At 35.5% G+C, this 243,793-nt stretch overlaps 10 protein-coding genes and 2 long non-coding RNA genes across 38 annotated transcripts; 6 read left to right on the forward strand and 6 right to left on the reverse strand.

Annotated features, from left to right (window-relative positions):
* The first annotated feature begins 21,575 nt into the window (after nt 1-21,575).
* LOC135116589 (uncharacterized protein K02A2.6-like) lies at nt 21,576-26,085 on the forward strand. The gene is given in 2 exon segments (XM_049836763.2): nt 21,576-22,747; nt 22,750-26,085. Coding segments are annotated over 2 exon segments (4,095 nt in total). The 5' UTR covers nt 21,576-21,780; the 3' UTR covers nt 25,878-26,085.
* An 11,529-nt stretch (nt 26,086-37,614) lies between these two features.
* Nucleotides 37,615-106,242, reverse strand: LOC110380476 (peroxidase). 4 transcript variants are annotated; one of them, XM_021340485.3, is made up of 15 exons: nt 106,108-106,242; nt 61,233-61,437; nt 60,288-60,326; nt 58,605-58,795; nt 53,640-53,816; nt 52,726-52,746; nt 51,579-51,775; nt 49,105-49,303; nt 47,303-47,500; nt 46,100-46,250; nt 45,437-45,613; nt 43,658-43,808; nt 40,889-41,090; nt 38,737-38,845; nt 37,615-38,244 (listed from the first exon to the last, which is right to left on the reverse strand). In XM_021340485.3, exons 2-15 carry the CDS (start codon nt 61,430-61,432, stop codon nt 38,169-38,171), a joined length of 2,088 nt encoding a protein of 695 aa, XP_021196160.3. In that variant the 5' UTR covers nt 61,433-61,437; nt 106,108-106,242; the 3' UTR covers nt 37,615-38,168. The 4 variants fall into 4 exon arrangements, with proteins under 4 accessions (XP_021196160.3, XP_021196179.3, XP_021196176.3 ...); XM_021340504.3 differs by lacking the exon at nt 60,288-60,326; XM_021340501.3 differs by lacking the exon at nt 52,726-52,746.
* Nucleotides 106,243-119,359: 13,117 nt separating this feature from the next.
* LOC110379583 (peroxidase) lies at nt 119,360-134,638 on the reverse strand. 3 transcript variants are annotated; one of them, XM_064037724.1, is made up of 13 exons: nt 134,334-134,638; nt 131,446-131,555; nt 131,064-131,364; nt 130,737-130,974; nt 130,379-130,541; nt 129,892-130,088; nt 126,469-126,664; nt 124,866-125,063; nt 124,269-124,552; nt 122,507-122,662; nt 122,101-122,221; nt 121,178-121,358; nt 119,360-120,598 (listed from the first exon to the last, which is right to left on the reverse strand). In XM_064037724.1, the coding sequence occupies exons 1-13, from the start codon at nt 134,450-134,452 to the stop codon at nt 120,457-120,459; spliced, it is 2,406 nt and encodes an 801-aa protein (XP_063893794.1). In that variant the 5' UTR covers nt 134,453-134,638; the 3' UTR covers nt 119,360-120,456. The 3 variants fall into 3 exon arrangements, with proteins under 3 accessions (XP_063893794.1, XP_063893797.1, XP_063893795.1); XM_064037727.1 differs by lacking the exon at nt 134,334-134,638 and adding an exon at nt 131,668-131,959; XM_064037725.1 differs by lacking the exon at nt 134,334-134,638 and adding an exon at nt 131,640-131,959.
* Nucleotides 134,639-136,408: 1,770 nt separating this feature from the next.
* Nucleotides 136,409-138,099, forward strand: LOC110380508 (mediator of RNA polymerase II transcription subunit 4). Its single transcript, XM_021340510.3, has 5 exons — nt 136,409-136,592; nt 136,660-136,840; nt 136,922-137,073; nt 137,182-137,360; nt 137,708-138,099. The coding sequence occupies exons 1-5, from the start codon at nt 136,525-136,527 to the stop codon at nt 137,881-137,883; spliced, it is 756 nt and encodes a 251-aa protein (XP_021196185.1). The 5' UTR covers nt 136,409-136,524; the 3' UTR covers nt 137,884-138,099.
* Nucleotides 138,100-138,450: 351 nt separating this feature from the next.
* On the forward strand, nt 138,451-140,034 carry LOC110380663 (putative inner dynein arm light chain, axonemal). The gene is made up of 6 exons (XM_021340721.3): nt 138,451-138,661; nt 138,753-138,884; nt 139,031-139,180; nt 139,383-139,511; nt 139,586-139,783; nt 139,903-140,034. The coding sequence occupies exons 1-6, from the start codon at nt 138,575-138,577 to the stop codon at nt 139,936-139,938; spliced, it is 732 nt and encodes a 243-aa protein (XP_021196396.1). The 5' UTR covers nt 138,451-138,574; the 3' UTR covers nt 139,939-140,034.
* A 44-nt stretch (nt 140,035-140,078) lies between these two features.
* On the reverse strand, nt 140,079-208,294 carry Scrib (scribble). 17 transcript variants are annotated; one of them, XM_064037783.1, is made up of 38 exons: nt 207,949-208,294; nt 206,945-207,062; nt 193,419-193,587; nt 188,237-188,357; nt 187,852-188,144; nt 187,515-187,760; nt 186,707-186,876; nt 185,758-185,844; nt 184,478-184,587; nt 181,506-181,682; nt 179,039-179,164; nt 178,019-178,171; nt 175,344-175,416; nt 162,130-162,335; nt 161,228-161,361; nt 160,837-160,921; nt 160,163-160,388; nt 158,923-159,113; nt 158,407-158,518; nt 157,897-158,186; nt 157,532-157,624; nt 155,006-155,263; nt 153,484-153,594; nt 153,061-153,240; nt 152,260-152,292; nt 151,585-151,743; nt 151,297-151,440; nt 150,883-150,978; nt 150,208-150,291; nt 149,869-149,988; nt 145,547-146,926; nt 145,079-145,184; nt 144,792-144,963; nt 144,353-144,488; nt 143,815-143,907; nt 143,130-143,309; nt 142,155-142,199; nt 141,586-141,624 (listed from the first exon to the last, which is right to left on the reverse strand). In XM_064037783.1, the coding sequence occupies exons 1-37, from the start codon at nt 208,105-208,107 to the stop codon at nt 142,182-142,184; spliced, it is 6,609 nt and encodes a 2,202-aa protein (XP_063893853.1). In that variant the 5' UTR covers nt 208,108-208,294; the 3' UTR covers nt 141,586-141,624; nt 142,155-142,181. The 17 variants fall into 17 exon arrangements, with proteins under 17 accessions (XP_063893857.1, XP_063893856.1, XP_063893848.1 ...); XM_064037787.1 differs by lacking the exon at nt 142,155-142,199 and having other exon boundaries at nt 140,079-141,624; nt 146,735-146,926; XM_064037786.1 differs by lacking the exon at nt 142,155-142,199 and having other exon boundaries at nt 140,079-141,624; nt 146,456-146,926.
* LOC135117754 (uncharacterized) lies at nt 181,946-183,485 on the forward strand. The gene is made up of 2 exons (XR_010277127.1): nt 181,946-182,475; nt 183,351-183,485. It is a non-coding gene; the product is annotated as an uncharacterized LOC135117754 (long non-coding RNA).
* A 2,486-nt stretch (nt 208,295-210,780) lies between the features above and the next one.
* Nucleotides 210,781-221,975, forward strand: LOC110380644 (pyrroline-5-carboxylate reductase 3). 2 transcript variants are annotated; one of them, XM_064037729.1, is made up of 7 exons: nt 210,781-210,900; nt 218,731-218,770; nt 218,999-219,134; nt 219,463-219,716; nt 219,926-220,153; nt 220,397-220,608; nt 220,824-221,975. In XM_064037729.1, the coding sequence occupies exons 3-7, from the start codon at nt 219,062-219,064 to the stop codon at nt 220,882-220,884; spliced, it is 828 nt and encodes a 275-aa protein (XP_063893799.1). In that variant the 5' UTR covers nt 210,781-210,900; nt 218,731-218,770; nt 218,999-219,061; the 3' UTR covers nt 220,885-221,975. The 2 variants fall into 2 exon arrangements, with proteins under 2 accessions (XP_063893799.1, XP_021196375.3); XM_021340700.3 differs by lacking the exon at nt 210,781-210,900 and having other exon boundaries at nt 218,731-218,816.
* On the reverse strand, nt 213,972-218,729 carry LOC135117748 (uncharacterized). Of its 2 annotated transcripts, XM_064037730.1 has the most exons (5): nt 218,079-218,729; nt 215,474-215,680; nt 215,120-215,236; nt 214,343-214,459; nt 213,972-214,121 (listed from the first exon to the last, which is right to left on the reverse strand). In XM_064037730.1, exons 1-5 carry the CDS (start codon nt 218,116-218,118, stop codon nt 213,973-213,975), a joined length of 630 nt encoding a protein of 209 aa, XP_063893800.1. In that variant the 5' UTR covers nt 218,119-218,729; the 3' UTR covers nt 213,972. The 2 variants fall into 2 exon arrangements, with proteins under 2 accessions (XP_063893800.1, XP_063893801.1); XM_064037731.1 differs by having other exon boundaries at nt 214,029-214,459.
* A 461-nt stretch (nt 221,976-222,436) lies between the features above and the next one.
* Nucleotides 222,437-223,889, reverse strand: LOC110380029 (lysozyme). Its single transcript, XM_049837277.2, has 3 exons — nt 223,570-223,889; nt 223,073-223,231; nt 222,437-222,768 (listed from the first exon to the last, which is right to left on the reverse strand). Exons 1-3 carry the CDS (start codon nt 223,697-223,699, stop codon nt 222,638-222,640), a joined length of 420 nt encoding a protein of 139 aa, XP_049693234.2. The 5' UTR covers nt 223,700-223,889; the 3' UTR covers nt 222,437-222,637.
* Nucleotides 223,890-226,967: 3,078 nt separating this feature from the next.
* LOC110379830 (uncharacterized) lies at nt 226,968-237,360 on the forward strand. Of its 3 annotated transcripts, none has more exons than XR_010277106.1 (4): nt 226,968-227,232; nt 229,945-230,286; nt 231,904-235,942; nt 237,089-237,360. It is a non-coding gene; the product is annotated as an uncharacterized LOC110379830 (long non-coding RNA). The 3 variants fall into 3 exon arrangements; XR_002429773.3 differs by having other exon boundaries at nt 226,968-227,141; XR_010277107.1 differs by lacking the exon at nt 226,968-227,232 and adding an exon at nt 229,680-229,818.
* An 855-nt stretch (nt 237,361-238,215) lies between these two features.
* LOC110380542 (uncharacterized) lies at nt 238,216-241,778 on the reverse strand. 2 transcript variants are annotated; one of them, XM_021340543.3, is made up of 6 exons: nt 241,513-241,778; nt 240,800-241,015; nt 240,310-240,435; nt 239,938-240,146; nt 239,535-239,684; nt 238,216-238,584 (listed from the first exon to the last, which is right to left on the reverse strand). In XM_021340543.3, exons 1-6 carry the CDS (start codon nt 241,520-241,522, stop codon nt 238,492-238,494), a joined length of 804 nt encoding a protein of 267 aa, XP_021196218.1. In that variant the 5' UTR covers nt 241,523-241,778; the 3' UTR covers nt 238,216-238,491. The 2 variants fall into 2 exon arrangements, with proteins under 2 accessions (XP_021196218.1, XP_063893772.1); XM_064037702.1 differs by lacking the exon at nt 240,310-240,435 and having other exon boundaries at nt 241,513-241,760.
* Nucleotides 241,779-243,793: the final 2,015 nt, after the last annotated feature.

Raw genomic sequence — 243,793 nt, forward strand, 5'->3', positions numbered from 1 at the left:
TCATTTTTTTTAAAGTAAACAAAGCCGTTTTTAAATATTTTTCACAGTATTTAAATAGTAATCTAAAATAATTTTGCACTTTATATAATATATTCCACATATTATGTGGAATACAAAAGAGTAAACATAGCGTTAGGGTAACATGGTGATTAATGAGTAAAGTTTAGACAACAAACACTTAAAGATTTACGATTCTATACTTTTCATTTATTGCAGTAAATAATTTATTAGATAAACAATATACCTACATTTTACGCATAATTTGCCGGACATTAAATCACAGAATCTCTTTATATCCTTATCGGGAACCGTAACCGTTAACCATGTTAAGCGTTTTGGGTACATTTCATAATATAAGTCGTTTTAAAATGATTATGTGATCCTGGATGCATGGTTACATTAATTTATTTCATGCAAAGTTTAAATTATGGTAAAGTTCATGAACAAATAAGTCGAGAATATTGTATGCATAAAGAAACTGAACTTACTACTATTATAGAAATTGTTCAATGAAAAGATATTGTTCTAGGCCATTAGAAACTTTTACCTCGCCTTGGAAGGTAATTTAAACTATGTTTATTAATTAATTACTGCTACTTTAGAACATAGTTGCTCGCAAACTTATTGTTTAGTTATTGGACTGGACACATCATTAGTCTTCGTCTTTTAAACTATCTGTGAGTTTTTAATTAATTATAAACATATTTGAAGTTTATTGGAATAATTAATTATATGAAATAAGAATATTTTTTTTAAATAACACCGATTGAAATTATGGCAATCTAGTAGGGACGCATTATTCTAAGCCCGGCCCGGTCGATGCGAACTCATTAGGAACTCATTAATGACAGACCCCACCATTATCATATACTGTTCTAGAGGTCATTGAACTAAGTATCCTTCGCAACTTATTGTTGTCATTTAGTTGAAAGATTTTCAATTTTGTTGAACGATTAGACTGCGCCACAGCTGCGGTATTTTGATTTATGAAATGAAAAAACATTTTTCATTCGTTCATGTTTCTTTAATATATTACACACTTAAAATAACTTGTATTTTTAATACTTTATGCATGCACAGTTGATTTGATAATAATGCTTTGATTAATTGCCTTATTTATACCTGTCAACTGCGAAGCGAGAGGATATTGATCTTTTCAATTTACTGAATCCTTGTGTTGCATTAATCATTTCGGCTTTCTGAGTAACTTTCAATCAACTGAATAAAAATATGAGAGTTTTTATTCATCGGTTTATTTGTGTTTTTATTACACCGTTAAGATTAAAATTTAAACCAAGACCAACACATTTCCAATATCACGTTTCTTGTATATTTACGATTTGTAGATAGCAAATTTTTGACCTACATTTTGAAAATATTGCCGTATTAATATCAAAATTCAGGATTTTTTGACCGTATTTTCCGGCTTGTAATCTAGCCCGATATCGTCTCGCTCATTTGTGGTGGGCGGTACTTGTCATCTTTCTTTCCTTAAATTAAGTTTCAGTCATTTGACACTCTGACCGGGTTTCCTTAACTTTTTTTCTGAAAATTTCTGGCTTCACATTTCTCATTAGGATGCTGTAATATTATTAAAATTTGGAAAAAAATATGACAGTAATTGTGTGTAAGGATGACAAACTGGACAGGGATGATCATAATTAGTTCGTTAGAAACAAATGCACAAAGATTTCACCTCAATTCGTAATAGCATCCATTAAGTAAGTACCCAAGTGCAAGATCCAATCAAATTTTAGTCACACACACCTTGGAACTTCCGAACTTACTTCGAGAACTACATCCTACTACGGGAGTTGTGCTCTAACATGACACAAATTGATGTAACTTAGATCTAAGTCTCCTGTTTGCAGTCAACACTCCAGAGAACGGGTCGTTCACGTTCAATTGATTTTGGTAGCTCAGTACTTGCGCCGTACCAAAAGTAAATGAAATAATCTTTACTTAAAAGTTTTTAAGTTGAAATTGAATAAATCGATTTTGAAATGTATGCTCGATAAAGAGTCCACAGTATTAAGTAGATATGTTGACTTTTTATTCCAGTATTCACCAAGGGAGATTAATACAATTGATTTTAAACTCTTTCACTCCAGATTTTATTTAAAGTCGCAGTTCGTTTCAACGATATATTCTATGAAAAAAAAACGAATGAAAATTGAGTAAGTATCCAAAGACTCAATAAAAGTACTATCTGATCAAGGATTAAGAAAATGGCATATTTTGGGATTTATGGCAGGTTTTCGTCATTGTTTGCCCCAGTTTTTTTAGGATTATATTTTTATCTTTATAACTCCGCCTATTGTTGCTTTGCCGTAAGTATGGTTCACTGAATAAATCTTACAAGGCTACCCTTTTTATAACTACGCAGATTGCGTAAAATTCATGCATTAATCCTGCTATCGACAACTTCAAGTTGCTCGTTAAGTTACTTTAACAACAAAAGAAAATCCAACAAAGAATGAAAGTCTATGAGTTTCACAATACTTAGAAGACAACAATTCTTACCGCATCATTATAACTATTATTTTGTTATACTTACAGTATTTATTATGTAAAAATATTTTAGTATGTAAAGTTACATGGTCTAAGATTCTGTTTCCATTCGACACCAAACTAGCAGCCAAAGATAAGTTAAGGATCCATCCAATACTGAACAATAGAACCCGTCATTCATTTTGCTGATCCAAAAGTTTTAATAAAACGAAATTAATATCCAATTTATCGCCCAAGTTTCTTGACAACGCTATTTATAAATTCTCATCTCGATTTTTTTACGCACGAACTTCAATTCCCTTTGGTTTGGCGTTGCATAAAATTTATCTACGCAGTCTCTCTTTCTTGTATCTCAGTCGTTATTGTAACAATATAATTATTTATAATCCAATAAGGATTTGTCTTGAGAGCCAAAACGAAATTACCGTTGATTTTATTCCGAAGCATGTTTCAGAATAAAGATGTTTGAGGTAAACACAGTTATCGGTACTCATTTGATATTTTACTACGCAATTTGAAATTGTTTTGTTTTTGTTGCAAGAGCTTATTTAATATAGGTACTTGGTTGGTTATAAAAAAGTGATTTAAAGGGGAACGGTTTCCTGTTTATTTACAAGTTTGGGCTGGGTATCTTCTTTTATTTATGTTATTGGCAATAATTTCTAGGTGCAGATTTTTTTTAATCTTTAACTTTTATTAAAAATTTTACCTCAATTTACAAGTTACAAAAATAACAGTGAAACCACACTAGGCAGAGCCTGTATCGTGGCTGAATCGTTAATAAAAAAGCCATGTCGTGAATTTAAAAAGAGTTTTCTTACATTTATCTAAACTTAATTACCTACGTGTTTTAAAGAAAACCATATCAGTAATATCCATTTGGATTCACAGCTAAGTCTCAGAGTTTTTTCAAGCCGATAACATAGATTAATGTAATTTATGACCTCGTATAGTTTATAAAGCTATTCTACGTGCAAAGGATTCATGGAATTTGTGTTAGGTGAAGATTATAGGCCTTTCGTTAATGTATTTAGTCAAATGATTTAACTTTATTTTGCTTTTAAAACTTTGAGCTGTTCATTGAGCAATAAAAAGAGGCAATCCATACTGCCTAAGTGTATACTATCGTGTTACTTCAAAAGTTTTAGTTTGTAGCCACTAGGTATTAGTTTAATGGTAAACTGCACGTAAATTATTACGCGTTTAAGTGTGTTTAATAATATCATATTTTAATATGATATATACCTATGATATTGATATCTGCACATAATAAAACTGCATAGAATTTTCCAATATGAAACTAACATGAAAATCAAAAGCACTCAAACGTATTTTCAGTCATAATAAAGTATGAAGATAATACATGATTGTAATTCATATATATTAGTAATATTATAACTTTGACAATGAAACTTGTGCAATAACAACATTCGAAGTGCGTACACTGCAGGGTCTCTTTGACCCTCAAACTATAGACTGTTATTAAAATAGTTTCTAGAGGGCAGCATATACAATGTTTGGAACTTCTCTACTTCCTGTTCTGGGGAAACGGTAAGCCAACAATTGTTGCGTTAGTGCTTTTGAACTTCATAAACGCAATATTTAAAATTATCGCAAAATTATATAGGATATTAATATTAATATTAATATAATATAATAATAAAATAACGCAACGTCAACGTCACTGTCACATATTTTTCTCTCCAAATCTTTTCAATAAAAATTAATAATTTACATATATATTTTATACATAATGTATTGAAATACCCAAAAAAAAAAAGCAAAATAGTAAGACGACAAAAATGAAATACGAGAAAGACGACAAGCAACACTATGTGAGAGAAAACAAATCATGTTGACGAGAGCGGCCCGCCTACGCGCACGAGTACCACCTCCGGGATCGTCGCTCAGCTCCGCCTCGCCGCCGCCGGACCCCGGACCACCAGTGATACCGGCGGCTGCAGCTGCGTCGAGCTCGAGCGACGAGTACTTCTCCGCCGACGTCGCCACCACCTGTACGTCGGCAGGGAGACGCCGGCCACCGACGGGCTTGGGATCGGGGGACCATCAGGTCCCTAGCAGGGTCCCCGCTACCGGTGGTTGTGTGCAGCGCATGAGATGGACTCAGAAAATGAATGAGAACGTCATGCGCGCATACTACGGGTCCACAGAGGGAGGAACTAACCTCACTGCGTACCGTGATAGGATGCTGTCTCTGTTCCAGGTGCTTGAGCCAGCCGTCAACGTATCGACCCAACGACTGTCGGATCAGGTGCGGGTTATCCAGCGCAATCACAGACTGGACGACGCCGCACTTGATCGGCTGCGCTTAGAGATGCTGAGCAGCCCTATGGTCACCACCTCGTCACAGGCCGCGGTGCCACCGCCACCTTCAGGCGGAGTCACGCCGCGGTCCAATCTCGTTGATGGGGATGAGGACAATAGGGCTGTAACGGTAAGTACTCAGTGCAACGAACGTGTGAGGAGTGCTCTGGAGGATGCGATTCAGGAGTTTAGGTACTCACCCGTCGAAAACCGACCGCGACTACCTCGCTTGCCTATGCACAGACAGAATAGGGCGTTGGTGTGTGCTCTGGATTCGCTGTTGGAAAAATATTTTGAAAACAGCGAAGACCTCCTTGATACACACTCAATTATGTATTGCGCGGCTGTTGCTGCATGTCGTGTAGCTAATGTCAAATTCCCTGACAGTAACAGAGCTACACGACCAAAATCAGCGGTACCAGCTTGGCAGTGCAGGATTGAGCGTCGTATCGAGGGGGCCAGAGTACTCATCGGCAAACTATATTGCTTCAGGGAGGGTAATACCCGACCACGGGTGATGCGCTTTGTGAGACGTGCATTCATGGGGACTGGACTCAGTCCTCATGAATATATGCCGCGTATCGCGGAGCGCATCGACTTCCTGAAGCAAAAAGTCTGTGCATGGGCTAGCCGTATTCGAAGGTATAAACGACGGGTAGAACGTTACACCCAGAATCGTATGTTCCAGAGTGATCAAAGATGGGTATATAGAACTTGGGAGCGACCTGAGCAATACGTGATGGACGGGAGCCGGCCGGATGATGGTGCCACAAACATGTTTTGGCGCAACCTCTGGTCGACGCCCGTATTTCACGAGGAGGGTGACTGGACACGTGATGTTGAACGGGAGTGTGAACAAATACCAGAAATGGAGGAGGTCAATATTACCTCCTCCGACATAGCCTGTGCAGTTCGTCCGATGCAAAACTGGAAATCACCAGAACCGGATGGACTGCACAATTTCTGGTTAAAGTGGCTGCAAAGTTCACACCCCTGTTTAGCATCACAGTTTCAGTCATCCTTAGAAGCCGGGTCGCTCCCACAGTTTCTAACAACAGGAGTTACCCATCTGCTCCATAAATCAGGCAGTACCGCGGAACCTAAAAATTATAGACCGATCACTTGTTTACCGACGGTCTATAAACTTCTTACATCTATTTTGAGATTAAAAATAAACCAACATATTGAAAAATATTCAATTATGTCAGTTTCTCAAAATGGATGTAAGAAGGGGTCCCGTGCTACTAAGGAGCTACTCCTCACTGATATGGTCATCAGCCAACAGGTTCGACGATCCCGAAAGAATTTGTCGACATGTTGGATAGACTATAAGAAGGCCTACGACTCGGTCCCCCATACATGGCGCGCCTTTCTTGCGTCATGTATGGAGCAATGGAGAACGGTTCTTCACTATCCAGGATGTAGACAAATTGAAGGGACCGGCGATCCTATTAAGATCGAGCGGGGAATATTCCAGGGTGACAGTTTGAGTCCACTTTGGTTTTGCCTGGCCTTGAACCCTTTGAGCACATTGCTAGAGGGTTCGGGGCTGGGCTATCCTTTGCGGAGAGGGGGTCAGGTTATATCCCATTTGCTTTATATGGATGATCTGAAACTGTTTGCCACTACAGAACTGCAGCTGATGAAGCTACTGAAGATCACTGAAAATTTCAGTAGTTGCATCAGGATGGAGTTCGGTGTGGACAAATGTGCAGTCATGCATGTAAAGCGAGGGGGAATTGTGGAATCTGAGGGAGTACAACTCTCAGATTCCATAAATCTGAGATCACTCCGCAAACGATACATATAAATACTTGGGTATGGCGGAGGGGTTAGGCATCAATGTGGCTGTCATGAAACAGTCATTGCGGGAGCGTTTCTTTGGCCGCCTGAATAAGGTCCTAAAAAGTTCCTTATCAGGCGGCAACAAGGTTCGCGCCTATAATGGTTGGGTCATGCCAGTCCTGATGTACTCCTTCGGCATACTCAAATGGACTCAAACTGAATTGGATGCCTTGGATAGGAGAGTCCGCACACTGCTGACCGCAGAACGAATGCATCACCCACGATCGTCGGTGATGAGACTGTACATCCCACGGAAATGTGGAGGCCGAGGCTTTTTAAATGCAAAGACGCTCCACAACCGCGAGGTGTGCAGTCTCAGAGAATATCTTCTCAAAAGCGACGTGGGTATGCATCGTGATATGGTAGCAGTGGACAAAGGACTCACCCCGCTATCGTTGGCAAATGAGAACTGGCGCAGACCTGTGGTACTAACTACCCATGATCGCAAGGAAGTATGGCAGAGCAAACAGCTACACGGACGCTTCTTCGGGGCTCTTCATGGCCCCGATGTAGACTTCAATGCGTCCGTATCTTGGCTACGCTTCGGTGACTTGTTTGGAGAAACCGAAGAGTTTGTATGTGCAATTATGGACGAAGTTATCCTTACGAATAACTACCGGAGATATATCGTGAAAGACGGGACGGTTGACATATGTCGGGCATGTCACCATCCGGGTGAGTCTATCAGACATATTATATCTGGTTGTTCTCGTTTGGCTAATGGTGAATATTTGCACAGACATAACCAAGTGGCCAAGATTATCCACCAGCAGCTTGCTCTGCAATACAACCTTGTAGACCTTGAGGTACCGTACTACAGGTATGCGCCCGACCCAGTTCTCGAAAAGGACCATATCACGTTGTACTGGGATCGATCTATCATCACTGACAGGACTATTGTAGCCAATAAGCCTGATATTGTGGTGATAGATCGATTAGCGCGCCGCGCGATGATAGTCGATGTCGCCGTTCCGCATGACGAGAACCTTGTGAAAGCTAAGAAAGAGAAACAAATAAAGTATCTCGACTTAGCGCACGAGGTTGTCGCCATGTGGAGTGTCGACACGGCTGTTGTTGTGCCGATTGTCGTTACGGCCAATGGTTTAATAGCCAAGAGCCTCGACGAACACCTCAGGAGGCTCTCGTTGGGCGGCTGGATCAAGGGACTGATTCAGAAGGCAGTACTCCTTGATACGGCACGTATTGTGAGGAGGTTTCTGTCTCTGGGACCCTAACCACCGGTACCTTGGACCCTGTGCCCGATATCGGTGGCAACCTATTTTTTATATTTTTAAATGTTTTTTATTTTTATATTTAATATTTAAAAATGTAAATCATATGTTAGAAAATAAATAAATGATAGTCGAGATTAATATAGCAAATTTTCATTCGCTCTTGCTGCACAATTATACAACCGAGCTTTGGTCTAACGACCCTACTGAGATAAATTAAAAGTTGGTAAAGTATTAAGAATTCAAGTACAGTTCCTCTCAAATAATTTATCGCTCCGAAGCTGACTCCTTACTTCTCGATACTTATTTGCAATGGAAGTTTGATTAGAACACTACTGCTCCTCATGCATCTGTCGACATTTTGAGAGACTTCAGGGTGGTAAAGTTAGTTGACGAGACCTGTTTACGTAGAAGATTCAGGAAGGCAAAGAAAATCTAGTTAAAAGCCTTAAAAATTCCAAAGAAATTCGTCCACTTTATTCTAAGCAAAACAATCTGCTCTAAATCATAGTCCTCCAGAGATACTGACACTATAATCTGAACAATTTAAATTCAAAGCTTGGGTAACAGATTATACCAACCCGTAATACACAGTATATTTCCACCTGAAACGGTGTCAACGGATTAATACCAGAAAAGATGTTTACAAACAATACTTGAATATTTCATAAGTTGACTGTTTCATTATTTCCTATAACGTCCTAATACTAAAACCTTATTTCAAAATTGAGAAGATATTTATACATATATATAAAAGAAAGTCGTGTTAATTACACATTTTATAACTCAAGAATGGCTGAACCGTTTAACCCAAAAATTAGAGGGGAAATAGCATATCTAGACTCGGGAAAACACCACCATCCGGCTACGGAAATCAGTCATATCGGGATGCGGGTATAACCGTGTACAGAAGCTAGTGTTTAACTTGCCTAACATAAATTTATCGAATAAAAACTGAGTGAATTGCAAATTAAAAATTGACTAAAACGACCTTTCAAAAGTTGCAGCAAACAAAATGTTGACTTTGTCACCTAAATAATGATGACTAAGTATTGTTTTTGACTTTTATTTCTTACCATCAGTTGCAGAAAGGCCCATTATAAGTAATTAAAGCTTCATTAAATCTATTGCTACACTTTTTATAGTCAGTAGAATAGATTTAAAGAAGCTTTAACTTTAATGGGTCTTTGTGCAACTGACGGTATATCAATTTATTGTAAGACTCGATTATAAAAAATATTTTTATTTACTTATCACTTCATTACGCCTACTCAATTTTAACTCATTTAGGCCACGAAGAGTCAATATAATTAAAAGTACACGAACATTTCAAGAATGAGAACGTTATTTTTATATATTATTATACCTACACATCTAACTTATTGCAAATGTACTTACCTAATTTCATTACGCCTTTAGATTTATTATCGTCATTACTGCACGCCACTAAGGCCAAATTATTTGTCTGTCTCAAAACTCGTGAAAGAAATATACTCACAACAACAAGAATAATTTGTTTGTAACATACCTAACTACTCCATTTGAGTGAGCACTTATCTAAAGGTAAACAATCTTGGAAATAAACTACTACTTCAAGTAATAATTGTATTGGCTAAGTACCTGGCCGCATTGTGTTTTTGAAAAAGGTTTTGAAATAAAAGTCAAATAGCTAGTAAGTAGAGTGTCATGATGTAGTGAGTAGGAGAAATAGATAATCTTTCTCTACTACTCAAATGGAGTACCTCTAACTTTAATCTTGAATGAATAAATATACTACAAAAATAAGTAAGTAGGTAGGTAGATATCTTGGACACCATAGGTGATAAAAAGGTGAAGGAAAACATCTTGACTATATAGTCTGAAATCACCAACCCGCATTGAGCATGCTTGGTGATTAATGATCAATCCAGAACCGTGTGAGAAGAGGCCTGTGCCCAGCAGTGAGACTATAAAAAGGCTGTAACAAAAAAGAAGAGCTAGATTATAAAAGACAGATTATTATCGTAACAACTGTAACATAAAATAATTAACGTGTCGTAAGATGATAAATAATGACAAATTACAGCCGCAATTCCGAGTTTGTATGCAAAGCATTTTTATTGATGATAGTAATCCATTACGGCTCAATTTTCTGGTATACGTGGCACAAATGTACTAATGTGCGTATCTCATAGGATTTGTGAAGTAGGTACTTATTTTATATCAAAGAAAATATTTGTGTCAGTAAATAGGATAAAGATCTGATCATCCAGTCTCTCAATTCGATATTTTTATTGACGTAAATACTTTTTAGTCTCCAAACTTTTTTCATATCTACTACTGAGGTCAACGTTCAAACTACGTATAAACTTTGAATGATTTCTTAATAATAACAATTAACTAATTTTACACCTCAACAACCGAGTTGATTTAAAACTGTAAGCAATTTTAAGCAACCTTTGTAGCTCAGAAAGTTTAAATGAGGCGAAAGCTTCTTAGAACCGCGTTAACTTAACCAGCTTAAGGCGCAGAAACCACATTACTCGAAGGAGGGTTAAATGTATTCTGTAAAGGAAATATCTTAAAAATATCAAGTGACACAAAGGTAATGTACGGAGAAATGGCTAAGGGTTAAAAAGACCCTTCTTCAAGGAGCTGTTCAAACGTACCATTTTGTCTTACCTATTATGATGGGGTCACCGAGGTTAGTGTCTGTCGTAGTACTTTACCGCTCTCCAGAGAAACAGAATATAGTCCCCAACGACTTATATTTCGTCTCATGAACAGCCGATAATAACCACGTAGTTTTTGAAGTTTTATTAGAGGACATTGACACTTAATTCTGTCTCCTTAGAATTATTTACATCACGTGCTATTTTGACGAATTTTTCCACTGTCATTTTGCGTAATAAGTTAACCTATTTACGACGCGTCCCTGTTTTTGTTGAATATGTAACACGTGTTTCCTAACGTGAAAAATTGTTTTACGCACACTTGTGCCCAAATACTGTTACCAGTAGAAAATATGAATGGTGCTCATATTGAGTGGCGGAAAAGTACATTATTATGTATATGGTTGGGTGTCTAATGTCAACAAAATTGTTCTTATCAAACAGCAATCACCGTTACCGAGCGGCAGTTCCATTTCATTCGAATGGAATGCAAATATGTATACGAAAAGACAGAAAACGAATGAACTGTTCACGTTGTTCACGGTAGGAAAGAACCGTGGTACACTTATGAACAAAATCGATACGCTGTATTGACTTCATACTTGCTGTGTGTTTCGTGAGTACTTACGTTATAAAGTTCGTGCTTTGCTCTGGGAACTTTCAAAGCTGAACCTACGTGGCGTGTAACATATTGTATTCAGTACTTTTACAATAAAGGCGAGCATTTTTGCCATACAAAACATCTCATCTTATACGTTCAGACTTTGTGTAATGCAAATCTCATTCTTTATCCAAGTATTTGATTTGCAAGTTTTGGATTTGTTTCGTCGTAGACATGTTGAAATAAATAAACAAAGACTGCAAAGTTTAGATCTACCCATCCACACAAAATTTAAAATTTAAGACGCATTGAGGTACACCAACTTCATAAAATCCGTCTTAAAAAGAGTGTAAAGCCCTCATGTGCCGCAAATCTGTGCTCCTAACAAAGTTTAGCACTTTCGCCTTTTCAAAACATTTCATATTTATGTTGGTGACCAAGCTTTATGTTAGGAATTTGTGAAATGGAAAACGAGATCTTAGTGCGCTTGCTATAAGGGCCGGAATTAAATAAAAAATGTACCACCTGTAGGGGCGCGGCCACAACAATGAAGAATGTTCTTTTGTTTTAATGCTATGTAAAGCCCTCTGTGTGTAGTGACCACAACTTATGATATCAAACAGCGGCGTCCCACGATAATTTAGAATTACGTACTATTTCTGTTAGGTCAGTATTTCTTATGATGTTCTCAACCTTTTATGAAAAGATGTTTAAGTTGGTCGTTATCGTTGTTGAGCAAATATCTAGAGCGGCCAGTCCGAGTCGTTATTTCTATAGTGGGGAGGCCAATTTATTTTTACAACGAGCAACTCAGAGCGCAATTGAATGACGTGATTGTTGGGATCAAACAGATTGAACCTAAAACTTTTCAACTAGTAAGTTCAAAAGGGCTTCTTTCTCTATCTATAAGACTGAGTTTCTCTTCAATTTCGGACCACCTTTGTGTGTTTATCTTGCACTAATCAATTCTTATAAGTTTGAAGTCTGTAAACAAAGCTTTGATGGCATTAGATTTGTCTTTTAAGTTAGAATTCTGTGAAACCATCTCACGATGCTCGTTACTGTAGAGGCTAGTATTCAATTACGGAGTGGGTGTTCATTGTTCTATAGAATGGGTCAGTCACCTTTGCTTATGCACTGTGAAGCTTTCAATTATGTTACGCTGAAGGTAACTTACGTACTTGGAGGCATGACTTGTAGAATAAGTAGGATTCAAGAACTAATATAGTAAAGATAACATAAAGAAACAAATAAACAAAATTGCGACCAAATTAGAATTTTCAAGTTACAATTCTTACACTATGATGTGATATCTGAAAATGAACCTACTTAATTGAATCGTTTTAGGCGGATGAGTTATAATTTGATACCTAAATAGATACCTAGCTTAGCCAAATTACGATATTCGAAACAACGACCTATTTACCATACTGCGACAATAAAGTAGATTGGGAATAATAACCCCATGAATGCTAAGACCCCGTGTATTGGTGATCATTTGTCAAGCGCTGCCTCCCTAACAATATATCACGAGCAAAAGGTTATTGTTCCGAGAAGCCAAACAGCCAACTTTAACATTTACATCAAACTTCCTGTAGGCATTTGTGTCTCTGTTGCTTCACAAATATTTATCTAACAAAATTAGGAACTCACAGCCTCAAGATTCGAACTTTCAAACAATGTTATATATTTCGAAGTATTCCTGAAACATAAATCAGCCGTTTAAATGGGTAAAACTAAGCCCGTATTTTATAATAGGGCTCAAAGGGATCAAGGGACGTCTTTAAGAATTTGTTTCTGAGTACTTATTGATAGGTATTAAATGGGTCAGAGAGCTCTAAAGGAAAGATTAGGTTTATGATGGAAAAAATATGAAAAATTAATAACTTTGACGTATCTTCTGATGAATCTTCTAAAATGAAATTGAATACTGAAAAGCGAATTCGTCACGAAGTTTTCGAGAATTTTTCACCTGAATATTGATGGCAGATTAAAAATAGATAGTTAACCAAATAATTCCGGTTCGGTCGACGATTTAGTACCAACAATAATAAGACAATAATTGATAAAAGAACCAAAAATAAAAGGATTATTTTATCATGTTCTACCATCTAAAGAGTACACCACTATGACGTTCGAGTTCACTCAATATCAATGACGTGGCATATTCCCGACACGTCACGTCATCCACACGTCATTCTCACGACACGACATTACAGGTAGCTCCGATACCAGTAATGGCATACCTTTACATATCGTCCCCAGAATTCCTTAATCGTAAGTACATACCGATACGTCAATTTTGGACCCATATTCTGAATACGTTTCCGTGAGTAACATTTGTGCTTGCGTGGGAGTAACGAATTTTTTGGAAGGTAGGACAATTCTGTGGTGACCTTATAAAATATTATTATAAGTAAATTGTCTGTTAACATTATGCATCGTTTAGCTCTTAATTTTCTAAATCGTCATGTCTATTTTTGAAACGTAATAACATAATTTAACTCATGCTTGCGAATTCTGTCAAATAGTTTATTCGAAAGGACCTTGATGCCTGTAGCACACCTCCGCAGCTCCGCTGCGAAACCCAAAGGGCGAAACCGCCATAGTTTCGCTGTGAGTTGTGAGTTGTTGGGCGGCGAAACATTAGCGAAATTCCCTACTCTAACGTACAAAACTGACTATGACGTTGTCTCTTTCTAACATGATTTCGCTCATTTGCTTAGGCGCCGTCTACATCTCCTCCCGTTGTCCGCCAGTTGTACGCCAGGGCTACAAGAACTATTCAATCTTACTGTGATTTTCACTACGACGAAAATAGAATAGTAAGTACTTTCTCTGTGTCTCGGCAATGATTAAATTTCAGAGAAATTCCGTGATGAAATGACTATGAAAATATGTTCCTAAATAGTGTAGGTAACTCAATCCTTTTCTTGAATATTTTTTTGGTACCTAAAAGCGAAAAATAGTACAATACCAACCTGCAGAAATCTATGAATAGTTAGTGACCGATAATAAAGGGCCTCTGAACTCTTCCATGCGAAATATTTTTATCAGGAAATATATTTACTTAGATTCATTCAACATTGATACAACGAGAACGAGACCCTTTATTTATTTATAGTTCTTCACAAAAACTAGTTACTTGTAGAAAACCGGTGCAAAGGTAATAAACAGGAGAGAAATGTCATAATTTAACATGAAGCTTTTAACATTAAAGTCAACAGCTGAAAATGAAATAAATGTGGCATAATAAACCAAACTAATTTAATGATATTTACGTCAACAGCGCGTTTACATCGGAGTTTATACCGTTTGAACGTGAGTTGGGAGACAGATCAAAAGTGTCGTAACGTGCAATAGTTCCAAGACGCGAATGAAAACGCAGTTGGAAGCTAGTAACTAAAGTACAAAATACAATGTAGCTAAAGGGTGATGTGACTTGGACATGTACAGTCAACTTCAGGTCAGTGGTAACAGTTTCATAGGAAAATCGTACCTATTACTATTGAGTTAAGGTGCATGACAGTTACCACTGATGTGCAGTCTACCGTACATACATGTATAGGTAGAGGTAGGTTAGTAGGTATGTAATACAAAATCTTTATACATTGTACCTTGTGTACTCGCATCATAGTTTTAGATGTCACTAGCTGAGTCTTTTCCATATTTTTAATTAGAAGTAGGTATTCATTTTAATTACACTTCAAGACTTAGACACTCCGTAGTAGGAATCTACGTCTTACTGAGATTGTAAACAAACTTAATGAAGATGTTCGCAAACTATTTCAGGGAACCGAATAAACATGTTCTACTACGAACTTGGTATCCCAAGACACGCGCGTGTTTTGTACACATTAATTTTAAAGTTTGGTGACGTAACCCACCTATCGTTTATGTAAACAAAACACCCCTGTTAAGGTCAATTTATTATTATGTAAGTATGCTATGGTTGTAATTGCTATTTCCTATTTTGATAATTTTGATGAAATTAGAGGTAATTAATCAACACAGTTGTATTTATAGTCTCGCCCATAGTTTTGTTGACAGGTAAGTTTATAGCACCATGATTACGACATTCAGTCGAGTTTACCTATTGTAAACATGTTTGAACGATGACAAAAAAATAAAGATAAAAATGCAGTGATTTGATAATTTATGGAGGATTTATGAATCCTCTTATATTCCTCCAACTCCAGAAATCCTCAAATAAAATTTATTCTTTTATAAATATTCGGTTGTATATGAGTTCATTGCAATGAAAGTCCCAACTACTTCCATGATGTGTAATTAAAGAAATCTTCACGCTCTCGACATTAAATATTTTTCGCGTTTAAATAAACAGCGTATTGTCTGGGACGAAGATAAACACGCTACGAACTGTTTTTACAATAGGTACAGAATAAGACTGAGCGCCCACACTTACTTAGAAGCGGGCAGAATCTTTTGAAGAGTAAACAAAAGAAGATTAAGATGTAAGTCCAATATTATGATAGGCATACTGGCATATCTGAAATTACCTTGCGGCGATGACGGATCTGCGCTTTTAAATAAAGAATGGAAAGTTTTGCAACTGTCCGTAAGACAGTAGATATGATCTGGCTTGACTTGGAAATATTCCAATCTTATTAGGGATACCGTGTTCGGAAATCTCTACAAATCCTAGCTGCCGTAAATGTCACAGATGGAATGATTGAAGACGTTTTTATCTGCACATAGAATAAAGAATATCCTAAAATCTGCAGAAGCTCAGCTCACTCGTAAAGGCAGCCGTTGAACCTTGAATTCAGCAATGCCGATACTTTGGTTCCCTCAAGATTTTCAGAATTTGGAAATATTTTTACGTCGTGTCTTTATTGGAACATTTTTGTTCCTTATTTATTGAACAAAAGGGTCAGGGTCACATGCTCGTATAATAATTGCGTAGCTTTGTAATTTACAAACGGGAATGTGTTTATGTGTGTTATTAAATTATCATTATTTTCAGTCGTAACATTTGAGACTATTAGGAGTTTATGCACATTCCACCTTGGGGTAACATAATAAATAAAAGCATTTTCGTTTACTTAATTTTGAATTAACAGGAAATAATTGTTATTTCTCCTTCCTCCAACAGGTATCTGTGGAGATCTAAGGGGGAGGCCTATGTTCAGCAGTGGACGTCCTATGGCTGAGATGATGATGATGAAGACGATGAATTGTTATTTTTTAGTCATCTAAGAGAATACTAATTTCTTGATATATGCTCCGCATTAACTAATTCATGCTTAACTTCTGAATTTTAAAATAATAATTGATGAGAAAGATTTTCTTTGCTGGAAGGTGTATACCTGATACAAGTGAGTACAAAATTACAATAAAGGCTCTCTGACTTAAGTATAAGGTTTCGGATTGAACATAAATCCTTTGGGAACAGTATTTTAACGCCTTAGATATTACAATTAAGCTGCTTACTGATATGTAAAAAACACAGTTTACAGTGTTTAAAGGCGTTAAGTGTAATTACTTTGTGCTTGAGAAACGTTTACGATATGAACATATGTTCCGATGGCTACATAAATTCATTCAATTTCATGGCATAGATTTTACGACGTTTATTACGTAAACGACGTATTTTGTTTACGTGTTTCGTGTGCTGTTCCTAGTTTAATTTAGGACCATGCAGATTTTTGTGTCTTTCGTCTGTAAGTATCTAAAAAATATGATTTAATGAATTTTAACTTACTTAAAAAATTTTGCATGTTTCAGTGGGCATCCTAAGTATTTTGGGTTCAAATGGTAAGAAGATGAAAATTGAAATAGACACAGATGATATCATGAAACTATTCGAAGGGGTTCTGAGTTCAAACACGGTAAAAAACTTTGCGCAGCAACTAATTGAAAGAGATGTAGCGAGACGTTCGGGGTATAAGAATCCTTATCACCCAGAAGATGACTTGGTAAACACGTTTGATACTGTTGATTATACTGATTTGGGAAAACGAAAGGCTTCCAACGATCTCCGAACAGAAAAAAAAGTTGAAACGATTTCCACAACTCAAGCAGATTCTTTAGAAAAACAAAACGATGATTATTTCCTAAATAATGAAGTCTTAAGTGATGATATGCTGACAGAAAATGAAATGCCAGTAAACTACACAGACCCTAAAACAAACAAAACAAGTATTAATTCAAAAATGTTTTCCACTTCAAAGAAACAAGTAACGACTCGGAAACCTGTTAATGTGATCGAATTTGTCTCGAATAGAGTGTCAAACAGGACAGATGGCAATCAGACACGTCAGGATGATAGACAAAATTATAAACCTAGACAAACAAGATTTATGTTGGTAGGCAGAACATAACAAAATAAAAGTAACAACCTCCGTAATAATTTTATAACATTACCTAAAAACCTAAAAACGTAGGTACCTAAATGTGTTTACTTACAGTCAAGCTCTGCTCCTATTAATTGGTATTATTTTCGATTTAGAATTTGGCGAGAGACCTTTTACTATACTCACAATAAAAACGACTGCAGAATAGTTATTAAATTTGTTATTTTACCTATAAATCGTGTACCGTACTTTACATTCAAAACAGACCGGTAATGTTAGTTTAACCCTAGGATAATGTTTATCACAAAAATGGTGCTATTACAGGTCCCTATTGAACCCATAAATGTTTAGTACATAACATAAATTGTTCAATAAGGTGTAAACGACTCCCCGTGTTTGTTAGAAGATATTTTCCTATAATATACTTACACAATTTATGGTAATCATTTCGATGTTATCGGAATGTACCTATGTATTTACTAACGTGGTTTGGATATGCGGTGCGCTACTTATCGAATGAGAATTATTAATTACCTCAGTCTAGAAATGTACTGTAAATTTTAGTGCAGAACTGAATTAATTTTAGATTATTGGTAGCGTTTGGTGGCTTGGTTCATTATTAAATTATCATTAGGTAAATCTATATACATGTATTTCTGTATAAATGCATGTCTATTTTAATTAAAGTATTAAACATACCAAACTCGGGTGTCTTTTGTGTAACAATGATACAAACTAAATGATAATAAGGTATTCTTATTTTAATCTTCTTAGTTACCTACAGCTATACATATAAAAAATCGCAAGAAAAAACTTAAATACTTCCTTATTAACACCAATATCCAATATTAGAACATTGCCATTTCCATAAATATTTTCTATAAATCTCGCTCAAAATAATGTAATAGCGAAAGAAAAAGTTTGTAACAAACTCATTTCATTTTGAGCAACGTCAGTGTAATAAATTAAAATTAAAACAATGGAACTATTTTATAGCACCTCCAAACCTGCTCTATTCATTCCCAGTTTTTATACGAAGTGTAATTTAAATCTTTCAGAATGGATTATTGCAGCTATACGATATTTAAAGCTATTCATTGCAGCTTTTTAGATCATAAAGTAGAAACTATTATATGACTAGAATTGTAGGCATACCTATAGGTACACAATTGAACACTCAAGTATATAATGCGGTATATAGAAACTAACTACTACACGTATTAGACAAATAGATCTCTACTTAACAGCATTTGTCTTAGGCATGTGACATATGTATTTTATAAATGGTCAGAAATAGTCAAGCTTCTTAATAAATTGGACAATTAAATACACAAAATAAATTGTCATTGTCCTCAACATCTGTACGTACCTAAATAAATTGAGAGAAGACAACGAGGCTTTTAATCTCGGACCATATCAAAGTTGTCAGGGACAACTGCTCGGCCTACCTTTTATTTATTTAATTTGTATTGTAATAAGTATCGATCCTTTCGATAATAGAACAATAGATTGCTCTGTGATTTATGAGAATAAAAAGATCTAAGTACAAATATTTCAAAATATCCTAAGTACAATAGGTATAAAAAAATAAAATAAAATGAGTTCAAACTTGATTGATTTTCACTAAGTCGGATTTTAATTTTCTCTATTGATCTGTGCAGTTGTTTTCTCAGTATCAGTGTCAGTAAATACATACATACTTTCAGAATTTGACTTTTATATTCACATGTGGTAAAATGTCGTCAACGCAGAATTAAGATCATTATTGCCAACAAAAATATATTGACAAAGGCCATATTTCGAATTCATTGAATAAACGATGAATAGAGTATGGTCCTAATATTACAAAAAAAAAAACGTAATTCTATTCATTTTTTATTTCTGTCCTCAACTGTGTGGTTTAAAGTAAACAAAAACGAGCGAAAAGCGCAAATATTTCAATTCCTCTGTATTTATTTTGCTTTCAGTTAGAAATAGACATAAAGTTCCTACAAGTGCCTTAATAAACATCATGATAAATGCCACAGACAGGCAAAGAGATAGCCCGAAATTGTTTCACCTTTGTTTGCGTAAATAAGTCTGTATCAAACCTTATTTTGTATGCAATGTGGATGAAGTATTAAAGACCGAATTTGTTTAAAGAGGTGTTTCTATTGTCTTTGACTTAGCAACTGTATAATGGTGTGGTATTGCTTGTTTATACTTACTTACGGCCAGTCTCTTCATTAAAAGTAAAAGCCAAAGTAATGTTATAACGTAAAAGTAACGGTCAAATTCGTTTTTTCAAGGCTAAAATAACAGCAAAACGAATAGATAAAATCGTGAAGAAATATATTTGACCGTTACTATTACTCTATGACATTACTTTGACTTTTACTTTTGATGAAGAAACTGGTTGTTAGACTAATACTTTATTAAAAGGATCTCAGACCATGCATTACGCTCTGGTTCTCCGATGGTGCGCTTTCTTTATAAGTTCTCTCTCTAATTAATTTACATTCCTAAGGGAATACAGTTCGTTTCTTTAACACCCGTATTGTCCTTACTTAAGCAGCCAGTGAACTCATGCGGGCTAAATTGTTTTCAATTTGCCCTACGTGAGTGCAGGTACCTACTGCCAGCCCTAACGAGAGGAAAACGTGATAGGAAATATCGAGAGCAACGGTAATACGATGTCCATTTTGAACAATTTTTGCAATCGTTTCGGATTTAAATTGTCTTTGTTACATAAAAAAATAGGTTAACTGAGGTTGTATTGTTATTCGCTTTGAAGTAAATCTTTAATTTTAATCAAATCTGTTGATAAGCAAAAACAAAACCGACGTTTGAAAATAAAATCACATTTCTACATTACCTTGTCATATCGTAGATTTTATAAGATATCAGAAGCCTTAGAAGATAGTAAAATCTTTTACGAATTTAACAAACTTTATAGATATCGGCCTTCATAAAACGGATCCACATTATTCTGTATTGCTAGAAATGTTGACCTCACCTACGTTTTCATGGCATTTATATTAGTTCGAAGACCTCGAACATGATGGCGTTTCGTAAATGAGGTTAGGTTTTATAGCGAAATATTTCCATAATGTTGCTAGTGGCTTTGTTTTTATTGTGCTCCCTAGAACTGTTTTTTTTCTATTTTTTATTGAATATTATATTTTGGACCACTCAAAAATAATTATTTACATTCTCTTACCTATAACTCAGTTACGGGATCGTCATCCTACAGTTACCTAAAGGGACCTACAGTTTATCGTGCCCTCCGAAACACGGTCGTTGGTGTCCAGGATATACTTAGAAAGTATGTACATACGTACAAACTTAGAAAATTTTAATTCGATATGATGTTAACAATAAGTTCCCTTTATCATAATCCAAGTCTCAATTTATCACTTCGTATAGGAACTGTTCTGCAAACATGACATTTAAACAACCAAATAAATTGAAATCCTGACCCTATCGGAAAAATATTTAACTAGAAATAATTTCGACAGCTTTGGACGCAAATATTTGATGGTGTAAAATACGTTTTTTTTTTCCTTTTGATTTAAGCGTTGCAAATAATTGCTTAAGATTGTCAATATTTGTCTGATTTCTTGTTTGCAGAAGATTGATAGTGCGATTACTGAATAGGAGCACGGATTTTGTCTTGATTGTTTAATAATTTATATAAAACTAGCATTGAGAATACATATTATATTGAGCTACAAATGCGAATGCATTTGAATTTGAATTTGAACCTATTACTAAAAAATTGCAGAATTCATGTAAATGTCAGGCATGAATGTTAAAAGAGGTTCACCGTACTAAAAGTTGTCTTTAGAGAAAAGTTATACTGTAAAAGTTACAAACGTAGTCTCAACTCAAAGTATTGTCAAAAAAAGGTATTTATTATCTTTCAAAGACGTTTTTATCAGATAAATAGTAAGATACTTTTAAAGTCTCTTTGGGTGTAGCAGTGTAAACTGTTTTTCTTTTATTATAAGCTTAGCTAAAGCTTCAATAAACCCTAGATACCTCTTCAGATAGCGTGAATAACGTACTAACTTCGCTAAGAGGTTTTAAAAGGTTTCTTGACACTTGCATAAAGTTTTGTGTTAGGTTGGTAAACCTGGCGCCGAATGCGCGCCGTGATGTTGGTACATCGTGCGCGGGCTGCGTCCCGCGCGTTCCCGCCTTTTTACAAATAAAATTAGTGTGCAATAGACTAGCGTGTTTAATTGACGTACTGCGTTGTTCCCTGTTCCCGCGCAAATACTTAACAAGTGGCGACGAGCGGACTCATATATCGAAATATGAACACGGGAGCGACTTTTGGCGTTCTTACAACGTTTGACCACTCATCACAAGAGTGGAATAACTTTAAGTTGCGATTAGAACAATGGTTTATCGCTAATAACATAAATTTTGAAACCGACAAAGCAACCATCAAGCGTCGGGCGATACTATTAACGTCATTATGTGAATCAACGTTCAAGCTCACTAGTGACCTGGCGTTACCGAACAAGGTGGAGGAATTGGGTTACGACGCGATCGTAAAACTACTCGACAGCCATTTCACACCAAAAAGGTTCGGGTTTGCAGAGAAGTCGATTTTCTATGCAGCAAGTCAGCGACCAGGCGAAACGCACACTCAATGGGCGGCAAGAATTAGAGGATTGGCAACTCACTGCGCATTCAAAAATTTGGAGGAAGCTTTACTGGACAAATTCATTATGGGCATGTCACCGGGACGTGAGCGCGACAAGTTGTTCGTGCAGGATCAGAGGGAGCTGACTCTCGCAAAGGCGATCGACTTGGCGGAGAGCGTGCGGTGTGCACGCCAGGCGTCGGCGATGCCGGCGGCGGCGGGCGGGCCGGCCGCTGCAGCCGCGGATGGCGTCTTCAGTATCTCCAAGAAAGAGAAGTGCAGTGTGTGTGGGTTCACCAACCATAAATCCAATCAGTGCCGGTATAAAAATTTCAAGTGCAAAAAGTGCAATAATAAAGGTCATTTGCGTAAAATGTGTCCTAACGAGGGCAAAGTGAAATACGTCGAACAAGGTACGGTGGACGACAGTGACGACGACGGTGAGTGTTTTTATAATATTCGGTGCACAAAAGGGAAACCCATGACAGAGCGAGTGACGGTTAGTGGTCTAGCCTTGGAGTTCGAGATTGATAGCGGTTCAGCAGTAAGCGTAATTTCCGAAAGAACTTACAACTCGAATTTTAAGCAGTTGCCATTGTCAATCACTAAAAAACGACTGTATAGTTATACTGGGAAAACATCGTAACTATTGGAGTTGTTTTGTTGCCTATATCATACTTAGGTCGCACACATACACTTAACGTGTACGTAGTGCGCGCAGACGGGCCCCCGCTACTAGGCCGCGACTTTATTCGTGAGTTCAATCTCGAGCTAGCGCCGGCGACGGCGGCGGCAGCGGCGGAACCCGCAGCTGCGCGCGTGCACGTCGTGTATCAGCAAACGCCTTGCGAGTCTAATATTAGTATTGATAAGGAGCTTTGTAAAATGTTTCCTAAAGTTTTCTCAGGTAATCTCGGTTCGTTTAACAAATATAAGATTGACTTACATTTAAAACATGATGCTCACCCAATTTTTTTTAAGGCGAGACCGGTGCCCTATGCTCTAAGAGAGAAACTAGACGGGGAGCTCGACCGATTATTAACGTTAGGCATTTTGAAGCCCGTTGAACACTCAGACTACGCGTCGCCCGTTGTGCCCGTACTTAAGAAAAACGGCAGCATCAGACTTTGTGCCGACTACTCAGTTACAATCAATAAACAATTGGTAATTGACAAATATCCCTTGCCAACGGTAAATGATTTATTAGCTAAGCTACACGGAGGCATACAATTTAGTAAAATAGATTTATCTATGGCATATAATCAATTTATTTTAAATGAAAAATCGCAAATGTTAACATGCATCAATACTCATCGCGGCCTTTTTAAATTCACGCGATTAGTGTTCGGGTTGTCTAGCGCACCAGCCATTTTCCAACGCGCAATGGAATGTTTACTTTCAGGAATTGAAGGAATCATCTTTCTATTGGACGATATTCTGATAACGGGCTCAAATAGACACCAACACAAACAAAGACTCACTACGGTTTTGCAACGCTTAGATGATGCAGGGTTAACGGTACAAATGAGTAAATGTGAATTTTTTAAAGATGAGATTTCATACCTAGGACATGTCATAGATAAACACGGAGTCAGGAAATCGCCAGACAAAGTCAAGGCAATTTTGCAAGCTCCTAAACCGACAAACATAACACAGTTACAGTCATTTTTAGGTCTAACGAATTATTACCGTAACTTTGTGCCAGACGCGTCATCGGTATTAAGTCCATTATATGATTTATTAACTAAAAATACTAAGTGGGAATGGACTCGTAGGCACAATGACGCGTTTATCCGAATAAAAAACATTTTAGCGTCTGATAAAACCTTGGCACATTTCGATCCAAATGCTAAGTTAATACTGACGGTGGACGCATCACCGTCGGGACTAGGTGCGGTACTGTCGCAAGTAGGTTCGGATGAATTAGAACGGCCTATTTCGTACGCTTCCCGAACGTTATCACTAGCGGAAAAAAACTACGCACAAATTCAAAAGGAAGCGACTGCGATCATTTTTGGGGTTAAAAGGTTTCATCAGTACCTGTATGGCCGTTCGCAGCCTTTCGTGCTCAGAACTGACCATAAACCACTGCTGGCTATATTTGGGCCCTATAAAGGTATTCCCGAGGTATCCGCTAACCGCCTACAAAGATATGCTATATTTCTAGCCGCATATAATTACGTAATTGAGTACATTAGTAGTAAACAAAATAGTGCAGATTATTTATCTCGCGCGTACGGCGGCGAGAACGAGACGGAAACAGCGGACGAGCTCACGGAATGCGAGGACCGCGCAGCTTACGTGAATTTCGTGGTAGACGGCGATCTCCCTGTCACGTTAAACGATTTGCGACGAGAAACAGCTCGCGACACTAACCTGTGTACTATTAAACATTATGTGTTAAACGGGTGGCCTAGGAAGGTTACTGACGCTGTGTTACAACCATTTTTCAATTGTCGAACTCAGTTATCTTACGAAAATGGTATATTAATGCGAGGACATAAGGTAGTTATTCCTCCGACTTTACAAGGAAATGTATGTAAGGAATTGCATAGTTCGCATTTCGGCGTTGTGAAGATGAAGGCAGAGGCTCGCAAGCGGTTGTGGTTCCCCGGCGTGGACGCGGCGCTGGAACGAGTGGCGGGTGCGTGCGCGGTGTGCGCGGCGTTGCGCCCCGCGCCGCCGCACGCCCCCCTCGCGCCTTGGCCGCTGCCGCCGCAACCGTTTTACCGAATTCACATAGATTTCTTGGGGCCGTTTCACAACTACATGTTTTTAATTATTGTAGACGCATACAGTAAATGGGTCGAGTGTTATAGTATGGCATCAACCCATAATTCAAAGGCAGTCATAAATAAAATGAACGATTTTATGTCGCGGTTTGGTATTCCACATATTCTAGTGAGTGACAATGGCACATCGTTTACATCATTCGAGTTCCAAGAATTCTGTAAGCTTAACGGTATCGAACACTTGTTATCACCTGCGTATCACCCGGCCAGTAATGGACAAGCCGAAAGTTTTGTTAAAATTGTAAAAAAGGGGCTGAAGGCTATAATTTTACAAGGGTGTAACAAAGTAACGATATACGATAAAATTGCAAAGTATTTATTCGATTATAGGAACTCCAAGAATAGTACCACTGATAAGTCACCCGCAGAGTTAGTGTTTGGGCGTTCGTTGCGCTCACGGCTTGATCTATTGAACCCTTTCGCACCGTCTTCGTCATCGACGTCCACAGACCTAACACAAACCGTCGCGCGTAAGCAGTCCTTGCAGGCTAAACACTACCGAGGTGTACAAAGACCAGACTTCAAAAAAAACGACCTTGTCTGGATAACCAAAAATACTAACAATAACAAAGTCAGTTGGCTCGAGGGCATAGTTAAGGAAAAAGTCGGCAATATAATGTACACGGTATATGTGCCGCAGTTGAATGGGGAGGTCACCAGGCACATGGACCAAATAAGAAGAAGACATCAGTGTACATTAGTACCAAAGCCAACCGGGGAAGACCAAGACTGGGACTCCGACATAATTCCAGATGTAACGTCGCCTGCTGCCGACCACCCCGAGCCTACTTCACAACCAGTGAGGGAAGGAGAGGCGACAACTGTCGCAGAACCAGCTTCGGCGATGCCGGCCGCACCGGGTACAGACCCCACGCCGCCCGGCACGCCACCGGAGACCTCGCCGCGCAGCCCCCGCGCCGTTTCGCCCCTCAGGCGAAGGGCAATTAGCCCAATATTCTCGACACCTTAGTCGATGTAGAGTTATAAAGTTTAGTTTATTTAGTAGATTAAGTTATAATTTAAGTAGATAGGTAAAGAGCATATTCCCTATCTAAGAGGGGAGAGATGTTAGGTTGGTAAACCTGGCGCCGAATGCGCGCCGTGATGTTGGTACATCGTGCGCGGGCTGCGTCCCGCGCGTTCCCGCCTTTTTACAAATAAAATTAGTGTGCAATAGACTAGCGTGTTTAATTGACGTACTGCGTTGTTCCCTGTTCCCGCGCAAATACTTAACATTTTGCAACTGGTAAATCAGAGTGAATATCACGTTGTCGTCTAAATCTGGACCAGATTTAACTTATCATTGTGTGGGTGGCAGCAGACTATATCATCATAGTATATGTTCTGATATGTATATAGGTACAGTATTCTAGAGTCAGTCGTCATCATTAAATTATCCTAGTCGGCTCACTTTAAGAAATATAAAGCCAGTCTACAGTAACCCGTCAGATAGACTTTCTTTTTTAGATTTATAGACTGTCATCTGCCTAGCCTTTGCCCAACTATATACTACCATTGTTTTACAAAGATGTACTGTTAAATGAGTTGATTTTTCACACGTTGGAATAAAAATAGATGCCTTACCCTTCTATCTCCACGTATCCCCATCTCATTTAAGTTTTATAAACTGATCCGACACAGTTGGAAATACTTCGTACGATTCATACTGGTATGAACGAAAGGGATTGAACAGATATTCAGATATTTATAACAGTTCGTATCGACAACCCCCTGAGGAAACAATGTGTTACGAATTCTGAACTGGTCTTCAGCTTTCAATCATTTCTGTTGTTTATTTTTCTTATATTTCGAACAGTGGTTTGTAAAATATTTGTATTTTTTAGTTATGTACATATACTTCGGAAAAAAAAGCAAAAGCGGTAGTGTAAAAGCGTAGGTACGACTTTAAAAGGTATATTTGTTATAATAGGTATAGGTATATGAGCTTGAAATGTATTCAAAAGTAGATCCACAGATATACCTATAACATAAATACATAAAAAACGATCTTGATTAAATGCGACTTTACATAATATAAAAAAAAGAAACCAAAAACTTATTGAAGACAAATCGACTACATGTAAAAAGGCCCAACCCCTAGAGTAAAGATAGACAGCCAACATTCAAATAGAAATTTCGTTTTCAGCCAGTATCTATCATTATTACGTGCCTCCTTTGTGTCAAAGGAGATTCAAACATTTTGGAACATGCGAAGTAGAACAAAATACAATTATAGGAGTGGAAAATAGCTGTTAGGGCCGAAAACAATTTGGCACATCACTAAACGTCGGTAAAGGCCATTCGATGCTTTCAAAATTTGATTGAAAACGTAATCTCATGTTTCCCTCGAAGGAGAAAAAATAGATAAATTGAAAAATACTTCGTTGAAAAACGAAGTCAAAGTAAGCAGATTCATACTAAGTATCTAAGTAGCTAATTGTTTTTGTAATGGAGTAGAAATATTTTTTTTATGAAAGTCTAATTTTTATCCTAAAAAAAGTAATAAATCTAAATATTTTTCTTACCCATAACATACATTATGATTTACTAGGAAAACCGTCTACAGGAGCTACCCTTGTTTCAAGCTTGATTAAATAAAAGTTTCTTCGACTGTTGCCAGGTTGAGCGATAGGTAACTAGGCACCAGACAAGACTTTTCTTGTAAGTAAATGAAATTTATTTAACACTAGAATTAGCTATCAAAATATTGTTACCTAAATTGCTTTCAAACATCCATTAGTTCTAAGCCATGTCAGTCTATAGAAAGTTAAAACATCACAAATCCACAATTTACAGAGTGACGCAAAATTCTAGAGGTTCTCATGTTTTATAAATTAAAAGATCAGTCATGAGCTTATCTGTAATCCCATTAGGTCTATTTTTGTGACTGTGACGCGGGAGGAACAAAACTTTTAATTACTTTGGGAATTTACGTTATCTAGGCGTTCTGACTTTGAAATCTGAACAGGTTTACTGAATAAAAGCTTTTGGTAGACCGACAAATGAGTATCTAACCTTGCGATCTCTTTGATACTCTTTCGTGCCCTCACGAGTTTAATTTTATTTTATTACAGCAATTAAAATAAAAATATTTTAGAAGAGTATTTAAGTCTTTTTATAAAGACTTTTTGGACCTTTATTCTTTAAATCTCAAGTTTCGTTAGGCTCTTAGTTTAGGTACTTAGGTTTTAAATATCTGGTAAATGAGTACTTAGGTTTGTAATTACGTAAAAGTTTTTAAGTATATTGATTTGTTTAGTTTTCTACTAAGACTTGCAATAAGTGAATAGAAGGACAGTTATTGAGGTTGATGATAATGTTCCAAGTGCATTGATCCTGTATTAAGTCGCTTAGTCATTCATCACCTTCTCTGTTGAGTTTTTGGAAAAATGTGAATTTAATCTTGCAATAAAATTCACATCTGTTTTGTATACGAAGTGAACTTCAATAAATCATTCCCAATTTTATTTTAAGTTTTTTTTTACTATCCCAATTTTCATACTCATTCATATTTGTAGCGAAGTTAAAAAAAATAGATAAGACTTCAAAACTTTCAAATCTGAACTCTTACAATTAAACTTTTCGTTGATTTAGGAATAATTACGAGATCTATCTTATTACGTAATTAGCGTAGTCCCTAATTAGATTTCTCAGTTTCTAGAAACAATTCTCAGAATATCAGTTGTAGCCAGAAAACTTCTTGGGGTCGTAACTTCTAGATAAATGAAGATAAACATTACTTTCCTTCGAGAAATATCTGCCAGCTTAAATATTTAGTCGGATTTTCTAAAGTAAAGAGTATAAAATACCTGAGCTTAAGAAATCACGGTACGTCGTTTCCTTGAACAATTTAAAGTTGGTGTCTGGTAGGGTGGGGTGTAAATTACCATAAATTTGTTCGTCGACGCGAAACTCTTGCATGATTCCGTCGGTCGGCCATTACTTGGTGCATAGGAAATGAGCAGACCCTATAATACGAGACCGAGTGCGATAGCGTTCATTTTGTTTAACAAACTGTTTGAAAAAAAATTTTGTCTTAAAAAAAAAACAAGAATTACAGATTTCTTGACTTTGTTTCCATAGGTCAAGTTTCCATAAGAAGGTTCCTTGCCCGGTTAGTTGCGTTAAAATATAAATAAAAATATTATTTATTTCAAAAAAAGGGGTTATCTTACTAGAGCCACAAACACTCTTAAATTCATTCTGCTTGAATAAACAACTGCATGTTAGAGGCTGCTTTGCATCAAAAAGCGCTGCAGCGCGTTTAAAAGTCGTAACCGTGCAGCGTTGTAACAATCTGACACTACAAGAGCGTACACGGTACTGGCTAAATGGACCGTATAATGCTAACGATGCAGCGAAAAAGCCGCTGTGTTGTCAAACCTGCTCAAGTTTGAAAACAGAAGGGTGTACTTAGAATTCTGTATTTAAACACGTAGTACGTTTTGTGTTTCTAGAGTAGAAGAAGTCTTGGCAATAAAGGTTCACCGAATAATACTTTATTATTTGCGTATGTGGAGGTATGACAGCAGAGAGTAAAGCTCATCGAACGAAGCCGACTCGCGCACGCGGGACAAGGCCTGTTGCACGAGTCGGCTTTCGTTCGCTGCGCTAACGCCCACATTTTTAAATTGTAAAAACTGTTCTTGCTTTTCTGCTTAGCTCTCTCTAGGCTAAACTGTATTCTGTGCTTGTGACAATCTGTGCTTTTCTCCTTCTGACTTTCTCTTCTGTGTGTGTACAAACTGTAGGTACGTGTACCTACTTGCTTGTGCTGTGCATAATAAACTTTTCTCTGTATTGTGCATCCTGGACTGTGTTATTTATCTCTGCTACACGTCACTCTACACACCTACACGTATATAAAAAATATTATAATGGTTATATCTACAAACATTTTTAACCCCCGACGCAAAAACGACGGGGTGTTATAAGTTTGACGTGTCTGTGTGTGTGTGTGTGTGTGTGTGTGTGTGTGTGTGTATGTGGCATCGTATCTCCCAAACGGATGCTCCGATTGAAATGCGGTTTTTTTTGTTTAAAAGGTATGTCAGTCGGGAGTGTTCTTAGCTATGTTTGGTGGAAATCGGTTCAGGTCTTCAAGGTCATCAGCTCGTTTGCTAGATGTGATAGGAATGTTACACGCTCAGTTTACTTGCAAGTATATGTGGGATCTGAAATTCGAAACACTAATGTCTTTTGGAACCACTGAGCTGGTCTGCTGTTAGGGCACGAAGGTAGGAGACGTAACCCTGAACTGCCTTTTAGTAAACCCATCGAGTTTGGGCTCGTTGAATTTGTCTTGACGAGTTCTCTTCAAGTTTCTAATTGACGAGAACCTGATGCTGGAAATGGGATGTGGCGGATGAAACCCTGAATGAAACGGATAAACCGATTTATATTTTTGCTGAAAATCTAGAATGTCCAAAGGTTAATCTTTATTGTTTCTCAATCTGTGCAATTCTCCCAGAGCCAGTTTGTCATGAGGATTGTTAAACAGCTTCCTTTGGCCGAGATCGCATATAGCGACCCCATCTTAAGATAAAATAAATTAAATGAAAGAAGGAAAAATTAAGGAGCTCCTTTAAAAAGCATGAAATAAAATTAAATTATAAATTTAAAAAAACCCCCGACCCAAAAAAAGTACGCAATAATTATGACAAAAGATTAAAAACGCTAAACCCTATAAAAAGCAAAAAATAACTTTTAACACTACGTAAACTAAATTTTGACGTGTCGGGGGACCGCTGTTTACCTTCATAAATACTTACATAAATCAAATGATACCTACCTAATTACAACATTCGTTTTAAAAAAAATACGTATCTAAAGTAATGAATTAGAGCGGTCCCCCGACACGACAAAATTTAGTTTACGTAGTGTTAAAAGTTATTTTTTGCTTTTTATAGGGTTTAGCGTTTTTAATCTTTTGTCATAATTATTGCGTACTTTTTTTGGGTCGGGGGTTTTTTTAAATTTATTACTTTATGAAAACTAATATCTCTACGAAAACATGAACTAATATAGTCGTGTCGATTTTCTACAACAGTTAGTTTACAACGGGTTACGTTCTGACACTTACGTGACAACTCCAGGAAGGTCACATAATTTTACACTCCAGGTGATTTTAATTTCAAATTATCACATGTACAAGTTTACAACGAATGGAAACCAAATAAATTAATGAAATAATGTTCGATTTTACATAGGTAAGTAATAAGTTTATTTGTTTATTTATAATTAGCATAAATGGGTATCGTATCTCTCGCCTTGACAAAGTCTAGGAACGGCACTTTTATTACACCATCCAAAATAAAAGAAAAATTTTGCCAACACAAATAATTAACTGGAGAGATTTAAAACGTTAAACATTTGGGTATAATTATAGCTGTAAGTCTGCCAGTCTTACTTAACTATACAACTTTGTAAGCTGTTCAGCCAGTCCGGAAATTATGCGGGTAAGCTTCTTAAATTATCGTAGACTAGCTGACCCGGCGAACTTCGTATCGCCTAATTATTGGAGGCATATTTAGTAAGTCACAAACACACGACACTATACTTTTTTAATTTTTTTCCTTATTTGCTCACCATTTAGACCTACCCTGGACTACGACAAACATTTTAAAACCAAAATCAGCTCAATCGGCCCAGCCGTTTTCGAGTTTTAATCAGACTAACGAACAACAATTCATTTTTATTTATATTTTTCACTAGCTGATCCCGCGAACTTCGTATCGTTCAAACCTTCCCTGGACCTCTACAAACATTTTAAAACCAAAATCAGCTCAATCGGCCCAGCCGTTCTCGAGTTTTAATCAGACTAACGAACAATAATTCATTTTTATTTATATAGATTAGTAGGAATTTCGAAAAAGAATCTGTGTGATTGTAAGTATTTAGAATTTCGGTTAAAGTTGCTGCCGATTGAGTCTACCGGGGGAATGTCAATTTAATTTCGAAAACTAATCGTTTAGAAATGATTAAGACTACCTACGTGAAAACATTTTTCTGATACTAGAGAATGGAAAAGGATTCATCTTTGTCGCTTTTTTCGTATAATAAAAGAACCGCAAGATTGTTAAAACAATTTGAACGCTACACTATGGAACAATTTTAAATATTTATCTGAAATAAAAGGTGCTAACTTTCAGCACAGTTTTCTATGAAAATTCAATAGATAGGTAATAATTTCTTCATCAAATAGCTTTGGAATTCCAACGTTTTCTTAAGCTCCGAACTAGATATACATTTATTGAAGAAAGTATAAAGATTTCGGTGCTCACCTTAGGTTTCATATTGTGTTATCTCGTGATAGATATTTAAGTAAACCTTTATTATTTAACTTTACTATAGATGAAAAATAATACATATTATGTATTATATTTATAGATATTAAGTACCTGTATGTTATAAAAATATTTATTTCTTCTTAAACAAAAAATAAATGATTGATACACATCGATATAATTATTAAAAAAATTAAAAATATTTTATTCGAATGTACAAAATAGACTTGAAACTTTGTTTTTTAAGCTTTATATTTACAAACTTGGATTAATTTAGATGCCCCTTTAAGGTAAGCGTCCACAGGCACGCATCGCAAGTATCGGACGCATCGCACGTAACGGATTTTACCTTGCCTTGTATAAGAATTCATACAACGGCGTCCACTGATCCGCATCGTATGGACGACTCAGATACATAGCTATGCTATAATGCGATACGTCCGATACGTGCGATGCGGGTCTGTAAACGCTTACCTTTAGTGTACCTGCATAATGCAAAATTTTTTACAGCCGATATATTTTTTGGGCTCATAAATTAGTATGAAGATGAATGGCTGTAAGCACATTACAGAGATCGGGTATTTAGCCGGTATCAACACGACTAAAACTTTGATTGGAATTTTCTTTAAAAAAAATGACAACCATCACGTCAACTGTTAGCCGACAATTTAGTCTGTAGTGTACCTACTCTTAGTCTCCAAAATATCATTAGATATATCTGTGGTGTTAAGGCAAAAGGGGATGAGTCAGAAATTGTGAAAAATGAGTTAATTACACAGTTGGGTACAAAATTTTACGAACTATCATGGTAAAAAGGAGATAATTCAATATAATGTATTTTATTTCGTGAATCTCCAATAAAAAATACGAGTCTAGTCATAAATAGCAAAACCTAAAAAGTAAAAAGGAGTTTTGTCTAGTTATCTTCTTATTGCATACGTGATCCTTTACTTATAAAATTAGGTATAATGAGATAAGTCGACTTGTGCCTAAATTCATATTCGTCGTTCCGCGTTAGTTGCATTTCGCGCGCGAAGTTGACGTCTTTTTACTAGTGCAACGGTGCAAAAAATCCTAAAATTATGGTTTACGTGGGTAATTTGACTGTTGAAACCTACAGAAATGAATAGGATTAACAAGTTCGATTTAACGTAAGTATGATGAATTTAAAACCTTTAAATTATGAGCTGATTCGGATCTGGAGAACAACCAGTATGGTTTCCGTAAAGGGCGTTCAACAGTTGACGCTATACTGCTTCCTCCACGCATACGCGTGAGGGTTCTGGCGGTCCTGGCGGAGGAAGCAGTCGACCGGGGCGAGGTGGTTTCGGCGGTGTCGCATGACATCGCTAACGCGTTCAACACCCTGCCCTGGAATATCATAAAGGAGGCGCTCCGTTATCATGGAGTGCCAGGGTACCTCCGTCGCATAATCGGGGCCTATTTATCCGAAAGAGCTGTCGTGTACCTGGATCGAGAAGGATGGGTTCGTCAGAACATCTCTTCCTCAGGGGTCGGTTCTTGGCCCTCTCCTGTGGAACATTGGCTACGATTGGGTCCTGCGCGATGCGCTTCTCCACGGCGTCAGCGTGATATGCTACGCTGACGACACGCTAGTCACAGCACATGGGTAGACGTACCGGCAGGCGGCCATTCGGGCCACAGCCAGTGTCGCGCAGGTCGTGGGTAGGTCTTGGCCTCGAAGTGGCCTTGCACAAATCCGAGGCCCTTTGCTTCCATGGGCCAAGGAAGAAGCCACCTCCGGGGTCCAGTATCATGGTGGGAGGGGTTACCATCGCTGTGGAGCCGACAATGAAATACCTGGGACTCGTTCTCGAAAGTCGTTGGGACTTCGGGCCACACTTCCAGCGGCTCGCTCCTCGGTTGTTGGTCGCAGCTTTAGCGCTCTCACGCTTGTTGCCCAACCTCAGGTGACCCAATACCTCCTGCCGGAGGCTCTATATGGGGGTCGTGCGGGCGATGGCGTTTTACGCCGCGCCAGTGTGGGCGAGCACCCTGACGGCCCGCAACCTTCCAGTTCTGCGAAGACCACAGCGAGCGATGGTCATCAGGGTTATAAGAGGATACCGCACGATCTCCTTCGAAGCTGCATGCCTCCTAGCCGGATCGAGACCGACAGCCCTCGCGTCACCTCTATACATGGCGCGAGGAAGCAGTGGGGCGGGCCGAGCGCCTCGTGCCTCGGCAAGTTGAGTTGCGCAGTTCAGAGCTCCGCCAAGACCTCATTGCGGAATGGGAGCAGCGACTTGCGCGACCCACGGCATGGCACGCCGCTCTCGCGGCGGTAAGCCCATACTGAAGGAGTGGCTGGAGGGACGCCACGGCGCCCTCAGCTTCCGGCTGACACAGGTCCTTACCGGACATGGGTGTTTCGGAAAGTTCCTGTGTCGCATCGGTCGGGAGCCCACGCCCGAATGCCACCACTGTGGCATCTGGGGCAACGCAGCGCCGTGACCTAGCGGCAGCAGTAGACGCTGCGGGAAGTCTTTCGCTGCCGGCTGTCGTGTCCTGCATGGTCGGCAGCGAAGATGGATGGAACGCCGTCGCATCCTTTTGTGAGGATGTGATGGTTTGAAAGGAGGCGGCGGAAAGGGAGAGAGAAGCTGCTTCCTCTCCCCGCCCGCAGCAGACGTGGAGGACGTCGCAGAATGACTAATCTCCGGCCACCATAGGGCGCGGCCTGCGGGCGACAGACTAGGGGCGTCTGTCGTCCGATCAGAAACAGGCCTCGAGACGGTGGCGTTGTGTTGCGCGCGCATCTCTTAGTGGAGTTTGCTGTGGCCGCTGGGTGACGGCCACAGAGGTTGACGGGGCCCGCCTTTGAACATCTGGGGGGCCAATACCTGTCGGGGGTGCGGAAGAATGCTTTGGCGATACCCGTGCCCTCGACAATAGGTAATTGAAGGCAACACTGGGTGGGTTTTTAGCCGGTAAGAGTTTGGCACACCCCCTCCACCGACCCCAGGTGGAGGGAAGTCCATGAGGATTTCCCCCCTGCCAAAAAAAAAGGTATATACGTAAATAATAATAGCAAATAAAGAGACGAGTCGTTCTAGGATTTTTTTTTAATTTTTACCGTGTTACGGAAAAAGGAGATATGTCAATTATTTTAATAATTAAGAAATAAAAATATTTTTCGGGTACATATAAAAGACGACTAAATTAATAAATGAAAATTAAAACAGAGTTGTGTTAATTATTTCTATACACTTTTGATTAAACTGCATTTTTATTACAAAACAAACACGCGTTTTTTTTATTAGCCCCTGGTGAAAAGTTGTGTTTTTTGACTCATCCCCTTTTGCCTTAACACCACAGATATATCAAGCGACACAGTCGACAGACTAGACGTGTTTGTAAGTGACATGGCTGAATTATGACGTATCTTGAGTTAGTGCGGTATTGTCGTGTCAACTACACTTGTACAGATGGTCCAGATTGCAGACCGTCCAAAAGACTCTTCTAGAACGAATCACAGACGTATTGTAGCACCTGATATTAAGGTACATTATTTTGGGCTATTTCTAAACTGATTACTTAGCAGTACTCCTTAAAAGTAAGAATTTAACTGCGTTTTTTGAAAACCAGGGTAGGTACATATGAAAAAAATGTTCTCTCTAACACGTTTTTTTTCATTACTCCTTTACTACTAACTACATACTTACATGACTGTCTTCGTTGTGTGTAAAGGATCACGCTCTATAAATCCTAACGTAGTCTTAAATTCAGGTTGATATCGTCTACCTATCAATATTTGTCTTGCTCAAAGAAGGTCTAAAGAGGGCTATCACAAATTTTCGAGTTTTATACGAGTTTTGATGCGTCATTATGCTTTTTATATAGTCACAAAAAAAAAACAAAAATAAGATTAAGAAAGTTTGATCATTTATCTTGGGGCTGTTTTCAATAAATATTTTAATTTGTCCACGTACATCAGTAAAATCTTTGTCTCTGCAAAGGATGTTTCATAAAATGTTGCTTTTGGGGATCTTTTGATGCTTCAGTACTCCGAGGATATAGCAATTTAACCATATATAAAAATGTTCAAGATACAACTATATCTTGTACTTGTGCTTGCTTACACCAATTTATTACAATTCATACAGTAATACACCAAAAATAATTCTATAAAACTGAGAGTTACTGACAATTTTCCGTACAAAACTATATTTTTTATCTATGAAAGTATAATCCAAATTCAAATAAAAAATATTTAATAATTAAGGTGGTATTGTTATAAAGCTTGAAAAAAAAAATGGCCTATTTAAAAGTAAAACAATATTTTAAAATAATTTTTGTTTGCAATGCAAAGAATCAATATAAATCTTGTGACGCGCGGTGTTCAACTTTAGTCAGCGCCAAGCGCTTACCGAGGAGGGACGTATCGCTCGCTGTTGCGCCGCGTAAACTCGCCGGAGTTCGAAAAATATAGCGCAACCTACGCATGTAACACGTTTTGATACTAGTGAGTTTTATTTTATTTATTAGTTATAATGATCTGATTCAAATGTAATATACATAAGTATTAGCCCATGATATTCTAATGCGAAAATGTTATAGATTGGGGTTCTCTTTTTTTGATGTTGGTTATTTAGAAATATGTACGTAAATGTCATCGTCGTTAGTTTCGCTGTTGCATAATAATATTATTGGATATCTTTGATTCTTGCAGGATAATGAAAACATATTTAATTCAGATTATCAGACTCAATCGGATACAAGTACAAATAATATGAGAAGTATTTTTTGTCACTGGCGACAGACATATTTGTTTTAATAAACTATTTACATTCCTAGTTTTTATTGTTGCAGGAAAATGAAGATACAATACATGGAAGACGAATTATAGATTTTAGTTTTTTTATAAATCAATTACTTATACCTAATTGATAAACATGGTGAAAAGTTTGGTTGTCGATTAAATAATTTAAAAATTGTAAACGATTATTTGTTTATTGTAACTCAATCGAGCTATTCTAGGTTATAAAATTCATCAGTACAAATAATATTTCATCAACTATAAAACCAATAAACTATTTCGGAAAAAAAGTGGCAAAGTCTCAAGTTTGTTTGTGCCGCGTAGCGGTCCGCAGGTGTGCGTTGCGTATTTCACTAGACGCACACGCGCGCAAGTGCTGCCGGCTATCGTCTAATTTACCTAAACCTGAGCGATTCGATTTTGTAATAGCGCTCTTAAACCCAAAACAGATTTGTGAGATACGATACCCATTTGGATTCATCAAACAAATGAGCATCAAGCAACCCTTTATTTATTTGTGTCCTAGTTTACCCACACTTTGCTGCCTAATATTTATGTTTCAATCCCAAATCTCCTCGCCTGAAGACGTAGATTCTTCTCTCAAGATAAAAAGGTATGTAAATAAAACCCTAAAATTACAAACAAATACTTTATTTTCACTTTTAATTACAAACACACAACTTTCTTGCTTACCATTCATGTCAAATAAAGTACGTAAAAAGTTATTTTACACAGTAGCAAAATATGCTGAATCTATTTAATTAAACAGTACTTAACTTGTAGAATAGCACAAAAATATATACATTACATTCGTAAAATGGCCATGAACACATTTACAACTTAGCATCATTATCTGTACAAATAAATAAAAAAATATGTTACCATTTTTACACTGGATAAGAAAAAAACCGCGAATCACCAAAAATAAATAAAGTAGTTTCAGTCAAAGAATTGACACCTTATTTCGAAAGTTGTTATGGAACTGGTAACTAAAAACAAAATAAAAACTTTGTTATGACAATATTTTGTGATGGAAAATAGAATAAGTCATAATTTATCAAATTATTTTTCTAGTTGTACGAGTATTTTGTCATTTACAAAATAACCCTAAATAATGTTAGCGGTAACGTCTTATTTTGTCATTATTATTTTATTTATTTTGTCTGCCATTATTTTACATAATTGTAACCTAAACTTAGAAGTGACCTCTAGCATCTTGCCACAGCGTTAGATCGACAAACGGCAGCTGATCGCATGGGACGACCTTGTTCCTGAAATTAATTTGCATTAATTAGTATACAAAGGGATATTAAACTGTATCAATTTCACGACTCCAAGAGACAAATTTAAGTAACGGGTTTTACTTTATTAAATGTCACGTTCATCTTCCCCCAGGCTTTATCATGTTGACGTCTGAGAATTATTTCTAAGCTTTGTTCCTTCGACTAAAATAGTTGGCTATTTATAGCAATACGTATCTATGTGAGATACTTGTTGTCTCATAAGCTTCCCACTTCCTATTGAACATACACAGTTAAACAAGTCCCACCGTCAACTTAAATACGTATGCGAGTTCTTTTTGTGAACAATATATGTATCTATTCTGAAAGCAATCGATATGCTCCCTTATCTCTCGCATAACCGCGTTACTGCGAACACTGCACCACAACTGGCAAATATATGTAATTTGAAGGCCTATCTCTATATCTCCAAGCCACGGCATATAGTCATAAAGACGGGCTGTACATAATGGCAGTACTTACCCGTGCGATATTTGCTGGAAGCCTCGAGGCTGCATGACTCGGATCCCGTCACCGTTGTCACAGAGTAGACGGGACATAGATGCTCCTTTGCGTATCGTCTCGAGCTGACCTGTTTGAAAAAGAAAAAATAATAAATTAGAGAAGTTAACTAATCTAAGTTACTGGACTTACGTAGTCTGTGTTGGATAAGTTTGTTTCAGAAATTAATTTCAACATCTAACTGCACCTCATAATATGCGTAAACTTACGACATATTATTACACGTAGGTATTTAAATGATGTTACTTTAAGCTATCTAAAGTATACATTAGTTCTGATACTGTAGTGAGTCTTATTAGTAAAGAAGATAAGCTGAATTTAATTATGAAATAAATGAAAAATAAAGATTGCTGTCTTAATAGTGGTAAGCACATAAATGAGACACCTGTCATCGCCCTACAACAATTTATAAAGGCAATAAACTTTCTAGAAGTAAACGATTGCGTAAGTTTTTCAAAAAGCCCTAACAAGATGGTATTGTTGGGATAAAGTTAAGCAAACTTCGCGAGAAACATTTGTACCAAATTGTTTTGTTTGTAATATTATTTTACGTATAACTGCAGTATTTGGTGGACGAACTTAGAAGGAAATCTTTTGTCTTCGAAGGACGGAACAATTCTAAGTTAGAGAGACAGTGAAGCATTTATACACTTAAATGGAGTCGGAGCGGGATGGATAAATTGGGTGAGTGATGAATCAAATGCGAGTGAATGATGTGGTGGTGACTGATAAGGGTAAAGATGAGAAAAAAGTATTTTGTCAACCACAAAGGGCAATAAAATCAGGAAAAGGACTGAGTCTTCAAGATTGAGTGAGTTATCTTTGGTTGCAGCCATCAAAGAAAATCACGGTTTCCCATGTGGCATATTTCATTATTATTTAAGCTTATTCTTCCTAATTTGTTCCCGCATTTATTTGCCGCTGCACTAAACATACAGATTAGCGAAATGTGTTGAGGAAAATCATAAAATAAGGGCGTACAAAGAAAGGCTGTTTTGATAAACTCGAGCCACGTGCTCTGAATCTGGTGAATAATTGCCTTTATCCTTATTTTATGGTGCTTTTGGTGAAAAATATGAAGGCGGAATGTTATTCATTCGCAGATATGGTGTTATTTGTTGGAAACGGGAAATAAAGCTGGACATGGATTTACGTGACTTTGTGACATTAACTTTATGGGGTCATAATTATGTGTGTCTCTAATTTATATGACCCAAAATTAAATATGAGCTACAAAATTTTTACAATCTTTCTTTTATAATTTTGCTTAAACCACATACTGTGATTAATGTTGACTCAACATTTTGCTTAGATATTATTTCTGACGTCGAGCTTAGTTTAATGCATACATGTTTTGTTGAAATGTTGTCTCAGTCGTTTCGTTTTATTTACACTTACTATGGCTACATGTGAATCTTCTAAATAAAAATTAAAAAAAACATATTATTATGTACGAGGACTCCGTTACAATTACGTGCCTACAGTTCAATAAACTAACTCAATAATTTTATGCGTCAAAATTCTCATAAGTTAGAGTAATAAATTCAAGGAAACTTTAATGCAAGACTACAAAAACTCTCAACAAAAAATCTTTTTTAGAATTTTTCCTGAGTCTGCGTATTTGTAAGACAGATTGGAAATTCTCTAGAAAATGTACAGGGCGACACATCATTCCTATGAAGTCAGATAAGTTTTGAAATACGGTGGTTTTAGTAAATAAATGTAGAACCTAGGAGAGTTATGGTTTTTGAGACGATCACTCATACATGTAGATAGTGTCAAGTCAAAGTGCTAAGAGCCAAAAGTTTATTTTACTCTAATATAAAATATCACAACGTGAAGATGAATATTTAGTCGTTTTCGTATCACATATGGGTAGGTAGGTATGTTTGTGTCAGTGTGGGAATTATGTTTGTAATAAACTATACTTAGGGTTGACAAAGAAGTGATTACCGTGTTCTACGAGTAGCTTGCATTGTAAATTTTTAATTTTCATGCTATTATAAAAAAAAAACATGTACAATACTTTTTGCTACAGACAACTTTACACGTTTAAGCCACCTTCGTTATTTCATTATACATATAAGAAAATACGACAAATTAATACACTTACTTGGCGTAAAAGCAGTGTCGGGATCGGCTCCATTTTCGTAGAAGTATCGGTCACCGACTCGAGTTCTATAGAACTGCTCAGTCAAGATGCATAAGTACGTCGGTCCAGCTTGAGCTCCGGGCACGTTGCGTTCCAAAGAACCAGCTACTACCAGTTCCACATCTTGAGGGGTTTCATATAGAGCTTGAAGAACTGCGACATTCTGTTAAAAAAGTATTATGTAAGTAGTTTGTTTATTGTTGATCGGATTTTGTTTTTTCGTTCATCATCTACTAGAACAAAACATTTTGTAAGTCATCATCACGTCCCGAGCCTTCTCCGGGTATTGGTTTCCAGTCTATATAAGTATGATGTAAAAATATTTGTAGGTTAATTTACATATAACTTGTCTTGCTAAAAATCTAGCCTAAGACAAAGTTTTAATGTAGACTTATATTATTTCTAGATTTTTTAGAGAAGTTAATCGAATCTTTGTCTAATATTATTCTAACCTATTGCGATAGACCGAATTGATAATATTGATCAAAGGTTTGTCCTAAAATAAACTTCGTCTTAGTTACTCCGGCCGTCAGTATGTCCGCCTACACGAGAACAGACTGTTGTAATATTACAAAGGTTACAAGTAACTAATACTTACGTGTTTTTTTACTAATAATTATGCTGTGGGCAACACAATACGGCTCAAATGTTAGATATTGTATGTGTATCCTACGTGGGCCTGCCCTTTGAATTACAGAATAATATGATAAATATGTTGATATAAGAATCAAATAAAGTTATGTTAAAATTCAGTTGACAATGCACGACTTATCAATATCTGATTCTAATATAATATAGCATGACTTTTCTAGCGAATATAATATAAAAAATGTGAACTTTATTATAAACCAATATTATAGATCCATGCATGGGAGTCGATGAGTTTAGTAAACAGAATAGCTTAAATAAATTCTACATTATGTAACTAAGTTCTTCTTTCTTTTAGTCTAACCGTCAGTTGCACAAAGCTCCATTAAAGTCAAAGCTTCTTTAAATCTATTGCTGACTCTTTCTATGTCAATAAGATAAAAAGTGTTAGCGAGAGGTACTAAAACTACTGAAGAAAGTTTACATTGAAATTACATTTCTATAAATGTCAACGAGCATTAATAATAATTTATGATTGCATCTTTCATTAACCGTCTCTTACTCTAAAGTACTAAACCACTTAAACTAGAACTGTCATTTCTCCCGAATAACGTTAGCCTACAGAGCCTCAAGAATTTATATTGAATAGCCTGTGGCAACCATCAAGCCTGACCTAAATTATTATAAGCCATAGTAAACTAGATTTATAATAGCAGATAGCACTTGGCAAGTTGACGACGTTAATCTTTGAGACAACACGGGTAGCTGTAACAAATGGCATTGCCGTAGGTCAGATACTGTTTATTCTAGGAATTAGTGAGCTACGTTAATCGTATACAAAGACAGATTGTCTAGTTAGTAATGTATACTGTAATATTATTTGGGTACTAATTTCTCAGGGCTCAGGAACTAATTTCATTGTTAGATGAGCCATTTATAGACAAAGCTTATGGCTCTTTTTGCGCAAAGTAATTCCCAGCGACAGCTAGTACTTTGATGTGTGAGTCTCGAAATAAATGGATCTAGAACTTCATCGTCGTTGAACAGTAAATTAATGTCGCTAAGACTAAACTTACACAGACATAAAACCTTCGTAAAATAAAATAGTAATTTTATTTTTATAATAAGACATACTGTGTTCAAGCTTTATGTCTTACGTGGCAACATAAATTCATATGTAAAGAAATCCCACTCACGCCTCCGCTGTAACAGTTTGACGGATCCAAAAATAACTTGAGAAAAATACATGTCGCCTTCTTAACCACATATCAAATAAACCACCCTCGACTGTCTTCGGCGAAGCTAGATTGTGTTTTCCAAGAAATAATATATCACCTGTCAGACTAAATCGGACTTTAATGAATAAATACGTCTAATCTTTAACATGTTGATATCGGTGTCACTTTTGTTTGACACTTCTGGCGAAAAAGAAGAAAATGACAGATTGACAGCTTATCCTTGTAATTCGGAATTTATTGTTGTTTCTTAGTACTTTCTTGTTTGCCTAGATATGATAATCTAGGGCATGAACATTGGGAACTTAGATAAAAGTTCGGCGCCGCACGTAGTGGATACATGTCACAGTTGTAATACATCGTCGGGAACAAATTCGTGGTCGTAACAAATTGGATTAATTATTGTAGTCGTGTTTCATATGTTTTGCTTCGAAGTCACAAATAATATTATCAAACCGTCAGCTTATGACCCTTTTGTATTAGGGTTTCTAAACAACAGGTCTAGTCTACCGCACACAAGTAGGTAAATTCGCACTATCCTAATTATTACAATAGTTCGAGCGTAAAGTACATTGTCCGTTGTATAATAGGTTTATCCAGGAACACGTAATGAGCTTTGTATATTAGAACATGACAGTAACTCTATGTGAAGAGTTCCGTTAAGTATCACGACAATAGGTAAGTATAGGTCTTCTGAGCCAAACTTATCTATTACATACCTGAACCCTAACACACAGGGTAAGTGAATACTTACTACATATGTGCTTTCCGTGAAGTAGGTACCCATACGTTGATATGTTAATTCCATACTAACCAACAACCTATACTGCAGAAAGTGATATTAAAGCACGCGACTGCTACATTTCCAGCAATTTTATCTTAATATTTTAACAGTAATAGCACCTACCTCTTCGGAGATGAAGTCCAACATGTCATGGAAAGACTTAGGCACAGACAGGCCGCAAGCAGCTCTCGTCGCTGAATAAGACCCCAATCCATGGTCACGACCTCGTTGGATGTCCGTAGCACGCAAGTCACCTCCAAAGGTATTGTTTCGTCTGCAGTGAAGATAAAGTATAAATTTTAAGTATTTTCATCATTAAACTACGAAATTGGCCAAGTTGTAGTCTTTATTAGCCAGCGTTCCAACCTTAATGGGCAATACTGCGAAGAATTTGGGTTATGGAATTTACGTGTACTTGGTAACTATGCTAGTCCGCAGAATAATAATAAACGATAAATCAGAATTAGCTTTTTAAGCCTACATCAAATATAAAGTTGCGTAACTATGAAAAATCATATGTAAATTTTCAAGTCATGAATTGTTATTACAACCTTTTAGAATTTCACTGAAAAGCTGTTGCTCTGTAATAAGCATTAAATAAGCTTCAATTATTTCTAAAACATTTTATAATCACGACCTTGTTTAAAAGGATGTACGCCCTGCACGTCAAACAACATTCATTTGAAATATTAAATCTCTAAGTTTTGGTGTTAGACTTGTTAAACAAACAAACAACTAGTTAACTGGATTTAGGATAAATAACAGATTATATCGGATTATTTTCAACAATTAAAATCTAATACTTTTCAAGTTTAGAATTCTGATACAAAATGGTTTTGTTCTTCACGAAACCATTAAGGATTATACTAATGATCCTTTATGGAAAATTCATGAATCTGTCTGAAATTCAACTACTTAGGTTATAAGTTTCCTTTTGAAACTTTGTAGTACTTTTGACCAATTAATAATCCACATACGATATTCGTAACCGTTTATTGGGGATAATGATCCGATGGCTAACAATTTAAATTGTGTTTTAATTGACCATTAATTTAAGTCTACGTACCTATTTATAAAACGGGCCTTCATTGACAAACAAAAGAACCATTCAAAACAAGACAATCTCAGTTATTTTCGTCATAACCGTCTCTATAGGAAACGTTGAATGAATCTAATCAACATAATATTACGTTGAATACGAAGTAAATTCGAATTGCGACATCAAAGTCAGGATAGTACGAACTTTGAAGTCAGATAAATACCTATATACTTAGAAGACATTCGTACATTATATATTATATGTAATTTTAGGAATCTTCCATTGGCTTGATTTTAGTACAAAGCATCAAGATAATCCTACCTATTACTAATGCAAAAGTTTGTAATCTTGGTTTTCCTTTCATACAAAAACTACTTAGTGAATGAATTTTGATGACCATAATTATATCAGACTAGTACATGTAGGTCATTGTTTATACAAACCGGAAAAGACCCAGATGAAACCCCGGGTGGAAGCTAGTTTGAATTAAATCCTTCATGTATCACTTACATGATGTAACAAAGGTCATGTCTATAGACATATCAATTTGATACCATAATAACAGTCTAAATCAGTATTAATATTAATGAGGCAATAAATCTCGCTCGTATCTTCCATACATATAGTAAAATTTTAGCACAATTTTGGCGACTGTTTTCGTCGTAAATCATCGACATTTACCGACCATCGTTAACCCTTCATTGCTGATATCAGAAGCTTAATTTGGAAATTTATTTATAGACTAGTACCTAGTAATTTGTATCTTCTACGAATCAAATACTTTCGGCATTGAAAGACGAAGTTTTTAGTAGTATTACTTCGAAGCGCAAAGTTTTATTAGTTTTCAACTAGGAAGAACTTACTTGAAAAGGAATTGGGTCATTTCGGAGTCCCAGAACTGATCGCTAAAGTCTTGCTCCTGAGTTGCGAGGCCTCTTGCCAAATGATCAAAGGCGTTGTCGAGTTCCAGAAGAAGAGGCCTGTTGAACCAATCACTCATACGTACAGTTCCGACCACTTGACGGTTCTCCGAAATTAATCTGTGAAAAATAAAAACAAATTTGAAGTATGTCTACCATTAGGTAGGTAATTTAGTCAACCTTTAATGTGACTGTAAACTTAAACTACCAAGCAAATAGACAGAGATATTTAAGGTCAATAAATAATAATGTAACACATAAAGAGTGATATTATTATGGTAAATTCGACCTTCATTATAGACCCAGATGGAATCTCGATTGCAATTTCCTATCTCATTAATATTAATAGTCGATAAGTGTACCTATGGCGCAATGCCAATAGACCTAATTTGGCAAAAAACATTATTATACATAGACGGATGTAGTGCACACCTGGTAGTGCACTAATGCCCAGATTTTAATGATAGAGAATAACAAAAAAGGCAGTTACGCAGTCACAGTTTAAACCACGAATTATTGATTTTTTTTTTCAGAAATTTCAGTTCCTCCTGTGCAGAAAATATGGTCAGTACTAGCCATACATAGCAATATGAAAAAGGTACTTACTTCAAGTAACCTCTGATTAATGTGTGGAAATGTCTGAAGGCAGCGGTAGCATGCTCATCAAGGACTGAAGGGTCTACTCCAGGGTTGTAATCGTTGATGTAGCCATGAGCCCCCGGGTAGATCAGTTTATTCTTCATCATGTTTTCATGACCTGCACATGAAAATAAACATATTGTAAGTAACTTAAAGTATAGATATTTAAGAATGCATACTTCTTGATGAATCTAGATGGATCAGACACATGGAAAATTGTTGTGAAAACAACCGACTTGTTTTTTCTATAGTTCGATGTACCTACATAAAATGTCAAATAAATCAAAATTGACACATTATCCTACTGATTATAGCTACAGTTTTTACAGTTCATTTAAAACAAAACACTAACTTTATTATTGCATTTATCGCATCCATGGTTGCTAGCCATGCTAGTACGACAACAACATTACCATACATTAAATCGGCCACACATCGATTTCCGATGGTCCAACAGGTTGAAAGGTCTTGCAAATAGCTGGAAAATATTCTAGTGCACGCATCCTATACGCAAATATTACTTATTCATTCAATCTCGTATACGAGTAGATATATGCTAATTGCATTTATACCACTTTTTGATATACGGTATTCGGACAGTCGGAAGTTCCATTGTCAATAAAAAGATATGAACAATAAAAGGAACTTTCCATAACCAATTCGATTATGATCGATGACTCGATAAGGCTTATAATTCAATATGGCCTATGATTTTATTAAACGTCAATTACCTACGTCAGTGAATGCTTCCGAGTGAAAAATATGTACTTATTCTCAACTTTTGTATTATTTATTGTGAAAGTAAGTTTATATCATAGGTTTATTTATTTAGTTATCGCGTAAGTAGTCTTACACCACGTTATAGTTATCGGCACGAATCTTGAGCGCTGACCTTCATCTGCGCAGAAGTGATTTATTAGCAAAAAAACAATCCCGAGTGACGGCTATGACGCGATGCACTGCGGGCCAATCACCGCTTTAGCCCGCCCCTGCGCCTCACTTCATACCACAAAAGGGACGCTCAAGATTCGTGCCGATGATTATATTATAAAAGATAGTTCATGGGACTTGGATTGTACATTTTTTTATACCAATACTTAAGTGTATTAGATAGTGTCCTGGATTTGTGATAATATTAAATGGTTTGAATAAATAAACTTATAGTCTTACCCAACAGAATGGGTAGATATTCATAGTAATTGATGTGTTGAATTTCCGCGATGTGAATACGTCTCGCTTCTTGGTAGAGAGTCTCATCGTTCCAATGAGGGTTGAGATGCGCAAGAGTGTCAGCAATGCGGTTGTGTTCACGTAGTAAAATCACTTGAAGGACCGTGAGCTGAGGGTTTTGGTTCACACGGATATCACCTGAAAGAGAAAATTTATTTTAATAAATACACGAAAAACACTTAAAACGCTCTTCGCTAATTAACTAAGTAAGTAGCGCTTAAGTCGTTGTTTGTAGTTGTAGGAAATGAAAGGAAACGGGCATTTAGATTTTGTGCACCTACGCCGCAGTTTTCTTTTATGAAAAGTAACTACAACACGAGCTATTCAATATCTTGCTATCGGTTTTGCAAGCAAAAACAAAAAGTGACACTGTTCCCTCTCAACACGTGTTTGACACAAACATAAACAGCAATGTATTTTCAATGTAATAGAATACATAGCTTGCACGCTGTTTTAAGAGCCACAAGCTAGTCGTGACATAAACGTATATTTATATAAGTTCCCCAATTTTAATTGGACCAACCTTGACACAGTAATTGCCCCCGAGGGTTCATAAGCAAAGATCAAGGGGATCCCATCAGTATTCAAACGGCTTATGGTTGTGTAAGCACTCGCTAAGAATGATCAGTTTCCTTTAAGCTGCCTTAAATTCTGTCAATATACTTAAGAGGATTATAGAAAACCCTCTCGGCTAAGATAGCCAGTATTTTATGTCTAAACAAATATTGGTTCAGTTTCCCGAAAAAATATTTCAAGGCTAGATTATTCGTAGTATCAACATAAAACGGTTTGGTTGCCAAACGCTTGCCTCGTTTGGTATTAGCGAAATATTTTGTTATCGGTTCATCTGTTTGCAATTTACGAAATATAATATATTAGACTACATTATTCTATCACTACACACATAAGATAAATATTATCCACGATGTAAAAGTACTTATAAATAATAGTCATGCTAATAACCAACAACAGTGCCTAGCATAAAAATAGAACAATGAATACTGCATTTCTAAGAAGAACGATCCTCGACAATGAACAGGAAAGGAGATTGGGCAAGAATGTATGAACTTTGGTCCAAATGTCCACCACGAACGAGACCTATATAATTAAATAGTCCACTTAATTTAGAGTAACTTTTACTAACAAAGTAAAAAAAAAACAATGCAAAAAAAAAGTTATAGCCAAAAATGTATTCTTAATTTTCGGTAGTTTTTGTAGGTATGTTATCATTATTATTTTTTATTTTATTCCACTTCCATTTCCGCACTTTATCTAAAACTAAGTAGAGAGTACTAAGTCGAATAAGACACATTTGCATGTAAACAGCCCATATTTTTTTGCCCGATGGATGTACGAATCACTAACCAATTGAGGCGCCAGAAGTGCTTGAATGTACTCAGCGGTGCCTGGATCTAAGAAAGAAAGTTCGATGTAACTGGTGGTGTCTTCTCTCTAATAATGAACAATTCTATTTTGTTAGAAGTTACACAAAGTACGAAAATCGAACATCACGAAAGTAATTGAAAAAATGAAATTGAAAAAATCTATAAAATGTTTTATTTGATTTTGCTATAACTTTTTTCTGGCATTATATTTTTTTTTACTGTCATAACAAAAAATGTTCTATATTTAACGGGCTATCTGGCCATATAGGTCTCGTTCGTGGTGGACATTTGGACCGGAATCGCCCAATGTCCTTTATCATTAAAGAATTTTAACCATCATTTAAAAATCAACCTTACCAGTCAGGTAACAAGGTTCATTTGGTGACTGCGCTGATTCGCAGGTGATGGTGATGTTGGGGTCCTGTGGTGGCCACTCCCGGCCACTTCTCACGGTGGTCAGCAGACGTCCTCCTTGAAAAGCTCTGACGGGGTTGGCTTGACCAGCACTGCTGCCATATACCAGGGACAGGTCCATGAAAGCTGTGACTGTTGTAATCTGTATAAAAATATATATTAAGTATGTGACAAAATGTGAACATTTTTACAAAGTAATACCTTTTCTGTTAAGGTATATTTATAGATATAGATAATTTATCTATTATCTATTATTTAATTTAATTTAATTTATCTATTATATATCTATTTATTTTGTATATTTATAGTATAATTTTCTAGAGATAAAAAAAAACATCGATTTGTTTCTTTACGCGGAATAAGAAACTGACAGTTGTATATTAATTCAGTTTTGATAATTCCAATAAGAGCCCGCGCACACTACAAACATTTAGTCGGCCGATAGTTGATGAATGGAAAAACACTCGTAACAACGATTAGGTATTCGTCAGGTATCAGACTGACTACAAACTTTGATTGAATTCAGTCAGTCTGCAATAGGCTGGAGTGTGCACGCAGGCTAAAAGACACAAGTATGTATATAAACATGTTATGAGTTAAGTAAAGGCCAATTCTGTATTGGTCTCCGAAAGTCTGAAACATCGATCATCTAAATCAAATGTCACGTCAAGAAAACACAATAAATTACTTATTTGTAGAAAGTTTGTGTATTGCTTGTTAACGATAAATCGTAAAAGCTGATTTTCACTATATTTCTATGCTCGCATGAAATATAGACACCTAAGTATTAAGCAACCATATATTCTGAGAGCTTTGGTATATATCAGTGGCGTTTGAAGGAAAATTAATGGTTCAAGATGTACATACGAATAAATCACTGACTATAATCAAATAACGTTAAATCAATACGAAGCTAGGAATCAGAGTGTAAATAACATTATAAGCTTTATTTATTTTCAAACTTAGTTTATAAGAAGTAATTTACCCTAGGTGTTTCTGTACACATGTTTTTCTACAAAACCTTAAAGTTGGGTTTGTTGAATATTCATTTAGCTTTAATAAAAGCGCATGTAAAATATCTTGACGTGTGCCTAAATAAGCAAAAATATGTACGCCCACTAAAATGTTATACACAAAATAAATATCCACGACTATTAAGTATTAAAAGGGTTTCACGAAATTGCTCAAAAATATTGTCCATGAAATATGCGATGTAAAATTAAAATAGACAGAAACATTATTGGATTTTTGTGAAACAAATGCATTTTTGAAATAATTTATTGTTTACATTCTGAAATATTGTCAAGCGAGAAAGATATAGATATATGCGTGGACTATGAAAATCGAATTGTACTAAAAATAGGATGCACGCCTACTTAAAACCATTCTTCAATCTATAAATAAGAACTGGTTTCTGATAACAATATATGTAATACATGTTACTTTCCTAACGCCTAACGAGAGAAAAACATTTTTTGAAAAAGAAAGGGGTCAGATCGATCCTCTCATGGGCATTGTATGACACTACCAGAAACCGTTCCGTCAATAAAATCATATAAAAAGTACAAAGACAAACAAGTCCCAGAAGCTTGTTGACCTCCGTCGACAGTCACTCAAAGCGAAACCACCCCCAAGAGCATTCTTAACAAAGAAAACGTATCCCTTTGAATAGGTCAAAAAAATTTACCGCATAAACAGATTGACAAAAGTATAACCGCAGTCACAACAAGAAGAAAATGTATTCATTTTTAAGAGAGGGTTAGTAACGTGCGTTAAAAAATTATGAAAAAGCAACTTCATATCACAAGATAACTGAAAATTCGTTTTCGTAATGACACTTTATCAGAAAAGCAATCTTGAGGTTCGTTAGACATGAAGATACGCTTCTTAAAGCACATTAAAACATTTAGACGAGTAAAACATTAGATACATAAACATTCAGTGTAATTTTCCAAGATCTCTCACTTAAGGCTACATCACATACTAGTCTCTTAAAAAGCCTCAACTTAAATCATTAAAACTTCTTAGCATTGTAATTTGAACTTTACAGCTATAGCAATTAATGCTAAAGTAGAACAGAAGCTAGGCCTTTGGGGTCAATGCCTGCCGGGTCTTCAAGATTGTTCGAGAGAGTTATCGCGGCACAGGTTGAAAAAGCACTCCATGAGAAACAGAGTTAGGTTTTAGTCCGTCTCCTACTAGTCTAGTCTCCGGCTAGTCGATAGCAATAAAACTTAAATACTCAAGTCCCAATATTTCGCCACGCCCCATATTTCAAACGGACCGTCAGTAGAGGTATGTAATTGTGTAAGTGTTGGAGCACAGTGTGCAAAACAGAAGGTACCTAAGTATTATTTGCGGTATCACCGCAGCTGTCACTTTAAAAAAAAGTTTGATAAAAAAAAAGGTTTACTTACAGGTTCAGCCGGAGCATTAGGTGAAGTACATCCTCTATCCCTGGTAGTGCCAGTCCTCACGAAGTTCATACATTGAGTTCCTTGCGGCCCGTGCACCGGGTCATTGGGGGGGATGAGCAGGGGCGCGCACACGGGGTTGGTGGTCACATCAGGGGTTAGGCGGCCGTTGTCATCACAGCATGTGACCAGCTCCTTATCTGAGAGAAAAGTATAGGGTATAAATAAAAAATTAACACTTATTTAGAGTTAGCAAACATGAAGTTAGTTACGAAAAACATGTTTCTTTTAATAATAATAGATTAAGTAACACCGAATAAATTATTAATTATGAAAAAAATGGTAGTTAATGTAAAGGTTGATAAACTTAAAAAATCATGTTTTTTTTTTTTTGTTTATATGCTATCTACGATTTTTTATAAATAAACCATATGTTGTGTTCAAGGAAAATTACTGCAGAAAAATTTTGTAACGAACATTTTCCTTTCCGGATATTGCTGATCCAGCATTTTTCTCTATAATAGATAAGGTTTTATTAAGTCGCGTCTCTCGTTGTCAACAACTTCTATTTGAGCAGTCAATCGTAAAAGACGCCCTTGTGAATCAGAAAATTGTTTCTTAAAATCGAGAATGTTCCAAGACGTTTTCTTCGATATTTGAAAAGATTTACTTTTTTATTCCTTTGCTATCGGGACTAGTCACAACAATATGGTATTATACCTTTTTCCGTTACGATTCGCTTTGCTTTGAAATGACGTTTTCAAGTTATTGTTTTGAATAGACAATAAGTTTCATGATTTTCACGAATGCAACCATGTTTCATACCTTACAAGTAAATAGGTATATATTGACTAACTACTAAATTATAACATATAAAAGAATATGCCATATATAAGAAAACCAAAAGTTATGGGTTTTTCTGTAGAAAACGTACTTAGATTAGTTACACATACAACAGATATTTTATTGATGATATATCGTTATTCGATATATCATCAATTACGGGCTTTCACTTATAACTAAAATGATTAAAAACGTACAAAAATAGTGAATACAAACACGAAATTGTGACACACATAATGTTAAGAGACACATGACAGTACAACACACACATTGACATTTTAGTAACACACATACACATTAAACTTACTCTCGGCTTCTGTAGCGAATGCTGTAGAAAAACAATTATAATTAATTAATGTCAGAAGACGTACGGGTTCTCGAAAGTACGTCTGAAAGATGGATGAATACTTTGTGCAGTACATTTACTGAGAAAACTTAAGTAACGTAGAACGACTGTTAGAGAGTCGAAACGATCTTAGGTTACTTATGATATATTGCACCTACAAGTATGCTTAATGAAAACTATTTATAATTTGACTTTATCATCAGTACAAATAGGTTGCGAGGTCAGCGCTCTAACATTTTGTAAGATTCGGTATAAATATTTTTAACAGTTCCCTTGAACAAAATTATGGGAGAACGTGTTCAAACTGCGAAAGTTCCGCTTAGTCATGAAATATAAGAAAATTACCTACAGAACAATACCAATATTTTGTCCCGTTTCTTTATTTGAAACAATTTATTATCCTTTCAACAACACTCTATCGGTGTCAATGAAGTTCCTGGGAAGTACCTAACATTGTTTGTACGAAATCCAATAATCCTAAAGTAGTGAGTGTACGTCGCCTTTAAGTAGGTTTAGTTAAGAAAGAACTTGCAGTCGTTACTAGTTTTGAAGTTGGTTCAAAAATATAGACCAAAACTTTATAAATACATATGTCTGCAACGAAGTATGCAAATGACTTTACAATCAGCTATCCAATGTTAAAATGAATAGTAACAGCAGTAAAACCATACGAAGTGGTGAAGGGTGGGCGTTTTGGGGCTGTCTCTTAAAATTCTGACATTTGAAAAGTGCCGTTTTTCAGCATACTTTGAATAAATGATTTTTGATCTTGATTGTGCTACTGTATTGTACATTTCTATAAAATATATGAGGTTCTCAAACATGAGTATTGGAACTAAAAAACATATAATTAAAAATAATTTTGTACTACTTACGTGACTGCACCACTCCAGCAGTAAGAGACATATCGTGGGTGATAATCTGCCCCCACTGTTGTGTCATGAGGGTCCATACGGGGTCAATCAGTTGCTTGTCGGGGAAGAGACGGAGACTGATCTCTCTAACGTTCGGAAGTGGACGACCAGATCTGGAGCGAGGGAACGCGTTTACACCTGGAAATAAAGTCTTGTGTGATCATCTTGTTTTATGCTTATGTGTCGTATCCATATTACCGATTTGCTCTGAGTGAAGTGTTGAGTAAGATGAATGTAACCTTTCCTTAATGGTTTTGATATTGCTTCTATGTTCTTCTAAGTCAGTATTCCTTCTTAATTTTATTTTGAAGTACATGATAGTGAACAATTTTAGAACATTTAACTAGTTCCTAATTTGTCTTTTCGTTTACTTTTACATCTCACAGTACTTTTGAGGCTTTAAATCCCCAAACTGCAATGCCATTACTAGTATTTAATTAATCTAATTTCAAACCACTAATGTGCAATTTTTTGTGACATGTCGCAAGCATTCGACTACGTACAGCACGATATACTATTGCAAAAGCTTGAGACTTACGGTATTCGAGGAAACATCTTAAAACTCTTAGAGTCTTACTTACGCGATAGAATACAAGTGACGGAAATCAGTAGGATAAACAGTGACACTAAACGAGAGGAAATATTCTTATCTGAAGAACGTAACGTTATCCATGGTGTACCGCAGGGAAGTGTACTAGGACCTTCTCTCTTTACCCTCTATATAAATGATTTTCCGAAATCTATTAATCATCCTATGACACTATTCGCGGACGACAGTACGATTACTATACCTTGTCGCCATCGAGACTTGTATGAAGAAGATGTAACCAATACGTTAAATAAGACAATTGATTGGCTGGATAGCAATAATTTGAAAATAAATATTAATAAAACAGTAATTATACATTTTGGCCAACGTGCATTGACATTTCCTAAATTTGACATTAAATATAATAATAATACTATGATAGTCGATGTCGCCGTTCCGCATGACGAGAACCTTGTGAAAGCTGAGAAAGAGAAACAAATAAAGTATCTCGACTTAGCGCACGAGGTTGTCGCCATGTGGAGTGTCGACACGGCTGTTGTTGTGCCGATTGTCGTTACGGCCAATGGTTTAATAGCCAAGAGCCTCGACGAACACCTCAGGAGGCTCTCGTTGGGCGGCTGGATCAAGGGACTGATTCAGAAGGCAGTACTCCTTGATACGGCACGTATTGTGAGGAGGTTTCTGTCTCTGGGACCCTAACCACCGGTACCTTGGACCCTGTACCCGATATCGGTGGCAACCTATTTTTTATATTTTTAAATGTTTTTTATTTTTATATTTAATATTTAAAAATGTAAATAATATGTTAGAAAATAAATAAATGATGAAATAATAATACTATTGACGTGGTAACTACTACAAAGTTTCTAGGTTTAATAATTGACCGTAATTTGAATTGGAAGCCTCATATTGAGACTGTTTGTAAAAAGATTAGTAGCAGTGCATTTGCTCTGTACACGCTATCATGGACAGTTAATATAGATGCTTTGCTAACAGCGTACTACGGGCTAACCGAATCAATTTTAAGATACGGTGTGATCTTCTGGGGCAACTCAACCGACAAGGAAATAGCTTTTAAGGCCCAAAAGCGGTGTCTGAGGTCAATGTTTAGATTGGACATTAGAGATTCTTGTAAGCCGTATTTCATTCGTTACAAGATTCTGACACTACCGTCCCTTTACATATTAGAAACGGCTTTATTTGTAAAACGGAATCCAAATCTGTTTCCGCGTATGGCAGAATGTTTTCCCCGAAATCGACGCGATACAACTAAACTTTGTTTACATCCGTCCAGGACTGCACTTATGCGCAAAAGTGTTATTTGCATGGCTCCAATTATTTATAACAAATTTCCTAAAAGTTGGAAAGATCTAAGTAGCGATCAATTTAAGCAGAAAGTAAAATTGTTTCTTGTTGAAAAAGCCTATTATAGTGTAAGTGACTTTTTAAATGATAAATTTGGTTCGATGTAATTTAATTTATATAAATAAAGACAAAATACGATTTAATATTATTTACATTAATTTATATTATTATTGACATTATATACATTAATTTAGAGACTAACTATTGTTACTAATTAATATATACTTTCACATTTGTAGGATAATAACTGTAAATAGTTAGTCATAGAAATAGATTATTAATCAGAATTATATTTGCACGCCATTGATCATGGCAAACATGTCTAGAACTCTATCCAATTTAATATCTTGCATGCGATTTTTTATTATTGTATGTACACATGTGTTTGAGCAAATAAATAAATTATTATTATTATACCTGTATGTCTCTTCCAGACCTCGGGACTATAGAGTCCCGGATTTTTGGGAGGCGAACGTGGGGCCGAAGCCAACACGCTGAAGCCCTTTTGAGACAACTTTAATGAAATGGTGACACAAAACCGACGATTATCCCTGTATACACTATAGAAATGTACCCAAGGACAATCCCCGGTTCTGTGCTAAACTATTGCTAACTATGGATGAAAACTACTTGGGCTATTGTGATGGGATGCTAATGGACTAGGAATGGGGTAACTACGGGAACTATGGCACCTGCCGATGACAATGTAGTAAATACATGTTTATTATTATTATTACTAATCAGTCTACAGGCTGTCAGACTGTAACAAACCATCATACGAAACCTTATGGGAATATACCATCTCCATAAATCCCTGCACCCATTCACTCGCTCACATCCTATGCCATTAAGACAAAATTAACATACTCATCTTCATACATATTGTATGAAAGAGCCATACATTAACAGCTAAGCGTTACAATCATTCATCAAAACGTCGCCAAGTAGAGGAAAATAGTACCGATCTACGTAACTAAATAATAAATAAAAGGAAGTTCTCTTATTGGAAATGCAATAAGCATTAATGATTGATTGTGAAGGAAAGCGTTCTTTATTATTGAGATAGAATAAATAAGGAAACAGTTCTATTTCGTCACATCAACTTTATTTTCTCACCGAAAGAAATATATCCACAAAATTTATACTATGCGCGTCTAACCTAACGCTTTTAAAATATGTCATAATATTGCTTTTGACATTACGTATGCTACGCACGTAGCATCCAGCGTAGAACATCGCTACGGGCTACGAAACGTCATAGTATGAAGTATGTCAGCTACGAGCGTCATAATATATTACATACGTAAGTTCACATAATTTGGTTTCTTACAACATAGAGGTATATATTTTGGCTCAGTTGAATAGAAACTATTAGCATACAAAATTAACGTTAGTTGTTAAATTATCTTATCAAAGGGGTTTACTATTTCACTTGTATAAATGGCTCCGTTCACTTCATTTACTTGGTTCAGATAATTATTGTACTAAACAGAAATTAATTCCAATTAGCTTATCGTTCATAGCATTGCCATTGCTAAATTAATATTCAAATTAAATTACCTATTACAGTATTTGTTGATATTTATTAGTTGTGTAAAATTACTGTTGTAACAAATAAAAAACTAACCTATAAATTCCGTAAATTACGATAAAGGATTTACGCACCATAAAGCGAGGCAATAATGCAAAGCGGAGCAACAAAATGAATTCAAATAAAATGTACTTTATTATATTGAGCTAGTCAATAAAACCGTAATAAAGGCTGCTCACTTAAAATCAAATAAAAGATGCGACTAGTCACCTAGGATTGCAAACAATTTGAAGCCCAATTTCTCCTTAAAATTGCTCGTGTGCTATTGGTGGATTAAGCGAGCAAACATCAATAATGCAGCTTCGTCAGTGACGAGTGAAATGGCATGCAAATGTCTGAAACGTGAGCATTTTACACATTTGCATAAGCCGAGCACCGACCTAAAGCATTTTCGTGCACTCCTCAAACCATTCGTTTCGACGAGCCCAGAGGTATATTCACACATACTCATATACATTCTCATGGTAATTTCTATTTATACTTTTCATCATAGATAACTCAGAATATAATACAAGGCAATTAATGCAATCCAAACAAATGCCTGTCAAAAGCTCCTATTTGTTCTCATTTCAGTTTGCACAGTTATTATAATTAAATCCAACCTAAGCGAATTAAGTTTGCTCCGTTTTTCAGCAAAGTTTAAAAACCTCAAATACCTTACACGAAAAATGCATTTTGAAATAAATCATAGTTGATTAAAAACAAATAAAAGTTTAAAATTTATTGTTGTAACTTCGTTAAACCAATTAATTTTTATACTTTTTTTCGAATGGTGAATGTCCGAAGATTATTTATACGCTAAGACCTGCTGTGTAGAAAGATGTATTAAGTTATCTACAGATATTGGTAGAGTTAATATAAGGCCATGTCATATCATCCTGTGTCATGGGCATGTTATAGATTATATTAAGTCGTTGCAATGTTTCACAATTCGTCGCAATGCGTAACGACTAGCATCTTCATAACACCATCAAGGTGACGTAAGTGATATTTGTATAAATTAACTTTGAAAATTGTTGCTAAAAACAGAGCAAATATATTTTTTTTATCAAAAGGTTAGATTTTAACCATTTTTGTGGCAATATAGTTGGTTATACTTAAACCTGGTTAAAACTGTAAAAAACTGGTTACTTTCAATGAAGCTAGATAGTTTGGACTACGGCTAACTTTACAATTTGATTGCGACAACTCAATGTCTTTAACTCATCCTTCCATTCGTTGTAATAACAGTAATTAGTCACTAATCTTCATTACCTTTCACCCTGTCCTCGATAAAAAGGATGTATTTTGCTAAGAAGAACGCTCATAGTCTTCTTTCGATATACAAGTATAATCAATTTTCAATCAATTGAAGACTATCACCGTTCTTCTTAGCAAAATTCATACTATTTTGTCAGCCAAAACATTCGTAAGTTCTTACCATCAGCATAATTGTAATGGGCCAATCGACCGTACGGCGTCTGCGGCATACCCCAGGCTGGTCTCTCGAGGTTGTTGCAAGAACCATCAATGGCTCTATAACGAGACTTGGTGCAGAACGGAGGGGCTAAGCCACAGGTCTGGGTGGCTGGGTCCTGCCCCGCTCCTAACGGAGGTGGGGGGTTACTGAAACTGTACCACAGAATAAATATTAAAAAATAGCTTTGAACAAATCCAAAATTTAATAACGCATGCATTGTTATTTACTTAATTTTGAAATTGCTTTTAAATAAACGTCGGTTTCACATTTGCTTTTGTAAAATAACATGCATATTGATTTGGTGGTTAAGTTTGATATGAACACTATTTATATTCACGAAATGAGAATTTACACAGAGTAATATTTATACTATTTAGTAATAACACCCTTTAAATATTTGTCATGCATAAACAACTTATGTATTTAGTGGTTGAACAATACTCCTCCACATTTCTAAGAAAACATGCGTCGTCTTTATCTCACAGACGTAAGTGAATGCAATACAAAGCCAAGTTTATTCATTTACGTTCAGTTGAAAACCTCAGAATCTTGGGACTATAAGTACGAGAGGAAACACGTGTCGTGTGAGGAAAATCAATTGATTTCTAGCGTGAACAATATCTTATACACGTTCAGCAAGCGCTTGAAAGCTGTTCCCAAAGCATGAATGCAGCATCACATATTCTACATCGTTTATATTGTAACTTACGATTTAAATATTTGAAGTCAAAGACTGCTGATATATTAGGCTCTGATTCGGATATAAGCAATTGAATCTTAACACTCCATAGCCATTATCATGTTCATGTCGTCAATACATATCATGATTGTTTAGAAGATGGAAAAGTTATCGTTTATATGGAATATAATAAAATCGTACACTTTATTTCTTTAATTCTAATCCTATTAAAAGTATACAAAAATATCATCGTAAAAAATCCTCTAAATTCCAATATCAGAGGTCATCGCCCTACCACCATTTTTATTCAGACTTTCAATATTTCAGTAGAGCTGTGAATCGCACCTAATATAAACCTTACGCGACATTAAATTACGTCGTATTTACTCTCCCACTTTTCACGAATGAATTCTAAATAAAACAAGTATTTATACCGTGACGTGAATGCCTTATCATAATGTGATATTTCACTTATTTCAAGCTACCTTGTATAGGTATTCACACTCTCTGTAGAGACATTCGTATGTTTAAAATATTCATGATATGAAAATAGTATGAAGGTAAAAAGGTTTAAAACAAGTAATGTATGGCCACGATATTTTCTCGTCGGCAAACTTTTTTGTGCGGGATTTAGGGGACTTTTCAACTCTAGTACTATAAGATAGTGGTGCACCTAATATTTCACTACACTGCAGAAAATAATTTATAATAATGGATTATTATTTTAGGAATAACACAACCTAAAATCCTAATCGAAATAGTAATTTAAAGATATTATTGTCTGCATTACTTAATAACGTAATTAAAAACTATACCTACCAATATCAGAATTACAAATTAAGTAGTTGACACTTCTCACTTGACAAGTGTAGTTAGATATAACTAATTGTTAGTATTGTTAACAAAGATTAATTAACGGTAAGACAGATTAATAATGTTAGTCAAACACATGAAAAACAATTAACCTTAGAGCTGCTCCATAGATGGCTGGGTCAGACGACGGGCTGTTGACAGAATCGGTGCATTTTAGAACATACACAAACCATGCGACATAAATCACTATTACTACTCGTAAATGCATTGCGACAACTGTATAAAAAAAAAACATCAAATTCTAAATTAAAAAAAAGAACACGATAAAGTTTCAAATACGCAGGGATAAAAACTCTTTTCGAAACTGCATTTCACGGAATGGCCAGTACTCTATGTTCAGTGTTCGCACGAGGCGATGAGATTCAAATTCACATTTCGAATGTCATCATGAACACACAACGGTTTTCCGCGAATGAAACTAATAGAAGTTACCCAATATCTGTCGCACTACATCCACTCTTGGAGATAGCTAGTTCATTAACATTTTGTGCTATTGTGCCAACATAGAATTGTGCAGAATTCGGATAAGAACCTGTCCGAGGCAATAGTGAAAATTATACACAACTATGCAGTGCAAACAGTAAATAAGCTACTAGAAAGGCACGAAGCATGAGATTCACAAAATCACTTTTATGTTTCATACAAACAGATATGTCGATTGTCGGTTTCAGACTAGTGCCACTTCAAGAATGCAGACACAATGTAATAAAAACATCATAAACTCATACTCCGGATTCCTTTTGCCCATTCAAAACAAGGAATTTAAATTATTACTGTACAGGAAAATAATTTAAATTATTCCACGTTTAGCATTGATTTATGTTCCAAAACCAACATTAAAATTCTTTAACACTACTAAAGTGATATACAAAAATGTGCATATTTATATTAGTTACAATTTCTAAAATAAGAGTTGTACCTTTACTTTGTAATTAGAGCATTTTTTTACTGTAATATAATATAAACTTTCATTTAGATTCTCGTACTGCTAAACTCGTTTATGACGAAGAACTCATAGATTTTCTTTTGTTTCTCACCCAAATCCCTGCACAGGTAATCTGGCAGGTTGAGGACCGTAAGCTGCAATTTTTGCGAAGGCAGCTCCAGGCCCTGAGAGATGCAACTGTGGTATATTATCCAGGAACAGCTGATGGGTTGGGCCCGTTCGGTAGTTCAGGTGAATGGCCTCAATGGCACAACACAAAGCCAGCGCCAAGTATATTGTTGTCGTGGCCATTGTATCTGTGAATAAAGAAAATTGCGTAAGTATTGTTAAACTTTAACTAATTTCTTACAGTATCTACGTGATTATTGGAATCTGCCGGAACTGCTAATAAAGTTCTGGGAAACCAGTAAAGGAAAATCTATCCAATATCTGTGTATCATCTTAAAGGTAATATTTCTCCTAATAAACAATTCTGATAAACAATACTTTTCCAATAATGTTTGATGACATTACTTTTTAGATTTGATTTCCTAGAACTAATTACTACTCGCTTACATACCTATTTACTATCAACTAAGAACCACAGTTCATCTATAGTAAAAGTGGCTGCAGTACACAATATTGTTGCAAAATACACTTAAAACAGTAATCTTTATTGTTATCTTGTTTCCCCATAATAAAACGTTCAACATCACACTTAACATTGAAACCAATCCACGTAATTGTTAGGAAACTCCTTTGTTTCTGCCGGAAGATATCCCTATTTTTGTTTTCCTAATCCCTCTATTTCAGCCCAAATCGAATTCGACATAAATGAGGCGAGCTTAAGAACCATTGAAATGTGAAGAGCCCTTACGAATATCGAGGATCGAAGATGGAACGAAGTGCTGATATCTTAACGAAGGGACAATTATTTTGGGTTTAAATATTTTGCAGAGCATTATCTTGATAGCCTTAGAAGTATTCGATTTCTAAAACTATATGTTTTACTGTTTCTACCAATATAAAAATAGAGATCCGTGTGATATGCTCTGAAGTATGAAATAGTGCGCACTCGAACAAGTAAACACTGTTGATGTCTTGAAGAAAATAGAAAACTAAATAAAATTGTGATGTACTTTGGGATATGTAGTTATAGTAAACAAGTATAAGTTTTTCTCGTCCACTTTTGATTTAAGTCGTGGCTACGTTGCGATGTGAGACTTATTGCCACGATATATCTATCAGGCGCTTGTCTATATTTTACTTTTTTCTCTGAGGCTTACATCTCCTAAACAATTCAAGTAACGACATTCAATTTTCAACCACAGCATAGAAAAAGCAAATCAAAGCTCACAACTCCGACAATTTTAAGACAGGGTTTGAAACCCTAAGGGTAGGTTGGAGCGTCCCTGAAGTGACCCTGGGGAGGTCAATCGCATGAACTCGCGGCGTGTTGGTTGTCCCTATCAGGATATTGTCTCCTGAGCCTTGCCCCTTTATTTTGTAGAAAATAAACTAACGCCAAGAACGATGGAAGAATTTAAATTATATATCTTATCAGATTTGTTAAATAAATGTGTATTTTTTATAAAGGTGTTTGTAGCTTTGTAAACAATATTGAAGCCTGAAATTGCCCCAGTATTTTTTTACAATAAAATTATTGAAGATTAGAAAAATGGATTATCACAAAAACATGTGTAGGTTCATTTTCTGATGAAAATGTAATACTAGACTACAGTAATTGGAGTTGATTTATTATTGCCATTCACAGAATTCAAAGGCTCGATATACAGATTAGCCGACTGTTAATGACTCTGTCGTTGTTAGTAAGAGAAATGACCGATACTTAACACGCAAGGCAATTAAATGTAAAATATACTAGGTATATGTGTAGGTGGCATAATTGCCTCTCAGTTTTAATAACATATGTATGTATACCTATTAGAGGGATAACTTATAGTTGAATAGGTATGCATTCCAATCATTGAATGATGGTGTGATGCTTTGCTACATGCGTTTGGTTTGCCTTTTTTGGCATATAATTTTCAAATAGGCTTTTTAGAAATTTCAAGTTGCCGTCTATTCAAGACTCAAGACAAGGAGTGAGCCTCACGGAGAAGGACCGGCAAGAAACTCCATAGACACTCTTTTCAAAATGGTTCAAAGCATATGTTGTAGGGACAATATAAGATTCTATAAATACACTCTTCATAGTAACAACGTACGTTTCAATAAAGTTGTCAGTGATAATGTCCTGACAATTTATCTCTCATGCAAGAAACAGGAAGCATATCATCAGCGAATTCCCTACTTTATGTCGACACTAAATTCTTCCCTTTTAATATAAACGTGCCGTGACGAAAATAAATACCGAGGCATGTAATAAAACATTTCACGGTACATAGTCACCTTAAGCTGGGTACTCACTTAGCAGTGTAGCACGTAACGTATCAGATACGGTATCAACCTGCAAGTGGGTACGGCTCGTCCACGGTCCTCACGAGCACACTGCGAGCCGCCTTTGTGTTCGCAGCGAAACCGCCACTCGGCGGGTCACTGCGAGCTTACAGAGCTCCAGGCGCGAGCGGCTCGCAGCGGGCTCGTGCCTACGTACTCACTTGTGAGTACCCAGCTTTATATATTACGATGTTGATACTTTATAATTACCTGAAACGTGTTAACGTGTACCGTTGACACGATAATGAAGTATATATCATAGCATTCATTAATATTTCATGAGTTAAGTCATTATGTACGGCATATTAGGGTTTTTCGTTCTGTGAAGTTTTTTAATTAATTGAATGTAGATATTATGTCGGTACTGAACATGTTTTGGATTGCTATGTGTTCAAAATAAGCAGAACTTTAAGCTAGCTTTTGAATTCTAGGCTATCATTAAGGCTTGAGGTTTATGGTTGACAATGACAATAATTTAATCAAACATTGTTTTGCATCTAACCTCATTGATCTCATGAATGTGCTTTGTTCTAAATAAATAATACCTTGTAAGTAACAGATTCTAATCATAAGTTTTACATTGTAAATATTAACCTTATTACATTAATTACTACTGTAATATTAGTGCAGTATTCTAATACATTTAATTGCGATTTATTTACGTCAACCACAATAAACATTAAACAAAAGTCATTGAGCAAAAAGGTTGTAACAAAATCTTTTTTGAATTTGAATTTCGCTATTCATTGCAAGTTTTTTAATCATTAAAATGTGTCTACATTTCGCAACCAAAACGCGTTGGTTACATAAATATGTTTTTAGCATTAATGAGAGCTTTAACGAATGAACCGAAACAGATTAATAGTTTATTAGCAAATGTGTTGACTGACTTAATAAGTGTTAACACATTATAATTTTATGGGTACCTGTCTTACCTCCTTATTTGTTCAAATAACGATCTATTAGAGGCCTAATGATGCACATACATGAACTAGGTACCACGTTATGTGGAACTGTGGCAATCAGACAAACTGGGTATCGTTTAAATATTCTCTGACGACAATATTACGTCGCGTCGTGTGTGGCCCGGATATTTTGCAAGCACGTGTTCAATTTAAAGCCTGGTGAATTTAATTAAGAAATTTTTACCATCGGCATTTATATTTTGGTTTAGTTGATTTAATAATTAAGATAAAAATATTCATCTTCATGACAGCCGTAAGCCAGTCACTACAGAAAATAAGCCTCTTTCATCCATTTCCAAAGTATGGGAAGTAGCTTGCTTACGTCTATCAATTTGTCGGAATTTTTAAGGTGGACGTTTAGAAAGCGTGATGATTGTTGCCCAAATCACCTCTATGATAGAATTTATGCATATCAAATAGGTAAATTACACATCAATGATAATGAAAGCAACGGGTGCAATTTTAACTGCTAATATTCAACGATGGGCCGCAATCAAGTCACTAAATGAATAATAACCTGATTTTCATTGACTAGTTCATGACGCCACCACAATAATCGAAATAGCTTATGAATGCGTATCAATTTCAACATTATTGACTAAATATGCGGTTGTGGTATAAATGGCAACGTCCGCTTTATCTATAAACATATTAACTTAATAATACCGCAACAATATAAGTGCCTTTTCCTGGTATGGCTAAAAAAAGGGTTGACAAAAATATTCATGGTGGATATTCCCATGCAATATTGTTATTTACAACAGATAAAACATGTTAATTTATAGCAAAAATGGAAGGCGTACAATTTTCCTCATATGACGCTACCATGGGAGTCAAAATACCTTTTAGTGACAAAGGTGTATGACATAGCAAATGGTCCGGAAAAACCAGGACCAATAAAAGTGAATTGAGTGTTATGTACATACATTTTATATAATACATTTTGCATATCTATCTGGTGTAAATACCTATCTAAAGGATAAAAGGACATCCACATTTAACAAAATTGTTGCATGAACCTATTGTTCTTTTCCGGGAAATTGAAATAATCTCATTAAAAAATGAAACGGGGCTGTTACTGACAGTTTTATAATTAAATTTTCCAAAAACACAATTCGGTGTATCAGATATACCTACCTATGTAAGGCTTCATTCTTATGAAGATTTGAAAGCTCATGCATTAAGAGCTTTATTGATTTCCATACTTACCTATTCGTAATGACTAAATCGATTATAGCCGTATCCTTGGATGTTTTTAATTCTATGCTCGTAACTTTTTTAATCTGCGTTCCACTATTCGCAAAGAAGTGCGCCAGTTCGAAAACTTTATTTTACGACTTTTTGGAAACTTTTAAAAGTTTTATTAGTTCGATTTTCAGTATAAAAATCTATTAGCATTTGAAATTTTCCATTGAACAATTTTTAAAAGTATAATAAAATCGTGTTTTACGTCATTAAGACTGCCATTCCATACCCCCCGAACAGAATTATGCTAATTCAATAAATCCGCATCTCGCGTCAATCTTTCAAGCATTTCCTCAAAACTAGGCAGCTTTCCTTAATCTGTTTACGTCCATAATAAAACGATGTAAACACACTAGCGACGTGCTTAATAGCCTCTTAAGTTGGATACTTCAGGCACTACTAACATAATGTATGATGGGTTTTCACCAACCTTCAACCGGGTTATGGATCGTTCAGCCTTCACATTTCTGGTTAGTAACAAGGAATGTGTTATTATTCCAGTCATGTGCGTCTGAGTTGGAACAATTAATTATAAGATATAAGATTCATTAGGAATACAAAGCTTATAAAAAGTACATCTACCATAAAGATGCGTGGTGTTAACATTACTGCAAAAATAAGTTTGTTAAAGCAGACGTTTGTCTGTCGAAGTCTTTAAGAAAATTGATTACGAAAAATGAACCGTCAAGATTTTTAAGCTTAAAAAACAGGCATATACATAAATAAATAGGAAATAATACTAGCACAATATTTCTTAGCATAGTATGCTCTGCAAAATGGATGCATCTTTTCAGTTTTACATTGAGCTGCCACTGAGTCAAAAGGGATACAAAATATATTGCTTCACAATCTCAGCTTTCACGTCTAATATCGGAAGTTCCTTTTCTCAGACGAAGATCTATTTCTTCCAATAACACGGAAGACGTTGTAAAATGCAAACATTTGGGGCTATTTTTACCCTTCCATCACGAATTGTAAATATGTACCTAAGTATAGCTGTTTAGCGTGGCTGCATTGTGAAGCACTTGTTATTTTCCAATTTCGGATTATTTTTTGTTTATTTTTGCATCGTTTGCATTTGGAACCTTGAGAAAAAAAATCTCATAAAACTGCTCCGAAGTGTTTGTACTTATGTTTTTTATCTTTTCCTAATGTACCTAGCAGATCGGTTGACTGAGCACATTTGTACCAATTTCTTCGACAGAAAATAAAATGTCAATATCGTCGGTTCGTACAAAAAAGCTTTCCAGATATTATAGGTAACTGCCAGTACCTGTTGCTCACGTATCTTCATAAATAACCTTTTATGCACAATATAAGAGTTGACCATTTGCCAATCAACAATAAGTACGGCTTGTACCTAATACCTCCACATAGTTTTCAATTAAGACCAGATATAATTTTTAGACCGCAATGCGTAAAATCTAAAGTACCAATATGAACTATGTAGGTGTTCTTTTACGTTGACGATCGGTTCATTTATAACTTTAATGTTAAGACTCGGTTTTTATAGTCGACTAAAAAGGTTTTTATAGTCTTTTTCTGAACCTAAAATTTTCATGACAAGAGTTTGACTTATCTAACAGTAGCCATAAAGCATCGTAAATGCTTTTTCAGGGTTAGAATAAAATTGTTGTGTATTAATAGATTAATTTATGGAATGATAAACCTCTGTAGGAAATTCGTGATTACCTACCATATTATATTATTTGAGTATTTTAGAATATTGCAAAAATATTTTAACATTTTAAAACCAGTATTCAAAACCTGGAAAAAATTTGTCAACATCATCCTTTACTCTAACCTATTTTTCATACTCCATCAATATATTTTTCGTCGAACATTTTTCGCTGGAAAAATTAACGACTTCCAACGTGCAACCATAAAATTGAAATTACTTCGTCCTTCGAAATATTACGCCTCAATGCTGAATATGGAGTTTGTGCGGGAATTTCGTAAAACAATAAGTACGAAATATCTCGAAGCTAACAAGTTTCACCAATCTAGGAGCCAGGTGTGGGGGATTGCCAACAATTTAACTTTGGTGACGGTCTTTTTATACACAAAACAAGGGTGTGACTTGAAAACATCAACATGAAATAAATTTTAATCATTTGTATAATATATTTTACAATACCTATATCTGTTGTTCTTTTAGGCAAAAAATACTGCTCCTTCGTCAGCTTCAACCGACATATAACCGGCCCTACATTAATGTCATCATATCATTTTGTACAGGTAAAGATTTTGTAACTGGTTGACCTTGAAAGTAGGACTTTCAAAAAGCTGTAAAAGCAAACAAACAACTACATGATAAATGGAAAACTTGAAAGTGAACCGGTTATAAAACAAAACTAATTAATTAAAGAATAAGCGTTATGACAAAATGGCGGGACAAAGGCTAAGAAAATTACGTCAAGCGCAATTTGTGTTGCCTTGTATCTCCGACCAACTATGAATAATGCATTTTATGTAAGAGCCCCATTTTTAGTATTTTTATTCATCGTAGAGAACTTTTACTGAGCGCGACGTCAAAAGAAAACTACTTTTGCAACTTCCTTGAAAGGCATTCAAAACTTAGAAACAAGGGAAGGGCCAGGAAATAGAAAAAAGTACATTCAAGATTGCTTTGAATGATCACCGATATTTCTTATTCTTAAGCATAAATATTGCCACCCATCTATATCATACAACTCCTAAAACATGTTGCTGTACCAATAGTATTTTCGGAAACGGTTACCTCTTCAAACTTTGGACAAAATCCAAAATTAAAATTAAAAAAAAACGTCACATGTTTTAGTTCTCCAGACTAAGTACCAATGGTCGTTATCAAGGAATTCACATCTATATCTATACATATAATAAATCTGTAAAAAAACTGTGTCTGTACATTGAATATATTAAAAAAATAATCATTGGGTGGGGTTTAGAAACAGTAATGGAGCACAAATCCAAAAAAAAAATTCTGTCTGTTTGTCTGTATGTCTGTATGTCTGTATGTCTGTTTGTTTGTACACGCTAATCTTCGGAACTACTGAACGGATTTCAATGATTTTTTCTTTGTTGTATCAGTATTAAGCCTGGTCAACATATAGGCTATAATTTATCTTCGAAACTTGAAGACCTGATGCAGAACTCCAACAGACCAACAAAACTATAAGAGATACAAAAATGGTGCCATGGCAAAAATTGTTTCATGTGATGAGCATTTTCAGATGAGATAATAAATTTTAAGATTTGGAACACCTGATGTGGAACCCCAAGAGCCCAGCTTCTCTGTACCATATACAGGTATGACGTTTTAGCAAAAGTTGTTCAATTTGATAAGCACTTTCTATTGACTTATACAAATTGAAGATCTAAAACACCTGATGTGGAACTCCAGGGGCCCAGCTAGACTATAGCATATAGAGGTATGACGTTTTAGCAAAAGTTGTTCAATCTGATAAGCACTCTCTGTTGACTTTTAAAAATTGAAGATGCAAAACACCTGATGTGGAACCCCTAGGAGCCCAGCTAGACTAAAGCATAGCAAAGTTTTAGCAAAACTGGTTCAATCTGATAAGCACTCTCTATTGACGAAAAAACATCGAACATCTGGAGCACCTGATGTGGAACTTCAAGAGCAATACTACACTGTCTTGAAATGTATAGAAATGAATGTTATGAAATGGGTATGGTGAATCAAAAAAAGTAATTAGTCCTTCTTTTAGATAACCCTAAAAAAATGGACACGTATTTTTTCTTTTCTCCTTCTCACAAACAAATAATAACGAAGATTAACACGCTTGAATTTTGTGTTAAGTCACTGCTTAGTACAAATTTAACATACCTAGACGTTGCTTCACGAGCCCCCACTCTCCGAATTTGTTGCGTTATATCTCATTATTATTTTGTATGTCTCTTCCAGACCTCGGGACTACAGAGTTCCGAATTTTTGGGAGGCAAACGTGGGGCCGAAGCCAACACGCTGAAGCCCTTTTGAGACAATGAAATGGTGACACAAAACCGACGATTATCCCTTTATACACTATAGGAATGTCCCCAAGGACTATCCCCGGTTCAGTGCTAAACTATTGCTAACTATGGATGAAAACTACTTGGGCTATTGTGATGGGATGCTAATGCTCTAGGAATGGGGAAACTACGCGAACTATGGCACCTGCCGATGACAATGTATAAGATACATGTAAAAATGGCAGGTGGAGACTCGCCAGCTCATTTACTGGGCCCCCGGGAATCAGTCACTGAATAGCAACAAGAGGGCAACAGTGACATGAGCGGCTGAAGTGTGAGGATATCTAGGCGGATTTTAAACGCAGATTACGTGCTCCCTGTGGGTCACTTACCACGAGGCACCTATCCTCCGAGCAGGGCTACTAACCCTGCTCTAGCGACTCCACTCTGGACGGCCAAGCCAAGCCAAACGCGTGAGACCTACCCCCGTCATGGTTCACTCCGACCGGCCGGAGATTGGGGACAGTATACTCTCCCTGGAGAACTCAGTACATATAGCCCCGCGGGGTCGCTACTCCCTGTCATCAGCCTCAGATGTCCTGCGGTGCTTATATCTCATTATTATTGTCGTTATTATCTCAAGAGCCTTTGTCCCAATTATGTTAGGGTCGACTTCCAGTCATGATGCAACTGAGTACCAGTGTTTTACAAGGAGAATTTGAATTCAATATCAGACTATTCCGATCTTTGATTTTGCTGACCCCGTAGTCGCTGGCATAAGGGACAGGATCCGCGTACGAAGTCGCGGGCAGAAGCTAGTCAGGAATAAAGCCATAAGTTGTAGTCGAAACCAACTAACAGGCTTATTTGTTACAGCCTTTTTATCGTCCCACTGCTGGGCACAGGCCTCTTCTCACACGGAGAAGGATTGAGCATAATCACCACGCTTGCTCAATGCGGGTTGGTGATTTCAGACTTTATAGTCCAGGTTTCCTCAAGATGTTTTCCTTCACCTTTTTATCAGCCATTGGTGTCTAAGTATACTTAGAAAGTACATACAAACTTAGAAAAGTTGCATTGGTACTTGCCTGACCCTGGAATCGAACCCACACCCTTATACTCGAAAGGTTGGTTCTTTACCCACTAGGCCACCACGACAGGCTTATATCAATCTCAATTCTTTTAGACGGGGGCATCAGCGGCGACCATATCGTATGGTTGTCACGCACATACATGAAGAGGCCGGCTATAATATTTTCCTTTTAGGTAGTCTCCATTGTTCACACGAGCCCTTTTACACCATCACTTCCCGTTAACTCGGTCCATTGTATTCGATGCTTACTCGACCCTCGTCAGTCCCAATTTTTCATAATATCCGTAGAGCATTGTCACTTCGCACATACTTTTGTGCGATCAAGAGATGGTGTTGCCAGTTATTTGATACCAATCGATAAGTTAAACGATGACTGAACGTTCTTTTTTTACTAGCCGTTTTCCCGCGACTTCTGCCCGTACTCGGATAAAATATAGCCGATGTTACTCGGGAATAGGGTAGCTGTCCCATAGTGTAGATTTTTCAAATCGGTTCAGTAGTTGCGCAGCCTTTAGGGTATAAACCAAAACAAAAAAATGTTCCCTCTTTATTTTATTGTTAAAGATTGGGGTACTTATAATTCAGTGTCAATGAAATTGAAATTTTATTTTTCAAAAGGGTAATCAAGATTCTGTTTAGTGATTTGGTATGAAGATTGAGTGTAATTCAATATACTGATTTGGAATGTTTAATGACACGCATACAAATACCTAATATCGAGAGTCATATTGATGTCAACTACCTAAGAGGTAATTAACATAGTAGAAGGCGTAAAGGACATTCAATAGAAAATATCGATAAAGGTAATATGAACTATAATTTTTAAAATATTTTTTTCAAATGCTATAGTGTATTAAATTATTATTGGTTCTTACGTAAATAAGTAGTAATTATACAGCGACACTAATTTCAACATAATGACAACAAAAAAGTACAAAAATATTGGTATCTATTTATTTTTTTGTTGTCATCTGTGTGGTTAGAAACGAGCGTTCCAAACGCAGCGTTTTACACGCCTCTCTACGTAGTCCGTAAGTCAGTAGGGCATGAAACTATGTGGAGCAACCTTGAAGTTGTGTCACAGTACAATTGCTGCTGTTTGCGCAGATACAAATATAGTTTGGAATTCTGCTATAAAATACGCTATTGTGCCTATATTGTGACATAAAGCACGAGGAATTTATTAATAGAACAATATTAAGGAACTCCAAATTAATAGATTGGTGCATTGATATAGTAATTCGAATGTCAATTTGATAATTATTTATGTTTCAACAGTAATTTTATACTTAGCATTTATGGAAAGCGGAATTAACTACAATAAAAAAGCGATACATAAAAGGCCTGATTACGTTTAAACATTTTACTCAAAAAACTCTATTTCGAAGAAATTGCCATTTTCGTAACTGACCCGCATTTATTTCTCGCGAGTGTAATGTACAAATACATATGTTTAACATGAGCAGTATGTGTTTCGAACATTCTAATAATGTTGGTCAAGATTCCAACAGTAGGTAATCACAGCGATTTAATTAGGTACTGCTGATTACCGTCCGATTACCGGAATCGTTTGGTCATTATCCTTTTTAGTGTTGTACAACGAACGAACATTTCTCGATATTCTCGAATGACCTCGTTGAGATATCGGAAGCTCGTTTTGTGAGCAATCGGTGCTGTTCACAACACTAGGTACTAGGGAAGAACGATAATATCGATACTTGAGTAACACTACCTACTTTTGTTATAATGGTTTACAGTTTTATATTTAAAGTGCTTTTGATATCTAAGTAAATGTTCCCAACAAACACTGGAGACGCGAATATAAGTTATTAATTTTATATATACTTTAGATATGCATTTTAGAAATAAAAGAGTATGACCTTTTTTGAAATATTATGGTTTGTTTATCAAAAAAACATCCTCATAATATGATGTGAAAAAAATAACCCTTGGCAGTTAGATATAAAAATATCTTGTTTTTGAAGACGAACTTTATAAGTTTGCAAATAAAAATCACAATAAATGAATACTTAGGTTTTTGTGATTTTTTTTCGATAATCATAAATATGGCGACTTTAAAGCACACGAAAGTTATCATGAGTCACCTCGTTGACATTATTAAGATCTATTGGAACAGCTTTACAAATCACAAACAAATAAGAGACCGACAAATAGAATACCCGCACACTGGAGACTAAATAGTCGGCCGACAGTCGACCCGCGTTTGATCGTGTTTTACAAGGAGCGACTACCTATTTGACCTCCTCAACCCAGTTACCCCGGTAACCCCTTGGTTAGACTGGTGTCTGACTTACTGGCTACTGATTACCCGTAACGACTGCCAAGGATGTTGAATGACAGCCGGGACCTACAGTCGGTCCGATGCTGACTAAATGTGTATCTGATCGTTGTAATATGCGTTCTACCATCCATCTTCGTACTGATTTTATGGGCCCAAACCTTGCCTACACAATTTATCGGCCGACTAAAAGTTTGCAGTTAGCGGGTACTCTAGTATCTGAATGGAGTTCATTATTCTTTACGTGATATCAATGCATGGCATGTGTGATTAACATAGTTACTGATAAACTAGTTAATAAACATAAGTTATACGACAACTTGTCTACATAAATCATGACATGAGAACATATACTTATATTTTTATTGATAGATTTTTTTTCTACTGAGTCAATAATTTTCAATTTTCAATGAAAAGATTGAACTTACTTTTGTAACAGAAAAGCTCTTTAAGTTCTGGAAGTGCTCGCCCGGAAAAGTAATATCTTATCTATATATTTCTGCCAGTAACACCCGGTGTCTGAATTTAGAATCAGCTTTAAGAAAAAGGTACTTAAGGGAGTCATTAGTTTTTTTTTACTTCTTATCAAAGTTCTAGTTAGTGAAAGTAAGTTTGTTCATTTGTTATTCTTTCAAGGTAAAAATGGCAGCTCTGATTTCGATTAACTAATGTTTGACTCTAGAGATGATCATAAGCTCACTCTTCAAATTGCAGTGGAAATAGATGCGATTGTTAACGTAAGTACTTTACAAACTATGTACTTAGTTGATTGCTCTAAAATCTGCAGCTTAGTACTATCATACGAATAAACAACTATTAACACAAAATACATAACTAACAGAATTTCATTAAAGCCACCTCGGCTCTTATGAAATTCTTCAGCTACATTAATCAGTTCTATATACGATTTACAAACAAGTAGGCCGCTTCCGAAAGCTATTCGATACCAGTTAGGTTTATTAACAGTTTATGACTAACTTGTTTAATTTATTTATTTTCAATAACAATATAAAGGATTGCGCGACACGAAGTCGATCTTACGTACTTAAGTATATGAAAATTATAAGCATCTTAAAGACAGCGTTATGAAAAAGATCTATTGCAAAGTAGGTACCTACCTACTTTCTTAATAAAACAAAACATAACTAAATTGGTCTGTTCTATATGTTTTACTATTCAATTTCAATAACACACGTTTACTGCACATTATTACACCCGTTTCTCTCAACAATGTGTCATAAATTTCTCCCATTAATTGACAGGTCAATGGGTTTATTACGTTAACTGCAGAGCGTTTCATTTTCCACAACGTGAACGTCGCTTTATGTCCATTCAAATTGTCATTGAGCGCGCATTCTCAGCTTCCCACGGACCTACTGTTCGCAATCTGTACTTCGATTTTCACACAAAATAACTTCGTAATGCAATTAACACAAAAGCACGTAACCTTCTGTGTATGTCGCAATACTTATAAATAAATTCGCGCACACTAATGAAAGTATTTTGTCACATGAACACAATTCTTTAGGCCCAGTTACCTACAAACAAAAATAGGTTCTATTATCGAGGTTTTATATTTCAAGCCAATATATTAAGTAACGTATCTCAACATGAGGTATAATTTGTATGAACATTAACCTTTTCACGATGGTTTAGTATTTCAGAGACAAGAGGCTTTCTTCGTCTCACACATCCCTAGCAACATGCCTTACTTGGACTCCCACACTGTCATTTTTTAAACCAGCCTTTTAATTAAATAGCAGAGTATTACAAATTTTGAAGGACGAACCCGAGACTGACCAACAATATTCTAAAACAAATACCCCATTATTAATAGTCACTCTTGTCTAATAGAAACATTATTTATTACTACCTACTCACTTCCGACAGCGGTTCCAAGCGCGTCCCTTGGGCTTCCTCGATAAATGGGCTATTTAACATTTAAAGATCTTTTCAAATACGTAACTTCGATAAATACCTAACTTAGTTTATTTCCGACAACATTAACATTTTAACACCATTCCCATATATGTAGGTAATATCCCCGAAATAGCCGCTCGCCGGTCGCCGAAATCGTGAAAATGTAACAGCAATAATTTGCATAGGTACGTAATTCCCTTCGAAAGGGAACACGGCCGTAGATCTTAATCTTGGTGAAACTAATGTTGCAAGCTGTTTCGGCGTGTGACAAGTCCGGATTGCTAAAGACCCGCACAGCTGACCAAAACTTTCAAAATTAAACCTTCATATATTAAATCATTTGTTTTTGGGAGACGTTCTGAGGAAGTGGTTTACAAAACGAGTGCCGACTTCAAAAGTATTGTTCAATAGGTAATCTCGATATATTGCTAAGTTTTTTCTTATGTGCTCGTTACTTATTATAGGTAACGCACACAGCTGACCAAATCTTTCAAAATTAAACCGACATTTAATAGATCGTGGTTTGTTTTTGGAAGATGTTCTGAGGAACAGTTTTACAAAACAAGTTCAGACTTCTAAATTGGTATTAAGTAATCTTACTACTAAGTGCTTGAATTTATTGCTATGTTTGCTTTCTTTTTTTGCTTGTTATAACAATCATGATGTATTTGTGTAATATTGCAAGATGTTTTCTATAAAACAGATAATTGGATGTTATACACATTCAGTTTTTTATTATTGCACTATTCTTAGTTTGCTTAACAGTTACATAAGCTGTTATGAAACTAATTGTGGACATGACAATAATGTATGTACTTACAATAATAAAAAAAAAATCATTTCTGGATTCAGTTAAAGTTAATAAAATTATGTTAGCCAAATCAAATTAGGCTTTGAAATCTAGTCATAAGATTCTTATTCCTTTGCTCGAGATTTTTTCTAGGTACAGAACTGGCTTGAATAACTCTTGCGTTACATTTTGTAATAGATATTATTTAATATCAACGTTAAGGTAGAAATGGTGGGTGTACTGTATCTCATTCTAGGGGTTAATGTTCTAGAAATCGCTTGAGGGTTAATATGCTTCTGTATAATAACTAACTAATAAGTGTAGGTCATTTGCGATGTCTGATTTAATTAAGTTAATTTAATTTAACCTACAGTAGGTATTGCGCTCATATCTTTTATTTTAGGGTAAGTCCCTAAAGCTTATAAAAAAATACAGTTCGTAAGTTTGATGTGACGAGTAGGTAGGTAATGAATATATGAATTTACTAGATTAAATTTTCTAGCTATAGAGACTATGACATCCTTTTAATGATGATGATGTTACTACACCTAATAAGCTACTGGGGCGGATAACTTCTGGCCACAGGACGTGGTGTTTCAACGCGTCCGCGGACAAGTGCCACTTGAGCGCACAGTGACAAAGTGCATAGGAAGCGATACTAACATAGATTTAAGTTTCTATATATTAACACAAGTTTCGTATTTATTTATATAAATATAAATCTTCTTATAATACCTTAAAAACGGACATGGGTACGCCATGGTAGCCTGACAATAAAGGTATTTTGATTTGATTTGCCCGTGGTCAATACCTAAGTTGATATAATAACTATAGCTCGCCTGACCTTCACCATAACTTGAAAACCAAAGTCTTCCATTACTAAGAACCATTGAAACACACATCCGTAAGAAAGTGTGAGAGATTAACGACGAAGGCTCGTATAAGACGTCGTATAAAAGCACTTTAACATTCAATATCAAAGCTATAATACTCTTAAGTATTATCAAAGCTTGGCAAAGTATTTGACCTTATTTGAGTAGATGACTAGTTATTTACAATGCTACTGAGCTGAATTCAATCTTGAAAAGGTCACTTTTGAAAATGTTAGTATTAGTAAAGGGTTTAAAGTTTTTATGGAAATAATATAATAGTATTGCCTGTAACAATAATGTCGAGGCCCATATTACCTACGCCTGAAATTAATGGATTAATAAATGCGCGTCTTAGCAACATTATGGCACCCGAAACTCTCCACAAATAACGTACCTATAAAAGAAACTATAAAATCTGCTGACTACGCCGATTGGCTCAAATCGCATAAAATCACATTGCAACATGAATATTCAATAACATCCAAGCGAGGAAGCAGGATATGTAATGAAAATATATACGTAACTTAACCTACATAGGTATAGATATGTATTCAGAAATAAATTAATTGAATTGAATTGTACAAATAAAAATATGTTCTAATAGAAAGCAATCCCCTTAGACTTAATCTAGTTTCGCTCAACTACACTTACATGCCTTTTAAAGTCAATATGCCATAGCGATATTTCCCACAGTTCAACAAAGGTCAAAATGATTGAATAACCTTATATGCAGGTAGGTACTTCTATGAAAATACTAGAACATTAGAATGTTATCACAGCCGTTTGTAATTCTGAATATTCGGTAGTCAATTAATAAAACATTATATTTCATGTACTTTTTACCTATTATACCATAGCTAGTTAATTAGAACAATTATTTACTTTTATGTTTTTGATTTGAAGGTTGTAACGTTACAATAGTTCTAATGTTTTTTAAGCTATTGAGTTCAAGGCTCATTGAAGGCGATCATTGGTTTTGTTAATCCGAATCGTCAATAAAATGATGTATAAAATATAATTTGAATAAAAAGTAAGTCAATAAAAACAGAGATAACAATGACAAGATTGATTGTCTGTGATCCAACGCTTGAATAATTATTCAACATCATTAAATCCACAAGAAATGGATTAATGATCTAAATGAAGACATTTGGAATTAAATTTACTTTTTCTAGAAACTAATTGAAACAATAAACTCAGTTTTACACAGTCAAATTTTCGTTCTCGAAATCTTAAATTGTTACTTTAATAAAAGTTGCACTCGGGCCAAAAGAGGTTGCAATGTTCAATGAGTTGTTCAAATTAAATTGTACAAAAACAAACAAATGCTTTATAAAGCTATTAAAATGCAAGAAACGTTTCAGCTTTACATAATGTGATTTTAACTGAAAACTAAACTAGCGAAATATTGGGCCTCAAAAATTTAAGTTTGCCATCGACTCGCGGAGAAGAAGAACTGAAAACTTCTTATACATAACTTTAGATTTCGGCAGAAGATGACGATCAGTCTAATGTTCCTTAGAGCTAGCAGTAAGAATAAAATGAAGGTCATTTTTCCACTTTTCACATAGAATTATATAGGTACGTAGATAAATAGAATACATTCATGAAAAATGCAGTGATAAATTGTCATCCGGAAGAAAATATTTCAAGTTCAAAGAAACGATAGGGTCTTAATTCAGGGTAAATGGTGCGGAAAATGTAGCCGTAATTTATACAACACCCTCTAACCCGGACGTTATGTAAGCTCTTTTAAAATATTTTTGGTACAACATTTTAAAATAGGGGCGTAACTATATACCAACCCACAATATTTTACATACACCGAAAAAAACACTCAAAAACATATCTCTGAAAACGGTAACAAAGTTGAATAAATGCCAGTTATAATTTTTTATATTTGTACAATGAAGAGTTTTCGTGGTAATCACAGACGTGTGTAATCTAATAAGTAATAGCGTTATTTGACAGTATTCCCATCTTTTGAGATTTTAAAGGTTTATTAGGAACTCGAATGCCAAGAAGGGTTTTAGATACATTCAAATAACTCATACGTTTATGTTTATATCGTATCACAAAAAATCTTTCTTTATAAGATTTAGTAATCTTTTGCATAAATAATAAAATTTGAGTCAAATAAACTAATGTATCAGTAAAGCTCACTCTTATTCAAGCATTCAAATGTAATCTTAATTGAAAGTTAGCGTAATCTTCGACTTAGCAAAGGCTTTGGGATCCAGCTGTGAACTGCATTAAGTAGACTCGCTTTCCACATTCTGTCTGGCTGCCCTTTGCAGGTCATCAGTTCATCTGTTTTGAATGAACTGGGTTCAATCGCATACTAGCGTGCACGAAGATATGAAACAAAACATTGATACCACTTGTGAATCTTTTAGTAAGTTTCCAAAATAACAAAAGCGCTACTTATCTAATGATACAATGAGCAAGTGAACACCAATAGTTTCAATGAGACAAACGGACTTATTCATAATAACAAGCTAGAAATGGTAACCAATAATTTCCAGAATTGAGAATTGCACCTCTCCTACTTCGAAATTAACTACACCGCAGCAAAAAATAGTGTTGTTAATGTTATTATGTCGTAAAAAATAATTTACCTGCCATTATTCAGTTTTTGCACTAGCATTTCCTTGTTTATCGGTATGCTAATTCTAACTTACATTCACTTTCTAACTGATCTATTGAGTAAATTACGTACACTTATCGTCAAAAATACTGACACCCTACAAAACACCGTCCCTAAATAAATTAGTCATTGTCGCTTTGTACAGAAATGACGCAAGCAGAACCCTGAAAGGGAAATGATTAATGAAATTAAGATTATAACAATAACAAAATTATGAAATGGTGTTTCATTCATAGTTAATGGTAAGCTGTTTATATTATTTTTTAGTTTGCTTTCTGATTATCACAAAGTTAAAATTGTTTTGACACAGTTGTGTAGACTTTCATCGTTACCTGTACTTCGTGATTGGTCCGATTATTATGCAAGATTTGTACAATAATCAAGCTTGTACTATGGTACATTTATTAGCAATGCAGTGTAACTAGCCCTACACGCACATGAAGCTATTTAAACGTAAGTATAACATAACTATTGCACATTCGTACATAACGTGATTTCTGATAAGCATTATTTGAAATATCAACCGTGATGGAATCATGTAGTTTACGTGATAAGAGACAAATTAAAGAAAAAGGGTTCCTAAAAAATATTTTATTGTTCTTAGTAGTACGTTGAATCTCTATTATGTTGCCTATTTATCAAATAAACATGCAGGTAGGTATTCCTTACATACGTCCACTTTTTTCTGGCTTAAACTGTAATTCCGTATCGGCTTAAAATTACCTCATCAGTATCATAGCAATAAGAGGTATTGCATAAAAATAATTACAAAATTAAATTAAGAGTCAATCATTAAAATAATTATAACAGATTAAAAGCTTTCAACTAATTAATTTCCCAGTAAACAGTGCGTTCATTAACACAATTTACACAACTCATGACAAGCCATTGCACTTTGTTAATTAGGATATTTCGTACTGTGGCTTCATTGAGCTGATTTAAATATTTACATAGTTAGAATATCAACTGAAACTTTATTATGATTGTGGCTGATTAGAGACACATTAAATAGGTACACGTTATAGTAAATATGTATCGAAGTATGGTTAAGAAAACTAAAGTAAGTGGCTTTGTGCTGGCTAGCCAAACCCAGGAAGTGTTTTTATGAATACCTAAAAATAGGTGTACAAAAACATATTGGTATTATAATCCTTTCATCATAACTACATAATACATAATATGTTATAAAATAGAAAGTTTGTAAATATAGGTACCTAATTACATTATAATAATTCATATTGATATTCTTTAACTGTAGGTATCCAATATTATAACTACCATTTAAACAAAGCTACACCTAATATTTGTCTGAAACTCCGAGGTGCGATAAAATCAGTTACGTAGACGTAACAAGTGAAACATTACAGTTACAACCACTCCTCTTTACTGTCGCACAAAGTATAAAAACTCCATTTAGAGGCCGTTTTTCTTTTTTAGGTTTCAACACAAAAAAGGTCTTACACTCTTCATATAAAATAATAATAACTGTTTTAGTATCGCTTAACGTTTTTGTTTCAATTTTACGTTTAAGAATTATGCTGTAATTTTTAATGTTGGTGGGGAAATAAGTAATATTTTTGGTTTACTAACAATATTCAAAAATTGCGCACCATTATCATATCAATACAATGTGTCCCGGGGATAAGTGACCGCCCGAAATTTTTTGAATATTTGTACAAAATTAAGGATAATTTCCTTTATATTTGGGACTTACCGCCTTTGGTTTTTTTTTAATGATTTTTAGTAAATACTGTGACGTGCCGCAGTTTTTTTAAGATATTTCCTAAGTTTTTACATCTTTTTAAATTCTTTTTTCTTTATTGACTAGCCGACATCATAGTTTATCAATTAAAATTATCAAACATAACAAAAATGTAATAAAACATTTATTAGAAAAAAAGAAAATAAAAATTCAAAGAAAATAACGCCTTTTTTTCAGTTTTTTCAAAATAAGTCCAATAAATGCCCCCTTAATATCACTTTCTTTTAATTTATTAATAAACTACATGATATTTCCTACAATAGCTCACAACAATGTTTGCTGCTATTTCAAACAAATGCAAAAATACAGTCAGTTGAAATTTGAAAAAAAAGAGCAAAGCCTGTTATTAACAGGCCTGACAATAAAATTTTTTTAATGATTTTTTTCAAAAATATAAATGAAATTATCCTTAATTTTGTACAAATATTCAAAAACTTTCGGGCGGTCACTTATCCCCGGGACACATTGTATATTGCCATCCTTCGCATAGCGCAGGCCTCGCCAATGAGCGCAAACTATCGCGATCTTCACCAAGTGTGCATTTCAAAATCAAGTGGTTCAAAACAAACAATTATGTATCTCTGAGCACTCGTTAGAGTAACATTCTCCATAGCCATTAATATCCACGTTCCTAACTAACCAAAACAATTGAACAAATCACTTCAAGGTTAATGACATAGCATAACCATAAAAAATGAAACATTCGACCTCCTTGGCAGTCCAATATTACCATACACCTTTACTCTCGTTATAAAAAAAAAAAAACAATTTTCTCACCGCTGAGAATATGAGGAAGTAATTCACAATAAACTCAACGAACAAAGGGTTCCTTTATAGGTGTAATACAGTGAGAATAAAAAAGTATTTTGACAGTATATTCCATCGAATGATATCAGAAACTGTCAAAACTTTGATCATAAATCTTGAAAGTATATGTATGTAAACAAGAATAACCTCTATGTTGTTGCATTTTTCTTGTCCCAGCTGCGACCGGTGACCCCAAAGATTGTTTAAGATGAAAACTTTAAAACATGCAACGGCGTCCTTATTTACAATCTGACAAAATGATTCATTATTGAATGACAGAAAAGGATAAAAACGTTTATTTCTAAGAAGAAATTGCGGAATGCCACATACGCTTCAATCGTAATCGAGTCGGGATTGGATCGCAGTCGAATGTGAATCGTATGTTGCTTAAGTAAAATTAACAGAATCGGGCCCCAGGTTTGCTTAAGTGGATTTAATGAACCTGCATTTTTCTTTCAAAACTAAAGAATGAGGGTTTAATGATTCTTACCAGATCTAGCTCTCATATCAGTTGGCTTTTAATAATGAAGAAACCTTAACGTAAGATAAGAATGCAATTCCAACAACTTGAGAAGCATTCAGCTAAAAGCAAACTACTAATTCAATAATGGATTTACGAGTATTTGTAACAGAAACATAGCACGGTCCATATTTGGAAGCAAAAATGCAGTAAATTAATTGTTTTATAATCGTAAGCTCATAAACAAGTGTGTCGCCCACAAGTAGGGCGTGCCGGATCATTGTCGTGAACTCGTGACGAATAAAGGTCTCCGCTCACTGAACCCTTAGTACATAGTTAACCCAGGCTTTGTTGCCGCATAATATATTTAAGAACCCTTGTGTTGTTTTGTTTTAGTAATAAAACGTTCGTAACTGTCACATGAAATACGTAAAGAGTGAACGAAAATTAGTTAACATGTTGAAAAAAACTTCACTATTTAATTTCATCACAGACTATCCAAACCGAAATAGAATAAATCCTCTGAAAACTCAAATTCCAAATATGTAGGAAGTAAAGCCAAATAAGTTTGGTTGTTATCCTCAAACCAGGAACAAAACAAACTTGGCGGCAATTGTCTGAACAGTACATTACTCCTCGAAGTCTAAAGTAGCAAAGTATAAAGCCTTCTGATGAATACAAGTATGATATAACAGCAAATAATGTTGTAACACGTGCCTGACAAACAAAATTTTGAATAGCTATCACACAATACACTTTGATTGACCTTATCACGTTATTGTTCAAAAGCCAAGTACATTCAAACTAATAAATATTGTTTACAGCACCGAAACCGTTCTCTATCTATAGAGCTATCCGAACTCATTTGACGTGAGACAAATAAACCAATTTTATCAAAGATCTAATGGGAATAAACGATTATGACTTCGATCCGGAATTCAACATAGTTTCGAAAGTCAATCTGGCTTAAATTCTGTCCAATGACATAGTTTGAGAGATATTTGTGATGTTTTAGCCTAGTTTAGTGTCGAAGTTGGTTATATAGAGAACTATTGGAACAAGAAAGTGTATTGTTTACAAACATTTAAACGATCCAGCCTTCAGGTCAGACGGGAAGCCGTACAATTTGTCGCGGCTTTTGTGTGCACAGATCAAAAAAGTCTCGGTCGAACTATTGAATGAACCAATTACATGGAACCTTTTTTGTCGCTTTGCACTGTTTGGTCTTGGCTTATTTGTTTATTTAGTGGTAATAAGAAATAGGGCCAATATTTTGTGCCGTGATATTTAATTGAAGGTGCTTTTTTTAATTCGTCTTAGATTTAATTTATAACCGGCGATTTTGAACGGATAAAAGTAGCCACACACACTCACAAAGTTTATAATATTAGTGTGAAGAATATACGCCTATGATATAAGATCTGTAATTACTTATTCGTCTACAGAATCTCACACTCGGATGGTAAATCGCAAGCAGTCATCTCACGGAAATTGGCTTACATCGCGTCGTTACGACGATTACGCGATTCATTACACATGACGCCTTTAATAATTCGTACCTATACACCTACCTAGTTATACCATTATGTTTTGTATCGGCAGTGCTTGACATATTAGGAAATAGGCAATTTTCTCATGTGTTCATAAAAGCATGTAGGTTCGTATGAGGAATCCAGTTGAATGTTCTGGTTTTCGAATTATAATATTGTCCTGCTATGAGTAGGTACATTTTAACCAATGATATTCCTCTTTAATTACCTGAGATTCATCATCTAGATTCGAACTATTCAACTCGCTATCTAGAAATCATTAGCATAATATGGTGCGCAGTGAAAACAACACTTAAAATAATATTAAACATTGTTTTCCCTATTCCGTTAAAGTGCAAATTGGCCGCGTTTTTAAAGCCATCATCAACGCAAGCCTTCATTAAACAGATTATCTGGCAACTTGTTAAGGGCAGCACAATTATAATTGGAGAAAAAGTTGTGAAATTTTGACATTCTCGTATTTCGTGATGAGGAAAATGTCGGTTCATTCGTTTGGTAAAGTCGAAGTAAGATTTTTCCGAATTTGGGAGAAGTTTTATTGGCAGGAAATTAATTGTACTCTCACGTCAATGCAAATTTAATTTCAAATAAAATAAAATCTCATCTTCAAATATAGTAAACTCAAAATTGTGTGGGTGTAATCGACCGATTAATAAAACTAAATACAATACCTATTAAACAATTACCCTCAGCAATTAATCATGTCATTATCAATGTCACGATAAGAACAAAAATGGCCTTGCCACGTCACAGCAGCCGTTACGCTTAAAATTTGCATTAAGCCTGCGCTCGCGGCGGGTTACGACAGAGCACGAATGTTACCGATCGACGCCATAATGAGATAATTTATGCAACAAGACTGTAATCACCACTTCAGTTCCGTTATTGTAATATGAAGGGTGATTATAATAAAGTAAATTACAATATTAAACTTGTATTTATGCGCAAGCTTTTGCACGTAAAACATTTGCAAAATGTTTGTTGGCAGCTGCTAATTATGTTGTGAAACATGAAACAAAAGACAGTCGCTACCTACACATAATTTGTGAAACACTTTTCTTTTATATGAACTTTGAGATAATATAAGGTCACTATAAAAGGTCGAAAGTAAACTCTTCTTAATTAAGACAACGAGAACAAATCTTAAATAAAAGCTAGAAAAGGCATTTCTTTTGTATGCTGTGATATTTTTTCTTTAATTAAAATATACATTTTGCCAAAAACGCAACATGTTACCTTTGTATGTCATTAGTTTTAAAATGTAAAGACACTGCCTTAGATAGAGCTTGTTAACATGTCCACAGCACGAATATATTTCACTATGAAAATAGTATTCTTAGTACGTCCATTATCAATTTTATGCACACACTAGCAAAATAAGATGCATTTATGCATGAAGGTAGGCTGATGCATACTAAAGAAGAAAAGGGAAAACATGATAACCTTACCATACTTCTATCGTTCAATAACCTTGTTACAATTAAATAGGTTTTACTCACGGGATTGATACATTACTTCCACTAAAATTACAACATTTTCAAACAGGAAATTAGGATAATTTGTTCCTTCGTTAAGCCAATTTTGATAGCTAATTAAAAAGAAAAATGCATTACTAATAGGTGCTGAAATTCGTTAATTAAAAACTCCTATTAAAATTCAAGAACAAATATGTAGCTGAGCACAAATTGTGTGTATAATTCAGTAGGTATTCTATTAAAAATGAACCTATCAGAAAAATGCTCCACCAACGACATGTAACAAAAATGTGTTCCAGCAAGTTGAATATTTTGTACAACCCTTTCACAAGTAGAGCCACTTTCTCTTCACTACAGCTTGTACTACTGTCGTAGGGAAGCCAAGGTCGCGCCCTCCTTTATGACCTTGAACCACTTGCATCCCGTTTGTCGGCCAGAACGCTTAAAGCACTCCTTTCGCCCGTGGACTGAATCAGGGTCACGGAATTGTCTCCTTTCGAAATATTTTCTTATGTTTTTGTTTTAATTAGTGTTGCAGTTGCTTTAACTCTACAAAATGTTGTAATGACGAGTTTTTCTTTGGAGTTTTGAAGGATATTGATATGCAATTTGCAATTTCGTTATAATTGAAAGTATGTTTTACTTTGAATTTCGGTTTTTTACTACTCTACGTCCTAAGACTATCTGAAAGTCTCCTTTTTTAAGTACTCGCAGACAGATTCTCTGTTCCCTATGGACAAATTAGGTGAGCGTAGTCATTTTGTCTTTCTCTATGATATTACGTCTAGACTCAAACTATTTTCATTTAATATTGAACTTTCATTTATTTAAATCAGTTTCAAAGACTGGTATACTTACATTAAGAAAGAAAATTTCTTTATTTTTACAGAGAATTTCAATTTCAGTTGCGGTAAAGTTAGTTAGGAAAGTAAAATTAAATCTCCTGAAAACAATCTTATTAATTGACCAAAACATAACCAGAGTTACAAATTTTGTTTCTTATATTATGTTATCAGTTTATTTTGTATTCATTTTCTGTAAAATTCTTGGGATTCCTTAGGGAAGACGGGATAATAAATCATCTTTCCGATTGCTCGACCGCAAATATGAAGCGATTGTAAATGAACTGAGAATAAAGCATGCATTCAATTCCCTGAAGAATTTCAATCAACACAAACAACTACAATAATACAAATAAATAATGTGTTCTCATTTACCGGAGCATGATACCGCAAAAATATTAAATCGACCAGACATAATTCACGGAGCTGAAAAAAATACAGCTACACTTTTATACAAGTTAGTAAACCTGTGACAATACTTCTTCTTACGATTCAGTTACTGTGACATATTTTTTTCGCATTTTTTCAGGCTTCAGATAAATATGCCACGTTCAGTCAAGGCATCACAGACAGAACTTACGATTGTAATAAAAAGGTAGATAGGTAGACATTTTTCAGGCGAATGATTATGAATTTCTGATGCTACGTGACTTGATTCAATTTTTTTAATTCACAATCTGAATTCAAATATTACAAATTCACATAGCAACTGATAAGATGAGAGAAGAGAAAAAAATACGGTTTTAACATTTTTATTAACATTATACCAATATTATTAAAAAGTAATGAGCTAGATCCAGATTTTCAAAGATCTAGATAAAACCTAATTTATTCTTTACAACGGCTACAATAGGCCGATAAAATATAGGTGACCCTAATTTTTATGAAGAGCTTAAAATTCAAAATATGAAAGGTGAAGTTTAAAAACAAAATAAGCTTATCGAAAATTAAAATAACAATAAAGCACGTGTTCGACTATTTTCTGAGAAAAATCTTATCAAAAGGTGATCAAATAATGTTTACAATATATTTTCTGTAATATTGAGGAACAAAATAAAAGATTCTTCCGGGATATTGCTCAGGGCTTATAGGAATTGAAAGAGAATATTCGATAAGCACGTTTCGCTTTTGTACCCAGCTTTAAATGTCATTGGTGTGATATAAAGGAGAACTTCTAAATGAGCTGAGAAATAAGCGAAGCAATCTTTTTAACTTGTGAAGTCTATTGAGATGGAAAAAAAGAGAAATACATAAATAGCATCATAAGAATCATAATATTTTTTTACACAACCGTACTTATATACCTTAATGATCCGGACTACCAATTCAATACTCTTAAGGGAAAGACTTACCAGCTGAACAGGAACTAGGAACACTTTAAAAATCCAGTTCAAACCACTAATTAGAGTATCAACTTTAAACTCGTTTTCAGACCAAGTCCTAAACACGTCTTCAACGAGGTCGTCACACATGACCAGTCAGTAAGGCGTGGTACCTTGCCACCAGACTTTTTCAGTCAAACATAGTCACCAACCATTACTGTTCTGCGTCAAGTTTTTACGCCATTGTTATGTAGAACACGAGGCCAGTGAAGCAATGTGATTCAATGGATAATAGACCATTTTTATATTTGTGTCTGTTTTTCCTGATTATGCAACGGTGCACTGTGACTAATATTTTGAACCTAATTGCATGTTAGCTACAATTGCTGTGTCTAATTGTAATAGTTAATTTGCAACTGTGATAACAATGGAAGTATTTAGACTGTGGTAGTTACAACCATACATTTTAGGAGCATTGTTGTAAGCAGCTGAATTGGTACTTTATCGCAGTCCATCGATCACGTGCAGACTATTCTTGTGCTGCTCGAGTTAAATGTCGCTCTTGTTCCTGATTTATATGCATTTCGATTTGGATTGCCGTTCCATCGGACTTTTAAAGTGCACCTGTGGCTGCGCTCACATTGAGGGACGTATTATAAATACTTTACTAACTTTTATATTACTGATAATTAAATTATCAGACAGAAAGGTCAGAAGTTCTTACCTTAAAAACATATCGTAGAACCACCTACTGTATCACGCAATCTAAACAATACTCAATCGTTTAACAATAAACAAGGAAAAGGTTGCAATTACAAGGACATTACCATTCATTGAAAGGGCAATTAAATATATAGGTACCTAATAAAATATTATTTAGCAACCAGCGGATCAGATATTTTAGATTGCAATTCAACTGATGCACAGAAAAAAGTAATAAAAGATAGTGAACTAGTAAATTAAAAGTGCAATTCTGAAAGCGCTTTAGAGAAACTCGTGGTTCCGTATGTAGTCTACCAGAACTAATAAAATGCTCAATACTGTTTTTACAAAGTGAAAAGAACTTTCTGAATAGATGGAAAAGTTTAATAGATTCTTTATGCAGCTAAATCATGTTTTTCTTTTACAAAAAATAAGAAAAATATATGTCAGATTTTGACCCAACTCTTTCTCATATTCAGAATACAAAGTAGGAAGATTAAATTATTCTGTTTCCGTACAAAAGTGTGCAATACATAAATCAAGTGAAGACGATTCTCGGACGCTAAGACTCGCTGGTCACTGTGATTTATGCGATCGTTGCAGATTGTGCTTTTACACGAAATACCTCTAGGAATTTGTCATTATTTTTCAAGAAAAATTTTGCAGAGAAACTCTGTCGCTGCGTCTATTGAAATTTTGGCATAATAACTTATTAAATAAGGCTTAGAGGCGTAAAATTTATAAGGCTGAAAGATGTGTAGGAGGTGCCACAATCGAATTTTGATATGATACTTATAGGTATATAAGCCTGCTAAAAAGGACGATTTCAAACGTAAATCTAACTTTAGCTAAATTATAGAGAAGCTGAGAATCTCTTACCATGAGAAAAAGTAAATTGAATTTCTAATGTTCATGCACACATTACTTAATTTACTATCTTGCACGTTTCTTCTCTTAATCTCATAATGAATCGTTGCGTACATCAAACGTCAACATCTAGAGACTACAAGAAAAACGCACAATTTTCATCAAACATACGTAAGACATATCGTAATAATACGCAGCGATATAATGCAATAATAACAGCGTATTATTAATAATGCTTACACGTAAACCGTGGGAACGTATCGTGCGATCTCTTTGCTTCCTCTTCCGAAGTAATGTTTATCTAGTCAATAAAACTCGCAGCCACGCTGACTGACTATTCATACTTGAGTACGTTGCGTTCCGTCCGGTATTACCGAACTATGTTAAATAATAGTAGATATTTAATGTATTGATTTGGTTAACTGGGTATGATAATTGATTGAGTTAGATCATTCATTTTGTGGGTAGTCGAGTTAGTGTTCTAATAATACCGCAACATACGGTAACTTACACATTTATGCATGGTATTGTTAAAGAAACTATCCAGTAGTTTATTTCATTAAAAATAAATTATGATTGACACGGTCAGTGTTTTTGATGGGTGGACATTAAGTTTATGAAATAGGGTTCTCAAAGTCTAACAGTCTTTATGAAAAATCAATATCCCTATACATTAATAACGCTTGACAATCAGTCAGTTTATACAAAAGAGTAGACATTGCATAACTCAATAATGAGATTGGCGATCGCTCCTTGATATAAAGTTAATAACTATAACAAACTTGCTTCAGTAATTACATTTACAAAGTATGTTACAGTTAATTGATCCGTCATAAATTATATTTGTAATTTTAAATGCGCTTGATTATCGAAAGTGTTTCATGTAACCTTCACACTGAAAATACATTATATAAAACAACTTTCTTTTGCTATTTAAACCAGTGAAGTACAGACAAATATTGATGTTTTATATGTACATAAGTATAGATTACGGATGATGAACAAACGGAAAAATACTTTTTTTCATAAAAATTACTTACCTATATGAAAAATATTGAACCGTCAGCAGAAGTCACTTAAATGGGTAACCATTTCCTCAAAAGTTCAGATAATTATCATCAAGTAAATATCTTCTAAAGAACATTTCTATTAATAAAGCTATTATGATTCCGCTCAATTTTATTATTAGTATCAATTCGTGTTATCAAAGGTTGAGGATCCGTGCTTAAGTATTTAAGCACCTCAATTTAATAAGGACTTTTACGACAAAAGTTTGTTGTAATTAGCGAGTAAATTGAAGATTTGCTAATTAGATATTCAAATTACAATTCATCACAATTAGATTCGTAATTCGTAACCGATAATGAAAATTTGCAGAACAAATCTATAATCTCGCATAATTACGAATACGTTTACAGTAGCCTTTTCAGTTAAATACCTACTTGAAACTATTCATTACTTAATATGTTACTTAATTCTATTGAAACTCTATTGATTTCCTTAAGTCAACAATTTAATAAGGAGACAATTAATGGAATAAGAGCGTCACTGCATATAAAGATAGGCACCTATAAACTGTACGATCATATTTTAAACGGACCATAATAGATGCTTCAGGACCCTGAAACGGACACGAAATGAAAATATTGTAACAAAAGGGCTTACAAATGAATACCGTGCGAAAACAAAGCACTTTTTGGAGCAGAAAGATTAAAAATTCTTGTGTGCGAGTATGAAGTGAATGCTTCAAGATTCAAGTGTGAATTCATAAGCTCTTCATACTTGTTACTTTTAGTGGCAATGATGTCATACGAGACAGGTAGATTTTTTTAAAATACATATGCTGAATTGTAATTTGGTGTTGTTTTCGATTGCATTTGTGTGGTTTCTTAAATAAAATGCAATTACCCAAGTAAAAAAACTGCAAGTCCTTCATAAATAGAAGACAATTTTGAACAAGGAAAACTGTTAAACTTATACCGTCTTACCACAAAAACTTTTAAACGTCAGTTTATGCCTTGTCTAAAAAAATGACAAATTATGACGTTGACATATGGTTCATTTTGCAGCCAAAATTTTATTAGACAAGTGTAAAACAGGGTTTAAAGTTTTTGTAGTAAGGCCATTAAAGTGCGAATTGTAAAACTAAAGCCCTGTATAGAGATCAGAGGCAAAACTTCTTAATTACTTCTAACAGATGCTGAGCATTTTACTTTCACTGGATCTCGTTCAGTGCGAGTGGCTAATTAAGCGAATGCCGACTGGAAAATCATATTTACATAGATATCGAATCACTAGAAAAGTCACTTTTTACAGTCAACAGATTTATTTAGACATGTACTTCATTTGACACAAGTGCGTTCAATAAATATTAATCACAATTCCAAATAAACCACACTACTTAAATTGATTTTTGTGATAAACAATCTGAAAGTTATTTATTAGTGTCACGTTTTCGAAAGCATTAAAAACAATATTAATATTTATTAAAAAAGGGTCGACTTTTCAATCATTACTCATGTTAACTTATTTTTTTGTTCACATTTTTGACATTGACACATATTTATTAAGTGTGAAAGTTGACAGTCATTTGTTTTTATATCTTTACTTATTACGCACGCAATTAATTAAAGTGTTATAAGTTTTATAATAACATTAATAATTAAATGAAAGGCTTGTTTATTTATATTTTAAAACTACATTTAACAAAGAAACTTCTGAATCGGATTTACCTCCGAAAAAATACATATTCAGCATTTGTTGTACATCTGTGTGGAAAATTGTCTGGACGTGTTAGTCGGAAGCGATGCGTGATAGTACAGGCGAGCACAGCGGACCATCAATACCTGTTCCAATATCAGTACCGTGATCGTATTTTACTTTGCTTTATCATAAATTGTACCTGTTTTGTATCTGTTTACGTCTCTACTTTTCTCAAGATACTGGCCACTTAAAGCTTTTCCTTTTTCAAAATAGAATAATAAATATTGAATGGGGAACTTTACCAAATACACAATCTCGACAGAAGGATGGTAACCATTAATTGTTGGTCTGTAGCTACTTAATATGTTAGATTGTATTTATAAGGCAATCGATTAACAGCCTGATTGATAGATGTTTTTCATTCGTAACACCGTTAAGGCTTATCTGATTTCAATTACCAAACTGTGTCTGATTAATTACTAAACGAATTAATATATTTCATGATTCGTTGGATGACTTCGTCATTGAATCTAGTAGTTTTTGCTTCGAAAATAATATTTAATTTCTAAATAAAACGTTGGATTGAAACAAACTGAATGCGAAACATTGCATATGGCTAAAAATAAATGTCCTCGAGACTAAATCGAGCAATTCGATTCAGAATATTTGTTACGGTATCAGAGAAAGTATGAATAGAACGTGACCATTCTGGTTATTTTAACTGCGTTAGATTTTGAAATAACAACGATTTTATAAAGTACGGCTTTTTAATCGAATTCCCAAAAAAAGAGGATTTCTGTATTTTTTTATTTGTAAAATTGATAATTCATCATATTATGTAAAAGTGTTTTACTAAAAACAATCATCTTCTAACTCGTATTTTTTTCAATCGTTTTTTGTGTAAGTTTCGGCAGCCTTATTTTAATTAAAAAAACCTTTCATATTATCGTCATCAATACATATAAAAAACAATCGTATTACAGAAGTTTGTGATTTCCAATACACGAGTAACTTTATGGTATCGGTTTGACCCGAGCTGACCTCGCTAAGTGGACACGTGTCTCTGAAGACGATTCCTATCTCTGTAATATTGTACAACTTGCTCTGGTTTCTTTTTACAAGTGTATTACAGACTGCTTTTAAAATCATCGTTTAGGTACTAGCTAGAATCGAGAACTTAGGTACCGTTATATATTATTTGTGAATCAATTTTGATGACCCAAGGATGCGTAGATTTAAAATGAAATACTTAGGTACTATGCCTCTGTATGTGTAAAACGGTAAATATCCAACACACGGAGATGCATGACAGAAATTCACCTTTCATTATTCTACAAATAAAAATAACTCCCGTTCCCTCCTCAAGTTTATTTCAAAACCAACGTGGACAGGAATTGCAACGCAAACAAAAGAAGCGAAAAATAATAAAACCTATTCTATCGTTTCATTAAAGAGGTTTTAATGGACGGACAAATATTGATATTTGTGACAGTGGACGCTCACCAATTGCTTTTCAAGTGTATAAACTGCACACAGTGTTTTTATTGATTTTCAAAAGTAGTTATTAAGACTTGAAGTCCAGTGGAAAATGTGGATACTTCAAAAACAACCTTACCTCCCCACACAGAGACATTTAATGGTTACTTAAGCCATTCCTTAGTGAAGGATTTGTATGACATTCCGTCACTAAGGAGTGACTTAACTAATCATCAAATGTCTCTGAGTGGGGACGTTAGTGTGTTTAAAATTTCTGCCAACAGTTGCACCCGCTTCCTAAAAGAACTTCTTCCTGCATCCATACAAAAATGGAGCTGCATTACTGCCAAGTTTCAAAAAAATCCTTTCTACCGTTTACGCATGAAGAAGTAACAAACATTCACAAACTTTTATCAGACTAACATTGGTGTGGTAAGTAAGGTGAAGCCAAAGATTAGTTTGTAATTTAATGATGAAATGAACATAGTAAATTGGGAATAAAATACCCAAATTACTTTCATAGAGGCAATTAGTGTGCCTATTACAGAAAGTGGTTCTAAAGTGAAGCTCTAGTAGATTCTGAAATCTTCTTAGAATACAATTTACGCCCAATCTACATGTCAGACAAAACTCAATTTTTATTATGAATCTAATTTTCTTAATGAATGGTATAACACAATTATTCATACATGATTTTATGAAGCTTGAAGATAATTCGAAAAGTCTTAAAAGCGTAGGTAGTACATGTTCATAATTATAGAAATTTCTCCTTTTAAATGAGCTGGATTGTCAATTGTTTTTGCTGTACCAACTTGAGATAATACTGGAAGACAAGATATGAAATTCCGTTCTTGTTTGAAGAGTTAATTAAATTGTTATTTTCGTAGAAACTTGCTAGACTCGACGTTATTTTCAGTTCAGTAATCTGATTATGGCCTAAAAATAATGAGATGGTTGAGTTATATTTAAACAAACATTTGAAATGGGAAATTAGTACGAGAATGTTTTACAAGGGAAGCGTTCCACTGAAAATTGTTAAGAACATCCCACGCGTTTTACACCTTAAAGCTCGGATCCACATCTCAATGTAATTGTCACGCACCAGTAATGAACTAGTTCTCCAATTCTAAAAGCTCGTGCCTGCTCGACGAAGCGACTAAATACCATCACCCAGTATGTTGCAATACATTGAAACATTAACAAACCACGATCATTAATGACCAGCTGCGCAACCTTCAATGTATCCGTTACAAATATCTTTGGTCGTTAAAATGTAATAGATTTCGTGGTAATGTACGTAGCGGCCAGGATTCCAATCACGTGTTTCTCATTTAATTAAGCCTGATCGTAAATTAAGTTTTAACTAACTAAGCAGGCTGTCCTTTTTGTATCTGTTGAATTAGTACAGACCTATTTAATTTCTAGGTTGACCTACTATTTAAGAAGTTTAAGTTAAGTATTGTACTGAAATTCAGCGTATAACCTTTTAATACTTCTTTCTTGGTCTTTATCCAACTGGGGAAGAAGTTCTCTCAGGCCGCTGTTGAAACCTCGAGTGGAAGCTCTGTAGCTAACAATCTTGGAGGCAAACGCATTAAGCATTTTTGATGCTTTATATTTTTTCTTGAAAAGCAATCGAACAGGTGTTTCTGTTTTGTTTTAAATATAATTCTAGCAAAATACCACAGTATTTACCATTACATTACCCCTTATAATGACAGTCTCCAATTATCGTAAAACCAGAAAAAGGGAGATATTTCTGTTCTCCGCAGAAAAAATTCAGCCAGGTTTAATTAATTCCGTTTAGTTAAGGGGAACATACTTTCAATTTGCTGATGCAAAAAATGTTAGCCATCCAATTTGGTTGGTTGTTTTCACGTATTGTAGTAGCTGTGGAATGGAATGAAATTAAACCTTTTCGGCTGAATAAACAACGGAATAAGTTTTGTAATGAAAATATGTAAATGTAAATAAAATTTTGCACAAGACTACAATTAGGTACCTACTTACCGATTTTGGAAGCAAATATAAACTACAATTTTGAAATGTTTATTAACATAAGTTTTTTTTTAATGCCAGCCATGACAAGATATGTTATTAAATAATAAGTGTTTAACGTGAATCATTTATATTTCAAGTGGCTAACGAAATCTCAAGATTGACTTGCTCTCAATGTTTCACCAAAATGTTTCTTTCTCTAGCAATTTCTTCCAAAACGACAGTTGCTCTTCGATTACGTATTATTAGAATTGAGTATCCTGGTTACCAAAGTTTTCCTTACAAAAGCAGCAATGCTCAAAATATTCAAATTAAGCATATCTCAAATTCCCATCAATAGAATAGAACCCTCAGTAAGATAAAGCGCTGAGAAGACACAAAATCGATAAGGATTTATTTCTGTAACTCTCATGGGCATAAATTAGACAAGTCCGGATTGCGGTTATTTCTGTAAATAGTTACAGAAGTGTAGTTGACAAAGTGGTGAGAGATTATTCGGACAAGCCTATTTAGTATCACCTAGGCTTACGTACCTAAAACCCACATGAAACAAACGTTGAAGTTAAAAATATCGTATGAATAGAATGGTCCTAATAATGAATTTTATTCATTTTAAATAACAACATTAAAAAGTTTTATAGCAACTGAAACTGAATAATATTAGCCTAATTTCCATATATATATACGCATTTGACTTTGACTTTGAAATAATTGTATAGCTTAGCAACCGTTTAAACCTAGATAATATGTGCAATGAATTAAACTCTTGCAAAACTGAACGTTTTATATTACTGTCTAATTATACCTATCGGCAACAAACTACAATTTTATTAATACATATTATTATTTATTTAAGCAAGCATAAAATAAATTTATAATGAGCCTATTTAGATTAATGGCCACGTAAACCAGTTACCGTCTTACCACAAAAACTTTTAAACGTCAGTTTATGCCTTGTCTAAAAAAATGTCAAATTATGACGTTGACATATGGTTCATTTTGCAGCCAAAATTTTATTAGACAAGTGTAAAACAGGGTTTAAAGTTTTTGTAGTAAGGCCACTAGTGTTCTAACAAGAATGACCTTGAGGATCAGATGTTATATTTACATCATTACAGGTATTTGATATTCTGTAACTCACCTTCATGTAGGTAATAGATTAGTAAATATGGGTTACCTACCATGAAACAGGTAATTTCTTGAGTGAAGTCAAATTTCAGGATCGACTAATACCTTTTTAAAGACAATAGATAATAACTGTACAATCTGTACAACAATGGTCGTTATCATATTATAATATTGGCATTGATAGTATTATTAGCACTTTAATAACTCAACTTTACTTAACCTGAGTAGCGAATTTATAACCGGTTTAATAATAAATCGCTTATTAGGTCAAATACCGCTTTTACTCTTAAAAAGCATGAAATCTTCACTCGGGGAAAAAATCCGGAATGTTCCTAATTAAAGAGACCAAATGTTTGTGTCCCTTGCTTGTGGTATGACAAACCTTCTAATTAAAAAGTTTGCTTACAAAGTATGCATGGACTTCACTCGTGTTTGCGACAAAAAACTGTGACCTAATGTTGGGTACACACGATACAAACTTCACACACTTTCATAGAATTTTGTCTAAGCAGCAAATCGGTGCATACAAAGTCTGTATAAAGTTCAATGATAAGACTGGACAAACATCTTGTTATCATATTTTATTTACACTCAGACTTTAGATTATTACTCAGACTTTAAGTTCTGTATCGTGTGTACCCACCATAAAGTCTAATAAAGAAATACATTATTTAAACTTCGCTTTTGCAGTACAAGTGAGAATTTACCGAACATAGTTTAGTTTTTTCTTTCGAATATATTTTGCAACTCAATTGCTCTATAACGGCTGTTGTTTGTGGTAAATCTGAATTGTTGAGGTTTTCAACCTGCATTCCTGATGTATGAATTCTTTCAAAAACACTTGAACAAACTAACTTTTTTGTTAGCATAACTTCCATGTGTACACAAGTGTGCTAAACTAAAGAATAATCATTTAAATTTTCTTAGCTCTGAAAAAAACTGAAATAATTCAAAATCAAAATTAATTTCTAGATTAAGACATGTATAATATTGGACTTGAAGTATCGAAATAGTCATCAATTTTCTATTACTCTATGTTTACAATAATTTTGAAGCAATCAGAAAATCATTTCAAGCCAGTCTTCAATAACAGTAAAATATATGTAAGTTTTTGATTGATGAATCTGAAGTTGTTCATAAGCATACATATAAGTAGATTAATTTTAAATCTGTTACAATTTATAGGTATGTTACTAAGCAACACAAATACAAACACTGACAAAGAATATTAGGCAAAAAAATAGCGAAAACTCAAGTGTGTACTCAAGTACCTATGACTTTTTCAACAATAATGGAAAAAAGCTAAGTTTTTTCTATATTAAATCACTTGTGGCCAAAAAGTCGGATTCGTCTAGAAACACCCGTTTAGTCGCGAAGTTACTGAGAATTAATGATCAATCTAAATTTTGTTAAATCAGCTGTCGATTTGAAAAGCCAGCCCATAATTTAGAGTCGTGCCATAAATTTTCACTCTTCCTTTTGGGAAATCAATATTTAAAATATTCATTTTGATACCTACTTGATATAAAAATGAGGTTCTATATTTTTTGTTTACCTATGCAAATTCTAACCACTAGTCTTTTACTCAGATTTAGGCAGCAGGCAAAAATAGATGTTGTTGGTTCGTATTTTTGTTTTTATAACAGACTCATGTGATACAATGAAAAATATCAAATTGGTCAAAGCAAAACAAATGACAAGAGCACAATAAGGAACATTCATTTATTTCAAATGAAAGATTCATTAGAGAAATACTCTTCAGAAGTAAAGTAAATCGTAGATCACTTGATAGTTGCGCAAGAATAACTTATTGCAGGTAAGTACCTTTTTATAAGCATTACTGAGTTAAATACAGTTTCCTTTAAAACATCAGCAAGAGATAGTTGGAACGGAAATCATAAAGTATCCTAGTGCGTAATACAATTTGTATGCACATATTGCAAAACGCGACTTTCCTCGAGCTACGAGTATTGCACAACTGATTGCATTTTGCCGTTAGAAAAAGTTATTGTTGCTTACAATAATAGGCCAGTATTTTATTCTCTCTTTATTATTATTACTCAATTAAGTATATTAATTTCCAAAAATATTTGTTTGAGAAAGCAATTTGAACACGCCTTAATGACATAGGTGACCATTTTCGCAATTACAACACGTATGTTACTGGCAGTTATTATTTTTGGATTAATTGGGGACTGTTAACAGGCCTACTCGATTGTAGATTGTTTCCAAGGGCAAACAAAAGTGCGACTATCACAACACGTGACTGAAGTCTGAACATGTGGTTTCAAGGTAATATGCGGTCAAAGAAAGGTACGCATGTGACTAAGAGCCCTCGCATATACGTCGTACATTTGCCTCAGGTCACTTTAATGACGCAAAAAACCGGTTACCTATGCAGCATTGCGTTGATTTTAAATGCTCAATCTTGATGTAATCTTCGCATGATTAATTGTGATTGACAGCCAATTTGTTGGTAGGCACGAAGTGTGTTATTAGTTTTGCTGTTTTGGGTTTGCAGTTAGAGATACGCGGTAGCGCGTGAAAAAGGAAAGGTAGTTAGGCATTCGATTAAGATCAATATTCAATCATTTATATTATGTGTCAGTTAAAATAAGCTTCTAATGTAAGATTTCATAATTAGTTAAGTTCCTATAAAAACCTAAATTGTAGAAAACACACTAAATAAACTAGGTAGGTCTTTACTGAATAGCACTATTACGTGGTACATACATACGTATGAGTAATCAATATAATACGCTGTACTTTCAGATAATGATTAACTCTTCTCTTGATTGGGCTTTTCAATTTAAATAGTGCTCAATTTGTATTGAAAATGTCAGTGTGTATACTGGTTATGAAACCTTTGTGTCGGTCTGTCTGTGAATTCTTTTAATGAAAATAAATATAAAAATTCTCGTGTAGGTACTTACACATATTATTTTGTGGTGCCAAAAAATGCATTTATAAGGGTCTTATAAAAATTGTGAAATAAGTAAAAAATATCTTGCACCTAGCTAAATGTATCCCTTCCAAAGAAATAACTACAGGCTGTTTATTTGGGCATAATAAAGTCAAAATATTTCCTTTTGCAGATTAAAAACAACAAAAAGTAAATAAACTAAACTTACTTTCCTAAACTCGTTAACCGTCCGTTAACGAGTTTGCATAGGAAGGGATCAAGCTAAAACTTTGTCTCACTTATTTATCTCCAAATAAATTGTAATTAACAGGTCTCTCAAGTTTTCTCAGCGATTAAAACATCACACAGTAAATAAAAGTTAATAACCGAACGATTAGGAGTTTATGTTTCTATTACGTTTAAATTACATTAGTTTCCTTAGTTTTGCCCTTTAAGGGCAGAACTTCTTACACGGATAAAAGTTCATAGAATAACCAATTTTCAAAACCTAATTTCTGTGTCCGTCAAGATGACCGGTCACAATCCGATATTTTACTTAACATTCATAAGGGGGCGTACCTTCCTATATTACTTACTTCTAGTTTCCTCTCCATTCTAACGTAAGAAGAAGCAAAACAAGCCAACACATTGACTTTTTACCTCATATTAGTAATGATGGGACGGAAACTGCAGTCTACAAGTACCTTATATTGCGCGTACTCAAGTTAATCGAAACATTGCATAACTGACCGCATTGTAGCACAAAGCTGGTTCACATAAGGTCTGTACCCATTTAATGGTAATAAAAGTAAATAAAAGCAATCAATAGCGCTACAATATTAATAATAAACTCATTGCAGGTTTTGCTCGATTTCATTATAAAGTTGTCGTTTTTTTGGTTCAATATATATTGGTCAGTTCGAGTATACGTCACAATATAAGGTACGTCACGGAACAATTCTCTTATGTAGTACAATAGAGGTATCTACTTATATAAAATCTCATTACCTAGCCCAAAATAATGAATTTCGTTTCGTTTGTTTCAGCTTAAAAAATATTAAAGAAATGAGGAAACATCGTTTTGCTAACGAGAGTCGATTTCACCAATCCGTCGGGAAGAAATATGCCTAATAATAATTATGTTTTTGTCATGTCTGCGACAAAAACCTTGGCCCGCTACAAGAATTGTTGGTTTCTGAAAGCGAATTGCAAAACTGTTGTGTTATTAATTTGATTGTTATTAACATTTTACTTGCACATGACACGAGTGACATGACATTACTGAACGAAATAAGTATAGGTAACTTACAATTTTAATTATTTTTTATTTCTCCATATAGAAATCGACTGTAGCATACCTAGCTACAGTAAAACTGAGTATAAAGTAAATCAAAGTTACAGACCTTAATAAATCGATTACATGAACGATACTTAACGGTCAAATAACAATAAATGTGGCTTAAATCTTCTAGTTAACGCCTGAAGCCATATAAAACAATAACTTTTGGGTTTATTGTCCATAAACAGTTTAAGCTTTAAAACAATACCCACGAGCCTCATAGAATCTTGTGTTATGATTGCTTTATGTTATTTTATATGGTTTAAATTCTATAATGTTTGTTTACATTTAATTCAAAGGCATTTGTAATCTATCGATCGATCATAATCGATTAACTGCGGATAACATTTACCAATCCATCCTTTGATTTCGATTAGAGATTGTTTGACATCATTTGTACGAAGCTAATGTCAAATTCGCAGTTAGTACCTACTAAACTTCAAGTCCAAAAAATGTAGCAACTTCTTTAATAAAAAAAGATACCTATGTAATTATGACAAATGTGTAATTTGAAAAAAATGGTACTTTCGTAAACGCATACGAACGATAAAAATGATGATACAACGCATTAAGATACTTTTAATATATAGAGGCACTTTATTTTTGCCAAAACTTTCTTGTAAATTAAAGTAATCAGTGTAGATGTTGTTCCATTCAATTAATCTTCATATGTTTTGATCTAGAAAGATAATGTTATACAAATTGCTTTAAAAATTACTCAAGTGATTGTGAAAGATTAAACAAATAGACGCAATGAATGATTGATTGAAGCTGTCTATTGCGTTCAGTAGTTAGCGCTCTTGAATTCTCATCTGCCTAGCCTTTTCCTAATCATTTTGGGGTCGGCTTCCAGACTAACTGGATGCAGCTGAGTACCAGTGTTTTACAAGGAACGACTGCCTGTCTGACCTCCTCAACCCAGTTACCTGAGCAACAACAACAACGAAGTTAAAAGTATTTGGATACTTTAGGAAGGTTCAAACTCAATGATAATTGCTTTTACCATTAACTGTTAAATTCGCTCACCATATAGAAGATATATACATATATCATCATCATATAAAAATATTACTTTTATTTTTTGTACTAAGTATTGTCATTATTTTCTTTTGCTATATTATTTTTTCGGTCCAACGGATTTCCGTGAACGCCTACCGTAAATCATGATAGAATATGTGACCATAACCTTAACTGCCAACCATATCTCAAACGATAAACGTAGATAAATATTTATTGTTTCATAAATAACCCACAAAATATTGTTAAAGGTACCATCGCATTTATAAGACCTAATGGTGTGTTAAGAAAGTTATAGGAATCCATATAATGTTAATGATTATTTTGAAGAAATAATTTTGAAAGGGAAACTTATACCCATAGAGTTTCGTCGCTTCAGACGTGTTTTTTTGTATAAAGAATAGAAAAAAGTCAATAAAAAAGGGGCTGTCTTAATTTGAAAAAAATATATTAATTTGTAGCCAGTTAGATAAAGCATGGAGGTCTTATGCTTTTTCTTTTTGCTTTAGTAACCTCTTTTTCCACTATCACTGTCTACTTAATCATGAGGTTACACGAAAAAGAGTCATCAACTCTCATATCCCTAAAATCTATACAAAAACACACAAGATACCTAATCATGTTCTGTGTTCAATGGCGCACGTCACCGCCAAAACAGCTGCTCTGAATCCGACATTCGCATTATAATTTCCTTTTTTTCTTTGGCGAAAAAACCAACGAGTTATGCACGAATACATTCAATATCGCTTATGCTCGAGTTTGTACTCATTTATGTATCAATCTGGAACCGGTGAAATAAGAGAAAAAAATTAACTAAAACTTAATTTATTTTTACATTATTTACCGACCTCAAAAAATGGCGGAGGTATAGTTACTAATCTATTACTAAAGTATATCCATCCTCCGAGCCTTTTTCCAAACTATTTTGGGGTCGGCTTCCAGTCTAAACGGATGTGGCTGAGTACCAGTGCTTTATGAGAAGCGACTGCCCTGCCTGACCTCCTCAACCCAGTTACTATTACTAAAGTAAATACATATTTATTTTATCACGCATTCTTTTCAAGCTTATTGCAAATAATCTCTAAGAGAGTTGTCAAGGGCATAACATAAAAAATTGAACCGCACCAAAAGTAAAAATCCATACGTAATTACACATAGGTGATACACATATTTGCTCAATATATGTACAGTCAACCGCAAATGTCCACGTAATTACAATTGCGTGCATTTAATCCGGGTCAGTCACCAAAAACTTAATAGGTTTCTCCAAAAACTATTGCACCACATATTATGAGGTAATTCTAGTTTACTTTATAATTGCAATTTAAAGTGATGAATTGACTAAACAACATTTTTTTACTTACGGGGAAATATAACATTATATTCTATACCAAGTTACGTATCTAAAAACAACAGCAGAAAGTTAAATGTTGCCATGTTTTACATTTCTCTTAAAGAAACTCCACGGAGTGAGTGCAAAAGTTTCTTACAAATATTCACACAATTTGCATGAATAGTAATTTTACTGCCTGTCTGTCTAATATAATTAATGAGCGTTCTCTAACTCGATCGGTACAAAAATCGTGGGAGATTTTGTCTGTGCATGTTGCATTGTGTATTAAACAATATTTATCAATAAACTTATTCACAGAAAGTAATAAAAACAACCCAAAATGGTTGATATTTATCGCTAGTTTCATATAATTATTAACAAACTTAACTGCTTTGTAGAAGAAGCGTATCATGTTACGTGCTTTATACGTACAATTATTACAGTGCAAATATTAATGTGATTATGCTATTCGTCATAACAAGCTTTAAACTCTTGCACTTTTGTGTACTAAATCTAATAACTTGCTTTTTTTTTGTTTCTTACGGTATTTTTCACATGGCTCTTCTTTATGAATCCTCCAATCTTTTAAAGCTGACTGTTAACTTCAGTAAGTTACAGGTGTATATGACTTATATATCACCTGTATACCACTTATAAAACATTTATACAAAAAATATTTTAGTGTAAATATAACTTACAAAAATTCTTACGAATTTGAAACACATCCATCACCCGCGTCTTGGAGCGTGAAAAAGGTTGAAAGTTAAGGAAATAAAATGTAACAAAAATTCTTTTTCGTACAAATAAATAAACACAAGTTATTATTCTATTTGTATGTGGCTTCAGTAAATAGACTTGTCTTCAAACTTCAAAGTTAGATCAAAATACAAAGAAATAAGGAAATATATCTAACCAAACATCACGTTGCTTTGATGTCGTTTTATAATGTTAGTGTGCATTTATCAAATAAAAAACAAATAAATTAAATTATAGGCTAGCATAATGTTCCTATTAATATTTAAGTAATACACTAAAATTTATTAAGTAGTAAAATTGAGCTATATAACTTCATGAAAATTTATAGCTATTCAATATTTTACATCGCTACGCAACTGCAATTTACAACGCATAAGATATTATATGAAATGAGTTAGATAATCTGTAGTTACAATGTACGTCATTTCCTAATTTAAAATCACTTTCATAGCTCACCGTCAAGTTCTAAGCACGAACTAATGAAGATTCATCTTTATGTAACTTACTCGTACATAATCATCACTTTATGATAATAACTAAATTGCATGTTAGGATATTTTAAAATATTACGACAATAAATATTCAGAATATTTTTACAATACCTACGGTTCAGTTTATGGGCTCATTTAAATACTCTAATTTAATGCTTATTGCTGATTTTAATTATCTATGATATAAACACGTATTGAATAAATCGCTAAATAATACATAACATAATTTATTGCGCCTGAGTTTAGGCTTTGCGTTTCATAACGGTAAATTTATATTTTATCACACACTAAATCGGCGTCGGAACAGTATAAAAGCATAATTAGTCTACCAAAACTTTTCCTTTTTAAATAGTGACCCATATATTAATTTGTTTGGTTCCCATCACTTTGTTGAAGACAGGATCAATTAATTAACTCGAAAAAAAACAAAAACATTGTATCGATATACTTACATACTAAAAAAAATGGATTAAGTACTGCTTATCACAAAACGACAAAATAGGTTAATACTAAAACAACTGCAATAAACAGACGTATATAATCGATTACATTAATACACATTGTTTTTAAATCGATAATGAAAATCGAATCCGTGAAAAACTAAATAGGTAGTTAGATCTCACGTCTTTCACAACACTGCGGTACCTCGTTGTTTTTAACCGTAACCGTGTCGAGGAAAAACGTGCGACAGTGAAAAATAATAAGTCATTGTGGCCGCCAATAGTAGAAGTATCTACTATAATGACATTGTCTTGTAAAGTGAACGAACCGAATATTTACTGCGATCAATTTTATTGTTAAGGTTTACTAACATCACATTTTACAGCCGTATTGTGACACTGTAATATTACTAGATTCATGCAATATGGATATGGTATTATCAGTTCTTTATACATAGTTCCTCTCAAAGTCACAAATTTTATTTAATAGAGGGCTACTATAGGTTCTTATGAAACGTCAAAGTAGACCGGTATAGGGTCTAAAATATTTATTCTTATGGAGATGAACCGGCAAAAAACTTAAAAACTTAATATCTTTCTCACACTCCAATATTCTATCATAATAAAGTCAAGTTTCTGATCTGTTTCCTTTTTTTTGTTTAAGATGCAAGCCAGTACAATAAAGACTAAATAGTATGTATGTCGTATGAAATCTATGCATGGCAAACCAGTCCTTACAACATGACATTGTGTAATCCGCTAATTATGGTGTTACAATTTTATTACAGGTTTGATTTGGCTATCATTATAGAAAGTGGACCAAATATTACGAAGTTAGTAAAGTGCCGTATAATTACACTTTTATAAGTAAATAATACGTAAGTAACTGAATGAAGTATGTAAAGATTAAATACTATGAAACGATAAAACGTTACAGCATCTAAGCTAACAATAGTTACTATTTCCCAGCAACCTAAATATTTTATCAATCAGAGATAATAAGGCATAGTAATTTCTAACATAGTGCAACGTACGCGGTATTTAGTTATTTTCCCACACTGAGATAAATATCTTAAACCCCTCTGTTAACGAATTAATTATAGCGTGCAATATTTACGTGTAAGCGATAGCTTCTTATTTCTCACTTATTGTTTTGTGGCTGATTAAATTAAATGGGCTAATTAAGATTAATTAAAGGCGTGAAGCCCGTAAAGGTTCGTAACGCATGATTTACGCAACTGGCGTACATGGCGTGAGAATTGAATTACAGAATTATTTTTATTATCAAAAATCATTAAATTTAAATATAAAGTACCTGTATAAAAAATATTACTTATTAAAATTATATGTCTTTATTCTAAAAGCTCACCTGTTTACATAAACTAATGTTATCTGGTAATCACTCCACTTTTCACATACAATTGAAATGTAACAGCTTTCCGAACTATAGTTTCGCGCGTGCTCTCGCGCAGGCAGTCAGCAGTGCTGCCAATGTGCGCCTACCTCAATCAACTAAGCCGCGGGAAGGGCGAACTTGGAAATATATACAGCCAACCAGCGGGGATACAATAAAATCTTATTGTATTTTCCTTCTCAGTTTTGGAAATTAAATACATAAAAATTATGTATTCTACTCGTATCATTCCAATTACTAAAGCTCTTAAAATAATTATAAAACGGAAAGTTTATATGATTGTTAAACTGACAAAGGAAAGTCAAATATAATTGAGAAAATAATATTTTAAAAACTATCAAAATAAAAACATATTCAAACACGTACGCCATTTCCTTAAATAACGAATGATAAATTAATTTGGTTGGTGTAAAACTTCTGTCTAGGTCTACTGTCATGAACTTGGCAATTATTAACACTAAACTGCATAATACATACAACGCAATTACTAAATAATGCCCCAACTACCATTAATAGTCATTTTACATGAAGTTTTCAATAGCACACATACTTATACCAGAATGTCTCGAAATACAAATACTATATCCGAATCAAATCTTGCTGATATCCTAACCTATGGACTTAAGAAATTGGGGGCACAATGCAATCTTCCCTTAACTTAGAAACTGGTCCTCAGAAATAGTGGCTAGAAGTAAGTACTGATCAAAATATCCACTTCTTACATCCCACGAGACACCGTTGTCCTCTTTTGTCAGTTCTTATATCTACACCATTACACTAAAATTATATCTCTGAAGTATTCCTTCATTTGCTTAGGACCTGCTGGTCCGATATAAACGTGTATTTCAGAGTTATATAGCCATTTATCTAAGGGAGGCTATAGGCTTTTTATCCAGCGGCTTGAATTAATTCCTATGGGACTCGGGTGAAACGTCTGGAGGAACCTAGTCTTTCAATATATTTGCCTACTCAGTTTCGGGGCAAGGTCGATATAACCAAATGATCACTTACATAATCGATGAACAATCAAATCAAATAAAACAAGAACGGATTCCGGTATATAAACAAATGATTAACATCTCATTAAGAAAGCTTGTTTCTACGAAATTGCTCATCGAATTATGAATAATCGGAATCCCCCGTCTTATAGCTCCGTTATTTCCGAGGATTTGTTAAGAAAATGCGCACACTGCAAACTTAACAGTCGGCCGATATTTAGTTTTTTTTTAAGGAAAGGGTGCATCCAATCATAGTTTTAATTCGTCTCATTCCGGCCAAATACCTGTTCATTTGTATTTTGCGTACCGCCCGATCACACTATAAGCCAACTAAAAAGTATGTAGTGTGGGACACTATAATGACACCTCAACGTAATCACGAGAAAGAGGCTATATAAATAATGCAACAATAATATCTCGAAGTCACATTTATTATGTAATGACAGTTATAATGGTATAATAGCTCATTAACTTATTCTGCTGTTTTAGATAAGGATATGTTGGCGAATTTCTGCGTATAATGAGAATTACGATGTTCTTTGAGCATCGTAGTGTCAAGCTTCCACAAAGCGATAAACTCGCTGGCTTTAATATCTAATTGTAAATAACATCTCCTCTAGCGTGCGAGTGGCGCACCAAAAGCGTCCAATTTGCAGACCAGGTTTTCAACTTATCCTACGTGATAACAAAACTATACTGTTCTATACTAACTAATGCTAATAATGTTCTACAATCGATCATCCTTTCTGCCAACTTCTTCTTCCAATTCCTTCACCTGTCAAAACTGTAAAACCACTGGCAAAAACCACTACTAAAACATAAATAAACATGAATAGAAATAAATGCTATTCTATTCCACTAATGTATTAGTAAAAATTAATTAAAAATTCTCTTCAATAGTCATCTTTCATGCAAAACTGTTTCATATAATATCCATTACTACTATGTACCTAATGTTCTCGGCCATAAAATCTAATGAAATTCACATTTGGTTGAACTTTTTCTCTGAGAGGGATTAGTGAGTGTTCATTAATCAATCTTGATAGTAATAAAGAAAGTAGGTATAATTGCAACGTAAATTAAGTATTTATCCGAGCACTACTAGACTAGATTTATGTAAAACTAGCCGTTTTCCCGCGGTTTCACCCGCGTCCCGTGGTAACTACTGCCCGTACCGAGATAAAATATAGCCTATGTTACTCGTGGATAATGTAGCTTTCGAATGGTGAAAGAATTTTTAAAAACGGTCCAGTCGTTTTTGAGCCTATTCATTACAACCAAACAAACAAAGTTTTCCTCTTTATAATATTAGTATAGATAAATTGTCCAGTGTAAAATGCCCTATTTTCAGAAGCTTTGTTAATATTCCGCGAGCTTTGTTAATACTGGTATTTCTCAAGTCCTTTGAAGTTTATTCAGACTTATTTACAGCAAAAGCATCTTCTTTCAAACCACCCTCATTTGAACTCTAAAACATATTTTCAGCATAACATAGAACATTGTTAGACTGTCTTTCTTGTAGACACAGGTGCACTTGAATACACTTTATAGTTGCAAAGTGCGTTGCACCCAAACAAAAACAGTATTTTTAGGGTTCCGTACCCAAAGGGTAAAACGGGACCCTATTGTTTTCGCTCCTCTGTCCGTCCGTACGTCCGTCCGTCCATCCATCCGTCTATCACCAGGCTGTATCTCATGAACCGCGATAGTTAGAGAGTAGAAATTTTCACAGATGATGTATTTTTGTTGCCTACTACAATAAAATAAATATTTTGGGGGCTCCCATACAAAAAACGTGATTTTTTTGCTCATTTTTGCTCGATATCGAAACGGCAACATGTAGATGCGGTACGCAACCCTTCGTGCGCGAGACCTACTCGCACCTGGCCGGTTTTTAAATCTATCATCTCTCACCATAAGTACTTTTAGCGCTTTCTTTCACATCAAAATTCTTTTATTTCGATGTAAGAGAATTAATATTTAGTAATGGATTTGAAATCCCCTGTGTTGTACCTTACTTAACAAAAACTCATCGTCAATTTTGCAAATAAAACCGAAGTTTGTTTAGGAAATCATAAGCTAAATGCTAAGTCCCTAAAGAGCAACTGGCTGTTTTACTGAATAGAACTCCAAGTTGTAGAGTATCTGACTGCAACACGCGCGTCTGAAATACAAAGTCCATGAAACAGGTCGCTGGGTAATTAGCACAGACATTATACAAATTCCCAACGTACATGGCGACTTCAAATTGTTCACTCAACGTACGTTCATAAATCTCAATTCTATGATAAGTTCATGTGAATCTGGAAATGAATTGGAAAAAAGCGAAAAATTCCGATCACCTATCGGAATTTTTCGCTTTTTGACGACTTTTTTACTGATCTTGTTCATTCAGTTGGATAGATCCACTCTTAATTGATTCATTTGCGAGTTGTCAACTGGTTTATCTGTCTGCTTCTTTCGATTTATTAGTGTAACCGAATGCATCTGGATACTTAGGTACCTGTAATTAATAACTACTTATCTACTCCACCTAGTTATCCGGGCAACCTTATCCCTTGGTAAGGCTGCGGGTAGGTTTGTCTTGTAAACAAAGTATGTCATAATCATTATCAAAAACTTTAAATTTATAACAAATTTAATGTCTATCTATCTCTTCTATCTATCTATTTAATATCTATTATTAAATTGTGTTCTTACCTGTACGCAGGTTAATGAGTATTCCTGCCAAGAGGTCTCATTATCCCTCGTAGATGAACGTTAATCTATATCTAAAACTTTAAACGACAGGGTTCAAGGGTTGATCATATCATCTGATCGTTAGCAGTCAGGTCCTAGGACCCAATTTTAACATATTTTTCCTATCACCATAAATATATTCTTAAGGGGAAAATTACTCATTTTATTTGTTTCGTAAAATATAAAAACACAATGTATTTTTTGCATGACCAAATTGATATACTTACCTAACCGATTGAATTTTCCTTTTTAAGTTGAGTCGAAATTAAAGTTGCAGGATGCAGCAATATATTTATACTTACCCTTTCTTGTGTTTTTGTTTCTTTATACCTACTTTTTAGACCTAAGACAGCTCTCAACATCAAACAACCATTTCGTTCGTAATCCTGTATTCTGTAACGACTAATAAAGTATATAAAACAAGAAGTTACGAGTTCATCCCAACATAAACGAAACAGAGCTACTTTATGTTTTCGTTTTTTATATTTATAATATTATACTATACTTACATATAAAAGCGTATCTTAGTTAGGCCGAGTTTTTTTCACGGGTACTTCTTGAAACCACGTAACTAGTTTAACTTTTCTTAACAGCCCATTTAGGAACCGTAAATTGACTTTGAGTTCTAATTAGTGTTTCTCATAAAATTCTTTTTGTTGTCTCTTCAAACATTAAGTTATTTTCTGGGACGATATCAATGAGTGTTTATTTACAATACATATTTACAATAAAAATCAAAAACTATCCTAGTAAAATAAACAACTAAAAAGCGTCAAAAAATTCGTCCCCATCGCTGTCAACTGGGAGCGTGCCCAAGAGGCTGGCAGCATTACTTCGTTGGATCGCCATGCTGATTCTTTGTCCGAGGTAATAGCCAGCCTTCTGGTCACGAGAAGACTAGTTATTTTCTCAGTACAAATTATTTGGTATTTAGAGTGAGGGGATGTAATTAAGTCTATTGCTTATTTTATCTTTGTAGTGCATATGTTTGATTTATATCTGTATTGCTCACGGCAGGAAATAGCGTTCCTTATAGTCGTAAATAGTTACATTTTACGCGACAAGAATTATTTAGTGCATGTAATCTAATGTTTAGCATCGACTTTTCAATCACTAAAGTAGACCATATTAAATCTAATAAATTAGAAATATGTACTCGTTTCATGAATGGAAATATTTTAAAATGTTCCCAACATTTTATAGCTTATCTATTCTTTGCATGTTCGTATTCTCTCGGGGACGTGTAAGCAATAGTGGAGGCAATATAGCGGCATGCAAGCAATATCTATGCTGTCTGCTATGGTAAACAGCTCCACATGAAATAGATTCGTATTGACTCGACGACTGCAAGGCTCTTACCGTCTTTAACGAAGCCTACAGAGCATAAAATAGTGTAAGAAGGTACTGAACCTATAAGTTCTGTTAGTCAACATTCCAAATTCGAATTTTGCATAAAACATAGATACCAATTTAATCTGACAGCTTGTTATTGCTAACGCAGACGCTATAAACTAAAACTTAGCGAAGTTAGTGAAACGTTAAGTGAATTGCTAACAAAACCTTTCACGGTCGAAAGCATTTGTTTCAAGGAACAAAAGCTGGCGTTCCGAGAAATGTATCAGCCACTTTCCTCTGAACAAATTGCAAGGAAATGTGTTGCTAAGGTGCAAAGGAAGATCTATGGCTTTCGTAAGCTGTCGTGACAAAACTTATGAGTGGTTTCGACAATTTCTGGAGATATATGTATCTGCGTAAGTGATGTATGTAAGCATGATGGGGTATTATTTTGTCTCTCAATTTCGAATTCATGTGCGTGCAAGTTCCTTGAAAATAAGTCAAATTTTTTGTTACCTCCTTCATATTCAGGTACAGTTACGCGAAAAAAATAAAAAGAATCACTGCCAGTACGTAATTTGTTGAGGTATTCAAGACATCTGAAAAGGGACTGAGAAATACAAGTTTAGTAAAACGGTAAAGTAACGTCAGTAGAAGTAAAAAACTTTACGTTAATAATACTGAGAATCTCGCCCGCTAGGTGCCGATTTGGAAATTGGGTTTTATCGTTTTCACATTTCTAGATGATTACGTTCTGGTTACGGGCGTAAAATTACCATATTTAGTAGGCTGGATCGTGAACTTCCTGTAGGTAATATTTGTGGCTCTGTTTGTGAATAAATCGATAATGTATATACTTGAGAAATAAAAATAATAAAAGATAACGTTTATCTAACAATTATTTTCTATTAAATATATAAGTCAAGAATGGCATAAGTAAAAACATAGAGGGGACCAGCATTTTGTAGATATCATTATGGGTGCTGCAAAAAATGTTTGCGTAATCTAACATTGTCCTTCGGTATGTGGAAATGTAGTGCAAATCACCAATTCTCCTAGCGGGCGCGTTGATTACAGTAATTTCCTACTCAGTGTTCATTGTGGCGGTCATTGAGGCCACATTTCTTAGTAAACAAACTTCAATAACATAACATACGCTTGTATGTCAAGAAGAGATAAATAAATAGAGGGATTCCTTGCATACTTATCAACATCAAAGTCTCAAGCAATTCTATGGCCATTCAAAGGGTGCAAATTGGGACGGCTCATTAATCTTTCTGAATAGAAATCCTAATTCCTAATATACAATTTCATAGCTTGTCATTCAACATTAACATTCCTATAGGTACATTAAATTAAACTAAATGTGTAATAACATTACACAATCAATCTTGGAACTAATAAATGGCGTCAAAATATCGGTTCTCATCGCTATCACCTGGTAATGGTACTCAACAGAGACTGCCATGACTCGTTGGTTAATTAGGCAGATCTTATTATCAAAACTAACAACATTAATGATCACAAAATAAGAGCCTGAAAGTAGAAAATAAACGAAGTAGGTACCAGTTTTCTACAAAAATATGAACCCACCCTGAACGTCAGGAGTAAAAGCGGAACTCGGAACAATTTACCTTTGATAGTCTGCGCTGGCACTAAGTAATTGGTGCTATGAGCTCTGTGAAAATAAACTACACAGTTGCTCCGTCAACCACAGAAACAAATTAATAGTTTTAAATCTTCTAAATGCATTGCAGTGCTTTATTAGTTTTTATATAACTATTATATAACTTACCGAAATTATTGCACTTCGGGCAATCAAAATGATGGTCTGACTATAAAATGTCCAAGAAATAGTGTTTGATATCAAAAGCGTTTTTTTTTTTGTATTTAATGTTGTATTGTTTCATACGGTCTTTAAACATTTTATTATTATCTAGTTTTCAAAAATATCATGCCTTAATACTTCTGAGTCGATAGTCATAATAAAAAGAAACTGTTATTTATTTATGATTGCATTTTAACAATCAAAATCATTTCCATTACAATTAGTTAAATATTATTTCTTATTTTTTGAAAATAAAAGAACAATGTAAATTACCATAGGTATGCTCTTTCGAAGATCTTTTAAATAATCATATTGAAACACGAAAAAGGAAGATTTTTATTTATCCTTAGAGTATCGATGACGCAATTGTCAGATTTATTGCAAAGGAAGACCTAGTAAATTACATCTGCAAGCAAATCCCGCACAATATATCTCATTACTAAACTGAATTAAGGGTAACTAATTCAGAGGCCACACTATCGACATCTATGGTACAATAACTTAATTTACGTGACGTGCCATCACTACACTACTCGTTATTTCGAGTTTCTGCTAACATGGCATCATAAGTTTAGCAATACAGTCTCAAAGCGTATATCCTCCGTAGAACAATCACTAGTGTAAGCCTTTGTAGACACGTTATTAATATAAAGTACATTCTCGTTTATATGCAGTGTTCTTGCAATTGTTCTAATGCAACACTAGATTAGGACCGCAAATAATGGTGCTGTCTAGTCTAGATAAACACGCTTAGATGTAGGAAACTAAATACATAATATAATAGGAATGCTTTAGTAGATTCAACTGGATCTACCATCGACACACAGTGGGTTACTCGTAGATACTTGAGGAAACTAAACATTCAGGGTTAAACTTTCTTTATGTCTATACTATTTCATATTTCCTGAGATAAAACAATCAAAACCAACTTCACCGCTGCGTAACTCTAATGTAGATGAAACTTCGATCTCCATACACTTATGGATAGATAAGGCATCCTATAGTAGGCCCGCATCGCATCGAGTTGGCGTTATTATATGAACAAGACGGGGGGACATTAAGGAAAATACCTACTAATAATCGGAATGATTAACTTGAATGAAAGTTTATAGTCATAGCATGGATTTAACTTCGCTGCGGGAAGTCCCTGGTTAAAAAATCGAATGCCTTTTCCCTGACCAAATATTATTAACCAGGTATAAACGATTTCACCGACCGTCAACAAAAATATGCATATGAATTATTTGTCCGTAGGTATTGGAATCAGGATTTCCCGTTTTAATATAATTTGGAGATTTAAAATATTTTTGAAGATGTGTAAGGAAAAGATGCACTAGTGCAAGATGCAACTTTCCCAAATATTGACGTCATTTGCGGTGAACATTGCATCTGACGGACGAGGTTAAGGCAAGACCAACGGAGGAAAACTAAAGAACAAGGTCTAATGTGCCTGTGACGTGCTTACCGGGTCAGAAAGCGTAGAATACAATGATTCAACATTTTTTATACCTATGTATCATTGCAACATTTCAGAATTAAGTTTTTGAAAAATTTTATAAGTTTTAAGTTGAAGGAAGACGGTAAACTGCAATGTCTTTTATATTTATTGATGTGTTATTTCCAACAAGGTGGACAGACAACCTTATAAAGGTCGCTGGAAGACGCTGGATGCAGGTCGCCTCCAACAAATACCTACCTGTGGAGATCTAAGGGGGAGGCCTATGTTCAGCAGTGGACGTCCTATGGCTGAGATGATGATGATGATAATTCATTTATATGTACGTATTAATACGTTCTAGAGTGGAGACCACGCCTCGGCAAACGTAGTGTAGGACGTCCTCAGGCACGGTGGAGTGATGACTTGCGCAAGACGGCTGGCAGGAGCTGGATGCGAGCAGCCGAAAATCGATCTCAGTGACGTGCACTTGGAGAGGCCTATGTCCAGCAGTGGACTGCGATAGGCTGATGATGATGATGATGTACGTATTAATTACTGCATGTCAGGTCATAAGACAGTGTTTTCTTTCCTAATTACACAATATTCCATTAAGTGTAGTAAGAATAAGAAATGTCGGAAAAACACAATCTGTGCAATAAGTAATACCTAATTGTACCAACCACAACATAAGGATACCTATGTACTAAAATTCTTCTATGTAACATTATATTGGATTGGTACTCAGCGGCATCTGTTGAAGCCGGTAAAGAAACCTAATTTTGTTGGGAAATGTGGTAAAAGGACAGGAAAGATAAAAATTACCGACACATGGTATCCATTATTTATCATTTGGTATTACGTACCTTACTCTAAGTACGTATAGAAACTTTACTAATTCTGAAAGTGTTTTTTTTCAGGACACTTAAATTAGTTACGAAGCTCAAAAACCCACGGTATCTATAACTAAACCTTGAAAGCTTTCCACTCAGAGTTGACCATTCAGATCAGTTACATGTTAGTAGATAGAAATCACAAATTGGCGATTTCGAACGAAAATTACGCTGCCGATTTAAAACATGATATCATCAACTATCATAACACCTGAACAATTAATCATAAAAAAATATTATAATACTAATCTGACTCGTGTATTCCTAATTACGGTGTTAACAACAACTGAGTATATAGGCATTTAGATAATATCTTACTTACATAGGTATGTAATCACAATAGAAGCTCGGACGAAGACGTAAGGAACCGTGTAATTACTAAACGTGAAAGGTCTGTCATTCTATATGTATGTATATTGTATATGTACGTGGTATTATTTGCACGTGTGCTTGGAAGATATGAGAGGTCAAAAGTCTTGTATTTTCGTTGTATGATACTAATTAGGCTGTTCGTGTTATACCTAGATAAACTTTCACGTATCGCTACACTCATAAATATGAAGCGTGCGATCTAGTCTGTAATATAGTGTAATAGGTTTTAGATGTAGGTATGTATAGATCTACTTCCCTAAAAGCAGATACTTTCTAACGTTTGTTCCTGTAGCTTATAAAATTTACGATAATCCCAGCCACTGTATGATACTACGCAAAAGCTTTGACGTCTTTTCAGCTACGCAATTTGCTACTATCTTCTCAATAGCAACATAGCTATAAATTTTGTAACACTAGTTAAAAGATCATAGACATTAATCCCTAACAAGTTACCTCAATTATATCGGTTCAATGCAACAACCATTAATCTATAGGAACGGAAGTCATGCTCTAACATTGTAGATAGATCATGACCGATTCTATGGTGATTGGTAAGTATAAGCTCTTTTGTTTCGGCTCATTTCGAGCCGCCATAAAGGCTCGCCTTGAACACTTCGTGTACTTATATCGAGGAGTGAATTGACCTTACTTGAGTTGCGTAAGTAAACCAATTTATTGGAACAAGTGCGTAGGTTAACGTACCAAAAATGCGAGAATAAATTTCGTAAGTTGTTAAGACTTGAACAATTGTGCGAAAGTCCAGAGTTTCCAAATTGAGTGGGTTTTAGGGCAGATTTTATTTTGGATTAGATGCGTTGACGTCTGCCAATTGCGTGGGTATTTCGATCCGATTAGTCTAGTCAACAGTGAAATATCGTCCAATAAAGTGGATATCTATGGTAAAAGAATAAATCAATACTCAAAATCACTGTTTTCTATGAAAATTGAAAGTGAAATATCATCATCAATAAATAGTTGTTTTGGATAACTGACGTTTATGCTGTCGGTGCTCTTGTGGGGCTTAAAATAACAACCATAGCAACGAATGTTTTTGCGCAAATTTACTTGTATTTCCTAAAATAATTGCCAATTAAATCACTATTGTTTGCAGTCACACAGTAGTATGACAGTAATTCGTCATAGCTATTGTTTTTGCACCTGAAATAACGTTTTTTCCCTTCACTCAAGGACGTCTGGAAAAGAATGCTCGTGGTATCAAGCCCTTTGTAGGTACATATTTATTCGTAATCATTTACTTAGTAAATATATCTTTAATTCAATCTCTTAAATACTTTTAAAAATCAGTTCACATGATCAAATATCAAACTCAAATCTGAGCTGAAACTTTGTTCGTTTACTCGCATTAGCAATTAAACTGAGTAAAACTTATTTGTCATAGTTTAGGACACGTAGTTTTAAGAACTTTTGGGACCTAAATTCTATGACCTAGATAACATTCAATTGTTTTAGTTGTGCTTTATAAATAAAGCTTGAATTTTATTTTCAGAAATTTTGAATAAAAACAAAATAATTTTGTAATTCATGACACCATCATCTACCTAGCCTTTTTTCAACTATGTTGAAGTCGGCTTTCAGTCGAACCGTATGCAGCTGAGTACATGTGTTTTTACAAGGAGCGTCTGCCTATCAGACCTCTTAAACCGAGTTAGGCGAGCAACCCAATACTTCATCATCATCATCAGCCTATCGCAGTCTACTGCTGCAACCCAATACTTACCCCCTTGGTAAGTCTGTTTGTTAGACTTTCAGGATTCTGAATACTCGTCTACCAAATATTGAAATGATAGCCGGGACCTACAGTTTATTGTGCTTTCTGAAACACGGATTCAGAGATTTTCTGAAATTTTGGAGCCTAACAAAATAATTGGAAATTCATGACTGCGAAACTGTTTAAATATGAAAGACGTTCTGAGTTAGTACTGAATACTTTGCATACCGTACTCGTATATCCTTTCACTTAAACTCACGTGCTTGAATATTTTAATATGCCTACACAGTAAGTATTTAACCTCCTTTCTGCATTGAATTTAGCTACAAATAACCAAATTGCTCAATTAATTAAGCAATAATATTCTAATTATTTGGCATATTATGCAGTGATGAATTGAAATTAATCAAAGAAGTTCTGTAGTTTACTTAAAATTACACAGCTTCGATAGATAGGTATTATTATATTCATTTCTAAAAGTAAATAACTTCAATTAATTTATCAAATCATACCTATAAATATTTGTTGTGTTTCGGAAATGATGAAATTCTTCCAGCCTTTTCAACATTGTACAAGTTGTTGCTGATTCATGTTATTGCTGAAAGATATCTATAAAACAAGATTTTATTTCCTCATATTGAATCTTTTATTTCCGTAAAAACAGTACCAATTAAATGTTCCAATTCTTATTGTCAATGAAAATATTATCGATATCAGTGATACCTATTAATTCAATACCTGATACATAAGTTACGCACCATTTCGTGGCAGTCATAATAGAATACTAGTCATAAAAATTCGGACAAAATGATAATTATATATTGCTACGTATTAACTCATCCTCTCAATTATGGTAAAAAGCCTTGCATCACGTAAGAATCCCAATTAATAAAAACAAATGAATGTTTACTTGACCAGTGACTGATCTTCTCACAGATACACTTACATTGCCAGTCCACACCTTGCGATCCTCAATTCTGATAGCAATCCTGTCCAAAACCTGATGTATGACTTGATAAAAATGCATCCTGCAGCACAAGTATGGTATGACAATAATTTACCATCAAAAAAACATATGAGCATTAATTTAATTTGACTCTACATGGTCGTTAAGCCTCTTTACTGCGTAAAAACCGGCACAAATAACAATTAAGAAGTGAGTGTGAAGTTTTTAATGTATAAAATATAGTTGTTTTACATTATTACTCACTATGTTTGACCTTATAAAAATGAGTCATTGAGCCACACATGTTGCTCAAAAAGCTTTTAAAAACAATGTGGAAAATATTACTTAAATATAAATATCGTATATGCTTATCCTAACGATTGACACTCCTTTGAAATTGGTAGGTAGGACGACGGGCAATAAAATTCACAAAATACATTATAAATCAATTTATTGGCGTATAAAAAGGAAACTTAAGAATAAAGAATAAGTCATTCTGCTTTAACATTAAATTAATTTCAATACATTCATTTTGTTCGCGATCAACACTAATTAACAACTTTTTATATAATAACATTTTAAATACATAAGGCAAGGTATTCTATGGATATAATTATTTTTACAAAGATTTACTCTTTGTGACAAATTCATAATTTATAGTTTCAGCATAAGAAAGCTTTGTGCTAAATCTGATGATGAATGATGATGAAGAAATATAATAATATGAAAATAATTGACATGTTATTGCATCATCAAGCTAAATACTTATCAAACTTAACTATAATTCACAATCCATTAAGTAATTTAGAAAATGACGACATCAATCAATTAAAAAGAAACCCTTTTTAGAATTGGTCGTTAAAACTACAAAAAATATTAACATTCCAGTCTTTGGCATTAAAGTACGCCTTCGCTTTAAAATTTCGTTGACATTTAAAAATACCTATTAAACAAATACATGCCCGCAGACTTAAACCTATTAACATAAGAAATTCATAAGAGAACTCGGAAACAAGACGAGGTAACAACAAGAAACAAAGAAAAGAAAGCGCTGAGATACAAGAATACTGGGACCAGAATAATTGAGTTTCTATCTAGGCAGTCGTCACTCGGATGCAGCAGGAGTTACGCACGATAGCGATCAAAATAAACATCATGTTGCACAAGACATAATAAATTTCACCGTTGTTATGTCACCAAATGCTTATAATCTTTATGTGGATCGCTTCGTGCGTCATGAAAACGAAATCTCTTGACAATCAACTCTTTCCTCATCAGTGGAGTTATGAAGCCTAAACGTGTTTTAAAATGCATAATTAACGTTAAAACTTTGTTGCTATAAAACTGTATCACAACCTCCGCCAGAGTAGACTTTAATAAATACATTTATTAGCAGTACTTTGGCTAGATTATAAGATAGCAGTCGATCCTCTAATAATATCTTAGTATTTTTTTTTTGTTTGTTTTTGTTATTAGAGACAATTCTTGGATTTTTTAACATATGGATCTCAAGAATCATTGACTCGCGTCCCGTACTCGAGACCATTTCTCTATGCAGTGGACTTATTGTCCACATATCACAGCCACTGTACGACACGGTACAACCACACGATGGGCAGATATGACCAAACCTCTTCATTAAAATTGATAGAAATCTCTTGTTTTCAGAGGATACTCAAATGGTCTACATCCTAAAGTCCTACGACTTAAAGTTCACTTTCGCCTAAGCGTCGAGGAACGTGGTTTCAATTAAGCCTAACTAAATAAACACACTGTCACAATCAAACAAAATACTGAAACTCTCGACTACATTTAACGTCTACAATGCAAGCTGGTACAGTCTTAATACAATCCTCTACAACCGTAACTACATTGGAGTTTTCATAACTTGGTATTGCAACTACTAAAAGCATCAAGATTTTTAAGTACTCGATGGTCCAAATGACAATATGACTAACACTAAAACTAATTACATTGGCCTAACTTGCACTGCAGATGAACAAAATATACTTAGCCTAAGGGCGAGAATCTACTTGGTTGAGTTTCCCGAGCTGCCAACTTTATTTTTGAGCCAGTTGTTAGTCCGGGTGAGAATATCCGGCTGTTCTGCAGCAGCCTGCCAGGCTTCCAGATTGACCTTCTTAATTTCTTCGCATGGAACAATAGGATTGCTGCAAAGATAAAACAGAATAAATCAGTCTCATGATTCCTAGTCCACTAAATGTCATCTTTAATGATACTCGTGACAAAATTCAAAATAGCCGTACAAATGTCAAAATGAGAAGGACAACCACTTTCAAAAGTGATGATGAAACTGCTTTGGAGTAAACAAGTGAAGCAGGAAGCCCAGAAGGTCGATATTGTCAGCAGTGATTCTACGAGCATCAGAGACCCACTTTCTATAAGGAATTGCATTTTTGGTCTGAAACTGCAAAAACCTCATCACCTTCGCTTGGAATCAAAAACAAAATCAAAAATTACTTTTTGTGGTATGGAAGTTGGGGCCAGAGGCTGTTAACCTTGAATTTCAAAAAAACTTACAAAAATGATAAATTCAAAGTTCCTTTGACAGTCGGTCTTACGCTTTTGGCGTCAAACCAGCAAGACTGTCTAGGGAGGCAGGTTTTATTTCAAAACGGAGGCTTAACAGATTTAAGTATGTGCTTTTATGATGGTGCCTAAAGCAGTTCTTTTAGAGAGGGTGAATTTGCTTGAAATAGCTATTATGTAGTATGTGTTCTATAATTTACCTGTCAGAAGCTGGCTGGAAAGCATCCTTCTGTATTCTGTCAAGAGGCGTGTTGTCACAAATGAGTCTTGATAACGAAGCTCGTTTGATTTCAGCAAGTTGCCTCTTGGTGAACTTGCCAGATTCATCCTGGTGGCTGTAGAAATATCTGTCACCAGCTTTTGTGCGCCAAAGTTGTTCTCCTGTAGAAGAAAGAGATCATTTTGTTAGTTTATTAGTTATTGCTGTTATAGTTTTTAACCGACTTCCCAAAAAGGAGGAGGTTCTCAATTCGGCCGGTATGTTTTTATTACATTTGTATGTAGGTATACGGGACGACAAAGAAGCAGCGGTGATAGAACTTAACTTTCATGTAGTTCATCATCCTCCGAGCCTTTTTTCCCAATCATGTTGGGGTCGGCTTCCAGTCTAACCGGATTCAGCTGAGTACCAGTGCTTTACAAGAAGCGACTGCCTATCTGACCTCCTCAACCCAGTAACCCGGGCAACCCGATACCCCTTGGTTAGACTGGTGTCAGACTTACTGGCTTCTGACTGACTACCCGTAACGACTGCCAAGGATGTTCAATGACAGCCGGGACCTACAGTTTAACGTGCCATCCGAAACACAGCCAATGGTGTCTAAGATATACTTAGAAAATACATACAAACTTAGAAAAGTTGCATTGGTACTTGCCTGACCTGGGATCGAACCCGCGCCCTCGTACTTGAGGTTGGTCCTTTACCCACTAGGCCACCACGACTTAACGTTAACTTTCATGTAGTTAGTTCCCCATTTCTAACTCAAGAATTGCTAGATTGATTTATTCGATGTATACCTACATTTGTCTATATTCCGAATAACGGAACGGTCAAAGATTATTCTGATACGATTATTCTTTTAGTCATTAGGTTAAAAACTAGATTTAAACGTTAGGTACTTACTCATAATGCAAATAGCAGTGGGTCCAAGCAATGATCCAGGGACGGGGCTCTCCGCCATCATACCAATCACCAAGTCGATGTCACCGGGCTGCTCGTACAGTTTCGATAATTTATCGATAGTCTGTGGAACGAGGTGTTTAAAATTAATTTACTTTATCCCATCATTTTCTTATTTCCCTGATATTTTAATAGGCTGAATGGAAATTTTTTTTTCATTTATCTGGAAACTTCTGGGTACAGTAATACCCAAACGTCGTTTAAAGGAATGTTTTGCCTGAGGTAAAACTTCTCAATATGGTTTCATTTTTTGGCCATTTAGGGACAGACTAAAACTTATCTTTGCTACGTCAAGTAAAAAAAGGATTCGTGTCGTTGTTTGGAAGCAAAAGAAGACAAGAAGACTTACCTCTTCAGGCACAACATCAGCCAGTTGCTGGAAGCTGGTGACAGCAGGCAGACCACAGAGAGCACGGTACTGAGTGTACCCAGGCAAGCCGTGGTCGCGACCACGCTGAACATCCACTGCTAGCACATCGAGTCCTCCCAGCCATTGGTTACGGAGCTGTTGGACAAAAATGTACTTTATGAATAGGGTGATAAGGGATTAAATTAGAAGCTAAGGATAGAATTATTTATGTTCAATTAGGTAACAATAAATCAATCAATTTTAAGATACGCTAAATGATCTATACTATAGGATGGTTATACAAATACATATTTTAATCACAATAGCTTGATTAGACGTAAATAAAGAAATTAATTAGCAAAATCGTATCTTAGTAACAATAACTGCTAAAGAAAAGTAATTAGATCCAGTTAATGCTAATTTAGCGAAGAAAATGCATCCACCGTAACTAACTGTAAATAACAAGCAATTATTGCTTCTACAGAATAAGTACGATATTTTATGCATGTTTACATAATTAATTCTCGCTGATAAGTACTGCAAATGGCACGTTATTGATAACAAGTTTATTATTAACACAAGCAGACTAAGATCAGCCGCAGACTGGTTTTTATAAGGACTATTTAAATTAGCATTCATTGCCAATGTTAAAATGTGCTAGGTCGTTCAGCACATTACACAAAATAATTGCCTAGTTTTGTATGTACCTACCTACTACCTGAATATACAGACTCTATTATAATTAAAACCTTCAGAACAAATTAGAAGTTGTGGTAAAGATTTTAGTGCTCATAAAGTTGACTTTGAGTTTCTTATCAATAGCTGGATAAACCGGTTGTTGACAATGCTCGCTCGATCATTCAAGGCACTTTAACGAAACAGAAACTTCTGCCTCAGCCTTCGAGGAAAATAAGCCTAATTAAATCAATTTGCACGTAGTCAGATCACATGATGCAAAATGACTTACAACTGTGATGCACAAACTGCACTTCACATGTGTACGTAAGATAAACACGTCCTACATGACATTCAACCATTGTTCAAGGCGAGAACAAACGTCCAATAAAATTCATAACAATTCCTCATCGCTTTGTCATTTCTCAGCGGGAAGTTATTCGACATAATTTTTTAAACATATCGATATCTTCCTTGTTATAAGTATTTCGGCATACATTTAGCTGCACTTATCTTATACCTATTTTTTATGGCACAAAAACAACTTACTGAAGATCTATGTCAATATACTTTGATATATAACCAAGGTGAAGTGACCTACCAGTTAGGATATGTAAATATTTTTATCGATAGACACGGGTTTTATTAACATGACTCTGCTATATTTATCGATGTTACCATACGAAGCTTCGATTCCAATCTGATTACTAGCAGTAATATTATAGTTGTTACTACCTACAATTGACATGTCGACATTCAGATGTAACTTGACATTGACTCGAGTTCATAATTACTTCAGTCTATCGATTAGCGACTATTTGCGTCACTACGGTCGTACTATTTACCCTCGACACTATTGAAATCATTCTTTATTTAATCGATAATCCTATGTTTGTACATGTTTCCATTGCATGGTCAACCCTGGTCACCCGATCTATCTATGATTCTTTCCTCAAAAGGTATATTGTCCTGCATTTTTCCTGTAGCTTTTTTTATTTTCTTAACCTAGCCTTTGTTCCTGTATTTTTTTTCTAATAGCTAATCTAATAGCTTTCCTCCTTCTTTTAAAAAACGGAACAAAACTTACATCATCATCGTAATTGAAGTCCAATCCCTGGCTCTTCTGGCTGATCATTCCTCTTAAGATCTTCTCTAAACTTCCCTTTTGCGAAACAAGTTCTGGCTTGTAATAGTTGTTCATGAGACGGTGTGGCGTGACTTTGTTGTTGCCATCAACGAGTTCAATGTCCTTGTCCAAAAGACTGTTCACGAAATGGAAACCAGCAGTCGCGAAGGAGTTGGTGATGGTAGGATCAATTTCTGAATTGTAACCGGTATCATAGCTCTCATACAGCTCATCGAACGCCTTTCCTGTGAATTAAACAATATTCGACGATTAGTTTGATGGTGTGAATGTTAACATGATAAGCTTCACACGAAAATTATCCATACTTCATAATGCCCATTGTGCGCATGGAAAACCCCTAAATCAGAATCGTTGTAACAATGGTTCGGTGATTGTAACAGGTACTTGGAAATGTACCGTGCACATTGGAGACTGAAGCAACATAACATTTTTGATATATTGGAATCATTTTCTTCTATAATGTGGAAGATTCAAACCTCGATTTTTGGAAATGTACCTATATTAATTTGTGCTTTATGTGAAAAAAAATATTCTTACCAGTCAAAGCAGGCAGCCAGCTCTTGTAGGTAATATGCTGCAGTTCAGCGATGACAATTCGCCTAGCCTCATGGTACAGCCGATCGGAGTTCCAGCCAGGGTTGAGAGTGGCCAAGCCACGGGCGATGCGGTTGTGTTCCCTCACCCAGATGGAGTACATGCTTGCCAACCAAGGATGAGTATTGGCACGAGCATCGCCTGATAAAAGAAATAGGAAATTAGTAACATAAATGTTAAAGCTGTTTGTCATTTATTGATAGAGAATACAGTAAATAACTTTCATTGAAAATGGGTCAACTTTCTCAATAGTACATACTAATATTTATTATCATACAAGAGGCACGTTGTTTTAGGAAGCGACATCTTTATCCAAACATTTGTTTGACCTAGTTAACTAATCGCTGTGTTGAAAGATAAATGCGTAGGTTGAACATTTCTAGAATAAACTCATAATCTCATTTTGACCATAAATACCTATTTTAAAATACAGAAATTACTTTAGACCATCAACTAATCGTGAAATATTTTATCTTCCAATCAGAAAGATGATACAGGCTCCAAGCAATATGTTCGATGGCAGATTCTATTTTAATCCAATTATAAATGAGCATCTTGTAATGGTAACGAAAGCCAAAACCAAAATAAATAATCTATTTCAATCTTATAAAGAGGTCAATGACTTTTATACGGGAGGTGTAAGATATGCATTCAACGAATGTGACAAACTGCATTCTAAATCTTTGCAATGTTCATTAGCGGACTTTGACTAATTGGTTTTGAAACTGGGTCATTGCACCGTGAACACGATTTACAACACGTGAGTAGAAGAAATTTTCCATAACGTTGTCAGTAATTGATACAATAATTTAAGTGTTCAATTGATGGTGATGTCAACGGGCTACATAAAAAACCTCATGACATATTAGTTAATTGACTTGTTGAGTGTAAGATAAAGGACATTTTGATCGACTCAAAATCAACTGTAACTAGGCACGTATCTACAGCAAAAATATTAAATTCTTGTGGTAAATCTTGGGACTGTTTCTCTAAAGAAATTCAGTATTTTAGAACCTATATAACATGTAACATGAACTTCTGCATAAGTTGTTTACGTCATTATAACTGGTTGGATGAAGATAGATCCAGTTCAAAACATTGCTATCTTAACCAAACGTGATGAATTGATTAATATTTACCGACTAACTTATTTATTATCTTATCTTTACAACATAATCTACTATCACTGACGTTATCATTGTCATCGCAATGTCGTATCGCACGTTTAAATAATTATCTTATACCTATAATTCTCGTGTTTATTTGAATTTCTAGTTTACTATGAGGTGTGAATTGATATGAGTTGTAAACCGAACTTTATTGACATTCTAATACCCATACCCAAAACAAAAAAACATTATTGTATTTCCCAATGAGATCAGATGATGGGTCATCGCTGAATTTTTGGATGTGTTAATTTATTTATTTTATCTTTTACATTCAGGCAACAATGGCCCATAGATAGCTGATATATGCCGTGTGACAAATTTTTATTTACTCGTCACCCCTGTTAAATAATTATTTAATAAACACAAAGGCCACTAACCAGCATTAAAGCAAGTATCAGAGCCGCTTTCCACAAGACACTTCTCAGTAGGGTTGGAAGCTAGAGGCAGATGTTCCTCCTCATCAATGGTAGAGGTCTTCAAAAGACCACCAGTCCTCTCGCGTAAGGCTGCAGCTTCCCAGCTGTCCGTACCATAGATGTTGGAGCCATCCAAGAAGTGAGTTGCTTGGTTCATCTGTGAAGAAAGATATACAATTGGTTATAAAAATGTGCAAACGGATATCATTTCCATAGTATTCCTCCTTATTATTAACTCCTTATTATTTTTTTTCAGCGCCCCAGTATTCTAATTCTAATTTGAAGTAGGTTATCTATCTTTAAAGTTTATATTTTTTTAAGTATATAGGCAATTGACCCAGACTAAATAGGTATTAGGTACACAAACTGTACAGATATGAATGACGTTTTAAATTATGCGATGTTGTTCACAAAAAACGTAAACAGTTCTAAGAATCGTGGAAAGATGACTGCAATTTATAATAAATAATATTGATAAGTGTACAAAGGCCTATTAATAAATTAATAATAAAGTGTGATATGGATGTTGTGAATCCCCTGCGACAACAAGCATCTTATTCCTCCTTCCTTATTTTGTCACATATTATAATTAGTATGGTGTAAATATAAAATATTTGGGTGATGTGATCATACACTAAAAGTCCAAAAAGTCACTAAGTACATCCGACGGTGTAGCCAAGGTCGAGGTTACACATAAATCGAATAAGCTCATGGCTACTTTACTGAACAAAAGGAAACATAAATAAACAAAGTAGCAAACATTCAGAATAGGTACGTCATTAAGTTTATGATTGTATGTTTCTTTCTTCAGAACGATTAAAAAGTGCAAGTCCATTGTTGAAACAATGATAGGAAGCGAGGTAGACTGTGAACTGTGGAATTTTACCACCAAAACATGCAAACTTATTTGGTCATATCTTTCCATAACAATTCGATAAGGAAAGTCATAACTTCTGAACTAAATTGCTAGTTGAGTGGAATTTTTCAGCGTCTTAATTGATGTTCTACAATTTTCGAGAAGACTTTATGAAATGAGATTATATTAAGGATTTCATTTCCTAAAGTTCAAGCTGAAACTTCAAAATATTTGTTATAATTTTAACATGTTTGTTTCAATGAATAATTTAGTTTTATTGACCCTGAGTCAAACACACAAAAAAACTCAGTAATTGCATTTTGCACTCAATTTAAATGCAAGCAAACATTTACGAAATCGCTTGTCTAATATAAATATCTAGACCGTGTTTATCGCAATCATTAACAAAACTGCACTAAGTATCCTCCTCCTCCGAGCCTTTTTCCCAAGTATGTTGGGGTCGGCTTCCAGTCTAACCGGATTCAGCTGAGTACCAGTGCTTTACAAGAAGCGACTGCCTATCTGACCTCCTCAACCCAGTTGCCCGGGCTACCCGATACCACTTGGCTAGACTGGCGTCAGACTTACTGGCTTCTGACTACCCGTAACGACTGCCAAGGATGTTCAATGACAGCCGGGACCTACAGTTTAACGTGCCATCCGAAACACAGCCAATGATGTCTAAGATATACTTAGAAAGTACATACAAACTTAGAAAAGTTGCATTGGTACTTGCCTGACCTGGGATCGAACCCGCGCCCTCATACTTGAGAGGTTGGTCATTTACCCACTAGGCCACCACGACTCTAAAACTGCACTAAGTATAATTAATCAAATTCCTAACTCAAATTACCATTGTAGGCAAACACATAAACACTGCAAAGAAAAACATGTTTACAATTGCTTGAAGTTCATATCAGCTGCATGTTTGAATGACCTTAATCCGGATACTACGTAAGTACATACTATGTAAATGACATAAATACATTACGTATCTCTAGTTCCCTTATGTAAGAGAACATTGTCTATAGAAGCAGCTAGACTGAACTAATAATAGTCCTAGTGCACTCGAGTCAACTATTAGCATGTTCCTACCAATTGAACCCACTCAATGCAAGTACGAATCGATAAGGCAAATTATTAGCATTGCAAATATTTGGACTTTTGAACCTACTCAAGATGACACGAACAACCTTTAAATAATTGTTTGTACACGCTATATTTAATGGAACAAAAAATTTACAAGTCAATGTTGTTACTGAAGATGCTAGTAAGATTTGTCTTCGTTAGAAGTTATGAGTAAAGAAGCATTTCAACATTTTGATAGTCTGTAAGGATAACTACTAAGTTAGTGATTTAAATAAAATCAGTCAATATAAAAAGTTCTAAGCAATTCACTCTTTTACAGACTTTTAAACATACGAGGTCAGTAGGTACTTCCTGTCAGATATAAGTAATAAAAAATACAATCAAATCAAATTATACAATTCAGAAATAATTAATAGTACAAAAATGCAGACTCGTGAAGGTTAAAGAAGCTATAAAGATATGAGTAGAACAACCCTTTGAGGACATGAAGCAGAAGGGAGTAGATGTAAGTATGACGTCTGACAGAGAAGAATGGAAGAAAAAGAACATGTAGCGCCTACCCAAAATAACTTGGGAACAGGGCAGGAAGAAGAAAAAGAGCGGTCATCAATATTTTATAACCCACTTATGTTACAAAACATTTTGAAGGACCGTACCTAGTTTTCAATCTGTATGAGAACCTACTACCTACATGAATAGACGTAAGACGCGTGTGAAACCCCGTAGCGGAAAGTAGTCTATCATAGTTACCTAGTTACTCACATAGTACCTTATGTATAAAGTATGCAGAGAACCGAAGATTAAAATCAAATGTAATCACTACACATAGGTATATAAAGCATACACGTGTACCCATGTTATGATTCGGAGAAACAGACAAGTCTACGCATGATATAAAAAACCGCTCTTAAATGACGCAATGACAAAGGACAAAGGGTCTTAATTAAAACACGCAGTATTTACTACCAATCGTTAAACACGACATCGAAGCATGTTTAATGACGCATCAGTCTCGGTACCGATCACAGAGTATGACCGTACCAATGTATCACAGAAAATTGTTTTGCCTTTCTTGATATGAAATGACGCGACTTGTTGTATAAGAGTTCAAGGAACTGAGGCAGGCTTGTTATTAACTCGCAAGAGTATTATTAAAACAAATGAGTACCTACGTAGATGTTTGTGTGAATGGAGTGAAATACCTAGTTACTGTTTGTAAATTACTTTCTCAACTATCAGTTACAATCTCAACCATTCCTCTTGCCCGAAACCTAATAGGCATTAGGATCTTAAATCATTTTTTTTGTAATTGTTTAAGTCCATTGTTCTAAAAGAAAAACTACCTACACCTTTCCTACAGCATATAGTCGAGAAGATGTTCAGATTTTCAAAATAACATAAACATTATCTTGAATCCAAAAGAAGTAATAAGGTCTTACCTGTTCCGCAGCTCCAAAAGTGCAGTCTCCTCTATACGTGGTGACAGACCGGGTGTACTCCATACAGGTGACGTACTTCGACTTGTAGAATGGATCATCGTGAGGCACCGAGATAGACATGCAGCTCGGGTGGATGTACCTCGGAGTCAAGGGGAAGCCGTCGTTCCCACAGCATCGGATGGCTTGGTTCGTGTGAACTGATAATAAAAACAAACTTCGTATCAGCTACGGATGGTGACGACTTTGACCGCCACGCGCAAAAGTACATAAGGGTACTTGTCATTACATTTGCAAATCAAATTGGTATGTAGGTAAGTATATGAAACGTGTACTGTAGGTAAATATAGTAGACCGTGTTACTTAAAATCTAAATTGCAAATTAAATCATTATTATGAACATTGATCAGACAATCTTATTGTTACTCAAGGATTCCCTTTAACTAGTACGAGCACGTACATTTTATTTGACGCATTATTAAGTACTCACTTGTTTTGCGGACTGGAGTGTGGACCAGATCATGGTAGATGAATTGACTCCAGATAGCCAGAGCCATGGTTTTGTCGCTGTTAGGTACATCCAGATTGTCAGTAAGCTTTGTGCTGACCATGCGAGCTGAAGGTAAAGCCTTCTGGCTCAGAGCACGGCGCGGCTGCGGGAACAAACATAATATTAGAAACCTAGTTAAATATTTGTTTAATGTAACAGTTAGCCATTGTTTGTGGATAAGTTATCTCAAATATTCTTTAAACACTGATTGCAATGTCAATAAAAGATAAGAATATGGTAAATTGGTCAACCAATTCACAATATTATTCAAAAAGAAATATAGTTCTGGTAAACCAACCTCTTCAATACCGTCAGCATATCTGGGATGCAGGAGACGTTTGTAGCCAGTAAGTGCCTGACCCCAGGAAGACCTCACGGGGTTGTTGCAGGAGCCATCAAAAGTACGATACTTCGAGGACATCTTATTCGTACGACATGTGAACCGTTCAAGAGCCGCACACTCCCCACCAAACTCACTCTCACGCAAATTCAACGTACTGATGAAACTCGCACACTCATCATTAGGCAAACCATATCTGAATGTGGACAAAGAGAACATCTTACTACCAAACCTTGAGATATAATATTTTTGAAAATATAATACTTAAACGGAGAAGAAACGTACCTTCGGCATCTTGTGTAGACTAGATTCTGAGACGCTTTCGTAATGGTCAACGAAGACTTCTCATAGCGCATAGCATTCTCTGAGACGGAACCGTCTATCGCCAGACCCTGGGCGACAGAGCCAGTGCTGGGCAAGATACCAGCTGACTGCAAGTTCAGTTCTAATCTTTGTAACATCGATACTTCCAGCTTGCTAATCCTTATCGACCTGTTCGTATGTAACGTTGTGACAGGTGGTAACCTCTTCAGCATTTCAGCGCTTGGAAATGGAAAATCATACATCGGCGGTGGATGAACGATATCTGCAAAAGGAGAAAACAGTTATACATAAGTCGGTTATTTACAAACAATAGTTACAAGATAAAGATGAAGCATTAACTTACCAGTTGATAATATAAGATTTAGGGGGTACGGAGCAACATGACTCCCAAAGGTGACTCCTGCCCAGAGCACCACACCAAGCAACACCATCTTCATCATTTCTTCCAATATACTGCAACAAAGGAACGATCAACAATGAGTCACTGCGTCTCGATATGGTCAATAAATAACGCCATTTAAATGCCAAAAGACCAACCGATGACGTATTTTAACTATGAACATACTCTGTTCTGGTTTCTGAGACGTTTGGTGTCCAACTGATCAACAAGCGGGTGGATAAACAGTTTTATGAGGACCTATTTACGAGTCTCATTGTGACCTGAGATAACCCGTTCATGGCCCTGCAGATAGTGTTGATGTATGCGTGTTTCGTCACAATCATCTGCCACTTTCAGAAATCATACGATAAATAGACGAGCCCCCTGAACTAAGAGATAAAATAATAGTTCCGGCTAAAGATAGATCAAGGCGAGCATTACACGAGTAATAAGTTAATAACTTAATTATAAAGTAGGTAGGTATGTCTAGTAAAGAATAGAACAAAAACAAATGACGAATCGCTGTTTGCTCTTGAATATTAAATGTTAAATAATCTAAATATTGTTTTTCTTTGTAAGATAAGAAGGGACATACCTACTTGATACGCAGAAGTTGGACCTTAAACAGATTCCATTCAAACGTATTTAATCAGACTTGTTGGATTGGTTATTATGTAATAAATCAAAGAGGTTAAAAATAAAAAAGTTATTCTAGCTCAACAGCTGTCTACTAGTCAATAAACATGTACAAGAAGCATAACGTGCCCTAAAATTTGAAAAGGTGGGTAGTTGCTTTAATACAATTTATACTGTCATTTCCGTGCTTTTTTTTCTTTGCGTGCAACACGGTTTTGGCTTTTTGAATTGCTTTTGATGAACATAAACAGGTATACCTAGTCATTGGTTTGTGAAATTAATAAAAAACCTTTATGAAGTGAATGTTTGGAGCATGCTCCTCTTTTATATCTGCAGTATTTTGGGCTGTATTTTGCAAACTTCCTAATGATTGGCTTTTAACAGTGTTTCGGTTTTTTTGCGGCTGTTTCCTTTTTGCAGAATTCTAGAGCCAACTTAGCCTCCCAACAGGCTAACTAGCTAGCTGGCCAACAGGTACAAAGTGTGAATTTAAGATTGCGTGACAAGCATTAACTTGGACTATAAGTAAATCATGTTTAGGAAGATTAACTAAACGTGTCATATTATTATGAAAGTTATTCTCATTTATTGCTGTGAGAGATGACGTATTTTTAGGCCTTCACCTAGTTCCTTTATCGTGGCTGGTAGGACTTTGTATTTATTTTTAGGTTCCTACTGTTCTTTTTTTGTCGTGAATACTTTTTTGCTACTACAGTTTACTAACATCATCAAAATTAAAATTATTCAAATGAGTATTTTTTATTTAATAAAGCTAACCTAATGCTCTTTTTTTTAGATTAAATATTAACCGGAAAACTTACGTACTTTCAATGTTCCGTGGCGTGAGATTTGCATTTGACATTTTTGCATTATTTTTCAGTAAGTACCTACATAAGCGACCAAACCGATTAATTAAAACTTATATAGCTAATTACATTTTTAATTAAGTGCGGCGCGATTTATAATTAACATTGAATATTAATTGATTATGAAGTACCTACTGTAATTACATAACAGATCGTATATGGAAATCAGTTGGCAAAGTAGGTACTTCGTTAGTCTAAACAAAGATAGAGATAGTAAAATATGTACTACTTATGTACCTACTTATGTTATATATTAGTTTAATCTGTAACTTTGCGGATGCTGATATCTTTCTCAGATTTTATATGTAAGTGTAATACCTACTTAGGTATGTAGGTACATGACGTCTTTACGTTTAATTAATAATTAAATTCAAATGTTTTAGGTAATAAAGGTACCTACCACGTACCTACCGACCTAGTTCAATTTAAGTCATTAGAATAGATTATTGTCTAAATTAAAATATTAGCAAAACATATTTTTATCCAAATGAGTAAATCGTAAGAACATTAAATTTCTAGGTGACCCGTTTTGAAGGTTTTTTTAACCATTGGCACTTAATTACTCCCTGTTGTCACTAATAGGTAGAAAAAACTAGAACTTAACCCGATACGTTATTTGGTTATCAACGTTATCATTGAACGTTCGAACCTAATTAATAACAATTGCTAAGTTAAAAAAATCTTCCTACTTTATTAATAAGCGTGTTAAGTGTTTATTTTGAATACTAATTTATATATTTCGCGGAAAATCACTACCGCTACTGATAACTATAAACAGAATATAAAAAAGTTAGCACTAACAAAACTTACCTACCGCAATCAGCCAAAACGAGATAATGAAAAAGAAAACACACTTTTTTGCTTTTTTATATTATTGGCATAACAAAACACGTTTAATTTGTATTTACATTTGCCATTCATTAGCTTGAGTGTGCCAAACCCATCTTAATTGGCATCGAAAACATGTTTGGGGAAAGGTCATTGAACCCTCTTGTGATTAGGTAAGTTTTTTGACCACTATCCTTTGTTATGTAAACAAACTTTTGGGATATTAAACGGCTGCAACGAATAACTACAACAGTTTGTAAAAGGCGGTCGCGAGCTGCATTATGCAGAGCTATGGCATTGATGTTAACTGGCGTTAAAAATAGAATTCTAGTTTTTTTCCACTGCCTAAGGAAATGAAGTACTTACACATTACAGAAAAAAATTACTATTTAACTAATAATCATTAGTGAAACAGATATTAATCATCTTATTTACCTTAGACAAAATTTACTAAAGTTCTTACTAAAGGTCTTAGATACTTAATTTAAGTAAGCTTTAATTGAAGTCAGGATCCAGACTTACGTGGAATGTTCACTACATCCATCGCATTCCGACCTCCTTCTAGAACATTTCTCTGGCGAAATGTTCTTGGCATTCGCGTTCAACATGGACTTTCCTTCAATGATCCGTTTAAACAACATAATAGCAATAGCAGGATTTGTTGTTTACGACAATTGTCTCGTCTAAGGCGAATGTTTGATTTGTTTAACACGATTGCAGATGACACTTTCTCAAAGGAGCGATTTTCCATTAGATTGGCAGAGAAGCCAATTTCACCTCTACTGCCAAGCTCGCACTGGAACTGGTAAACTTGGAGCAAGCCAGCGGGCGCCCGATCAAATCAACAGTTTAGCCCCTCTCTCCCCTCGCCCCTCTGTGATGTCATAAAAGAAACCTTCGCCACAGTCTAGAAAATTACTACTAACAATTCAATGGCGTTGTGTAGGACTATTATTTCGTGGGACGATAAAAGAGTTAACGATGAATTCTATGCATTTTATTCTCTAAGTAACACAAATCACCTAATTTATTTGGAAATATAGCTAAACATTGATCTAGTAATGCATTTTGTGCAACTGTTATAGTTAATCTGTGGCATAACGGTCTTTATTAGTGTGCGCATGTGTGATTTTTTCAAAAGTATCACTTCTCGAAGTAAAAATATAATTACTTTATCTGATTCAAACTTCTAGAGCTAGATTTTATTCAAACATTCCCCGTAATAAATGTTTAAAAGCGTACCTAATTGCTTTTATGTTACCAGTTAATATTAAGGGTCTGGATGAGATTCATATTGAATGATGTTATGCGTAGGTAACCAGTAAAGCAATTCTTTTTGAATGATGTTATGCATAAGTACCGAGATAAAATAATTCCTATGAAAAACCACAGAAAATACCTCATGTGAATTTATTTATTAATGGTGACGCACAGTAATAAAGACCCACGAGCACGTGGAGTGCGCATGCTCACAGCGTGGTCTTACCTCTCCCCCCTCATGCCACCCCAGCCCTCCCCGCTGTCCACATTCCCCTCGCCATCAGCTGATCACGCAGCCGCAGCGTGTACAAAAGCCGGTTCGCATGAGTAGCATAATATGAGTATGTATACAAACAAAAACCAAGGCAGGTAAGTAGGTACGTATAAGTTTCCGTTCGTTGCAGTAATACGAATATGACTCTTGGTGTATGTAAGCAATGTGCATGATTGGGAATCTAATACCTAGTAACTTGTAGCATCGTAATTTTATGAGCGAAGTTTTACAATGAAATAATACCTATCCCGAACCTCACCTAAGCTACCAGTGATATTTAGGTACATAAACTACCTATACCTACCTATAAAAGCTTAAGCCTAAATAAAATAAATTAGATAGAGGACGTTCAGTACAAATCTTTAACCTATTGACTACCTGAATTCAAAAAACTTGCGGTTGGTAAGTAACTAGTGTATTTTATTTATTTATTTATTTAACGAAACCTTCTTTTTTCAAACAATATAGAGACCTCGTGAGCATGGTAGCAAGGTGTCTTCTACAACATCATAAGAAAAATATCCTAAGTAATGCCAATAGCTCAGATTAGCTAGATTTTTTCCTTTCACCACAATACCAAAGGAAGAAATTGTTGATTAGGATCTATTATTTTTGACTGGTAAAGTATTCGACCCATAATCTGAAGTCACAAAGTTGGTAAATATGACTGATTTATTTGACCTATATCTCGAGGGGACACCCTGTATAAAGATAATTTAAAAAAGTATTAGCACAAAATTAAAATGCATTGCATTGCAATGCAATCTATATAGGTAGTCTTAAGAATGGTTTAAGTTAGGTTTGGGGGTTCATGCTGAGTAGTCATTTGTACAAACATAAGGAATAAATAGGTTAGAAATCCAAGTTACGTGAAATAATGGATCGAAATTAATTAACTTCTAGAAAAATATTTCAAATACGCAATGATGAAATGTTATGATTTCGTAATGCTTGTTTCCATTATAAAATTAGTTTGCTTTAAAGTAAATAAGTTTGGTTGTGTATTTAATAATTGTGTCTGGCAATCCTTTTGCTTAGATGTCACCACTCAACTTTTGTCACTGTCAAAAGTGTCAAAGTACTTCTCAAAATTCTTTTGGGAACGCTTTGTTGTTAATAATTATTATAAAATTTCTTGATCTAGCTTTATCATATCTGTTCGTTCTATAGTGAGATACCATGGCATCACATCTGAGCACTAAAGATAGGCTACTTGCATTAATTGATGACATCGAGTTAATTTCCAAGTAAGCATTTCTATTTCGCAAAACCAAAAAAAAGGAAAGTTTTTCTATATAAATCCTTGTATTGCAGAGAAATGATAGAAGTGTCGATAGCTCCGAAGCCCCAGAAACTTTCTGCCGCAGACCATGCGCAGCTTACAGATCTGTTACTATCCAAAGATTCAGAATTGAAGAAAACTTTGGGGTTAGCTGATGAACAAGCTAAGATTCAACAGAAAATGAACGACTTGAAAGCTGAAGTAGAAAATAAGGTGATGTATTTGTTCTGAAACATTTATATTTTTCAAATTATATTGTTCAGACAGTCTGATTAATGAATATTTATAATTCAGGATCAAGACATCTTCCACTTACAAAGGCAACTCAAGGATGCTGAACAAATCCTCGCAACGTCGCTATATCAAGCTAGACAGAAACTTGCATCAATTGTTAAGTCTAGGAAACGGCCAGTACCTTCAGAAGAACTGATAAAGTTTGCACACAGGTAAGAAAGAACATAAGTACAGTAGGTACCTACAGTAAAATTAAGCTATTTGTTTTTCTTTTATTGATCTTGAGACTTATTGTGATGTACTTACTTTTAAATTCACAGAATCAGTGCTTCAAATGCAGTGAGTGCACCTCTTTCGTGGCAGCCTGGGGACCCTCGTCGACCGTACCCCACAGACCTTGAGATGAGGTTGGGAATGCTTGGCCGGCTCTGTGATCTACCCCTCAATGGTCACACGCCATCTACACTGAATGAACTACATAGAATGACCACTGGGGGAGGTGAGTCATATTGTTCATTAATTTCCTAAGAAATTTATTCTAGCTCATCGGTACATTAATAGTTTCTCTATAGTAACTATGGGTATTTCCAGGTTTGAATAAGCTTTATAGCACATTTAATTGGTCTTGCATTTCCTCATCCAGTCATGCACTATTGACATATTAAGATGCATCAATGAATTTGCTGGTGTTAAGATTTTCTTTGAGACAAAATTAACTAAATCTATTTTAATTTCTTGACCAGTTATGGTCTGGTCAAAATATTTGCAGATTAAGTTTCCTAATTTGTGAAATAATAAACACTTTTTCAATAAAATCATACTAAAGATTTTTATATATGATTCTAGTCCCAGCTTCGGCAACAAACCAGTTCACATGGCACCCAACCGGTGAGCTACACATGTCGGTTGGAGGCGGCAACTCCGTTGCCATCGATGGCCGCGGCAAAGACGCGCCCAACCAGGAAGACGTTGAAGTAATGTCCACCGACTCCAGTTCTAGTTCCAGTAGTGATTCTCAATGAATAAGGAAGAAAAAGTGTTTGAGACCCAATCAAACATTTTAACCTGAAGGTTTATGTTGATAGACTGCTGTGTGAAATGAACAGTGAAGAGTTTTTGTTGGACATTGCAATAACAGATTAAAAAGACTGTTTTCTAATTATCTGTAATGTTATTTATGTACTATTATTTAAGAGATAATTTTCTGATAAAAATAGCATTAAACTGCATTATCTCAATATTTTGTTTTATTTGATGAATTATGATTATAAAAGTTGTTTTGCTCTAGATAGGGTTAAATATTCGATAACGGTGTCATTGCCAAAGATAAGCTGCACGAGTCTGCATTTATCCGAGATGATACTGGTAAGTATCCGGGATTAAACTGGTTTTTGGCTAGAGAACTCAAACTCCACTCCTTAAATTCAGTTACTGGATTCACCGGTATATTCGCATGTCCTATACCGTGAGCGTAACTGTGAGCTATGTATATGTATGTAACAGATTTTAATAAGTAATAAAAAGATAAGCTGTACCAAGGGCCAATTTAGCTGCAAGTAACTGTTGGAATAATAAAGCATCTAATGCAAAAAGATTGCTATGCAACAGGCAATCACCATGGCGACAACAACTTTGTTTACAATACACGACGTAAAGTTGGTCGAAGTTGACAATTCTAGTCATTTAGGAAATACATTATAAATACTTTTAGAAATGGCTGAGAGGGCTCCCGTTTCTGCAGAAGAAACTTTAGTTCGTTATGACAATCCTGTGCTTGTTACTAAAAGGGCGGAAAAAGTCGTAAGTGCATCTGGTTTTTCAGTGAAGTTCGTTACCTGTAAATTCCCATTGAGGAGATTATCTTCTCTCATTCTTTACTACTTGACGACAGGTAGCACCTATTGCTGGTTCCTCCGTTCAACCATGTGTGCCAACAGAAGCTAAGAAGGAAACAGAAGAAATTTTAAATGCTATCCTGCCACCTAAAGAATGGGAAGAAGACGGACAAATATGGACGCAAAAGGTGCAGTATCCTCACAATAGTGAATCTTTGATTGAGTTAGGACTTCAAACGACCTACATAACTTGCTTAGTTGGTTTTTACATTAAGCTTAACTTCCAGTCCTATCAATCCACTTTTGTAAAAGTTGTTAATCCATGTTTGTTTAGATATCATCGACGCCTGCAACTCGGCTGGACGTGATAAACTTACAAGAAATGCTGGACACACGCTTGCAACAGAGACAGGCCAGGGAAACGGGCATTTGTCCTGTTCGTCGACAGCTCTACACTCAATGCTTTGATGAGCTTATACGACAGGTACCAACATTGTAACCACTTGTATTTTATTTTATACCTCCATATTTGTTGAAGTACCTATCTAAGTAAAATAGGTCGCTATTATGCAGTGCCGTTAAGGCCGGCCTATTAACTCTGCATGTAGATTTGTTGGTAAACATTACCTTTCTTATATCATAGTCTCTTTCTGGGTGCAGGATAACTAATAACGAGTTCTTTGCAGGTAACAATAAACTGTGGCGAAAGAGGTCTTCTACTATTGAGGGTTCGCGATGAAGCGAGAATCACAATGGAAGCTTATCAAACGCTATACTGCAGTTCCATCGCTTTCGGTATGAGGAAAGCTCTGCAGGTTCGTTTTACCCACAAACTCATTAATAGGTATGGTAACATTCTTGATATTTTAGTGAATATTTTTTACTTCAGTCAGAGCAAGGGAAATCGGATTTGATGGATCAAGTAGCGAAGCTTGAAACGGAACGTTCAGCTCTGGAGAAGCAATGTATGGAGTTGAAACAAAAGACTGAACAGCTTGAGAGGCGCGCGGCCGAGTTACGAGCCGCAGAAGAAAAACGTCACCAAGAAGAGTTGCTCGCTTTGAAGAAGACGAATGCTCAACTCAAGGTGAGAAAATATTTCATCTTGCAGCTTAAAATGCTTGCATGGAACATTCGAGTACCTACTACCAGTCCTGCATAGCATGTAAGCAATGTACTTATAAACTTGATTTTCTTTTATTTCAGGCACAACTGGAGGGCATCATTGCACCAAAGAAGTAAAAGTGTTTTATTCGTTAATTATTTTTAAGATGTTTTTGTTGCTCTTACTAGTTTAAATTGTGTTCCTCATATATTATAATTACAAAAAAATAAATATAACTAAAATAAAATCTTGTTGTATTTTAAATGAAACCACTAAATAATTTTATTAAAATATATATTAAAACATTTAATTGGGACAAACATACAATGTTTTCATAGTTTACAATGCACATATCACTAGAAAGGTATAAAGGACACACATTCTTCCATTCAACACTTCAATTTATTTACCGCAATACATATTTTATTCAAATAAAATTATCTATCTCAAATAATACATTTCATACAGTCGGAAATGTACAGTTTCTGTTTAATCTGAAATACGTCGAAACATTTACAGCACATCTTAATCATAACCACTTCGGTCATACTGACAACTGCAAATGCTTAATTCATCACTTTCTGTATTACAATCTTCATAATTTATAACCTAATGTAAATTATTTTTCACGAAACAAAATTACAAGAATAATAAAATTATAATAATAGTATGAAAACTGAATGATAAAATCGTATAATTATATAAAAATTGATTTCAAGAAATCAAGGCACCACATAAAATTAAATTAATATTACATTAAATTAAAATATTAATACATCATCAAACACAAAATACTGAATGAAACAACAATGCGCAAATAAGTAATTGTATAATAATGCAAGTATATATTGATATAATTATGTTATATCGTCAATGTGATGCCACTTCGTACACTTGCTTCGCATTCCATTGCGTGTTGTTGATGGTATGTACAACTCTAATATCATCTTACACTCGGCCTACATACACATTCTGGTTGGTCAACCAGTCACATTCCTCAGCAGCTACAGCGTCAACATTCAGTCAATTTAATAAGACTTGCACGGAATGAAAATTATTTAAAATTAAATACGTAAAGTACTCAAAGAATAAAAACTAATAATATTTCCAAAAATATATAGTAACACCTATCATTAATCTAAAATCTCCGTCGCAAAACTAAAATAAAAAAATAAAAATTGTGATCCAAATAAAATGCCACAAAACGCATCTCGCTAGTGGATTTCTTCAAGCGCCTTTAAGTAACATAACAAGTCGGTGGAATCTAAATTTATTATCACAGTTACAATACAAAATTAAGATGGAAACTCGTTTCACGAACGTTCGTTTCGTTGAAGAAATCTACAATCGAGTTCGAATCTCGACGGGAGTCGAGTCGTGTCTATTACAAGTGTGGTTATAGCCGATGTGTTGTCATGGGTCCTCGGTGAGGGTGTGGGCGGAGATTGAGGCGTATTGGGATTAGTGCCGGATAAAGTAAGCGCCTTTCGGCTCTGGGCGAAAGAATTGCTAGTGTTGCTATATTTATCCGGCATGTAAGGGATAGAGATCTAGTGTGTATGGTGCGCGGTTTACTGAGGATGGTCGGTGTAGGCGGTGACGCGGTGCGCGGGCCCCACGGGGATGGCGGTGACGCGGCCGGCGCCGCCGTCCAGCAGAGGGTTCACCACTTGCACGATGTCGGGCTGCAGCGAGCTGTCCCCGCCTTCTGCCTCTCCCTCCCCTAAGCTCATACCGGCCTCCTCAAGGTCGGTAGGCGCAGTTTCGCTACTCGGGCTTGTAGTTAATTCCAGAGATATAATTTTTTCTTGCGTCGTTTCCACCTGTATTTATAAAGTCGATTAACAACAATGTCATATGTACTTGGTTTAGAAGTTAACTTTTCGCCAAAATGGGAAATGATATGACTGAAAACTGGTTTTATTTACTTCTGATCAAAATGCTATGAAAACTACTTGGCTTGAGCAAATTTTCAATTAAATGTTTTTTGTTAAGGGTATGAAGTTCTTTCAGTATAATGTTACAGAACAGAATTTTATGGATGTTTTGTAATTTATTTTGTAGCAAAATTATTTATGAGTATAATGTATTTGAATAACGCACTCAAAATTGTGATTATAAAAACAGCATTATGGACTGAAAGGCATTTTAAAACTAACTCATCACAATTTCGGGCACTTGGTTGGTAAACATGTAGGTGTAATGTTGGTTACCTATGAGGAATGACATGCACTAAATACAGTGTAAGTAAATACTAATATATAGGCGTTAGTAGGTTAGTATTGCTTTTGCTGCTAAAGCAATGATAAAAGCTTTAGTATTATGTTTCTGAAGAGTAATAAACGCAACAAACCATTGTTTTCGTTGAAGCTTGCCGTGTCTAGAATCCAGGTATCGTCTGACAAATTACACAATAAATTAAGTTAACATGCCATGCCAAAATATCATGCAACACTCGTGAAAACATTAAATAGATAAAGAAGAAATAAAAGAAAATAAAAGGGGAAATTGGGAAGGGGATACCGTCAAATGGGGCAAATAAATTGTATATAACATGGGATTTATAACAATATAAATTATTCTATAATTTGAGTCTTGTTATTGCCACGTCAATTTTAGTTCTACATAACGTGAGTGTAAGTTGTTACTACGTGATTTTTTCTCGGAAAAGTTGCGTAACCAGTTATTGAACCATACTCACAATTAATCGACTTCATTCTACAGACTGGACAATTTTGATAGACAAATTAACCCCTTTCAAGATAGACCATCTATAGGCCTAAACTACATTTCACATTCTTCACATTGAAGCCCCATCATTGATATCATGATTTGAAGCTAATCTATAGGTGATATACAGCCACCCAGAGTCTAGTGACATCGTGGCAAAGATGACATCATTATTTCTTTTTTTTTTTAGTTGATGTCTCTAGAATTTCATCGAAAACTATGAGTATATATATACGTATGGGTAATTATAACTGGTATTTCAATTTTCCTAAAACATATTATCTACTGCAAGTGTTGTTTCAATATTGTGGTGTGCTAATAGTGTGTTTCGTTATGTGCACTTAAAAGGCCCCGTTAACATTTTAGTGTTTTTACACGTAGTCATTCTTTGTCAGTCGCTTTATTTTTAAGTCTCGATAACGTTAAAGTTTAATCGTTCCGTCAGTCTGATGTCTTATTGTCTGTCAATAGTTGCACGTCGAAAGCTAAGCGTAGTTTTAAAGATATACAAAAGATAATAAAAACCACACGATACGGCATTGCTTGTGTACAGCGTCTAACGTAGCACAATTTACAAGTCGCGGCTTTATACGCGTACCTCTTTTTCAATGACTTTCTCAATGTACTCGACGGTTCGCACTTTAGTCTCGCCAGTAGCCGGGCACACGAACTCTTCGGTGCGGAGAGTAATGCGCTCGTCTAACAATTTTTCCTTCTCCTTGACGGCCAGTATAGGGCCCGGTTTTGTACGTAACGCGATACGTGGCAGGGGCCATTTCTATAATTTGTAAAGTCAGTTTTGACATTCGTAGCCCATTGTGAACGTACAATAATATGCCAGCCAAGCGACATTGAACCCCGCCCATAATAAGACATTACCACATGGTGTTAGTTAAAGTTATAAGTACTGGTATAGGTACTTGCAACAAGACATCAAATTAAATATTCCAATTCAATACAGACAGAACAAGGGACAGACTTTAACAATTGCTTACTGGACAAAGACATAATATTCTATATCGGTGTTAATCACAATGTTAACAGTTACAGACAAACAAATTAATACATGAAATATTATTGGATTACGACAAAACATTCTAAATCTGAAATGGAACAGTCATAACGATGTTTAACTGAATGGACACGGGTTGGTCCCGAAAAAGATAATTTCAAGAAACTTTCGTGTGACTTTTCCATTTACAGAACCGGTTGCTTTAGTATTTTAATTTGGACATTCAACGTATTCATCAAGACATGAAGTACGTATTATTAGGAGTAATTACCTCATTCGAAGCGTTCTCCCTCGGAGGATCTTCTAAGATATCACTTGCTGGCCCCACCATGCTTTTGATCACTTTCTGCGATTCGAGCGCCTCCTGAATAAGCCAAATAAGTGTCAAATATTTTTTTTATTATTTATTCCTTAAAGTCGCCTTGTCATTTCACGAATTATACCTAGATGTAAAGAATTACTTTTACTGTAAATAAATAAATAGGACGAGCTAATATCATAGCCTGAAGTGCGGCAAGAGACACCATCAGATTTTTATACTGAGTTTCAAGGCGGGTGCTATATAACTCGTGAACAAATCTGCATCCTTTGCTAGTGCTAGACGGAGCCTTTTTACTTTAAAAGCAAAAATCAAACATCTAATGCTGAACACACGTCTATCAGATTCGACGGCAGCGAAGGAATATAATTTAAGTATTTTTATTTGGAATCGTGTGAAACCTTACAGATTTGGGCCCGGCTGAATCACAGATTTGACACATTTGACAGAAATTATGAATGTACGCTTGAGCTGCATAGTTATCACCGACCTGTTCAAGCGAGCGCAGCCTCGCGGCCCGCCAGGCGGCGCGGCGCGCAGCACGTGTCGCCGCGTCCTCCAGCTCGCCGTCACGCGTCGCGCGCCGCCGCTGAGACTTCGCCGACGGACTCACGCCGCCAGACACACTGCACAATACAATTATAAACATTATCTTAAAAAGTACCGGCTTTAGTGCCAAAGTCAAGAATGTTTACTGAAATTAGACCAGTTTTTAGCACTTTTTCACGTCAAAATTACAAAATGACAGCACTCACAAAACTGAAGCTGGGAAGGGTGAACTTCCTAGTGCTAAGTTTAGTCCTTAAACTTTTAAAGTACGGAAGATATGTATTATTACTATATATATTCCAGATTTTCAGGATAACAGACTAAAGGTAAAATTGAAATGTTAAATGTGATAAGCGATCTAAAACTTGCAATTATCGTACCTATGGCCATTCTCATAAGGTTCATCGTCGGAATGCGAGCTATATCCACTCTGCCGGTCCTCGCCTGGGGACCACGAGCCGAGCTCCGATCGCGACAGAGATGCCATCTTCCTTTCCTCTTCTTGCTTCAATTTCTCCACTTCATCCGCTGATAGGAATGTGAAAACTTTTTCTGGAAACAGCAGAAAAACACGTTAATTTTAAATTAAGGTCATGGGTGTCATTTATGACTCGTTAAGTATTTTCTTACATTAAGATAATAATAAACTCCTAATTTAAATATTTACCTGGCTTGGGCGATGGTTTGTGACTTTCTTCCATAGCATTCTCGAAGAACTTCTTCTTATCGCTGACAGACGCCTTCACAAAATTACCAGAATGAGGTGGGGAAGCCTGCGAACATTCAACTTGATTAGCTTAACTTGTAAACAGTTGTCGACGCACATTAATTCAGTAATGAGTTAAAAAGCTCATGATATTTACAAGCTATGAAATTCCCTTCTCCAGGCTTCACACCCATGCAGTCAATGTTTTAATAAATAATAATAATAAAATAAAGTTATTGCGGTTAGTAAATTAAAACATGCAAAATATAAGTAATTGCAAGTTAAAACAATAATTCAATGGGGGTAAGTAACAAAATGGGATATGGGGGGATGACAGACTATGTGGTTTTTAGTCAAGAATCCAGGTTGGGTTGTCGACGAACACAATCAAAAGAAGCTGAGTGTGTGTGCGAGGATAAGATGCCGTACATTGATGTTTACCTCGCCGATGGCGAAGGCTTTGATTTTGCTGCTCCATGCGGGTTTCAAGGCAGATGCGGGCGAAGGGCTCCCTTCCCTCAAGGGATCCGAACTGTTCGACATTCTATCGGTTTCGGACACTGTCGTCACCTCACCGAAACGAACTCTTCTCTCTGATTGAACACTTTTAGGCGCATCGTTGTTATTAATGGGAACAGATGAAGTGATGTTTGCATTTATATCTTGTCCTAAATTGCTGACTACAGCGGTCTGTGATTTGTAATTTATATGACCAATTTGATTGGAAGAACATACGGGGACTGTGCAAGTGTATGGATTGTAGGTTCCAGCTACAGTTGTTAGAGAGGGGTAAGGATTGATGGGCGGGTATGTGTTAGAATGAACCATACCCGGAGCACTGTCATCTGTCCTTAAGTCACGTAATGAATAGTGCACAGGTACATACATGGTTCTCTGATCAATATAAGTTTGATCTGGATGTAAACTACAGGGAGAGTTAGGCACGTGGGACACAGTAGGCAACGTCTTATATTGTGCGTGTAACAACGCAGGGGGGTCGGGTTCGCCAATTGGGCTAACGGAAAGTTCGTTATAATATTCATCGTTAGCAATAGGAATATCTGGCGTACGGAAGACTTGGCTTGAAGGCACTTCTGATACTATAACTGACCGAAATGGTGTTTCAGAGACGACCGGCCCCGGGACAAGATTTGGATAAGCATCGTAATTTACAAGAGGAGGGGGGACTTCGGTTTCAGGAGAATTCGTAGAATTTGAGGACTGCATGGATGTTTCAGCCACCGCAGGCTCAGGCAACACTATTCGCTCAGGAATAACGGTGATAGGTGGTAAACTTCCTTCATAATCTTCATTGTCAATTAATTCACTATCACTTACGTAAGTGTCAAACAAAGGCGGAGGAGGGATGATGAGGTCGGCGTGAAGTACTCGACTCGCCTTAGGGACCGGTCTCGAGACTTCTAATTCGGTTGACGTTTGATTTCGGATTAGTAAAGAGCTAAATCCCTCGCATGCATCGTTAGTGTCAGTGATCATGGGCCCCGTTTGTTCGTCATCATGCACGTCATGCAATGAGGGTTGATAGATCGTATTCGTATCGTTCGTCGAATAGGGGTATCGTTCGGGTTCGTCCATCGAGTCTTGCGTGAAACTAACTCGCTTAGTTTGCGGTTTGCTCGGCACTTGAGGTTTGTGTTTGGGAGGCGCGGGTGGCGGGCCGGCGGGCCGCAGCAGGCGCGGCGGCTCGGCGGGCGTGGGGGGGGTCGGTGCGGAGGGGGGCGGCGTCCGCGCTTTCTGCTGCGTCAACACCGCGAGCGGCGAGGGGGGCGCCGCTTGCGAACTAGACGACTAACCAAACCAACAAAATATACTGCACCACTCGGTACTTACGCAACTCATTACTTTAGCTAAATACGGCTAAAACAAAGACCAAAACAAAATGCTACATACTCGAGCGTTATCACGAATTGAGCCAAGTATAAGTTTATTTTAATTTCGAACAATAGCGAAGCTACTTGCACGAAAATGTGAATTATCAATATGAAAATCATAAAAGTAACGAATATTATTATTTAGCTTGTAACCAAAAGCTTATCGCAGCGATGAACAAAAATCTTCCAAAATAAATGTTATTGAAAACATGCTAACATAAAAACAAAAGAAAACGTCATCTGAAACATCATATTTTAATGCAACACTAAACATAACGTCAAATAGAACAATTTTGTACAATAAAAAGTAAATAAATTTAAACGCACAATAGTTTTTATCAAATTGTTAAGTAATTGGCAGTTGAGAATAGTAATTTGGCCAGATATCTTAATTTTAAGTCTTACATAAATTAAAAATAAATTGAGAATATTTCATCAAACGGAGGTAATTCATAAAATAATAATAATTTATAAACATTGTCAAAAACTTGGAAGCTAGGTATAAACATTCAAAATTGTATTTTGACACAGGAATGTCGTGCTCTTATACTGTTTATGTATATGAATAGAATTGTTCTAGTTAGACAAACAGGGATAAACAGGTATATAAAATTGGTCTTTTGGATTGAAGATTACATAGAATACAACATGTTACAAATATATAATATCAATATTTACGTGTATGGTATAAGTAGAATGCAGTTGTTGGCTAAATATTTTACTACAGAGTATTATTATGATATAAATTGGTCGTATCGGACTGAGTAATATTATTGAATTTGTCTTTGAACATCGATGGAGTAAATGCGTAACAAACTTTGATCAAATTTAAGTCTGACGATAAACTGGGTTTGGAGTTGATATCAAAGGGTAAGTTATAAAATATTTAAAGGTAGGGGCAATGTTACAAACTGTTAAATATGAGAATTTTAGTAGTTATTGATGCCAACTGGAATTATGAATTTCAAGATTTTTGAACTTAAATATTTGTTGACATATAATTCATGTTCATCTTAACTACATATACCCTTCTCCTTACTTACTAGATACAATGATAAATTTTGCTATTATATACATTTACCACTTTTTATATTAAATTATTTTATTATTTTATAATGAACATTTTCATGTTTTACATGTAGTTGATTACATAATGATAAACAGCGCGAAGCTAGAACGACATATAGAAATAGTATGTTTGAATACCTATACTTAAAACATTACAAACCCACGGCCCGCAGACGCTCTTTCATGCAACGTAACGGCATTGCATCGGTACATTTAGATATCCAGAATTAATGTATTTACTAAATTAATTTTAACACACTCATTTTATCGGACAGCCAAAATTATAAATGCTTCATTATTTATATTACTATTTTATAGATCTGTCAATAGCACAGTTTACATACAGTTTAACACAAATATGATTAGTTAATTGGACATGTTACGAGTATCCGTTGAGTTCATAGAACATTACTTATTTACAAAGTATTTGGACAGAAGTTAACATTGCCGTACTATGTGTTTTCTTCCTGTTCCTCAATGGATGCATTCTGCAATGGACGTAATACGCTTTGTCATTATTTTGGTTTATAAACTGCACCAGTAAGGGTCGTCCTCTAGGCAGAACCCGTATACAAGCTAACACATGACGACATTGATCTAAGCTACATTAAATTAAAATAACAACCGAACAACATCGTCTTGCTATGAGATTTATACTAATAGTACTAGGGTACATTTAGAAGTTCTATTACATTTCCATAAACGATTATGTAGACGTCCCAACAGATAGAACTCAAAGAAATTGAGGATACATGCAAAACAGTCCTTAGAGACAATATCAATGCTGTAATAGTTATTACATTTACAGACATAAGATAGAAAGTTCGCCGTAAAGAGATAGGTGTACTGAAGTTTTCTGTAAAGTGCCACCCTTCCATTTCATCACAACCAACTACATAGAGGCTCTTGTAGATATACTAAACAACATTTATTTTGGAAGACAAGGAGTTAAACATACGAATAATATACTTAAGTACGCAATACAAATATTTTACGTATATTTTCATGCAAGCAATATTTTATACTACAAATATACATAGTGCATGCTATCTTATCCGACTCAGGAAGATGCTAACCGTGCAAACAGCAAAGTTGTTTCGGCCTTCATAAGATTTAGTTAATCATAAGGAGGTATAATACAAAGCTACATCTCATTTTATCATGCTGTAATATAAACTTTCCAATTATATCAAATATAAAGCAATATTTTAAGAAATCATTGTTAATATCAAATTGGAAAATACAATATAATATTACATGCATAGAAAATTATTTACAGTTGGACACAAACAAGTTCAGAAATAGTTACAATTATGGAAATTCATAATATTTTATTCAAAGTCTTTTTCAATGACTAAATTATCAATCCTGTAATATTTCTAACTTATTGTGTCATTCTGCAGGAATTACGATTTAAATTGGGGGATATTTCAGAACACTAAGATTAAACAACAGAATATGATATACAATCACATTCGTACTATTAGCATCATCAAGAAAACTAGACTATTATGGAAGTTGATTAAACTTCATGATCAGTTTACGTTTAGAATTGGCCTGGTAATAATCTTGTTAGCATTATATTAGAATCATGTTAGCGCTAATCTTAGGCCAAACTAGCATTAGAAAGAACTTTTAGCTTTAATTTTCAGAGCAAGTTATTGTAGGTATTTACAGGGCTAGTACTATTGTTAGCGCAATTTTTTATCAAAACTAGTATTTAATTTAGCTTTTATTATTTAGGGCTAATTATGGTAGATATTTACACAGTATATACATTTAGGCACTAACCTGAGGTTGGAGTGTGTGTTTGGACATAACGACGGTGGTCGTCTTGTGTTGCAGTTCGGGAGATATCGGCGGCGCGGGTTCGAGAGCCATGCTCTCTACGGCGTGAACGATATCTAGAACCTGAAATTTTATAACTTATATATTGATCTGGGAAATTGGAGCGTCATCCGGAACATTGAGAAACTCTTTATTATGACATGGATGGTCATGGTCAGTCAGTCATCCAAGGACTGAACCGGCTAAGCGAGTCTTATATTTTTCGTTTGACCCGTGCGGCTGTTACAGAGCTGATTTCTATATAGGTCCGTCTACGTTTTTATCAAACACAAGTTGGCTCACCTTCTCTGGTGTCGACTTTTCCCTGACTTCCGCGACTTGTTTCTCGTGTTCAAACTCAACAAGGTCCTGTTGGAACTGTTGCTCCTGAAGTAAAAAAACAAAACCTTATATTACTGTGGGAATAAATCGGTCTCAATAAATTTTGTCTGTTTTTTCCTCTTTCTCATGTTTTATCGATTATTTATCCAATTATGTCTAGTACAGACTACAGTAGGTAGCGTTGCATTACCTATGTATCTTGAAGAAAATGTAAGATCCATAGGTTTCATTAATTTCGTTTTCTTTATTAATGTTTTCAAATTGCAACTCTAATTCTACCGGGTCTTTTGTTGACAGCTGTAAGTTTTCAAGGGACAATACAGTCGCGTTGTCAGTGCTGAATGACAGCAACTGTTAACTGCACCAAAAATCGGTCAGACTATAATGAATAGCACTGGTCATTTGCTCAGTTTGTCTACATTTCTACAGTTATTTACGGTCTGTCTCCTTTGACAGTCACCTAAGGTTCAAAACGGCTCTTCAAAGGTAGTCATAGTTATTAAGAAAAATTAAGATCCATTTCAAGCTAGGGTAAGAGTTTTCACGAAGCAGAATATAAATCAAAAGTAAAGAAAACCCCATGCGAAAATGGTGTATGCAACAAAATGAATATTAGAAAGCCCTTATAAAACTGACCTGTTGTTGTTGGTGCAACGGTTCGTCTCTATCCAGGCTTGACGTTGAGTGAGACAGAGAACCGCCAGTTTCCGCCGTCCCGCTCTCGCTACCAGTCTGTGCAAACATTCATCTCTTTCTAACAAGCGCTTGCCCAAAGATTCAAGACAAGTTTTGCGTGAAAGTGAAACACTCGATAGTGTAAGGGGTAAATTGGTGTTAGAGGTGTAAAAATGCGTGGATTTTTTGGAAAGCATTCAAATAAGGTTTTATATAGCAAGATTCATATTTGACATAAAATGCTTAAATAAGAATAGGACACACTCGGAAAAAATATTTATAAACACCTTCATCGTTGAGGCACGTATTACGCACCAAAAGTTCAAAAAAAGAAATATTTTGGCAAAATTATGAAATTAAAGTGACAGTTCTTACAGGGATCTTCTCCGGCCTAGTATAACCGTAGCATACGACGAGATGTAGCGGTGCATTCGTGGCTGAACGTAATGCGTTTACTGCTTCATTGTGCGTTGCGCCTAGCAGTGACACACCGTTCACTTCTAACAGACGCATGCCAACCTGAAGGAGAAAGCACATTATTTTTATAGATTTTTCATTTTTAATATTTTTCACGACACATTTTTGTGGCTAGCATATTCTAATATTAAACGATTTTAGGTTCAGTGACGTTAAAACTTATTATTTAAATGGTTTTGTACCCACCTTCAGTCTGCCGTCTCTCCTCGCGGCGCCACCACTATTAATCTTCGATATGAAGACTCCTTCGTCGTTAGGATCGTTAGGGTTGCCACGTTGACCGTTCAAACCGCCCTTTATGTGCATTCCTAGCTTCTCACCTTCTTGCTTGATTATGGTTAGATCCTAAAGAAAATAAACAGTTAAAATAACTGACATCACATCAAAGTAAAAATGCTATATACGCATTATTTTCAAACTATGCAATTTAAAATTGAGTAAGTACCTGATATCAAAACTTTACTCAATAAATGGGGTAAATTCAATAACTACATTCACCAACACTTTTTACATGCAAAGCCACAACACAATACCTCATGCACTCAAGGTAACAGAAGCTTTCATTCTAAATACAAAATATCTAGATAATAAAAAAACCTAGCACATGACAAAGACAAAATTGTACAGGGTGTAAGTTTCAGTGTAATTGGCATGACAATAGAAAGAGCTATAAGCAAAAAGGTTTCTTATTTAAGATGAAGTCGCGTTCTAAATAGGAAAAGCTGTATTACGAAATAACCATTCCGAATACGACGATAGCTGGGCACACGGACTGACTGGATGAGGGGTTGGAGACTGACATATATATTTGGTAAAGTAACACACATAAGTTCGAGATCGCCGAGCGACGTTCACACTTACAGTTGCGTCAACAATCTCAACTTGTATGAGACCCTGAACGTGTGGCGGTGGCCGTGTTGCGAACGTGTGGAACAAAACAATTGATTGCGTTTTATAACGACTAAGTAAATCAAACTCCTAACGATGTGCTGTTCACGACTCAGAACGAAGTCGTTGAACAAGAAATACGCTAGTAGATAAGCGACAGAATTCGTAGCAAAGACATACTAGTTGCTTTTGTCAGTATAAATGTTGAACAATCATGTGCATCAATGCATAAGCGTTATGCATACTTTTTATTATTGTATACCGCCAAATGACTACTGTAAGCGACATTACCCAAATACTCAAATCATTCTACTCGTTAATTCACATTATGCTTTCAACTTCTCACCATGATAATCCACAAATTTGGTTACTTGCATAACATGCAAAACATTGCGCGGCTTACGTTTGTGTATGTACACACAGATTACCAATATTCATTACAAGACATACCCAATGGTGGGGACTGTATTTTCTCAAATAAGATTATTCGTCAGAGTAAAAAGATGAATTAATTTTGATTAATCTCAAATATTGTGTGACACAGGATTGTACAAGAAGTATGACTAAGTATGAACAATCTATATATTTTTGTAAAAATATAAGATTTTATGTGGATGTCTAATAAAAAGAGTCAACTATTCCATAACATATAAAATTGCTTTTAAAAACACTGTCAAAAAAGTTTTTTTTCACAAATACAATATTTTCCACCCTAAATGATCTTCAATCCGGTGTCACAAACTCAACACGCTGTATAACAGTGACGTCACAAACCTGGAATCCATTCGGGAGCGGGTCATGTCTCACGGTGAGCGTGAGGGTGGCTCCGGGTTGCAGTAACAGTTGGACGGCGTCACGATGTGTGGCTCCTGTGAGTTCTACTCCGTTCACTTTGAGGAGACGGTCGCCCATGCGTAACTTGCCTGATCGGGCCGCCACGCCTCCCGGTACCACCTAATTGTATTTATTTTATTATAATAATGTTGATATACTATGCTAAAAGGTTTTGTTTGGATATATTTAGAAAAACCGATTTTATGCCCAAAGAATGTTAAAGGCTATTTACCAGGCGATTGACTCTGATGATGATGACTATGATGAATGTTTTACAAACTTTAAAACTTTGAAAAATTGTTTTACTGAATATAACAGGAGCTACCAAAGTTTTAACGCCTGTAACGTTGTATAAATACTTACATGAGAAATGAATATTCCCGGTTCCTTTCCACCGAATGGCACGCAAGAGTGGTCAGTGCCACCGATAATACTAAATCCAAGAGACCCTCCTTCTTTCACTAAGATGACATCCTGTAACAAAAATATTACATATTTTAATACAGTTCAGTCGCAATCACTTGGCACTATGATAATCCAAGCCTTTGACTATCAAAGCCATGATGACAAAGTGTGTATCACAAAATAACTTCGCCGTATAGTAGCTCTCTATCCGAGAAGTTATATTTGCTGTGTATTTCATAAATCATAATGTCCCTATGCCATCCATATTGTAGTGATTTAGAAAGGCTTGTTTATATTCGTACAATTTCAAACCATTTAATCCCTTCCCATCTCGTGTACCGAAGCCCATTTTAAAGGTCTAGTAGTGATGTGGAATAAGGTAATTCAGATAAGTGTTGAAGAGTATTCACCATAAAATGTGGAATCACCAATGTTCCCAAAATCATAATTTTAAGTAAATACACAATCAAAACAAATAAATGCAACTGCCTAGGTCTACCGATTCTGCATTGTGTGCTAACTACAAAGATTGAAAGGTGGTATGCAATGATATATCATGCTGTAGACGTCCAATTTTGAATGAGGATTTTTTTTATATGGCAAAAGAAAATACGCACGGTACTAAAGTGAGTACTATGTGACATTGTATGTAATTAAAATTTTAATTTGAAAGTAAATTACTATGACAATACAAATACGAGATTGTAAGACATGCTTGATTGGCTTTAGCGAATTAGAGCCGGCGCACATTGTTCGCAATCAGATCATAAATGACAGCGACCAAAGGTAAGGTTGTCTTCAAACTTGGCTTATATTTTTGTAATAGAATTTAATTTAGATTTTTTTTATGGGCATTTTGCTTTAAAACTGATAAAAAAAGAACAAATTCATCAATGAGAATCTTGTAAAACATTTGTATTTGAAATGTTTTAGATTTTTTATGCGTTTTCCCTTTTGCCAGCTAAATCGATAATGAATAAATAATACGGAATTTTGCCAAACTCTACAAAGGAATGAAAAAACTACATAGAATTTCAAATTAAATATTTATAAGAAGATCATAAGTTTTCCACTCCCACATATAATTTAGACATCTGTTTATAGGCTACATAAAGTGCATATTACCTTTCACCTGTTTAAGTAAATACTTGATACGCTCAAAAATACAAGTAAGTGGTGGCAAACCACTTTTCGAAAGAACATCGACTTCGCAAAACCGCAACAATTCTAAATATGGCTGTTGACTGAAAATAATCATACCGTCATCTAAGGAGCAAAATGATATTGGTTGAATATTTTTTGACAGTGGGATCCTTGTAAGAAAGTTTTGGTATTGCGTTGTTATTAGTTCTTTGGGAGAAAATAATTAATATGTTTATTTAAGTACTTTATTTTAAGTCAACATCCCTACAAGAAACCATTCGTAATGCGAAATCGAGTTCTGAAGTAGAGTTGTAACGTCGTCGATCTTCATTCTTACTTCGATGATCAGCGGCGCGACGAGTTGGTTGTCGGTGATGCGGGTGACGGTGGTCTCGGTGAAGGTGGACTTGGTGATGGTCTCGGTGACGCGGCCGAGCGTGGCGGGCGGCGGCGGCAGTATGACGGCGGGCGCTCGCTCCACGGTGACGCGCACGCCGCGCTCGGGCGGCGCGTGGGCCACTTGCGCCTTCGCCCCTCCCAGGAAATGCGCCGGGATCATCGCTTGGAACTCCTCGTTGGTTATCGGCCGCGACGGCTGCGCGTTTAACACGTTCACATCATATCAGTCTAAATTTTAATGTATTAGTGCATAGGAAGTGACCTAAGTTTTAGAACATGGTAGCGTATCATTGTTTCCCTGATTAACTGTAGAAGGAGTCTAAGTTTTGAGAAATGAGCTTATTTCAACTTTACTAATTAGAACAAGCAAAGTAATACAAGCCTTCTTGTCATCGTTTTCCTTCGTAAATACTTTATTTTTAACGTTTCGCATTCATACAATTTAGGAAGGCGAGTTGCATTGTTATTTTTAATCTTCTCATACACAATGACAAAACTTAAATATTTTTAATAAAATAATTTATTGCAACACTGTGTTTAATTTACGATATTTTTGAGGTGACATGATCTCATTAACCCACATAACAATCGTAGCCATAGACTTCACTAAGCCGTATTGGCTTTTATATACCATAAACAAAGAATAGGGGGACATAGTCTGATTTATTAAGGAAGGCTTGCATTTCTTTGGAATGTATGCTTTATAGCTTACCGGACATAAAATATGACTTTACAAAAATTTAATGTAATATTATTATTTAAGTATATATTGCATTTTGTTGTTTTTTAAGTATTTAGAAAAAAAACACTAGCGAGCCTGACGAGCTCATTGAGGACACTCCCATGGCCTGTGGATAGCGGGGTATGAGCCAACATGGATGATCATAAGTATGCGGGGAACTGGTTTATCTGACAGGAATGTCAGTGGTGAGTGATTAAAATGCTACTAATTATATTGTTTCATTCCAAGATTTTTCAAACAGGAACATCATCCCCATCGTCATCTCTGGAGCCTTTTCCCAACTAAGTTGGGGTCGGCTTCTAGTCTAACCGGATGCAGTGTTTCACAAGGAGCGACTGCCTATCTGACCTCCTCAACCCAGTTACTCGGGCAACCCAATACCCCTTGCTAAGACTGGTGTCAGGAACGTTTCCAATTTCACCATTTTTTTTTTTATGAAATGTTTTAAGGTCGTAGAGAAGAAGTTTATATACCAATTTTATTATTTATTGTTTTGTCTTTAGTAAAAAAAAAAACGATTTCCAATAAGTTTTATGGAATCACACACCCTTTGCATCGTCGCTATTGTCATTTACGTCCCTTACGTTTCCTCACGGGCCATGCACAGGAGTGACACTATCGAGCTCGCCAAACTGTAGTAACATAATTTGTTCGCGAACTCTCATTCAAATATTTACAACTTCCCTTGTTTTTTGTAATTACTGTAAATATATTCGTTTTCACTTTTTATAGTTAACATTTTTAATGAAACGATAACAATTAAAACCAGTCCGGTAGTCTATTGGTAGCATAGTAATTCCAATAAAAGAGTTTACAGCTTAATACTGTTATCTAATAGCCCCGTAGCTTTCCAGCATTAGAAATCTGAAAAATTAAAAAATAATGCTTTGTGAGTTGTTTAAGAGAAATCTAGCTACTACTCATTGGAAACTTTCATTCTAAGCTGTAAAAAACACTACTTAATTGCTTTACGTCTAGCAATCGTTAACTGTACTCTACATACACAATATGTATAGATATATTTATATATTTTACACACATAATTTAATAGATCATTACTTATAATATGATTACAATAAATAGTTAATAATCGTGTGATATGGCAAAGTTATAAACAATGTTGCGTCGACAATGTTTTATTGGCAATAGTGCAATTATACAAGGTAGGCTGAAGCTTTCAAATAATTCTACTATTGAATTATTGAAAAAGTGCATAGTTACTAAAATACATAATGATAAAGGATAATACACCGTATGACTCTAGAACACGAGTAATGATACGTTAGCATGTATTTGTACTAACTCAATTCGGACCAGGTTTAATAAATATGACTTAAACTTTTACCCATGAGGATTTATTAACAGGCGGTATCTAAATCTGGAATGTTGAAGTTTTAATAGGATACTGAAGCAGATAAATGCTGGGAAAGTACGGAGATCGCATTTAACCATAATTTAATAGTTGAGACCGATATTAAATCCGAACATCGTGAAATATGAGCTCTATATTTCAGAATGCATCGGACGCAATACCTTTCGCAGCTATTGGCGGCTAAATGTCATCGCCCACTTTCAACTAATCTACATAGTGAAATGAAACAAGATAAGGCGTCGCACACAATGGTGGTGAAGCTATGTCGTAAAAGCCCGGATGTGAACGTGTTAAACCATTACCATCACCTGTGAATCTGGGTACGTTAATTAACGTTAAGTGAATCTCACCTGTATATCGTCGAAGACATCGTCGCTAGATCCGTGAACGTTATTGGCGCCGGGAGTTAGGGGCGTGCTCGTACTGTTAGTTGTCGGTTTGGCCTGGAGTCAACGAGTTTTAATTTTGAATTTATTTGCCTTCTAAGTGGGAACAAAAAGCACATTGATCTTGAAGCTTTTTGAAAATTTGTAGTATATTTCAATAATTAGTAATTAAAAAACACAATAGCGTATTGAAAATCATCTAAATGTTATGATTGTTTTACTACTGTGCAATGATAGAAGTCAGTTAGACTATTCAACATCTATATTAACGCTATGTTCCCAAAATATGTAAGCCCAAAAATCCATAGAAAGCGATCACCAAGCCTCACCTGTCCGTTGGGGTGACTAAGTTTTCGCGGTGCGGGTTGCGGTGGGACGGCGGTGGTGGGTGCGAATGTGGCTTGTTTTTGCACCGGCGGCGCCTGTGTCTGTGTGAGTGTGGGTGCGACCTGTGCGGACACGCGCGGTGCTGTCTGTGTGTGGGTGTTGCCCACGGGTGTGCTAATGTGATTCGTGGAAGGTTGTATAGGTTTCGGTGTCGGAGTGACGTTCACATTCGGCAGGCTGGTCTTGTGCTCTCTCACTTCGTCTGATGTCGACTTCCGCGGCATCAACTCGCCTAAACGAGGAAAACAGATTTTAATGAACGAGTTTCAAGCTAAGCTATCTATACTACGGTCGGTCGCTGTAGGTTCATAAATATATTTAAACCAGAAAGATAGATATGATAAGTAGCAAGGTTCCTTTCTGCGAGAAAGTATGTAAATACTGAAGCTATTGATCGGGCAAGCTTTCAAAGTAGTCTACATTTCGATAGGTGATTAAAGCGTTATATTTACCGTGTTCTGTAGTGATCGTCCGCTGTAGAACGAGCCTTACAAATCTCTCGTGTCCGGTGAGGAGGGAAACGGCTGCTTCGTGAGGAGCGCTCTCCATATCTACGCCGTTTATCTAAAGAAATAAATCTATATTAACTCTTGCGTTGCGGTCGCCTAGTCGCTTTCGTAGTAAAACATTAACGAAGCAACTGTTTTTTATAGGAAGTCAACAGGTTCTTATCTTGAATAAACTGTATTTTTCAGTAGCACTAGATTCCGCACGACACATTGTAATGTGTAGATAAGTTTTTATTTTGTGCTTACTTTCTAAACATATGATCAATGTACGTGATAACTATTTCCTAAAGCTTCGCCTGTTTCCTTTGGAACTACTTCCAACATCCGGATAAAGAGTAGTCCTTTTCCTGAAGATCTTTATCAACACGTTGTTATATTTAAAAATAATTAAACAGCAAACAAACTGAAGGCTATATGTACTATATACTGAACCCTGGATATCATCAGGTGCAAACTTACAGAGACAACTTTATCGCCGACCATCATCTTGCCGTCCTTCGCGGCGGCGCCTTGCGGGGAGATGCGCGAGATGTATATGGCGTCGCTATCGTCCCGGTACGGAGGCGAACCCTTCCCGCCCGCTATGCTGAACCCGAGCCCGGCGCCGTCGCGGATCAGCGTCGTGTGGACTAGCACCTTTTGTTGGTATACTGAAGAAGGAATATTGTTTAGTTTTGGGTTGGAGTTGGAGCACATATTATGTGTATAGGTTATATAGCCACTTTCTATGTGACGCAAATAGCGAAGCTAGCTATTGGTATAAAGAAAGTAAAGTAAATCCGACGAGTAGGTTATGACTAGGGATCATGTAATGCATTCAGTAGCTTTTTCGTAAAATAGGCTCAAAAATCCAGACCAAACTTTCACGTTTATTACATTAGGGTGGTTCCAAATACGATGTGTAATATACCCTTTTACATAAAATAGAATATAACACAAGTGAACGTGTGAAATAGCTTCGTTGCTATGGAACTAAACTGAAATGTTTCCGATTGACATTTAATAAGCAACGCGGCGATGAGCCACAACTTATGTGCTATGCAAACACAAAGTTCAAATGCTAATAGAAGTTCTTACTTTACATAATATTGGTGTCTTTGAAAGTACATTTATAAGGCTAGGCTTTTCCCACGTATATCGGGTTCGGCTTCCAGTTCAACGAGAAATGGTAGACTATCTGTATTTTAGACTATAGACGATGCTTCGACTGACGGCTGACCTATGCAACCCGGCTGAGGAAATACCTGTATCTAAAGGTGAGACTGGTAATCAGATTTTATTGAGCTTTTCGATTGCATGTGACGACTTTCAAAGTATAATTTACTATGGTCGAGACTAACAGATTAACGTGGCCTTTGAGACGCTGAAAGGCCTCGATTTATTAATAGCTGTCGGTTATTTCGCTGTGGATTTTAGATTAAAGGGAAAGCTAAGTATCTATAATAGACCAGCTGTTACCCGCAATTTTACAGTGGCCTGATGGAAATACTTCCTGAAGCCAGATTTGAATTAACCTATACGTTACACTGAAGTTTATAACGCCGAGTGGACCGTTTCATCAAAATCCGTTGAACACTTTCCGTGACAGAGATAACAAACTTTCACGGCTTATAATTACTGTATGGTATGTAACATGGCCTGTCGATAATTTCAGTATAGATTTTAGATAACATATAGAAAGCTATTTTAATAGACTCACCGGGTGGTATGTATGGCTCAGTGGAGGGAGGTGGCGGCGACGCTTGCAGTCTTTGATAGCTGTCCGAAGTAACTTGACCCGTTGGGGACGGACTGTAGCTGGTTACGTTAGTGACCACCGTTGGTACTGGCTGGTTGACTTGCTCCTTGTATTCAGGCTCAAACTCTTGGGCGTACTGGTTGCTGATGATAAGAGGCTTGTTCGGTATACCGCGACCTGTCGGAACCTGTTCGAAGGATGATTGGCGTGGTTATTGATACTTTATACGTTAGTTGCATAGAGGCATGACAAGCGGAGATGTCATAACGAAAAATCTCCTAAGAAAAATAGCGTACGCAAAATGTGGGTGTTCGAGGGACGAGGAATGTTACCAGCTCCTCCCCCATACGCCTTCTTTTGAGCCCACCGAATTTCTTTTTTGAACTAAAACACCAATCAGTCAAGACCAAGACTCGATCTCTCAAGGAACCCAAACGACTCGTTAGTTACTAGCAACTGATCGTTTTGATCACGCCTTCCGTACATTACTTGAGCCACAAGAGAGCCTGACCTTATAGCATCTCCGCTCATTTTCCTTCCTCCGTGGTCAGTTGTAATGAGACACCTGAGATCTCCCTTGAATAAGATTTACATAATACGTATATTGTGGCGTGCATATTGAATGAGATGTTTACCTGTCCATTTTCTAGTGTGGATACTGTGTCGGTAGTGCTTGATATGGAATGATGGCTCGCTCCACTCGGTGCTCGGCTGTGAGTTCTGAATAAAATTATAGGTTTATGTAAATATTGTCAGGACTGTTAAGGTATAAAGACTTTGGTACTTTAATAACATTGAAACTACAGACCATCATTTTGCAATAATATGTTGAGGATATAATACACAAAATAATTATGTTGTACGAATACATAGGTACTAAAACATAACTCAGCCAAGTATTGCACACAGTCTTAGCAAACTAAGCTAACTAAACTCCCATAATCTGTTCTAAATAATTTAGGTTCACGCAATCTGTATTGCAACAGTGATGATGAAACATTAAGATAAGGAACAAACGGTGCTTGCCTGGTTGAATTGGGCGAATCTCTGGTCACGACAAGTGTGAGCGTGGGCCCGCTTGCTTTAAGTACTTCGACTGCATAGTAATGATCCACTTCTACGACGGACGTACCGTTCACTGAGAGCACCTTGTCGCCAACCTGAAACAATATAACGGTTTTATTACGAGAAGCCCACATAATACTCTATTTGGTGTTACATAATGCATTAGTATTGAATAATGTAACAATTTTAAATCGCAAAAAAATAACAAGTAGCAAGTACCAATTTAACTACGCCGTTAACGGGTACCTACTTCTAACAGTGATTCATTTAATGATTTTTGGAAACATTATCTAATACCTACTTGTCAATTTATAAAACGACATCATTATACAGACGTATCTTTACTTGTTATGAATGCGAAAGTAACTCTATTTGTTTTGCTTTATGCAGTAACATGTGCTATAGGTACTTAAGGAAGCTTAAGTACCTATAGCTTTTATACATGCTCATGTAGACTTTCCTCACTTTACGAATACTTAATCTATGGTATAAATAAATTTTGCACACTAGACGTGGTTTTACCTACAGCCGGAACTACTTCCTGAACTCCGTGATCCGTTCAGTAGCTTTGCATAAAAGAGTAATAATATCCACTCGTGCCAACTTTCTCGTTTATTTCATTTAGTCTGACTATCAACCTCCGTGTCTCACGATAAATTGGTAGGCCCCGGCTCTCATTAGAACCTCTTTGGCAGTCGTTATGAGTAGTCAGAGGCCCCAACAGTATTACCAAGGGATATAGGGCTGCGTAGGTAACTGGGTTGAGAAGATCAGATAGGCAGCCGCTCCTTGTGGACTCACTGGAAGCCGGCTCCAACATAGTTGGGGAAAATCTAGGCAGATTTTGATGATATAAAACTCACCCTAAGTCCAGCGTTATAAGCGGGTCCATTTTGTGTGACTCTAGATATGAATATGCCGTCATCGTCGCCGACGTAAGGGGTCGAACCTCGTCCCCCGGCTATGCTCAGGCCGAGGCCACCAGCTGTCCGTGCTATGCGGACTTCGATGCATCGCTGGTCGCTCACAACCCGGGCTTCGCTTTCCGCTCGTTCGGATACAGATTCACCTATGAAAAAAAAAAAATTACAGTTAAAAAAATGTTATTTAGAATATTTATCTTACAGTGTGTTTTTCTTCCTTAAATTAACATTCTCTTGCTTTTATCAAACTAACCCAACTCTTATCTTTCCGCTTTGTGCAGGTATGCGGAAAATTAAGTTGAAGATTTAGAAATTATATTTGCTTTTGTGAATTCGTTTTCCCCAAAATCGTTTCCCTATGATTCATAGGAGCGTCAAATTATTATGCCTAAGAGTATCTATGACAACCTGTTTCCTCTATCGCATTATGAGTCATTAAATGGGCATTTTGAATACATGTGTGTGTCCTATATACGGATGTTTTGATATGTCGTTATCAGTAACACAGATGCTGCTGATATCAATAAGTACTTGATATCACCGCGCCCTATTCCCTTCATACCTCAAGGCTAGAAAGATTAATATGTATGCTTTCAACGGATAATATTTATAAAAACATTAACAGACACATTTATTACAAGAATTGTGTTCGTTATGTCATCCATCAACATTCTTATCATTATAAAACCCTTTACTTTGTTTATCTGCCATTATAAAGTAATTTCTAAATGTTGACTTGATAAGTGAATAAGAATACTTAGCTGAATGATAATTATCAGCTATTTTAATTAATCCGTCCGACTGCATATACATTTGTTATCTAGAATAGAACCACTAGTTATGTAATGCGTATTGTTTCGGACTACTGAGTTCCGCCATTTACGCAATACTTACAGGTATCTATTGTCAACAAGTGTAAGGTCAAGCATAAATATGAAAATAGATATTCGTGAGAATAATACAACGTTATGTGCATGGATTAATTAACCTGGTTAGTTATCCGGTTACATAGATATAATTAATGATGAGTATGAGACTTCCCCATCAGCCCACATATTTTCCTGAACGAAGACCTCGTTCTTTGAGTTAATAGGAGTGGGCGTTTTAAAGTGCCGACACTGAACTAATTATTAACCCTCCTGTGAATAGGAACAATAACTCTGTATGCAATGTGGTGCATATGTTTTCAAGGTCGGTGCAATACAATCATGAGCTAAAAAATAAAGTCACGATATAGACATTATGACTGTGTGACGTATCACCTGCGCTTGCGGTCGTCACGATTGTGAACTATTAGTTACAAAATATGAAGCCTGAGATCGCTATCGCTAGAGAAATGCTTTGTACTGAAGGCCAATAACAAACGACGCGCTGTGACAATTATTGATGATACGTTTCTAAGCAACCGCGTTTCTAATTCCACAGATCTTCAATGCAAACAGTACAGAATTGAATAACAAATGATAGCGCGTCGTTCTGTAAGGTTCGCACGACAATCAACATGTCGAGACGAATGAATGGACCACAGTGAAATCATGATCCAGAATGGTCGGGCCCGCGTCCTGTCTTGTGCATTACAATAGCCAATCAGTTGCAATACTTTCACCCCCGGATAAGCTTAATAGAATAACTACACAACTATTGTACCCCAGAACAAGTCGTGATAGTTTACAGAGGGATTCGTGACTCTCATTTTACAGTAGTCTTATTGGAAAATGCTCTTTTCTAGGAATGATGGTAATTTAGTTCCAATCTAAATGTAACGGACAGGTGAAAGTCAATGTTGTGAAATGATTCAGTGAGTAATTTAACGAAAAAGCATGTAACTAATAAATAATTGCTGCAGGTACTTTATGAAAGTAATTTAAGTAAAAGCAGTGAAGTAATTCTCATCTTGTATGTAGTGAATGCCGTTTTTGTTGGCAAGAGCGCTTAAACACAGGGTAAAAACTTAGAAGCAATGTAAGAAATTGCTGCTTTGATGACAGGAATAAATCCTGAGCTTGATAGCGGTCCGTTAATGTTAAATTAAGAGTGGCAATTTGATTTAATGGCCGTGGTGGGCTATGTACAGTGTACACTTAGTACACGTAATGTTGTAAACACACACACGTCTGGTGTTTGCTGCCTGCGCCACCGGTGCGGCCCCGAGACCATTACGCCGTAAATACACTAAACGTATGACTTCATACATTCATCATTCTCAACGGTATAGCCCTACCACAATATTAAATCTACATCTATGTTATGTAGTTTATATTTTCACAGCGCTTTCTTATATTTTATTGCACTATGCATACTATTTATGGTGATATGCAAAATTTCACTATTTAACATTTATGGTAAATAAAGGAATAGATAATAATCAAAACTATAAAAATATGCATTATTAAGATTTTATGGGAAAGGTTTTGCTTCTCATTATTATTTATTTTATAGAAAAGCAATGATAAAAACTTGCATATATTTCCATCCCAATTGCTGAAAAAAGACATAGGTGCAATATCACCATCACAATCCGAATTAAAATAGCTTTTGAACGTCTGATTAGATTCATGTGTAAATATAAATGAGACCTAATTAGCATATTGTAATTTTATTGAATGAAAAAAAAAACTGTCTTTGGTCGAAAACTGAATCTCTTGTTTTTTTTTTTAATTAGAGAAGGGAATGGCAGGGGTGATCTGGTTTTGAAAGCTGTTTTGTGTGTGCAGACTGCAGCATGTTACGGTACTCTTTGCACGTTCCGAGTACGAGCTGCAAGCACTAATCACAGTTATGAAAGATAATTTCAACGGAGGCTAGCAATTTACACGAAAAACACATAATTACGGTGCAAGAGCTTTATGAAAGGCAGGAGAACAGAAATGGTTCATAGATGAATTATGAAACTACAATGTAGAGGTAATGGGGAATGGATTCTGCAAGTGAGTTATGACTAGAAAGGGAGCAACTACTAAAGTGGCAGCGAGGCTGTATATTTTGGTGATGTACCTTATACCAAACATGTCTGTATTGGTAAACAATCTATTTTCGAAGATGACACACTTGAAGGTCAAAGGGCAACCCATCCACACATTAATCCAATGTCAAGAGTTACTCTGTCAATAATGTCCAAAAAATTTGATACTTTTAACTACGCACTTACGCAATAAGGAGGTACAATAGCAAGTATAAGTTAGGACCCACCCGAATACGTGAGCGATGACCGCATAACATTACTGCTGTTTCACCTTCATAGAGTATTTACGAAGCACGTAAAATATGTTACGTATGGCCTATTGAACAGAAGCGGCCGGCCACTAAATGTTATTGAGTGCAAGTGCGCTGTAATAATACGCGCATTGTTTTGCGGTTTATAGCGAGGACCATGAAGCCACATTTATGTAAGCAACAATAATGTCAAGATGAATATTTCTACAACTTATTTTGTGAATATTGTATTGATCGTAGCTCACGATCAATGCTATTTTTTATTGACGATGACTGATTCATGTTGGAATGCGAATTATTTTAAAACCGTTGTGTGAGAAGAAAACATTAGAAATCAAACGTAAATTTTAAAGACACACGACGTAAAATTTGAGTATCAATATTTGGTTGTACAGTTGTTAGATCTTTTTTTGTGTGCTTCATATAAAAATGCGTGAATACTTGCCATCCAATTACTCGCCGTGTAAGATCTTAATTAAAATCTGTTACACAAAAACAATATTTCAGAAACGTTCTAATTCACGTTTGTTCATACAATAAACAATGTTTAAATTCGTTTTGGTCATGCTAGTACACCAAGCGTGAATATTATTAAATTGAGACAAGTTGGAAGAACATAACTGCACAGTGCACATATGGTAAGGCCTTATACGGCTGCACTTCTTATATGTAAGTTGTGTTACCTTTGCGATCACTTAAGCAGAGGTTTTTATAGGACTTATTCTAACAAGCAATAATTAATGGCACAATTTCCCACATCAAACATTCACTTAGTCAGTTACTATTTACACTTAGAAATGATATATAGTATGTGAAATTCTAAATAAGTTTCCATTGAATGTGAATGTTATTTTCTATGTAAAAACAATAATGAACCTTGACTCCTTTGTCGCAGAATATCATAGAGCACGATATCCGTTCCCCAGCAGTATTTCCATAACCATAACAAAGTTAACAGCCCATAGAATTTTGTTTTCAAATGTTATTTTTGTTCCAAACGTCACATTCAACAATGCAAAATGTTAATTTGGATTGCATCAGAGGTTACGCAAATACAAAAAAAAATACCGTATTGTGTTAGAGCTGTCACTGTCGCATCCAAAGTAGAATTATTTAATTATATTTCAATTGACACTACAACACGTTATTATGATTTAAAAGGATATCTAAAAACACTAATTACATTTCCAGCCGTCTAGTTATCTAATCGAAGAGAAAGTAAACTTACGCTTTTTTCTCCGGATAACACCCATTTCCTCGACTCAAACTAGTCCTGGGCTACTTCCTGAATAGGGGCAGCTATGCCCGTAGGCGGAGGTTGATTTACCGGCTCTTGTTACGATACTATCTGGCTAGTATCGTACGTCAATCAAACCGAAGCACCGGCCGGCTATTCGCCCTAATGCATTCCGACTAGGTCATTGTCCAATTTGATTATGAAATAAATTGTCTATAATTTTGTAAACTGTTAACTTTATCTAAAATGCTAATCAAATATTGTTTATAAAATAAGTTAGTAGAACCGGCTTCGGATTTGATACGGCAAACCAAAACAAACAAGTCGTGAACACCGAACTGGGTATAGGAACGCGAGTAGTGCGCGCAGCCCGGGGCGCATGCGATGACGGAATGCGCGCGCAACCACCGCAAGATCTGGCGGAGGCTGTGGCGCCGGCGCCCGCGCCCGCGACCTCTCCGCCCGATTAAAAATAGAAAGTCTCAACCTGGCGCATACCGATTCCTTTATTTTTACCCTAGCGTTACCTACCCATTATCTGTACCGATCGATCGCATCTACATCCGATCTCGTTACCGACACTTTCGATTCTTTATGACTAGTAAGTACGTATCAATGAGATCGATTGTATGCCTACTTATTAAAGCTATTATCATGTCTTTATTGTTTTATTTTCATTCTCATAAAATTTCTCATTTTATGTATATTGCAAGCTGAAATATTTATAACGATACACATGTGGAGATGTGGTGGATGATACTGATATAATTCGACCTATTCCTTAAAAGATGCTATATTGATCATTTGCAAAAAATAACTCCTTTCATTTAGGGTCGAAACTGTGGTCCTAAAATAACAGTTTGCGACCAGCATTTTTATTTAAACTTATATCTACGAATACTTAATAGCATGAAGAGCATGAATTACTAGTGGCACTATAAAAACTTAATAAAAAACCCATTAGAAAAAAAAATTAGGTACCATTTGCTTCTTATCATCTGCCTAGCCTTTTCCCAAATACGTTGGGGCCGGCTTCCAGTCTAGATAGATGAAGCTAAGTGTTTAGGTAGCGACTGTCTATCTGACCTCCTCAATCTCTATCTGACATCCTCATTTGCCCCTAAGGGAATTGATGGTATTGCCTTATTTATTCTGCCTTCCAGAGAATGTAGGTTTGAATACACTCTAACTTGAATACTTATAAATAATAAAAGACACGCCATATATGTAGGTATTTAAAACCAGTCATCCTTTTAAAGGAGTCGAATAACAAAGGAAGTTTATAAACATTTATAGTGAGTGCATGGTTGTTTACTTCATGCTCCGAACTCAAACTCATAATCAATACAACTAACAATCGTAGAATCAAGGTAAAGAACGCAATTAACATTATTGGTATTAAAATCAATAGAAAGAAATCAAACTATACATGGGTAGGTACGGTACTGCAGGTTAATCTTCTATTTAATACCGATACGAATTTACGTAATTATATAAAACATCTTAAGATGACAGTTAATTACGCTACGAAACGATATAATATTACGGAGCTATCGGAGAAAATTAGAAATCGTGTAGCCGGGATTTAGCTTTCAGTTAACCGAAGATTATTGAACAGGACTTCAGCTTTCGAAAAGCAGTCCGACCGGTGATCTACATACAGGCAATGCACACCTTGCAGGGTGATTAATGTATGCAAGGATGCCAATTAGATACGGCACGCGTCACAGACGTAATGGACGTTCAGACCCACTTATGCACTAACAAACTCGTTCTCGAAAGGACACTTTTCTCGCCGAATGTTTATGCGTCTACGTTTCGAGTAACGGTCATGGTGACATAGCTTTGTAAGAATTTGATACTGTTTCTCCGTAGGTGGATTTGTCGAGAAAACGTGTTAATCCGTAAAAAGTATTGCACCGACTCTCCATACAGCTTTCAATTCGTATTCTTCATTGGATACCCTGATGTAAACGTGAGATGTTATATAGATTTTTTTAGCAATGTAATTTGTAACGACATCTCAATCGTGAGCGAAAACCAGTGCGTAAAAATAAATACTATTAATGATCCCCTATCATGTTCTCAGGCTATCAAGTTACTGATGCGCTTCAATAACTCATTTCACAGGTTCGCTTTCGAGATCTGCCCGCAGCACGGATGTAAACCGCAACGCACGGTTTCCTGTGCACTTTGCCAAGCCTATGCTACTATCTCTAACGAGTCTTCACGGCGATCAAATACAATTTTAGAGAAACCTCCAAACAGTACGAAATATTAACGCGCACAACCATTCAAACGATTGTCCTTCCAATACAAAAGATAAGATTGAGTCAGAACTCGATAAAATTCCAACGTCAAGTGGTGATGGTGAACGTGATCATTTCATACACGACATTAATGGTGAGAGAAATCTGAAATGGTTACGTATCTCAGCTAACCGCCATTGTAACAACAATAACAATTAATAAGTTCACGGGGCCAGAATACACAATAACAAACAAGGACTTTCACGGCGTTGAATAAGACGCGGATGCACGAAGATTGATAATGCAAAAGAAAAACATGAGTGCACTACCTATAGTAATTACTTCTACAGAGAAAGGTGTTTTGTATCCAACATTATAATAACATGTACCAAATAACAATCTATGACATTTATATATTAAGATTCGAAAGTAAAACACAGTAATTTACGTTCGTGTGATGTGCCCGATAGTCCCTAGCTCGGTTAATAATATGTATTACTGTTTATTACTCAATCACATTCCTAGATTCATATCCAAATTATCTTGACGTTCCAAATTGAGTCATTGTTTACTTGGTGTAGTATTTACAACAAAAGTGTTTAATCTTTAAGGCGAGGAAGTGGTCAACAATAATTCCATAACCGGCACGCGCATCTAAGGCGCCAAAAGGGGTCGGAGCGTCTGAGCGGGGCGAGGATAACAATACGCGCGCTAGCTTATAACTAAAAGTCGTAAGCGACAAAATGGTTTTGTAATTTTAATATTTAGAAATGATAATTTAATAAAAATTCCTACTACCATTTTAAAGAGTATGTATATACTCAACTACTAAAAAAGTTAAGAGGCTTAAATCGGTCCCGTTTGCCCATAATATGTGAATCTCTTTTTAAAAAGAGGTATGTTTGATATATTTTTCTCTGTTATAAAAGTTACCTAATCATGTTTCTACAACTAACAAAATAAGGTTTATATCGTGAACTTTCAGATAACCAAGTTGTATTTTGATCCGTTTTGTATTTACTGAGAAAAATTGAAATCCTTGGGGCCAAAAATTCCAATTCGTCCTCTTAACTAGTATTTCCTTTGTTTTATATCCAAGGTTCATGATTACAGACGTCAGATAAAGCAATTAAACAAACATGATCTAGTTAGTGTATTTGGTAAGTAAGTACGAAATGGACTAGTAAAATCGAAATACGATGTTATTTGAGTAAAGCTGTGAGTTCACGAGTGTCAATCGTGCTCGTCTCCTTTTCTATCAGGCATCGGTGCACGAACTCGGCTCAAGCACGCGCACCCTGCCTGGTACCACACAGCCTTCTCTACTGTACTCGCAACGAAAGCTCATCCGTTATTATTTGTTAGGGTCAAATAACCTCCAACTTTATACACTGCCTGTATTGTACTTTCTATCCGATATCGCCAAACCATTACACAACTATGAGATATAGACTATGGTTAACAAACCATTTGTTATTAGATTTTATACCGTAACTGTTCCATTACATAAACCCCGTATCTAACTTAACTACACAAAACAAACTCAAAGATTTGAATGTAAACTTTCAAATAAGGCTATCCTACTTTAACTGATGAATAGAAGCTTTGTGAAGTACAAGGTGTTAAAGAGAAGATAATACGGAGACATATTCTTTATATTGTATAAAAAACAGAAACTCATCTCCAATACTATAAATGGTTTCTTTAGTAAATATAAAGAACAATAAATAGTCGTTGACCTTCTAACCGAACCAGGGCTCCATTTGTGCAAATGCTAAAACGGTGACACGCGAATATTAAAACGTACCGATTATAACGGTATCAACTGTTATTTTATTGATGTGATCAGGATTAAAAGAAACTCAAACTACCATAATCTCGTGTTAACTGATATTGTGTGCTGATTTTACAAATATTAAAATTCATAATCAAATGAGAATTTTAAAGATTTTGTTTATTATTAAAATATCAACGGTGTGGCCGAAATCGACCGTGGACGTCATTATATTCAATTTTTAAACAAATCAACTGGGACTTCTTACTTGCTTTAAACGTGAACTCCATGAGGGAACACATTATCCCACGAACGGCGGACTTTGTGACCGCCATGGTATGTCGCGTATGTACTTAATTAGAAACAAATAAATAAACAGCACTTATTTTTGAATATGGGTACTTATCGTAAAGGCATATGGAGTACTGAGAGAGGCAGCTAACACAACGGTCTGGCTCATTAGAGCGCACCAGTAAACGCGGGGAGAGTGCCCTGCTGCAGCTATTGTTGTCCGTCCCTCGGGAGGGTTGCCCCAGATGTCGTCCTATTTACGCACACACGCATAAGAAACCTTTTGTTTATATATAGAAGAGTCGAGAATTATAGTTTGTAATACAGATTTAACAACAAAACAACCCAACAAAATTGACTTGGTTCTAAACATATTCACTGGGTAGAATTTATGTAAATTGGTAGAAATGCACTTAATAGGCAAATTGATTGGAAGAAATCTGCAGCGAGATAAAAATAGGTTCACTGAATTTAATTGTCGAACTAGTTAAGATAAACAGGTTCTGAGTGAACTTAATGGGCAGTTAGAATATCGATACTAAGTATTCAAAACACTATGGTGGTTAAGCTGAAAGCAGAATATTTTATGGTAGTTATACCTTGATACAACGTGATATATTGCAGGTTAACGACTAGATTAGTTTCTATTCAAAACGACTTTCTACTGTGGATTTCTCTCCAGACCTCACTGTACAAAATGGATATTAGTTACTAATAAAATATTTATTGATATGACATTTTCTATACAAATAGAAAATGAACGCCATTTATTGCCCAAATTGGTTCCTAATATGTATAAGTTTTGTGTAGTCTGGGAAACTGACAGCCAAGTTTACACTTACCGTAACCGTGAACAATAGGCTCCAATTCGCTTATCCGGACTCGTCTGGGTCCGTATTTCGCAGGCAACGTATAATTAGCGTTTGGATATATTGGAGTTCCATTCTGTTGATCATGACGGCTTACTGATCGAGGTAAAGTACCATGCAATCTAACTGATGGATCATACGCTGGGTTTCTTTGATCATCAAAGCGAGTTTGTCGTGGCATAGAGCCAGATGGTCGAAAATGTTCTTCATTATACACAGGATTATTTCTTTGGTGATCGATACGGCTTATTGATCGTGGCAACGATCCATGCCTCGGAAAAGAGTTATCAACATAGAACTGATTGTCTACCCGCTGATCTTGGCGACTCACAGAACGTGGTAACGTTGAACGAAAGGAGTCATCGTCGTACACCGGATTACCCTTTTGCTGATCTAGGCGACTGACCGATCGTGGCAATGATCCATGGTGGATTGATGAATCGTTATAGACAGGCTGATACCGATACTGGCCCTCATTATGCAGCTGTTGTGACTGGTAATATGGCTTCGTCGTGTCTGTGTAATCAATATACGGGTTGCTTCTCTCCCTTGTACCATATCCATTGTTTCCGGATTGTTCATAATGATTTAATGCTTGCAAGCTTTGTGCTGGATATCCATATTGATTCGGTTGCCTGCGGTACTTGTCGAGTATATCAAAGGATCTATTGTAAGGTGCAGAGAAACGATCGGTGGCAAATATCTCGCTCACGGGCAGTCCGCTGCTATTGTTACTTGTGTTGCTGCGGTTACTCCTATTACTACTCCTCAGGTTGTTTCGACTCAGTGAACCGTCACCGCGAACACTTAACTTCACTTCCAGTCTCTTTTTGTCTTTCATTTTATCCTCTTTTTACACGTTCGTGGGAACTCCCTTGCTATCACCATTAGTTATTACTTAATGTGTTCAAATTAGAAACGTTGTCGGACAAAATAACGAATTAATTATAGTTTACGGTGTTATACAACGAAGTAACACATCACGCTGAAGAAAGTAAATTGCATTTACAACGGCGAACATCATGAACGATGAGTAATGATGATCGTCGATGTATAAGTAAATGACCACAAGCTCGGGAACAAGACCGTTCTTGTTGAAGTTAATTGAGGTTAAAATAGTTTGGACGGAACATCGACACGACTTTCGGACAAAGAAACCGTCAATTCCGTGGCAGGCATTTGACGTATAGATAGAGGATAACAATAGAAAACTTGTAAGAGGAAATTCTTAGATAAATTTAACGATTAGTTAACAATTAGTCTATCCATCAAAGCGAGTGTGTAACTACATGAATTTTATTCTTTTGTCGCAGTCAAAAGCATAAAATATTTAAGAATTTTTCAAAACATTCACCTACTTATTTCCAAGAAATAGACACAACACAGCCATTTAACTGAACCACGCTTGGAAATATAAATAAATGCTAAATTAGATATACGAACGATGTAGCTTGATAAACCACTCCTTGACATGCAATATCCGCGCAGACGGATTAGATTCGTTTTAATGAATTTTCCAAGAAAACATTTTTATTTCTTGATAAAACACTAACGAAACGTAACCAATTAAGAGCACTCTTCAAAACTGTTGTAAAGGATTTGATGATATTATTAAATGAAAAAAGAAAACAAACTAGATATTATATATCTCAATTAACGACTTCCCTCTGCTAGAGAGCAATGTTCAGCTACGACTGACAATAAGTTTCGATCGAGTAATTTATTATTATAGCTGATAAGATAATGCCGTCAGTTCAATAACTCGTATCAACAAACATGTATAGATACTGTACCCTAGGGGCACATAACACCTTCTATGCAACCTTAGCCGCGTTATTGTTTGCTAATTTAAAATGTATTTTTTATCTACTTGTTATGCCTGCCACGTGAATCATGTGAAGTACACTTACACATACGTAAGACAGGTAAATATGCCTCGAGGCGCCTACATTTACGGAAAATCAGACTCGGTCAAGGTTACAGATGGTCTCTTACGCATTGTTTTGGGTATACACGTCGACTTGAACGTGAAAACCAAATTTTACAATTTATGAAGACTTGATTCTCTTTAGAATGACGATCGATAAAAACCAAACTACATTGCAATAATTATTTTCAGTGAGTCAAGTTAATATGTCTGAATATAAACTGACAGCGCCATATCGCAGGTTCAAGTATAAAGTACTGATAAAGTACTAAGTACTGTACTAATTCAACAACTTACTTGTTTACTTGGGACCACAAAAATTAAGGGATCTGACCAAGGAAGGACACTTTATAATTGAATTCTTCGAAATTATGATGTATTAAGAAAAAAGCAAAGCAACAAAGTGGTTTGCTTACTGTGGTATGACACAGGGAAAGTGGGTACGTCTCCGTGTGCAACTGTGCACGTAAGTGCATGGTATCTAACCCGCAATTTTGAAGGAAATAGAGCAAAGCGTATTACCGCGAACTTCTGTACATCATAGGAGATATATTTCCGAAACAAAAACAGAGAAACAAGTAAGTGACGCATCTTCATGTAACGATGTAACAATAACCGAGCTTGACCTTCATACACTGCTTGTACACAGGTTTCTAGAATATCATACATACGTGCTAATGCTACAACAGATAATCGTATATACTTATTATCCAATCGATACAAAACATGTTATGCTATTAACGAACACTTTTATTTAATTAAGTTATCTATCACCGAAACTCGTTACCCGGCACTGAATATTTCGACAACTTAAACACATTAAGGAACGGAACTGGGATATTAGGTGCAATTGCGTCAACGTTCACAGTTTTATGAATCAAAGGTGATCAACTTGTAATTCTGAGTCATACAATGCCTAATGCAGGTATCACACGAATTTGGCACTGATCGCGAATTTCTGTATCGCTTAGTTTGAAGTGTGTCACGCGACTAGAACACTGTTATTAATTTTCACTGAAGAAGGAGGTGGAATTAGCGGCAAACTCGGCACAGGCAAGCGAAACACTGCGAGGCTTCGTTCAACGGAACGAAATGGCACGCCGAGTGTAGGAGATAAGCTGATAACATAGCGATACCGATTTATACAATGCTAACATTGCGTATTACAGTGTTACTTCTTGCTTCATTCATTGTACTCTAAGGAACCGACGTAAGTCGAAACAAACGCAATGGCTTTCATCAAGTCCTGACTCTTTACTGCTATTTCTTATTAGCATGATCTCGAGTTAATGAGCGATATGAGAATGTACAGCACACATTTACGAGTTGGAAAGTTATTATACATAGTTAGTATTTTCCCACATAAAAATAAAGGCGAGACGGTGCGTTTGTTTGTGACGCGAGAGTGACAGACGGGCTCCACTCGGTGCACGTTCGTGATCGCTAGACGACAGACTATGGTCACGAACGTGTGAAATAATGTCGCAACTATCGAATATCTCAGAGGAAGATCGTGCACCACCTAAGTAGTGCTCCGTAATAGCAACTAATGAATGGTTCCTCAAATAAAAATAAACATTGTAGCGTAACTCACCATCCTGGACGTCTTCAGCGGCTTCTTCATCATCAGTCTTCGGTTCTTCTTGTTGTTCTCGTTTTTTAATTGCCTGTGAAAGAAACCATTCTTAATAGGCTATAATTTTCAATTCGTGTTTTATCGGGTACAGTTAAAGAGGCAATAACAAAAGACATAAGCCACACTGATTACAGCTAGTAAGGAGGTAACATAAATGTCACATTACACTACATGCCAGTGAAATGGTATGATCGTGACACGACACAAGCGAAGCAAGCCAAACAAAATGCAGACGAATCTTAATTGGAATCTTTGGCTAAATGTCTTTCTATCTTGCATACGCATCTCACCCGGGCGAGCCATCCTCCTGCCTCTTTCAAGCACCTCATTTTAATATATAGTGATAAGGAGCACTTTGGAAATTGCCCGGTGTTTGTTGGTGATTTATTTAGCACTACACTTGTATTGAGAAAGCGGCACTTCACTTATCGATTAATCGCGGAACACGAAGCATTGTTACAAGCGGCACGGTGGAAGGCACTCATTTCTGCGAGCCTCGCGGAGGGTCTACCGAGAGCGTTGTGGTCGAGGGCCCGCGCGCATCAGCCCGTAACAGCCGCGGTATTCCAACAATTACCCACGGTTGGGTCGTGCTTACAGAAACGGAGCGATTCTCCGGCACATTTATTACTTATTTACACACTCATTGCGATTTTACTAGATTCTTGGATTTGAAATCGGATTTTGATTTGGTATAAATCGAAATAATTTAAGATTTAGTATCATATCTGAGTGAAGTGTGAATACTCAGCCCGATGATCGTTTTATGGTAATATGTTCACAGAGTACAGGTGCGATGCGAAAGAGATCTCACGACGCTATTGTTTCTGCTATTCTCTGGTGAACAAGAAATTTCGACGCGGACTGTGCGTCAGCTTTTACCCTTTCGCGTTATTGTATAGTCCGCAATTTAGATGCCATTGTGATGCGCAGCACGATTGCACGATAGCAACGTATTTAATTGATGGACGATCATGTCTGAGATAAACCGCCTACAGAAAAAATCATCACTCGTTAATAGAATCATGTTTTAATGTGAAGCATTACAATCATCCGAGGTTTTTGATTAAAATATTTCATTTCTTATTATTTTAGTAGGTAACTTTCACTTGCAGTGTTGCTGTTGCTGCTTACGTGTATTATCTTTGGACATATCTGTCAGATAAAATCGATACAAGGTAATCCAAATTCGTGGTTTACGTAAAATATCTCGTACAAAGCGCATAAGATTAACCGTTCCTTAACAATTTTTGTATTATTTATGCCTTGTTGACTTATTTATAGCTGAGTGGTTTAAAAACGTAGCTTTAACATAACCCTTTATTAATAGAATTTACGGTTTTGATATTAAAATGGAAATTTAATAAAGCGTATGAAAGGAGGCTACCCTTAGGCTATTGATTCAGAAATAATTTTATCCAAACCTCTACATAGCATCTGGCTTGTTTTATGAGACTTTAAAATTCAACTAACGCTACTTTTAAAAACACATCATAATCTCTTCGTATTTTTCAAATTGTTTGGTTCGCCTAGTTTGTTGAAACTATCAAACTTCCTTACAAAATATAAGAGAAGGACATAATGAAGAAAAATGAAATACAACATTCACGGATATGGTTTATACTGAACAAGGTAAACATCATGCATTAATGAATGAATTTACAAGGTATTGTGAATCTAATTAACGATGTTCGGAGATGACCAAACACTGACACAAACTCTACGAAACGAAGCAAGGTTCTAACACTTCTAACAATAACAACAGTACACATTAGGGACTTAGGTACCATATTCAACTAAAGCCTTGCCCGCACTGTCAATATAACAAAGAAGAAGATAATAATTTATGCTTGGTGTGTCGAAAAACCAGGTAAGTACATACAAGCAAAAAGTACAAGACGCGGATGGAATGTTATGTACAGCGATTTTTGTCAGCGTGTGGACGAGGCTTTAAGTGACGTGTTCAAATAAGTAATCACAAACAAAAACATACACAACAATCTCTTAGAATACTTTGACTGAAAGGTTTTTACAAATTCCAGTCACCCGAGTTAGTAAAAATATAATTAGTAGATAACCATGCAAGTTAAATAGTATACGATAGTAAAAATGGTCCTTGAGATACCCCAATAATATGCAATACTGGACATCAAAACTTGTATTTGGAAATAAATATACCAATATAATGAAGCTAGGAAGACAAAACAGTCTTAAATCTATTTTTTAACGATGTTGATTTAATTATAAATACTAAGACTCCAATTACAATTTTGTACAGTCTAGTTAAGGCTATTTCACGCCTGTCTGCATCAATCAACAACTAAGTCATAAAACAAAGTTGTGGTTACATCACGTGATAGGTCCATAGAATTGAATGATGGGTCTATGCAGTGCCGGATTAAGTAACTATGGGGCAATTGCAAAGAAATAAAAACTTGGCTAATTTATACTTTAGGTTCTGGTATCTCTGCGTAAATATAAGTATGGGTCATCCGGCACTGGGTGTCTGTTAATAGATCTTTTGATTATGCGGACAGATGTGTCTTCATATACCTAGCACCATACGACCAAGCAGGACTACATATTAAACAGGCTGTAAGTACAACAATGCATTAGGAAGACGGTAGCAGCACCTGCGCAATAAGGTCTCGCGCACGCCTTGCGTCGATCTGATTGACGCGTTTGTTCTTGAGGTGGTGGGGCGTGTCGCGACGATGCAAGCGGCCCGCCTGTACCGGCGCGCCTTTTTCTTCGACAGTCGCCCGCCACGCGACCCGCCGGGGACGCTAACCACCACCGGGGGACACCCGTGTATACATATACCGAACAGTCATATCCCAAACGAATTTCAAGGACGTAACCATTACCGAACGATCAACGACGACGCATTGATATGATATCTGATAATACCGCATTCCTCTGTACTGAATAGAACTTGCAACGTTCTTGTTTATTGATTCGTAAATTCAAACATCATTATCAATATCATTGATCGCTAGGAATTGTTACGGCCATAATTCCCCCACTCAAATGACCTTTGCCCAAAACCAGAAATAGAAAATTCTTTGAAACTTTCAGTTGTATTCGGAGGTATGACTGGACTTATATAGAGTGTAAATGTGAAGAAATATGCGTATGAATAATCAACATACTTGCCCATCGAATCGTATAATATTTGAATGGAAACATAAGTATTTTTCAATCAAGTGTTCAAACGCCTTAGTTTAATTCATACTTGTTCAATATATAAAAAAGTACGTAGATAATTTTCATTTGCATATTTCTTGCATTTAAGATTAATTTCATAGTTAACAATACATATTGCCAAGATTAATATCATAACTACCAGTTTCAATAAAAGTTATTTTGTTATTCTTTCTAAATAATGTTAATTATAGTCTCATTTCCTATGTTAATTGCTGTTGTATGTCATTATAATTTGAGTTCCTTAACAAGCATAACTAGGGGGAGGGGAGTTAATCATAGTTTGTACTTAAAATGTTATTCCCAAGCAGCTAAGTAGTAGTTCATTTCCCAAGGTTTTTCTAAGTTATATGTAAACCTACATCAGTTTTACACTAGGTACGAGTAAGTTGGTCTATATAATTCAGTTTACTGAGTAAATCTTACCCTGAAATATTTGGAAGACTTACCTCGAGTTCGTCAGAATCGTCATTCTCATCGTTTTCACCTTCAGACGATTCTCGATCTGCCGCCGTCTGGGTGTCGCTATCTTCTTCTTTCGTCATTTCGGGAACAGGCTGTTGTGTGTGTACCGACTGCAAACAATATTTAACATTACCATCGTTTTATAGAAGCTGGCTTAAATAAAAGATCCAGACAAATTGAGAACCTCTTCCTTTTAAAGAAGTCGATTAAAAAGGTGGATATAAAATTAAATGTAACCAACTTTAGCTACTGAAAGCTACAGTGTAAACGACGCGACGCTAGTAAATAAACGCCATTAGCACGCCGAGTAATTTTAACTGCCCATAAACTTAAATGTGAAAGCAAACTTAGAAAATTATGCTCTTAAGTTCATAATTTCTAAGTTGTTACAGCTTTGAGACCATAAACTGTTATAGTAGTCAACGGAAGCTATTAAGAGCGTGTACGCTCGGCGCGCGATGTCAACTTTAGGTAATTCAACGCAAAAAACCGCGCAGACTAGCGTCGCGGCTGTGTGCGTGCCTATCATACTTCACGTATAGTCACACAAACCATTTTGATCCTTTCGAGTGAAATTGGTAAAACAAAAAATATATTATTTAGTAAATAGTTAATAGCGGGAAAATAGTGTAAGTCTATGGATGTCTAAAATATAAAAGCATGAAAATAAGTCGTTAATACTTACACTCTTTTGCAAAAAAATCGGGCACCTATGAAAACCTTGGTTTTGAGGACTTTCTGTATATTACATACAATTTTCAACAGTACTAAATAGTCGACTGATGATTAATGACAATGTTAAGAGTTTCTGTATTTTAACCGATTTCAAAAAAAGAAAGGAGGAGGTTTCAATTAGATTGTTTTGTGATTGTTCTCAATTTTATTGTTCTCGATTTCTCAAAGACGCCTGGACCGATTTGAAAAATTGATTGTTTATATGAATGGTCCAGTCCATCCAGACCGAAAAATTGTGGTCAAATAACAACAATTGCCGGAAAGCCAAATATTGGTGAAGAGCTTGGGTTTACCATTGCAAATAAAGTTTTAAGTTATCTATCCTATATGCTTCAAAAGTTATTCGAGATGAAAAGTCAAAATTTGGGTACATCCAAAATGAAAAAAAAAAAAATTATAGCTCGATTGGTAACAGACATCTGCAATAAGTGATTTCTAGCCTAAGGAGTCCGCCATATTGGATTTAGACTCGCAACACATTTTTTTTCGAGTTATTCATAGCAAGCCCTTTCATTTGATACCCATATCGTAGGAATGCATTAAAAACATTTTTTTCTCCATCTTGGTTATACCGCCATATTGGATATAGATTGTCATTAAAACTGAACATTCAAACAAAATTTCAACTCAATCGATAAAAAAAATATGCTTTAAAATTGAGCTTTAAATAAAATAGTAATGTATCAAGATTTGTTGGTCGCGCTTGAAATGTACTCTATTATCGGTATCCACGGCAGAGGTTATTCACCCTACGCGATGTGACGGAGCGACACGTCCTCTCTCTGTGAAGCCTTGCGGCGGTCTGGTTTGAGTTGAGTCGCGTGCAGCGTTTTATAGTAGTTTTTAAATAATTTATAAAAAAATAAAAACGAGAGATTAAATTATAATATAAAGTTTATGTTTTAAAGAAAGAGTTATATTACTATAGTAAATAATTGTTATATTAAATTAAGTAAGATAGATAGGTAAAAAAAGCATTTGAAATTCACAATTTTTCACATTGTTAAAATATTTTTTTCTGAAAGATAGAGACCTAAATCAAAAAATGTTTTCAACTAACTATAGGCATGGGGATTTCGTCTATGAGTAAAAAAATAAATATGATTAGATTTGCCACTGTTTACACATGAATTTAAGCTTCGAAATAGACGCTGAACGGGAATTTTATAAAACATCTGTTACGTTATAGGGGTTTTAAGTATTTAAACTACACAAATTGAAATTTATGTTCAATTAACTATATAGACAGTGAAATTACCTTGCGTTATTAAAAAATAACATAGTTATAGGATAAGTAGTTACTGAGAAACAGTGGTTTGAAAAGTACCATTTTAGGCCAAATGGCGCGCGGTTGACGTACACGCTCTTAAGAGGAGATTCACGCCATTTGCTTTCATAGAAATATTAATAAAAAGAACCAGGCATTATATACGTATATAATTTTGCCATTATACGAAGTTCAAATAAAAATAAGCAAAAGGAGTATGACAGTCTTCAATTTATGATTCATCTACATAGGTACATTTACATAAAAAAGTGAACTTGACCATTATATTCATTTTATATCAATTTAATCTGCCCCACTTTTAGGCGTTGTAGGTCTTTCTGAACTTTGTGTAGCGGTCAGCAGGTTCAAGACCTTCAGTTTCAGCATTCATTTCTTCGTTCAATGGAGTCAAATCCAATACTTTATAAAGGAATTCTCAATAAACTTACTTCAATAGTTTCCACTGGCACGTGTTCTGGTGGCGACATGGATATGCCATTGGTCGTCGGAGGCTCCTGTTTGGCTGCTTGCAAAGCTGCGGCTTCGGGCGACCTTCCCGCCAGAAGTTTCTGTGCCTTGGCCTTCAAATCCTTCGGGTGAGGTGTGTTTTGTCGTACAAACGGCGTCTGCGAATATTTCAATATATTAGATAGTGCAACATAACAGTGAGGTTATGATCAAAATAAAAATAACTGCATTACAGCGCTTGAAATCGAGAAAGTAATCATGCGCATGCTAGTGCTGCAAAACTAGAAAAAAAACATCGATATCACATTATTTGTGAATTCATAAAAAATATATAAAAATGTTGCTAATATTGTGTTTTTAGTAGAAAAAAAAAATTGCAAAAATCAGTCAATAAATAGAAATATTCCAAAATATTGCTGAATGCTATGACACATTAGTTAAAATTTGCTCCATTCAAGATATGCTGTGCATTTATTATTGTGCTAGTGATAAAGACAATTGTCTACGAAGCAAGCGGGTGTGTAGGTAATCTTATGAAGTGGTAGGTATTTGTTAATTATTTCGCAGATAAGGTATAGGTATAAACGGTACCTAAAAAAATGTGACGTAATCCAGTAAGTATTGTACAACTATCATGAAAAAATCCAGCACACGAAGTGACATTAATAACATTAGTAGGACATATGGAACGTATAAAAGTTCAATGTCTTATCCCAAGACTCAGAATCCTGACCTAAGTACCGAAATATTATAATTGTCACTTAACCTATTAACCGCATAATGTCGCAATATGTGAGACGGACTGACATTATTCACAGGATATGATATCACACGCAGTCTCTCCTTCGTGACACCACGACGTCTGTTGCTGGCATAAAGCTAATCTACTTTAAGTGCAGTTCAAATATTGTGCGCAATGTGGAATTAGTTGGGAGGAACGTTTCAAAATAGGTGGTGGTGGTTTGAGAATATGCGTCGTGAATTTAAAGTCTGGATTTTTGTAAAGTGTCAATAATTTCAAAATGATGCTTTGATAAGTGTCATTCCGTGCTAGGTCAATAGGTGTGGTTAGTGTGACGTAACTCTTGATTGTTGTTAATGATGTGTGAATGTTCCAAAACGCAGAAAAAATAGTAAATATCAATGCGTCGGCACGTAAAACAACACTAATTGTCTATGCATTAGTCTACTTCCAAAGAAAACAAACTATTATCTAAATACTGATAGAGCAAGAGGCTTAGTGGCGGACAGCGCATACTCAACTCGATGGTAGTGCATTCACAATATTGTTAACAAGTTTGAGTGTACTTTGTTGTAAGTTCCACTGCTGGTTTCAATATATGATAAATTATTTTAAGTACATAGTAAAAATATTCAAAAATGTAAAATATACACTTCAGTCATTTATATACCAAATGTTTGCCTTTAACTATGTGTTTGCTTGACAAATGGTTGCCATTGCGAGGCAAATGTCACGTATTTAAATGGCATTTAGGTATTGACAAATATACCTTAAAAATTTAAAACTATAGGTACTTATATCAAAGACGAAATTAAGAAAAATAGTAAAGAAATGTAATAGATATTTAGTAAGTGTTGGTATTTGTGAATGCACCCCACGAGACGCTTTGCCGCGTACCTCCGCGAGGTTAGTTATAGAGGAGGAGAGTCGTTGCAGGGAACTCCTCCGTTGTGTAGTGACTAGCTTGCGAACTACGTTTATAGGCCGCCTGAAGGCAAGCATCGACTGTTGTGCGAAGAACGAGTCAGAAGGCATCACGTCTTCAGCCTCCTCCTGAATCGATGGAACCAAATTTCTGTTCCAGGAACACTTCACGACCAGTTTCTACGGACGATTTGACATTTTAAATCCTGTTGTTTTTACATCATACCCATGTGCAAATATTGATTAAATACATATTTAAACAATGAAATAAAAACAGTCATTTACGTCATGTGTATCTACTATTTATTTTTTCCTACTGTATTTACCTGAACATAACAGAAATTAATCCATTATCTTAAGCAAAATAAATCCGGTTGTTTGATAGTGATATTAAATAAAATGGGATTCATTCGTATCGCAATTACCTATTGCATATTTTTGTTTAATATACGGTAAAAGTAGTTGGGTAGTTACAAATTTGAAATCCTACATGTTAGAAAGTTTCTAGAAGTACCTATATACATCTGGGATTTACAAATACTCATAACATTTATGTATGTTTTCAACAAATATTGTTTATTTAAATGGATTGCATTTTATCCATCATTATGACGTCATATACGCCTTAAAATGACAACAAAACTAAAAATGGTAACCAAATATTTACAGTCTGAACAAATAAATGTAAAATAAATAAAATAAATGGATTGTCATAAGTACCAGAAAGATTACATTGACGTCATTATTTTTTTTTTTCAAATATCTGACGCAGGTAACACAATAAAACATGCAAATAAAAGATAAATACAACAAAAAATAAAAAGTTTATTAAATAAATAAACATAAAATATTAGTTTTGCAACTTACACTAAATAATACTGAAGTTACTGGACGAGCTAAAGATTTGAATATCATTTAAACCAAATCTTTCATCTATACATCCATCAAAAGTGGGAACATATTGTTTTGTATAAAACAAATAACAGAAACATGCTAAAATATTAAGCGTTAATAACATTTATACATGTGTGTAATATATGTTATTTAATACTGAGATTATTCTAAAGCTACAAGTATCGTACTCAGTGCTAAGTAAGCTCTGTGCTTCGATATATTGTCGCGTACATGTGTTCTGTACCAAGAGCCTACAATCCTCCACCTCTTTCTAAGCGTGTCACCAGCATTGTGGAAGCATGAAGATACATTATGTCTAGCGTACCCAGTATATTTCGTTCTTCTTTTGAACAGTCTACTTTTTTTAAACAAATGACAACAGCAAAAGCTCACCTCTTTAACTTCAGGCATATCTTCTGTGAACTTGACGGAGTGCGTGCGAGAGTTCTCCTTTTGTTCCCAGTTTTCGTCGTCCGAGTCCCGATCGCGAGATATGCTCGATTCTGTGGAATCAGTTCAGTTAGTGGAAAGAAAAACTTGTTTGAAATTATTATTTGTTGCGCTTAAAATGTACAAGTATACGGGAAAACTATTATCATTTAACTACTGCGCAGGTAACCGTCGTTTCGTAGTGTGGAGTTCAAAAGGTTATCAGACTTACATATCTGTTACATAGAGAGTGCTTGCTAGCTACTAAGTTGCTCATCTATAAATAACCCAAAGTGATAAAACCTTATCGATAGCATCTCTAGCAAATCAGTTTTTAGTAGTAAACCTGAATTATTTAACATGATGTTCCCATTTAGTAAGACCAGAACACAAATAACCAAGGACAATCACAACACAGCAGCGTTACGTCACAAACCAAACAAACATGAAAAGCCGAAATGATATAACACAATCTAACATTGCGTAAAATCATGTCAATGATTGATTAATGATTGTATGATAAAGTATCCTTTCAAATCTTGTATTCGTACTACCAATATAAATTATGTGTAGGTAAGGAAGGGCCGATTTTTCAAGTATCAGTTAAGTTTTACCTGAGGAATAAATAAAGCGGTTTCAAATATTTTCTGTATAAAATCTATCGAAATGTCAAAAATATTCTTCAAATAAAAGTTATCTGGTGATTGAAAAAATCGGCTTCTAATGAAAATAGTTACAATTAAAATAAGTACTAAACAACACTACGGTTCTATTGAGTGCAGTGCTATAGCATAATGACCATGAATTGCGTTGTGTCGTAAAAAATAATAACAGTGCGAAATTGTCATAATAATAGAGTATCTTCATTTCAACCTTGATAACGTCGCGTCCATCTGATAGTAAAACTAGCGCGAGGTTTTTATTTGTTCAATTTAATAAACATTTGTAAAGTTAGCTATGTAAACACTACATTTGTGTAAAGTATTATTATACAATCATGTTTCCTTGTAATCACATTTTATTTTCCTTGTACAGGGATTTACATAAAGCAAGGAGAAACAGGAAACAATTCTTTTAATCCAATTTTTTAAATGAGCCTTTTCGCAATCTGAACTGGCAATTAGTTATTAAACCAGCAGCACACATTTTACCATCAAATGGACGTGTTATCTCTATAGCGTTTTCTATAGAGCGATAAAAGATTCAATATTTATTTGTATTGTAGTGACTTCGGTGAACCTTACCTCTTCTATCTAGCTCTTGAGATTGTGAATTAAATCTGTGTTCCCTGTACCAGTGTCCACTGCCGACCTCAGACGTGTGTTCCAGCTCTATTCGTGTGTGACAAGTGCATTTAGTATATTTACACAGCAAAAACAAAACAACAACAGCACAGAAACAGTTCACAATACTTTATAAACGAGTCAAATTGCTTAGTTGATTTAATAAGAAATGTAATCGTGAATCACTCAGTTCTGGCTAAGAATTAAGCAATAAAATTGCAATTTGATGTTCGATTGAATATTTTCGTATTGCATTATATGGCGAATGATGATCATTATATCGTGTACAATAGGCCATTATATTTGTTGAAAATCAATTGAACATGGTTTGGGCAGTGGCCGAGTTGCATGTCCAAATACACACTGACACCCAAAAACGGTATAGTTTGATAGCCATCTTCATGTTGTTACTACTTTTTGTTTGCCTTGAACTTGTAAGTCGAGTAATATATTCAAGAATGTTGCGAATAATTTAGACTCGGCCAACGGATAACGGTATACGTATTATAATACTAGTATTGTGAACTGCTTTTGATATTGCATAATTAAATAAAAGCACGAAAAGCATTGGCAAAGACGACATTTAAAGTACCAAAATGCTCACATAAAAGCAAACATATACAATGGCAATATTCTTTACTATGTCATATCGATAGAAATGAATTTTGTTTGACAATGCCATTTCCTTTTCACTATAAAGTAAAATATTAGATTAAAAATGAAAAAGAAAAACAAAACACTCGATTATTAAATGTAGTATCATATTCTTAAACAAATGAATCGAAGGCTTCCAAAATTGAAAAATAACCAGTGAGAAGCAAAGATGAAAATTGTATGAACCAACTACATACTAAAGTTTCTACTGACAGGACACCAAAAGCGGTACGATGATTTAAGGGCACTTTCATACCTGGTTGCTGTGTATAACTAAGCTGAGGTAGCAAGAAGCAAGTAAGGACATTTTCTCCCGTTGTCTCATCCCTGTCCGTTTGGAAGGTCAGGAGCGGTTGCGCCTGGTTCTCCGATAACCATACCGCTTTGAGTTCCAAATTCACTAGTGTATACGGTAAGTACTGTAACCTGAAACATTTTAATTTGAAAATTAGTTATATAAAATTTCAAAAAATCACAAATAACACTGAAACTAAACAGGTTCATCTTGCTATTATTTGCTTGTTTTGTATTATAATACTCAAGCCTTTTGGTAGTCATACCTTATCTCACTAAGAAAAACGGGTAGCACAAGTTTATGGAGACATTACAGAGACCGCTATTCATGCGTGCGGGTCACAACGGCTAGACTTGGCCTAGCTACCCACTAGTACGTGATTCCTACCTCTTACAAGTCACTTATTAAATAACACGTATAAGTATTGCAATAAAGTAACCGTTCCGAGAATACATTTTGTTTTTGTAAAGAATTCAACGGAAATCATTAGGACATCAATAAGTTACATTCTCATTGTATAATATTGTTGTACCGATTACGATTTACATTTGCAATGTTGATCGTTTTGTTACATAATGAGATTATGCATGTACCTAAAGATAAATAAGTACGCCATTCAGTCATTCAATGTCATAATTATCAGCAACAAAAATCTGCCCAGGTTGTTTCAAACTTGTTTGCACGTAATAACTTTATTTATGCATCATACATATTATACGCCTTATCAATTAAATAAACGAGTATATTTTATCGTGGTAATGCCACTTACCTGTTCCCGCTAACATCCAATACATGCAGCGATTTACAATTTCCCAGCTCGTTCGGTAATCTCGTAAGTTTGTTATCTCTTAGGCACAACACACCGAGCAAAGTCATATTTCCGATCTCTAACGGTATTTCAGCCAAGGTATTCCTATCTACATTCAGTACAGTCAACTCATTGAGATTCCCTATCGACTTAGGCAGCTCCATTAAAAAATTCTCCGTTAATATAAGCTCTTGTAGATTTGTACACCTGGAAGAGAAATACGGAATCATTAGCGTTATAAATAGCTCAAGATAAACTAACAAAATGAAATATATCTTAAACAGTGCGATATACTAACCTTCCTACATTTTCGTTTAATGTATGTAATCTATTTTGGTCCAACTTTAGTATAGCTAACTTGGATAAATCTCCGATACCATCAGGTACAGTTTCCAGCATGTTTTGGGAGAGATGTAAGTCGGTTAAGGAAGACAGGCCTCCGATTTCTTCAGGAATTTTCTCTAGTTTGTTTTCACTTACATCTAGACATATTAGTGCCTTTAAGTTGCCGATTTCTGGCGGCAAATACTGTAGTTTATTGTGGTCCAACCATAACTCTTCCAGAGCGGGCAACTCTCCGATGAAACCCGGCTGAAATTCCAAATGCGACACGTTAGGTTTATATATTATTTGATTTATATGTAGTCAAAATAGCTCAAATAGATAAACATAAATATACGTACCAGCTCCTCAATGTCATTGTCACCAAGATCAAGCCTTTGTAACCTCGTAAGATTCTTCAGCGACTCTGGCAGGGACTTCAGTAGATTTTCTCTCAACTCAAGTGATTGAAGTGAGATCAAACTGGAAAGAGGAACAAAAGACCTATATTAAAACGCTTATAGATAGTAAATAAAGGTAAGGCATTAATTTAATAGCATGTAACCTTCACAAGCCAGCAATTGTGACATAATAATTTGATGAGACAATTCAGCGAGGTGGAAACACAATAGAACGACTACCACAGTGACAACGTCTCAACGACTCCCACTGCATCGTTGCAAGGTTAATTTAACACAAATATTTTTTTCTTAGCTTTGACAAAACCTCAAGGCATAAGTAAAATGTAAATCCAATAATAATATAATATGCTCTTCACTACTGTAGCCTTTAATACTGCATCCTACGTGTTTATTTAATGTTTTAGATATGTGTATTAATAAAACAACTCGCATTGCATGGAATAGAGTCAAATGTATACAAAGAGTCAGTCTGTGTATTTTATTTTGATTTAAGAATAATCTTGCAGAAGACGGCATCGGATTCAGAGAATTATGAAATGCATCGTGAGAAATGTATAAGGAAATGACAAAACAGAAACAACTGTGTTCGTTTTGTAGTCGGAAACTAATTTATTATCATAACAAAATCAAATTACACTGAGGAAGCAATTGTGCTCTAATATCCGTATTTCGAATAGGGAGTTCTTACATCACAGACGAATAAAATGTTCTCCCCAAAAGTCTGCATAGCAATAACAAGATAATGAAATGAAGACAAAATGTTTGTCGGATTCAGAACTTGGAAAATGCGAGTTTATGAGATTCCGTAATTTCAGCTCATTGTTAAGAAGAATATTGAAAAATAGTAGCTGTGCTATATGCCGGTAGCGACGTCACGATGTGTAAATCGTATTTGCTTAAACTACGTCGCTTAAAGGGAATACAACGAAGTAACACAAAACACACAGGATAAAGCAGAGTATATGATGAGCTGCTCTTTGTGGCGATTACCAAATTCTTCGCAAAGATGCTGATAACAGAAACAAGTGGAACGTTGACGTAAGAAACAGTCAAAGAAACGGAATTCATATCGGAGGCGGCACGTAATTTTGCGACAGGCGACGAAGTAACTGACTAGACACGTACGGGTTAAATAGATAAGTCTAGCGAGTTCTAAAGCATTTAACGCACACCTTTTTAAATTCATGTCTCGCAAACACAGAAAATTATCCTGTTTGGAATGTGGAAGAAACCCTTTAGCGAAGCAACATGTTATTAAAGTTTCAAACAGGTTTTAAATTACATACAGTTTAAGAGCGCGTGTTATTTTAAACTAAACTTTATCATATAAATAAACAAACAAAGAATTTACATGTGCTTTGCTGTTCAGTGCGAAGGGCCGATAAACTATGTAGGAGCTACCAAAATTATTTTTAACTGCGTTTGTACAGAATTTGTTTGGACGATTAGACTTTGATAGTATTAAACTATCGAGTAAATGTTAAAACAGCAAATCATAGAGGTCAATAAGTAAGTATTCAACTAAAATAAATGATTAAGTGCTCACACAACGTTAGGTTTATGTTCAACATGCCCTGTGGTGCATTTCCAGAAAATTGTTGAATCTTGGCCTACACATCATTCTTGGAAATAAACTCATACAGTCAACTCGGGTATTAATTCAAATTCAGAGGTTCAAAAGTTACCTCACTGCCTTTTGCGAAACTTGGCAAATATTAAGCAATTGTCTGATGTTTTGGTGTTATGAAAAGCCCTATTGTTGACTGATAATACGTGAGCACACGTCATGTTTGTTTAGAGCCTTGAGGCCGCATTCCGTAGTCGATGTCAAAGTACTTAGCGCTGTTTCTTTACAACAGCCACCGTGCTCTGACTCACACTAAGTCCGCTTATGAACTCAACTAATTAGAATATGGAGTAAACATGATACCTTCGTACGTTTTCTAGTAATCATGGTTCGACGTTCATGACCCAAATTCTAAAATAGAACGTTATTAAACCTGTATTCTTGTTAATTTATGCTATGTTAAACCGCAACAATCATCAAAAATCTTTAATGGCTACGGGAAATAAGGTTTATTATTGTAATAAAAACAAGTCATCTTGAAAACAGCTCCGAGCTTGAAGAAGATGTAATGTGTCAATTAAATCGTAAAGGAAAACATTAATCAGCGTGATGTGAAGTAACAGGTTCAAGCACCGATGGTAATGTTACACGTCGTTCGTTACACACTTAACTAACGGACCTGCTAACCATTGTTTAATGATATTTTATATTTAATGTACTTCACATTTTGTGCTAAAAGGTCTGTGGCAATGAGGTACAGGGAGTGATTTTCAGAAGTCTATAGAATCTACAGTAAAATATACCGTTCGTTTATCAACGAGCTCCAAAAATATAAAGTAAACCGAACCACAAAGTGATGGCCCAAACGGCCCAAAATTGGGTCCTTGATAAAGTAATTTTACTTTGCAGGGAATTCATTATGCTGAACCACGGGCTTTTAAACGTAATGAATGTTTAATATTAGTTTATAAAAGGCTGTTCACGGCTTACGTGTTAATTGATGTTATTGAATATCAATCAATTCAAGTTACTTGCAACCCGATGTCGGCATAATTGAAACATCATGCGAACTGCATGCACATGTGGTGCTGTCAAGACAAGGTATTAGTCATCAGCATCACGCGTACGATACAGTCACTGGACGGTGACGATCATATAAATTCTACAGCTAATAAAGCAGGTATCAACTTACATACGCGAGTTGAACTTTACATTGCACACTCCTGATCTAATTTATCTTACGCAGGCATAATGTAAGTGCATAGGCAAAAGCTAATCAATCGATCTGCGAGGTTAATGCTACGCCGTAATCAGCTTACAGCTAGGATCTACAGACCCTTAACGTAAATGAAAAGGCTTTAGCTTCCAATTTGCTGATATTGGTAAGAGTACTACGAACACCAAAACCAGTATTTGCAGTTATGCAGAATTTCGAAGGTTTGAAGTGCTCTGAACTTTAGCAAAACTCGTTTACCTAATTTTAGTTTTAATATGGGATGGATTATTATTCCTCTGCTCCGATCCGCCGAACCGTCCCAAATGTTGTTCCGAATATTTGATTCCCTTTATAAAATCATAAATTGACAACATAGTAGGACCTTTAGAAGTACCTCTGGAACCTCCACTAGCTAACAAATTAGCATCGACTTAACAATTTCATGAAACATAAAAAGTAGTTGTACAACTTTTTTCTCTTTGTAATCTCAATACAATGGCATAAGCATTACACAATAGAGGCTACTTATAGAGAAAATAAAGAATGTACTTCAGACAAAAAGAACGTGAAACAAGTTTTACAAACGTATTATTTGTTTGTTTGGACGTAGTCGATACGAGGTTATTCCAAGAGACCGACCATAGCTTTCCAGTTCAACTTTCGCTTTCGCCTTGAGTTCAAATAAAGCTTGGTCATACAATTTGTTAGTGTACTAGACTCGTGACTTTTATCATCAACTGAATAACTTTCACGGTTATAATAGAGCTGATACGTAGATTAGAAAATATTAAGTGACAATTTATTATCAACATGCAAAGCTTATTAAATCTCGTTGACTTGAAATTTAATTATGTCTTCAGCACACCAAACGTAACATGGAAAGAAATTCATAATTTAGTGGAATCAGAACAGTAACTCGAATTCGCGAAGACTGACTTGAATAATAAATAAATATATTCCGTCCATTTTTGCGAAAGGAACGTCACAGTCTGCTAAAATCTTCTGAATAATTTAAACTCACTATTCCCTACCTTATGAATGTTAAAACGGTAACTGCTTAAGTGCCTCACACAACAACTACTTGTACGTAGCCACATAGGTACCCACATACATACATAATACATACACTGAAAAATTACTGTACATCTTGGTTTTTACACCAATAGAATGTAACTAAACCATAGGGATTAAATAGATGTCTATAAATATCCTTAAAAAACAGACAATTATTTACCTGTACTGTAACATCAAATAAATAAAAGACCCAACAAAATGTATGAGAAAATCTGGATTAAAAGAACAACAATAAAAAATCTGACCTTTCGGATTTCGGTTTAGCAACATTGAAGACTTTTAACAGTAAATCGCTTTTAGAAAGGCGTAGTTTGGTGTTGATGTTTCACAAAAGCCATCTGATCGATATCAAAACAAATCAATTTCCCATAGGAAATTAGCGGCAAGGCAAGTAAAAGTAAACTAATCGCGTTATCTGTAATAAGCGATTTTGGATTCAATCTTTGAACAATAGCCAATCATGACCCCGTAACTGAAGTTATTCTTATCCTGGGATTAACTCATGGTTCTGGTACTTTTAGTATCTATCGTACTTACATTATGTTTACCTTCTTATAAGAAAAGTCCTGTGAGACTAATAAAATATTCGTAGAGAGACACTCTACTTTTACTCAAAATAAGTATTTGACTTCTACCTCATTTAACTGAATTTGGCTTTTTCCTCAGATAACAAGTCAAGTGGGATTTCATTCTTATCAAAGCTACATTCCTATGTTTATAGCAACTTCATAACTCGTTGCAGTATTAAACCTATCAGTTGTATCAGCACCATCATAAAATTTTATTAATATCAATAGTTTCATGATTTTCTAGTCATCGTGTGCATAAAGCAAATTGCCACATGAAAACAAGCAATAAACGCTCACAATCCGTTTGTATGGCGTGACACAAGACAATTTTTTCATTGTATGGAGATCATTAGTCATGCCAAGTACTACAAAGCAGTATAAGTCATAACAGGACTAGGACAGTGGTATTAATCAGCGCCCTAATAAAAAAATTGCTTTACTTTTATTACTATAGTTAATTTTCGGTGACATCTAGTTATAAATCTCGTTTGTTACATCAGTCACAGGATTGCATCTTTTGTTTTATCTAGTTAGTTTATTTATAAAATGAAACGCAACGCAGGTATGCATTCACAGTCAATTTTTTCATAAAACAGGTCAGCATTGAGAAATGACCGAAAACTTTTTGCAGTAGCGTTCGGCTTGACACTAAAGGAATGTAGCTTACAAATAAAAGAGTTGTATGTTATATCTCACCTGCCAAAGTCGCTGGGCAGGCTGGTGAGCGACATATCATTGAGGCCGAGCACCGTGAGCGCTCGCAGCTGGCTGAAGCCGGCCGGCAGCCGCGGTATGGGATTGCTGCTGAAGTCCGCGATCTGCAGCGCCCGCAGCTTCTTGATATCCTCCGGGATATCGGGAATGTCTGCAAAATTTATTAATAGTTGCAATATACGACTTACGTATCTTAAAGCGACTAGACTCCATCTTTATATGGTTGTTTGGTACTAACGGAGTATAAAGTTTACATGATCAGTAAGACATGAATTTAATTATATATCATTATAATCGCATTGTCCATATTTATAGGTCTTGCAGTTTAAGTTTAAAGTAAAGTAAGTTTCCTGTAGGTAGGAGGTTTGTCATATAAACAAAGATCACATGTTCCTAAATGTTTGTAACTTAGATGTGAATTAAAATAGCATATTGTTTTGTTTCTCAGATTCCGCAACGGCGTGAGAAATATTGCAACAAACTAAAGTTTTGTAGCGATATTATACTTGGTACCCCGTAGAGTATGCAAGCATAAAAGGATACATATTATAGAATGTATGCTTTCGTAACCTTTCATGAAAGCACTATGTGTAGGTTATTGCAACACAGTACATCCAAATACGGTAGTACAACGGATCGCAGTTTCGGCATATGGCACAGTTAACGCCGAACAAGGACCTATTGCATCGCTCGTATTCAGTGAGGCTAAGGGCCGCCGAAGGTCGACGTGAGAGTAATTGGCACATGGACATAAACATTGCGGTCATCAAAATAATTTGCGATTGTTCCACGCTTCCAGACGTTAAACAAAACATTGTAAACGACGAGGAGGCAAGGCCGGACCTCGAAATCTTAAATAAGAATAACATTTTTAATTTTATCGAAGATCTGTATAAAACCCAAAATTACTTGTTTCATAAGCTAGCATTTGTGTTATTTCAATAGCTCCATGAGGCAAATCGTGAACTTCAAACTTTGGATGCTTAAAATTGAGTAACCGTTTGATTTCACTTTCAATTTTGATCTCTACACGTTACATTACCCACGATAACGGATAAACTTTGAGAGCTTGTTGCTTCTTCAGAACAAGTTGCCTCCGGATGCAAAGCTTTAAAAGTTTTGATAAAAGGCTTTGAAGAGTTGCTAAAGGTTATCCAAGCGACAAATTATGCAGCCTTTGCGATTCTATATTACTAGTCCGTACCTAGATTTTGTTTTACTTTATCAATATTTTTTATTCTTATTCAAACCTAAATTGGCCCTTTTCCCATCCTTGTGTGTCTACTACGAGCGTTGTTTAGAAATCCGCACTGAACTGGAAAAAATGTGGCTTATGGTGTCACTTCGTCTGCAGTTTTCAATTGGATTAAATGACGGCTTTGTTCGCGTGGTAAAACAGAAGTAAATAACTTTGATTTATTATTCTAGAAAACACATAGAAGCTCCCATAGCGAAAGGGTCATTCTAAGTGAATGAATGGGATAAAATCTGGAGATGATATTGGTAAAAAATTGGTCGTACTGATTAGATTTTATTGGCTCCAATTGAAACCACCATGCCGAAGACAAAAATAAAACTGTTAGACCATCCGTGCGTCACTCACGTTTCAGGCATTGTTCAGACCAAACGTATTGTCGGCCGCTGACTGTGAGCGCGCGTTACGCGGTTTATTGCTTTTCCATATATATTGAAATTGTCGTTCACACCGAACCGACTATACGCTGTTACGTCGTCTGTTGTAGCTGACTCTCAGTGGCCGATTATTTTACTACGCGACTATGCACGGCGGACGCGGATTGGCTACGCGGACGCAGTTGCCGAATAGCGCCGCTCCGCCGCGTACGCACCGCCGCTCCGCCGCGTCTTCTTCAACTACTTCGAATACTGAGCTCTTTTATGTGTAGAATAGTCGGCCGCTCAGCGTACGCATCTAGTGTGAACCTACACGAGCGTATTCTTTTGTTCACACATGTAGCGCATCGTACGCTATAGCCTATTGTCGGCTTGGTGAGTACGCGTACTGCAGATTGAGTCGACGTTCACACTGAGGCCGACTGTGACTATACTCACAGTCAGCGGCGGACAATACGTTTGGTGTGAACAATCCCTTAAATGTTCTATTATTTTATGGTAACAGCATATTGAATATCATGTGCCATATTTAACTCACTTTTCTCGAATCAAACAAAGATTGTATAATAAATCGATGGATATCATAAATATCATACCGTAGATTATTTAAACATTTTAACTGTTTCCTGCATTCTGTAGTGCTTATTGAATTGCAAAGACCTAATTAGGGATTTTTAGAATTTAGATGTACCAACTACTTTAAAGAGCCAAAAAACGTACCAGACCATAATCTGAACCCACACAGAATATTTCCATCCCTCTATTCATTCTTAAATAAAAATAACCAAGGAAGTAGATATCGACTTATTACAATATCAAACGAAATATGTATCTGCAAAACGTGTTTAGCGAAGCAGATAAATTGTAACAGTCCCGTAACCCGTACAGCCGTAGTTAATCGACCGACGGATACTAGCGTAGGCACTAGTTAGCGACTAGCGTGCTCAACTGATATGCATATCAAGAGTTTATAACAAAACTGCAACATTCCAGCATTTCTATTATAACATCGGCATATTTGCATTGGCAATCCATGCCTATTTTAAGTGAAGAGACCGAGTTGGCCTTTTATTAACGTGGAGCGTGTGTTTTAGCTTCTTACTTATGTTTAAATGGCATACGAGTGGAGAAGGCAATAAAGAACAACGAAATTGACCACTGGGCGGACCAAATGTAACTTTACCGAGTCTCTGATTTAATGTTTCACAATTACAATAGATTTTTATGAGCAAAATAAACGCTATTACGAAGGTAGTTCGAAACTGGTTTTCTAATTTCACGATGTTAACGGTAGTGCGCCCCGGTTTCCGGTTTGCGGGCGGGCATTCCAACGGGCGTGTCGTCATCAATTATTTGTCAAGCTACGAGCTATGCTTATTTTATGGATGAACCCGAACGATAACACAAGCCGGTCCTTTTCAATCAGGAAACTAATGCATTATGAAAGCTGAGTGGATAGTGCAGCATAAAATATTCTCAGAAAACATAAAAAAATATTAACTGTCACCCCATTAATGCGACTATTATTAGGCAAAAGCTATCATTTTACATCAAAATTATGAAATTAATAAGGTATCATAACTAACGAGATCATCGTAAAATCATCAACGTAAAAATCAGGTTTGGATTAACAGTAGTTAAACTAATTTCAATAACTTCCTGTAAGTTTGAAAAATCTTCAATTTATGTAACAGGTGTTTGAAGCGGCAGTAAATCATTCATTGAATAATGTTTAAGTTGAACATATTTTTAAAACAGAGGCGGGAGAAATGCTCTTTTGAAAAGTGTAGCTATTTTAAGAAAGGTATGTTATGTGGATTCTTAGTGCCCTCTTTGTTTATCTGAAGGGTGCGGGAAGCTGTTCGGAACAGGTCTACGGTAATGGCACTTCCGCTGTAATTCGAAAAGTGTTCTGAAGATGTTTATTTATATGGTAAGTACTACAACTCTCGAGCGTTCCCATATGTCAGTGATCCGAATAATTATGAACTTCAATTAAATGCTGCGTATTCAAAGAACTCTTTTATAATTTTTCATGGAATTAGATTGAGCATCGCTTTAATTAGCTTCAAGACTGAGAGTAGGTCAAATGGAAAGTATAACAAGAAAAACAATTATCAAGTTGTGACTTTGAGCGGAATCTTTTATTAAGAACCGAAGTGGCCCAGTGACTTTCATCCAACACCTTTTTTTACTGTTGTCGTTATGTATTTATTAAAAGCTTTATCAACAGCTACTACAATAAAGCGAAGTACCCATAACATTTATTATGACTCGGACTTACACAGTGGCCAATTATTGGTTAAACAGAGGTCACAAAAATAAGTTTTAAATAACTATAAAGAATTGTATATGTATATTGCGAAATACAGACAAATAAAACTAATATAAACAATTACATTCTTAGTAATAAAGAGAGTGCTCACAAAAACTCGGTCAAATAGTCATGATTGACATAAGTTGTTTCTAAATACAAGAGGCATATGAGCATACGACCAATATCGCGTAATATCCGTAGCAATAACATGCAGAAACCAACGGTAAATCGGTGGGGGCCTAGGAACGGCAACTGGAAGGAAATTAATCTTCATCCTGCGGCGGAATCTCTCTTACTCAGATTATCGTATAGGCATCTACGTAGATTAGAGATGCATCGCAGTATTGCCATGCAAAAGCAAATTGCATGGCAATACTGCGAGGATTGGATTGAAAAAGAGTTTTCTAGTGGAGGTTATCTTGTGCTACGCCTTTGATAAAGTAGTTCAAAAAGGCATCAAAGACGAGTCACGCCAAATAAAGCAAGCAGGTGAATGAATCAGGCTCATTTTGAATTCTACTTGCGCATTGTTTTCAAGATACCATGCATGTGTTGTCGCGTAGCGCTCACCGTGTGCGTGCAGACAGTTCAAAAATTCTGTTTAGTTTTTTGTAATTCTCTTATCGTGTTGTGAGAAATTTTGATTTACTAAATTGTGAAAAGAATTCGGATAACATGGTAAGCGACCATGAAGTCTCTATGTCCAGTGATTTAAGATTCTTAAAAATGTTCTTTAATTAACTACAATTATTTTGTAGATAGCTAAATATCAAAGTAATTATTCTTGTTAACCTTCCTGTTAAATACACACAAGATCCAGTTTATTAATTGAACAAGCAACCAATTTATTTTTAAGAGATGATGTAACAAGTGTTCGGCAGACAACCACAGATTTTCGTTGGGTCTCGAACGCACCCATTTCTCATACCGCATAGTTTGGTTAACAGATGTTTGATTTACATGTTCGTACGTCCGGCCTGGCCTTGCAAAAATAGCTACCTTTATGGAAATAAAAACAGTACTAACATACGGTGTAACTTTTATAGGTCGAGCCTACATAAACAATGCAGGTTCGATAAATGAACAGTAAAAGTTATAGTCGCCGGTCGAGTGGCGGTCTCGCGTGGCTTACCACCACTGGAATCCCATTAGAACGTTATTGAGTTGTTCGTTGTACAAAGCAACGAACGAGTAGTCTATACCGACCCAACGTTGACTATAATGACGTTGTTGATTCAACCAGTGGGTCTCTCAAACACAATAGGCGCCCTAAGGGCAAAAATCCTATTTGTTTTGTGCGGCTCGCATCAACGAACCTGTGGGTGAAATTAATATTGCACAAAAAAACATAGGCAGTTATCAAACTATTCTACCTATATGCCTTGAGCATACTAGTTCTATTACTACTAGTAGTACTGGTACACATTAGTGACGTATTAAAGTGTAATCCGTTATAAACAATTCGCATAAACCAAAAATAAGCCTTTTGGATCAATCAGTGGAAGTAAGACAAAACTTCGTGTGTACTAAGTGATTAGCATAAACAAACGAATGAATGCTCGTACGTTATGCGTGAACAAGCTGGAGCGCATATTTTGAATGAAAATATTAAAACAGGCTTTTATGTAATTAATGTGGCTTCTAAAATTGGAGTAAAACTAAACGCTCATTCCTTGAAACAAAGCAATGTCACAAAGGTAAACGTAGTTTTACTGCTGTGTAATAAGGGTCGCGTTAGTCGAATATCTTGAACAACGTTATAAATGGACTAGGATTAAAGAAAAATGTGTAAGGTAAAATTTTACTTGCTATGATTTAGCACATCCGTATTACTCAAATCTTTGAATCAGTTCAGATGCAAGACTTTCATAATTTTGCTTAGGGGAAGACTAAATAGAACCAGCCTGCAAATAGCAATGTTTACTGTTATGACATAGTTGTGATATGAAACACGTTGTTGCATGTGGCTCAGTCTTCAAACGAACCCAATAAATACAAACGTGGGAACGAATATTACGTACATTACATCATGCATAGAGCCATAATAGTATAGATTTAACATGCACAGTACACTTTTATTATTTTTAAACGTATCTTTATATTAAACATCTCGTTCTGAGTACTTGCTCGCACGCAAGAATTAGTCACACCTGCGACAGTAAACGTGCCATTGCTCCCAAGTTGGATATTTCCTGACGCTTTGATTTTATTACTGTACAGTGGAATATTTAATGTAAAGACATGTAAACTTACAACTCACATGGTAATTTATAGCTCATAAACGATGTTCCACGTTAAGAACAATTTGAACCACTGTGTCACGGAATATTATTTTGTGACCACATGTTAATCAACAAACAAGAACGTGTACCGAACCCATAAAATATGACCATTTCTCACTTTTATATACGAGATGAATGCGTCTCGTAGAACCAGAATTTGATTAATCACGCATCATACAGAAAACATAATATTTGTTTTACGCCGACTCGTTGTTATAAAATAACAATACGCTATTATTAATTTCAGATATGCGGCTAGAAAATGTCGGATTCACAATAACCTCAACCAATCCTGTAATATTCTCATCCCATAAATATTTTATTCGATTTATTGTAACAAAACCGGTCGAAAGGTGACCTCACTCCGTTGATCAAATCTTCGGATTACGAAAGCCCGGTTGTGTGATAAGAAGCATGGGTAGTGGGTGGGTACGCTTGATTTGTAAAAACAAGCGACGTTCAAATGGCTCTCATGCACTGAGGAATTTGTGCCATGAGAGACCGATGAGATTCTTAATGATTATTATAGGGCAGACAAACGGGTGATCGCGAGCGGTGCATACGCGTGGGAGTATGGAGAACAATACTATGTTCGGCAGCACGCTTCGTCAGTTCAACAGCCCCATGAGCAGTCATTGAAACCGTTGCTCTACCTCTGACCCCTCTAAAACAAATAACTTGTCTAGACACTTTGATTAGTCTAAAACTTTCGGAGCAAATAAATCTAATCATGAAAAGTTTGAGGATTACATATTCATAGCCAGTATCTTTTTTTTCTATCAGCAATTTACAATTAGAGACTTCTATTTAATACAACAAGTATTGCTAATTTTGATTGCCCAACAATCAAGCATTATTTTTTTCATGCAAGTCGTGTCTGGACAGATGAACATTACTTTCATCATCGTAACAGTTTGACATTTAATATGTATATTTCTGCAATATCCCAACCTCACCCACATACCATCAGTTATCATCGTAACCGTGACGGCTCCCTGGCTAAAAAAGTAATTGGCAATTAAAATTAAATTAATTATTTCTGAGTAAACCCTAGTATAAGCGGATTAATAAAAGCTGCGACAATGGACCCCCCTAGAGAATATGAATTGTTAATTAGTGATGGGAATCCTTGAACTGATAATATCAAATTATTATGCGATACCCATTACTTACAAAGATATTACGACAACCTTGCTCTTTCTAGGCATTGGCCAGGGACATCAGTTAGGAACAGAGTAAACACTTTTGCACATGAGGCCTTGCCTTGGTTAGCTTCATTTCATTGAAGAAGGTGTAAAAATATCATCTTATATTCTTTAGTGGATCGATATTTTCTTATTTTATCTGCTATGGTCTGTTATTTTCAACAACCTATTTTGTTTAGTACAAGCTTGCAGAAGCTCACAAGGAGAGAATTTCTATACGCTTGTATGCTGGGGTTTCTATCAACAGTTAAGCTTTTATCTCTTTACACTGAAAACTTTCTACAGTAAAGCTACTACGTCACGTAGTTGCTAAGTCATGCCAAGATTGAATAAAGATAGTGCAAGCGAGGAACCGCGGCCACAAGGAAGGCATATTTTATGCAAAGTAGACTAGACTTGGAGAAATAACTCAAATAGATTTGCATCTTGCGCCTATAACGTCAAATGAAATTATTGTTAAAACAATAATCGGGACCCATTACATGTGGTACAAAATCACTAACAGTTAAATAAGTATTCCATTATTAATAAGAAACATCGATATTATGGCAATTAGTTAGCTTGATAATACAAAATTCTCATTACATGATACTTTCAATGAAATTGAATCGTCAACAGCGCAGCTAACGTGTACGAAAATTCCCTGAAAGCAAAATGTGACACACAGGGTTTATTATTAAACTCTAAATTAAACACCTCGCTAAAGTAATTGCTGGTCTGAAGTTAATGTTATTACTACAGGAGGTAATTTAATTACAGTTGGCAGGATCGACTTAATTAAGCACCCAGATTCACGTTGTCATCAACAGGGCCTCTTTGCAATAACAAACAAATTGCTTATTAAAGCCTATTAACATTTTGATCACTTGGAATTATTTACGAAGCGGGAGAGTAGTATATGTATGTATAATGTGTTTGGTATTCTACAACATAGATCTGCAATACATCGTTGCATTGTTTTAGAGCGAAGCAGTTAACTGTGAATAATACACAGATGTTGGTATAGTATACAACATAACATGGCACTAACCGCTTGATGGCGAGTTTAACAGGAAATCTAGTTCATCTACACGGGTCGTTGGAAACGTACTCGAATCACCCACCGCGAACTTGCCATCTATGTAGCATGTTAGTGAAATACTTTACTCACATACTTAGGGCACGAAATACGTAATCGAAAGCAGTTTATGATATAACTGTGAACGTTTTAGAATAGAAAGTTCTGGATTTAAATTGACTAATCCACTGAGGTCGTGAAAATTGCCTATAAACAGTGTATGACCTAACTACAGATTTGAGTGTTACAGTGGGCTAAAGTCAGAAGATGCGGTATTTTCCAATGAGTGGGGCCTCCAAACAACAACAAAGATATTTATAAACTGATCCTCATCTCGGTTATTATTTCGTATCCCCTGGTTAATTATATACATCCCTATACGGTAAGGTGTCAATATTTTGCACAACAAAGAAGTGAGTGCGGTACCCTCGTCAAATAAGTTAATGAAGTGAAACATATTAGGTTAGCATTACACGAAACGACTACTAGGTCAAAATAATACAATGTTCTTGCTAACTGTAACACATACGGATATTCCGACATCCGTCTTTTTTTGCTAAATAAACCTGTGAGTCATAATAAAATAAGGAAGTAATAGTTGTAATTAAATCGGAAATCCTTTTGTGGTCCCGGTTCCTCATAATTAATACTTAACTAGACACATTAGTATTTTTTTGTGTAATTTACATTTCCACATTTGTAAATTAGGTTTAATTTAAATCAAGAGCAATTACCGTAGCGGTGATTCTTGTTGACCAGAATGTCACGAGTCTTAATGTTTAACGGGACGATCATAAATATAAGATGAGTTTTTGCTAAGAATGTTTATTGTCGGCTTAGGAAAGCAAAATATCAATTGGATATTTATAAATAAAAAAAATGATGACCGTATCGTGCATCACATACAATAACCTAGTGAGCCAAAAACAGGTGGATTTAAAACGAACTGATACGACATTAAGGTTATCTTAACCAAACAAAAGACGTTATCGAATGTCGATGATACAACAAATATAGACTTCCAAAAATATCAATCATCAGGACTCGTTATAAAAAAAGAAATCATAACGTTCGATGGTGATAGCTTGATAAATGCTTATGCTTACATGGTTTGTTGCAAAACTTGTTAAAATTCTTGGTGTTCGTCTAATGTGGGAACGCAATTGTTTAACAACATAGACTTACTACCGGGTGACGTCAGATTGTTACGGTAAAAATATTGAGTTGAGAGGTTTAAATAGTAATGTTCCGTGGATAATGTTCACAAGGCAGAGATGGTGAATTATTCTACTCCGAAGTAGCGCACTGTCAGTCAAAAACAGAGTATTGGTGGTCATGTCTCAGTCGACTCTTGCGACGTCTTGAAGCTCTGCGTTCGATGGAGGCTTGGGAACTGTCAGTGCGACAGATTTTATGAGATCGCCCTTCTGTGTGGGAAAAGTCTTCCATATAGCAACATTAGTGGTTTGGTTAATCTGCATTGGTGCTTCATCTCGCCATGATGCAGCGCGTCTTTGAATTTATTTCTCGGGATCCCTCGATCATAGGTATGTGAACGTGGTGGATACAAAATGGCTGTCTCACATTCTAGCAATTTTTGATTCTCAATTAGTTATTGTCACCTCGGTCTACATCTTACAAGCTTCAAATTGTAATTAGTAAGGAATTATGTTTGGCTGTATAAATAAGCGACGTTTATAATCAGTCAGGAAAACATAATAAGGAAATTGAAGTTCAATAACACAGGCAGGCAACTAACAAAAAGTTGTCAATATTTACAATGATCACTAGTACTATAATGCTGCTGTAAACAATGTTTTTTTGCCAGCGAACTGGGACTATGCAGATTATAGTTGATACAAAGTTTTATCACGCTTTAGTATTAGGATTATTTTAATATGTCACATTACGGCAACTGTATTCGTATCATCAGGCAGACTCTGGTAACTTATTTACAACGTTCACAGCTTGCCAAAAATAGGCATTCCGCTCAGTTATTTCAGTGGAAATTTTCTTAAAATAGCACTTTCCTTTCATGTTCAAGTCAGTGCAGAAATATTTTGGGTAGGCAGCTGTGAACAGTGGTGGTTGTATGAAATACAGTTTCACGCTAATCTATGGTACTTGGACCAACCCCGTTTGAGAGATCATGCTGTCGTCTCAGCATTGAAAGGAAACGGTATCCATACCGCAAACACTAGAAGCACAGCCTTAAGTTGAACAAGATTGGTGTCAATTCGATGCAAATGCTATACAGGACTTAGATACTTGATGAGAACTTCTTAAATAGATATGAGATGAGTACGCTGTTGTATGAGCATTACTTTAGAAATATTTTATACGTATTTCTTTGCTGTGCAATAATACATAGTTAAGGGGTCGCGTACGTTGAATAAAAATGAGTTATTGCATCGGATTGGTCATGTAGGTCTTGCGGTAGTGAACTATTACGTAGTTACGTCCGTCATACTAAATGGAGTGGCGATGTTAGGTAGTTGCACTATTGTCGATACACCGTACATTACCATGCGAATAATTAGGAACGCGATACGCGAGAACGTTCGCTTACGTTATACAATACAATACAATGAAGATTAAAGCACAAATGGAACTATGACCCGGTTATTCAAAAGTATTGAAATGCTGTTTTGTACACAAATCTTGATTCATGGGCTAAACTCTTGGTATATAATGTTAGCTTTTACATGCCTGATGTTCATATGAAATCCTAAGTTTAGATAGACATCTGGATTAAGTTTCCTATGCCAACTGCAGTTTTTTGGAGGCTTCTAGTATTCAGACAATCAAAATCTGATACGAATTGAATGAGATTTTGGCCGTGTCTTGAAACAGAATTTAACTCTGAAACTATGCAACTCAAAGCTTTCGTAGGTAAATGATTTTGGCCTGCGCTGTCAACTATTAATTTGTCAAATTGGGCCATTTCAAGCCGACTGGTAAGTAACCTTAATTAAACTAAACATCCAGCACGCAAAGACACACTTGACTCTAGTCAATTAGAAACTGCAGCACTGACAGCTAAGGTGTATGAAAGGGTTTTAAAGCAAATTCCGATGTAATGTAGGTAATATTCGCATCATTCAAAGACAGTAAATACATTTTGCTATAAAAATTCTGAACTTGTAGGTGTATTTTATAAGCCATAACGTTTTGTTTCAAAAAACTGCTGGAACTCAGTCATGAAACATGATTAATCTATCCACAAAAGAAAGACAACCGCATAAAGTTTACAGCTTATTCGTGCTAGCTCACGACCTTCAATGCAAAATAGGTAACGAATAAAGGTGGAAATTCCCACCTAACATTACTAAACAAGAATAAATATTTTCCCATTGAATACACAATAGGGAAAGACGCTTAGTGGAGATTTGCAGCCGCGTGCCGCATTTGTGCAAGGCCAGGTCACTGGAAACCTCATGTGAGCAAGTCGACGTAGATAAATCGTATATTTATGTTGTTATCAACTTGGTTTGCTGCGATTTAAAAAGAAGCTGGAATCTGCGGTACCGTTAGTATTGGATAGCATCTGTTGCGTCTGTAAGTAGCGAGTGTACCTAGTTGGAGCGAAAATACCTATAATCCTCACCAATTGCCTAATTCGCATTACATAAAAGGGGTCAATCACACGTAAGATTAATAGATTCTGAATCATAGCGCATTAACTTAATGCTAGCTAAACAAGAGGTTTATTACCGCTATTCGGTACTTGAATGAACATAACAATGATAGTTTAGAGATAATAGTTCTCCAATTAGGTATTGATGGATTGTTTTGCTAATAGGTATAATTCAAATGCATCATAACCCGCTCGCATGCATGGTTCTATGAAGGGTTCAGTAAAAATCTGATAGTACTAGCTGGTAGCAGCAGGAAGGATCGTGTATTTTATGATTTCCCACGCATGAAAAAAATACTAAAGTACTGAATTGTCAAAACCTACACTATTACAGATTCTTATAAATAATTCGATTTTGCCAGGACGTCCATCCGTTTTACAAAATGTATAAGGTTCGGACCTATAGATACAGTAAGATGAATTGTTTTTTTGTGTCATGTGATATTTCATTCACGAGTATTTCGCACCTGGTGTGCACGTGAAGTTATGCGCTTGATGGACAAAGACGCGACGTGCATATTGATTATTGCAGGACATTACAACCTTAAATATTTTCAGTTTGGAATGTTATTTTAGCCAATGACTAGAAAGTTTACCTTTTGAACTGTTTTAAATATGAACTAATAGCAATGTGTATTTTTGTATCATGAACCCATTTGTAAATGATAGAAAACAAAAAGGTAAAAGACCAAGTCATTATTACACTACAACTTTCTCAGAGTTAAATTGAACTGTCTTGATCAAAATCATGATGTAACTATTTAATTATGTAAGTAACCGCGTTGTATTTATTTTATTTTTAACCAACTTCGAAGAGGAGGTTCTTAATTTGGATTTTTGTACTTCTTTTATGTTTGGTAGCCGATATGATCATTGACCAACCAATTTGAAAAATTCTTTGTTCTAATACTTAGGCGGCTTATAGTTTGATAAATAATTAGGATTGAATCACACCTAACAGTGACTTCAATAAAGTTCATTTATTTGTCTGGAACAATGACATAGCTTAGCTAAAACAATGAACAAATAATAATTAAATGAGTAGCCATAGTAGCCATATTTTATGTAAAATTATTGACAATTATTGTCTTGTTTGCCTAGAAAAAATCTTGACATTTAACTGTGCCAATTTGAGTTTAAAGCCTCGCATGTAGGTGCACTTTTTGATCATATATTTTTACTAGCAGAAGACAAGAACTGTAGTGATTGACCTAATGATTGAAATAACTTAGTTTTAAGATAATTAAACCTTCCTGCACTCGCTCTACCTATTTCATAACATATTTATACTATCAGGCAGACTTGAGGAAACTCAGACACAAGACCTTTTATTATCACACAATACAAAAACAATGCAGTTTTCTAAAATACAACTTACCATTTCGAGATACATCTAGCTCAACTAGATTTTCAAAATTCTGTATATCTGCTGGAAGTTTATGGATTTCATTATCACTGAGGCCTAATCTTCTTAGTCTATGGAGCCTGAAGAAATTCTGAAACAAAAAAGTATGATTGTTAACAACATTTTGATAATCCTGAAACATTTGACGATAATAGTCTAAAGGAAAAAGGAATTGATGGAAATTACATTCCTTAGGTGATCATTTTCCATTATTTGAGTTCTGCAATAGTATTATTCTTTATGGCTGACTTGTATAAAAAGTTTGTTCTTATACACAAGTTGTTTCTTGATTTTAGGAACCAGTCATTTGTTAAGCTTCCGGACAGTAACCAAGTTTTTGACAAAAACTACAAAAGTTTGGTAAAAAAAACTACAATTCATAATTTTGTAGCATTTTTATTTGCACATAGGCATGCGTTTGACTACTACAGCATTTAATTCAAACTGGTATTTTATAAATAATAAAAAAATACATTTTGACCAATTAAATCTGCAGAACATACACAGATTATAAAATGGATTACTGAGTAATTGTATATTAAGTAAAGTACTTATGTAAGCCAGCTAAGTAAATAATTTGTCCAGTGGAAATTCTGTTAAACAACAGCATAATTCAAAGTACATACAATAATAGTGCCCCCTATTAAACCCCATGAGACCCATATATTCTAGTTAGTTAAAAGCTCTACTACATGTTTATTTAGCAGTTATATTCAAACATCTCTTATTATTCAGGAACACGGAATGAATCCGCCTATTTTACTGATATTTACAAAAAATAAACTGTGAGTACAATACTGTATGATGTACTATGGAGTAGTTCAAGATTGCTCATAAAGTATGAAGAATGTGAATTTTATGCTCATTCATACCAATAACAACGTAAGACGCATTGATATTATTTACACTTAATCAGTGATAAGGTAAACGCCCACGAGTGAAATGATTCGCCCTATTTAGGTTACCAATACACTCACCTTCGGCAAATCTCGTATATGGTTTGCATCCAAAAAGAGCTCCTCTAAACTCCTGGAATATCGTAAAATGTCTTCGGGTATTGTTGGCAACGAGCAATGCCGCTTGTCTACACATTCCACTTGGCGATTACATTTGAACAAAGGTATACATCGAAACATGTTGGACACTACACTTCATACAACCTATAATTGAATGAAACACTACAACGACACATATTTGAGCACTTTTAAGATAGTAACACTATTTCAGCATTGTAAAATTGATAACGATATCAAAATAATCCAAAAAACACAACTTACACCTCACCCTACAAAATGAAGCCACAAACTGTCAGAGTTGCCATACATAACTAAATTCTTTAAATAATCGAGTTTTCTGCTTGGTAACACCAAAGGAAAATAATGTGTCAACATCAAAATAATCAAATTAAAAAAAAACATTACAATTTATTTTTTCTGCAATAAAAAATTACAAAAATAAAAATGGTAAGGTATCTTTTTACCTTATTACTAAATAACAAGATATAAAAATAACGGTCACATTGGCGGCCTAATAATAAAAGACGCGCAGTACTATATAATTTGGGTTGAACTCTACTAACGTTTATTTCAGTTCAGACAGAACTTCCTAAATTATAGTCTGTTTTTTAATCTCGTAGACTAAATTGACACTTGCAAAATGTCAAACTTTCTAATAATTTTGCTAGCTCTGTGGTGCAGTGTTGTACTTACGATACCGGTTCGTTGAATCGTAACTTTTTATCTATAATAGACGAATTTAATATTCATTTAAAGTTTTATATTTAAAATTCACGTACGTACACATGGCTGTACGACGTGCTACAAACTGCCAGGGATATCTGACCACGCAAAGCCATGCGTAATCATCAAGGATAAGCCCATTATTTCAGGATGACTTATTGTAAAAAGTTACGATTCAACGAACCGGTATCGTAAGTACAACACTGCACCACAGAGCTAGCAAAATTATTAGAAAGTTTGACATTTTGCAAGTGTCAATTTAGTCTACGAGTTTAAAAAACAGACTATAGTTCTTGCAGTATAGACTTAATAATAATAATAATGCATTTATTCCAATCGTTAGTAACTTATCAACTATAACTTATCGACTAAGGGTTAGTAATACCTAAAAGCTAAACGTTTGCCTAACAAGCAACTCCATCCAATGTCTAAGCACCAGAGCATCATGCTTGTCGGTCAAGACTTGTAGGATGCTGTTAGCGCTGGACCTTGATCTGCTTAGCAACGAGGCAGCCTTCTTCCTCTTAATATTGAAGATAATGTTATATTTTACAATATTTTATTGTAATCCGTCTCGTATCTACTCGCAATCAATTTATTTAATAGGGCCTTTAGGCAGGCCTCCGTCACTCCATGTACTTGCGCGCTATAAGTGCCTACCGCCCAGCCGAGCGGTCTCGGTCCGCCGGCGGATCAAATTCAGTTGCGGTTTTCACAAGCGAAGCGCGCGCACGCCGTTCAATTTTTAACCGACTTCTAATAGTGCTGTTCGTTCGTACGCGCATTACGATGCCGTGTGGTGCCTTATGTGCTGTAACTTTAAAGATTTTTTTATTTTACCTACACACTGATGTATATAATTATGTTTTATCTAGGTTTCTTCTACAGTCAGCACCAATAGGTATATAAAACAAAACAAACTTACAAAAATAATAAAACAAACTTTAAAAAAAGAGAACCGACTTCAAATAAGGCACAAAGCCGTAAGAAATAATTTAAAAAATAATTTTAAATTTAATTTTTTTTCATTTCTAGTGAACATCTCCGAAGATCATCATCAAACTAAGAAGTATTATACTTATTTTAAAACGTTCTCCTAAATGTAACAAATCTTTTTCTGAAAATCGCATCGATATCGGTTTAGCCAAACGCGAGATTATCGCGCACAAACATACATACCTACAAACCATACAAGTCAAACTTCTCAGTTTGGCCTGTACCTATGTCTAATCACCTCCTTTTTTTTAAGTTGGTTAAATATTTTATAAATGATAAAATTTTTAACTGCCACATAAAAGTCAGAACATATTCACAGTTCTCAATAACATAGATAAAAAGTTATGTTAATTTAATTTTACCGAAGAGGCAGCCCTGCGATTACTGTGGAATCGCGCGGTGCGAAGCAATCACTGCTGTACGCTTGAGCATTTAGGCGCATTTTAGCATACAGTGGTTGCTGACGCGAAGGAGTAGGCAATTATCGTAATAGGTATTGGAAGTTTTCTACTGAGTGAAGTATCTGTAGTAATCTGTGCTTTAGGACCTTTTGTTTATTCATGACAACATTCGAGACTCATCTCTAGGCAAAAAAATTACATTGCTATTGTTGTTCAGAGGTTAGAAACCAGTAGGAAATACTATGCAGCCAAATTCTTGGATCTTAATTCTTCGGAGTTCGCCGCTCATCATCATTAGCCTACTACTCATGTCACTGCTGGACAAGACTTCCTCTCATATTGAGAAAAACGAGAATCATCACGCTAATGAACGAGGGTTGGTAATTTTAGACTCTATCAAATGTCGCACAATTTCACCCTAAAAGAATAGTTTCATTCAGACTGGAGTCAGTTGTCAGAAAATAATTTTAAAGATTTTTTCAACAGTAGGTATTGTTATATTTAAAGATAAGTGTTATTCTTTGTTTATATATGACGACAATACTGCAACGACCAATAAACGAGCCTCCTCAAAAAGGGAGATTTGCTTTTGTTGAGTTAGCTTCGAATCCAATAAGAATGGAACATTCTTGGGTTCGCCTTGCCACTCGCTGTTGGTTGTCAATTGTCTGTCATATATGTCATTGTCATTCATCTTAAGAAAGGGATTGATTTTAATTTAAGGCCAGTGATTTAGATTTTTCTACTTTTCTAGACTTGCTTGATTTTGACTCGATTATGTACCTAGATGTAAAGTCATTCCATAGAGTATAGTAAATAGATTGGGAATAGAGAACCCACTTCGATTTTTTTCTGCAACCTTCAAACGATTTTTGAAGCGCCATCTGGTATCGTCTGCCGAAACAAATTGTTTATGTGTGCGTACATCCCATTTCACACACATGTATACATCAGTATTGTCTACAGGTTATTCGTCATCTCGACAGACTAAACTCACCATTAAAGTGTCGAGTTGGTGAAACTCGAAATTTGTACATTTATCATGTCGTCAACTCGCCACTCAAGATTTTCATTCGTGTCCAGTTAGTGAAACTTAGATTTTATCACTTTTATGTTTTCGCCAACTGGATACATTGTGTCACAAACATCATCGGCCACTGAACGTCCATTTTGCAAACGTTTGAAACGCGAAAAGTTGATTCCCAAACTTGGCGAAAACATAAAAGTGATAAAATCTAAGTTTCACTAACTGGACACGAATTAAAATCTTGACGTGGCGAGTTGACGACATGATAAATGTACAAATTTTGAGTTTCACCAACTCGACACATTCGTGGTGAGTTTAGTGTGTCGAGATGACGAATAACCGTCTATAGATATTCTAGGGAATTTGTTCATACGTACGTACTTACAAAATATAGCCACAGAATGTAGAAAATAGTTATTTATTGAAATATGGAAATACAACACAGATTACTACAACTCAACAGAACAACGTTATGTAGGAACATTTAGAAAGTACTTAGTAGGCGACCTGGAATTAAATAAAAATCATATTTACTTATGTTTATGTTTATTGTAATAAATTTGTGCTGAAAGTTTAGTTTCATCATCCTCATCACGATATTGGATTTTACCTGATAAAATTCGATTAATTGAGCGGCACCAACTATATACCAAAATATTTATTGTAATGTTTTCAAAAACATTTCTTAATTCTATCTTGTGGATATCGCAGGTGAAAGGATAATCCACAAATATGTCTAAAAACATTTTTATCTTTTCTTTTAATTTAGTTTTTGGCACATTCTTTTCAAAATTTCTACTACAATATTTTGTATGTCTTTAAAACTTTTTCCGCCACTATATTGGGATACAACAGACAATGTTTTCCTTTTGTATATTCTTTTGCCCTTATATAACTATTTGATTTTAATTGACTGTCGCCAGTTAGTTCAGTTTTGCAGTGCCTGCATGATTTAGCAACTTTTTTAAAACATTTAGCCAGCACCCACCCACATACATAATTGGCCTGACCAGCATCAGCAGGCTCAGAATTTAAATTTATAAAAGGCACCTCAATTTCGTCATTTTCTTCTTGCTGAAATGGTAGAACCTCATTACTGGGAACATTAGAAGTGTTTTCTAAAGTTTGTCTTCCAAAAGAAACTCAATGTCTGAAGACAATCATTGTCATCATTTTCACAGTTAGCGTTAAGTGAATGGGGTGAGTTATAATTATTTAAAAGAAGTGATTTATAGGCACCTTCAAAGCTAATTGTGTTGGGTGCCGTATTCCTCACCCCAAAACTTCTAATGTTCCCAAAAAAATTTTCCAGTGGGTCCTGGTTAAAGTTTCTGGTCATCATTGTATCAAATAAATATTTTTGGGATAATATTTTCCACAACTGTTGCATGCCCTCAATAGTACGTATAAAATTTTTATTGAAGGTACCGAACTCGTTTCAATTAATCTTATTTTATTTTCCTTTTCTTTTTTAACTTTAATAAATTTTATTGATTTTAATACCTTTTTGGCATTTTCCCATAATTCATGATGAGGAGAATTGTTTCTAACACCACATTTATACATTTTTCCATGTATCATATTAAATGAGCTTGAATTTAAGGAATCAAATAAATTGTCCATCATTTTGGTAAATGTAATTACTTGGCGGCACTCATTAGATAAATCGCCCCTAGCAGATAAATGTTCTGCAGCTGTAGCAACACTGCGGCTAAAAATTTGGGTTGCGTGTTTGACCTTCATTTTTTTTATTTTCTCCACATAAATATGTTCATCAGTTAGTTTCTGACATATTTTTAATTCACCATGTAATTTGTCCGCTTCATAAATTTTCTGGTAATATTCCCATTTTATCGTCTTTTCAACCTTTTCTTCGAAGTCGAAATATTTTAAGTCCTTCGTAAGTAAATTGTTTCTTACCCTTTCAATAAATGAGGGACATCAAATAATGGGATAATTTTAGATTTCCCTACTTCCATTACATCATGTCTCCATTCCTTATTTTCTTTTATGAATTTTATTCTACTATCTTCAATAATTTCATTCACTACACTGACATTTACTGTGCTTTGGTCGCACACTGTGCACAAAATATTAAGCCCTGTACCCTGAACATATTTAATGACTTTTATAGTCAAGGCTTTTAATTCTGCTTTGTTAACAGAATTTGTAAAAAAGTATGCAACAGGCTGTTTAAATTTTTCTTTAATCCTTTGACCATGTAAACTAAAACATGGTCAGCAATTTTACTACGCCAAGCGAATCCCTTTAATTTATCCTTAGATCCGTCGTAATGGATCTGCGGCGATATTGACATCTCGTCAAAAATAAGACAGCAGAGGCGATCTTCTGGACTTAATTCCTTCACAGTCTTTCTCATTTTATGAATAAAACTTATTTAGCCCCGACTCTATTTCAATTTTCGCAAGAAGCCTTTTAATGATTTTATAGAGGGCAATGTAAAGTATTTATATAAAAGAGTATAACTCTTGGGACTCTTTTGTACATGGAGAGAGACAAAACTTTTTCCTTTAAAGTAAACCTCCGCCCACGAGCTCTCTTGTGAGTTTGGGTGTACTGCATGTTTGTGAATATTTTTGCTGCAGTTGTCATATTTCTCGTTATTTTTTAAACAATTTGTATTGCTAATTTTATCAACGCTGGCTAATCTTTCTTTCAAACTACTACTCCGTTTACGTAACCGAATAATTTCGGTTTTTAAATTCTTCATTTGGAATCTTGAAATCTTTAATTCATTCTCCAGCGATGAAGTTGATTTCAGTTTTTCTGCAAAAAAAACTTTTACTTTACTACTTTCCACACCCAGATAAAAGTAGCCTATGTATAAACATTTTTTTTGGATATCTTATGGTATAAACTACATTGGCACTTACTTTTGTCTCCTTTAAGTTTCCGTCTTTGTTGTATACCATGTTTACTGCAATAATTATGTTCTGCTGCTATAACACACGCATTGGGAGGTGCAGCTGAAAATAAAATAATAATAATTCACCATTGTCATTGTAAACATCAAAATTACTAGTGTGAGTTACATGAGGATTATTAACCTAAATTGTCATTACAATAAATCAAGTTGAAGTGTGTTTGTAATGACTACACAACAGTTACATATTACTTAATGCAGTAATTAATTATGGTAGCTAGTTAAACATAATTTGAGAATGTAGGTAGCCAAGCGTTTACATACCAGTGATTATTTGCTTTGATGTAGAAGGCAGATCCCATATATTATGTTCAGGCATAGGAAGTTCAGTTGGTATATGTGGAGTTGCAGGAGGCATATGAGCATCTTGTGATGGAGCACCTGGAAATAGTAAAAACAAGTCTAAGATCCCACTAAACAACAACCTTCACCGAGTTGGTTAAGGGGTGAATGAACAGTATTTTATATCCAATTAAATATTACTATACTGCAAACAGGTGGCCTTAAAGGTATCTATGAAAAAAATGAAATTTAAAAGCGTCGCCCCACCCAGAATACAAAGGGGCGGGATTCTCCATCGCGATTAGCTCCGGTACCCGCCTGGGGTATTATTACTCTATTTCGTAGTCGCATTAAATTATATTAGGAGCAATGTTTTAAAACTTAAGAAAAAGAAAAGTTAAGAGGTGAAAGAGAGAAGGTGACTGCAGAGTACATATTTTAAAGTAATAAGATATATATTTTATCAGACACTGAAGAGAAGGTAAAGGGAAAGGGAAGGTTAGTTGGGAAGTTGGGACCGTTAGTTGGAAAGGGTTAGCCGAGGTGTTATGACTATATTTTCTGATGGTACCTCATGTTTACCAATTGGCACAGGGTCGTCTAGTTCTTACTGACTTCTTTAAGCGTTCATGCCTTCCCCCATCACGTCAAGGTGGCCCCATGGGGGGGGGGATTATTATTATAAAAAAAATGCAGTATTTAATTATGGCAGCTAGTTAAACATAATTTGAGAATGTAGGTAGCCAAGCATTTACGTACCAGTGACTATTTGCTTTGATGTAGAAGGCAGATTCCATATATTATGTTCAGGCATAGGAAGTTCAGTTGGTATATGTGGAGTTGCAGGAGGCATATGAGCATCTTGTGATGGAGCACCTGGAAATAGTAAAAACAAGTCTAAGATCCCACTAAACAACAACCTTCACCGAGTTGGTTAGGGGTGAATGAACTGCATTTTATATCCAATTAAATATTAATATACTGCAAACAGGTGGCCTAAAGATTTCAGTTCAGTTTAATTGTGAATAATTAAGAATTTTGTTTTCTTAATGGCAATTTTAACTCAGTAGGTGGCATTGCGATCTAGTTCAAGAATAAAGATCTAAATCTTACCCTGAAGATGGAGAGTAGGAACAGCTATGTTATTTAAACGGTTGTTGCGATTCTTAAACTTGTCTGCAAAATGTATGTCACAGATGACTCGCTTTCTGTAAAATTTGATATCATCTGCAGTCTCCAGTTTTCCACCAACTATATTAACCCAGGCTTTGAATAACTCAGGATTCTTTTCTGGGTGTGGAAATTGATGTTGTGTCACACCTGAAAAATAAATTACAAAAATATGAAGTTTGTATGCTGATATTGTATAGTGTATGTATGAATGAATACCTATTACCTATGTATGTGTGCGCGTGTCTATCTATGTATGTCTATCTTATTAAATCATGTATCATTTCATATGGGATTCAGTAATAAATGGTTACTCGTAAGGAACTGTGTTTCTCTAAACGCCCAACCTTATAATTGACTGAGTTGGTATCTCCCGTGATGACAAGTTTATCCGGATGACTAGGAGCTTTCAGGAGCACGATTCTGGGGCCCGATTCTGTTAAGTTAATAATGTCAAAATTGAATAGAAATTGCATCGCAACAGCTTTTTTAACCATATCGGGCATTCTGTTACTAATATAAGACCAATCGTATTCCAACGACATTCGATTGGTTTGCGATTGGTCTGCCATTTTGGTCTATATTACCATAATATTCTTAGTCTATATTGCCATATTGCAATCGTAAATCATTTGCAGACAAAATGATTCATTATTGAATGACAGAAAGGATAAAACGTTTATTTCAAAGAAAAATTGCGCAGAATCCTGCCCTGCTAATTTTACTTTAGCGACATGCGATTCACATCCGACTGAGATCAATCACGACTCAATTACGATTGAAGCGTATGTGGCATTCCACTATTTTTCTTTTAAATAAACGTGTTTATCCTTTTCTGTGATTCAATAATGAATCATATTGTCTGCAAACGATTTACGATTGCAATATGGCAATATCATCATCCTCCGAGCCTTTTCCCAACTATGTTGGGGTCGGCTTCCAGTCTAACCAGTTCGAATTATTCCCAACTAGCGACCCGCCCCGGCTTCGCACGGGTAACAGTATTTCTCCATTATTTAATAGATGTTATTATACATAAAACCTTCTCATGAGTTACTCTATCTATTAAAAAAAACCGCATCAAAATCCGTTGCGTAGTTTTAAAGATTTGAGCGTTCATAGGGACATACAACATGACACATGACAGAAAAAGCGACTTTGTTTTATACTATGTAGTAATAGTCCCCTCTAGCTGTCCTCGGGTGATAGCGGAATTGTCTTCCAGTTATCACCGGGGTGACAATTTGTGCCGACTGTTCCTTTGAAAACTGACTAGAGGGACAAATGGGAAGTCTATTTCTCAGTTGTCACCGGGGTGACATTTGCTACGGTTCCTTCTTCCTTCCAAAAAAAAAATGTAATTACCATAGATTTCAGGTTTTATTTATTATGCTACATAGAATCTTCAAAAAAAAAAATGTAATTATCATAGATTTCAGGTTTTATTTCTTATAACAAACAACATTGTGTTTCCTTTAATAGGTACATCACATATTATTAATTTCTATTAACACCAATCGTTTTCTTAATTTTATTTAATTTAACAAGATTACAAACTGTGTTACAAATAAGCATGCGACTAATAAGCACTTTTAACTTAACCATTAGTGATTATCTGTGATTAGTATTAATTAAAGTTATCTGTGATTGTGCCTATTATAGGAAACATAATGTTGTTTTGTTTTTATAGTAGTATTAACTACTATAAAAAATCGATTTTGTAAGCCTGTTGACATTGTGTTAGTTAAAATAATAATATATATATTTTTTATGTGATTCTATGTAACATAATAAATAAAAACCTGAAATCTATGGTAATTACATTTTTTTCTTAGGAAGGAAGAAGGAATAACAATGACAACTGAGAAAATAGTCCCTCTAGTCAGTTTTCAAAGGGAACAGTCGGCACAAATTGTCGTGACTAAGACAATCCCGAGACAGCTAGAACTATTGGGAATAATTCCCGGATTCAGCTGAGTACCAGTGCTGTACAAGGAGCGACTGCCTATCTGACCTCCTCAACCCAGCTACCCGGGCAACCCGATACCCCTTGGTTAGACTGGTGTCAGACTTACTGGCTTCTGACTACCCGTAACGACTGCCAAGGATGTTAAATGATAGCCGGGACCTACAGTTTAACGTGCCATCCGAAACACAGTCATTGGTTTCTAAGATATACTTAGAAAGTACATACAAACTTAGAAAAGTTGCATGGGTACTTGCCTGACCTGGAATCGAACCCACGCCCTCATACTTGTGAGGTTGGCTCTTTACCCACTAGGCCACCACGACTTTGAGGCAATATGGCAATATAGACTAAGAATAATATGGTAATATGTACCTATAAACCAAAACGGCAGACCAATAGCAACCAATCGAATGTCGTTGGAATACGATTGGTCTTATAAATATTAGTAGCAGAATGCCCGAAATGGTTAAAACTGATATTGCGATTTAATTTCTATTCAATTTTGATATTAATAACTTAATGATACTATTAACAGAATCGGGCCCTAGGTACTATGAACTTGATAAAGAAAGCACTTACCCGGGTTGTGTGAACATCCCAATTCGCACCGCCTCGGCATGATTATATGCACTCAAACAAGCGTCTCTAATCGCTAATAACACAATAACAGTGTCTATTTCACAAATATCACAAAAAAGGCGTCTTTATCGCAAATAATACTAAACACTAATGGCGTCTTTTCGCAAGTTATGTGAAACAATGAAACAGAGGAGCACAGCTCAACTCACTCACTAATTCACCGAAAACACAGCGGATGAGTAAAACTCAAATCAACGCAAGTCAACAGCAGAAAACACTTAAATGGACGAAAACTTAACACACAAATTGTATGTACTGTACTCGCCATTAAAATTCAAATTCTAACTTCAGCATTGGCAGTTGGCACGGTTTATTGCCAACCAAAAAAATAATTATAGAAAAATAATTTATGTATATAAAATAGTGTACAGATTTAATAAAAATAATTGATAGATTTCCTACGTAATACTAATATATAAAATAATTTTTAGATTTCAATAATTTTAGTGATATTTTATGGAAGTTAATTTTTGATTAAAGAGCCATCTATTATCACTTGAAGATATTAAATACTTTAGGAAGAGGATTGCAGATGGCGCTTTTCTAAATTTTTTACCGAAATCTAGTCAAGTACGGCAGTGACCAGCCCCTGAGTCATTCACAAATTGATTTTCATCGGTTGAAGATTGCAGGTAACCGTTCTGTATATTACTTTAACGTTCAGTCTTCACACAAAAGGTACATTTTGGAAGTATAATCAATATTTTTGGAGAATAACTACCAATTTAATTAAATATATCTAAAACTATTAAGATATACCTTGTAGTTGTGTTGTTTTATCATTACGTACTAGAACATACAAAATTTTATTAATTAGCAGATATTCATATTTCACATGCCAAAACGTGTCTCTATTTCAGGCTCTAATTAAATTTGGCGCGCCGTTGTTTACTCTGCAAATAGTAACAAAGAAAGAAAAAAACATGGAATTCAATTTGGGTTTCATTGGTGGTGGCAATATGTCTACAGCGATTGTGAAAGGAATCCTCAAAAGTGGTATGTATTTACAAAAGTTTAATTTAATATATAAATTAAGACCTTGTAGCTTAAATAAGGTTCCTTTTGCAGCCCTTCTGTAAGTAAAAGAATTACAGCCATTAAAATCCATAAAAGCAGTTCTATTGAAATGTCTAATATACCCATAAGTGTCAGAATTCAATAAGAGAATATAAAAACAAATTTTTTTTTTTTTTATATCAGGTATTGCATAGGCTTGGAAAAGAATACTGTCAACAGAAAAATTAACTATCAACCTACAGCATGTTGATACTCCTTAGTTTTCTATAAATAATCTTATATTTATTCCCTGCAATGCTTGTTTCAGGAGTCCACAACCCATCTAAGATTTGGGTCTCTGGCCCAAACATTGAAAATCTAATACACTGGAGTGTTATGGGTGCTAACGTTACCTCAAAAAATGGAGAAGTGTATGACAACTGCGATATTATTTTCCTTGGGGTGAAAGTAACTAAGTTACATGATGCACTCAAAGGTATTCAGATGCATGCGAAAACAACAGACAAACAAGTTGTGTTTGTGTCTATGTTGCCTGGGATGCAAATAAAAGAACTTCATAAGGTTTGTGCTCTATGTATTTTTAACTGAGTTACGAACTGACCTGACAAACTCCTAACAAAACAAATTAATAACTAATGGTGAAAATAATTACACAAGAAACAAATGAATGACCAAATTATTCAAATGGGTTCAGTCGCTCACCATTTGTAGTGGGTGGTACTAACATTATCATGAAACAAAATCGAATCACCTGTTATTTTTTTTTTCAGAACATCAAAACATACTTAAACAGTGATGTACATAACGTGATAAGAATAATGCCCAACACGCCGATGACAGTTGGAGCAGGCATATGCTTATACACACCTGACTCTAAAGTCAGTGCTCAGCAATGTTCACTCCTAGAAAAACTTGTGGGCGGATCTGCACTTTGTGAGAAAATTCCAGAAGATTTGATGGACTCCTTGGGTGCATTGACTGCTTGTGCACCAGCTTATGTAAGTATTCTCAATGTTAATTGACATTAAACAAAATAGTAGATACTTCAGGGTAAAGTAAGTTACCAGTGAATAGAACATACATATTTGAATTAGTTCCACTACTATTACCAGTATCATTTAAATTAATAATTATTAATTTAAATTAATTAATAACCAGTAGCATTTTCATGCAGCTGTATTTTGGATGATCAAAAAGGAAATGCAAATGTTTGAATTAACGCTTGTTTTCAAATGTTTCAGATGTATGTGGTGATTGAGGCGTTGGCAGATGGGGCAGTGAAGCAAGGTGTGCCAAGAGCAATGGCGTTACGTCACGCGGCACAGATGGTCGTTGGCAGTGGCCAAATGGTGTTACAATCTGGAAAACACCCTGGACTACTGAAGGATGAAGTTTGTTCCCCTGGTGGTTCCACAATATGCGGCATCGCGGAACTTGAAAAGGGTGGATTACGGTAAATATTTTGTAACTGCATATAAAATTGGGGAATTATAGAGCAAGTTTAGATAGATAATTTTATGTCACACATATGGTATGGAGGTACTTAAAACTCAGTGTACGCTGCACAGTAGTTTTTAATTGTAAAGTCATCACAAATGCATATAGGTATGTTGAAATACATAATCTGAATTTTGAAATACTTATCTGTAACTTAAACTTCTGTTACAGGGCAACATTAATCAAAGCGATTGAAGCATCTACCATCAAGAATAAAGAGCTTGGACAATAAGGAGTTCAATTTAAGAAAATAACCATAAACACTTAATACACTGAATCTCATTTAATACTCTTTGAATATAACACAATATATTAGCTTTATAAACAACCATGTCTATTGTGATCATCATATAATCATATCATATCTATCATGGTTGTTTATAGCGCTAATGATATTGTCTACCATACATTCTGATAAGTCAGTATTATTGTGACTTCTCACCTAACTGATGAAGGCATAAATTTTTTCATTATATATCAAATTAGCTTGAGTCTATGTAAAGTTTATTTGGGCATAACTTATGTTATTGTTGTGGTCTAGAAATCTTATAGAACTGTTGCTTTAAATGTACATTAGGATTAATTAAGATTCTTAACATTTTTAGCTGTCTATTTATTTTTTATGTGGATATAATCAAGTTCATACATACCTCATAAAATAACACATTTTGACAAGTATTATGTTGGGTAACTCATTTCTAATATAAAATAAGTGAATTTGTGTTTGTGTACTATTATTTATTTTAAAATAGATTTGATCTATTATTTGTATTATAAGGAATAGAAAATTTATTTTATTGTTAACCATTTATACAAATTACCTGAGCTAAACCACCGCATAAATAACTGTGTTACTTTTGTCTTAGAAATAAGATAAGTTAAAGAAGGAGAGATCACTAACATATACACTAACAGCGGATTTCTATAACCTATCCGTTGATTTCAATCAAATCTCTCACCACAAAAGAACGGATGGATAGCTTATAGAAATCCACAATACCAGGTGCGCCCAGTATGAAGTTTTTATGTGAGACATTCAGTCACGTTGCTATAGTCAATAGTGCATTCAATGGCTTTCGCGCCAATATGCGCACTTTTTTTACTAACCTTTTTTATGCAGACTACGTCATTATACTCTGATTACCATCAATGTGCGTATGACGCAACACTTATGACGTCATTATTCATGACCTTCTGCATTGATTTATGTACCTATATTTGTACCTGCTAAGTGCTATGTAAACCTAAGGTATTAGCACAATGTGATTTATTTCAATATTAAGGTGTTTCATGTGAAATTAAATTTTTATTTGCCTGTACAAAGTTTTTTTTTTAATGTCTATTATGATCTTGGAAGGGTATAGTTATAGTATAAGTTAGATAGTACCTACAATACAACACTCACTCACATTCGTTGGTACCGATTGACAAAATAGTCACATGAAAAAAAATATGTTGTCTAATGTGCCTAAGTGGTTACCTATGTTTATCATACAAGGATTATTTAAATTGTTATTCTCAAAAGTGTCGCCAATAAGCAATGGGTACAATAATTTACTGTTATTGGGTTATTGCTTTATTAGTTAATTAAATCGCTGTTGCGTAGTTACGTAGTATTTATGAGGATAATAATATAAAACAAAGGACTGCTGCAATTGCTTCCATCACAGAACACAGGTACAAAGAACCCATTAGGTATCTGTGGTTGAAACCATAGCGCACCATGCGCAGCCTGCATGCTATTTTCAAAAGGGAAAAGGGAATTAAAAAAAATCCGCTCATAAATTATCGAGCAACTACATTTATTTTTAACAAATCTTAATAGTTTGATCTATGTTTCAGTGGCGTCAAGCTTTTCTTTTTTATTTGACACCTGATAATGCAGGTGTAGGATGAATAAAGCTTATAAACCTATCGGTTAGTTAGTGTGCTTCTAATTTATTGTGTATGAAATACAAAATTTAAAATCCTCGTGCCATTACACGTTAACAGGGAAGTGGGCGAAGGTTTTTTCCTTTGCATTTGTTGACCCATGCGACCCAAGCGTTGAAACCATGGACACCAAATATTTTCTTAGTGCATTTTGATGCTATTGTGATGTCATCCAACAGGAGATCTAAAAAGAAAAATGGTTTTAAAATTGGAAGACCATCTGAGAAAGACACGTAGGCCTTAGATACTTAAATTGTGGCAGATTGGTATAATTCTTGCCAAACTTTATGGCGGCTCAAAAAGTCGCACGAGACTGCGCAGAAATCTTAGGTATAAGTGTCTACTTATCATCAGGCTCACGTAGCTGGGCTTTGGTAGTTAGATACATAGTTGCGAGCCGCCATTGTATTTGGCGAGAACTGTATAATATTTGTTTGAGATTTCCAGATACTTCTGGAGAGCAGTATTTATTTAAACGTATTGTTTACCTTTGCAACGTATGTTGCATTCCTTGCCAGGGTGTTCGCCATTGTTGCACCAGTAGCGATCATTTATTTGAAACAGTCCAAAGTCGTGAGACCCATCCGAATTGGAACCGCCAACGACGTGGGTACGCCTATTACTCTCCGCTTCAATCAGGCACATCCCTGAAATAATGTTAAGTTAGAAACCCTGTAGTTAGAAAAGTTAACTGTTATCATAAAGTATGAGGGGTAGTAACAGTTATTGAAGCACCTGGCCTGCAGATGGTTTTTAATTAATAAGTTAATTAATCTAGGAATACAGGAACCCTGCGACCCTACACGGTGTAGAGTAGACTACATCATCAATTACCGTACTACGGGATGCTATTTTATTTAGGTCAAACCCGGGATATAAACTTGATGATAGCTCGCTCATAGCAGCCGCTCTTAAAACCACTACAGCAACCAGGCATAGGTACTTCGTCCATAATACGCATTATAAAAGAAAGATTTCTACTTACAGTCTCTTAGTTCATGTTCAGGGAAACCTTGTTTTCTCAATTCCCGGACCAAATCACATTCTGAAAAGGTTTTGCCAAAAGATTTTGAAACAAAACATAAAATTACAATAAATAGAATGGCTCGCGTCATTTCGACTCTTTATCTCTTCAAGAATTAAGCAGAGTATCCAAATTATTGCGTGTCAAGGGTAACAATATTCCGAGTTTTAATAAAACGGATGAGGCAAACGACTATTGATTTGCAAAACCTGTTGAAATTGATCTGACAAAAGAATACTGCACACTTAACTCTGAACACTTTCTTAACTTGTGAAAGAAATGAAAAAGAATTCCTTTATATACTGTTGGATGTTACCTATTATCCCCATGACAAATAGGAAAGTTAAAACTCTGGAGGAGCGAAATCCCGTGAACTCAATTATTTATATGGTAAAAACCACACAAAAACAGGCCTGCGGTTTTCTTGAAGACATTTTGTTAGGTCAATGATTCGGCTTGTACATTCATTCTTATATATGTTCGTTACATACAAGAGAGGTAGGTAACGTTAGGTTCAGGTCCTTATATGCCTACATAGGTCCAGTTTTTTTTTCAAAATTCGATCTATAAGAATTACTAAACAAGAGATGTTTTTTCCTCTTTGTTTTCGCTGCTGAAGAGTGTGTCACATAAGAGCCAAGTTTTTTTGCATCTCGAGCCTTAGAATTCCTCTACTCACTCATGGTTCTACCCTAGAATCAAACCCTAGAATCCTTTGCTTGTTTGGGATTCAAAATCGACACTCGCAGCAAAGAACAACTTTGCTCTTTTTTAACACAAATAACTATTATTCTGTCGTAAAGATGACCTTTGCTGGTAAATAAATATTAGGTACATAGGTACTGCAATATTAAAAAGATTGGACAAGGTAAATTAAGTAAATATTTATTCTTGTATCCACACAGTTTCTGTCTCAGTGGTGACAACGGTATCTTAACAATAACAAGAAATGTTCATAGATAAAATCACTATTCTTCAAAATCATAAGTAACATTGGAAATGATAGGCGAAGGTGTTTATTTGTCATCTGGGCAAAAATAGATTTTCCTTGTAGTTTGCTCTGGCGTGTAAGGGTGATATGGATGTACACAGACCGTCCTCCTCGTGAAGAGGAAGAGGGACATCCTACGAGCCAGTCCCACACCAATATCGATGCTCTTGTGTCGCGGTACTTCCATCATGGGAATCTCGTCCTCATTTTGGTTCTTAAAACAATTCAATTTTCGGAAACTATTACGAAACCGACCGAACGCTGGGATCACCGCTCTTTGAACACTCGGCAATCTTCGCAACAGAGTTTTCTTCGCATTTTTATCATCTTTCGTTTCACTCTTATTGTACTTATTTGTCTTTTTCTTATTGTCAGAAACTTTCACAGATTTTATGAAATTCTTTGTAGATTCCGCCGGTGCGAGCACAGTTAATATGTCTTCATAAGACATCACTGGTTTGTTTTATTTTTCACATTTTGTGTATACTTTGTTCGCTTATCGTAGTAGAGTGAGCTCCCGTCTAATTTTTTGGCATTGATTGAGTGTGACGCAGTTGCGTGATAAGATATCCAGATTACCGTGATTACAGCGACTTGGCTTTATGGCGATTATGTGCTGTAAAAATCTCGTAGGAACCTTGTGCAGTAGCATAATATTATCATGATCAGGTCTTTAACATTCCTATTGGTTTTTATCGCATTTATGCACGATTTGTTTTTTTCACCTCTGAAAATTCAATATCTTCTAATTTGTTGCTCAAAGACACAATATACAGCAAAAAGTTTGTAGTAACCTTGTGTTCAGTAACCGTGAGTCCGTGAGGCTGTCAATTCTTCCGCCACTAGTCTAAGATTTAACTTCACTGATCTATACGACCTAAACAGTTAAATTATATCAACTTAACTCGTCATACTGCGCAATAGGAATTATAAAATGTAAGGACCATAGCCCTCTCCAGATATTTTGTGCTACTATGTACCTACTACAAATAGCACCGATACGTGAAAAGATAATTTACGTGAGTTGTACTTGCCTACTCCATATTTGTGCATTGCTAACCATTTCAGTATATCTGTACATTACAAGCTTATGGTTTTTGGGGACTTCAATATAAATAGGGTTTTAGGAGTTTTGTGACTGAAATACGTCGCTAACATCTAAACGGACTCATTCGTCCTATTTATTTATGTCTGCATGGTTAAGTTTCCCGCTGTTATTGATATCTATCAGCGCTCATACTAGGAACCACTCCACTCCCCACTTATTTATAACATCTTTCAAGCAATCTTTACCTTGGTCCACCTCTTACCTCTTCATCCATAAACATTTATTGTTAACTCTCTCTTTGTAGCGTTATATGAATATCTTCCTTTACCTGTATAAAAGATGTCTAGCTTTTCCCGAAGTTCCAGATTTTTACTGGTATTCCCACTAGTTCACACTACACATTTGCACATTTGCAGTGAAACTAATGGGACATAATTTTGTTCTACTGAACTAGACAGAAGAAGTACAGTCGACGGCCTGGGTGACATCTCGCCGGGTCTGTGGATATCTGTAGTTGTGATTTTTTTCAGAGCTCAAAATCGATAGCAGCCAGAATAACTTAGATTTTTTTCATGAATTTCAACAAAAATGTTTTTCTTTATAAAAGTAATAAGACAGCAGAAATGAAGAGTAGCTAGTGAGCTAGTTAATATTTTTTGTCAAAACTCCACTGCTAGACATAGGCCTCCCCTTTTGATCTTCACAGATACCTGTTGGAAGCGATACCTGATGCTACTTGCGCAGCTCAAAGAACTTATTAATATTGTCCATACACAGGTATAAACAATATTTAGCAACATCGATATTCATGAATATTATCATTCATAGCGCATCTCGTCTGCTGATTAGCATTACAATATTACTAGAAGCTGTCAAACCGTATTATTATGCGAATGATCATTTTATTGACACTCTTTTGTGGTATTGTCTCAAAACCACTTTTAACCTTGCATGTTAAATTGTTTTAATTGAAATGTAAATGTGAGGTCAGCAAAGCACGAACGTTGTTTGCTTATTTTAAATTCTTATATCGATCGGAGTTGAAACGCATACTAGGAAAATGTAGATGTAGGTCCTTGTTAAGAAGAGGGCATGCACCTCAGCTAGGTGGTTGCCTACCCTCATTACGAATACGTCGCATGGGTTTTCCTTCTCGTTAATTGGCGAGTTCAGTTTCTCTACGTGCCGTATAACAAGGTTGAATCGACATTGCTCTCATTTTCACGATGACTGATACCAACGCTGTAGTTTTGAGTCACCGGTCTTGCTTGCCTGTATCGTTTTTCACGATAGTGGGAAAGGGATAGAGTATTGTATTTACTTCAGAGCGTATTGCGCAGACGTTCACGTCACAGCGCTGTTTCCCCGGCGCGGCAGTGTGACAAACCGCTGCAACCTAATAACAACTGATTCATTCACTTTTGTTTTTTCTCTGTCGCTGTGTTCGTTCGGAGGTTAGAAAGGGACAGTGCCGATAAAATACAAAAATAACAGGTAAGATTTTTAATTCTTTTAAATAATATATAAATTAAGGCGTGGCTGCGCAGGTTTAGTAATAAAATGGTCGTCCACTAACTTTTTAAATGTATGTAATAAGCGGTTATCAGGTGCTTAAGCCGTATGATAATAGTTATCCATATTAACAATTTATCAGCTTTCATGGAATGGGGTAACATCGTGCATGTCCTTGCCTATTTTAAAACATTGCTTTCATTAGGTGTTCATTCCATTAGGTGCGGATTATTTGAAGAAATGTGTCAGTCCTATTTAATTCGTATCTAATGGTGTGTATCGTGTATTTTCATTACTTACTCGATAACCTGTGTCTTAAAACATAATATTCATCGTTACTATATATAATTGAAATTGAGGTAGAAATCTCGTATTCATTTATTAATTGTTTATGTGAAGGTAGATAGGTACTAACTAGATACCTACCTAGTCAAAAGTAAGTAGTGGGTAGGTAGGTGTGTGTACCTTCCTATATTGCTTTTAGCAATCGGCAGTTATTTAAAAAATAAGGCAATTCTTTTAAGGGAAATGTCGAAGATTACTTAACTGTTATTCTAACCAGGAAAAATTAGTGCGAAAACTAGAAGAAAACCCACATCCCACGTCATGACAATGCGTCAGACCAATGTTTGGTTTAGTCACTTGTTGGAAATGACTGTTCTAAGACAATATCAGTCGGTACACTAATTAGGCTATACTTTAATATCTATATACTAATTGCCATCATCATTATACATACATAACAGTTAGATAGGAAAGGCTTCAATATTTACTCACCTACTAGTCACGAATGCCCTTTGCTATACTTATAGTTTATTAATCAACATTGGATGGAATGTATAATCATAATTAAAGTTAATATTTATTGTAATTTTCAAGTAACGTGAGCTAATGAGACTTTTAATGTAATTAGTAGTACCTACGAATAGTGACTTATACAGCCATTAGACTAATGGGTATAGAATTTATTTCATCAGTTCTTTATCTATTTATATTTATAGTTACCTACGATAGACTCACGTGTTGCCTTTAACTCGAAAATTGATAATAAATTATCTAAGCCTAGGTAGGTGGTGCATGCGTAATACCTAAGTGATAACATGCTTACGTCCTAATCATTTTTTTGTAATTCAAAGTTTGTTATGTCAACGATGTTTACCTTAGGCTAGTATAATTTCATGATCATGAACAGAACTTTAAAGAATAAACTCCAAAGCTCAAAAGAGACTGTGCAAAAAACACTTGGCCTACGCGGGCAATGCAGACTAAACAGTCAGACGATTGTTGGTCTGGAGGTTGGATTTTTTTTTCAAATCATATTAACATCATTCATTTTAGCAAATCGTGAATTTAGTCAATTTTTTTAATCGGTCTGATACCTAATAAATACCCGATCATTGTTATGTATGTCCTTCCATTCTTCTTATTGATTTTTGAGGCCAAAAAAACTATCGACCGATTAAAAGTTTCTAGTGTGCGCGTACTCTAAGATAATAAATAAATTGGGACAGGACAAAATTGACATTATCTAGGTAATTGAAACCGTACAAGCTTAAGATCATAAAGATTTCGGTTTTCCGTAATCGATTATCCGAATCATAATTATTATATTATTCCTAAGGTTTTATCAGTTAAGAATTTCCAAGTAGGTATACTTAAATAGAAATAAATAGTTTGGGTTTTTCCGATATAGGTACGGTTTATTTTTTTATTTATGTTAGAGGTATATTAAAGGTAAATAGGTCAATTTGAATACCCCAACTACTGAGCTTTCCTAGATCATGGGGCTATCTTGGGTGGGATTTGCGCGTTCAACATAACAAATGGACTTTTCGACCTAGTAATACCTGCTATGTAGTAAACAAAACACTGAGGTATCATGGTAGATATATAACTTTTTACTGTAGTAAAATTCTTGAACATATTTTTAAATTAAGATATAACGTGGAAGTGCGTTCTTTACGTTCTTAATGAATTTATGTATCGAGTGGTGTTGGTGCATTGACTTAGTTTGCTTGTGTGATCTAAAAGTCTAGCTTAAGCAGTGACTATCTAAAACCTTACCTAACTATTGCACTGATTACGAGAAAATGGAGCTTTTAGATTGAGGTTGTAATGGATAAAATATAGGTAGATATCTAATGAAAAAAAAAACTAGTATACTCAGTTCCTAATAACAGGTGGAGTGTCAGTCTTGTACTGAATAAAACTTACCTTTGTTTCTGGAGAATGAAATATATCTTGCTGATAAATCATCCAATATAGAGAGATAGTTGGAAAATTACAGCATAAAGTACAAAGTCCGAATTAAAGTACAAAGTACAACCTTTCTATTATTTTACATTTTGTTTCTTTCTACAACACAATATCTGCAAAGTAATTACTTAGCACATTTCAAAATATTGGTTAGGTAATAAAATAATTTTTCATGGGTAATATAAGATGGTTGAGGAAATGAATATTTTTGTGACTAAGTAGGTAATTGTTTATTATGAAAGTATGCGCGGACATCCTTGTCTATTTCCAAGATTTCACAGTTATTTTCCTGATATATTACATGAGCAATGAACGAATACTCTTATCAAGAGATAACAATGTATGATAAGAGTCTTAGTACACTATAACACTCCGCCATTTTGTCATTTGGCAACAAAGGCTGGTACTTATTCCACTCTGTTTAAAATATATACAGAATATTTAGTTATTGAATACCATTCTGTTATCTAACACTGATGCAGGTGCTTAAGGAGTAGAATTATAAGTAATTGATTGGTATCGGTTTTAGTAAACAACGGTGCGTGAGGATGGGTTTGTGTCTTTCGTTCGAGTGTGGCGACTGTGAGGTCTGCTGTAACCCGTGTTGTCTGGCGCTGAGTGCGTGCTGCCTGGTGCCCTGCCTGTGTCCTAACGCCTGCGGGCAGCAGCAACCCCCGCCGCAGCACGTGACCGTGGTGCAGCAACCCCCGCCGGTCATATACGAGCAGCAGCCGCCGCCGCCCGGCTACCCGTACCCACCACCCGGGGGATACCCGCCCCCCGGCGGTCATCCCGGCTACCCTCCACCACAGGGATACCCAGGATACCCCCCTGATCCTTCACAAATGTACCGATGAAAAGCTTAGTTAAGGTAAGACTAGTGGACGACCTTTATTTAATTTTTCTAATATTAATTTTGATTGGCATTTGCTGGCTTTTGGGGTGGTGGTAGAAGGCATGAAGCATTAGTTTTAATTAGCATACATACTAACGTTAGATTAAGTTATCGATAAGTAATTGATGCCACCTGATATCTTTATGGTTACAACAAGGCGATTATTAAATTGTTCAGACTTTGAGTACCAACAACAATCTTAATCTGAGTATTGTTTAGTAGAGTACTTACATAAAGTACCTAGCCTTAAACCCCTTATCAATTATCGACAACAATAATTTGTGACATGACAATAAGTATAAGTAGGTACTTTTGCCCTTGGTCACCCGCCTTGATACAACCAAATATGGTAAACCCGGTTCGGTATCTATACGACGTAAACTTTTAACGTACCACGAGGGGACCAACATAAAATGATTATTGTTTATCTTTAAAGTAGTCGTTAACTGTTAGTACTAATTAAATTGACGGCAATAATTAGTTGTCCTCTTTAGTACGCGACTCTGAACAATAGGTAGTTTTTTCACAAAAAACTTTGTAAATTACTTTTACTGTAAGTATACTTTGTCAATAACAAACCTTCGATTCTATTAGCGTCATCTTGTGATTACGTATTATACTGTTCACCCGTTTTAGTGATACCTATACGAGTCGTGACTATTACACTATAGGCAAACAATAAGGAATAACCGTCTTGAGGAAACTGCACAGTTGTAAATACGTACGACGATATAAAAGGAAAAAGTGAGTCCTTCAATACAAAATCGCAGGATCATGCATGCGTAATGAACCACAGATTATCAATTTTACGACCCTCGGACTCAAATCTGTACATGAGTCATCACTGATGGGTACGCTGATATCTGATATAAACATAAACCTCTATTGTATATATGACTAATTGTGATATGAAAGACCACATTTGTTAATATTCAGCAATCAGTTTAGGCTGCCGAGCTTGCCAAGATATACAAAACACACTTCTAAACTTTATTTTCTTTCGGGTAAGATTTTTCTTTGAGTTTGAGTTCAGATTTTTGCAAGCCAGTGTTAAATATAGATCGTAGATAAATCATAGTTTGGCGTACGTTCTAACCAGCATTTATGTAAATACAGTTATTAATCATATTGTAATAGCTATACAAACTTCTGTTAAACAATTGTCTTCCAAGAGAAACGCATAAAAAAAACCCAATACTAAGTTGTGTGTTTCCTCGTGGAAAATCATGTGATTGCACAGCTTTACCTTGTTTGGTGTCCAGTGTTTAGTGAATGTCCTTGACCCTATATAATCTGTTGTTAGTGAGTCATTTTATTGCTTTTGTTTTACTTCACTTCACGGTGCACAGTGCACTGAACTGTGGGTTTAGTTGAAATTAACAACTAGATAGAATTCCGATTTTTTTGCTACATACGTGACCCTGAAGTCTTAGTAGCCTGTTATTTATATTAACGCACCTGCACTGAATAAACTAGAAATCTATGCGAAGAGGACTTTAACATTAAGGAAAAACCCGTCAGAGCAAAGATAACCTAGACATCATCTGCTATATTAAAACTGCAATGATTAATAGAGCATATATAATGTTTCAGGATGGGTTGCAACATTTCATGTCGTCCGTGCTGCTGCTGCTGCATCCCTTGCTGTTGCTGCGACTGTTGCAGCGATGATAACAAACGCACCGTGATTGTACAAAATCGCGTTGTCGTTCAACAACCACCGGCTGGCTCGGCGCCCGGACCCCGAGTCGAACCACCACCTCCTTATAAATACTAACACACCGCTAACAAATATTATTTTTTAAACTTTTTTATTTTGGAACAATGCGCAGTCACAAGAATTTACTATGTAAATCTGTAGTCTGTGAAAAAATTACATTATCCACATGGCCAGTCACAAATGTCGTTACAAGATTTAAAGTTATAGAGCCGTAACAAATAAGCACCAATAGCCGGGTAAATAATAGTGTATTGTTCTTTTGTTTTAATCAGCGTCAATAATTATAAAATTAGGAATATATTGTACTAACTGACAGTTGTGTTTTCAATGCACGCTTTTTCTAATTTCGTTACGAAAGTAAAACATTGTACTGTTTCACTGTTAGTTCAAACTTATGCCTAATTTTAGAATTTACTTTATGCCCTCATTGTTTTTTAATTATTTGGTGCAATATTATTTTGTTATTGTCTTTTTTTCTGAATGTTATTGAAAGTAATATACCTATGAATTGAAACGAATTTATTTCGCTCAAAGTATAGTCGGAAACAGGGTCCAAGATAACGGTGGTGTGGGCCTCAGAAAGGAACTTCTTTTAATAGGAAAACTTTTATAATATTTGTATAAATAGTAGTACTTATTTTTTAAACATAATTTCCTCTCTGAAGCCCTTTAGCATAAACTTTTTTCATCATGGAATGCAGCAGCAACCTTTAGTAAATGCTAACCTATTATTACTTTGTTATTTATTAATTAAGCACATATTAAATATGTATTAAGTAAATAGAAAATAAATAGATCTCCTATGTATTTAATACTGCAATTGAAAATTTTTCCTAACTATAGCAACATTGTAGGAATTGCCAAAGATGATAATTTCTTGTCTTGGAAAAACCCCTCCTTCGTCTTGGAGAAATATTTCAGAGATGCGAGACTTTCATGCGTCCTTCTATTTATTTTTCTTATTATCGTCTCCTTCATGAAGGTGTAGTCTTTACGTAATAATTATTGTCAGTAAATTAATCTTTCGATTGTAGTATTCAATTGAAGGACACGTGAGCACGTTTTTTCTTCGTTTTCCTTAAGTTTTAGTGCGAGATAGGAGATATCAGTAATTGTGATAATGTTGGTATTCCGAATACCTATCTATACACCTCAGTTGTAAATAAATATACGTTATAACTTTTCACGTACGCCATTTTCATGACGGCATTCATTATTTTTTTTTATTATGTCTAAAATATTTATCAAAGAATAGATAGTAAATCATTATGTTATAACTTAATAATTCCTGTTATAGTGTCAATACAATAAGAAGTCAGTACAATAAGAAGGATAGCTTGTACGTAATAATATATTTCAAATACTTGAGTAATGAGCTCACACATTATCGCATTATGATCAATGCATAAACAATATTTCTAAGCATAAACAAATAAAAGAGTGATACCAACAGGGCGTAAGATATTTATGTATGTAAACTATATTTTTTAAGTAAAAAATCCAATCCACTGAGTCTTTTTATTTGAATTACTTTGCAATACAAGTTCAATATAAAGTACCTACCTAATAGTACCTAATAGAAACTAGGTTTAAAACGAACGGAGGCTCTAGCTACCTACTTTTAGAAAGTTTCAAGCCATGTCGTTTTTTTTAAAAAGGTGTGCTATGTTATATTTTACAGTTCAGTTTATAGCTGTTGTAGTTTTAATGGATGTGTAGCAAACACGAAACCATAACTTATGATTTTAACGACTCTTTTTTTACTACCTCAGGAAAAGTACTACATTGTAGAAACGTATAAAGAATGATAGATCTAATTCAATAGATGTTCCGATTACGAAAAAATCTGATATTTCAGATCACAAATATTAATATGGGCATTTAGTAAATATTCTGAATATCTATGGAAAATTATGTCATGTACTTATATCGGGTGTGTCGTTCACAATCACATTAAATGAAATGCTCCCTTGAAAACTGACAGCTGTCAACTGATCAAAACATTCGTTACTCCTAATTTTATCTCTGCTTTACACATGATGTTGTAAGTAAATTAAAAAAACGAAAAATGACTCCTGTGGTTAAACCACTGAATGGGTTAGGTTATTTTTTTATAATTCGCCATAGACTATCATAAAGTATAATATGCGATAGGATTTAATGTGATTGTGAACGACACACCCTGTATAATATTTTTTAGTTTGGTCATAACATCGTTTTTCAATCAGAATTACGGTTTTAGGTCTAACGATTTAAAGGTGGTTATATTTTTTTAAAGTTTTTGGACAGAAGTGATATTGTTACAGTATGGCTGACTGTAAATACTCGTAAATCAATCAACCAAATTATGATTTGAAAACTCGAATGGGTCAAAAGAGAGAGACAAGTTGAACCACTGGAATTGCCATGACCACTGAGGACAGTAATTATAAGTACTTTTTTTCGTGACTTTGTTAAATTCTGCAGAGACCATTTTTCGGTGAAAATCTGTTTATGATTCTGAAATTATAAACAGAAGCCTTCAGAGGCTTTCTTATGGGAAAACCTTTTTTCTTGCACAAAGAAAAAATACCCCTTTAATCACTGCACCTGCGTCGACAGGGTTTAATCTGACAAATATATTAATTAACGACCAATTAGCGCTTCCTACGTTTGAATATATTTAATTTGGAGGTGACTCATGAGTGTGGGCACAATATAGGTACAAACGTATGACTCATCATGAAATATTGACGTTCGGAGTATATCTACTTTAAGTGCATTGTTTAGATAGAGAATTGGGCTTGTTTGTTACTAATAAGCTCCAATATTTTGTGCCGCCTAGTTGGCGATTAAGATGATTCCATTTTAGAAGAATTTTATGGACCCATTTATTACTTATCGATTTGCAAGTCTTTTTTCAGATGGAAAGACAAAGATATGAGAAAATGTTGGTCTGGTAGTCGCACTGTTATGCAAGGGGTATTGGGTTCGATTCAAAGGCAAGAGTCTGGAAGTTGGTGGCGCTACACAGTCGTTCCTCTATTCGATCTCTCCTCGGTCATATTGCATGGACGTCCCATTGGAGTATAAGTGTAAGGGATGAGAGAGTGTCTGCGAAAACTCTTGTGCAAAATTTTATAACAATTACATGTATGTCCTGCGCACCGGGCTTATCTCCTAGGAGAGCAGCCACTGAGGGGTCGACAATCAGTTCGAAAGCCGTTACTAATATAGTGGTTATGATTTAACTGATTAACTATTTGAAAAACGTGAAGAATGATCGCTATCTGTGTTTATTCCATTGAAAACTTTCCCGAATGGTTATCTTATTGCTAGGTCTATATCGGAACAATGACATCCTATCTGTCTCGTAAGCATTGTCAATTGTATCAAGTTACATCTCTGTCAAAACATTGTAGAACTTGTATTTGAAACATTCTTTGAATCGTAACGTTAAGACGTTTTCAAATTATTTTTGTAACAATTTGGGTAGGTACTCGCATCAAATTGTGGCTGTTAAGTCACTGGAAATTATACCTGCCTTTATAATAATCTTTGTATTATCATAAATGATGGCCTGATAATGCGAATTACTGAGAATAAAGCGAGATTTGAATGTATTTATGAAGAAATATGTAATTTGGTTTAAAAGCAGTATCAATTAGGTATGATAAGAAATAATGCCAGTCACTTTCCTCAATAACTAAATTTGAATGCTATTTTTTTCATATTAAGAACTCCTTACGTCCTAAATGATTCATGCGTGTGACTTTTTTTTCTATTGAATTATTTATCGATGATAACTATCTTATCGCAATGGACGCTAGCTTCGCTTTAGCAAGCAAGTGGGCTACATAATAAGTCGACTGCTTAAATAAAAAACATTTCGGAGGACGTGGTGGCTTAGCACTTGGATATATTTAAATAAAAGTGAGTATTCATAATAATTTGTGTTTTTACTTTCAGGAGCATAATTTGAACAGTTCTTTCATAATATTATGTAATTTGTGTTGTTATCTAATATTGTTGAATAACTTTAGGTGCCATAAGCTTTAATGATAAACAAGTTACATAGAAACAGCTGACGTGCGAAAATAGTTTAAATCTCGGAAGCTCCATTCAATCCAAACGGTTTATGATTATTGTCTAATTTACGAGTAGAATAAATGCTTTCTCTGAAGACATTAGGCGGTAATTAGGGGCTCATCAAAGAGCACTAAAAGAAAATAATATAATTACATCCAGAAACATACCTAGTACTATCTAGTCTAGAACTTAGTGGTAATTCTCTTAAAAAAATAATTGATACCAGAGCCCCGTTTTCAAAAAATAATCTTCTAATTCTGTTTTCTATACAAATATGCATAGCATTTTTAACAGAATCTCTCTACGGTTTGCATAGTTATGGTCTGTAAGTTTCCGACGAGTTTTTGAGAATTCAGTATAGCAGGTTAGTGGTGGTTCGAAAATAGGTCCTAGAACTAGGCAGCTTGTGAGCTATGAGATACATAAATGTAAGGTTTTGTTTATATCTCTAGCCAACGACTTATACTTTAAGGAGCGAAAAATCTAAATGTAAGTCTAATATCGTTTGTGTCATTTAAGTTACATAGATTATTGTATCGTTTGACTTGTAGTTTAAAACCATCTTTACCTCCATATTCAAATGTTTGAATCTGGTCACTTAACAACTCCATAAATATTAGGTATTTGTTCGGGTCATTATCTTTGTTATCGACGATTCTCGATAGCATACCCATCATTGGTATTTCTATCTAATCAGTTGTTATTTGTTTTAGATTTGGAACAATGATATTTTTATAAATAGGTTTTGTGCATTTGTTTCTGACCAAAGACTAATTAAGCTCCGGTACGGATCTGAACAATTAGGTATATGTATTTACGGATTTAACAGTTTCTTGGGACATTAATACATAACGTGAAACCTTATTTCATAGAATTTTTATCGAAAGAAGAACAAATTATTATAAGATAATTATTGCTTAAGAAAAGCTTAGGTGAAGATTTCGACTTCTAACATCTTGCAATAATATCCTTTTTATTTCTCTTTTCCAGGCAGCTAACATGGGTTTATGCTGCAGCTGTTGTGGTGATGACGGAGGTGGTGTGACAGTAGTGGACCAGGCATTCAACAATGATGGGGGCTTCCCCCCACCACCCGACGGCGGGGCGGTCACTGAAGGGCCCAACTTCCAAATGAGATGATCACAGCCTCAAACACGCGTGTGTTTGAGGCGAAAAACTACTCCGCAGCGCTAGTGATATAACTATGTAATATTGTTTAAGAAAACTTCTTGTCTTATTAAAATTATGAAACTAAAATTGCATCTGGCGTTTTATTTTGTTTTTGCGGGAGCTCTCATCAATCAATTTAAGGCATTCCGCTAATTGTTCTTCAGTAGATCAGTTACGATCATAGGGCCCAGTGAAAATGCATTGAGGATAAAAGTCGAAGTCCTTCTGGTCAATGAAAGGCAATAGTGGTGAAAGAAAGGTAACGTTAAGACCTCTACCAAGGGTCCTGTATTATTTCTTTCATGTAGCGGAATCCTGTGGGTTATAATTATTACGTGATCAAGAGAAAAAAAAAAGATCGTCTGATGCGCGATTTCTGCATAGGTGGGTAGGTACGATAGACGCAGTGAAAGCGCAAGAATAGGCAGATGCTATATGTGAAAATTCATGCTATATTCAGTTTCAGCCGGATAGATTGAAGCGGATCTCAAGATACTTGCAAGTTTAAGAACCGGTTGATGGTGTTAAGAAACAATAACTCTATCTATTTCTTCAATCGAGTCTTCAATAACTCTATCTACCTATTTCTTCAAGAGAGTAAACTCTGCTTGTTTGAAGAAAATAAAGATATTTATTTTGCTTTTTTACTAAAATTGTTTTTCGTCAGTAGGAGAGTACCTATTATTTTGTGTTTATTATTTGGGCATCTGGATCAAATGATGATCCAGATGCAAAAATACTCTCTTTTCGAAATGAGTAGGTACTGCATTCGAATTTTGAATAGAGAATTCTGAATACAGTACTCATTTTGAAAAGAGAGTATTAGGGCATCTGGATCATCATTTGATGCGGATGCACCAATACTCTCCTACTAACGTCTTGTCGCATTTGGAAAGCTCGTAAGGATGTAACAAAAAAATATTAAAATGAATAAATAAAAAGTGATCTTTTTATTGGTGTCTTAAAGATTATTAATTTGGGTTTTCAGTTAGGCACATATTTGTACAATTAGAGTTTTGTATGACGTCATTTTCAAATTTATCAAAATCAAAAAAGCATTTGATAATATCAGCATTTAGAAAATAAAGTTTTGAAAATGATAAAGTGGCTTTTTCATAATTAACGATGACCGTATTTGTATAACTTCTCAATACATATTAAGTATTATTTAGATTTTATTGGGTAGTATTATCATAGTAATTGTAAGTTGGTTCTTTGGTGGATTAACCAACAATTCTGCACAGCACCTCGTAAGTCTTGTGAGTATGTTCAGATCCACCGAATGAAATGTAGCAACATCCGTGACTGGGGTGCACCTGAAAAAAGAAACATGAAGGCTTGTAACTTCGTAGAATAAACATTCATTTATAATTTGGTAAAGATGAAATTAAGAACCATCACGTCGATTATTTTCAATGATTATTTACATAGATATTTACAACACAAAAAAAGAACTATCCTAGTAAAACAATTAAAAAAAATATACTATATCTAAAAAGCGTCAAAAAATTCATCCCTATCGTTGTCAACTGGGAGCGTACCCAAGAGGCTGGCAGCATTACCTCGTTGGATAGCCATGCTCATCCTTTGTCCGAGGTAATAGCCAGCCTTTTGGTCACGAGAAGCGTCAACCAGCCTAGACAGATATTTAAATAGGGAATGCGCACATTCGGACCCCCCATTTTCAATGATGAATTATATTTGGATTCTAACAAAATCCTATCCTCCTATTCTTAGAAATGCTTCACTGAATTTAGGATTTAATTGCAAGGTACAGGTGAACTTAATGTAGATAGTAAGATTATTACAAGTACATAAGTTGGTTCTGTTAGTTCGGTCTACAAAACTCATGTATGGACACGACATTCTGCAATGACAAATACTCTCATGTTGATTATTTTATTGATTAGATTAATGTTCACAATGAGTCACTCTCAACTATATATTGATATAATTGTTGTGACTAAAACAAAGGATGCGAGGAAAAGGGGAAGCTAGCTAAAGAAACAAATCGACCGTAATTGTGAGCCCTATTAGTGGTTCCCTAGTGGGATTCACAGACAACCATTTGTTTAATATTGCAGTTATAAGCCAGCTATATCTGTAGCAGTGTAAAGCTTTCCACATTCTGAATTCAGCATTGCCATAGAAATGGAATACTAGAAAGAAACGAGTTTAACTAACTCGTAGATAAAAGCTTTTGAACAACAAAACTTTGTAGGGAAAGTAACTCATAAAAACAATAACATTCCTAAATGAAACTTACTTTGCCAGGTGTCAAAGACTGCATGTGGCGAACACGTCCAATATAAAGTGGTTCACCACTGTGGGTGTTGCCGGCTGCAATGGCTCCCACAGGAACCTGGCCGTTGCTGCTGTGTAGCCAACGGACTGCGTGGGACGGGACACACAGAACCTGAAGATTGACGAACAAGAAAATAAAATAACTGTTTATTTATTGCGCTGTATAGACAGTTAAAGCATGAGACTTATTGAAAAGATCTGAGATAAATAACAGTAGGGTCGCACTTTGGACATAATATTCATAAAAAATTACGGATTTTTTTCTAGGACTACCAATGGCTTTTATTTTTCAAAAGTTTTAAGAATAGTTAGAATTCATTTCACGTTTCTATATAAAAAATAGGTTATAAACGTAGACTACGAACCTCAAAGTTATGAACAGGAACTTCTCTTCCTCCATAAGGCACATAAGCCGCACGATGTTTGATGGCCAGCTTGCCAGGAAGGAACTCTCCGCTGTGGTGTGCCCTGATCACGCACAGAGGACTGCCGTCCCAAGCTTCCCTGCCCGCTACGAAAGCCTTGTGGGACAGAGAACCAACGTCCCCTGTTGTAGCTGGTACCCATTCGATATCTGAAACGAGACATTTTAATTCTGATTAATTGTGAAATTGCTATTACAAACTATAGGGAAGCTATGTGTTCTACCATTTTTGTATCTATAAGCTATCGTAAGACCAGGAATAGTCTATTCTGCGACTACAATTTAAAAACCTGCACCATTGACTGGTTCTTACTAGAATTCCTATTGCGCAGACCAGTTTCAAGCAAGGCCAACCCTTTGCCAACTGTCGCCAATCCCTTTTCGGCAGTCGACAATACGTTACTCCACGGATTGCTTGGTTGTTGTTGTATAGTGATTTCTGCAAATAAGGAGTACCACGCTACCTGAATACATTGTTTTGCATAGCTTACTTTAATGAAGACTAAACCACGAGGTCCAACGTATTGCCCTGTGGAACCCCTCTCTATTGACAAAGTGTCAAATGCTCTTTACAAATCTAAAGCTTCTTAAATAAGTACAAAAATCGGTTTGCTGTCGATTTATTGATAAATGCTTCGTTCTACTTATTATTGTTCCGTCTTATCATAATAAGTACCCTTGCTTTTAATTCCAATACTGTGAGTATGTGTTTGAGATAGTGTTTATGATGCTTGTACTATTAAATGAGTCATTTTAACCGACCTCATCAATATTCCCAATAACAAAGATATTGAAAGGGTTACCTTCGACTATAACAGGCTGTGGTTGCGGCGGCTGCTGGTAGATGTAATTGGTGACGTAGGTTGGTGGCGCGGTGACTTCTGGTGGTGGTGGCGGCGGCGGAGGCTGGTAGACCGGCATCATTACTGGTGCTGGCACATACGCGAACCCTCCGGGAGGGGGAGGTGGCGGGTGCCCTTGGCCGGTGTAGTATGGAGGTGGTGGTCCGTAAGGTGGGTCTGAAATTAGGAGAAACAAAATAACATTATATTACCTATTCGACGTAATCATAATGGGTATTCTGAATGTGAAAGTTTTGAATATATGTTCCTCAAGCACGCTTTAACGGCTGAATGAAATAGCCTGAAGTTTGGGACACATGAAGATTAGGGCCCAACTTATATATAGGGTTATTTATCCTACTTTTTATCCTGCTGCATGGGAAGAATTTTACTCAAAAACTGCATGTGGACACAGAACGGTCGTTGCACAACATTGCATCATTCAACCATTTCAGTTGCTTCTTAATTTCAGTAAAGCACAAAAGAGGTTTTGAGTTGGTATTTTATTATTTTACGTCTTGGACAAAAGAAGCATAGTCAAGTGTTTATCACTAATAATGGCCGCACTTATAACTTTGATATCAATAATTAAAATAATAGAAAAGACACCAGATATTTTCTAAATTGGAATTTAGATAGGGTTGCAATATAAATTAAAGCGTTGATGTACTTACTGTGAGACATGTTGATGTTTGTATTTCTTTTTCTTGAAAGTAAACAAATAAACGATTGGTACAGTTTCTTGTACAGGTGTTCGATACTTTACTGGACAATTCTGTTGTTTATCAATTATTTGTACCTATCATCTGATTCACGCCCTTATCATATCGGCTGGGACTTCGACGCTTTTCACGATAAGATAGCAATTTCCTACTTCGAATTGAACGCAGAATGTATTGAAATTGTACCAATTCACCTTTTACTTGATAAATCACTTGCTGATGACATAGAACAAAAAAAAATGTATATTAGTTATCGGTACAGTCATTGTTGTAGTCTGTTCCTGATGCGATGAATAAGGGATCTTTTATAATATAGAGAAGATATTGTATGAATCATTGAATATACATTGTCATCTATAATTTGTGTGTGATATTAGGAGTCATTATTCATATTTAAGATGACCATCTCTACAAATATTTTAATTATATTTACTCTTCATCTAAAAGTTTAATCAAGTTTATTATCAGTCTTTTCAACCAAAAAATTTTATTCTTGAAAAGCATATAGAAAAAACTAGATAGTGCTAGAAATAGGACAAGACACCTATTTATTTCATTTTTAGTTTTAGTGGCGCCATCTGTTGCATTAAACATGTACTTTTAAGAGAAAATAAGCTTAGTAGTGATAGGATCTACCTTTATTATTACTATTGGATATTGTATTGCATACGAGAAAAAGAAATAAGTAAATATTTTTTTTACACTATTTGGTTTTTATTTGTTTTTATCATTAACACATTGCAATTACAGTCCTGCGATTCTATAAAATTCGATCAACAACTCGCATTTCACTTCGATTCTTAATGTCATTTCATACTTTAGGGGAGGTATGGGAGGGATGGGCACTTTTTCACATTTATTGCATAAAAAATCAGATTTTACAGATAATCAACTTTTATTGCCATTTCTTATGTTTGGCTAGATATAATCAAAGAGCTATCCTAAAAATTACAATCAGTTTCAACATTACGAGATATTTAAACGGTTTAAATAAAACCGTCGACACGTCAAAATTTTGTTTAGTCTGACATGCTTTAGTTGGTACTTACGTAGTGTTTAAAGTTACTTTTTGCTTTTTATAGGGTTTATCGTTTATAACATTTTGTCATAATAATTGCGTACTTTTTTGGGTCGGGGGTTTTTTTAAATTTATAATTTTATTTTATTTAGGTCCCGGCTGTCAGTGAACATCCTTGGCAGTCGTTACGGGTAGTCAGAAGCCAGAAAGTCTGACACCAGTCTAACCAAGGGGTATCGGGTTGCCCGGGTTACTGGGTTGAGGAGGTCAGATAGGCAGTCGCTTCTTGTAAAGCACTGGTACTCAGCTGAATCCGGTTAGACTGGAAGCCGACCCCAACGTGATTGGGAAAAGGCTCGGAGGATGATGATGATGAGGATGAATTTTATTTTATTTCATGGTTTTTTAAAGGAGCTCCTTAATTTTTCCTTCTATTTATGATGGGTTCGCTATAATATGCGATCTCAGCCAAAGGAAGCTGTTTAACAATCCTCGTGACAAACTGGCTCTGGGAGAATTGCACAGATTGAGAAACAATAAAGATGGACCTTTGTTGATCCAGGGTAATATACCATTCTAGGGTTTCATCCGCCACATCCCATTTCCAGCATTAGGTTCTCGTCAATTAGAAACATGAAGAAAACTAGACAAGACAAATTAAACGAGCCCAAACTCGATGGGTTTACTAAAAGGCAGTTCAGGGTTACGTCTCCTATCTTCGTGTCCTAACAGCAGACCAGCTCAGTGATTCCAAAAGACATTAGTATTTCAAATTTTAGATCCCACATATGCTTGCAAGTAAACTGAGCGTGTAACATTCCTATCACACCTAACAAACGAGCTGATGACCTTGAAGACCTGAACCGATTTCCACCAAACATAGCTAAGAACACTCCCGAATGACATTCCTTTTAAACAAAAAAAACCGCATTACAATCGGATCATCCGTTTGGGAGCTACGATGCCACATACACACACACATACACAGACACGTCAAACTTATAACACCCGTCGTTTTGCGTCGGGGTTAAAAGAATGGTTTGCGACGGGAAATTCCTAAAGATTTAATATAACGAGCAATACAAGAGGTATCAAAAGGTTAAAAAATAAAATTAACAGCTGATAAATATGGAGTCCCTAGATCAAGTTGGCAACGGTACCTGAAACAAGATTCTATAAAGGATTTTTAGCGCAGATTTATAACCTCACAAATTT

The sequence above is a fragment of the Helicoverpa armigera genome, chromosome 14, assembly GCF_030705265.1.
Source record: "Helicoverpa armigera isolate CAAS_96S chromosome 14, ASM3070526v1, whole genome shotgun sequence".
Lineage (NCBI taxonomy): Eukaryota > Metazoa > Arthropoda > Insecta > Lepidoptera > Noctuidae > Helicoverpa > Helicoverpa armigera.

What these genes read in the sequence shown, in the direction of transcription:
- LOC110380476 (XM_021340485.3), bottom strand. Translation starts at nt 61,432, where the DNA reads ATGGCCACGACAACAATATACTTGGCGCTGGCTTTGTGTTGTGCCATT. An exon ending in TGAACCTTGTTACCTGACTG is followed by an intron (nt 47,501 to 49,104) that starts GTAAGGTTGATT and finishes TTTCTCTTTCAG; the next exon opens with GTGATATCCGTGTGAACCAA. An exon ending in TTCCAGCAAATATCGCACGG is followed by an intron (nt 38,245 to 38,736) that starts GTAAGTACTGCC and finishes AATTAATTTCAG; the next exon opens with GAACAAGGTCGTCCCATGCG.
- LOC110379583 (XM_064037724.1), bottom strand. Translation starts at nt 134,452, where the DNA reads ATGTTGTTTAAACGGATCATTGAAGGAAAGTCCATGTTGAACGCGAAT. An exon ending in AAATCTTATATTATCAACTG is followed by an intron (nt 131,365 to 131,445) that starts GTAAGTTAATGC and finishes CTCCTTTTGCAG; the next exon opens with ATATCGTTCATCCACCGCCG. An exon ending in ATGCTGACGGTATTGAAGAG is followed by an intron (nt 130,542 to 130,736) that starts GTTGGTTTACCA and finishes TTGTTCCCGCAG; the next exon opens with CCGCGCCGTGCTCTGAGCCA.
- LOC110380508 (XM_021340510.3), top strand. Translation starts at nt 136,525, where the DNA reads ATGGCATCACATCTGAGCACTAAAGATAGGCTACTTGCATTAATTGAT. An exon ending in AAGCTGAAGTAGAAAATAAG is followed by an intron (nt 136,841 to 136,921) that starts GTGATGTATTTG and finishes TTTATAATTCAG; the next exon opens with GATCAAGACATCTTCCACTT. An exon ending in CTGATAAAGTTTGCACACAG is followed by an intron (nt 137,074 to 137,181) that starts GTAAGAAAGAAC and finishes TTAAATTCACAG; the next exon opens with AATCAGTGCTTCAAATGCAG.
- LOC110380663 (XM_021340721.3), top strand. Translation starts at nt 138,575, where the DNA reads ATGGCTGAGAGGGCTCCCGTTTCTGCAGAAGAAACTTTAGTTCGTTAT. An exon ending in GTATGAGGAAAGCTCTGCAG is followed by an intron (nt 139,512 to 139,585) that starts GTTCGTTTTACC and finishes TTTTTACTTCAG; the next exon opens with TCAGAGCAAGGGAAATCGGA. An exon ending in AGACGAATGCTCAACTCAAG is followed by an intron (nt 139,784 to 139,902) that starts GTGAGAAAATAT and finishes CTTTTATTTCAG; the next exon opens with GCACAACTGGAGGGCATCAT.
- Scrib (XM_049837094.2), bottom strand. Translation starts at nt 208,107, where the DNA reads ATGTTTCGATGTATACCTTTGTTCAAATGTAATCGCCAAGTGGAATGT. An exon ending in CCACACTAGAAAATGGACAG is followed by an intron (nt 160,389 to 160,836) that starts GTAAACATCTCA and finishes TCCTTCGAACAG; the next exon opens with GTTCCGACAGGTCGCGGTAT. An exon ending in TCGCGCCGCTGATCATCGAA is followed by an intron (nt 153,595 to 155,005) that starts GTAAGAATGAAG and finishes TTTTTGTTACAG; the next exon opens with GATGTCATCTTAGTGAAAGA.
- LOC135117748 (XM_064037730.1), bottom strand. Translation starts at nt 218,118, where the DNA reads ATGCCGAGGCGGTGCGAATTGGGATGTTCACACAACCCGG. An exon ending in TCCTACTCTCCATCTTCAGG is followed by an intron (nt 215,237 to 215,473) that starts GTAAGATTTAGA and finishes TACTATTTCCAG; the next exon opens with GTGCTCCATCACAAGATGCT. An exon ending in ATCAAAGCAAATAGTCACTG is followed by an intron (nt 214,460 to 215,119) that starts GTACGTAAATGC and finishes TACTATTTCCAG; the next exon opens with GTGCTCCATCACAAGATGCT.
- LOC110380644 (XM_064037729.1), top strand. Translation starts at nt 219,062, where the DNA reads ATGGAATTCAATTTGGGTTTCATTGGTGGTGGCAATATGTCTACAGCG. An exon ending in GAAAGGAATCCTCAAAAGTG is followed by an intron (nt 219,135 to 219,462) that starts GTATGTATTTAC and finishes TGCTTGTTTCAG; the next exon opens with GAGTCCACAACCCATCTAAG. An exon ending in AAATAAAAGAACTTCATAAG is followed by an intron (nt 219,717 to 219,925) that starts GTTTGTGCTCTA and finishes TTTTTTTTTCAG; the next exon opens with AACATCAAAACATACTTAAA.
- LOC110380029 (XM_049837277.2), bottom strand. Translation starts at nt 223,699, where the DNA reads ATGACGCGAGCCATTCTATTTATTGTAATTTTATGTTTTGTTTCAAAA. An exon ending in TGAACATGAACTAAGAGACT is followed by an intron (nt 223,232 to 223,569) that starts GTAAGTAGAAAT and finishes ACATTATTTCAG; the next exon opens with GGATGTGCCTGATTGAAGCG. An exon ending in ATGCAACATACGTTGCAAAG is followed by an intron (nt 222,769 to 223,072) that starts GTAAACAATACG and finishes TTTTCTTTTTAG; the next exon opens with ATCTCCTGTTGGATGACATC.
- LOC110380542 (XM_021340543.3), bottom strand. An exon ending in TCTGCGCAATAGGAATTCTA is followed by an intron (nt 240,147 to 240,309) that starts GTAAGAACCAGT and finishes GTCTCGTTTCAG; the next exon opens with ATATCGAATGGGTACCAGCT. An exon ending in AGTCTTTGACACCTGGCAAA is followed by an intron (nt 238,585 to 239,534) that starts GTAAGTTTCATT and finishes TTCTTTTTTCAG; the next exon opens with GTGCACCCCAGTCACGGATG.